General features: G+C 36.5%; 3 protein-coding genes and 3 non-coding genes across 6 annotated transcripts; 1 reads left to right on the plus strand and 5 right to left on the minus strand.

Annotated features, from left to right (window-relative positions):
• Positions 1–19552: 19552 nt before the first annotated feature.
• Positions 19553–19659, minus strand: LOC122733210. Its single transcript, XR_006353793.1, has one exon. It is a non-coding gene; the product is annotated as a U6 spliceosomal RNA (small nuclear RNA).
• Positions 19660–26163: 6504 nt separating this feature from the next.
• Positions 26164–26270, plus strand: LOC122733202. Its single transcript, XR_006353786.1, has one exon. It is a non-coding gene; the product is annotated as a U6 spliceosomal RNA (small nuclear RNA).
• Positions 26271–28873: 2603 nt separating this feature from the next.
• Positions 28874–81159, minus strand: TMPRSS11A (transmembrane serine protease 11A). Its single transcript, XM_043972264.1, has 11 exons — positions 81004–81159; positions 80387–80481; positions 79419–79540; positions 76759–76877; positions 64973–65040; positions 57606–57766; positions 48141–48179; positions 42834–43005; positions 36630–36889; positions 31518–31660; positions 28874–29035 (listed from the first exon to the last, which is right to left on the minus strand). The coding sequence occupies exons 1-11, from the start codon at positions 81157–81159 to the stop codon at positions 28874–28876; spliced, it is 1497 nt and encodes a 498-aa protein (XP_043828199.1).
• Positions 81160–108608: 27449 nt separating this feature from the next.
• On the minus strand, positions 108609–134789 carry LOC122732097 (transmembrane protease serine 11G-like). Its single transcript, XM_043972265.1, has 9 exons — positions 134645–134789; positions 130883–130989; positions 127182–127249; positions 126185–126348; positions 120451–120489; positions 117529–117706; positions 114393–114652; positions 109972–110114; positions 108609–108767 (listed from the first exon to the last, which is right to left on the minus strand). The coding sequence occupies exons 1-9, from the start codon at positions 134787–134789 to the stop codon at positions 108609–108611; spliced, it is 1263 nt and encodes a 420-aa protein (XP_043828200.1).
• A 28568-nt stretch (positions 134790–163357) lies between these two features.
• LOC122732098 (transmembrane protease serine 11F-like) lies at positions 163358–271911 on the minus strand. The gene is given in 13 exon segments (XM_043972266.1): positions 163358–163519; positions 164176–164318; positions 167616–167875; positions 173659–173860; positions 175779–175817; positions 178072–178235; positions 179296–179363; positions 188984–189102; positions 198470–198496; positions 198499–198519; positions 198522–198647; positions 265131–265231; positions 271814–271911. Coding segments are annotated over 13 exon segments (1530 nt in total).
• Positions 233883–234010, minus strand: LOC122733189. Its single transcript, XR_006353775.1, has one exon. It is a non-coding gene; the product is annotated as a U6atac minor spliceosomal RNA (small nuclear RNA).
• Positions 271912–288358: the final 16447 nt, after the last annotated feature.

The raw sequence follows: 288358 nt of genomic DNA on the forward strand, positions 1-288358 counted from the left end.
CCACAGTTACCTGGGACATAGGGTATGTGAATTGTCAGAGGCCGAAGTTGAACCCAGGTTTTCCTGACTCCAGGGATGGCCACTTAATCCCTGTGCCACGCTGCCTCTTGATTTTCATTTGGCTCCAACAAAAGACAGCATTATTCAATGTCACAGCAAAATGTAGCCATCTCTATGAATTGAATAATACATCATATATATGTATGTGTATATATATATATATATATTGCTTTTCTAAAGTATATGTAGATCCTATGTGATTAATAAAATACTAAAGCATATGGATAGGAGCTGTGGTTTCATTGAAATAGAGAACTCTCACAGTGAGGAAAATCCCTGGTCAGACAGGTTGCCCAGGATCACATAGTCAGCATGAATCAGATATAGGACTTGATCCCAGGCCTTCTTTTGGGGTCAGTTGTCTTATATCCATCGACTCAAACAGCCTTTCTATGATACCAAAAATATAATACAACTTCATTTAAAATCATAAATGAATTCATGTGAGCTTTTTTGTCATTAAGTATTTGTGTGTGTGTGTGTGTGTGTGTGTGTGTGTGTGTGTGAGTTAATAGTACAGAGATAGCTTGTGTGTTGCAGAGAATTGAAGAGTAACCTTGGACTATATCAGGCAACAATGATGAAAAACTGAAAAAAGAAAACCCTTTTATACTGTCCCATACGAAATCTCAAACACATTGAAAAGTCTACTCAATGATAGGGTTTCATGATGAATGCTTATTTTTTTCAGTTAGATAACAAGTCATACCCCCCCCCCCAATCAATCATATATCAAGATGTGGATTCAAGTCTTTCTATTGAAACGTACTTGCTCTGTGACCATGGATGGGTTAATTAGTCTTTTAGTATCCTAGAAAACTTTCTAAAACTACAAATTATAGATGAGTTGCCTATTTGCATGGGTGAAAGGTGTTTCTGCATCAGTAATTTCTCATACCAGCTACAGGCTGTCCTCCCCCCCAATACTACAAGTACTGGAATGTCCTCATGCCTAAAAAAGGTTGGGAAACAATTAAGTTTGTCACATGACTGTTCTTGGCAGTTGCTTTTTTCTCCCCCAAATAATGTAGCTTATCTCTCTCCAATCCACCTTCAGCTACAAAGAATTCAAGAAAAGTAGAGACATATTTTTGTTGAGGAGAGTTGGGGGGGGGGCGGCAGGAATGTATGGAAGGAGAGAAGTAAGATTTGTGGAAATACAAATCCCAAGGTTTTTTAGTGCATGCCACTAGTATACAAGCTCCCAAGGTTCTAGGTTCTTTGAATCAATCCAAAGATATATCCATTTCTATCTGCTTAGTATTTATTGAAAAATGAAAACACCTATTCCTTGATTGGGTTTTGGTTCATATCTTTTTTCTTTTTTTTAGTGAGGCAATTGGGGTTAAGTGACTTGCCCAGGGTCACATAGCTAGTAAGTGTTAAGTGTCTGAGGCTGGATTTGAACTCAGGTACTCCTGACTCCAAGGCCAGTGCTCTATCCACTGCACCACCTAGCTGCCCCGGTTCATATCTTTTAAAAGAGAAAAATTCAGAAACTCAGGTTTTGAATGAAAAAGTAGATACTCAGAGTGGATTTTTAAGGTTATTACTAATATTTACCCTTCCATACATTTAGTTTCCTCTTGTTTGTGACCTTGGATGGCAGGATATCTTATTGTTTTGAGCTCATAGTTGACTTTATTCACATGTATCTTGTAGGAAGATAGAGAGGAAGAACATGGAAAGACAATTATATAATGCTCGGCTTTGTCAAGACTTGTCTATGTCTGACATAGGAAAATAACTTTTGCTCAGTTACTTTGAAACTTTTCTTCAAACTAAATTCTCAACTCCAGCAAACAGGAAAATAACCTGTTCCCTTTCCCTAAACTTGAGCTGCTCAAGTAAGAGTACAGTCTATGGACATTCCTGGGTATTGTGTAAGTAACAGTAACTGGGGCCTTTTGAAAAGTCTTAAATCATTTGGACACTACAACAAGAAGTAAATAGAAATGGTAAAGGGATGGGGAAATGTTTAGGCATAGTCAGGTGGGAAGATGAGCATCATCTTTGGGAAATATGAGTGGTTCAGCCCCTTCTCTAAATATAATTAAAGCGTCTTTTTTTTTCCCCCCATTTGCTGCTAATGAAGCATTCAATCACTGGAATTAATCCAAATAAAGGTAGCAACATAAATTGATTTTTCAATAAAACTGGCCCAATAAACTTATAAATGTGTGAACAGAGCATTTGCTAAACATGACATCCTTTTTGAACAATTGACTTGATCTAAAAGAAAAACAAACAATGACTTGTATTTCTGAATTTACACACCCAAACATTCCCTATGCAATATCAAATTGATGTTTTATATCCGAAAACTTTTCACACAGTTATTTATGCATTTTCATGAGCTTTCCTGAAAAGGTGACATTTTGTAAAAATCTAATGATGATAGGATGCTAGTTGCTTAACTAAATCTGACATTTTAAACACATGACAATTTTTTTAAATCATTGATTTGTATACCCAAGAATTTGAATTTTTGGAGAAACTAGTTATGCACGTGAAACAGGCATTTGAAAAATACCTCTTTCTTTAGAACTTTATCTCCAAAATGACAAAACATGTGGTCAGATTCATCTGTATAATTTGGGTAAAAATTTTTTTAAAACCCTCACTCAGTTACTCAGATCTATAAAATATCACAACCAATGTAGATCATTTGGGCATAAAATTAACAAAATTATATATTTTTTGTATCTTGTAGACAAACCTAAAACTCTTAATCATATCCCTATTTTGTACACAGCATATTTGAAAGCAAAGAATCCCAAGTTTGGAAGGTCAAATTCAACTCACCTATACATTCTTTTTTTCTGAATGAAAAGAAGATTCTTTCTTCAGTCTACTCACTGTTCTGAGATGTCTCTTCAAATGAATGTCATCTCTTGTATTAATTGTGATCTGTGTGCTGGCTGGGGATAAAGGAGGAAATCCTAGTCAATTAAAACATAACTTGTTTAACAAGTCTAAAGGTATCAACTTTAACCAATGGCAAGGCTTAGTCAACGAACTAAGCAGACATCAGAGCTTTCATAAACAAGTAAGAATTTCCTTGTTCTGGACAATTACGAATAAATGAAACAACTGGTATCAACACAAAGGCCAAACTCCAGTTCCTCTCAGTTACAAGAACAACTGCTTCTGATTCAGGAGCTGATGGGTCATCATCCCATTGTCATGGTACACTATTCAATGACAAAACAAGGAATGTCAGAGGGTACTATTCATGCCTGTGTGGATAACACCACCACCTAATTCCTCCTCATCATTGGTGGGAATTAAAAGGGATGCATTTCTCAATAAAGTCCATTTTTATTGAGCACCTCGTCTGCACCCTGTTCTGGACACTGGAAGATGGAACTGCAGTAATGTAAGACACGGTCCCTGCCTTCAGGGTTTCATCATCTTTATGGGGGGTTAATGGCTTCTACTTTTCCTCTGCTGGGACTCCCGCCGCTTCCCTTTTTGGCTTTTCCCATCACAGTCTCACTGCCACTGTCCTTGTATGCAAGGGCTACAATAAGCAAAAGGAAGAGGCTGTAAAGTCACATTCTTTCAGTCATACCTGGTCGTCCATATAGCTGGTTACTGAAAAAAAGAATACAAAGGAATATTTACTTCAAAGATGTAGCTAGGAACAAAAGTATAAATGCGTCTCCTCAGTCCCTAAGGGAAATAGTCTCCCTTATATCACGTCGGCCTGTGAAGAAACAACTCACACTTAATGCTTTTTGTACACAGCGCTTGCCCCCTGCCAAGTTCCTGTCCAAATGAGGCATAGCCAATGTCTCCATCTCTGACACTGATGGATGGACTGGGTCAAGCAAATTATTCTAGACTGCCAACTTCTGGCAAATACTGGCATGGATTTCAGCTCCCAGGCTCATCTTAGTATCTTATTCTAGTCTTTCAAAGATCACAAGGTCAGTCTCCTTCACCTAAAAGAAGGAAGAATACATACACCAACCACAGAAGCAGTAGCAAGGTCATGCACTCATGGACTTAGTGGAGAAATAAAGGTCTGAGGTCTCTTTCCCTATCAAGGATGTGGTCCTTGCATTCATATTTGAATATTCCAAGCAGGAAAGAGTCAGACCAGTGGGGTACACATCTTTTCTTGGTTTGGTAGAACTAAATCCTGCTTGACTGAACTCCATCCAGATCTTGGCCCAGGAGTCTGCCATCCCAATGATTAATATTATTTTTATAGCTGAGGTAATAATAATAAATAATAATAATAATAACAGCTAACATTTATATAGCAGCTAGCATTTATCTACAGCACTTATGTGCCAGGCACTATGCTAAGCACTTTTTTTTCAGGGCAATGAGGGTTAAGTGACTTGCCCAGGGTCACACAGCTAGTAAGTGTCAAGTGTCTGAGGCCAGATTTGAACTCAGGTCCTCCCGAATCCAGGGCTGGTGCTTTATCTGCTGCACCACCTAGCTGCCCCTGTGCTAAGCACTTTTGATCACTCATTTGATCCTTACAACTACTCTGGAAGGCAGGTGCTATTGTTATCCTCATTTTATAGATGAGGAAACTGAGGAAAAGAGAGTTTAAGTGCCCTGTCCAGGGACACCCAGCTAAGTATATATATGAGGTCAGATTTGAACTTCCATTTTCCTGACTCCAGTCCTGGTACTCTATCCACTGCACAACCTAGGGGAATTCTTAGCCTTTTTCAGAATCTTCTTCTTAGTCCTATACCTAGGTATCTGAAGTTCTGTTTTTAACAATTAATCAATAAACATTTACTAAGTGCCTACTATGGGCCAGGCATTATGCTAAGTGTTATCTTTAGGAAGGTCTTCTAATTTTTTTTTTTTTTTTTGCAGGGCAATGAGGGTGAAGTGACTTGCCCAGAGTCACATGGCTAGTAAGTGTCAAGTGTCTGAGGCTGGATTTAAACTCAGGTCCTCCTGAATCCAGGGCCGGTGCTTTATCTACTGTGCCACCTAGCTAGCCCCCTGGAAGGTCTTCTAATTTGTCCTTCCCTCCCTCTTTAAACTCACCAAAATTCCTCAGCTCTATTTTTGGACATCCTAAAAGGACCTTATAATTGTTTCCTTTACCCTTGATCTCAATGACTGTAGGCCTTTTTGATATTTTGTCCTTGTTTCTAGCTCCCAGGTTGAGACAGGCCTCTTCCTAGCTATTCTCTCTTGGGCTCTAGACCTGTCTGCACATACCTCCTTCTTCCTTATTTTTATCCTGATGATTCCAAACCTTGAAATTATAACTGTACTTCTACTCATTATTTCCTATCCTGGTGATTTGTGTATTTTACTGATCTGTTCTTACAGTTGACTGTTTCTATCTGTTGCTTTTGAGGCATATTTCTGGACTTCATTCCATTTGAAGGCTGCATGGCCTGAGTCCTTGAGGTCTCTGCTGTTTTAATTTCTGCCTTTTTCAGCAAACTTAACATGATAGTTGTCTACAAATACCTGAAGGGCTATCACCAGGAAGAAGGAAAAGAATTGTTCTTACAAAGAGCTGAATTAGGAGCAATGGGTAGAAGTTCAAAGAAGTAAATTTTGACTTGATGTAAGGGAAAACTGTCCAAAAAAACCCAGAATTGTCCAAAAGTAGGAGAAATTGCTTTGGGAGTCAGCAAGTTGCTTCTTATTGAACATCTTCAACCAGAGGCTAATTTATCACTTGTTGGATATATTGTAGAAGTTTCTCTTCCATGTAAGGGTTGGACCAGATGGCTTCTGGGGTTCCTCATAACTCTGGGATTCTATAATTCTGTCATTTTCACATTTTTTCCTGTCCAAAGGTTTTGACCTCTATCAGATTTCCTATAATCTACTATTATTCTGGACATATTAACACAGATTGGCTAACACATTATGACCAATGAATTTTTATGCACATTAGCAAACTGCTGGACCTGACCTTTCCCTTTATTTTCAGGTTGATGGCTCATTTTCAGGTACCCCCTTCTTTGTTGAGTGTTTTTGTGAGAACCTCTTCCAGTTTAGATTTGCAATAGAAAAACATTAAGCATACAATAATTACCAGCCATTTTTCTCAACAGTAAGGTCATGCTCTTAGGAAGACAAGTCACAACCATGTGAAAAGCTTATAACACAAGGTAATGAATGTGCAGCAAATTAGTTGCACAATTGATTGGTGCCATAGGACTTCAAAGGAAGAAGACAATACTGTAGTATGTACTGATCAAGGGAAGTTTCTCTGAAGAGGTAAGATCTGAACTTGGCCTTGAAGGATGGGTAGGACTAAATTGGGGAAAAAAGAAAGAAAGGGAGCTATTGAAGATGGGGAGTACAGCTCAAGCAAAGGCACAAGAAATAGAAAGAATGAGAAGTGCTCAAAGGACAGTGAATAGAATATCCTACGTGGAATGAAAATACATAATTGGAAGTAGTAGAAAGTAAAGTTGGAAAGACAGGTCATGGGCAGATTGCAGAGGTTCTTAGAAAATGTGGTTGCAGAATCATTAAATCATGGGGTTTTTCTTTCAGAACCTAGACAATAATACTGTTAAATCATTTATGTTTGAAAATATGGTATGTATGCATATGTGTATATAAGTACCTTTATATGTACAAATATGTATGTATATATGTATGTATTTTACATCCACATAAATACATTTCTCTGTAGCTATAAAATTACAGAGTAATTCCACCATTGACAATTTTTTTTTCCTTTGGGTTAAATAATTGTTCTTTTTTTTCCCCAAAACTCCATTTCTCTTCCACATCATTTCTTTGTGTTTAATATTGGCCATCCAAATGTTAATATTTGTTTTTTGACAGTTTCTCCAAGAATGATAAATGGTTAGTTAAAAAAAAAAAGATTCAGAGCTGTGCCTCTTCCCTGATCCCTTATTCCCTTGCCCCCACCCCCCTGCTTTAAGTGGTCTCTCTATTCTGAATTTCTAAAGTATGACTGTAGGATCATAGAATGTAGAACTGAAAGGGGCTTTTGAGGTGATCTAATCCAATGTCCTTGTTTTGTTGTTTTGTTGATTAGTCATAGCAACTCTGTCACCACATTTGGGGTTTTCTTGGCAAAGATACTGGAGTGATTTGCCATTTACTTCTCATTCTACAGATAAGGAAGCTGAGGTAAAAAGGGTTAAGTGACTTGCCCAGGGTCACACAGCTAGTAAGTATCTGAGGCTAGATTTGAACTCAGGAAGATGAGTCTTTCTGACTTCAGGCCCAGCACTCTATCCACTTTAACTTGAGGCTCAGAGAAGTTATAGTTTAATAGAATCAAAGGTTTAGAGTTAAAAGGGATCTCAAAAGCCATCTAATCCAATCCCCTCTTTTAATAGATGAGGAAATTATGGAAGTTAAGTGACTTGACCAAGATTACACAGGTATTAAGAATGAAAGGTATGATTTGAACCAAGGTCTTATGACTCATTAGAGCTCTTCCTACTTCCTATAGTACTGTGATGCCTAAAGTAATGTAGATAGTAAGTTTACTATCTGGCACTTAAATCCAGGTTCTCTGAATCCAAATTCAGTGGCTTTTAGACTTATGAACCTTATCATGTATATTGTCCTGTACATGGCAATGTATGTATCTCTTTTCCTTACTAGACTATAAGCTCCTCATGGGCAAGACTCATACCTTAGCTTTCCTTGAGCATTTTTCATGAATAGGAACAATATCCTCATCCTTCCTTAAAATAAGTTAGGCTAGTTTTTCTTTAAAAGATTTTGATACCATTCATAAGACTTAGCTGGCTCAGACTATTGATATCACTTCCTCATTGCCTTAGTACAAAACATCTTTAGGATCCTCAGGCTGGGCCTCTGATGGTTGGCTAATGAATCACAATGGACTACTCAAGCAATGGAGCTTTCCTCAACTGAATCAACTCTAGGTATTCCCAATGCCTATCTGACAAGCCTTTTCATACTATGGCTAAATAAATCTCTTTTTAATTGCTGAATGACCTATTATTGCGTCATTTTGTTCCCATTTTGCACCTGAACTACCAGGGCCCTGGTCTGAGTCAGGCCCAGCCCAGACCAATAATCCCTGTCTGCTTCCTTTATACCATTATCTTTGTTCCACTCAACTTTGTATTATATTTAGAGGCATCTAGTCCTAGATTATAAATATAGAACAGTGTTTTATACAGAATAGGTGCTCAGTGAATGAATATTTTTCAACGAGAATTAAATGTAATATTCCAAACAATAAAATTGTGACTGAAAACCACTCTAGTTGCTACTCACCACCTGGCACACATTAGGGAATATATATATATATATATATATATATATATATATATATATGTAAAGTTTCTGTCTATTCAATGTGCCTACTATGTACTTGACATAAAAAGGAAGGTAGGGCCCTAGAATTATGTATTAGAAACCAAAGACTTTTTTTTTGGTGTGAACAGTGTTCTGTGGAATTTATTATTTCATTGTTAATGAATAAATTCCAAAAGTCAATCAATAAAGTAGGTGAGGGCTAGAAGGCTGGATACTGATTCATCGAAGGAAACTATTAAAAACAAAAGGAAATGGGAAAACATTATGATTGAAATAACAGAGCTCTTGTCATTCAATCTGCAAAGATATAGGATGTGGAGTAGCTTTCTTTTTCCAGATGCAAGTTCCTGTACTCAGGTTAACATGACCTAGAAAGATAAAGTATGGTAGCCTCATAAAAAAAGATGAGAGGAGGGAAGTAATCTATGTAAAATGGCAAAGAAGTGATACAATTTAAGAGTTGCTGGGATTACCTTTATTTCCTGCCTGAGTAAAGCATGTAGGTTCAATATAGCTGGGTACTCCTAATCCTGAGCAAGCTTTCTGAAAAACCATTCATCATTAATCAACAGGGTGAGAGGCCAAACCATAGGTATGAATCACTTAGTGCAGCCCATCACCATTTCAGAAAAAAACCCCAAAAAACAAAAAACGTATGGCTTAGGAAAGTGAAGTAGTGGTATTAACTTCTAATGTTGACAGAAGAATTTTTTAAATTTAGCTATCAAGGTAAAGCATCTTGAAGACATGTAAAATGGTGCAAAGTACTTCTTTATAGGATGTCAACTTAGAGATGGGAAAAGATCCTGTTTTTTTTTTTTTTTTTAACCGGGTCACCTTTTTTAGGCTCTAACTCTGTGGCAAATTAAAATGAGCAGTATACTACATCTTGTTTCAAGGAAGTTTGCTATTCACTAAAATTCAATATAAGAACAATAAGAAATAAGAGGTTTAGTCTGTTCTAAAGTAGTCTCTGATTTGGCATCTTCTTACTTTCCTCCATACATTTCAAAACTTCCAAGTCAATTTCCCCTACCACCACCCCAAGAAACCAGAAGAAAATCTTTGTTGTAAAGAAGAGATAATTCTATCTCACATGAGATGCTCTGTCTCATATTTTTCCTTTCTCCCAACTGGGTCAAACTATCTCACTCTCCTCTTCCATATTATATGGAACTGTTCTTATTCCCTGCAAAAATGCATGTTGTCCTGAAAAATCTCAATCCTGCTTTCTCTCAGTATGGGGGAAAAATTGACTAAATATATAGAATGAATGATTACTCATAAATATTTATAAGACTGCTCTGCCTCCTTCAAACACTGCCACCCTTTTAAATAATGACATAGCAGGAAGAATGTCTAATGAGCTTGCCTGTGTTTCCTAGACTCTGCCTAGTCCTTGGAACTCAGGATCAGCTGGTTGAATTTATTAATTCATTCAAAAAGTATTAAGTATTTACTATGTGTCAGTCACTGTGCTAGGGAATGGGGATACAATGATAATAAAAACCAAAAACAGACTCTGCCCTCAGAGAACTTAAGTTCTGTTGAGCTAAAATGCGGACAATTGAATCTGAAGTTAGAGCTTTGTTGTTCAATTGTGACTGACTCTCTGTGACCCCATTTGGGTTTTTCTTGGCAATGATACAGGAGTGGTTTTCCATTTCCTTCTCCAGGTCATTTTACAGGTGAGGAAACTGAGGAAAACAGGGTTAAGTGATTTGTCCAAGGTCACACAACTAGTGTCTAAGGCCAGATTTGAACTCAGGAAGATGAGTCTTGCTGACTTTAGGTCTGGTGCTCCATCCACTGTGCCACACACCTGTGTGATGTTGGGTAACTCCTGCCTGAACCTTAGTTTCTCCCTCCACAAAATGAAGGAAGGAGATTAGACTAGGTGGCCTCTGAGAGCCCTTGCAGCTCTTGGTCTATGAACCTATGAACATGAACAGAGAATATACAAGTCATCCCAAAAGTTTTAATGCAGTTTATTACTAGCTCAATATTGATATCAGTTAATATTAATCTATTAAAGCTTATACTGTACTAAGATTTTTAGGATACCATATATGCAGAGGAAATACAAAATAATATAGGCTGGTAAGAGACTCTAATAACTGGGGGGAGGGGAGAGGTAGACACTTGAGTAAAGCTTTGAAGAAGGATAGGAATTCTAAGACACTGAAGTGAGGAGGGAGTATATTTCCAGGAATTGGGAACAGTCTATGAAAAGGTACAGAGAATGTAGGATAGGGGTACAAACAGCAGTGAAGTCAGTTCAGCTGGACCATAGAGCACATGTAGTAACCAATAATAAACCTAGAAACAGAGGCTGGAAGCCATTTGCAAATAACTTTAAATGTCAAATAGTGAAGTTCATATTTTATCCTGGAGCTTCTTGGCCAGGGGAGGGAAATGGTCAAATCTGTGCCAAATAAATCTGGCAAATATACGGAGAATGAAAAGACTTGTGGCAGGCAGGGAGTCCAGCTAGAAGGCTCTTTCAATGATTCACATATGATTCAGAGATGATGAGGGCCTGGATTAGGGTGGTAGCCACATGAGTGGAGAGAAAGGGTTGGATATAAACAGTACTTGGCAACTGATTGGATATGTTTGTGTGTGGGAGCAATGGGAGAGAGTGAAGAGCCCAGCATGACTCCAAGATTGCAAATCTGCATAACTAGAAAGATAGTGGTCCCTTTGACTGGAAGGAAGGAAGGGAGAGAGGGAGGGATGGAGGGAGAGAGAGAGGAAAGAAAGAAGGAAGGAAGGAAGGAAGGAAGGAAGGAAGGAAGGAAGGAAGGAAGGAAGGAAGGAAGGAAGGAAGGAAAACATTTATTAAACATCTACTATGTGCTAGTCACTGTGATAAATGCTTTACAAATATTATCTCATCTGATTTTCACAATAACTCTGGATAGTGGGTGCTATTATTATCCCCATTTTACAGGGAAGGAAACTGAGGCTAAGAGAGGATAGTGTCTGAGGCTAATATTTGAACTCCTATCTTCCTGACTCCAGGCCCAGGACTCTGTTCACTACATCATCTAGCTTCCCCTGACAAAAACAGGGAAGGTAGGGAAATAGGTGATGTGTTTGGGGAGAAAGATAATGAGTCTGATTTTGGACATGTTGAATTTATAATGCTTATGGGACAACCATTTGTAGTGTACTGACTAAAGTCTAAGACTCCCCAGGTATTGTAAATAAATAGTCAGCAGGGAGTTCTCTTCTCTGCCATGTGTTATCTCCATGCTATCTTCATCCATCCTCCCTCCCTCCCTCTTTGGGTTATTTTTTAGAGCTGTCAAATTGAACGCTGGACTGACTTTCTCGAAGTGATTTGCATGCAGCATTTTTCCTGTGTGTATAACTGACTTCCTTGCTTACAGCACCTGATTCATCACTGTGCCTCATCCCTACCTGTCAGTCTGTGTACCCTGCCCAGAGCTGTCTTTGTGTCTGGGTGAGTGTGGACTCTGCAAAGAAGCTCTACTTGTCGATTAGTTCTGTCAGGGCAGGTAAAGCAACTTAGTCTTCCCTTAGCTGGGCCAACTAACCCAGGTAATCAGTGATTCCCCACAGGCTAGTTGTTGAGGTAATTGGCCATCCTATAATCTCACTTTACCCAGAAGCCTGAGAACTAATGAAAGGAGGGGTGGTGGGGGAGCGCTAATGTGCTGTGATAGATAGATATTTAGACTGATGCCTAGAGAAATGGAGAAAATGCAGTGTTTGAGGTCTGGGGAGTAAATGAGGGGTGTAGAGAAAAATATTTATATAGAATTCACTATAAATTTTATATTGAAAGACACTGTCAGGTTTTAAAATTCCTTCTTCTAACATGGATACTAGGAAATAGGGATACAATGGTCTTTTGAGAGGACAAGTTCTTAGGAGTCTAGTAATGAAAGTCAAGTTGTAATTGCGTTTAAACGATAGCAAATTGAATTGCGTTTAAATGATAGCAAAAAGGAACAAGGGGACACTTTATTCCAGGAGCTTCCCAGGAGATAGCAGCAAAGTACTCTCCTCCAGGTCCTATGATCTGTAAATTAAGCAATTGGGATTTGTTTAGTTTTCTTTTTCCCATAGCAGAGCAACATTAATTATATAGGGTGCTCCAAAAGTCTTAGTGAAGTTTTAAGATATTAAAAATATTTGGATAGATTTTTAAATGAAAAAAAATTCCTATTCTTTTAACAGTAAGTTCCGTTTATGGTAAAAGCTATATTTTATTCCGGCCAATTGGGATCTCTTTTCTTACCCACTGGAGGAATCAGTAACATAGGACATGGATGCCTACCATAGCACACAGTATGATTTTGAATGGCATCCAGGGCCAAAGCCTGATGGAGAATTGTGAAATGGCTGGCTTATCTTTGATGCCCTCCCCTTTTACCCTGGCAACCCCCTTTCCTTTGTTCTGTAGGTTCCCTGACACTGTCACATATAAATCCTATATCCTGCCCTTGCCCTCTCCTTGATGGCAACTAATCCTATTTGAAATTTTAGATAATAATTGGTGTTTTAGGTGTACAAGTATCTGTGTTTCAGAACAGTAATCTTTCAGCTTTTGATTAAGTTGTTCTTTCTTTCTCTTTCTCTCTCTCTCTCTCTCTCTCTCTCTCTCTCTCTCTCTCTCTCTCTCTCTCTTTCTTTCTTTCACGGGGCAATGAGGGTTAAGTGACTTGCCCAGGATCACACAGCTAATAAGTATCAAGTGTCTGAGGGTGGATTTGAATTCAGGTCCTCCTGAATGCAGGGACAGTGCTCTATCCACTGCACCACCTAACTGCCCCCATGAGTGAGTTGAAAACAGGAATTCATGTACAAGCCAGGTTGGGGGAGACAAGAAACATCTTTTGGTGCTTCTGAATATTGTTTCTTATTTGACTGCTTAAGGGAAAAGGATGCAGAGGAGTGAGAGGGAAGGATACAGACTCGCTAACTAAGCACTAGGAAGGGAAATGAAAGCTCTCTTTTTAGCTGGTTCTAGCAATCTAAGTAGAATGCCACCACTCTGTGGACAAGAAAGAAAAAAGCCATTAACAGCCAAGGAAAGCAGAAAGGAAGCATTTTATACAAAATCTTGAATGCTATGGAGAAACCATAGGGAAGTGTTTTTGACTGCAAAAAAATTTCAAAGTGAGTTAGAAAAAAGTACATTCTATTTAATGTAAGAAATAAAAACAGGGATAAGTTAAGCTGCAATTGTAGGTTGTAAGAATTAGAGACAAATGTAACAAAATGTCGACCAAGCCATAGGTTTGATATTACAGTTTAATTGTTCTAACAATGAGTGATAATCGGAGACTGATGAATTCTGGATTTTAGTTAGTCGAAAAGCATTTATTAAGTGGCTACTTATAGCCAGACAATAGGTTAAGACTGGGGATACAAAGAAAGGAAAAGACAGTCAGCTCTCCAGGATCTTGCAAACTAATAGGGGAAGACAACATGCAAAAAGAAAATCCTTTATGTAAACAAGCTTTATAAAGGTTGAATAGGAAATAATCAACAGAGGGAAGACACTGGATTTAAGAGGGATTGGGCAAGGCTTCCTGTAGAAAGTGGAATTTTAGCTGGGTCTGAATTCTCCCTCTCCTCATAGAGATTGGAACCCTTCCATATATTATCATCCTCTGTGAATCTTGCTCATGTCTTTCCTTACATCTTCTCTAAAGTACCCACCCAGTGAACCTGGATTCCTGTGCTAACTCAAGGATGTGAGTATAGTAGTCTAAGCATCTATTGTCACTCCTCCCAATATGAGTCACCAAGCTTCTTTTCCAGTTAAATATGTCCTTGATGATGGATGGCATTTAAAAATTAGTGGTGAAATCTTTCATGCTCTCTTTTAAATGTTGGTAATATACTGCATTTTACTTACACCCATCATGTGTCTTTCTATTTGCTTTTTGGGGTTATATAAAATCTTGATTATCCTGTGATCCTGGTGTTTCATGATTCACAACCATAAGGGGATCTCTAGGAAAATATTTATATCGAAGAGGTACTCATTATAGTGGTAAGCAGTTTGGGATTATTGAGAGCACAACGAAATTTCTCAACTGTGGTCTAGCCAGTGTTCTCCTACAACTGAAATTATGGTCTCAGGTTATTTATTTTGCATTCCCTGTCCAAGATATTGCTAGTTATCTTTATACATACATACATTTTCTGAGGGACTGTGTTTATTTCACTTGAAGCTCAACACACTCTCTAGACTTCTCTGCCTCCTTACCAGTTGCTCTCCTATTCTGGAGAAACCAACCGCCTTGGGCCCTGACTCCTGATTGGTGATTCCAGAGCAGAAATCACTATTCCTTAAGTAGCCTTAGCCATAGCCATTTCACTTCCATCTAGATTAACTCTCAGGACTTTTAATCAGGTACCCCTCCCCTTCCTCTCTTTCTCCCTTTCCCCCGCACCAGCTCTATTTTATGTGTCATCTTCCTTTAGTAGAATGTAAATTCTTTGCAGTCAGGAATTACATGGCTTGCTTGTGTTTTTGTTCCCAGTATACATACTTATCACAGTATTTGGTATATACTAAGTGCCTGATAAATAATTCTATTCTTCTCCCCCCACTGCATTCTTTTTTTTTAGTGAGGCAATTGGCGTTAAGTGACTTGCCCAGGATTACACAGCTAGTAAGTGTTAAGTGTCTGAGACCGGATTTGAACCCAGGTACTCCTGACTCCAAGGCTGGTGCTCTATCCACTGTGCCACCCAACTGCCCCCCCCCACTGCATTCTTCCTCCCCCAATCTTCACAGCTCATTCTCCCTCCCCTTTTGTCCTCCACTTTCACTCTCATCACTATGAGAATAAATGTTGCTCAGATTCAGACATATAAAGAAAGCAGCCCATTGAGTTCATCTCTCTCTCTCTCTCTCTCTCTCTCTCTCTCTCTCTCTCTCTCTCTATATATATATATATATATATATATATATATATATATATACACACACACAAATTCAATGGACTGCTGTACAGCTGCACACCATAGTAGAGAAAACATATATTTCATCCGCTTTTTTTTTTTACTTGTGGATAATGTAATCAATCAATTTCCTACTACTGTGTGTTTTCCCGAAGAAGATTTGCAATGTCCCAAACCTTAATGCAAACCAATAGAAAGTCATCTGCAAATACAGAGCATTTGTAGAAGTATTTCACCATAAATAGGAAATCCTTTTATTTGGACTCTGCCAATGTCATGGAATATGTCTTGCATCAACATTTTATGTACATCTGTATGAGATATACATCCTGTCTAGCCTAGATTAGGCTATATTTAATTTGGAGAGTCAAATGCTTTTTAAAAACTAATAGTCACAATATAATGAATGTGCTAAAGGATATTCTCTCCCCATCCCCATTTTCACAAACTCTCTCCTTGTCCATAATTTTTTCACTATTTTCTTAACTAGGTATCACTCTTGAGTGATTTGGAAGTTTTCCTTGCTTCTCACTCATCAAGAGATTTTCTATATTGCTTGAAATGTTTGCAATAGTCAGTATATCAAGGATTTGTGATTTTGTCCATGTGATATTACCTTTCACCAACTGAATTTGTAACCTATTCATTTAGAGAGTTGCTTGCGGTCAAGTAAGTTACATTTGGCAAATGCCTGAGGTGGAAATTAGGTTTGTAAAGGCCAAATTCCATTGGCCTGACATCATCATACTCATCATTTTCATCACCATAGCTAACATTTCTATAATGCTTCAAGGTTTGCAAAAGACATTACATTATTATTTTATTGATCATCATAGCAATCCTCTGAAATAGGTGTTATTCTTTTTTTTATTTTTAGTGAGGCAATAGGGTTAAGTGACTTGCCCAGGGTCACACAGCTAGTAAGTGTTAAGTGTCTGAGGCTGCATTTGAACTCAGGTACTCCTGACTCCAGGGTCAGTGCTCTATTCACTGTGCCACCTAGTTGCCCCAATAGGTGTTATTCTTATCTCCATTTTTTCATTTAAAGAAACTGAGGCTGAGAGAAGTCAAGTGACTTGCCCAGAATCTGGTATTGAGGATAGTGATGAGGACCACCTTGTACTCCAAGATCATAACCTTAGTCCCAACAACCTTTCCTGGGTCCTTTCCACATGGATTCATGGAACCTTTACTGAAGGTAAAGATTTCTGGGCAGTAGGTCCAACATAACAATTATTTTGTTGTCCATGGTTTGTTTTTGAAGAAGATCAATGACATCATAAATGAGTGATATCTTGACTTGAGCATGAATTGAATTTAAGCAAGGTGGAGTTAAGCAAATTGTCAGTCTCACTCTTTCTTCCAGAGTCATGTAAGTCCAGTGGCAAGATCTTATGCCTGCCTGGGGTGCAGTAGATGTCCTTGGTGTCTTTGTCTTTTTCAAGCTTTAAGTTTTCCATAGCACTTGATTCAGCAACCTTCATGACCATTGGAACAAATTGTTCTTATCTACACATTATACTGAGGGAAGTATTCATATGCTTGGAATAGGCATCCCCCTAACTCCCTAATGGTGTAGAAGGATGTAAGACCCTAAGATACTCAAAGATTCTAACCCGAAGGAATTCTTGAACTTTAGACACTGAAACCAAAGATTCCAAAAATGAAAAACAATCCCTGTTTCCTACCTCAGGAATATGATGTAGCCAGAACACATAGACCAGGGGTCATGTAGACCCCAGGATATTTAGGGACATTTCTATCTGTGATATAAACACTGATGAGCATATTAAGTCTTGCATGGAACATAAATGATATCTGAGTTCCATACTTGCATGTCAGAAAGATGTGTACATCACTTGACCCCCAAATGCTCTCTTCCAATGCCCCTTCCTTGGTAGTTTTTGCAATCTCATTACTCTTGGCATGTAGCTTCTTTGTCTGTAAATGTATAAAAGGTGAACTCTTCTCCTATTCAGCAAGACAGTCTCCATTATGACTCTCTCCAGTCCATGTATTCCTTTCTCTTAATCTCTCTATTTTACAAGATTTACTGTGAGCTTGCCAATTCTTTGGGTAAGTTAGCCCCCAGACCCAGGTCCCAAGCTCCACTCACAACATAATGAACTCAAAGGGTGTTTCTCAGGGTCTCACACTCCACTACACATTTGCTGGGATGGTTTACTGGGTAGTGTGACCATTCCACATGCTATAGAATCTTGGAACCATAGGTGAGAATTGGGAGAAAGGGGAAACCAAAGGTGAGTGAGAAACTGAAAAGGGCTTGGTAAGCTCTCATACACACACAAGAGGAGCTAGTCCTCCTTGAACACTTCAGGTATTCAGGTACAAGTTATCTTGCAGTAATTTTATGAATGATATAAAAACATGCATCATTGTTTTCTACATGCAATGCAGGAGCCAGGCCTCTTTGAACAAGAAGAATTATTCATATTTGGATTATCAGAGTGAGCTTGAGTTCCTCTAGAGAAACTGTGGTTACCATGTTTTATAAGACTCTTTAAAGGAAGCAAGAGATAAGTAATCAGATGGCCCTGTCCATTTTCCCACTAATTGGAAACAAGTATTTTCTAGATGCATGATTCTGGCATAAGTGAGGAGCCACACTAGAAAATATGGAAGATAGCCCATGCACAAATTTAAATATAAAGTGTTTTATTGAATGAAATAGTATAGCCAGTTGGGTTCTATAATGGTGTTGGAAGAATGCTGTAACACAATTGTCTTGGATGTTTCTTGTGAGCCTGTGATAAATATCTTCATGCCCACAGTGAAATCCAATGTTGGTAGAGGGTAAGCTATTGAAAGAAATGATTATAAATAACTAATGATTTGGGGAGATTCAGAGTTTCCCCTTTTTTTGATCCTCATTTCAAGACCTCTGCCTCTGAAGGTTGAGATAACCTCTATCTGACTTCACCTAAACTTACAAGGAATCTCTAATCCAAGGTGAATTCCATTCAATCAGTCTTGGGTAGAGATTGATCTTTTTTGTCTAGCTTTCCCAAGGCTGAGAGTGGTCTGCTTATAAAGATAGTCTCTTGGTCCAAGAGTGTCATGATGTCACTCTCAGCCCCTCATTGAAGTAATTCACTTTGTAAAGTCCACCTCTGATTAAAACTGTTAACCAATTAGAGTTGATTGCTGTCCGATGCAACACCTCTCTCCAATCCTTAAAAAAGTAACCATGTGGTCTTTTGACAGAATGAGAGGATAAGGAGACATTTTTGGTAATCATGCTGGCCATGACTGATAAAATTTATTATAATTTACCCCAAAACTATGTCTCTTGAAATTATTTTATTCCCCACATTGTGCATGGAGTGGTCCAGCTTTTAAAAAAATAACTTAGAAGAGGCTGACAAGTGCTTATTTATATGTTTAAAATTTTTTTGTAACTGGAAGCCTAACCAGGAAGGCTTAAGAATATAAGGAATAATCAGATAGTCAAGTAAAAAAAAAGTGTCATTAAGATTAGCCACAGTCCAACAACATGGTAACTCTCAAATCTTCTGAGACAGTCCCCAAACTCAAATGTGTTATACAGATGCAACAAACATAAAAAATTCACTTAGGGATTGTCTACATTCCTTATACATTAGGATGCTTTACATTTGTGAGGTAGGTTCAAACTGACATGTTACAAGGGGCCAGAGACAGTACATATTGCATGCCGAAAAGGTAGATCCCATGGCTCTGGTTTGTTCAGACCTGGCAAACATTTCAGCAATGTCAACGTTGATTAGGACCAACTCCATCTTGTCTAGTGTACTAGTATGGTACTAAAACCAGTAAAAATTGTCCAGTACCTGAAGCATGAAACTTTGTCTAAGGAAGAACTCACTATGAGATCTGGTGTGTTCCTACTGGATGGAGAATGATCCTCAGAAAATTCCACTGAGATGGAAGACCTCAGCAACCCCTTCAAACAATGGCATCATCCTTATGCCCCATATTTCCTATACTTCACTTACAGTTCTGGTATAAAAGTAGGATAATCAGCATATATGTAAAATATTGGACTTTGAACAAGAGATTAAATCTTGATCAGTACACTATTCTGAGATTTCAAGATGCTTCACATTTTATTTCTAAATCTATGATCTATGATCCATACTAAACAAGGCCAAGATTTTAGATAGTTATTAGGCCTTGGAAAGAACCAAGATGCCTAGAATGGCACCTAAGCATCCTCATGAAGCATGTTTTTTTGTTTTGTTTTTGTTTTGTTTTGTTTTTTAATATGGAACGCTTCACAAATTTGCGTGTCATCCTTGCGCAGGGGCTATGCTAATCTTCTCTGTATCGTTCCAATTTTAGTATATGTGCTGCTGAAGTGAGCACAAGCATGTTTTAATAATATTTCTACTGTAGGCCCAGTCGATTCAGCACAGGGTCAGTCTAATACATGCATAAAAGGACACCAAGAATAACATTATCAACTTGCCTCATACTTATGAATTTTAGTTGAGAGTCACATTTATCTGTTGACCTGTGCTTTGGAGTCTCAGAAGATGGAAAAGATATGGAGATTCACTAGCACTTCTTTTGGTTGAAAGAGTAAATGGAGTGCTACCACCTTTGTTTTCTGCTTGTTTATCTTTGTATGGGGAGCTGTGTTACTATGGGTTACTGTCTGTAGCTTCATTTTGGGGATAGTGCCTACTATGTAATCATGGCATCAAAGGAAAACTCAAGATAGCAGATTATTGGAGAGCAAACCCTACCAAATGGTTAAAAGTCTAGGCAGTCTGCCATTCTACAAAGTAGCCCTGAGAACAGTTGATATCCTGATAAGATGATACATTACACGCCATATCTGTCCATCAGGAGTTTGTTGGATTCATGGGTCATAGTTTTAGAGATGAAAGGGTCCATAAAGATGATTGAGCTTAAGCCTTTTATTTTACCTATGAAGAAACCAAGTCTAGGAGAGGTTAAGTGACTTAGATAGGGTCATACAGCTAGCTAGCAAGTGTTTCACGCACGAGTTGAAACCAAGTCTTTCTTGCTTCAACTCCAAAACCCTATCTACTATATCATGCTGCTTCTCTAGGATGACAGAAGTTATGGTGAGTTGGGGATTTTCCAAGGAAGACTAATTATCAGTTATGATGGACAGTTGGCCTCATATTTGGTTTATATGGAGAGAATCCATGTCAACATTCAAAGTAAGAAGATACCAACTATTTATATCACTTGGAGGATAGGGAAGCTAATGAAGATTGCCTGTGCCCACGGAGCAATTCTACCTCACATGGGAGGAGGACCAAATCCAGGGATTGTCTCTCTCCTACCTAATATTATACTTTTAGAGGCCCTAAATAAATAGGGCTAGAGAAAGCAATAATTACCCTTGGTGATTCAGTTGGCTCAGGATTGAGATTGCTGTCCAGTGAGGCTGAGACTTGTAAGGGTACAGAACTGATAGTGGGTTACCAAAGAAGTGCTAGAACTGAAATGTGTCACTGACCCAATGACTGGGACAAAATATGATGCTTCAGAGGTAACAGGAAAGGAAGTCACACGTCTTGCCTAGAAAGTACTCATTACTGTATGTAATGTGTATTTTGTACAGGAACTTAACATTCAATTCAATAAGCATTTTTTGACTGTTACTATGTGCCTGGTACTATACTAGGCACAAGAGATACAAAGACAAAAGTGAAAATAGTTCTTCCCCTTAAGTCACTTATGTTTTACATGTAATTCTTTGAATTAGGATCATAAGCTCATAGATTTAGTGCTAGAAGAGACCTTATATGCCATTTAATCAAACCTCTTCATTTTAAGGATGAGAAATCTGAGGCCATGTGAGATTAAATGATTTATTCAAGTTCATATTGCATACAACCTCTGTATTTTGTCTTCTCTGTCACCTTGATGCATGATGATGTGTGTTATGTATTATGCATGAGTGCTATATTTGGTTTATTGCTTGTAACTCTAATGTTGATATTATATACTATATATCTGCATACAATCTATGTAGTGGATATAATTATCTGTAATCATGGCCTTTGCAAATTAATTTATGTTTATGAATTCATTATATGGATATACTCGTGTACTTGTGTTTTCCAGAGACTGTAAATTTTTCAATAGGGAGGAGAATTTAAGAGCATTATGTCAGATCATCCTTGATATTTTGGACTCATTGCTAGTACCCAGTCACCAAGATAAGGGAAGTGCTAGCATTGAGAAAACTCTAGAATGTGATAATCCTTTTGGGCATGATACCTGGATTCTAGGATTGTATCAACAGCATAAACTTGGAAAAAAGTATGGAAAGGAACAGAAAATGTGTCACATGAAAAGGTCTGGGGTTCTCTGGAACTTTCTTGGGGAAAAGAAACAGTCTGACAATGAGAACAGGCCTACTGAGGAGGAGATGCTCTATAGCCTACTCTTTATGCATCTAGACTCCAAAAAATGTGGAGGCTGGGAGTCCAGAAGATTGACTCCATATTGAGGAATTTGGTAGCTCAGAGCCAGAGCCAAAGTACATCCAGCTCCAAGGGGCTGTAATAGATCTCCATTTTAACAACTGAGAACATGCTGAGAGAATGAGGTAAACAATGTTATGTCCTTGCTCCCTCTGCCCATATCCTGAGATATTATTTTTCCACCCCTTAAGGTTTCCTTGGGGGGCTTGCCCCATTTCCCACCTCAGGAGATTTCTCTCTCTCTCTCTCTGTCTCTATTTCTATCTCTCTACCCCTACCTCTAGCTCTAGCTCTATCTCTCTTTTATCTATTTATATGTCTATATCTCTATCATCTATCTATCTGTATGTAGTTATGTTTTTGATAAATTTCTACAAAGGGGGACCATGTGGTGACCATTAAAATACTGCAAAGTTTTGTGGTACACTGTAGAGTATTATTTTAAAAATATATATAGAATACAGAGGTTGTTAACCTGAACTCCACACAAATCAAAGGGTTTGTGGACAGATTTCTCCATGAACTTAGGTAGGAAGAAAATTCACTAATCTTTGTATTTTTACTTATGTATTTTACTTTATTCATTTCAAAGCATTATTCTGGGAAAGAGTCCACAGACTTCACCATACTGCCCAACAAGTTCTTGACACACACAAAAATAAAAACTCCTAATCTAATCCAGCTCCCTTATTCTGTATATGAGAAACTTGAGACCTACTCCAGAACCTTGCTAATTTTCCCAAGTTCAATGCAAGTTGTTTGGAATAATCAATCTATAAATCATACCTTGAACTTAATCAGTGCAGCACTCTCCTTTTGTTGACTATTCCAGAATCACAAATCAAATAACAAAAGTATTTACACAAAAGAAATAAGAAGAGAGAAAAAGCAATCATTAAATAGCGTCCTACTCAGGCTCTCAAAATAAGGGTATCCTGAGATGGGAAATGTGGCAAGTCTCCCAGGGAAACCTTAGTGGGTAGCAAAGTAATACTTCAGGATATGGGTAGAGGGGGCAAGGAAATAACATTTTGTGCAGCAAGGTGGTGCAGTGCATAGAACACTGGCTATGGAGTATGGAAGATGTTGGTTCAAATTCGGCCTCAGACACTTGACACTTACTAGTTGTCTGACACTGGACAAGTCATTTAATCTTGATCACCTCAAACATCTGAGGTCATCTCCAGTTGTCCACACACACACACACACATCTATATCTATATCTATATCTACATCTACATCTACATCTACATCTACATCTACATCTACATCTACATCTACATCTACATCTACATCTATATCTATATCTATATCTATATCTATATCTATATCTATATCTATATCTATATCTATATCTATATCTATATCTATATCTATATCTATATCTATATCTATATCTATATCTATATCTATATCTATATCTATATCTATCTATCTATCTATCTATCTATCTATCTATCTATCTATCTATCTATCTATCTATCTATCTATCTTGCCACTGGACCCAGATGGTTCCCGGGGCTGGTAACTTTGCACAGTCCTCCCTCACTTAAATCCATTTCACTGCAAGTCATTATCTTCTGATGTCATGGTCCTTTTTGAGAAGGAAGGACAGACAACAACAATAATACTTTTTTCTGATTCACCAATACTCACTTGCTTCATCTTCCTTGTAGCCAAGGACATGTATTGAATCTTAAAAAAGGGTGCTTACTATGCGTCAGTTCCTGTGCTACAATCATTGCTCCAGTTTATGGAATATGAAAAGCGAATAGTGACCAGTTGATATAATACATACACTGAAGAAGCAGCAGCTATGCACTGAAATTGGAGAAAAGGCTCAAAGCTGATGGGAGTGGTTGATTACCCTAAAGGGTAAAGGAGGAGTTGGATCATTCTATTGATGCTGGTAATTGGTGGAATTAGAAGAGCTAAATCTGTCCTTGGGGATGCAGAACTTTCAATATATGTTGGTTTTGTGGGGGGAAATGAATAGTGTTTGCAAGAGTTTATAAGAAGAATGTATGTGTTTGAGAATAACAATATAGAAGCTGAGAAAGCAGAAAGTAGCCTGTGTAGTTTCCGTGGTTTAATAGTGTCAAGTCATACTTGATATCCATGCAAGTACGTGGTAGTTTGTGAGGTTCTCTGGATGTGGATCCCTGCAGAGCTAGATTTGCCTCTAGCACTAACTTGGATTTGTAGAAGCATGGGGAAAATGAGAACCAAGACTAAAGGATAGAGGTAGATCATCTCATCTATGTGTCTGAGTATGTAACTGTACTCTGCCTGTGCAATTATCCAGTGAATTTAGGTATGAATTGGTCCAAACATAGAATGATGCTATCAGATGGAGACAGTTATCACAAATTTTGAGTAGATACTATATCTGAATAGAAAGACAGTTCCTACTGGTAGGAGATACAGGAACAAGTCAAGTCAGAGTATAAATGGATGATGATACTTTACTCTCAAAGAACTTCCTTATGGTCTAATAAAGGAGGTAAGAAGTAAACAAAAATAACCATTAGACAAATAGAATAGAAAAAATAAAGTTGTAAAAACAAAACAAAACTAGATATGGAATCAAGAGATGTGATTCTAGGTCCTGACTCTACCACTTACTAGTTATAAGAGTTAGTCAAATAACTTGACAGAAGATAATTAAATTTCAGTTTCTTCATCTGTAAAATGAAAAAAATTGGTTTAGGATTTTTTTTAAGTTCCTTTCAAAGTCTAACTTTTTATGATTCCAAATATCATTAGGAGTAGTACAAAGAAAATGTCTGAGGAAAAAGGAGATCACTTCCTTATTAAATAATCTAGGAAAGTTTCACACACAAGGAAGCATTTGATCTAGACCCTGAAATATTTTTCTAGATCTATGATTTCCCAGATTGTAAATTCTCAGAATAATTTTCCAACAATACTTCTTGGATCATATCTTTCTCTTGTTTTAAAAAACCAAATAAACAAAACACATTTACATATACATGTAAGGGATTGTTACCATGAACATCCCCTTTAGTGATGCTCATTGACAATTTCTCTGCAATTTATAATCCCAGAGACCTGATTGGGTCAGTAAGAGGACAGTCAGTATGTGAGGGACTAAGGATTTGAACCTTACTCTAAGGCTGGCTCCCTATACACTATGTCATTTTGCCTTTTGGGTAGAATTTCAATGAGTATTTGGAACACAGGATCAGAAGAAGGTATATGAATAAAATGGACTTGATAATGTAGAGTAGTACTGTTTGGCTAGAAAATAGGTTTTTCAGAAAGTAGTAGGAGATAAGGTTGGAAAGAAAGCTTGGAGAAAAAATGTAGAAGGTCTCAAATGTCATGCTAGGATCCTAAGGGACTCATTTAGCATATTCTCAGCAAATCTCATTCTGCTTCACCTCTGTTGCTCTACCTGGCTTTAATTCCATGGAACAAGATGTCCCTTCTAGGATAAGCTCATCTCTTCAAAGCTAACTACCATGCTGGTAACTCAAACTTTGATTGATTTCACCTTCCTCAGTCTTCTCTCCCTTAAAATTGGTGGTTTGAGAGTAGAGTACCAAATTCCTCCTAATATTTTCCTTTATAAAGGGCAGAAAGTGAACTCTCAGCTCAATTCACTTTTCATCTGCTACTCTGCCTGATTTCAGCTTCACAAAATAAGATGCCCCTGTCCTAGGTACCCTGTGGTGTCCTGTCCCCTCTGTTTCTTTTGTGTGCTTCTCCCTTTAGATGGTAAGTTCCATGAGGGCAGGGGCTGTTTGTATTTTTACTAATTGTATCCTGGTACTTAGCATAGTGTATGATACATAGTAGGTAGTTAATAAGTGTTGATTGGATTGGATCTTTGACATTTAAACTTTATCCTGTTGGCAGTAGGAAGCTTTTTAAGGTGTTTTGTTTGTTTTGTAAACAGAGGAGAGATATGATTCAAGAAGTATCATAGGAATATTAATCTGGGATTTGGATAGATATAGGATAGATTAGGAGTAGTGATGGTAGAAACTGGGGGGAGGGAGGTAAAGAGGGAAGACAGAAAGGAAGCTACTGTGATAATCTAAGGATAAGATAATCATGATAGTGTCGATAGAAAAATAAATCCAAATCAATTTATTTCAGGCTCTGGACTATATTATAGTATGGTTTTGTAGAATATGCATATTGGTGCTGTAGCTAGTATTCAAGAGTTATTTCCTGAATGTTTTCTGTTTTTTCAGTAGATTAAAGAGAACAATAAGGATATTAGTTGCTAAGCAAAAGCAAGTGCAGTGTTGCGATGAGTACATCCAGAATATGCAGATGTCAAACTGATAATTGATTGTGATTTAATACAGGAAAGATGGAAGCCAGTGTATATCTTGGATACAATTTTTGCCATTTTAAAAATAAAGGTATTGTGCTTGCTTCGGCAGCACATATACTAAAATTGGAAAGATACAGAGAAGATTAGCATGGCCCCTGCGCAAGGATGACACGCAAATTCGTGAAGCGTTCCATATTTAAAAAAAATAATAATAATAAAAAAAAAGGTATTCTTTCATATCAATTAGGGCTAATTATTTCAAGGAACTGCATAATATAAAAGGTAGCAGTGACTTCAGAAACAACCTAATGCACCCATTTCATTATCCAGATTGTACTGTAAATGAGTCTTGTGATCGTTCTCTAAAGGTAAGGTGGCATAGTGGGTAGAGATGAAGGATAGAGAGCTGGCCTCAGAGTCATGAAGATGGCTTCAAGTCAGTATTCTGACACCTATTTGTTGTCTGACCCTGGGCAAGTAGGTTGACCTAGCAGCTAGAGTAGTATTCTGGGAGTCAGAAGACCTGCCTTTGAATCCTGCTTCATGTAATCACTAAGCTTATTTCATTATCTACGAAATGGGATAATCATAATTTCACCTAATTCCTGGAGTCATTGTGAAGATAGAATGAGATAATGTATGTAAAACACTTTACAAACCTTAAAGCACTATAGAAATACTAGTTATTATTAATAATCAGGAAATATAACTGGAAAACTAAGTAAAGAAACTAGAACTTTACTGTTTTGGGAGAACATCCCCAGTCACATTATCTTTAGTAAATTTTCATTACTCCTTTGATGATCAATATTAAAATTCATTTATTTAGTTCTTCCTTATACCTGGAATTGTCAGGTAGCACATAGAGCAATTTAGGCAGACATGGTCTGCACCCTCCCAGAGGTTACAATCTAAGTAGACATACACATTTTGATCATCCCCAAATCTCAGCATTACAAAAGTCAGGAATTACACCTTACCACCACAAAAGAGAAGTACTTAGAGTTGAAAAAGAAGCAGCATTTGATTCAAAGCATTTCCAATCACTGGTAGGCAGCCAGCTGCCTAAGCAAATCACGTAATTTGTTTAATCCTGGCTTCACGTGTTTCCTAAACTAAAGCAAAGCTCATCAAACAATACTAAGTTGCACTTTTTAGGATCATCTGTTTATGTAAATAACATTAAAGTTGCCATTTTCAAATAGGGGAAGTGTTCTTTCAATTGTAAATTTGTTTTGAAATTATTGTCACACAGTTCCAACAGCACCTAGGGGAAGTGTGGCCTAAAATAACTCCATTTAACAAATGAGTCAACTTAGGTTTAAAGTACATGAGCAAATCGCACCCAGGACACTTTCAGTAAATAAAGTAGCAGCATTATCACAGTCTTCATTTAGCTGTGTCCCTGGAAGTAATGAGCCAGAGTTTCCCAAGGCCCACATTACCTATGGGGAGAAGTTACTTGGGAGGCACATTTGGACTAAGATTTTGCCATCTGACTGTCATAGAGTCTCAGGGAGTAATTGGGGTATATTAACACTGGTGAAATAAAATGCTCCCTATAGAATGAAAGGGCTTTATTTAGCCTGTCCAATTGTTTAGGAGGGAAATTTACTTTTATTATGGTAATAGTCTATGTTGCCCCCTAGTGGTATAAATAAATACATGCATGCCACTCCTTAATAGTCAATTCAAGAATTTACAGAATCAGAAAATTTTATATTTTTAGGTCTAGAGCCATCTTATGACCAAGTTGATTCAAAGATTCCCAGGTGATTTGACTTATCTCAAAGCACTGCACAATTTTCAAATCACTCTCTTTTCGATAAAAAAGACAATTTATCCAACTGAATATGATTTCAATGGTATAGGGAGCTCAGAATTAGGGACAGCCTCCGCCTGTGTAGCTTGAACTCTACTGTAATTTACAATCTTAGAGATTTATTTTGGGTACTGAGATGTTAAGTGCCAAGCCCAGGGTCACTCAGCCAGTAGCATTGAGAACTGAACATAGGTGTTCTGGCTCAGAGGCCAGTTCTATATTTGCTATGCAATTTTGTTTTTTAATATAGTAAATTTTTTCTTTCAGTAATAAAATATGCATCTGTCTCTATGAATGTATGCTCTGGAGAGTGAGAAAAAGTTGAATAAGCTAAAAACAGTAAGCAATAAGAGGGTGTCAAGAATCCAAAAGAGATGGTGAATCACTGGTCTAATTTATTTTAATGCCAATTTTGTCTTTTGGAGTCCCCTCCCCTGGGAATATAAGCAGCCGAAGTTCTACAACAATATAGGGATCTTCTTTCAGGCTAATGGGAAGGTAGCTTTTCTCCATGGCTATGGCTCTTCTTGAGGGTGAGACAAGGAGAAAGACAAAACAAAATGTGTAAAATGCCAGAAAAACATAATGAAATAAAGAATGGATTTCTAAAGCTATAAAAATAAAACAAAACATTTTTCCCAAGTAGTACTCAAAATTAGGAACAGATGATCCCAAAAGGCACATTTCAAAACATCTGGGCTTCCCACTTGATATTTGCTTGGTTCTTATATATGCATTCCTTTCTAAGGGACAGAAACCACATAGAAATGGTTATTTAAAATCAGGCAAATCTTCATGATTATTTTTTTAAAGCATTACAAATTGGTTATGGACACATTAGCTGAACAAACCTCTACATTCCTAAATGTGAATACATTTTACTGTATTTATATGATGTTGACATGTTTAACCAAACCTTAGGAATATACACATGGCTGAAGACTGAGAATTTCAGATAAGCCCTGCATACAAAGAGCTCTTTTAGAGACCAGTTTTTGAGTTAATCCACTTCCGGTAATAAGTTACTTTGGTATAGACTCCAGGCTTATTAACACTACCACAGTTATCACCCCAGCTCACAATTCCAAGGAGATACCAAGTATCTTTATCATCTTTTGCAACTAGGGGTCCTCCAGAGTCACCCTGATGAGAAAAAAGAGATAATGAGTGGCTTTCATTTGAATAGTACATTTTATTTACAAAAACAAAACAAAATAAAAGGAAACAAAACCAAACCGCCACCAACAACACTTCCTTTACATTGTCTTAGTTGATTATCACTACAAATACTTTTAGAAATCTTTAACTAGGACCAGCCAAAAGGCTTCCTCTCTTTTCCTATGGTCTTGTTTCCTAAGAATATTGGCTACTGAAACTGCTTATCTCCCCAGCAAAAGGTTCTCAAGCCCAAGCACTGTATTCTTTAGAATAAAGAGCAGTATCATCCCATTCAGGGTCATCCTAATGTTCTCATGTGTAAGTCTTTTCTTTATACCTCCTATGTTTGTCACAATGACATTGGGTGATGTCACAGGGTCTATGTTAGGATCACCCAATATTATTTTAACAGACATAAAGAGAAGCAGAAAACTAGGATGATTATAATGACCCATGGAAGTGCTTTGGAAACAGATTTTGTTAATACTTATATATTTCATTTGATTTCAGATCACATCTATCCAACCCTTTTTCTCCTGGGTGACTCTTATTCATCCCCTCTATAAATCATCATTAAGGAATCTACCCAATTTGATGAGGACCATCCTCTTGATTTCTTGACACTGTATGGATAGGTATCCAACTAATGGAACAGCTATCAATTGGTCTATTTGTCTTGACATATCTTGATGATGATTCATTTTATTCTATTTTCTCACGTAATTTTTCACTGAGAATATGTTGTAGCCTAGTCATTCCCACCATCAGGTGACCTACAACTTTATTACAGCATCAATAAATGTATTGATATTAAAAAGATAGACCTTTGTTTCATGAAAAGGTTTAGCGTTATTAAAAACACAGAGCAATTTCCCATGGGCAAGATCATGCATTCTTCTAGTTGGTTTGAAAAATAACAAAAATACTCCAAAAAATCCAAAACACAAACCTTGGCTCAGTGAGGTGAATGACTTCTCAAAAGCAATAGAAGAAGTAAGAAGTGGAGCTGAGATTTGAACATAGCTCTTGTTACTAAAAATCTATCGGAATGAGTAGCCCTTCGGCTGGTGCAATTCTCAACCCATTCTTATCTTCTTAGTCTGTATGATTCTTGTTTACATATCTCCATAAATCCTCCATAGAAAATCTATCCAAATGACCTTTTCTTCCAGTTCTTTTAGTATTTTGTGAGAAATACTCAGGCTGTCTCTCCTTGCTACATGACTGACTTACGTCTTTTACTGGACACACATATTCTTCTTTCTTTCTTTTCTTTCTTTCTTTCTTTCTCTTTCTTTCTTTCTTTCTTTCTTTCTTTCTTTCTTTCTTTCTTTCTTTCTTTCTTTCTTTCTTTCTTTCTTTCTTTCTTTCTTTCTTTCTTTCTTTCTTTCTTTCTTTCTTTCTTTCTTTCTTTCTTTTTGGTGAGGCAATTGGGGTTAAGTGACTTGCCCAGGGTCACACAGCTAGTAAGTGTCAAGTGCCTGAGGTCGGATCTGAACTCAGGTCCTCCTGAATCCAGGGCCAGTGCTCTATCCACTGCGCCACCTAGCTGACCCTTGGACATATTCTTAATAATGAATTTCATTCTTCTAGAGCATGTCATCAGTGGTAATATGCTGCTATTTGAGTAAACCTACCACATGTTACTTTTTGAAGGGGATTTTTATTAGTAATTAAGAAGATATTTCTGCTAGATGGGATATTGGATAGGCCAGCTTTCATTGTATAATGACCTTTTCCTCTTTCATTTCCATAGGTAACAGAAAGAGGAATTTTCAAATTATTGTTTTGTTATAAAGAGAGGCACCATAGCAAGAAAGAACACAGAGGTTTTGTTAATTTGGTTGTTCTTACTGAGCATTTCATGTAGAAGTTGTGCTTTTATCCATTGCAGAAATGATAGGAGAATCAGAAGTATGCTGGAGCTTGGGAGAGCTGACTGTTAAAATTTTTGGTATGAACATTTAAATTTTAGAAACTGGCAAATGCTATACATCAGGGCTTGATTTATTGTCCTATTGCTTTCTAGACTTAAGAAAGTGGTAGAGAACATTTTAATTGTACTAATTAAGCATAAAATTGTGTTGTGTATACAATTTTTTTCTTTTTTGGAGATCTGGTTATTAAACATTTACCAGCATACTTGTTATCCTAGGACATTTAACTGAAATAAGCTTAAATGGGACACAGACTAAATTATATCATTAGGTCCCTATATTTTTCATTTCCTATCCTTCCTTCATCTTCTTAATGTTCTTCCTAATCAATTAACCAGTAAGTATTTTACACTGTTAATGGCTTACTGGTAGTGTATGTCTGGGTGATTTAGAATTGTGTTTACTCTGAGTCAACACCATACATGTGGTTTCTATTTTGTAAAGAGCACAAGAGTATTTCCTGGATCAGATGGATTTTTTTTTAATAGTAGTAATGATAGTAATAACAAAGTAATTACTACCCCACCTACCCTGCAGGCATCGTAACGTCCTTCCAAGAAACCAGCACAAAACATTCCAAATGTTATGTCTTTGCCATATACATGTGGCTGCTTGCATACTTCATCACTTATGATTTCCACTGCAGCCTGTCGAAGTTGATTCTGTGACTCCCCTAAGGATAAAGGGGAAAAAAAATGTAATTTTTCACATTTACTATCAACATCCTTTGATAAGGTATAAAAGCAAGTCATCCATCTATCATCTTTGGTTTCCTTGACTGTAAAATGGAAGAAAAATTAATAAACATGTTGAGAGAAACTATCAAGTAGTGACTACACTGCCAGCTTTGGAAATTTGGTATGTCAGGCTTAATTCTTGCTTCTGAAACATACCAGCTTTGTGACCCTCAATAAGTCACCTAACCTCTAAGTGCCCCAAACAGCTAAGACTCTTAAGCAACAAAGAAGTTTTCAGTTTCCCTCCATGCTGGGGGGTGGTGGGTGGGTGGGGAGGCAAGAGGATCTATACTGGGATCTTAGGGAATTTACCATAACAAGGAAATGATAAGTGTTGACAGAAATAATTAACACCTGCCCTACCTACCTCCTAGAGTTGTGAGGAAGGCACTTTGTAACCCTTAGAATGCTGCAAAAATGAGGGGCTCATGAAGGGTTGGGATTGGATTTGTGATTTGTTTGATAAAGACAAGTTCTGGATGAGGGGACTTTCTTACTTTTCCTTATGGGGAAACTCTACCAATGACTGCAGAAGCCCTGTCTGCCAATGCAGGTCAACCCTTCTTTGCAATTTGCAGTTTTAAAGAACAGATGATAAGTAACTTGCTTAACTTGTCACATAGCCAATATTTGTCAAAGGCAAGACTTGAATCCAGGTCATCCTGGATCTGAGACTACCTCTAGCCACCACAATATTCTGCCTCTTGTTGTTGGTGATGATAAAAAACATGAACATTCAGTCATAAGCAATTTTTAGTGAGGAAATTATCTGAAAATCTTGAAGTTAAACTTGACGTATATAAATGCACAGTCATTTTCCTGGCATTAAAGAAAAGTACCGCTAGAAACTTAAGAGCAGTTTATTTTCTTTTCCAGAAAACTAGATCAACATTTTTATAAAGATAAAATGGTTTATTTTCAGAACTTCCTATTTAGTAAAGTTTCCCTTTCAATTTGGTCTGTTATATGTATTATTGAGTTTTGATAATTTTTTTAACCTGGAAAATTCAAGTTGGAACATGAAGTTATTTTTTTTTCTGTTTGTTTTCAAAGCTGGCCTCCCACCTAAGCTTGGATAATTTTATTTACTTACTTATACATGACTTTTTAATTGAACTTTGGGCTCCAGACTGGGAACCAGGTACAGCAACTGATTACACCAAACAATGTGGCAAGTACAAAGCTGTTGGGGTGTGTGTGAGGAAACCCATCATAGAAATCCAATTAACTTGGAAGTCAAGCTATCACCCTCTTGATGTCATTGGTCTTCTTTGAGAATGAAGGATCACTACCATCACCACCATCACTACCACTACCACTACCACTACTACCACCATCAACAACAATAACAACAACAACAACACAACCAGTCCCCCAGCGAATTCTCCCTTGCAATCTAGCTCCTGATCTCATCACATGCATACTCTGTGCATTTACTTTTGATCTCTTAACCACTAAATCCAGGGCTCTTTTCTAACTTGCCATCTTTCTTTACTTCTCTGCAGCTTTTAAGACTATTTCACCCCAAATCCCCTAGAGACTTTGCGCTTCTCTGGTTTTTGTGACATTTTCCTTTTCTGCTTTTCTCCTACTCATCTGATTGCTTTTTAGTGTCCTTTGCAGGATCATCATGTATCTCCTGCCCTCTTTGCATGGGTGTTCCCCAGGATTTTATTCTGATTCCTCTTCTTCTTTCTATCTCTATATATGTTCAGAGATTTTACCCAATAGAGATTCACCTATGACTCCCAAATCTATATACCCAGCCTTAATCTCTCTTCTGAACTTTAGACACACATTATCAACTTAATGCTGGATATTTTCTCCTGAATCACATATGGAATCTCAAATAAAACATGCCTAAAGTTATAAACTATCTATCTCCAATGCTTTTTTCTTCAACTTTCCCATTTTCTGATTAAAGTAATACCATCCTCCATGTTTCCTCCTCGTGACTTCCCAAATTATCCTCATAAGGCATAAGATATGACCAATCCTAATTCCCTGCTAACCAGTTTCTATAGCTTTCTATAAGACAAAATGTAACTTAGCATTTGAAGCACTCCACTATCTCATTCCCACATGCTTTTTCAACTACATTTCATATTGCTTCCCTTCACACACTCTATATTCTAGCCATACTGGACAACTAGTAGTTTCTTCTACCTTGGTGAATGTACTCCCTCCTTTCTTCTGCCTTTCATAAACTGTATCTTTATTCAAGACTCAGCTCAGCTGTACTTGTTAGTTCTTTATCCTTCAACAGTTTTCCTTATACTATACTTAATTGTTTATATATTGAAACCCATCTCCATACAGGGGTATGCTGGGAAATGTTTAGCAATCAGCTCTCTGGTAGGGAGGAGGGGATGTATATAGGACACACTTTTAATTTCAATATGCGTTACTAACATTTTATTAATCTTCCATCACTTTCTTAAATCTAGACAACCAACAAAAAAAAAATCAAACCCTGATTTGTAGCATTTGCCAATTTCTGAGATGTAAATGCTTGCATTGAAAGTTTAACATTCAGCTTTCAAGAACCACTATAGGCTGGCTCCAGCACACACACACACACACACACACACACACACACACACACACACACATATTTTACATAACTCCTGGTAGCATATGAGGTCTGTCAGGGTAGACTGTCTCACTGTTGTTTTATCTCCTAGCAACAGGTTCTAGCACATTGATGCTTAATAAACATTAATTAAATTATGGAATGGACTATCTTAGAATGCAGCAACAGAACTTAGGGCTAGATCTTTCCATTTTAAAGGAACATGCCTTTATTTACAAAGAAGATGTATATATATGTATATATATGTATATATATATATCTATATGTATATATATCTATATATATTCTGAACTCATTTGAAGGATTAGTGCCTAAAGTAAAATTAATATTTCCTTCACCAATGCAGGTATTCCTTTCATGCTTTCATGCAGTTTCATGAGTTACTGCTAGAAAAATTCATTACCTTCTTTTAATGAGCCCACTGAACTAATTTACTATTTTTAATGTAGGTTCCTTAAAAAATATAACAATTCAAAGATTAATGCATGCATATAGTAAGTGTCTGAGGCTGGATTCGAACTTGTCATCCTGACTCCAGATGGAGTCCAGTGCTCTATTCATTGTACCACCTAGCCAACCAAGTAATTTAATGAAAGTCAGTGCTCTATTTACTATATCACACTGTCCTGGTTCTTTTAGCTCTTTGGCTAATGAGGATTTGTTGGTTATTTAGAGTATGCACTTTAAACTAATTGATAATCAGATCTCCTTCAACAAAAGACACAGAGGTAGGAAGAGTCCAATTTCACTGTAATAGTCATGGTGAATGAATTGTAACAATTGGAATGACGCCACCTTCTGGAGACTTACTGTAGAAGAGTTCCTCCCATGAAGCGAAGGTCTTTGAGGGCAAGACCAGGAGTCTTTTCTTTGGCGTCAGGAAGTGATGCGGGCGAGTGGGAGGAGGAAGGAAGAGACTGGCGATCAGTCTCACTCTCTTTCCTCTGGACTCTGGTGGAGAGCGGAGCTAGAAATGTGCTCTCCCTTTAATAGATAGGAATCTAGGCCTTTCTCTCTCTTTATCAAATTCTTATTCTCCTTAATAAATGCTTAAAAGTCTAACTCTTGCTAAAGCTTATAATTTATTGGCGACCACTCATTAGATATTTTAGACAGTTTAGCTAGAATTTTAGCCCTTAACAGAATAATTACTTGAGTTATCAACACAGAAAACAAAATATCTTAGTTCAAATATTATCTTCACTTAGAATTGTCATAAAATTCCAAAGAAGACTCATTTGGCAAGAGACAAACTAATATTTCCATTTGGGTTTTATAATTAATTCCAAGAAGTTCATTGCTATTCATTCCTGATCACTCTCAATATTAAATTATTTGTGATTTAAAAAGAGCTTCCCAGATCCAGAATTAGAGTCTGCTGAATCCAGAGTTTGTGCATCAAAATGCCTTGGTGATAGGTCTCATCTTTTTTGTCTAATGGCTCTCTGTTTCATGACTCAAACATTAACTGTCATTTGCTGTGAGGAAAACAGTTGACACTGTGCTTCTCTTTAGCTTTTTATTCCCAAGGTTTAAGTACCTCAATCTTTATTAGGTTTATTATCTTAAGGTAATATGTTTATTGATTGATTAAATTCTCTGATAACTGAGAGACACAATAAGCCACAGGTAGGGGACTGCAGCTTATTGTTTCATCAATACCATAGGGGAAAAGGCTTAAATACAGAAAACTAAACAAAAGCATTCTATATTTGATCATTAAAAAATTTCCCTCTCAGGAATGAGTGATCTAGAGCGAAGACAAGAATGAAGTCATGAATAGGATATAGATAGAATCCTAGAAATGGTCAACATGGGCATGGGATGATATTTGGGGGACTAGAGTTCGATCACAGGTAAAAGGTATTATATATTTCTGGAAACATGGGGTAAAAAACGAAAAACATCAAATAGCAACAAAGTTCGATGCCATCATTCACTGTCATAGTAATAATAATAATAATAATAATGACAGATGATAATAATAGTAATTTCATATAGTATTTTAAAGTTTGCCAAGTTTCAATTGGTTCTCACAAAAATCCTTAAGGTAGAAGTTATTCTTATTCCCATGTTCCAGATGAGAAGCTGAGGTCAAGAGTGGTTAAATGATTTTTTCACAATCATACAGCTAGTAAGTATCTGAATGAGGTATCGAACTCAGGCCTTCCTGATTCCAGATGCAGCCTTCAATTAACTGTGCCACAAAATCACCTTCATGATGAGCAGATTGATCAAGTAATATTAACAAGAATGTATCACCCTGGCTTAAGAAGTACTGGGATCATTGCAGCCTTTTCTGAAATACCTACCACCATATACAAGTGCTCCAAATCCTGTGATATAGAGAGTTGAAGTAGGTGGGAAGTAATCAGATGCATCTGGTAGACAAATCCGGTGTATATCATCAGTAAAGGTGACTTTAGGAGAAAACTGCACTAATGCAATGTCATACTCTCGTGCTGGAGAACGGTACCTTTCATGGACTCTAATTGTAATGATATTTCTTTTCATTAAGGGAGGGTAAATAGTTGTACCAAAGCTAACAGTCCATCCACGTGGGCTGGGATTACTGTAAAAGATGAAGAAAAATAATTATAAGAGTTGGAAAGGATTAAATGCATCAAATCTCAGAGTTTATTTACTCCAACCTGTGCCTGTCTTCTGCACACATACCTTAGAAATGATCATTCAACCTCCAGCTGATGTCATCCAATTATGAGGAATTCACTAATTCTAGAGGCAGCACATTCCTGCTTTTTAAGCAACTATTATCTGTAATACCCAGAGCCTTGAAGAAAGTATTACTATAAAGCAATAACTCCCTAGAGCTTTTCTTTTCTTTCTTTTTTCTTTCTTTTTTTTTGGTGAGGCAATTGGGGTTAAGTGACTTGCCCAGGGTCACACAGCTAGTAAGTGTCAAGTGTCTGAGGCTGCATTTGAACTCAGGTCCTCCTGAATCCAGGGCTGGTGCTTTATTCACTGCACCACCTAGCTGCCCCTCATAAAGTAATAAGTTGTGATTTTAGGTATTGCTTCTGGCATATACTAGCTGCATGACCTCAGGAAAGTCACTTAACTTCCTAGTGCCATGCGTGATTTCCTAAGAGGAGGGAGTTTCTACACTGGTAATGAAAATATAAGCAAGAAAGCAAATAAATAAAGTAATGAGAGTGATCCACAAGCCATACACATAAAGCAGTCTCTTTACCCTAAGGTCACATCTCATATGTTCTCATTTCCAAATCTTTCATTGTCATGGTCTTCCTTTATAATATCTCTCATCTCCTCTACTCAATACTTAAAACCCCCTGTATAGCTTTGCTGTCCCCTCCACATTGACTTTGTCTACTTTCCTCACATTTGCTCCAGTTTCTTTTTTTTTTTCTTTAGTGAGGCAATTGGGGTTAAGTGACTTGCCCAGGGTCACACAGCTAGTTAAGTATTAAATGTCTGAGGCCGGATTTGAACTCAGGTACTCCTGACTCCAGGGCCGGTGCTCTATCCACTGTGCCATCTAGCTGCCCCTTGCTCCGGTTTCTGATGAAAAAGCAACCCTCTTTACCAAGGCTAATGCATCTACCCTTGGTGGAATTCTCTCTATCTCTTCTGACCCTGCTTGCTCCTATGATCTTTTCCAATCTCCCTCATCTTTAATCTCTCTATCAAATGGCTCTTTCCCTGCTGTCTACAAATGTGCTTCGGTCTACTCAGTCTTTAAGTCCTACCTTGACCCTGCCATTTCCTAGAGCTATCATCTTGTTTCTTTCTTCCTTTTACTGTCAAACTCTTATAAGGAGTTGCCTGCCTTCGTTGCCTCTACTCATTCACTTTTCATACATTTCTTAACCCTTTGCAGTCTTATTTACAACCTCACCATGTTACTAAAATTGCTATCTCAAAAGTTACTCTGAACTCCTGATTTCAATGGATTTTTCTAAATCTTCATTTGCCTTTACCTTTTTCTAGCATTTGGTGCAATGACCATTCTCTCCTTCCTTGACTTCCATTACACTGCTCTTCCCCTTCTTCTACCTGTCTGATAACTCCTCATTTTCCTTTGCTCTCCTCTCCTCTCTCCTGTCCTCCCTTTTTCTCTTCTCCTTATGCAATTTCCCTTGGTGATCTCAGTATTTCTCCTAATTTAATGATCATTATACTAATAATTAATAGTCATGTAGTGCTTTAAACTTTAAAAGATTATATATATATATACATATATATATATATATATAATTTCATCTGAGCCTCAAAACCACCATTTTCCTACTTGTCCATCAATGAAGCTATCTTGATTCTTCTCTCTCCCTGTTGAGAGAAATGAATTTTAAGGCCATCCCATTTGATTTTTTATAATAATTTGTAACACTCCCTTTTCTGTAAAAGGGCTAGCTTAAAAGAAGAGCCCTTCCCCTGCTAAAAGAATGACAGAAGCACTCTAGCTCTGTTCAAGGCACTTGGCCAGGACCTCACCCAGCTGGGAAACTTGATTTCTATTTAGGGTATAAACAGAATCCAGTGTGGGTGAGTTCTTTCCTTGGGAGAAAGAACTCCTGTCCTTGATTCTCTTCATTAGAGTTTAGAGAGATCCAACTCATCAAGGAGCAACCAAACCAGAGAGGACTTTGTCAAAATGCCCAGATTGCTAGAGGAAGCTAAAAACTCATGTCAACTTTTCAACTATGAATTAATTGGGAGCTTTTAGTTAACCTCCTCATTAAATATTCACCAATCAAGGTTGAGTTTCACTTATCAGGAAATTCCCTGTCAGAAGGTACACAATGGATTTAAGGTATTTCAGAGCCTCCCTTGGTGTCTTTGGTTACTGAGGGAAACCACTAACCTTCAATTTATTGATTATTGGCTAGCCTAGTTAATAAATTGTTAATGCCTTGAAACTTTGTTTCTTGGAATTTTTATTCATGACACTGTATGATATTTCTGTTTTACAGATAAGAAAAAATGAAGCCCTTATGTAAAGTGCTTTGCAAACACTAAAGCTCTATATAAATACTGGCTATTATTAACATGTCTAAAATGGAACTCAATCATCTCATATTGTTCTCTTCCCAAATACATCCTCTAGACAGGATTTGTAATAGATCCAACTCTAGCTTCAAGTCTTTAATAGTTGTCTTCAAATATTTGAAAGTCTATTGTGTTGCTTGCTTGTTGTCCTTTCTTCTTGTTCTTGAAGAGGACCAAAATGACATCACTATGTTGCGGTCAAGTTACAATGTGCCAGACTGTGGCTGATCAGACCAATACAATGGCTCTACCATAGATTGGGCACAGATAGTTCATATTGTGAGAGCCAAAATGGATATACAGAGCATTAATTTGACTCTCACAATATGAACATTTGTAGTGGAGATGTTTTTTTTTTTATTTGTGCATCTCACATTTACTTTGAGCTATGGCAGTCCTTCTTTGCTTATAGAGCAGAGCACCTTCTTTGATGTGAATGTGCCATCCTGGGCAGTCCTGTGCTAAGGTCTCGCATATCTCACAATCAATTCTGAAGTTCTTCAGAGAGACCCTGAGAGAGTCCTTGTACCACTTCTTCTGAATCTCCGTGTTAGGTTTTGCCTTGTGTGAGTTATCCATTAAATAGTCTTTTAGACAAATGTATATTTAGCATTTGAATAATGTGGCCAGCACATAGGAGTTATGCTCTCTGCAGTAGAGTTTGGTTTTTTAGCACAAGAAAAGACCTCAAGGTTTGGTACCTTATCTTTCCAGGTGATCTTCAGAATCTTCTTAAGCAAATCAAATGGAAGTGATTCAATTTCTTGGCATGGCACTGGTATACTGTCCAAATTTCACAGACATACAACAATGAAGTAAGCACAATAGAGCTATAGCCCTTCAGTTTTGTAGGCAGCCTTAATACCTATTTTCTCCCATACTTTCCTTTGGAGCCTCCCAAACACTGAACTAGCTCTAGAAATGCATATGGCAATTTCATCATCTATGTGTACATCCCTGAAAAAATATGCTGTCAAGGTAACTGAACTTGTCCACAGCATTCAAAATTCCTCCATTTGCTGTAAACGATGGTTCCATGGATGGATGGTGTGGTGCTAGCTGGTGGAGAACCTCTGTTTTCTTGATGTTAGGCCAAAATTAGTATAAGCAGCAGAAAATTTATCTATGCTTTCTTTTTCTTTTAGCAGTTTCTGAATTTCCCCATCATTTTCTTCAAATTCGTCTTGATGTTTGCCAGTATTTTGGCCCAGATGAGTAAATATAACATACACCAAATCTTTGAAAGCTGCCCACTCCTTTTCTGTTCCACTGTTGCCAACTATGTGTTGGCTCAGCTTTCCTTCCAAGTTAGCAATGTTCTTCATGCTCAGAGAAGCACTATAATCTGTTGAAATTAACTCTTTTGGTGGTTATCTTGCCTTGGGGTATAGTGCTCTGTTTTCAGTAAGCTGGCCTTCATTTGTCAGCTTTATTTCACTCAGATATGCTTTTTGGATGTGAAACCTGTTGAGTTCTCTTGTAACAAGAGATGTTCATCTTTCAGGTCTACTGGAATTCTTGTTGTCTATAAGTGTGCACACATTCCATATATCAATGGTGAATGGAATCATCTTCACAAAAAGATGTGTACATTTGTGTGTGTGTGTGTGTGTGTGTGTGTGTGTGTGTTTTGAACACATGGTGGGATTCCCAGCTACTATGGTAAGCAAGCCAGGTTTAAGTGAAGCAGACAATTTTTAGGACACTTACTTTACAAGGTTGTATTAAGGATCAAATGAGTTAACATATGTAAAGTGCTTTGCAAACATTAAAGCTCTATTTAAATGCTAGAACTCTCTAGCTTCAGGTATTTAATAGTCATCTTCAAATATTTTAAAGGCTATCGTGTTGTTTCGTTGTTGTTCTTCCTTCTTGTTCTCAAAGAGGATCAAAACAGTTTGAAGTCACCTTTTCTAGCCCCTTCCTCATGCCAGGAGGTAAGCAGCATGGTTCTTATAAGAGGCTGCTCAGACATCCAAGATGCTGCTGAATCCCACTGCTGATTCAATTCAGTGAGAAGACAACCTTATATCCTGAACTACCTGTATACAGGGTTGTGACTACAGCTTCCTAGTGTATCCTCACCTGCTGCTTCACACTAACCTGTTTTCATAGAACTTTGAGCTACATTAAAATGATAAAATGATATGGGTGATGTCTTTTGACTCACACAAAAACTGGATTTAAGTGAGGCAGAGTTTGGATGAAACCATTGGCCTCACTCTTTTCCAGAGTCATTGGAGTCCAGTGGAGAGGTGGAAAGCAGCCCTGAAAAGGACTCAGCAGCCCTCACACCAGAGGTATTAGTCCTCCCTGAATATCTCTGTACCCATATCAATGCTAGCTATCATTAACATGTCCAAAATGGAACGCATCATTCCCTCATATTCCTCCTTTATCAAGTCCATTCTCTATATAGAATTTGTAATGGGAAAGTCTCCGTCATACCCTCCAAGTCTCCATTTTAAAATATTTAATAGTTGTCTTCAAAAATTTGAAAGGATGCAGTGTAAAAAGCATAATAAAGTTGTCTTTAATTGGCCTAGAAGGTAGAACTGGAATGAATTCATGCAGGTTAAGGAGGGAGGTTTCAGATATGTTTAACAAAAATCTTTCTATGAATTAGATGTAAAATAATGAAAAAGCCTCCATGAAAAGTTTATATGATTATACAGAGAAATCTAGAAGGGCCCTTAGAGGCTACTGATTCCAGCTTTCTTATTTTACAAATATTAAATTAATTAACATGTGTAACTTTAAGATTATACAATTTAAAGCGCTTTATAAAGGTTAGCTATTTTTATTGTTGTTGCTGTCATCATCATTAGCAGCAGCAGCAGCAGCAGTAGTAGTTGTAGTCATAGTCGTAGTCGTAGTCGTAGTAAGGAAACAGTCAAAGAGGTTGTGTCTCAGGATCACACAAGCCCATAAAGGACTGAGAAAGAAATTAAATCAAGCCTTCCTGACTCAAAGTCTCATGCTCTCTATACTAAGTCATCTAGCTCCCTATTACTTATGGGATTTAAACAAAGACTAGATAATCATTAGTCAAGAATACCATTGAAGGCATTCTTAGACTCTATGGAAGTTTAGATACGATGATTTTTAAATTACCTTCAATGCTACCATTTTAAATATAGTTTTCAAGGCAGCTGGAGTCTAGAAACACACTAGGTGAAAGTTGATAATCAGGAATATAAAATGTTAGAAATCATTTAGTCCAATCCTTTTGACTTTACTGATGAAGAAACTCAGACTAAGAGATGTTATGTGATTTGCTGTAGGTTATAGGGCTAGTTAGTGGCTGAACAAGCATTAGAACCTAGAATCTCACTGTCCAATGTTTTTTCTACTACAGCTTGTTTCCTCACTACATGAACAGAGCGTGTTTAAATGTGTTTGGGAAGAGCAGTTCAGTAAAATTCCATTTCCTAGTTATGGGTTTCAGCCTGTGATTAAGAGGATCATTCTACTTAGCTAAAACTTACCTCTTAAAACAGTGAGCTGCAGTAACAAGCCATGTGTTACTAATCAGAGTGGCTCCACATTGATGCACATTGTTATGCTGAAGGCTGGCTTGCCATGGCCAGGCAGACTTTGGTGCAATTTCTCCACCAATTATTCTGTTGATTATTGTTGGTGTCAATCTTTTGCCACAGCCTGTAAGAAATTTGTTGTATGATTAAAAAGGTTCAATAAATCACTTTCAAGTTATACAATGGAACTTGCAGATGTATTGTCTTAGAATACAGTATTATTTGTTTTCTCATGATCATCAGTGGTTATACAGCATATAAATTGTTGGACAATGTAATACAATGCTAATTCAAGAAACACTTATCAAGCATCTAAAATAGGCAAGACAAAAAACAAACAAAAATAGTATTTGTTTAAAAAAGTTAACAGCCTAGGAAGAGGTATATCATGTCAACAGATAAATCAATTCAATATGATTAAGGGAAGAAGAGGAAACTAGCAACCATAAATATCAGGAAAGACTTCCATAGGAGGTGGAATTTGAGATAAGCTTTAAAAGGTGCCAAGGATTCTAAAGAGCTGAGGAAGAAAGTTCAATTCAGACATGGAGGACAGCCTGTGTAAGAGGCACAGAGACAGGACATTGAATATTGAGTTTGGGGAACAGCAAGTGTGCCAGTATGTATAGACTATAGAATATCTGAAGAGAATGATTTGAAATATGTCTAGAAAGGTAGGCTAGAGTCATATTATGAAGGACTGAGGACTTTGCCTTTAATACTGTAAACAATAGTAGACCATTACAGATTCTTGAGGTGGGGAGTAATATATTCAAAACTCTAATTTAGGAAGATTATTTTGTCAGTTTTGTGGATGATGAATTGGAAATGGGAGAGATTTGAGGCAGGGATGCCAATTAGTAGACTATCACAATAGTCCAGCAAGAGATGGTGAATTCTAGAACTAGGGTGATGGCTGTATGAATCTATTGAAAGGGGCAGAAGAGATGTGGAGGTGATTGGATATGGAAGATAAGAGAAAGGGAAGTTGAGGACTGCTGAGATTTCAAATGGAGTGGAAGAAAGATATGGTAAACCTTTTCTATTATTTAATTTGTAGCACTAATGTCTATTCATCCTACAAATGCAGACTTAGTTTTTGTGCAAATCCCACTCTAACTTTCCATTGTGGCTTGGAGTTGATCTTTGCTACTGAAAAAGTTATTCAAGAGACAGATACATGGTATGGTATAAAGAGTTCTGGGCCTGGAGTCGGGAAGACCTGGATTCAAATCTGACCTTAGATATTGAATACCTTTTTAACCTTTAGCAAGTCACTTAACCTCTGTCTGCCTCAGTTTACTCAACTGTAAAATGGGGATAAAGATAGCATCTATCTCCCAGGGCTGTTGTGAGGATCAAATGAGATTTGTAAAGCATTTAACATAATGCCTAGTACATAGAGGTGCTTAATAAATGCTTGTTCCCTTCTTTCCCACCTTCTGTCCCTCCTTCCTTATAGCTCTCCTTTCTTCCCTACTTTCTACCTTCAATCTCTCCTGTCTTCTTTTTCTTTTCTCTTTCCTCCTTCCCACCTTTAACCCCTTCTACATTCTCTTTTTCCTTTTCTCCTTCCTTCCTTCCCTCCTTCATATTTTTAATCCCTCCTACCTTCTTTTTTCTTTTCCTCCTTTCTTCCTTTTTCCCTCCTTCCTACTTTTCTCTTTGCTCCTTCCTAGCTTTCCTCCTTTCTACTTTCTCTCCTTCCTACTTTCCCCTTCCTTCTTTTCCTCCTTCCTACCCTTCCCTATCTACTTTCCTCTCTTCCTCCTACCTTCCTGTCTAGTCAAATTTGGAAAGGCTCATCATTAAGAATCTGGAGATAAGGTGACTATTTTTCCCAGTGGTAATTTATTTTAACTGTTTTTTACATCATGGTGGAGTTTGTGACTGCATCATTAGAGGTATGTAGCAACCACATGGCTCAAATCATAGGTCCTAGAAGTATAGAGATATTTGATTATTATACTTATGCTTCCAAGAGAGAAACATATGTAAGTATAAAAAGGAATTGGTGGTATCTTTTGGAACTCCATGACATGTTATCAGGTATTCATATCATTTCAGTTTGGTTTAATAAACATTGACTACATGTCAAATACAAGTCATAAGGGAAACAGTTAGCCATTCCATGGTTTTAGCATTAATAACTACCTAGAGATAATTATGAGTATTATCATATTAGAAAGCAAAGAGTAGCAGTGAAGGGTAGAACCAATTTATTGGAAGCTTGAAACTAACCCTGATTAAGCAAAGTCTCCCAAGGACATTCAGCAATGAAAATGGAAAGAAAACAGAAGAAAAATGTTAACAGTTTATGAAAATCATTTCAGCAAATTCTATTCTTCATCAGAGAAAATGAAACTGCTATACTGGGGACCTTAATGTTACAATCCCTGAGATAGAAATGTCACTAAAGAGAACAAAGATGAGAAAAACTGCTTGATTGGACCAAGTGTGCATGAAAGGCAATATATGCTAGGGAAGGCCCAATTGTGAAGGTATTGAGGGATGAATATACAAGATATCTAAGGGAGAGGAAGATATCAACATCATGGGAAAAAAATCTTGGGTCTTATTAATAGCAAAGAAAAATAACCAAGAGAACACAAATAATTACTGATCAATATACCTACTTTCCTAACAAGAGACATTTTTATCAGGTTCACACACACACACACAGACATATATATATATATATATATATATATATATATATATGAACTGAGAAAGGTTTTTATATGGAACAATAAGGCTTCCACAAGCAATATTCGACAATGAACCACATCATGACAATCTTGCAATTGAAAGATGTAGAAAATATAACAGGCCATTGGTGATTATTATTTGTTGGTTACCAAAAAAAAGCATTTAATTTGGTAGAAAACACCAAACTACAAGTTGATTTGTAGCAACGTGTCTTCCATCTCTATATCAAGATCATTAAAGATTCTTTGGAAGATATAAAAACAGGAATAAACCTGTTCAATGACTCTCTGATAATAAACATCTGTCATGGTATAAAACACAGAGATATATACTAGCCAAAGTTATATGCTACTGTGATGGAGGTGATTCAGTGAAGAGGGCAGGCTGAGGATGAGTTCACTGGGAAGAATTAGGTCTTCCAGATGTTCCATTTTACAAATGCCTTGATTGAATCAAGCCTCAAGATATTGCATAGCCTCCTGGAAGAATTCTGTAGTCACAGAAAGGAGTTGGGCATGTCCACCCACACAACAAAGAACAAGATGATAAAGAAAATCTGCAATTTCAACATTTACTTTGATGTAATTAAAGAACTCATCTAATAGAATATATATCTTGGACAAACTATACAGATGGACATTGAGATTGGTCCAGAGATGAAAAGGAAGGTGAAAGCAGGTTAGATTGCTTTGGGGAAATTGCGGTATCTTTTTACTGACTGAGTCTTTTCTTCCCTCAAAAGTAGAGGCCCATCTTTTGACAGCAGCTTATATAACTCCACTGCCTTAGAAGAACTAAAGAACATCATAGAGGGCAATGGAAAGGTATATGATGGGTTTGAGTAGGCTGCAACCTATAGCCAATGAGGAAATTTAAAGAAGAATAGGAATAAATAAGAAGTCATATATATCAACAAGGGAATATAGGCTGATCATGTGGCAAGGACAAAGGATGACAGATAGTGAGAGTGGTTCATTGTACCCTCAACTTCAAAGTAAGTAACATTGCCACAAACTTTTGCCATAGTATTTATAAGAGTTATATATGAAAGACAGGCATGGACGAATTAAGATCTATGTTATTAGAGGGAACTCCTGGTTCAATGATACCACAGATCCATTTGGATAGAATTACATGAGGACAACCTTCAGGGTTTCCATTTATATTTTTGGGGTGATAACAAGAATGTTTGTACAAAATTCCTGGAAAAGCAAGTTTCCCTGAGATCATCAGACAGGCAAACAGGTGGTTCCTAGAGGCAACTAGGTGGCACAGTGGATAAAATTCTGGGCCTGAAATCATGAAGACCTGAATTAAAATAAGCCCTTAGAAACTTACTAGCTGGGTGAACCTGTGTAATTCACTAAACTTCTTGTCTGCTCCAGTTTCTTCATTGGGGAACTGGGGAAAACAATAGAACCTTAATGGAAAACAAGAGCACTCACCTCCTAGGGTTATAGTGAAGATCAAATAAGATATTAATTGTAAAGTATTTAACATAGCTCTTAGAACATATTAAGTGCTTAATTAATTTTTTACCTTTGCTTCCCACAATGTTTGCCTGAGCGACTCTACCAGAATATTAAATATCATAGCTGTCTGTGATACACATAATAAAGATGCTTGATAAAATTGTTTTGTCAATATAATATCAAAAAATGAAGCCTATGCTTACATCTGGTGGAGTCATTCAGGCAAATCTCACTGCTCAGTAGAAAGGCTCCATTGCCTCATTAGCATAGCAACAAAACAATTTTATCAAGCACCTTTATTATGTGCATCAGAGACAACTATAATATTTAATAGTCTTACCATGCACTTGAACTATTTAGAACATGGTTCTGTTGAAGCAAATATACTGCATTCAGACCCTGGATAGACTAGACTTACATAAAGAAAACTCATTTAACAGTCACTAACTATGCCCTTACCTATTGTCAGCTAACTTGTCAAAGTCAACTATTTGTACAAGAAAGACCAAACAAAGGCATTGATGACTTAATGTTGAAAAAAATAATAATTCAAAGCGCACAGTTGCATTTTATTTGTGGATGAAGGTCAGCATGTTTACCAAAGGATTGAGATCAGCCATTAGTACAATGGCTAGTTTCTGGGTCTCACCTCAGTTGCCTTTTAAGTATATTATTCTTCAGCACAAAACACATTTTGTTGGTTTTTCATATTCACGTGTCCCTTGAACAAGAAAATCTCCTTCTTTCAAGCCTATTTTCCTCTACTTCATTAATATGACTTGAAAAGATTTTATACTAAAAAAGATCGGCCTTGAAATTAATTTATAGTTCAGCTTTAGTTTTTGACAAGAATCTTTAATGCATGTGTGTAACAGGTACCTTTAAGAGTTTATTTTCTTTCAGAGAAGATGTAATTTCTCTTTTTTATCCCCAGTGCCAGGTATGTAATGCCATAATAAATGTTTATCGGCTGCCTGACTGATATTTTTGTAGATGAAAAATGATGATGCTCCATTTTGAAAGAGTTTCTATACTATGGAAACCCTACTAATTATTTAAATAAAGTTCTTGGACTTACATGATTGGACAGTTAGCTTGCCCGCTGTTGAACTCATAGCTGGAAAAAAAGTGAAATATGAAGATTTGAAGTTATTTGGGTCTTTTTTCTCTGGCAGATATCATAGAATCCTGACCATACATGGATTTTAGTTTTATAATCATAATTTCAGCTAAAGGTTTGAAAGAAAAGAGACTAATCAGATAAGATGACTATTTGGTATAGAAAGCAGGATAGTCAGCATTTTCAATGAAACTGAAATTAGTGGGTGGTTTGTCAGACAACTGACATACTTTGATTTGCTGAAGTCAATCACTTTGATGGAATTATGATTTAATCAATGTAGATGCAACCTGTTAACAACATCTCATCATAGGCAAATCTTTTCTGAGTACTCACATAAGTTCTTTGGAGAATCTGCTGTATACATTGGGTTATGAATGTTTATTTTGAGATATTATAATATTTTATCATTTTACTGGTACCCCAGTACAGCTTAACTGTTACTCCTTTCCCTTGATATATGATCAGGCTTCTCCCCAAGGTCTACATTTTCTTGGTGATATCTTTTATGTCGCTTCTTAAATTCAAGTCATTGTGAATAAAGTACTATAACATATTGACATCCGCCATGCATTTCTCCATGGCCTTTCTAGTCACTTGCAGTTCTAAGTCTTTCTATATGATGATGTCCATATTCACATGGAAGGACACTTCTTCCAGGAAATCTTCATTGATGGCTTCCTTCTCTCAATGGAAATTACTTTTCTTGTGTTCAGACTTGCATGAGGCTTAGTTTCTACCTTTCTGATGCACTTAGCCGTAATGGTAATGTTAAGAAGATAGCTCTTTGTGTTAGGGCCTAGACTGGGATTATAGATGGCCATGTATAATTTTCCAAATGTCATCCAGTCCACTTTATTTCTCCTTATTTTTCCACTTGCAATATCCAAGCAAGACTTATGCCTGATGGACCGACTCTATGAACTTCCTATCATCTTGCATCTCAGAATCTAGACAAGGCCCGTTCTTTATCCCCTGCATCTTTTCATCTTTGGACTCTTAGGCAGATCAAAGAGGATTGGTTGGATGATGATATCTATAATGGATAAAGGTGGAACTTTTCAACTGATCTTTTGTTTTTTCTGCTAAAAAGGATGATTTTTAAACTGGAAGAATTAAAAACTTCCCCCATCCCCAAAAGCTACTGTGGAGCTGATATATAAAGTAAGGGGATAGTATGCCTAGAGGTTGGTAATTTGTGACTGAATCAGAGCAAGGATCTGGCCCAAGGCTATTTGGTGGGCAAAGAGCAGAAATAGAGGTAAGGAGAACCTTAATGGATTCTCTGATTCTGCCCCCGACCTAGTATGAAGCCTATAAATGAGTAACTAAAATAGGAAGCCCAGATAAATGTAAAAGCTGCAATTTTAACATTCTGAACCTGTAGGTTCTTTCAGCTAGCTAACAGGGGCCAGGGCCAATAGATGTATACTAGAGCACCTACAGTTGTGTCCCCATACCTCACCAAACTAAATTAGGTTCAGCAGCTCTAAAAGCTCAGATCAGGGATAGGTAGTGATCTGATTTCACCTAGGTTAAACTTCTTTGGGTGAAGTGAAAGCTTGCAGGTCCTTTGTCTTAATCACCTATAAGATACTAGAAAAACACCATACTCAATACCTGGAGAAACAATAGTACCCCAGAGAAGAAATCAGAATCAAACTAAGCCAATATTCCCAATAGAAATGCACAGAGCCTAGCTCTAACACAAAGTCACAATTGAGTAATTAATACTGGAAGAAGCAATAAAGAACAATAACAATAATACTCTCAACATGAGAACCATTATGGTAATAGGGATGCCAACCTAAGAAGAAAAACAAAAACAAAAAACCACCCCAAAACATCCACAAGCAAAGACTCAAAGAAAAATCATAGCTTGGACACAAAGTTAAATAAAATTCCTTTAAGAAATTAATTAAGTTTTTAAAAAATTAAAATTATTTTATAAATGAAATTCTAGAGGAAAGAGTTGGAGGAGAAATGAGAGTCTCAGAAGAATGATGTGGAAGGAGAAATAAGACCCTAATGTAAGAGTTAGAAAACATTCCCAAGTAACAGACGACTTTAAAATTATCATGGACCAAATAGAAATTAATGACCATGAGACAATGAGAAGTATTAAAACAAAATCAAAAGACTGAAAAAAATAGAAGAAAATATAGGTGTCTCATACCAAAACAACTAATTTGGAAAATAGTTCAAGGAGAAATAATTTAAGAATCACCAGATGACCTAAAAGCTGTAACAATAACAACAGGCCTAGACACTAATAATAATAGTAACAATAATGATAATGATGATGACCTCTGCATTCTCTTTCAGAACTAGATAAGTCTAAACAAACAAACAAACAAAAAGAAACAAGTTGAGGGCCTCAATAAAATTTTAGAAAAAAACTAGATAATAGACCTATGATGTTTATTGAATGAAAATAGAAGGGAGTATACACATTCTTACCTGTGTGTGGCACATTTACAAGAATTGACCATGTATTAAGGTGTAAAAGCTTCACAAAGAAATGCAAAAAAGTAGAAATATTAAACATATCCTTTAGTGACCATGATGCAATAAAATTATAGTCAATTAGAAAGGATTAAAAGTAACTAGAGATTAAGTAACAAACTTAAGGAATTGGTGAGTCAAAGAACAAATCACAAAAACAATAATTTAATTACTGCTAATGACAAAAACAGATAACATGCAGACATTTTTGGAATGCAGCCAAAATAGTACTTACAGTAAAGTTTATAAAATCAACAAAAGAAAGAACATATCAATAAATATGCCATGAAATTTAAGAGAAAGCTATAAACCAATATGCCTAATGAATATTGAAACAAAAATTTAAATGATATATTAGCAGAGGATACAACATTATGTCACAATTATTATACACAATGACCAGGTTGGATTTATACCAACCTGCTAGGATTGGTTCATTATTAGGGAAACTATCAACAGAATAGATCATGTTGATAATAAGAACAAGGAAACATCAGTATCAATAGACACAAAAACTATTGGGAAGATACAACCCTTATTCCCGATTTAAAAAAACAACAAAACATACTAGAAAACATAGGAAGAAATAGTTGTCATTGTTGCTGTTTAGTAATTTTTCAGTCATGTCCTACTCTTGTTTTAAACCCCATTTGGGGTTTTCTTGGCAAAGATACTGGAGTGGTATGCTATTTCCTTCTCCTGATCATTTTACAGATGAGGAAACTGAGGCAAACAGGATTAAGTGACTTGCCCAGGGTCACTTAGCTAATAACTGTCTGAGGCCAAATTTAAACTCAGGGAGATGAGCCTTCCTGATGTCATTCCAACACTATTCACTCTACCACCTACATACCCATAGAATAAATAGGCCTTTCACTAATAAGGTAAAATACTATTTATCTAAGACCAAAACCCAATAAATTAAAAGCCCTGATTAAACACTATAGTAGAAATTTTGAAAAAACAAAACAAAATTGAAAGCAAAAACCAAAACCAAAACCAAACCACTCTAATATAGAAGTGTTCTTTCAGGACCAGGTTAGAGCAGTGGAACAAATTGGTGGTTAAAAAAAAAAACCTGACTACTTCACAGTTCTGCCTACAGCTATACAGTATATCAGCTTCCAATAACAATTCACTTATTTATCTTGTTATGTAGATGATGCTTTAAACATCACCAAAAAAGGATGAATAATAACTCTTCTACCAGACCCCAAAGGACTGATAGTACTTCTAAAGTAAGCATCTTGCCAGGCTAGTTCACTGTCTATCTGTAGAACAGAAAACAGCAGAAACAATGTGGCAGACACCAGTAATTTACTATTCTATCAGAGAAATAGTAATTATTCTAGTTAGTAGACCAGCCCACATTGGATGAGGCTGCACTTGTCTTGGCTTCTAACTTTTTCCACATGTTATTTGCTAGATTTAGAGTGACAAAACGTTTTACTCTCCACCACTGAAAATTGCCCCTTTGCACTTAGAAGTCAATAGTTTATTTCTTGAGGTTATATTTGACCAACTCATTCATTAATTTTAATGGAAGTTCCCATCAGTTGGCATTATTGTCCACAGAACAACCTGTTATAGGCCTTTCTTTCCTAATTTGTATAGGGAATTTTAAGCCTCCTTTGGGTTCCCTAGCCTCAGACCACATAAGGATTTTAAAAGTCAGTCTCAGGCTGCTTGGGAAGATTTTTTTCAAGGGAAGAGGTGTTAAAGAGTAGTCTGAAATGATGTTTAGCCACTCCATTTAAACTCTCCATATTCTCCCATTCATATGTCTTTGTATGGGAAAAGTAAGTCTGATGTACTGAGAAAAACAATCTTCTTGGAAGAAAGTGAGACCTGGTTATAACCTTGCTTCTAGCACTTTTCAGTTATGTAATGGTGAGAAAGTCACTCACTCTTTCTAATTCTCAGTTTCCTCATTTGTACAATAAGGCTAATAATACTATGCTACTTGCTTCACAGGGCTGTTGTAAGGGTCAAATGAGATAATGTATAGAAAGTGTTTTGCAAACCAAAAAATGTAAAAATAAATGTCAGTTATAATTATTATACAAAAATTATTCACAAAAGGCAACTTTTTTTTTCCTTACAGGGAGACACTATTTTCAAGTAAGTATCTCCTGGTTCAAAAGCACAGATCAGGGCACGGGAAGGAAAAACAACTCTGAATTCTGTTGAGCCACCCCCTAGCTCTTGGTGCCATTCATTTACATGAATATTTCAGACTATAATGATTCCAATCGTAAGGAACAATTTACAGAGTAGTTACAGTTTGTATTTATGTAGCACCTGTGTTCCAAAAGTATTTTCTATGCACTTGTGGATCCTTGCAATATCCCTGTGAGATAAGGGAGTGGATGATAAAATAGGAGAAAAGAAAGGGTCAGATGATTGACAGTTATTCCTCAACCAGTAAGTGACAGGACCAGGCTTTCTGACTTTCTGGCCGTTGCTCCATTTGTTAGCCTATACCTTCTCCTAGTCTGATGAACCGTAGCTTACCAGCCTAAGTCCTAATAGAAACACAAGTCAAGCAATAGGGCTAAAGGAAATCAGTCCATGTGCATGAAACCATTTCATACAGTATTTCTAGTATCCTGGTCTTTTAAATTCATAGGGGATTAATACTCCTCATTGACAATCTGCAACTAAAGTCCTCGCTGGAGACTTCAGTCAGCAGAAAGCTTTTATTAAACACCAATTATGTTCTAGACATTATGCTAGGTTGTAGAGCTACAAAGATAAAAAGGAAATCATTCCTACCTTCCACGAGCCTACAATCTATTGTATGGCTAATGGTTAGGGAACAAAATGAAGAGAAGTAAGTAGATACAAAATATACACAGTAGAGCCACAGTAATTTGCAGGGTGGAGATCACTAGCAACTGAGGGGAGAGGAGGGTCAAGATAACCTTCTTATAGGAAGTACCACCTAAGCTGAACTCTGGAGGAAATGAATGGTTCTATGCAGCAGAAATTAGGAGAAAATAGAAGACAAGAAGGGAGATAGAAATAATATATAGGTAATAGAGAGCATGCTGATTTGGCTGGACATGCACAAGGGAGAAAGTGTACATTGTGGGATGGAGATGATCCTTTGTTCACTGAGGCTATGCTAATGAAGCACAAATTCTGGCTGGTCCTATCAAGCTATTGAGTCTTCAAGTATAGAGTAATAATTACCAATCCCTTCTTATAGTGATGGATTATTGTGTCTGTTTTCTGAGGACCTTCCTAGATAAGTTAAGAATATTTCTTCAAGAGGTCATCTTCTGATTAATGAAAATGGCTGCAACAACTCTAGTAGACGATCTACTTAGTTACAGAGGGATTGCAATCTATATCAGTGGAAAGAAGACTCCCTCCACTCATGAAACTGTAGATGCTTTAAATATTCGTAATTCCATAATCCATGACACAAATTACCAGCATTGTTATTATCTCATAGTCCTCTTGTCTTTTGTGATTCACTTCCTATAGTCACATAATGCATAGAGTATACTTTTTTGGTTCCTCTCTCCCCCTGTTTTTCCTCTCTGGGTAGGGATCCGAGTGAATTCTCATTCTTTTTTTGTTGTTGTTTTTAAAACCACACCAGACTCCTCCTGCTCATTGTGTTCTCAGGGTATTATTTTCCCTTTTGATCAGACATCTTATAGATTGGGAACCACATCAAGGAAGGGACTTCTGACAGAGAACCTAAAAGAAATAATTTGCATTCATATTACCCTTATTTTTTTTTTTTAATTTGGTTTTCACGTGAGGTTGTATGAAAACTCAACTTTCTCTGCTGGAAGTTGGCAGAGGATCATAGAGTCTGAAAGGACCTAAGTAATCACATAGTTCAACTCTCATTTTTATAGATGAGAAAACCGAGGTCCAGAGAAACTCTTCATCATCACAACAAATACATTGAATGCCTCTGTGCTTGCTTTGCTCATATTCTAGTTCTGGAGATAGAGCACATACTCCATCCAAAAGTATGAGGCACATGCCTGAGAAAAATAACATAACAGAAGTATCGAAAGAACAGAACTTGCCTCAACTTGGAATATTTGGAGAAATTCTGAGAGAGGTAGAGTTGGGGGAAAAGGTTATAGAGGGAATGAGAGCCAAGAAAGGCCCTGAAAGAAAAGCAGGACCTAAGGAAGCAAAGATGAAGGAATGTAGATTTAGATTTAAAAGGAACTACAGAGTAGGTCAACCCCCTCATTTTACATTTGAAGAAATGGAGGGCTACAGAGATTAAAGGTCTTGCTCAAAGCCACAAATATCAATGGAGGAAAGTAGTTTCTTTAAAATAAATCTGTGAGATAGGTATTACTTCAGTGGCTTGCTCACTAGTTATTAAATGGCAAAATTAGGAGCTGAACTGTGGTCTTCTGATTGTAAGCCCACTGTGCTTTCCACTATGTAATGCTTCCTCTCTCCAATAATGATGATAATAATAATAGAAACAATAATTCATATTTCTATAGCATTTCTAAGGCTTTAAAGTGCTGTTCCAACAACAGTTGGGTGAAGTAAGCAGTACTCAAATGGTTCCATGATCTTATCAATTTGTACATTCCCTCCATTGATGAAGATAATCATCTATCCATGGCTGCTTATCCTATGAAACTCTTGTCCATGCCTTCCCATATAATCATCATCATGATTTTACCTGAAGTGCTAGAAGCTTTCTTCCCTTGTTTCTGACATCCAGTTCATGTCTTTACCTATGACTGATCCCTTTCCCTTTTTATGATCAGACATCCCCCGATGACCTCCTTTATTCCTGTTCTCCTGGAGTTTTTTGGTTTTATGTTATATCCTTTTCATGCCCACCATATGCCTCCATGTGATACTCATTTTTAAATCTTTGAAGATTGTTGTGTTCTATGTTTCACAACAAGATAACAATGATAGATTATTGGGTTTTTTGGGGGGGGGGACAATAAGGGTTAAGTGACTTGCCCTTGGTCACACAGCTAGTCAAGTGTCTGAGGCCAGATTTGAACTCAGGTCCTCTTGAATCCAAGGCCAGTGCTTTATCCATTTGCCACCTAGCTGTCCCCTGAGACTATGGGTTTTTAAAATGTATGTCTTTGCTTCTGAAAGAAGTTTAGGGTTATTTGCAGAACTCCTAAAGGCAATCCAACCCATTCTTTTCCAAATTCATTCTATGCCCAACCATTTGACCAATTGTACTTTCTTCCCCAGATATGTATGTTCCCCACAAAATCCTGCTTCTGTGCCTCATAGTGACATAGAGATAACCATGGATTCTTTATGTCTTTTGTCAGTGGCATATTAGCTTAGACTAGTTTTACTATGTTGGAAAGGCTTCACATATGGAACCAGCAACAGACTTAGCCTTTGTTCTCAGGACCAGTCTCTTTAAACAAAGTGGAACATATCATTGCTAGCATAACCACTTGGTGGTAGAATCTTGGTCATGACAATTCATGAAGAAGATAATACAAGTATGATTATCTGCATTTTGCAGATGTGAAAAATGAGAATCACAGAGTTCAGTTAACTTGCCTGTGGTCACAAAGATAATAAGTATCAGATCTGAGTTTCAAAAACAAATCTCCTGACTATGGCTGGTTTTCTTCCAATGCCAGTAACAAGTGGCAAAGTATAAGGGAAGAAGAAGAATGAATAGAATAAATGTGTAGCTAATGAATGTGAGTGGGGCCATTGGATAATTTTTTAGTGCTTTGCAGAACCTATTTTTTAAAGAGAATAGATTTATTTATTTATTTATTCATTTGTTCCTCTTTTCTGTTTTTGCAGAACAATGGGGGTTAAGTGACTTGCCTAGGGTCACACAGCTAGGAAATGTCAAGTGTCTAAGGCTGGATTTGAACTCAGGTTCTCCTGAATCCAGGGCCAGTGCTTTATCCACTGCTCCACCTAGCTGCCCCTGCAGAACCTATTTTAAAAAGGTCTAGTAGCCCCCAAAGAGTGAATATAACTCCTGAAGTACAAGGGGGTACTTCCCTGTTAGAACTCACTCTTGCTTCTCATGTCTTTATCCCTTTGGGGAAAAATAGTATATGTTAACATTATATATATTCTTTAAACAACAAAAAAATTTCTTGATGATGTTCCAGGTTCCACTCGAAAATGCAGAAATTACAAAACACCATAGATTTTTCAGTTGCTTGGTCACAGAGACAACAGCTACAATAGACTAGCTAGCGTTTGTTATTGATATGCATTTATTTTTGCTGTTTTGGAATGTGTGTCATTGATTGCTTCATCCAGCAGAAACAAAAGCCACTCCATAGCCTATCTAACTAATACATATTAAGATTATATTCTTTAAAGTCACAACTTCAATTTAGACAAGTTCAGGAAAACAGCTACTTATACTATCTATCTGTCTGTCTGTCTGCTGGTCCATCCGGCCATCTAGCTATCTTTATTCCTTCCTTCCTTCATTTATTTATCTGTTCATCTTCTTGTTTGCTCATTTATTAAGTTGCTTGTTCAGTCATTTTGCCCACTCATTTATTTGTTTAGGCAGCAAGATGTCACATTGGATAGAGCACTAGGCCTCACATCAGGAAGACCTGAATTCATATCCAGCCTTAGACATTTACTGGCTGTGTGACCTTGAGAAAGTGACAAAATCTCTGCCTCAGTGTTCTTAACTTTCAAGTGGGGTTAATAATAGTACCTACCTGGTTATTGTGAGGTTCAAATGAACCTCTTTGTAAAGAACTTAGTACCTAGTAGATGCTTACTAAATTCTTATTTCCTTCCTTCTTTCCTTTCCTTTCTTCCTTCCTATTTCTTTATTCATTCATTGTCATTCATTATTCATTTATATTTATTTGTTGGAAAAATGACCAATAAATTTAAAAGTAAATGCATTAATACAAATTAATGCTAATTGGAAAAACAAATACTTACCATTGAGCTGAAGGGATGAAGCATTTATTTTCAGAGCTCTTGTGTTCCTTATTTTCTGATGTAAGATGTTATGAATTTTTTCCTCTCTTTTTTCTCTTCTCTCTTTGGAGGGAAACTGAAATACCAGCACAACATCTGCTTTCATGCCATCTATGTCTGGCCTACAAAGCACAAAAAAGACAGATGGAGCTACTATGAAAGAAACACTAGAATAAGAGTCAGAAAATGAGTTCAAGCCCCCCAGCTCTACCACTACGTGAACCTAACATATTCTGTTTCTTCATTTATAAGCAAAATGAAGTTGTTTAACTGCATAATTTCTAGGGTATCTTTAGCTCTAAAATTCTATGACTTTAAATACATGGCTTCTTGCATTTACTCTCTTACTTGATTTCATAGCCCTTTATTCTCATCTTGTGCAGTTATATGTTAATTTTTATTTTGTTATCTGTATGTACCATATGTACTTTGTCTTCCTTCTACTGAATTACAAGCTTCTTGAGGTAGGGGAACATGTAATATTTATCATTGTAGCTCCATCAGCTGATAGAAGAATAAACTGTACATATTTAATGGAGCTATGTATTTTTTTCAATATAGATATTTCCTCCAATGATGCAGGTTGCAACGTATCCATGTCTATCCTTCCTTTACAGTTCTTGTCCATATCTTCCCATTCATTCAACACAGGGGTTTAATTCAAAGTAGCAGAGGCCTTTCTTGTGTTCTGTTGACATCCAAAGGATACCATTGGCACATGTGGGTTATCCATTCCCCTTACTCTTGTTGCATGGCTATTGCATTTTATCATCATAAATTGTATATAATAAGGAGGTTAGTACAGTGGCTAGCACATAGTAAATATTTAACAAATTCATATGAATTCATTGATTAATTTGATAAATAATTGAATTTTCTGGTTTGAGCAAAAATGATGTTTGTATTATTTGGTATGATGATGGCTTATCTTAGCCAATCCACATAATCTTAATTTTTTACTCTTTTAAAATTTTTTTCTTTTTTCTTTTTAATTTTTCTCAATTACATATAAAGATATTTTTGAGTTTCAAATTTTTCTCTCACCCTCTATTTCCTCCCCCCACCTGAGCCCATCAAGCAATTTGATATAGGTTATACATTAATATCATGTTAAACATATTTCCACATTAATCAGAACAAAAGAAAAAAATGCAAGAAAAAATAAACAAGAACAATAACTAAAAAGCAACAACCAAAGTGAAAACAGTATGCTTCAGTCTGCAGTCTGACTCCATAGTTTTTTTTGTTTTGTCTTGTTTTCTTTTTCTGCACATGTAGCGCATTTTCCACAAGTCTTTTGGCATTGTCTTGCATTGTATTGCTTAGTAGAATTAAGTCTATCACAACTGATCATCACAAAATGTTGTTGATACTGTGTACAGTATTCTCTTGGTTCTCTTCATTTCACTCAGTATCATAGACCTAGTGGTGGTATTGCTGGGTCAAATGGTTTGCACAGTTTTATAGCCTTTTGGGCATTGTTCCAAACTGCTCTCCAGAATGATTGGATCATTTCAAAACTCCACCAGCCATGCATTAGTGTTCCAATTTTCCCACATCTTATCCAACATTTATCATTTCCTTTTTTGGTCATATTAGCCAATTGGATAGGTGTGAGTTGGTACCTCAGAGTAGTTTTAATACGCATTTCTCTTATCAGTAGGGATTGAGAACATTTTTTCGTATGGCTATGGATAGTTTTAATTTCATTATCTGAAAACTGTCTGTTCATATCATTTGACCATTTCTCAATTCGGGAATTACTTGTATCCTTGTATATTTGATTCAGTTCTCTATATATTTTAGATATTAGACCTTTATCAAAAACACTATCAGTAAAATTTGTTTCCCAGCTTTCTTCTTTCCTTCTAATCTTGTTTGCATTGGTTTTGTTTATGCAAAACCTTTTTAATTTAATGTAGTCAAGATGATGTACTCTGCATTTCATGATGTTCTCTATCTCATTTTTGGTCATCAATTCTTCCCATCTCCATAATTCTGGCAAGTAAACTATTCCTTCCTTTTCTAATTTGCCTATGTTATCACCCTTTATGTCTAGATATTGTACCCATTTTGACTTGATTTTGGTGTATGGTGTAAAATGTTGTTCTATGTTTCCATTTTTCCCAGTTTTTGTCAGATAGTTCTTATCCTGGAGGCTAGAGTCTTTGGGTTTATCAAACAGGAGATTGTTATTTTCATTTACTGCTGTGTTTTGTGTGCTTAACCTATTCCACTGATCCTCCTCTTTATTTCTTATCCAGTACTAAATAGTTTTGATGATTGCTAATTTATAATATAGGTTTAGATCTGGTACACCTAGGACACCCTCCTTTGCATTTTTCATTAATTTCTTTGATATTCTTGACCTTTTGTTCTTCCATATGAATTTTGTTATTGTTTTTCTAACTCTATGAAATATTTTTGGTAGTTTGATTGGTATGGCACTGAACATGTGAATTAATTTAGGTAGAAATATAATTTTTATTATATTAACATGGCCTACCCATGAGCAATTTATATTTTTCCATTTGTTTAGATATGATTTTATTTGTGTGAAAAGTGTTTTTTAATTGTGTTCATATAGTTCCTGGGTTTGCCTTGTCAGGTAGATTCCCAAGTATTTTATATTTCTTTTTCTATCTTTTGCTGCTGGACTTTGAAGGTCATATATAGAAATGCTCATGATTTATGTGGGTTTATTTTATATCCTTTAACTTTGCTAAAGTTGTTAATTGTTTTAAGTAGTTTTTTAGTTGATTCTTTAGGATCTTCTAAGTATACTATCATATAATCTGCAAAGAGCAATTCCTTCAATTTCTTTTTCTTCTCTTATTGCTAAGGCTACCATTTTTAGTACAATATTTAATAATAATGGTGATAATGGACATCCTTGTTTTACCCCTGCTCTTATTGGGAATGCCTCTAACTTATCCCCATTGTATATGGTGCTTGCTGATGGTTTAAAATAGATGCTGTTTATCATCTTAAGGAAAGCTCCATTTATTCCTATGCTCTCTAGTGTTTTTAATAGGAATGGGTGCTGTATTTTGTCAAAAGTTTTCTCTGCATCTATTGAGATAATCATATGGTTTTGGTTAGTTTTGTTATTGAAGTGGTCAATTATGTTGATACTTTTCCTAATATTGAACCAACTCTGCATTCTTGGTATAAATCCCACCTGGTCACAGCGTATTATCTTGTTGATAAATTGCTACAATCTTTTTTGCTAATATTCTATTTAGAATTTTTGCAGCAATAATTCATTATGGAGATTGGTCTACAATTTTCTTTCTTTGTTTTTGTTCTTCCTGGTTTAGGTATGAGCACCATATTTGTTTCATAGAAGGAATTTGGTAGGATTTCTTCTTCACCTATTTTTCCAAATAGTTTGTAAAGTATTGGAATTAATTGTTCTTTAAATGTTTGGTGGTATTTACTTTAAACCCATCTGGCCCTGGAGTTTTTTCTTAGGGAGTTCATTGATGGCTTGTTCAATGTCTTTTTCTAAAATGGGCCTATTTAAAGATTTCATTTCCTCTTCTGTTTATCTGGGCAATTTATATTTTTTGTAAATATTCATCCATTTCATTTAGATCGTCAAATTTATTGGCATGTAGTTGGGCAAAATAGCTCCTAATTATTTCTTTAATTTTCTTTACATTGGTGGTGAGTTAACCCTTTTCATTTTTGATGGTGGTAATTTGGTTTTCTTCTTTCTTTTTTAAATCAAATTAACCAAAATTTTATCTATTTTATTGTTTTTTCATATAACCATTTTAGTTTTATTTATAAATTCTGTAATTTTCTTACTTTAAATTTTATTAATTTCACCTTTGATTTTCAGAATTTGCAATTTGGTATTTAATTGGGAATTTTTAATTTGTTCTTTTTCTAGCTTTTTTAGTTGCATGCCCAAATCATTGATCTCCTCTTTCTCTATTTTATTCATGTGGGCATTTAGAGATATACAATTTCCCCTAAGATCTGCTTTGGCTGCATCCCATAAGTTCTGGTATGTTGTCTCATTATTGTCATTCACTTGTATGAAGGTACTGATTGATTCTATGATTTGTGGTTTGACCCATTCATTCTTTAGGATGAAATTATTTAGTTTCCAATTCGTTTTTGGTCTATGTTTCCCTGACCCTTTATTACACATGATTTTTATTACATCATGATCTGAAAAGGATGCATTTACTATTTATGCCTTTATGCATCTGACTCTGAGGTTTTTATACCCTAATGGTCAATTTTTGTGTATGTGCCGTATACCACTGAGAAAAAGTTTTATTCTTTTCTATCTCCATTAATTTTCTCCAGAGGTCTAGCATATTTAATTTTTCTAAAATTCTATTCACTTCCTTAATTTCTTTCTTATTAATTTTGGGGTTAGATTTATCTATTCTTTGAGGGGGAGCTTGAGGTCCCCCAACTAATATGGTTTTACTGTCTATTTCTTCCTGTAACTTACTTAACTTCTCTAAGAATTTGGATGGGGGGGGGGCAGCTAGGTAGCACAGTGGATAAAACCTGTCCCTGGATTCAGGAGGACCTGAGTTCAAATCCAGCCTCAGACACTTGACACTTACTAGCTGTATGACCATGGGCAAGTCACTTAACCCTCATTGCTCCACCAAAAAAAAAAAAAGAAAAGAAAAGAAAAAAAAGGAATTTGGATATTGTACCACTTCGTGCATATATGTTTAGTACTGATATTACTTCATTGTCTATGGTACCTTTTACCAAGATATAGTTCCTTTCTTATCTCTTTTAATTCGGTCAATTTTTGCTTTTGCTTTGTTTGAGATAAGGATTGATACTCCTGCTTTTTTTTTTTACTTCAGCTGAATATAATATATTCTGCTCCTGCCTTTAACTTTACTTTGTGTTTATCTCTCTGCTTCAAATGTGTTTCTTGAAAACAACATAGTACAGGATTTTTGTTTTTAATCCACTTTGCTATCTGCTTCTGTTTTATAGGAGAGTTAATCCCATTCACATTCACAGTTATGATTACTAACTGTATATTTCCCTGCATCCTATTTTTTCCCTTTTTTTGTATTTTTATCTTTCCTTTTCCCTTGACCTTTCTCACTAAGTCTTTTGTTTCTGGTCACCTCAGTCTACCCTCCCTTCTGTCAGCCCCACCTCCCTTTTGTTCTTTCCCCTTTCAATTCCTAGTTTGCCCTCCCTTCTATCAACTCCTCCTCCTTTTTGTCCTTTCCCCTTTCCCATCCTAGTTTTACCCTTCCCTCTATCAGCACCCTGCCCTTTTCTTTCCTCTTTCCTTCTTTACTTCCCATAGGGTAAGATAGAATTCTATACCCATTCATTTTTACTCTTCCCATCCTTTTTACCCTATAGAAGTCAGTTTTCCTGTTTTTTTCCTTTCATATTATTCATTGAGTCCATTTTTATAATTAATCAATAGGTATGTCAGATCAACTGCATAGGGACATGTATGACAGTGATGTGGTGAGGGCTAGTGTGTACTTATATCTTTGTTTAATGCAATACTGCAGAGCTGAATTATACAATCTTTCAAGAGTAAGAGAATTTAACTATTTTCAGACAATTTTCAAATATATTTATATGCAATTAATATGCTGATATGGATTTCCCCAGCAACGTGATACCTGTTTTAGTTCTCCTGCTGTTTGTTGGTTTGTGTTTTAAATACTAGAACTAAAAAGCTAAAGAAAAATGAACCTCCCAGATTCACCAGGCTAAATAAGGGCAAAGGGAGGTGGGGGAAAGGATAGAGGAGTTAGATAATGAGAAGATACTATTTGTCAGTTATAAAATATTTCATGTGTTTTACTAGAACAATAACTAGTACAGGGTAAACAGGAATTTATCAACCAACCACTGTACATATATTAAATACCTACTATGTGCCAGGCATTTTGTTAGGTGCTGGAAATACAAATAAAATTAATGGAGAAAAAAGCCCCATTTACAAGGAACTGATTTGGGGTGGGTGATACTTCCTTCTTGGAATGCTTCATTTTTTCCCCTGGCAAACAGTCATTCCCCTTGCTCATCTTGTATTCTTCTTTCTGCTTGTGTTGTCAACTGAACACACCCATGGTTAGCCTCCCTTCTATAATGTCCCTTACACCCCAGGTGCTCAAGCAGCTCCTAGTACTCTCTCCATTTTAAATATTCATTGTGAATATTATACCTCAGAAAACTGCAAACACTACAAATCAAGGCTTGATTTATTGTTTTGTAGATTATCTAGATTTAAGAAAGTGGTGGAGAAAATATTAATGATACAGATATATACTTAAAAGTCTTTTGTGCTTTTCAGGTAGCCAGTTATTACAAATTTACCAGCACATCTCTGTCACCTTCTTTTGTACTCTATTAAATCTACTGGCCTCAATTACTTTTGCCCCAGGGGGAATATTCCTAATTAGTGCTATGTGTTCTATTTCGTCCATAATATTGAATCTGAAGATTAGGACTTTAAATTGTACTTTATGTCAAATTGACAAACAATTCTCTTTTAGTGTATACATTCTGCACACTCTATAACATCTCTGGACTTAAATGGTTTGGTCAAAGCAGTGAGAGCACCAGATCATACAAGATGTTGAATGAACTCTGCCAAGATACATTTGTTGTAGTAATTCAGTACTTGCAACTCAAAACCAGGTTAGAAAATGTTTTAATTCATTACCTCTTCATCTCCTAATTGTGCCATAAGCCATGGAGCTATAGAATGTTAGAAAGAGAAGGGGCCTTAAAGATCAAATCATGGATGAGGGACCTGGGGCCCAGAAAGATTAAAGGACCCATCCTACATCATATGTTAATAAGTGAGAAGTAGTGTGGCATAGTGTACCCACAGTGATTTATTATGAATTTGGTTTGAGACTCCCTCCTGACATTTACTAGTTTTGTGAGTTGGGCATGTCACCTAATTTCTGTGATCCTTAGCTGCAAAATAGAAATGATAATACTTGTGATGCCTACTTTGCAGGATTGTTGTGAGATAAATACTTTGTGAACTATAAGGCACTATATAAGTATGAATTATCAAATAGGATGAAAATATAGGACTTTTGATCCCCAAGTCTTACATTCATTCTACTATAACATGCTGCCAGTGAGATCTCAATGAACTAATCCATACTTTTCAAAATATTGCAAACTTAAAACTAGAAGAGACCTTACTTAGCAGCTGCTTTTAAAAATGTTTAGTGCTAAAAGCTTTCCAGAATAAGGAAGTTTACTAAATATGGTTTTGTAATTCATTGGTTCTTACCTATGCTTGTTAATAAATCTTTGCCCAGTCTGTATTTTCTAAATATACTTACGTCAGTTTGATTACTTGATTCTTGATATAATGTTTGCTCAAGATAGAATCCATAAATGTTTCATCCACCTGATTTTAGAGAGATATAGAATATTCATTAACACAAAGATGATATTTTGCAATAAGAGTGAATCCTTGATTAAGAATCAAGGCATTCGGGGCGGCTAGGTGGCACAGTGGATAAAGCACCGGCCCTGGAGTCAGGAGTACCTGAGTTCAAATCTGGCCTCAGACACTTAACACTTACTAGCTGTGTGACCCTGGGCAAGTCACTTAACCCCAATTGCCTCACTAAAAAAAAAAGAAAAAAAAAAGAATCAAGGCATTCATAGTGAATTCCAGCTGAGGGCTATTGCCACTATCTAGTCTAATTACACAATATCTAGTTTATGCACTTGCACCATTAACATATTTATAGCAGCACTTTTTGTAATGGCAAATAACTGGATATAAAATAGATGCCTATAACTCTGAAAATGAATAAACAAATTGGTGTACATAAGTATAACAGAATTTTATTGGGTAAGAAAGGGTTAAATAAAGAATTTAGAGAAGCATAGCAAGACACATGAACCAATGCAAAGTGAATTAAAGAGAAGCAGAAAATAACATAACCTGGCATTATAATAATGTAAATGGAAAGAACAAAAAAATTAAACTGGTATGAACATAATAACCAACAAGTTTGGCCTTGGGTAGAGTTGAGAAAACAGACTTTCTTTTCTTCTTTTAGAGATGGGGACTATAGATATGAATTATGACATGTCAGACTTGGTTGATGTTTTGGTTGTTTCCATTGAACTTTTTTTCTCCCCCTTCCCTTATCTTCCCTTCCATCTATGTTACAAGACATGGCTTATTGGTTAAAGGAAATAGTGAATATATTCAGAAATAAGGTTGATACAAATAAAAAAATATCAATAAAAAGGATAGTTCATGAATAAAGACACAGGAAAGAGTCTAAACTTAAGGGAAGATGATTATGGAAAGGGAGAAGAGGGAAGAGGATAAGTTGCATGTGAGCAAAGCCCCTCTTTAATTAAAAGAGGATGGGCTAGGGCAGCTAGGTGGTGCAGTGGATAGAGCACTGGCCCTGGAGTCAGGAGTACCTGAGTTCAAATCCGGCCTCAGACACTTAACACTTACTAGCTGTGTGACCCTGGGCAAGTTACTTAACTCCCATTGCCTCACCAAAAAAAAAAAAAGAAAAAGAAAAGAGGATAGGCCCCTAGTTATATATTGAAGAGGTTAGATTTTTCAAAATAAAATATTTTATTCTATCACTTTTTAGAAGAAAAATTTTGTCACTAGACTTCCATGAAGTCTTTTATTGGCCTAATTTTTCTCTCTAGAGCATGACCTTAGGAAAGAACTGCAGGTCTGAATTATTTCAATTGGCTTTCACACTAGAGTATAAACCAAGGGACAACAATACAATTTTCTTGCCAGTTGTTAGCCCTGAGCTGTTTTAATCTAATTATATCACTGTGTGCCAGAGGGGAAATAAAAGACAACTTTATCTATGCTGTGGTTGTAGAAAATGTGTTGTCAGAGATAAAGTAGCCCGGTACCCAAGTTGCATCTGGCACCTGCAAGTAGCAGTGTTTGGCAGTGAACGCTGGATGGCAGCAATGCATGGTGTTTGTCAGCATTTTTAGAGCATTTTGACGGATTGCTTAAATTGGCTACTAGGCTTGAGGATATGCTGAGCATGCAAATAACTTATTGGAATTATTCTGGGAGGGACAAGAAAAAAACCACAACTGTCACCTTATAAAAGGGCAGAAAAAGAAAGGAAGGCTGAGGTAAGGAAAAATATCTCAGGATTTCCTTACTCAGCATCAATGTTCATTTATTTGATTGTTCATGGTATATTACAATACTTTACTGGATCTCATTATCTTAAGTGTGAATATTCATTTTACTCTTGTAGCTAGTAAGAGCTCTATAACTTTTCTTCTTGTGAATTATTTTCCTTGTCTTCACACAAAAATTTAACAAATTACAATATTAATAGCTCTCAATTATAAAACACTATAAGGTTTATGAAGCACTTTCCTCACATTAACCCTGTGAATTAATAACACTAGAATGTTCCAATTTTTTAATTGAGTCACAGGGAAGGTAACTGATTTGCTTACATCACACAGCCTGTAGGTGGAATAGTTAGATCTCCCAAGAGAGCACTAATTTCTCTTCTGAATAATTGTTCATCTCCCCAACATGTTGAAAAGGGGATGTATCAATCACTTATGTATGGAGGACTCCAAAGGCTCTCTGTCCTGCTGACTTGTTCCCTCACTCTCCAGCTCAGTACCTGCCTTTTTCTTGTTCTCCTGCCCTTGTCTTATTTGCACTGCACCTGGTCTATCTATAGCCAAGAAGCTCCTTCTCCAGTCTCTGGTTGCACAGATTCTGGTTACCAATTGCTTGCTTGCCCCTAACCCAATCCTTCATAATACTACCTATATGCTACTCTTTTAGGGAGGTTGCCATCTTTCTGTTTAAACTAAACATTTTGAAAGCTGTTCTACCTGTACACAGGCTTTTGAGAATATGTTTTCCCCTCCAGATAGAACATGGTAGCATATTACATGCTTACCCTTTTAGGTACATCTCCTAGTTTAAAAAAATGGCAGACACTACAAATCACATTGGCTATATGACACTCTTATTCTAAATGTTCATCATTTTGCGCACAGCATCTTTACAAGTAATTATCTCAAATATCCAATACATCTGCAGACATAGAATATATGATATCTCTGTCGGCACTGCATAGGTTGTGGAAAGAAATATAATGCATAATTCACATAATCCATAAGATAGCAAAATTCATACATAGCATACAACTTCACGTATCAGAGTTTTAGGCAAAATAGAAATCAATTAATACTATCAGGCTACCAATGCAACCTTCTCCCCATTACTTCTGGAACATCCTAAATCAGTCTGATCACTGGCCAGTGAGTTCTTTAGAGGTGACTTGCTGTTAGTCCATGTTCTTCAGACCATTTGGCCTACCATGAAAATTTTGAATTCATGGATACTCCAGAATGGCCATCAATGCTTTCCAACAAATAAGACTCTATATGTGTCTTCTATTCTGCTGAGGACCACATTACTGAAATATCTTTTTTTTTTTTTTTTTTTTTTTTGCAGGGCAATGGAGGTTAAGTGACTTGTCCAGGGTCACACAGCTAGTAAATGTCAAGTGTCTGAGGCTGGATTTGAATTCAGGTACTCCTGAATCCAGGGCCAGTGCTTTATCCACTGCGCCACCTAGCTGCCCCCCACATTACTGAAATATCAGTCAAGAAACAGGGACCTGTGAACTCTTTCCTCCTCCCTCTCAATCTTGGAAGAGGTTTTCTCTCAAGTCAGGGGCAATCTTGCTTGACTTCCCTGACTCTTGGAAGGGTATTAACATATACTTTCCTCCTCAGTTGAATCATGATCCCCAATTTCTTCATATGAATGATCATATGACTTCATCAATCCATCTGCACCCAATAGAGAAGCCTTCCTCAAAGCCCATATGGCTAACCCTCTGACATTTTTGTCCTACTTATTAATAAGGCACCTGGCTAAGTGGGGCATAATCAACAGATGGTTCTGATGTATTGTCTTTGTAGGCCCCCAACTATTCTTTGGCACCATTTTCTCTTCCATCAAACTACACTGCCTTTCATCTATTTGATATGGAATAGCTTCCTACCAGTTTGCTATTTTGTCTTTTCTCTGTGCACCAATAAACTTTTGATGCCCGCAAACTTGTACATGACATCATTTGTTCCTCTCTAAGCTTGTCTGAGCTAAGGTCATAGATACGTGTTAGGCTTCCTTCAACTGATCCTCAGCTAGAAGATCTTCTGCTTATTCCCATCTCTATTTTTTGAGTCTCTAAAACACAAATAAATAGGGAAAAAATAGAGGCCCTTATCCAAATATCAGCAGGTATTGCGGATTCTTGATGACATTATATATATTCACCAGAAATACCCCATATTGACTCCATTGAGCTTCACGAAGGAAGGAAGTAAAAATGCATTTGCTAAATGGATAGATTTCTGGGCCTGGAGTCAGGAAGACCTGAATTCAAATCTTGCCTCAGACACTCAATAGCTGTATGATCCTCGGCAAGTCATTTAACCTCTGCCTTAATTTACTGGAGAAGGAAGTGGCAGACCACTCAAGTATCTTTGCTAAGAAAATGCTATACAGGGTCATAAAGAGTCAGACATGAATGAACAACTGAACAACAACAACAACAACAATAACAACAATAACATGTCAAGCAGTATGCCAAGTGTTGTACAAATATTATCTCATTCAATTCTTTTATGCCCATTTTACAGTTAAGAAAACTGATGTTAGCAGGGTAAATGACTTGACAAGAATAATATAGCTTTTAAGTATCTGAGGCAAAATTTGAATTCAGGTATTCTCAACTCTAGATCCTGGGTTCTACCCACTGTGCCACCTAGTTGCCTCTGAATCACCATCATGTTCAATATTTGATTGAAGTCCTCTGCTTTGGGATCTCCTTGAAGATGATAAGGTACTTTTCTAGACTTCTCTATTCTTGCCAAATCTAGAACTTCCATGAATAGTTTTCTCTCAGAATCCTAACCTTTGTGATCTTGGCAGAGAAGGCATAGCCAGAGAAGTACTCCTCCCACAATATCTTGACAACTGTAGAAGCTTTCTGGTTGAATATATGTGTCAACACCAGGTGAAGTAATCTGTTACCATCAGAATGTTGCTCATATTCATCTAATATCAACTCTATGCCACTATGAGGAACCAAAATAGTTTTCTGGAGAAGCTCCATTAAGGATCGATGTTCACCGAAAACTAGAATACAATTGGTCTTCTAAGTCTCTATTAACAGCCCACAATACAATTTAAGGCCTTCCTTCCACAGTTACATCTTCAATCGGAGTAAATCATTTTGAGTATTCAAAGAAATTGATAATAATGAATGAAAGACTCAACTGATTGACTAATGATGAAGTCTTAAAGTTTTTGGAGATAATATCAAGCAATACAACTGCAAATTAAAGGTTTCCAAGAACATTCAGAGAGGGAATTTAAATTGGTTTAGTATCCACGTGAAGAGAGGCTAATTATTATTACTACATCAATTATCTGTTTTTAAAGAAAATGCCAAACTTCCAGAAACATGGATTAAAAAAGGAAAGAAATTTAAACAGGAGAACAAGGAACTCGAGTGTGTTTAAAGACCAGTTTGTAAAATTCCCTTAAATGAATTCCTCCCACTACTGATGGCTTGGCAATTCACAACTTGTTGACTACAATAATGGATTAAATTCTTGACTCACCAGATGATATAATTCATCTAACAAGGAAGCTTACTTGGAAAAACTACTGAGCCATGCAGTATTTCCATTTATGACTCTTGGGTTTTATTTGGGGTAGGGGGGATCAAGAGGAAAGCAGATGATATCCACAAAATCAGGAGGTATAAAATTACCATGGAAAAGAATGACAATTGTGGTAGAGAAAAAATTTCTTTCTCACAATGATATAGAGATTCTTGATGAAGGCTTAATGAATAGTGTTTGTTTCCTTTAGTTATTTGTAAGAGAAAAGCCTGAATAGAATGATAAATTCTTTACTGAATGCAGAAGATGCTTAGTATTGTTCTCTAAAGGGCTGAGATAATTTCTCATGGATCAAGTGCATTCTTCTTCATTTCTTTTATTTTTTTAGAAATTATATTGATGCTTTGCCTTTTACTTTTCCACCCCAGGTATTTCCTGATATATGCCTCCTTATCCCTAGTTTTATAGAAAATGTAGCTGAGACTCTGAGGAATAATAATTTGGCCATGATAATAACACAGCATGTGTCAGCAGCTAATACCCAGATCTCCTGATACCCCTTCCTTTCCTTCTCCCTCACTCTTGTCCAGTTTAGTTATTTTTTTTCCTGCTATACCAGAATATGTCTCTCCAAATATTATAATTCCCTCTTTTATGAGATAATTCAATTACTTAGCATTCTACCTCACTTAATTCATTATTTTTATGACAATGAATCTAATTCTTTCATCTTAATTTTATGCATTTGCTTTGACACTTTATCTATAATAATGGAACTGAGAGATATAGACCTGTATAGGGTTATCCAATATGCTTGCTTATCATTTATCATAAGGAATTGATTTGTCACAGACATGTGATACTTGTTGATATACTCTGCTGAGGTGAGAAGAGTGACAACCAAGTACAGGTGTTATCAAAGCCATTCATGCCATCATATCATCTTATGATGTCACTTGTCATGCAGAGGATATCAGTACTTCCCAATGTATAACATCAGGAAGGTCCCGACTTCACCTTACTAGATTAATATTGTCTAACCTCACAATATGACAATGCTGTATTATGTATGTATCAATTGTGTCATGTATCAAGTCATGTAACAAATGAAGAGACACTATCACCACAAGACTAACGGGCATTGGAATCCTCCTTGATGTGCTGATTGGCCTTATTAAAGACAAGAAATAAGAATTAGGATGAATTTCTTTGTCAGACAATGACTCAGCTAATTTTATGGCCTAAAGTTCCCAAGGTCTCACTCTAAGTTTTTGGAGGATTTTTTTTTTTTTTTACATTCTACCAACTTTGAAGATTGACAGACTTAACAAGATAATGACCCTAAATTTGCTTGATGAGAAAAAAATAAAAATAATCTTTGGGGAAATGTGCTAACTTTTCCAGCATGCTGAGTATATTAAAATGATTATTTTTCTATTCATTTACTAGGCCACAACACATACTGAGCACCTAACAAATAGAGAGCCTCTTAGTAGGCAGGAAAGTGGGAAGTCCCAAAGGCTAGAGAAGATCTAGTACCTGCCCTTGATAAGCTTACATTTGATGTTGAACCCAATGGCTTGAAAATATCAATGGGCAGACATGTATTCCTTCCAATTAATGCACAGTTGTACCTTTCTCACTAGGAATACCAATTCAAACATTTACAAAATGGTTTAAACTCTTTAGCAAATGGTGATATATGAATTTCTGATAATAAATTATCATCTCTCCTGAGCTTTCTACCTTATCTCAACCTCTTATAACTCTATATTCTAACAGGATATATGCTCTGCATGTACCATTCCTAACTTATGTTAAACAAGGTAGAGATACATCTATTTATCTTCCCATTGGCACAATAGATAAGAGTATTAGACCTAGAATCAGAAAGACTTGAGTTCAAATGTTGTCTGAGATACTGATGAACTGCATATCCTTGGACAAGTCGATTAATCACTGTTTGCCTCAGTTTCTTCATCTATAAAATTGGAATTACTAATAGCTCCCTACCTCCTAGGGCTGTCATGAGGATAAAATGAGAAGATATTTGTAAAACATGTTGTAAATCTTAAAATGGTATATAAATGCTAGCTATTATTATTACCAGTTACAAAAGTATAAAGTCATGCTCTCAAACAGGAAATCTCAATAATACTCAAGGTGTCAGCAGCTTAATTCTCTGCAATCTGATCTGTGGTCAAACCTTGTTTTTATTTCCTTCACAGCATCTGAATCATGCTCTTACAAGGGACAAAGTCATCCCCATAATCTTAATGAAGATTCTGCATTTCATCTGAACTCTTCCAACTGTGGTGATATCTCACCTTCAATCTTCTCATCACCTCTGGCAATTGCCTGCTCTACTTGATTCTTTTTTTTTTTTGTTTTTGTTTTTGTGGGGCAATGAGGGTTAAGTGACTTGCCCAGGGTCACACAGCTAGTAAGTGTAAAGTGTCTGAGGCCGGATTTGAACTCAGGTCCTCCTGAATTCAGGGCCAGTGCTTTATCCACTGTGCCATCTAGCTGCCCCTCTACTTGATTCTTAATGTTTCTGCTATATTGTCCTCTTGCCTAGGTCTTTTCTCATAGCAAGAATGCCTTCCTTAAAGGAATGACCACTGCACTGTGGATCTAATCCAAGTTCGTCACCTTTAGCTTCAAATTATTTCATGAAGCTACTCTGTACTACTACATTTCCCTTGTCTCCTATTATTTCCCAGTCAATAATCTCTGTAACTTCTAACAAATTCAACACTGCTTTGAGATTAATTTCTGACTTCACCTCTCTTTAAAAAGAAAGAGTTGACAGTTTAGAACTGCTCTGAGCAGAAGGAATAGACCATTATTTAATTTAGGGAAGAAGAACTTTATCCATCTCCCTAATTTCCTTCCACTTTCCAAGAAGAGGATGTTTGTATTGGCCCAACAGAAGAGTTAATACATCTTAATCAAAAGACAATAGTATACTCTAATTCAACATGGATAAAACTAAGACTATTAGGGAGATTGGGGGAAGGAGGAGGGGAGAAATAAAGACATATAAAATTCTTTTTTACTTTAAATTTCATGTCAGTGAGAATAGAGATGGAAAGCCAAAATGAAAGTATTTATAGCATTAGTTCAGGACTTCAGAAGACACTTTGGTTGCATGGGTAAAAAATGGCAGAGCCAGGACTCAAAATCCCAGACTTCTGACCCCAAACTCAGTGTCCTTTATGCACTGCTAAGACATTTCCTTCTAAGCAATTTTAGTGTTCTCATACTTTGTGAGCAGACTAAATGATTAACATTGCATTACTGTAGGGGTGTTGTGAAACTCAAACAGTAGCCACACAGGACACTTTGATTGATGAAATGTTATTATTGTTCATCCTTTTTTATTTGAAGAGGGTTAATGACATCATGGGGTGATGTCTTGATTTGTCCATGAATTGGATTTAAGTGAGGCATAGTTGCACAAAGTGTCAGCCTCATTCTCTCTTCCAGAGTCATTGAAGTGCAGTGGCAAGAAAAAAGTCAAGATGACTGGCAATGACCGGGGATGCAGCAGATGACCTGATTGAGCTCTAAGCACTCCACAGTGGCTGCTTCAGCCACCTTCATGGCTGTTGAAACAAATTGTTCTCATCCATCCATTGTGCCAGGGAAAGTCTTCACATGCTTGGAGTAGGCATCTCTGGAACTCACTGACAAGTCTGAAGCCTGGGGGTTACCCTCAACCTAGTTTAGCTCTTCTTCCAAGACAGCCTGCTGCTATTCATGCTACAGCTTCTTGGAAACACAGATGAAATTTATATCATGGAAGCAGCTAGGTGACACGGTGTTTAGAGCTCTGGGCTCAGAGTCAGGAAGACTTGAGTTCAAATCCAGACTCAGACACTTACTAACTGTGTGATTCTGAGTAAGTCACTTAACTCTGTTTGCCTCAGTTTCTTTATCCATAAAATTTTCTGGATAACGAAATGGTAAATCTTTCTAGTATCTTTGCAAAGAACCCCCCCCCCCAAAAAAAAAAAAACCAAGATCACAAAGAATTGGCTATAACTGAAACAGCCAAACAACAGGAAACCTAGAAGAGCCGTCACTGTCCAGGAGCATAAACCCATTTTACTTATTTCACTCTCTTCCATTCACATCAGTAAATTCAAAACCAAGAGGAAGAACAGGACTTGCAAGCTTTCCTGCTTTAGCTATTTAATTAGTATTCATATGGGACAGGGGGAAAAAAAAAAGGCTTTATTCATTGGGATTTAGCAACAATGAACAGGAGTGGCCCAGGGAGAGGCACGAGCCTTCCTTGTAATTAATTCCCTTAAGGTGAACTTGGACCAGAGAGAAACTTGCCTCATACAGACAAAGATAAACAGTTGAAAGCCCTTCCTGACCCCTTCATTTTGTACTGACCTCCCTTTCCTCTTAATTCTTGCCTATTAAATGTAACGCACAATTCCGCACTTAATTATATGCTGCTCTTCTCATTCACTTGAGCCCTTGTACGACAGAGATCATGTTCTCATCATCTCTCTGCCGTGAAGCACTGAGTGCATGAAAGTTGCACAAGAAATACTTAATATTTACAAGAATCTCTCCTCAGCTCGGTTCTTACCAAAGTATTATCTATTGACTGGAACTTGTATGTTTGTTATTTGAACAATTCTTTGAGTTCCTGTCTTATAAAGAATTATCATGCCTAGAATTTATATAGTGCTTTACAATTTGCAAAGCTTATTACATACATAGGTTATCTCATTGAATCACCACAACAGCCCTGGGACATAGGTGTTATTGTTATCTTTATTTGACAGATAAGGAAACTGAGGATGAGAGGGGTTAAGTGACTGCCTAGGGTCACACAGCTAGTAAACATCTGAGGTACAATTTGAATTCAGGTTTTCCAGACTCTTAAGTCCTGTGCTCTATCCATTGTACCACCAGCTACCTAAAGAATTCAATACCATTTAAAAAGACTATTTTGCCTAGCTCTGTAGACTCTGAATGGTTTGCTGTCATCTCCCTGACAAATGGGAAGAGATTTTCTAGTTCCTTTTAAAAGTTTAGCTTTAAAAATATGTCCAGTAAGATTCTCCCTGGTAAAATGTTACTTTATAATTATAGAATTTTCAAAAACTTTTTCAAAGAATTGATACGTATGTTTTCTGTTTTGTGCTTATAACTCTATAAGGCCAGCATTACAATGCCCATTTTACAGATGAGGAAAGCTATCCTTGGTGATCTGTTGAAGCTATATAGTAAAGTTGGGACTAGGAGGCAGCTTAATATTATGGAAATAGTCCTGGACTGGTAATGCAGAGACCTGGATTATAACTCAAGATCTACCATAATTCTGTGGGTGCCTTTGGACTCAACTTCCACATTTATAAAATGAGAATAGAACAGGGGATGTGGATTAGGCCATGGATTACTAATCTGGGTTCTGAGGACTTTTGTTTTAAATTGTTTTGATAACTCTATTTAATAAAAATAGGGTGGATTTTTTGTCTAATTCTATGTACTTTTTACATTCAAAAAATATTATTCTGAGAAGAGATTCATAGACTCCATCAGACTGCCAAGATACAAAATAAGTTAACAACCCCTGGATGAGTTGCTTGTCTAAGGTTACTTCTAGCTCTCAGGCAACCTCATACCTAAGAGAGGTATGAAAATTATTATACATATCAGTTTTAGTGAAGAAATATTTTTTTTACCAATTATTCTAAATTTGAAGCTGACATATCTGTATTCAAGTCCTGTCCCAACACATATTACCCATGTAACTCTGGAATAGCCAATTCACATTTCTGTGCCTCAGTATCTTGATCTGTAAAGCAGAAAGAATAGCCACAAGCTCACAGTAGTAGTTATTTGCACATATGTTATATGCCTCTATTGTATTTAAGTTCTACAAAGGAAAGGGATCTTTAAAAAAAAAATTATCATATGGAGGGTATTTAGTGTAGGAGGCAGCATGGCATAAAATTAAAAGCATCAGAATGTGAATGAAAAGATTTGGTTACTAGTACATGCTCTGCTTCTCATTTGCTTTGAGAATCACTGTGTAAAAGCCTCAAGTTTCAGAAATAGAAGTTTCCTTAGAACTTATGTAGTCTAACCCTGGTATGAAGTTTAAATTCCTTGTATAAACCCTCCAGTATGCTTGCATCCCAACAAGATAGTTGATTCCAACTTTGAAGATTTTTAATATATGAGATAATATAGAAATTTTTTTAAACCTTAAAATACTTTATAATTATCAGCTATTTTGATTAAAAATAATAACGATAATAGATATGGACCATTAAGGCTGGCCCAAATGTAATGGGTTGCTCCAGGACCTGAGTGAATTTCATTATTTGGAAAATTAGGGTTTTGCATTAGATTGTCTCTATTTTTCATCCAACTCAAGTTTCTACAAAGGAAAAAAATATAGACCTACCAAAATTTCACTCATCTCACGTAAGTCCTTATAATTATAGGCATAACCTTGTTCAGTATTGGCATTCAACTGTACATCTGAAATTTTAAAGGTGCCATGATAATATTCCAGCTTCTGATCTGCATTGGAAAGAAAACAAAAGAAAAATAAAGATGAGACTTGGGCTCTGGGTCTGAAGTAAAATATAAGTCTTAGACCCAGCACCAGTAGAGGTTCATACTGAGTTCAAGATCAGGCCACTGTGATGCAATGTTCTATTGTATATATATCCAGAAAGATCCCTTTTTGCTGGTGTCAAAAAGGTTAGTTTTCTTGTTCATCAATAAACTTAAAGATGTGAATTTCTTAAGAGCATGCCACAACAATCCAAGAATGGATGAATGAAAGTATGGGATTAAAATATATGAGGTAGAAAGAATGAATATAGATTAATTACTGGGAGAGGTAAAAAGTTAGAAGGTAATGGAGATAAATAAGAAAGTTGGGGGCTAGTTTAGTATCTGCGTTCAAAGAGTTCGGCTTGAATTGTAGGTAGAACAAGATTGTAGAAACCTATACCTTGACCTACAGAGGACTATGATTCACATTCTTGGAAGGAATTACTAAATCTCTTAGATCAAAGATCCATTTGAATATTTGAGCATACCTTGAGTTTACAATTGATGACAGTAAATTAAGAAGAGAAACAAATTTGTTAGAAACAAATTTGATCCAGGAAGGCTAGATCAGGGATTCTTAACCTTTTCTATGTCATGGACACCTTTGGCAATTTAGTGAAATCTATGAACTGTTTTCAAAATGTGGTTTTTAAATGCACAGAATAAAACAGATTACAAGGGAAAACCAAGTATGTTGAAATACATTTATCAAAATATTTTTAAATGAACTCATAAAGCCTAGATTAAAATATCTAGGCCATATTCTAAGTCCTGATCCAAAACATGTAGAAGTAAGGCAACTCTAATAAATACTTATTTCCAGATGGAATATCATTAGAACCCATGAAAAAATCTTTATACTTCCAACTGCCTGCTTGTATATAACTATGGTGAGTTTTAATTTTTCATTAACATTGTTGACCTTTATTGTACATACTATTACATTCAACCTCATTAATAAAAAAGTGTTTGTATAGATCTTTAGCTTTTGAAGTCTTTAAACAAATTATCTCTTTTGAACCCCACAGAATCCTACAAGGTAGGTGCTGTTATTATCCCCATTTTGCAAATAAGGAAAATAAAGGTCAGAAAGGTTTACTTGTGAGGATCACACTGCTAATAATTGGCTGAAGCAGGATTTGAATTCAGATCTTATTAACTCCAGTACAGTACTCTATCTAATGTAACATAAATCTGAATATAAAGAATTTGCAGCATAAAGCTAATGATCTTTTATTTTGAAGATATGCTCATGCTGATCCTCTGTTTTTTACTCCTCTTTATAATCAATCCTACCATGACTAATTCTCAGATGTATCAGAATAGCTTTTATATGTTCAAAACAGCTAACCAATGAATATATTGCTATGGATACTTGACCTCAGAGAAAGAGTACAAATATGCTGTGGGGTCCAGGGAAAATGCCTGTGTTTTGAAGATCATACAGAGCTCTAAGAAAAAGGCCTATGAATCCTTAGGCAGCAACAATAGAAACAGAGATGAAAGCAGATAGCTTGGGCCTTATAGCTTATCAGGAACTAATGCATTGCCATAAATTCTCCAGATAATGTATTTGTATACCCTAGCTCTGGAGAATACTGTTATGTAAAAAAGAAAGCTATTTATTTCCATTGACAAATAAACATCTGATATTAACAAATGATAGAGAAAATCTAATTTTAGTGAATTTTACTTAGGACATGGCTACAAATTAACACAAAACTAACACATTATTCCTGCCATCCTTTTTGATACTCAGAAAAGTTGGCAGACAAAAAAGTATGGTATGAGAAGGGAGGTCTGTGCCATGGTGTCTTTGTGACATTGCATAAGTCACAACCTCCCTGTGCTTCAGTTTCCTCATATGTAAAATGAAGGAAATGAATTAAATGACCTTTGAGATTCCTTTCAGTACTGTATACATGGTTCTATGATCCCTGGAGATGAATAAATATGGAACAGTTTATAACAAGTGCCTGATGTTTATTTTTCTTAAATGAATAAGGAACATTACATATATTCCATATATACATATTATATATGTGTGCTATATAATATATGTGCATGTGTTATATATGTATATAGATATATTCATATATTTATACACACACACACACACACACACATATATATATATATATATATATATATATAATTTGGAAGACAATAGCTATCCTGATTAAATGTACCTTAAAAAATTATAGGATTCAAAACTGGGGAATTACCTTAAAAATTCACTAATCCAACTCTCTTATTTTACAAATGAAGAAACTGAGGTCAAAATGTTAAGTGCTTTGCCCAAGGTCATGCACCAAATAAATAGCCAAAGTTTGAATCTTTCAATTCCAAATCCATGGTGCTCTCTACTACACTAGCAATTATTTCGAAAACAGCACCTAAAAGACCCCAATTTCAAGAAGGAAATTACTTTCACATGTGGGGGGGAAAGAGTCATCTTGGGGGAAAAGAAATTAAGGAAATTTCCTTCCAAGTTATACCTACCAGAGACCAAGAAATGAATCAAAAGACCAATAGTTATGCCTGCAATCAGCACTCCTATAATAACAATAAGGATGATCATCCATGGCTTCAAACCTTGGTGTTTTGTGCCTAGTCTTGCTGACCTAAAGGGAGAAGGGAGAGACAATTTAGCCATCAGTAAACAGTAAATCTCACAATGAAAGAACAAAATACTTTCTAGTTGTCTCTGGACATACAAAAGAGTAGCTTAAACTAATTTGACCAATGAATGAGAATTTGCTTTATGGCATACCTGAGATCACAGTATTTAAAGAGTAATAACAATAATAATAACTAGTATTTATATAGCACTTTTTAGGGTTTGCAAAAACATGGTACCAAGCATTATCTCATTTGATCCTAACAGCAACCCTGGGAAGGAGTCTGAGAGAGGTCAAATGACTTTCCCAGGGTCACACAGATGGTAAATGTCTAAGGCAAGTCTTCATCATTCCCAGTACAGTGTACTATGTACTGTGCCCCCCCTCTTCCTCATGTCTCATGGACACACATAATGCTAGCAGCCTTGTCTTTGTGCTGGGTAGAATAGCTTCTCAGAGACCACAATCTAATGTAGAATAGTTTCACAGACAGTTACAGATAGAAGGAGGTAGTATAGTAGACACAAGTATGGTAAAATCACATGCACCATTCATTTAAAAATTACTGTATTATCTCAGGACAGGTCACACTTCCAAATCTGGATTTTGTAAAGTCTTAATATGGCCTATAATCAGTGTTATTTTTCAAGTTATTTTTCTGTATTTTCTTAACAATACAATAATTGTGTGGAACCAACCACCCAGGGCAAGAGGTGGACTGGCTACAAAGTCCTCTGGGATTTGTTTTTCTTCCCAGTTTAGGAAGAAAGAAAACTAGAGGTGTGTGTGTGGGAGGGTGGGAGGGTGAGAGGGGAGAAGTAGGGGAGTGGGTGTTGAATGTGGAGTTACTGATGCAGCCATGGAAGATGGTGACCAGGATAACAAGCAGAGCCGTGTATGGCTGTTGGAGTTTTTGTGCAGTAGCAGGAGTGCTGAGAGAATACCTGTTAGGAGGAAAGACTGGTACCCCATCCTATATTTGCCTTGCTTCTGTGTACTTTAAAAAAATAGAATTCTATATTTGCTATATTTTAATGATAATTTTATAAACACCTATGACTGATTCTTGTCCATAAGTTTTCTGGTGTCTTTTGTTTGTAACATGAAGATGTTAGAGAGGGGCCTTTCTTATCACAGGGCTGGAAACTAAACCCATAGTTAAGAGACTTCTTATCCCTAAATAGGGGGAATAAGTGCAAACCATTTCATAAGCTCAGAATTACTACAAGTCTACACTCTATTTCATACATTTACCTCATAGAGACAAACTAGTTTTATTCATATAGCTTTGTAAAAATTCTTACATTATTATATCAGACCATTAATGTATATCTTATATCTTTGATTCATTTCTCATGTTTTTCCCCAGACAAATTATGTGGTCTCTCTCTTGGGCCCTCTCCTCTTTTCTCTTTACATTCTAATTCTTTGTGATTGGTGGCTCGGCCTCTGTGAGCACAACTCACCGGAGGTGGGCTGGAGTGGCAACAGAATCGAAACTGGCTCAGCACCACACTGGAGGACAGAGAAGTCTGAGCCAGCCATCTCCTTTTCCCACAGTTCCATCTGCATCGGGGATCTCCCCTCAGCCCATCACAAGTGTACCACCTTACTTCTGCCATGTGCACCAGTGCAAACAGGCTGTGGCAGAGAGGGCTCAATACAGTGGGAAGAGTTTGGAAGTGAGAGAGGAGAAGCAGAAACACCTTGAGTGTCTTTGTATTACCTCTTCTAACCTCTGTGTGAACGTTTGCCTCATGTGAGTTCTCTAAATAGTCTTAGACAAAAATATATTTGGCATTCGAACAACATGGCCAGCCCATCAGCGCTGTACTTGCTGAGGTAGAATTTGAATGCTTGGCAGTTTAGCTCAAGAAAAGATTTCAGTGCCTTGCACCTTATATTTCCAGGTGATTTTCAGAATCTTCCTAAAGCAATTCAAGTGGAAGAGATTCCATTTCCTGGCATGACACTGGTAGATTGTTCAGGTTTCACAGGCATATAACGATGAGGTCAGCAAAGCAGCTCTGTAGATCTTCAGTTGGGTAGCCAGGCTAGTATTTCTTCTCTCCCACACTTTCCTTTGGAGCCTCCCAAACACTTATCCAGCTGTGGCAATGTGTGTGTCAACCTCATTTATCAATATGTACATCCTTGGAAAGTATACTGCCAAGTTAAATGAACTTATCCACAGCTTTAAAAATCTTTCCACTGTAACTGATGGCTCCATGTATGGATGGTGTGGTGTTGGCTGGTGGAGAACTAAGGACAACAACTGTTTCTTGATGATCTAATCAATTCTCATAGGTTCAATTAACATCTCTATGCAGATGATACCCAAACCTATGTAGCTAGTCCTAATTTCTCTCTTGAATTCTAGTCCCTTATCACTAATTGAGAGCTGGACATTTCTACCTGTATGTCTTGTAGATATATCAAATTAAATATAGCTAAAATAGAACAGTAAAAAAAAAACACACCTCAAACCAATCCTTTTCTCTATTCTTCCATTTCTGTTGAGGTGACCATAATAATCCTTCTATGTATCAGTCAATTGAGCAACCTCAGAATCATCCTTGACTCTTTCCTTTCCCTCATTTTCATTGTCAGGTCTTGTTGATTCTACTTCTGGAATATATTACTGTATCCCACCTCTCCTTTCACACAGATACTACCTTAGGTCAAGACTTCATCACATTTGCCTAGACTATCACAATGTACTCCTACTTGACTTCTCTGCTTCCAGGCCTTCTGTCCCCTTCTCTCTCTATTGTCCCTCCAAGATGATATTTCTAAAATATAGATATGAATATATCACCTTTCTAGTAAAAATTCTTTACCAGCTCCTTATTACCTCCATTGTAAAATGCAAAATCCTCAGCCTTGCACTGACAGCTCTCTAGCATTGGATTCTCACCTACATTTCTAGTCTTTTTTCAAATTGACCCCTTCATATATTCTGTGTTCTAATGAAACTTATCTAACAGGAATTACTAGTATGTGACATTCACCCCTTGACTTCATGTATTTGCATGTATATAGACATGCTTTGATCCTATCCCTATTCTCATTCCCCTTTCCTAGAATCCATAGCTTCTTTCAAGGCTCAGCTCAGGTGCTACCTCCTATTCGAGGCTTTTTCTGATCTTCTCTGGGCTTCAATCTCTTTATCTATAAAATGAAGGGGTTGGACTAAATTATCTCCAAGAGTCCCTTTGAGCTTATTCCTGAAGACAAGGTATATTTTATCTTATATCCTTACAGCCTGGCATAATGTTTGATAAAGAGTAGGTGCTTTAGAAGTGTGTGTTCCTGAATCAAACTGATTCTGGCAACACCTGTGTTGATTGCAAAGCATTTTACCTTGAGGAAGAAAAGGGGGAGGGAGTAGAATCAAAGATAAAAGAAGAAAGACAAAATTAATCCAAATGATGAGAAAAAAGGATAGTTTTGGCAAAGTGTCAACCTTTAATAGTATTATCTTTTGTTAGGTAGAATGGAGGTGAAACAGGAAAAAAATGGTATTAAAATGGAGCTTTGGCTGATAAGCATAAAGAAGGGAGAAAACTGAAAATGTTTTCACTGTGTAAAATGACTGATAATTGTAAAGCTACACAAATGTAAACTATTGTAATTTTATGCAGTTCAAAATTTATATAAATATTGAATAGACTTATAGGAGAAAAGAGGAAAGACATTTAAGAGTGGCCAACCATCAGACTCCACTATTCTAACCCCTCATTGTGATCTTGACACACACAAAAGTGAATGACGTCCTGATATATAGGTTCATAGGATTTGGAGCTAAAAGGAGCCTTAAAGATTATCTAGTCTAATAAGTTCACTTTACAGATGAGTACACAATAATGTGGAGATGTTAAATGACTTGCCCATGGCCATGCAGCTATTAAATGCCAGAAATGCAATTTGAACCTAGGTCTTCCTGACTCCAGGTCTAGTATTCTACCTATTATACTAGGTGCAGACCACCATGTGTTTGAAAGAGAATTTTATAATATTCATTACACTTTCATTAAATTTGATTTTCTAACATTTTGAAGGGTGTGTAAGATCAGCTTAGGGTCATGTTAGTTAAAGTAGAACATAGTGGGGTTTTTTTAATGAGTTTATAGATTGCAAAGAGAAACTTACACACCCTGAAAAACAGAGAAGAATGGATTTCATTATGAATAATCAAGAATGGGATGTGCCTGTGCTTGAATATTTGTGGTCTATAACAATGGAACAAAATCTTGTAAAAGCCAGAATCAATTTAACTGGGCTGAAAACCACATGAAACATCAACCCCATCTGATCTCTTTTTAATAGATTGAACAAACATTTCTTAGGCAGTTCAAATATGCTCAGTGCATATGTGCATGGTGCTAAGCTCTGGAGAAAATACAGACACAAACAAGATGAAGTCCCATGAAATTTATAATTTAATAGGGAGACAACCGCAGGTAACTCACACAAAATAGCACACAAGTACATGAGTACAAAGTATTATAGAGGCACACGAAAAAGAGATTATTTCCATTTAAGGGAAACTGGGAAGGCTTCATGGAACATATGGCATTTGCACTGAGTCTTAAAGACTAGTAGGATTTCAAAAGGGAGAAAAGCAAGGGAAGGGAGAGACACAAATGTGAGAGAACACAAATTCTGTACTGAAGATGGCAAGTAATCAAGTTTGGATAGGACTTAACTTATGTGGAGAAAAGCACTGTATGATAAAGTTGGAAAAGAAAGCCTTTACTACCAAGAAAGAGTTTGTACTAGATGTGATCTCCAATAGAGAATCTTTGAAGGGTTTTGAGAAGAAGAGTGACCTTATCATATCTGTGTCTAAGCAATAGTGACCAAACAATGTATGAAGGATGAATTAAAAAAATAGATTAGAGATAAGGGTAAATTGGTGACAGTGAAAACATAAAGGAATGAACTGTTGCCAGAAGTATTGAGGAGGTAGAATAGATGACAATTGGGGGCAGCTAGATGGTGCAGTGGATAGAGCACTGGCCCTGGAGTCAGGAGTACCTGAGTTCAAATCTGGCCTCAGACACTTAACACTTACTAGCTGTGTGACCCTAGGCAAGTCACTTAACCCCAATTGCCTCACTAAAAAAAAAAAAAGATGACAATTGATTAGACATAGGATGTGAGTGGGACAGAAGAGTCAAAGGTAATACCAAAGTTTTGAACATAGACAACAGAGTGAATGGTGGTACCACTAAAAGAAAGAGAAATGTCAGAAGGAAGAGTAGGTTCTTGGACTTTAGTGTTAGAAGGGACCCTAGAGGCCTTGTGGCTCTGGAGTCAGAGGACCTGGGCTCAAAATCGAATATCAGTGTTATTACCTGTGTGACCTTAGGCTAGTCATTTAATCTCCTTTGGCCCCATCTCTGAAAGACAGGAATGGGCTAGCTGGCCTCTGAGATTCCTTGCTACTCTAAATTGATGTTCCTGTGACCTATTCTACCCTCATCATTTTATAAATAATTATTTTTCTACTAGTTCTAATAATATTCTTTCTATTTTACTTCTTTGCTCCTGTATTTTAAAAAATGCTTTATGTGAAATTAGTCTGTGTATAAATATATTGAAAGTACTGCTTGATACAAAAAAAATCCTTACCATATCTTTAATTCTGATATTTTCTGGGTTATATTATATGACTGTAAATCATGGTACACCACTGTAACATTGGGTTTCCCAAAGGTATTACCACAGAAATGAGGTATATCCTGGAAACAACAGACTTGGAGTTTTCTAATTGCCCATCACTTTGTACCTTAGGGCTTTCCAAGGAAAAGCCAAAGAGTCATGAGAGGATCCCTTCTTTCCCTACCCCACCCCCTCAAGATACAGCAGAGCACCTTCAAGGGCTCCATGCCAGATACTAAGGGAGTACAGCATAGTGAAGGCTAAAATTGGAGGTAGCATAGGTAATCCAAAGGATCTGAGGAGATTGAACTTAGGCTGTTTCAACAACTGCCATCTACTGCCTTGAAGTGATCAGCTTTCTGGATTCAATCTTGTTCTTGGTTTTTGATATAATATGCCTCCACTCTCCTCTGGCTGTAGATTCCACTCTGCTTCATATCTGTGGGATCCAGCATGGAGTCCTGAAAAGTGCTATCCCCTGAGCATAAGGGTAACTCTGTCACTGCTGTCTTGGCTTCTTCTCTGGAGGTTTTCAGGTTCAAAGTCATGGACATGAGAGGAACTCTGGATAAATATTTTTTCTTCTTCTAAGGACAGATTTCTAGTGCTTCAAGTTTCCGTGGTAATATATCTTGATAGGGGTAAACCCTGGGTTATAATGGTTTTAGATGAACACATAAAGTAAATTAATTAATTATATTAATAAATAAGTAAGCTGCAGCATATTGGTGTAAGCAAGAAATGGCTTAAAAGAAATCAACCTGGAGGTGTATGTTTTGAAAAAGAAGTGGGTCACTTATATACATAGTATAAGAAAAAGTGATAAACAACCCAAGTTTTTTACTGGTATACAATTAACATTAGAGGAATCAAAACAAGGTCCCCAATGGTTTAAATGGGTCCTCTGTGGAGAATTTATAAGACAGGATGAAATATCACACAGGATGGGAAGGCATGGATGGGATTCCATCTGAACTAGTAGAGGAAGTGTCCACATCCATCTATGGTTAGAATTCTTTAAATAAATGTGTGTATACCTACAGAATGATAGAAAACTTTGATTTCTCAGCCTTCACCAAATCAAGTTTAGTTATAGGGATATCTCTCAATTGCCTTTATCAATCTAGCATGGGCTTCTCCAATGATGGATTATTATTCCATCAGCTAGGTAGAAAAGACCTAAATTATAATCTTAACTTAGACACTTACTAGCTGTGTGACTTTGGGCAAATCATTTAACCACTATGTGCCACAGTTTTCCCATCTGTAAAGTGGGAATAATAGTAGCACCTACCTCCTAGGATTATTGTGAGACTGTTTCTAAAAGTGTTTTGGAAACCTTAAAGGGCTGTATAGATGATAAATATTGTTACTTCCTCATTTTCCACTTAGCTGCCCTAATTTTGACCTTTTTAATCTTCAAAAAGTCTTAGGAACCTCATTATTGAAAATCCTATCATCCTGCATGATTCAATCAAACTTGATATTCACACCTCATCCCCCTCTCTTTCATACTCTCTCCTTCTAGAGGGTGGAGCCATGAACTACTCAACCTCCATTTAAGGAGGGAGTATAAGACAGACATCTCCTTATTTCCCACCTGGCTGCACTGATTTTTAGACTTCTCCACCCTTCTTTCCTACCAAATCCCTCTTGCACATTTCCCTTTCCTTAATGTTTTTCTTTACTTTCCTTTTTTCCCCCTTTTTCTTTTCTTTTCTTTTCTTTTCTTTTCTTTTTTTTTTTGGGTCAGGGCAATGAGGGTTAAGTGACTTGCCCAGGGTCACACAGCTAGTAAGTGTCAAGTGTCTGAGGCTGGATTTGAACTCAGGTTCTCCTCAATCCAGGGCCAATCCTTTATCTACTGCACCACCTAGCTGCCCCTTCCTTAATCTTTTTCATCTTTCTTTTGGGTTTTTTCTTCTGTTTGATTGTAAGCTTCTTACAGGCAGAGGCTGACTTTCTTTTTTTTTTTATGTAATTGTGTCCCCAGTGCACAGCCCCTGGTACATATTAGGAGCTTAGTAAATATTTATTAACTATTAATATCATATATCAATAAGAATTTCTTAAATGCCTACTATATATTGCTATAAATAAAGAAGTAACAGAGTATTCTTAGGTAATGCTATATTTAAGAAAGGTGACATGAAGTCAAGAAAAAACTCTTTAATGTCAGAGCTGTCCAAAAATGTAATGGATCGCTCTCCCAAGAAATGGTCATTCTCTCCTCTCAGAGGTTTTTGAGCAGAAGCCAGATGGCCACTTTGGAGGTATGATATAACGGGGATTCCTTTCATTTCTTGTTTGGACAAGTTGGCTACTGAGTTCCGTTTCAGCTCTAAGGCTCTGATTCTGTAAGTAAGGGATCATACCTTTTCTTAGTTACCTTTGTAGCTATATGTTTATATATCTAAAAGCATTAAACATAGTGGTATTAAATACTTTTACAAACACCTTCTAAGAATTAACCATTTTAACCATTAACCACCCCTATCTGACTAGATTAATTTTTTATAGCTGTAGGTCACAATCTATTTTGTCCTACCTCACCTTCCAAGATAAACCCTGTCAGGATGAAACTAATAACATATTCTAAATTTTTTTTATAGCTATTAACAAGTTGTTAGCACAACTGAACCCCCTTCTTCAGGATCATAACAAAACAAATTAAATTGATGTTCTTTTTCATCAACTCACTGCCTAAATATTTGTCTGCTTGGCCAAAGTTTTAAGATGCCTAAAGTAATTAGTAATGTTGATATTTGCTAGTATATGGCTCAGAACACATATCTAAATGCAGAAATTTTGTTTTACTAACTCGATGGCTGCTTTTCCTTTGAGAGTATAGAATAAATAATGATTTCAATACATACGAGAGAACAAATGGAGAGATTGGCAATAGACTAATTGGCATAAAAACTAAAACTACCACTGTTAGGGAGGGGCAGTGAAACATTGGAGTAGACTAATCCATGAGAGGGAATATTAGGGAGGAAAGGTGAAGAGTTCCGAATACATAAAGTTAAACAGATGAATGAGCCATCTGGGAACAAAGATAAGTGAGATTTCTGGGAACAGGAAAAAAATTAAGGTGAAGAAGTCAAGTGGGTGTTAACTACTATAAAGGTTATTGAAGCATTAAAGTGGATGAATCACCTGGAATTAAATTTAGAGGAAAGAGTAAGGGGGAAAACAATTCTATAGAGAAATGAGAAAGGGGATTAAATGACCAAGAAAGGCACATTGAAGGGGGTTGCTGTTGAGCTAAAGGGGGAATCAGTAGAGAAGGTGTTTTTTTAAATCCTTCTAGCCAAAGAGAAGGGTTATGGATTGCATCAGAGGCAGCCAGGGAATGGAAAAGTTAGTTGTGGTAGCAACAAGAGATTGTAATTTGAGCAGAATGTTTTTTTTTTTAATTTATTGTAAAGGTCATAAGAATAATAATAGTTCCCAAATCATCATGCCCAATTCTGAAAGAACTTCAGTTCCTAGTTAAATTCAAACTGGCATTAGATAAATTTACTCTTATGTTCATTCATTCAAGAAATATTTTTGAGTGTCTTCTGTGTGGGAAGCACTGAACTAAATAAGTTATCAACTTTCTTTGGAGAAATCAGACTCAGGATATTATAATCATTATCTCAACAAAGAATCCCTATTCCTGTATTCTTGGGGTGGTTAGATGGTGCTGTGGATAGAGTACTGGGTCTCAGTTCAGGAAGACTCATCTTCCTGAATTCAAATATGGTCTCAGATCTCACCTCAGACACTAGCTGTGTGACCCTGGGCAAGTCACTTAACCTCCAATTGCCTTAAAAAAACAAACAAACAAAAAATAGGGTCTCAGACACTTAATAGCTTTGTGACCCTGGATAAGTCACTTAACCCTGTTTTGCCTCAGTTTCCTCATCTGTAAAATGAGCTGGAGAAGGAAATGGCAGACCACTCCAATATTTTTGCCAAGAAAACCCCAAATGGGGTAACGAAGAGTCAGACATGACTGAAAAAAAAAGTTCCCATGTTCCTAGGGGATGAGTAAAGAGCTGACTTTTTTGTCCTGGCTTTTGCTGGCAAAGAAATTGGGATTTAGAGAAATTCTATGAATTAGTAGTATTTCTGAAGTTAAATTCCAATCTCTTGTCACTTGAAGCCTAGTGTTTTAACCACTAACAAAATGAATGGGCATTAAAGACAGTGTACTCAAATAGTAAGTTAATTACACCTAGGATCTATATTCATTGCTATCCTTTACTAGTTATGTGGTCTTGGGCAAATCACTTAATCTCTTTGTTTCTTTCCATATCTGTGAAAGAAGCCTATTCATGTCTGTCTTGCCTACCATCCCCAGGCCTGTGGTAAAGAGCTAATAAGATCATACATGTGAAAGCCCTTTGATAGCTCTAAAGTGCTATACCTGCATTGTTAGCATTCCTCTATAATACTATGTAATAATAAAGGAACATTAAGTTAGTCTTAATCAATTTAATTTTTCTTTTTCACGTACTTTCCTGTGATAACTGTCATTTTACATATAACACTAAGTTATGATTAATATCTTTCTCTTTCCCAAGTGCAAAAAAAAAAAAAAGAACGATACAGGGTAATTTTATTTTCCTCCATGTCCTTAATCTTCTTCATCCTACTCTTTTTTTCCAAAGAGGAGTCCCAGGTGTCTTGAGACCTAGACAGGGATACCTCCAGATCTTTGCTGATCTCCACACTTGACTCCACACACCAATTCTAGGGCATGAGGAGAAATAACTAAGAGAAAGGTATAAGGGAAGAGTAAAGTCTAGCCAAATTTATTTGGATACCTGAGATATATAGCTTAAAAACAAGCAAACAAAAATGATCCACAACAGAAATGATCAAATTTGCCAGTCATCAAATTCTACCTGTTATTTGTTGTTGGGTAGGAAGTGGTAGAACTCAACATTGACCATAAACTGTCATTTTAGTTTGGAAACATAATTGTGTTTCTCAATTCAGAGTTCCGTGATATTGTCTAAAAAAAACCTAGCTCAATTTAAACGTCAATTAAATGAATTAATGGAATAATTCACTTCCCCAGTATTTCCTCAAAAGTCCAATTACCAAAGACATAACTTGCACTTACCGATACATTGCCCCTGAGGAGATCTTTTAGGTCTGCACACTGATTAAGAATTTCCAGTCAAATGTGTGACATCTTGAGATCTATTAGAGATCTGTGTCCTGAAAGAAATGAAGAAACATATTACAAGTAAGTTGAGATAAAACGAGTCAAACGAGTCTGGACAGAGCAGCCTTAACCAGTATAGCTTAAAGAAAAGTCAAAAGACCTATTAGAGTTCCAGTAAGAATTTCTTTGTTTTGGCCAATTAAATAAAGGAGAAGAAACTGGTTGTAAGGCTTTTTATGAGAAATGTCATAGGAATGCAACAGGATTAAGAATCTGAAAAAGACTACTGGTTTATCTGTGTATGCATAAATATGTGTGTATATACACACACATATATAAATATACATACCAATATATTTTAATAAACACGCACACATACACACTTAGAACACCCCAGAATAAAAGTGGCTAAATAAAATAAACCGTTTTTCCAGTATAGGTAGCTAATTAGCATTTCTCAAAAAATATTTGAGTTGAATTGTTATTGAAGATTTGTATGTGAAAGCTTCTTGCCTTTCTCCCAGAGATGGTATGAGATTGGTGAGATATTTATATAAAATGAAAATCTTCAATAGTATAAAGGGTACTGGGTTTGGAATAAAAAATATCTGGGTTTTAGCCTAATTGTGTCACTCTTTCTGAGTCTACATTTTCTCATCTGTAAAATGGGAATAATATTGTTTACTATCCACAGGATTGCAGTAACAAATTAAATTTTTATATTTATATATACACACACACATACATACATGCACACATGCATGCATACATACATACACATGCATATGTACATACATGGACAACTAAGTGGCGCAGTGGATAGAGTACTGGGCTTGGAATCTGGAAAACTCATCTTCATGTTAAATCCTATTAAATCACTTCAATAATAATTTGAAGTTAAATCACTTCAAATCCTGTTAGACCTTTACAAGTTGTGTGACCCTGGGTAGGTCATTTAACCCTGTTTACCTTATGTTCTCATCTATAAAATGAGCTGGAAAAGGAAGTGGCAAGTCATTCTAGTTTCTTTGCCAAGAAAACCTCAAATGGGGTCACAAAAAGTCAGACATGACTGAACAGTAACAACAATATAAAGTACTTTGAAACTGTAAACCATTCTGAATAGTTTCCATTTAAAAATATTTTATTGATGCATTATGTTCTTAAATTACATTAACTTCTGAATATAACCTTCAGCACAGTCCTGCCCAAAGAACCTTCCCTTATAATAAATATTTTAAAAAGAAGTTTAGAAAAAACAGCAAATGTCATCTGAGTCTGACTGAACACACATGATTCAAAATTCATGGTCCCCCACCTCTGCAAAGAAGGAGAAAGGTATATTTTCTCATTTCTTCTTCAAGACCAGTCATTATCATTACTCATTGTTCAGTTTTATTTTTGTTTTTTGTTGTTTCCACTTACATTATTATAGCAATTAGGTATATTCCTTTCCTGGTTCTTTGATTTCACTTTGCATCAGTTTTCCCATGCTTCTCTGGATCATGTTCAAAATATCTTTTCAATAAGTTTATCAATAAATAAGTATTTATTAAGCACCTAACAGTGTGCTAGATACTCTTCTGGGTGCCTTATGGGAAAAATATTCTATTACACATATGTCACAATTTATTTAACCATTGGGTACTCACCTTTTTTTCTGGGTCTTTTACTGTCACAAAATATGCTGCATATTTTGATAAATATTTTGATGTCTATAGGACCTTTCTTTCTTTGACTCCTTTGGGATGTATAAGCCAATACAAAACTGTGAGGTTGGTAGTAAAAGCATTACTATCCTCATTTTACATGTGAGGAAATTGAGGTTAAGAAAGGCTACGTAATGTATCTGTGGAGTCAAGGGGCAAACCTTGATTTTCTGAATACAAGTTCAACACTCTCTCTACTATACCACATTGTCCCCTTAGTACCTGACATATCTACTTGGGTATAGTTCAAGAATGCATATTTTCCAGCATTAATGCTTTGAATTTTATTCATGCCTGAACTTGTGTCCTTGACTTAGAAACTTGTTGCAGATAATATACTTTAAATATGATAAATGATTTGTCAGCTTAATTTAAACATTTGTTACTGTTTTAACACTGCTTCATTTTTAAAAGTTGCTCTCAAACAAAAGGGGGGAGGGCAGCTAGGTGGCACAGTGGATAGAGTGCCTGACCTGAAGTCAGGAAGACCTGAGTACAAATCTGTTAAAGAGGATTTATAAATAGATAGCAAGTGATAAGCAACTATTATCAGTACTTACAATTGGGTGAAGAAAACCAATGTTTTTATGTTAGTATGATTTTTTTTTTGCTTAAAATTCTATTTTTTTTTTAATCCTACTGTTTTGTTTTGAACTTGTGAATAATTAGTGTAGGGGACTACCTGTCTTTTCCTCTGTATTCATTTGTGTATCCCTGTATTATGGGTATTTCTAAAGAGAAGCTCATAGGGTGGCTACAAGTCTTAGAGCTGGTCCCAGCTGGCTTTAGCACACCCCCAACTCTAAGTTACAAAAGGCCTTAAGGCACATTTTTCACCAAAAATGTTTAGCAACAAGAGATCTTCTCTGATAGCCATTACCTTGAAAAAATCTAAGATCTTTCCTACTCCCTCCAGTATGCCTATGCTGGGAGGGTATGATTCTTGTAGTCAGTGATTGTGAGACCGCATCACCAACACTGTAGAAGAATAAAACTTAGCTCTTTTTCCTTTGTAACTTTAGAGGAGTGTATTGGTGTTTAAGGAAAACTAGTATCTCTGGTGTTAGGGCTTGCCAAACCCTTTTCAAGACTGCTCATCCACCTTTGTTGTCCATCTGTCACCTAACTCTCACCTGTGGCTCCAAGAAACTGTAGCATGCATAGCAGGCACACCCCAGTAAATTGTCTTGGCAGGCGGGCTAAACCAGGTTGAGGGTAACTGATGAGCCACAAATCCATTGGTGAGTTGGGGGGATGTCTACCCCAAGTATATGAAAATTTCCCCCAGTAGAATGGGCTAAGGAGAACAAGTTCTTCCAATGGCCATGAAGGAGGCTGGAGCAGGTAATTAAGGCTTTGGCAGACATGGAAGATGCCAAGGTCATCCATTGCAAGCTGTTGCCAGCTTTTTCTGACTTTTTTCTTTCCACTGGACTTGGATAACTCTGGAAGAGAGAACGAGACTGATGACTCTGTGTAACTCTGCCTCATTTGATTCCAATTCACACATTAGTCAAGACATCAGTCACCCTGTAATATCATTAGTCCTCTTTGAAAACAACGGACAAACAACAAAGACAACAAGAGGGCCAAGGAGCAACTACAGGAACTCTAATGGGTATTTGGCTGCCTTCTAGTATAATAGCAAGATCACCAGATACTGTGACTGTGCAGCTCCACTAGTATACCCGGCCACAGGGGCAGAACTGCGGCTTGAACTTATTATCATACAGAGGCAATTGGAGCAGTCCCTGGCATTCATGGGCTAGTGTAAATTGGGCTTTAAGGCTCAGCTACAGACCTGATAATGAAATGTGGTTCTAGAAATGTGTTTATTTGTGGGTAATTCCTATTTGTTTTAGAAATATTATGTTTTTTAAAAAATTAATGCATCCCCCCCATATCACATTCGTTTCTGATTCCTCCCTCACCTACTTACTAAGTATTCCCATGTAATAAAGATTTTTTAAAAGTACAGTCAAGTCAACAGGCATTTATTAAGTGTGTAATATGTACCAGGCATTATGCTAAGCACTGGAGACACAAAAGAAGGCAAAAACACTGTCCCTATCCTCAAGTAGCTTATACCTTAATGGTGGAAAAATCATACAAATAACTATACCCATGCATCTCAGAGAGAAGGAGGGAGAAGGGAGGGGAGGGAGTGGGAGAAGCCTCTTTGCCGAGGAAGCCAAGGAAGGCAGGAGATGGAGGTGACTAAACTAACCAATGAGTGCATTGACCACATCTGACAGAATAAGCAATATTTCACTTGCATAGTCCTCTAGCTCTTCAATGAAGGGAGGGTGGTGCATATTTTCAACTTCTCCCTGAAAACAGCTTGGTCATTATAATAACACAAAGTTCAGTTTCGTTCTATTGTTCTTCTTGTTTACATTTTTGTAGTCACTATATATATTGTTTTCCTGGTTCCACTTGTTGCACTATGTATCAGTTCATATTTTCCCAAGCTTCTCTGACTGTTCATATTCGTCATTTCTTATGGTGCAATAATATTATCCATTACCTTAATGTATCTGTCAGCCATTGGCTTCTTTGGGGTCAAAGCCAAACAGGGAAATCAGAGGACCAAAGGGTGTGGACACTTTAGTTCCTTTTTTTTTTTTTTAAGCATAACTACAAATTGCTCTCTTAAAAAAACAAACAAAAAACCCCCTGAATTAAACAAACACCAAATAAAACAAATTCTTCCATACAGGTGATAAAACAGAAAAGGGGGCTTGTACATGAAAGTATGTATCTCTATAATGTACAACTTGCTTTTCTCTTTATATATGCAATTTTGAAAGATGTCTTACCTGCCTGTGATTTTTTTCTAGCTTTCTTTCTATTCTCTCCTATGCATTAAAATACTTTGACTACTCTCTTTTCTTTTTTTTTTGGGGGGGGCGACTCTATACCTACATTCCTACTTCGTCATAATCATAATGATGATGATGATAAATGGCATTTACACATACCATATGCATTACAAAGCATTTTACATAAGTTATTTCATTTGATATTCCTATCAGCCTTGAGATGTAGGTATTGTTATGATCGCCATTTCATGGAAATTAAATTGAGTCTGGGCCAGCTAGGTGGCGCAGTGGATAGAGCACCGGCCCTGGAATCAGGAGGACTTGAGTTCAAACCTGGCCTCAGACACTTAACACTTACTAGCTGTGTGACCCTGGGCAAGTCACTTAACCCCAATTGCCTCACTAAAAAAAAAAGAAAAGAAAAGAAAAGAAAAAGAAATTAAATTGAGTCTGCTAAAGATTTATATAGCTGCCCAGGTTTTTATAGCTAGTAAGTGTCTGAAACAGAATTCAAACCCAGGTTTTAATTACCCCAAATCCAGCATCTAATTTGAAAAGAAAAAAATGATAAAAGAAAACACTGACAACAGATTTTTCTAGTTAAAAAAACCCCAAAAACCCCAAATTCCCCCATTAGCTGTGTTAAAAAAAATGTTTACATAGGTATTTATCACCTTTCTGTCAGAAGGTAGTAGCATTGTTTTCTTTTCTTTTCCTTTCTTTTCTTTTTTGTCTTTCCTTTCTTAATTTATTTAATTTCATTTTAAAATTTATGGAATAAAAAATTATTTCCATAACATAATAAAATAAAATAGAAAATTGCATATGGAGCCACAAATCTACTATGAACAACTTGCTATTCCTTTTAAATATACAACAAAAGTATCATGTAAATTTCCTTTTTCCCCTCCCCTTCTGCCCTAGAGATGGCTACCGTTAGACACATATAGATGTGTGTATATACATATACATGTATATATGCATATATACATATAAATACACATATATACATGTGTATGTATGTGTGTATATATATTTCCATATATATTTCTATTTATCAGTTCTTTCTCTGGATTCAGATTGCATCTTTCTTCATATGTCCTTTATAGTTAATTTGGACACTTATAAGTCAAAATAATTTATTCTTTCAAAGCCATTCTTAAAATCAACATTGCTGTTACTGTATACAGTGTTCTCTTGGTTCTGCTCATTTCACACTTCATTATTTTGTGCAAGGCTTTCCATGCTTTTCTAAGATTGTTGAGCTCATCATTTCTTATAGCACAGTAGTCCACTACAGAGAAAACCATTATGAACATTTTAGAATGTATGGGTTCTTTTCCTTTTTTCTCTAATCATCTTTGGAAACAGACCTAGAAGTGGTTCTGTTAGGAGATAGTAGCATTGGTTTTCTTGAATCATGTTTGGTCACTGCATTGATATGAGTTCTTAAATCTTTTGAAGTTGTTTTTCTTTACAATGTTGCAATATTTATGTAAGTTTTGTATATAGACTGAAGTGAGCAGTCTATATCATTTCACAGGTTTCAGATCTTCATAGGTTTCCCATAAATGTTCCTTTTCAGGGGCAGCTAGATGGCACAGTGGATAGAGCACCGGCCCTGGAGTCAGGAGTACCTGAGTTCAAATCCGGCCTCAGACACTTAACACTTACTAGCTGTGTGACCCTAGGCAAGTCACTTAACCCCAATTGCCTCACTAAAAAAAAAAATGTTCCTTTTCACCATTTCTTACATCACAATACTATTCCATTATATTCTCATACTATAATTTGCTCAGCTACTTCCCAATTGATGGGTATTCATTAATTTTGATTCTTTACTACAGCTGGTATAGATATTTTTGTAAATATGTACCCCTTTCCTCTTTCTTCATACTCTCTGAATTGTGATTATTGGCACCATTGGATCAAAGAGAATACACAGTGCAGTGAATTTGGGGGCACAGTTACATATTGTTTTCCAAAATGCCTCAATTAATTTACAACACAACTAATACCTCTTGCTTATACTCCTCAAACAATTGGCATTTTTCTTTTTTATCTTTTCAATTTAATGACAGAAATATGATTATTTGAATATATTTCTTAAATTATTAGTGGTTAGAAGCATTTTTTCCATAGTATTGTTGATGTCTTCCTTTGAAAACTGCATATTTATATCCATTTGCATTTCAAGGAATGGCTCTTATTCTTATAGATTTGAGTCACCTCCTTATATGCCTTGGAAATGAGACATTTATAAAAAACAACTCACTACAAAGATTTTCCCCCAACTATTTCCCATCTAAGTTTAAGTGCATTGCTTTTACTAATGTAAAACCTTTTAAATTTTATGTAACCAAATTGTCAATTTTATCTTCTCTGACCCTCTCTCTCCTGTGGTTATAAATTCTTCCCCTACCCATACATTTGAAAGATATTTTCTTCCTGGACCTTTTGTTGTTTTAATGCTGTCGGCTTTTCTATCTGTCATGTCTCTATTTAGAGGTTAGATTGGTATTACAAATTGTGCTTTGGATTTACACAGCTCCAGTTTTTGATGACATCAAACCCTAGAATAGTATAGGATTTCCTTAGCAAGAAAAAAAAGATTGACCTAATAATCCACACAGGAAAAAATAAAGACATGTAGAATGACTATTGTTTAGAGTATGAGCAAAGTAGTCATATTGTTGAGTTCTTCTATCATTCTGTGTATCTTTATGAGCTGCTATAGATGAAGAGTTACCAGAGCCTAGAAATTAAAGGGAGGAAGACAGTGATAACAAAATTGTATGGTACTTTCAGTGATCTCCCTGACGTATCAGAAGATCAAGCTATCTTCTAAACACTGGTATTCTCTTTGTCATACTGTATGACCTCAAAAAAATTAATAGTATAAGTGACTAAAAGTACAATGAATGTATGATGATAGGTGTGAGCAAGCCATGACATCTCACAAAATGATGGTAAAAATAAAGGTGTAAGAATATCAAGGTCTTGAAGAAAGGGAGTTTGTTTTTGAAATCAAACAGAGATATGATCCAAATGCAACTCCTCTGATTCTAATTCTAGTACTTCCCTTTTCTTTATGCCTGTGCTCTTGATCCCATCCATATAAAGCCTCTTCCAAGATACTCCCACATCACTAATCTCTTCACTAACTTTCTTCTCCATCAGCTCTTCTCTTTCTCCCTTAAAAATATACCCATTTCTTCCATACGTTAAACTTGCTAGATCTTCAGGCTATTGTCATATCTTTCTACTTTTAGTCATTGTTTCCACTTAATTACAACCAGTCATCCCCAGCAACTTGTAATCTTGCTCTTACTCTTACTATTCTAATAGAACTTCTCTTTCCAAAGTTAAAAATGACTCTCTGATCCCTAAATCCAGTAGATTTTTAAGTGTTCAAACCTCGTCTGCACTGACCTTTCTATATAAGTTGGCACTTTTCACCACTGAATCCTTCTCAGTACTGTCTCTTTTCTTGGATTTCTTTTTTTTTTCTTCTTCACTGTGCCAAACTAGGTGGATTTCTTAATAATATTAATTCTCTTCTTATATCTCTGACTTATGCTTCTCATTTTTTCTCCTTTGCTGACTATTTTTTTACCTTGACCTATCCTCTAAATATAGGCCCTCCTAAGGTTCTATTCTTTTTCTCCTTACTTTACTCCCTGACTTGGAAACCTCAACTATTTCTTGGCTTCAACTCTTACCTCTGAGGATATAGACAGAGCCTGGATATATTATTTCATTGGTATGGGAAATTCCCTGATAGAGATGGAAAATCCCTCTTCAGGACAGAACCTTCTCCACAGCATGCAGTCTTAGAGATTTGCCTAGCACACTTAGAGGTTAAGAGACTTATCTGGAGTGACAAAGCTTATCTATGGTCTTCTTCTTTCTGGCTCAGGAAGGTCTTCCTGAGACCAGCCTTCTATATCAACCATACCACGCTGTCTCTCTCACATCTATGGTGTTGTTTTTCAGTCAGTTCAGTCATGTCTCACTCTTCATTACTCCATTTGGGGTTTTCTTGGCAAAGATACTGGAGCTGTTTGCCATGTCCTTCTCCAGGTCATTTTATAGATGGGGAACAAACAGTTAATGACTTATCCAGGATCACACAGCTAGAAAGTATCTGAGGACCCATATGAACCTGGGTCTTTCTGATTTCAGGTGTGGTGCTCTATCAACTGTACCACCTAGCTCCTTACATTTATACCAAAATGTCATTGTTTTAGTTCTGACTTCTCTCCAGTTCTGAATTTCCAATAACTTGTTAGACATCTCTGTGTGTCATTGGATAAGAGGGGAAAAAAACCCTTAAAATTTGAAAGAACCCTAGAAATTCTCTAGTCCTATCTTCTCCTTTTACATATCAGGAAAGAGACAGGAAATAAAGGGTTTACTTGAGGTCATACTGTACAGGAAGTGAGCAAACAGTCTAGTAGCATGGAACCTCCTTAAAACCAAGGACTGTTTAGTTTTTGGCTTTGTATCAACCCCTAGCATAGCACCGTGCACAGTCAGGACTCTTTAAGAAATGCTTGTTATTGAAATGTAGCAGGACTCAAACTTACATCCTTTGAGACTCCGAATCTAGGATTCTTTCACAACATGAATCTAAATATTCCACTGCTACATCAGAGTCAGCATGTGCCAAATACTCTGATCTTGCCCCCAAGCCAGTTTATTCCCTGACTCTATGTGCTTTTCAAAATGTTTATTTTTTTTTACTTTATTGTAATTTCTAAGTACCTGCACTCTCCCCTGTATTATTAGAAAAACTCTTCAGCAAACCCAATTGTCTTTGACAATGTGGCCTATATTCTGCACCTATAATCTACTACATCACAATGGATGAGAGGGATGGCTCCTCTATTTCTGATTATTATACCATCATTATATCATTAGAGTAGGAACTCTCCAAGGTTCCAAACTATTGTGGCTCTACTCTCTGTTTACTTTTTCCCTTGGAGATTGCATCTATTTTCATAGTTTCAACTCTCACTTCTCTATATAACTTCAAAGATTATTTCTTTAGTCCCAACCTCTCTCAAGACCTTTATTCTTATTCTTGTCTCCTCCTTCCTTTTCAACCTGAACATAGCCTGTTAGTTCCCTAAGCCCTGTTAATATTACCTGTGCAATAGCTTGGGCATGTATCCTCTCTTTTCCATTCCTGTTGATATTACTGAGGGTAAAAATTTCATTGCTTTTCACATACAGAATTACAATTGTCTACCAACTGCTCTTCTTGGCTCCAGGTCTTCCCCTCTCTAATACATCTCAGACTAATCCCTTTAAAGCATAGCTATTGGCATTCCTGGCCTTGCTGAAAGTTCTTCAAGTATTCAACCTTGTTCACTGAATGAAGGCCTAACTCTTTAGGCTGGCATTTGAAGCCCTCTACTCTTTGATCCCAGTCTCTCTTTCCAATATTAGTTCACATTATTTCCAAATATATTTTTTATTGTTCTAGCCAAAGTAGATTGTTCACTATGTTCTCAACATACTTTGTGAATTATTACCTCCTCAACCTGGCTTATTCCATTCCCTCTATCTGAAATCCCTTTTATTTCCTGCATTTGAAGTCCTACCCCCTTTTCTTTAGGTAAACTCAAATGACACCACCCCACTACAGCTCCTTGGTCTTCCAGGTGGATCTGTTTCTGTTTTTGTTGTACCTCTAGGTGGCAAAGTAATAGTCATGAATTTGTAGTCAGAAAAATATCTTTGAATTCTGCTTCAGACACTACTTGTGTGATCCTATGCAAGACACTTAAGCTCTCAGCCTGTTTCTTTCTCTCTCAAATGAGGATAATAATAGAACCTGTCTTACAGAGTTTTATGAGGATGAAATAAGGTAACATATGGAAAGTATTTGTAAATCTTAAAGCTCTAAACAAATGTTAGCTATTATTCTCATGCTATAGATAACATTCTGCCTTGTATTGTAGTTACTTATACAAATGTTGTATCTCTTCCATTGGAGCATAATCTTACTAAGGGCAGGAACTGTTGCCTGCAGCATCTAACACAATGCATTGAATGCTTAATAGGCTTTCAATCAACAAGCCCTTATTAAACAACTGTTATGTGCCAAGCCTATGCTAGGTGTTACTTCTCAAGAAATGTTTATAGGGGCAGCTAGGTGGTACAGTGGATAAAGTACTGGCCCTGGATTCAGGAGGACCTGAGTTCAAATATGTCCTCAGACACTTGACACTTACTAGCTGTGTGACCCTGGGCAAGTCACTTAACCCTCATTGCTCCTCAAAAAAATGTTTATAGAATGAGGTTGGGCATCAATCTGTAAGAATGCTTCTATGTCATTTTAAGTCTAACATATTTGTGAGTTTACAGGGCAAGCCAACACTCAGTGAAAGGTCTACCTATAATATCTATCAATTTGATTCAGTTCAGTGATTATTTACTAAGCCATAGTATACAGAGCACTATTCTGGGATTCAATGAGGAGATAATGAGAAGAAGACAGTCTCTGCCCTCATGGAGATTATAATCTAGACATATGGCTATCCTTACACAGAAAGAAAGGTCTCTCATTGGTTAGAGTGCTAGACCTAAAGTCTGGAAAACCTAAGTTCAAATCCTGCCTCAGACATTTAGCTCTATGATCCTGGGCAAGTTACTTAACCTATCTTATTTTCAATTTCCTCATCTATAAATGGAAATAATAATAGCACCTACCTCACAGAATTGTTACAAAAATCAAATGAGATAATATTTTTGAAGTGCTTTGAAAACCTTAAAAGCATTATGTAAATATTAGTTATTATTCACTTGTACCCTAAGGTCATTCTCTCTCTCTCTCTAGTCTTGCTTTATTATAAATACAATTATTTTCTCTCATCAACATTCCCCATTCAAGATTGAGAAAAGAAAATTCGGAAGAATCAGAGCATCCTGACATAGAGGAGAATCCTAGCGAATTTGCTGTAACCTGACTCCTTTCCTGGACTTTGCTAAGGCTAAAAATTCATCATTCTTCAAAATGAAAACAATTCAGAGACTCACACCTCAGTATCCTCTGCCCCTAAGGCTCCTCATTCCCTCTGATTGAAAAGGATAAGGTACAGACACTTAGAAAGCCACTCCCATATCCTCTACCATTTAAGGAGGTAGATAGCCCAGGGAATTGACTATATTTTCCACCTGGTGACTTTGCTATACTGCATCATCTCCAGAAACATCATTCTGTAAAATGAAATCTACTCTGAAATTCTCACCTCTTCAGATCATTTCCCAACACTGCTACAGGACTACACTATGCCCCTCTTCTCTCTAGAGGATAACCACATCTCTCCGGTTCAGCTTTTCAACTTCTTTTACCATTTAAGCCTCTTGAGGTTATGGACTATGCTTTTGTTTATTGTTTCTGAGTTGATAACATCTGACACAATATGTATTTTTAAAATATTTGTTGCATTGAATGTTTCTTTAATTATTTCTATTGTTTACATAGACCAGGAGATGGCAACGTAGCAATAGACCCAACCTTGTTTTACTTTATTTTTCTTATGACTTTCTTGATGGGATAGTTGGATGCATGTGTCTGTCATATTGCCCTTTTCTGGATTGGGCTATAATTGATATTGTGTCAGTGAATTGTACAGACCTTGTTTTTGTTTTGGGTTGAATGCTTGCCCCAAATGACATTTGTTATTTTTTATCTTCATAATCAAAACTCTGTGCTCCACCTATAGAGTTTAATATGGTATTTTATTTGATTGTGCCTCTACCTTTCTAAGCAAAATTATTATTCCTTGCTTAGAAAGAAGTGCCCTATTTTTATTTAAAAACAAAACTCTCATTAGCTCCTTTATGCATTTCCTTGCTTAATTATAAAACTAAGAGCTTCTTTCATCAAAGCATCAAAGGGAAGAAGCCTTTTCCCAAATGGCAATCCCACAAATTGTGAACACCTTTCATAACCATATGTATTCTGTAAATGGTTGGACCTAGAGACAGTTGCCACAGCATACTATTGACCTGATGAGAATGAAAAGGATTTCCTAGGATTTGAAGAAGTGAAATCTAGAGTGAATAAGCACTCACACAGAATTTCTTGTTTAGTTGCTGCTGCTTAGTTGCACCAACAGTTTATGCTTCATTGTTGTTGTTGTTCAGTCATGTCAGTTGTGTCCGATTCTTCATGATGCCAATTTGTGTGTGTGTGTGTGTGTGTGTGTGTGTGTGTGTGTGTGCTTGGCAAAGATACTGGAGTGGTTTGCCATTCCCTTCTCCAGCTCATTTGAGAGATGAGGAGCTAAGGCAAACAGGGTTAAGTGGCTTGCCCAGGGTCACACAATTAGTTTCTGAGGCCATATTTGAAACTCAGGAAAATGAATTTTCCTGACTCCAAGCCCAGCATTCTACCCACTGTACCACCTAGTCACTCTGCTTATTCTCTGTCATAATGGAGTCAAAATGTTCTGAATCCTACGTTATACCAATTCCTCTAGAAATATTCCGCTTTCTGTGAAAATTTAGGTCAATGTGTTAGTGAGATTTTCCCTACCCCTTAGATGTAAGTGATTTAACTGTGATAATAATCAGTATAATATGAGATAAATGGTGGTTCAATATGTTTAAGTATTCTCTAGATATGTAAATTGTTTCTTTCTGTGCATATTTCAGTCTTGTCCTTCCATGTACCATAACCAATGTTCTTTGACTCTATTTCAACTGTTCAATATGGGTCATGTACCAGCTTTGTTGTAACATCCCTTGGTCCATTGTGGTTAACCACAACTCTTCTAAGTCAAAGGAAACAATCAGCATTGAGACTCATGACCATTTTACTTTAGAAAGATAATGTTTATAAAATTGTTAGCTTGTACCCCATTTGTGCAGAGCTGGCAAACTGCCAGCCAAGATCAGGCACCGCCCCCCAAAGCTCATGTTTATGTTTCAATGTATTTTTTTGTCTGTGCCATCAGCAATATGCTCTAAAAGGGTTGCTCCTAAAGGGTTAGGGTGTATTGCTTTCGAGTATTAAGATTGGTATAAGTACCATCTCCTGGTACTGCTCAGGGTCTTTGGGTCCCAGACCTAAGACAGGCTTTATTGTGAGACAGGTACCCTCTCTCAATAAACCTATCTTTCTATGCCTTGGAGACTTCACTGTTTCTTTTTCTTCGTTGGACTTAAAAATTTTCAAGGCAAAAGTAGTGCTCATCTTAAGAAAGTAGAGGTATGTGACATGTTTGACAGAGAAAGCTCACCTTTCAACTAATCTCCAAGGGTTCTTCATTTGTGTTCAGTTTATGTGCAGTCATGGTAGATTAGTCTTTTTAAAAACAGTAGTTCACATTTCACATGACCTCTTTGAACCCAGTTTTCTCATCTGTAAAAGGGACTTTTTCTGAGGTCCTTGTCTGCTCTAAATTTAGGATCCAATGATTTTCATTTGGGAGAACTGCAAAAAGGGAGAAGATGAAAATACATCCTGTTCCATATAAGAAATAGCAGCAGAGTCAGGAGAACATTGGACTTGGAGCAGAGAGACCTCAGTTTGAAATGTGCTTAAGAAACTCACTAACTAACTGTGACCATGAGGTGAGTCATTTTGATGTATGTAAGCTTTTAGCTGCCTTGCCAATCTGTAAATTCCTGGCTGGAGCTTCCAATCTGTTTTTTTTTTTTTAAAGATCCCCCAGGTTCGTTAAGCCCCATGCAGGCCAATCTGTAAGGGCCTGCCCCCTCCCCAACTGCTTCTCCCAGACTAACAAGAAATGAGATTAAAAAGTCTCCTTTCAGTAAAAGCAAAAAACAGGGTTTATTAATAAGAATAAACTTAGAAATAAGGACAAAGAAAAGTAGGACATACAACCTATAAACTCTACCCACCAGACTCTCTGCTTCCTATCCCCCTGCGCATTTCTCTCCTGCCTCTGTAATCTCTTCTCTCAACATGGTCACTTGCTCCCTCTCCACTCCATAGCTCCCCTCTACAACCCCCTGCTCCAGAATATAAAACCCTTCTCTCACAGGGAACTGGGGCTGATCACCCACACACCCCAAGCTAATTCATTGGCACTTCTAGGGGCCATGCCCAAGGCCGGCTGGGACATGGGGATTCCTTGCGTACCCTTGGTGGGGGGCTAGAGGGAGCTGTACAGGAATGACTGAGGTTTTCTCCTCTCAATAGTGAAGGTCCCTGAGCCCGGCGGCAGGGCAGCCCATCCCCCAGGAACCTGGGCCCTCCCTGGGGCCCCAACCCCAGGAGGCACGGGTGGCCTGAGGGCCCAGCAGGGGAGAGCATGGTGGTCATCTTAATTGTAGCTAAAGGTGGTGTCCCCCAAATCAATTCTTACATGTAGGAGGCAAAAAGGGGTTAATAGATAAACCTAAGGTCCAAGATCTAATTTAGATATTACCTCTAAAAGGGATTCAGACCCCAGTTAATGGATAACTTACAAGTCAGCATGCTAAGTTCTCTTACCCACATAAATCAGTACCCATAATGGGAACATAGGCCATGAAGACCTGAAACTAAAATAATGATAAAATGATAGGCTAAAGAAATTTAGATTCAAAATAAATGAAAAATGAAGATATTTTGAAACTAGCCATAGGAATCAGAAAGAGACATGTGCAGAAAAGGCCAAATTTGTCCCTAGATTCACCTTATGACATGTAAACTCCTAAAACACACCTCCACTGAAAAAGGTATCCACCTTGGGGGTTGGCTTAGGACCCCAGGAACTCAAAATTAGGATAGGCCCTCTGCTGTACCTCCCAAAGGTGGAGATTATTATGAGACTGATAATCAATTTATCCATACTATAAATATAACTGTCTTTCCTTTCCCTATTCAAGAGATACCTTTACACTATTCTGGTTCTCTCCCTGTGGTCACCCACAGTATTGCAATAAAACTTGGGAAACTGAGTCACTGAGTCTTGTAATTCTTTTGGGACGACTCACAATCAATTTGACTCTAATTCCATCCCACATCAATTTAACCTTTCTGTCCCTCAGTTCTATCATCTGTCAAATGAGGATAATGATAGCACCTACCTTTGGGAGTTGTTGTGAAGACAAAATAAGATACAGATAAAGTTCTATGTAAATGTTAGCAATTATTTTTTTGGTTAGGTGATTAAAAAACAAACACCTAACAACTGGGGCCTTTTGCTTTAACCGTGTATCCCATTATAACAGTGATCCAAGGAAATTGAGTCTATATTTACCACCACATATGTACTTTAACTAACACAAGGAAGGGAAATAAAATCCTTTGATAAAACATAAAACCCCAAAGAGAATGACTTTTTCCCATTAACTTAATTGTAAAAGATAGGGGAAAGCATCACAAGAGAAAACATAGTTGAATAGGATCAGAAGGAGAAAATGAATCTCCTAAGTAAATAAGCACTTGGAGGTGGGGGCAAGAAGGGAAATGCAAGTAAATACAGACATTGATAAGCATACATTTGGCTATCACCCCTAACCCACCCGCTCTTGCTGATCTCTGCACCAGAATTCCATCTCCTCCCTCTGAGAATATTTACTTATGACTATCCCTAAAGCCTGGAACTTTCTCCTTATCTAATCTTCCTGCATTTCCTGCATTCCCCTGATTCTGAGTCTTGGCTAAGGCTTTATCTTCTATCAGAAGGCTTTCTGGGTTCCCTTTAATACTAAAGCCTTTCTTCTGTTATCTCCAATTTATCTTGTATATCTCTTGTTTGTACATAATTGTTTGAATATTGCCTCCTCAGTTATTGTGTAAACTCACCGAGAAAAAGGACTAACTTTGCCTTTTGAGGCACCTAGGTGATGCAATGGATAGAGTGCCCCAGCTGAAGTTAGAGACATCTGATTTAAGATCTAAGTTTATATAGTTACTAGCTGTGTGATCCTGGAAAATCCACTTAATCTTCATCTACTTCAGTTTCTCCAATTGTAAAATGGGAATAATAATACCACTTACCTCCCAGGATTGTTGTACTGATCAAATAAGATAATATTTTTAAAGAGCATAACATGGCACCTGGAACATAGTAGGTGCTTAATAAATGCTAGTTAATAGAAAGATTATCATAAATCATCCCATGGTGGTTTGCTCATTATCTTAGTATTCTTTACAAATGGGACAAAAACCTCCTGTGGTCAATTTTTTTTTTAATTAATGATGCATTTTTGTAGTAATATTTTAGACTAGTTAAATTACAATTTATTAAAAATGAAAAATCTAGACTCATGTTTGGTTTCTATAATATAGGATACTTTATTGTACTACACCTAATTAAAAATAGCATTGTTTAGTAGAAGATAATACATTAAAAAAAACTATTATAGAAAAACAGTCATTAATAACAGGATGGAACTTACTCCCATTTCTAGAATTGAAAATGTCTCTTGGTTCTTTCCTCTCATTTCCTCTTCATTAAGAATTGTTATTGTAGTCCAAGGTTTAGGAGTCTTTGTCCTTAGTTTCAGAGGTTTATCCAGAATGTTTAGTAGTTTAATTTGGCATTCTGTTGTATCTTTTCTTTTAAATACCGTCAGCATCATCAGATCAAGGATTCATTCATTCCTTGCTGCAGAGCTAAAGTATCAGTGCATCTGGCTAAAGAGTTAGCACTCTGAAGCCATTAGATAAAAATATAAAAGTAAACATTGTTCTGTTTCAAGTAGTTGAATAAATGCTGCCTGGAAGGTAGATCTTTTCTTAGGCTTCTCTCTCCCTTTTGGGGCTGTGTTTAAAAATGTAAGATTCTGTAAAGTCAGTGGTGTCTATCTTGGTTTTCTTAGAACAGAATACAGGAATCTGCTTAATAAGGATTATTTGATGTTGAAAACAAAGGAAGAGTGAGCTCATGAGGGAAAGGCTAGTGTACTAACCAGGTGAAAGAAAGTATAGAGTAAATGTTTACTCACCTGCTTGAGACATCAGATAGGTTTTGGCTTGTTTAAAGGAAGAGTCCTTGACCTAGGGTCAAAGGGCTCATAGATAGATTTTAGGGGGATTGATGAACTTCAATGAAAAAAAATTATATTTTCATTTTCACCAAATTCATTGAAAAATTTGCATTTAATTAAAAGTTAAAAAAAAACATTATCAGAAGGGGTCCATGACACAAAAATAGTTTAAAAACCTCTGACTTTAAAAAAATGGCATCCAAGATTAGTCAGATTATCACAGATTTTGAAAATTGATGGAGATTTGGATCTATCATCCATTTCACTTCTCTCATTTGAATATGAGGAAACAGTCCCTAAAATGTTGAGTATCTTGCCCAAGATTATGCAACTAATTAATAGCACAATTGTACCTGGAACCTAGATCTCCCACCTCCTACTCTCAGATTCTTTCTTTTATGTTATACTTTGAGTAAGAGCTAGATTAGGAATGAATAAAATACACACAGAGTTTTGGAATATCTTGGAAGAATAGAGATTGAATATCTTCTATTGCCATGCAAAAATTATACACGTCATGATATATAATGTGGTAAGAAATCATTGTGCCTGACCCATATAATAATTGGCACACAACAAAATGAGAGCTGTCTCGAGGATAGTTGTACTTTCTGTTCCTCGTACTCAGAGAATAAAAACATGCAAATGCAATGAAACATAAATTAAGCATAAATTAAACAATTTTGAGAATCTTGACCTACATTGAACTTGTGCATTTAATACATAACAATGACAAAGGCAGTGATTTAGAGGTTAGTTTTTGATTTAATCCAGTCCCGATAACGGGTCACTTTGGTATAGAGTCCGGGCTTGTTTTCTTTTCCACAGTCTATTCCCCAGCTTACTATTCCAATAATGTACCAGAGTCTGTTGTTTGGTATAACCAGTGGTCCTCCAGAATCACCCTAAGGGAATAATAGAAATATTCACTGAATTACATAAAATAATTTCAGAAATGAGTATCAGAAATAATAACAGCTAGTATTTATATAGTGCCTAAAGTTTTATAAAGCACTTTACATATATTATCCCATTGGAGCTATACAATAACCCTGTGAGAAAGCACTATAATTATCCTTTTTTTACAGAAGGAAAATCAGGCTGGGAAAGAATTAAGCGACTTGTCTAGGATAATAAAGGTAGTAAGAATCAGAGGTAGAATTCAAACTCAGAACTTTCACATGGTAAGTCCAGTATTCTATCCACTATGCCAACTAGTCTCCTCTAACAGTAGTATCTGTATCATTAGCATCATAAGAGAGAAGGGCGAGTTGTAGATGAATTCCTGAGATATTTATCAGCCTATCCTAATCTTTATACCACTGCTCTTTATTTGATCATTTTGGATCATCTTTATTCTGTAGTTGATCGTTATTTGTTCCTCTAGCTAGAGCACAGTGATAATGAGGCAGAGATTTCCTGTTCAGTCTACAAACTGGATTGAATCCAATCAGTTTTTTCATCTTGGGTCAAGAGAAGGAAAAAGGGTACAGTTTCAAGATCCAGCACAAATGCTGCTTCCTTGATTGTCTTTCCTGAAACTCTGTTCTCCCCTGACCCCAACAGAGGTAATTTCTCCCTTCTCTGAACTTTCATAACACTATAGCAAATATAGGGTATTAAGCATATATTGTTATATTGTTATATTGCTGCTATTTACCTATATATGGCAGCCTAACTTGGCCCTTTCTATCTCCTATTGCTGCTTTATCATTTTTGAGTCATCATTTTCTCCCCAGGTCCAGTTGGTCTAGGTTGTCCTGAGAAACAATAGAGTATTGAGGGGGTGGCTAGGTGGCACAGTGGATAAAGCACCGGCCCTGGATTCAGGAGTACCTGAGTTCAAATCCGGCCTCAGACACTTAGCACTTACTAGCTGTGTGACCCTGGGCAAGTCACTTAACCCCAATTGCCTCACTAAAAAAAAAATAAATAAAATAATAGAGTATTGACATAGACTTCTCTCTGCTACCTTTTGTCTTCCACTTCTCTCCTTCTTTCTACCATATGTACGTTTCATGGAGTTTCTTAAAGTGACTTTATCCACAGGTTGAAAAGGGGTTTCCTTATTTAGAATGATAATTTATATAATTGCCAATTTAAACTTACCTCACAAGCATCTATTTTTCCTGACAAGTATCCTGCACATATCATTCCTGATGATACAGCTCCACCATACACGTCTATTCTGTTACAGACATCATTGCTTATGATTTCCACTTTGGCTTCTCGTAGTTTATTTGGAATTTGACCTAAGAATGAGGGAGAAAAAATCCCTAGTGTTTTTTCATTGATGGCTTTCTATCCATTGTTCCATAACTGCCCAAGCCCACCTCATGAAATAAATTGCTCCTAATGTATAGAACTCCATTTTAGGAGTAAATTTTAAGGTTGAGTTGAATTTCTTTAACTCCAGTCACGTTAAGACTTCAAAATGGGAAGGAAAATATTGTACTCTTGCTAGATAAATTCCAGTACCTTTTTAAAAAATACTACTTCTTGGGGCAGCTAGGTGGCACAGTGGATAGAACACTGGCCCTGGATTCAGGAGGACCTGAGTTCAAATCTGGCCTCAGACATTTAACACTTACTAGCTGTGTGACCCTGGGCAAGTCACTTAACCCCAATTGCCTCACCAAAAAAAGAAAGAAAGAAAGAAAATACCACTTCTTTCTACTTTTCTGTTAAAACTCTTAAAATGGTTTGCATATTGCTTCTCTAAAGCATGTAGTCCTATATTCAGAATGTAGATGGAGGAATTCTATGGAGCTAATTTTAATTTACTAAAACAGTGACAGCAAAACCTTTTGTACTAATTAACATAGAATAGCCCATGTATACTTGGGTATTTACAATAAATAAGGAGATCCTTCCAAACCTTGGGTTTAAGACTATGATATAATAAAAGGCTAAACATTCTCCAAGCTTCTCTTGGGTCAGTAGCTATCCTTTATAGGGATAGACAATGGGGGCATCCTTGAACTCCTGGGGGATAACCTCCTCTTGCCATATAATCTGGAAGATTTCAGTCAGATTTTCTTTGAACAATAGAACCCTTGCCTTAAAAATATCAGCTGGCATAAAATCAGCATCAGACTCTTTGCCACACAAAGGAGTCTAATGGCATTCAAAAACCTCTTCTTTGGTTGGAAATGTTCAGCCCATCTCTCCAGGATCATGTCCTTATCACTAATCAATGTGGTTCCATCAGTACTGAGTACTTGAGATGCACCATAGGTCTTTGACTCATAAATAACCTTCAGGGCATCATAAAAGAGTTTTGGATTATTACTATCAGCATAAAACTAAGATTCATCTTCCTTCTTACTGAGCCAAGAATCCTGTATCTTTCAAAGTTGTTTGCTTTTGTTTGTTTGTTTTCTTGGAGTTAAACTCTGCCTTCTTAGAGATGGATGAACTATGCTGTTAGTAAACCTACTGCCTCTCATTTTTTCTTTAGCAGTTTCTGAATGTCCCCATCATTTTCATCAAACCAATTTTGTTGTTTGCAAGTGTTCAGGCCTATATGAGTAAATGTGACACTGGACACCAAATCTCTGAAAGATGCCCACTCCTCTTCTCCACTGTGTTTGGACTTAGCTTTCCCTCCAAGTTAGCAATAAACTGTTCATACCCCTTCTCAGTGAAGCACTCTTATCTGTTTACATTGTCTTCTGGTAGTTTTCTTGGCTTGGGGCTACTGCTTTTGTTGAACATGAATGATTAACTTAGAGAGGATAAGTCTATGATTGGCCCAGCACTCTACATTACACATTGCCTTCATCACTATGACATCCTGTCTGTCACTTCTTCTTACAATGACATAGTCTATGAAATGCCAATGTTTGGGGCTAGGTGGCGCAGTGGATAGAGAACTGGCCCTGGAGTCAGGAGTACCTGAGTTCAAATCCGGTCTCAGACACTTAACACTTACTAGCTGTGTGACCCTGGGCAAGTCACCTAACCCCAATTGCCTCACTAAAAAAAAAAAAAAGTCAATGTTTGCTGCAAGGGTGCATCCAAAAAGTCTTCTTGCATTTTGGTAAATAGATGAGCCTGTTGGTGATGAGAAGGTCATGAGATACACAAAGTCTTCAGTAGTAAGTGACCATTTCTGTTGTTATTTCTGACTCCATTCGTTCCAAGGATTCCTGGCAATGTCTGATAATCTGTGCCTACTCTGTCATTAAAGTCATACAGAATTACAAGCATATGCTCTTTTGGCACATTAAAGATAAGGGTTTCTAGGTCTTCATATATTTTTTTTTCTTTGACCTCATCAGGTTTCTCATTATGGGGAGCATAGGCATTGATGATACTGACATGGCGCTTTCCTGCAAGTGGCGATTGCATTGTCATGAGTCTGTTATTCACTTCTTTTGGGAGCATACAAGCTTGTTGACTAGATTAGTTTTGATTGTAAAACCTATGGCAGATTCATTCCATTCCCCATCACTGTTTCTACTCCAAGAAAAACATGTATCCAGCTCTGACTTCAGTAAGCTGTCCTTCATTTATCACCTTGTTTCACTCAGGGCTGTTTTTTGGATGTGATACCTCTTGAGTTCTCTTGCAATAAGAGCTACTACTCTTTCTGGTCTACTGGATTTCTTGCTTTACATAAGTATGTATACATTCCTTTACCAATGGTTGGTGGAGTCAGCTTAACAAAAGTTTTTGTACATTTTTTTTTGTTTCAACCAAAGGGTAGAGTCCCCACCTGCCATGGTAAGGAGGCAATTTTGGTAAAGCAGACAATTTTTAGGGCTCCTTTTCTATCCCCTTTTTCATACCAGGAGGAGTAGTGTGGTCCTTATAAAAGGCTGTTTAGACACCCTGAGAACTGCCAAATCCCACTGCTGCTTCAGTTCAGTGAGATGACCTTATGACCTGGGTTGCCTATGTGCATAGTCGTGACTATAGCTCCCAGTGCCTCTACACCTGTTAACACACAACTTCAAGGTAGGTAAAAATTATAAAGTGTTCCATAACATTTAGTGATGTCTTTTAACTTATTCATGAATTGGATTAACCAAGACAGAGTTGCATGAAATCTTTGGCCTCACTCTCTATTCCGGAGCCATAAAAATCCAGTGGCAAGACAAAAGTCAAGATGACTGGCAATGGCTCAGGATGGAGTGGATGACCTTGGTGCCTTTGATGTTTAACCAAGCTCTAAGTAGTAGACAGCACCTGTTTATACTGCTTTCATGATGGTTGTAAACAACAGCTGCTCATTCCACCTGGTAGACACCCTCCACTCACCAGTGGGTTTGAGGTCCTTCAGTTACACACAACCTGGTTTAGCTGTGCTACCAAAATAGTTTGACTGGGGTGTGGCTGCTATGCATACTACAGTTTCTTGGAGCCATGGATGAGAGTTGGGTGGCAGATGGACAGAAAAGGTGGAAAACAGTCCTGCAAAAGGCTCAGCACTCCTCACACCAGAGGTCCTAGTCTTCCCCAACACCCATATGCATATGTAGTGTCAAGTAAGACACTACAAGGTGCCAAGGTGAGGGCTAGAAGTGGCTTAGAGTTCTTGCACTGAGGAGAGTTGTCTCAAAGCCCAAGGATAAGGGGATAAAGATAAAACACCAGTGGACAAGATTTTCAAGTCCAGGCCTTGACTTTAAAGGAAGGGATATCAGAAAAGAGATAAAGGTACAGGGCCAGGTAATTATCTTCCTTGGCAGAACTTACAAACTAGGAAGAGAAATAATAGTACTCATTAACAATACTGGTTCTCGGGGGCAGCTAGGTGGTGCAATGGATAGAGCACTGGCCCTGGAGTCAGGAGGACCTGAGTTCAAATCCAGCCTCAGACACTTGACACTTACTAGCTGTGTGACCTTGGGCAAGTCACAACCCCAATTGCCTCACCAAAAAACAAAAAATAAAAAATAATAAAAAAACCAAAACAATACTGGTTCTCCAGGAAAGGGGGAGGAAGGAAGATCTATTTAAATAAAATACTGAGAATGCTGAAGGGGAGAGGGGCTAGACAAGTTTTTATGTGTGGAGTCATCAGCCCAAGAGAAAATAGCCAACTAGCAGTAGCCCATTGTTCAACGACTGGACTTGGAAGATACTCATCCACCATCCAGGGCAAATACAAAGAAAGAGGGAAGCAGGCTTGTGAAGGGAGAAATTGCCTAAAAATTCTTCCCCAGATGGGTGGTACAAATATCGTATACAGAAAGGGAGATGTGACTCCTGATTGATTAAGAGATCATCCCCACCTATAAACTAAATGCTTCATCTTCCTAATTGTGATTTGCACAGCCTTGTAGGTTCAGAGGTCTCTTTTCATGGGAATGGAACTCGTATTGACTATTCAAATTAACCAGCAAACAACATAATAAAATTTAAATATTGCCTTATGGACAACCAAATCTTTTCAATTATTTGAAAAGATTTTTTGTCATGTTCAGTTTTTGGCCTAGTGAAAACTTTCAATCAGTAGCCAAATCACACTATGTTCAACGTAAATATTGGGTGGGATTATATCTCTTTGCCAAGACCCTCACCGCTTGCTTTAAATGCTCCCCATCCAGTGACAACCACATTAGAGTGGGGCAAAGCTTCAAATGTGGCTTCTGGGAGACATGCAGTTCGGACATTCTCTGAAAAAGTAACTGGAGTGGACAGAAGTACAACAGCAATGTCATCTTCATGTTTGTGGGAGGCATAATTTTCATGAATGATGATTGACTGTATATTTCGTCTCATCAGGGCAGGACTGAGAGTTGTTCCAAAAGTAGCAGTCCATCGTCGTGGGTTTTTATTGCTGATCAAGGAGGAAAAAATGTCACGGTCAGTTCATGTTTGGTTTAAGGTTGCATTGAATTTAAAACATGGATTTGCAATCTGCAGATGACAATCCCAATGTTTCTCAAATAAACTGTCTGAATACAAGGCTCAGGCTAGATATAAATGCCTTTAATTTTACAAGTATTTTGTTAGCAGAAATAGAACTGAAGAATCAGAAGAGTTTAAAGGTTATTCTTAATCCTCATCATGATCTCCATATCCTTCCCTCTCTGTATTCCTTGTGGCCATTATCCCTTCTCTGATTCTACTTCCTTTCTTCCCAATACTGACCTTATAGTTAACCAGTTAAATTTGATGCTGGAATCTACTCTTTACTGTACACACACACACACACACACACACACACACACACACACACACACACACACACACTTATATAATATTTCTATTGTGCTATAAGAAAGGAAGATTTCAGAAAATCCTGGAAAGACTTAAGTGGACTGATGCTGAGTGAAATCAGCAGAACGAGGAGAACATAGTACACAGTAACAGCAACATTGTGTGGTTGCTCTTCTCAGCAATACAATCAACCAAGATAATTCTAAAGGACTCATGATGGAAAATGCTCTCCACATCCAGAAAAAAAAAAAAAAAAACTATGGAATCTGGATTCAGATTGAACCATACTATTTCTACTTTTTTGTGGTTTTTTTTTTGAGGTTTTTCCCTTTTGTTCTGATTCTTTTTTCACAACATGACTAATGCAGAAATAGGTTTAATGCGACTATAAATATATAACCTATATGAGATTGCTTTCTGTCTTGGGGAGGGGGAGAAAAGGGAATAAGGAAGAAAAATTTAGAACTCAAAATCTTATAAAAATATTGACAACTATCTTTACATGTGACTGGAAAAAATAAAAGACCATTAAGATTGAAAAAATATATAGTATTTATTTATTTTTAATCAATTTGAGTTTCAAATTCTATCTCTCCCTCCAGCTTCTCCCACACCATTAAGAAGATAAGCAATATGGTATCAATTATGCATGTGAAATCATGCAAAACATATTTCCATATTAACTATGTTGCAAAAAAACCCAAGAAAAAGTAAAAATATACTTTAATTTGCACTCAGAGTTCATAAGTTCTATCTCTGAGTTGGATAACATTTTTCATCATGGTCCTTCAGAATTGTCTTGGATGATTGTATTGATCATAATAACTATTAAATCTTTCACAGTTGAACATCATTACAATATTGCTGTTCCTATATACAATAATTGCCTGGTTCTGCTCACTACACTCTGCATCAGTTCATACAGATCTTCCCACGTTTTTATGAAATCATGCCCATTGTCATTTCTTATAGTACTATAGTTTTTCATCACAGTCATTTACCACAGCAGCTTTATAGCCCTTTGGTCCTAGTTCCAAATTGTTCTCCAGCATATATGATACTGCTCTTTGTTGGTTTTCCTCCTAACTCTCTGTTTGTTCCTTCTTATTGTCCTTTGCTGGATAATCATGCATATCATGCCCACTAATTGTGGGCATCCCCTGTACACTATCACTACTCCATTATATTTCTATGCCATGCTTGTAATCATTTCCCAAAATTTCTTATCTATTTCCTTTTTCTGCCTAAGTAGTCTATAGTATGCTTCTATCATAAAATCGCTTGTGTTGTCCCCTCCATTGCCCTCAGCCAAATATTCTACATAATTATTTTCCTCTCTGATTCCCAGGTTCTTTCAAGTAGTAACAACTATAGCTAACATTTACATAGTTTTTACTATGTTCCAGGCACTGTGCTAAGCACTTTACAAATATTATCTCACTTGATCCTCATATCAATCCTGGGAGATAGATGCTATTGTTATTCCATTAGAGAGATGAGAAAACTGAGGCAGAGTTTAAGTGACTTGCCCAGGCTCACACAGATACTATATCTAAGGATAGACTTTAGGCCCATCACGCCACCTAGCTGCCTTATATGAATATACTTTCTAATATATGGAGCTAGACTCCCCTATCCCTCTTTAACCTATTTTTTAAATTAAGGAATTAGCATCCAAAACTATAATCTAGTCATATATTTCATTCTACCACACCTCAATGATACCTGGGAAATCACAACGACTCCTTGCATTAGGACATTTTAGTTCTTGTTTGTTGTCTAAACTTCACACTTTTCTATATAGACACATGAGACTATAAGTTTTACTACTGTCTCTATTCTTGATTTTGTCTGGGTATCATTGCCTCTATTGCTTTTCCTCTTTCTATGTAGCTAAAATCTATGGTTTCTAATTTGGGGCATATAAATAAGTGGTTTTTTTTCCCCCTCCACCAACCTTTTTATTATTCTTTTTTCATTTATTTTTTGGGGAGGAGCAGTGAGGGTTAAATGACTTGCCCAAGGTCACACAGCTAGTAAGTGTCAAATGTCTGAGGCCAGATTTGAACTCAGGTCATCCTCAATCCAGGGCCAGTGCTTTAGCCACTGTGCCACCTAGCTGCCCTGTAACCTTTTTATTTTAATTAGATTTTCAGAACACCTAGCAAAAATGTTCTTACCAGCCTCTGTTGGTATATTTCATCTCTTCCTAGGAATCTGTCATTCTTATTCTATATTTTAAGCTAGCATCCAGAAATCCAAATCTCAATTTTGAAACACCACTTTCTTAGCCAAAAATTTATTTTCTAATGTTTTTCTTCTTTATCTCTCCCTTTCAAAGGGCAACAGAGAACAAAGTATGGCTTTTGCTTCAATTGTCTTTAGTTTCTTGTACAAGATGTCATAATCATTTACAATACTTTTGTCAGCAAGTGCTTATAGATAGATAGATTGATTAAATGGTAAGATAGACAATGAAAGCTAGAGACTTACTTATTAAAACAATGAGCTGCAGTTAGTAGCCACTGGTCACTGATCAGAGAAGCACCACAGATATGGTATCTATCCACCTGCAAGCTAGCTTGCCAAGGCCAAGAACCCCTCTGTGAAATTGTTCCTCCATTAGCAATTCTTTCAGTGAGAAATGAAGGGTCTATTCCCAACCCACAACCTATTAGAGGTGGACAAGAATGGTTATAACCAAAGAATTAGTCATATATTTGCTTATGTTTTCTACATGATATATTAGTAACAGTACAGTCACTTTTAGAATAATAGAATTGTAGAATAGACTTTTGAGATCATCTAATGCAAGCAATATGTAAACAGGAAATCCCTCAAGAGCATTTCTGACAAGTAATGATCCTGCCTCTGATTAAAAATCTCCAGTGAGGGGTTAACTCATTATCCCCACCCCTCCAAGCAGCTCATTTTCTTTTTTTACAACTATATCTGTTTAGGAAGTTCTTTATTATGTTGAACTGAAACATTCCTCCTGGAAACTTCTGTTCATGACTTGTAGTTCTGCCCTCCAGGACCAAGAAGGACATATTCAATTCCTTTTCTTACATGACAGTTCTTTAGATATCTTCTATGGAACCTTCTCTAAGTTTTCTCTTTCTCAGGCTAAGCATCCTCATTTCTTCAGCCAGCTCTATCTTTCAACAATGGCCAGTGCCCTCTCTACCCTAATTGCCCTCTTTCAAATATATTCCAATTTGTTAATGTCCTTTCAAAAATGTAATACCTAGAACTGGACATAAAAATGTAGATACATTTTGATAAGAACAGCGTATAGAGGGATTTTCATAGAACTCTAGTGTTTCTAGGGACCTAGAAATTGTCTAATTTAACCCCATTACTTTACAGATAGAGAAGCTGTGGCTCAGAAATATAAAATGACTTGCCTATGATCAAAAACCTAGTAAAAGGAGATTATAGTGCTGGAGTCAACTTCTTGTAATTCAGTGTTAGTGGACTTTCCATTATATTAGGCTTTCTCCTGTTAATTTTCTACTCATCTGCCTTAAGACAAACCCCTTTTTGAGTCTCAAGGCCAGTAATGGTGAGGGTCACCATAAAATATTCAGGGTCACCTTTGCTACATTAAGGTTGTTCAGTATATTTTCCCTTATCTCCCCAAGAAAACCCTGTTGACATTTATGTTTAAAGTTCTCTTTGAAAAGGTCAGATGTTCCCTGCTTTAAGAACGAAACTCTAAACTCATTTAACAATTATTTAAATTATTTAGCTATTTATCAAATTTAACAATTTATTTGTCAATATTTAACAAAATCATCTAAACTATTTAACAAATATCTAAACTCATTTAACAATTAAGTTATTGACATTATAAAAGAAGTAATCACAGAATTACTTTGAGAAATAAGCTTTTTGAATCTCCTTGTTCATTAAATAGATGATTGATTTTTAGAAAATCATTCACACATAATTTGTACCTATAATATATCTCATTTCAGAGGACCAAAATATTCTAGCTATTGGACTTATGCATAGTACTTATGTTACCTTTATTTTTTTTATTTTAGTTGAACTTTATCATTGAATGTAGTATATTTTTGACTCATTTCAGACACTCAAGTTTTGGTTTAAACATACATAAGTTACCTATACTACTGATTCTTTAGATATCATGGGATTTCATGATTCATAGCCATATATTAATACCAAGAGAGTCTAAATGTTGAAAAGGAGAGTTTTGTGTCAAGGTGCACAATGTGATCATGAAAACACTACACCGTTTCCCAAATCGATCTATTAATTTTGTTCTTTCCATATAATTACGGGCCCACTTCATTTTCAATTTGCAGTACCTATCCAAATGCCTGATGGCCAAACCATCCAGATAATATGTGCAACATACATTTTTCATCTACTTGGGGGTTTTTTTGTGGATTACTAGGATGATCTGTTTTGGTTGACTGGACTTCCCTGAGAAGGCCTAGTGGTATTCTGGGTGTAGGTGTATTCAGCACAATCAAATCTGCAAGTATCTGGAGTACCATACTTTCTTATTTTCTGGGGTGACACTGTTTATATTAAACCTTTTCCCTCTGTAATATTTTGCAAATAAGCCTTATTTTAAATAGCTTTTGCCTTGGATATTATGTCTTTCTGCTTTCTGGTTGAAGTGATTTGGAGGCTCTTTTGAATTTCTTGTTGTGGTGATTGAAACTGATATTTATAGATAGTCTAAAAACTATATGATTCCTAACTTTTTTTCCTTTTCCCATTCCTCTGTCAACTTACTGTAGAGGTAGAAACATTCTTTACAAAACTGAGACATTTTATACTTTTTTCCCCATAGGTTGCTATGGCCAAATAATTCACCTAGTAGCAAACCCTTCTTTCATAACGCTCTGTGCAATTAGCTAGGCTGGGCCAAGGGCAGGAGGTGTAGTAATAGGATTAGAGAATCAGGGATTTAGAGATGGAAAGAACCTTGGAAGTCAGCAAGTACATTTTGCAGATGTGAAAACTGAGGCCAATAGAATCTGTTACTGGCACTGTATTTGCAGTCTTTTTAGCTTCATAAAACCTTTTAGAGCGTGTTCCCAAATGGCATAACCTTTTAGAACCCTCAATTCCATGAGGATTATTTTGTGAAGGAATAGGACTTTTTCGTTTGTTTGTTTTTGTTTTCTAATTGGAGAAAAGTTAAGAGAAACAGAAATAAGTAAACTACAGCAACAATGAGAGTTGCAAAAATAAATTCTAAGAGAAAGGCTCCCCTGACACACACACCCCAAACTCAACCCAGTGGAAATTGCATAATTTCAGCATTTATGATGTTTGAAGGAAAATACTGAATATGCAGATAAGGAAAGTTCAAGACAATTTGTCAAAGTTTTCATCTTTATGTTGTGAGTCTTATGTTAAAAATATTGGACTTACCATTGTTTATAAGGTGTTCTGCTTGTACTGTATTCATAACTGAAACAGAAAAGTAGAGTAAGACATTTGCCTAGTAAGGACACTACTATGATTATATTTACTAACTTTCAAATATTATAACTATATAGCATGAATTTTTAGAACTGGTAGGTAGGACAAAAAGTATTTAACAAACATCAACCACTTGCCAGGAATAGTACTAACCCTGGAGTAACAAAGAATGAAGGCAAAAAACAATCCCTGCCCTCAAAGAGTTCACCATATTCTGTTTTTGCCCTTTTTTGTATACCCAGGACAGTGCTTGGCACATAGTAGGTACTTAATCAGTGCTTATTTGACTAGACATTTGATAATAATAACTAACACATATATCACTTAAAAATTTTCAAAGTGCTTTACATACCTTATCTTATTTAATCCACAAAACAACCCTGTAACGTAGTTGCTATTATTATCCCCAATTTATAAATGAGGAAACTGAAGCCTAGGGTCACACAGCTAATAAAGGACTGAGGCAGGATTTGAAAATAATCTCTCTATATAGATAAATATAGATATTCTCCATAAATACATGTGTGTATATATATACATACAAATACACATATACATATGTATACCTATACATACATTGTGTATGCATGTTTGTGTGTGTATGTATATTGTCTCCCCTGATAGAAGATATACTTCTTTTTTTTAATAACTTTTTTTTTTGGGGGGGGGGTGAGGCAATTGGGGTTAAGTGACTTGCCCAGGGTCACACAGCTAGTAAGTGTCAAGGGTCTGAGGCCGGATTTGAACTCAGGTACTCCTGACTCCAGGGCCGGTGCTTTATCCACTGTGCCACCTAGCTGCCCCTAAGATATACTTCTTGAAGACAGGAATTCTTCACTTTTTATCTTTGTATTTCCTGCTTACAAAAGAAAAAATAATGAAAAAATAATAGTCAAGGAGAAAGAACAGAGACTATGAAAGAGGAGAATGCAGACATGATATTATGAGGAACTTGAAAATTACTAAGTATAGAATCTGACTCCATGTTCTGAAAGACAAAAAAAGATGATGTTTGGGGTTATGTAGTATTTATTATTTGATAAAAGAAATATTTTTCATCTTAAGAAAAAGGCTTTTCCCTGAAACTAAACTCAGAGTTTTTCACTCAAATCCTACACGAGAGACATTGGTGGAGAAAGGTATAATGGTCCAAGTTATTCTTTTAAAATGAAGACATTACAGGGGGCAGAACCAAGATGGTAGAGTAGAAGCAGCAACCCAGCCAAACTCTCCCCACATTCCACTCCAAACAACTTTAAAATCATGTCTCAAATCAAATTCAGGAGTAGTAGAGAAAAGAAAAGGTCAGATTGAGATATTTTTCCAGTCTAAGACAATTTAGGAAGTTGGCAGAAGTCTGTGACACCAGGTTTGTGGCCAGCCTAAAGCATACACTGTTAACAACAGCAGTAGTGGTCCTTGGAGACAGTTGAAGTGGGAACAGCAGCAGCATCTAGAACTCTCATCTCAGAGATGGTAAGGGATTTGAACAAAAGGATAGAAAGAGATGACAGGGGAACCTTTGCTGGGTTGTCGGACCTGGCACTTTTTAGAAACTGCATTCCCTTTTTTTTAGTTCTGTTTCTCACTTCCAGGGTAGAGAGGAGGAACATTTGTGGTCAGTCAAAAGGGAACAGGGGCCTTGGTTGCAGTTCTAGGGCAGAGAAGAGAGCTAGCTAATGTAACTGTAGGATAGCAAAAGCCCTACCTGGGTAAAAGCCAGAGTACAAACAAGGAGAAAAGTAACCACGCCCATCTCCCAATCATACCACCTTGGGACCACCAAAAATTTTCAGACACCCAGACCCAGCTCTGAAAATGACAGCATGAAAAACCCTAAAGCTTGGGACAGGTCTACTAACCTCCAGGTAAGCAGAATAGAATGTTTAACATGAAATTCAAAGGTAAGAAATAAACTAGAAAAATGAGCAAACAATAAAAAAAGAACTTGACCAAAAAAGTTACTGTGGTGGCAGAAAAGAGAAAACAAAGATGGAAACAAAGAGAAAACAAAAATGGAAAATAGCTACAAGCAAAGAATCAAAGAATACAAAACAACAACAAAAAAAATACAAGAATTCCTTGAAGAGTTGAAGAAAAAGCTAACAGTGGTAGAGGATAAATTGGGAAAAGAAATGAGAGTGATGAAAGAAAATTATTAGAAGATGATTTACAGCTTGATAAAAGAGGTAGAAAATAATCCTGAAGAAAATATACCTTAAAGAATTGGCCAAATGAAGCCAAAAGAAGCAAAAAAAACCCACAAAAAACCCCAAAACAAAACAAACAAACAAACAAAAAAACAAAGCCCAATCACTGAAGAAAAGAACTTAAAAACCAGAATTGGCAAAATGGGAGGAAAGGCACAAAATCTCACTGAAGAAAATAATTCCTTAAAAGTTTTTGTTGGGAAAGTGGAAGTTAATGACTCCATGAGACAGAAAGAAACAATGAAACAAAATCAAAGTAAGGAAAATTGAAGAAAATGTGAAATATTTCATTGGAAAAACAACTGACCTGGAAAATAGATCAAGAAGAGATAATTGAAGAACATTTGGACTGCTTGAAATCCACGAGAAAAGAAAGAGCCTACAAATCCAATCTTAAGAAATTATAGAGAAAAACTGCCCCCAATATCTTTAGATCCACAAGGTAAAATAGAAATTAATTGAATCTATCAATCACTTCCTGAAAGAGATCCCAAAATGAAAACTCTCAGGAATATTGTAGCAAATTCCAGAACTCCTAGGTCAAAAACAAAATGGCAAAATCTATATGAACTGATTCAAAGTGAAGTGAGCAGAACCAGGACAGCATTGTACAGAGTAATGGCAATGTTGTAATGATAAACTGTGTAAGACTTAGATACTCTGACCAATACTATGATCAAAACAGTTCCAAAGATTTCATGATGAAAAATGTTACTAACAGGGCAGCTAGGTGGCGCAGTGGATAGGGCACTGGCCCTGGAGTCAGGAGGACCTGAGTTCAAATCCGGCCTCAGACACTTAACACTTACTAGCTGTGTGACCCTGGGAAAGTCACTTAACCCCAATTGCCTCACTAGAAAAAAAATGTTACCCACCTTCAGAGAGAGAATTGATGAACTCTCAGTGCAAAGAGAAGTATAATTTCCTCACTTTGCTGATTTTTTCATGCTTTGTTGTGACATGGCTAATATGGGAATAGGTTTTGCATGATTTCAGATATATAATTTGTATTTAATTTCTTGCCTTCTCAATGAATGGGGTAGGGGTTCCAGGGAGATAGAGAATTTGGAACTCAAAATTTTTAAAAGAATGTTAAAATGTTTAATAAATTAAAAAGAAACAAATTAGACATTTCAATAGGGACACAATTTTGGGTGTCTAGGATTTAATATGTAGGATTGCATTTAATTTTTAACTCTAGGGTTAATGATACTCAAAAATGGAGTGCAGAAGTGGTTCCAACTTCTGATCTTTGCATTGCTTTCTTACTGTCTGATCTCAACCAAGTCTATGACTCAATTTCTTCCCCCTTTGAACGTGAGATAATGATGTGCTTGCTCTATTCCCCAGAAGTAGTTTGAGAAACAAATAATAAGATAAAAATTGCTAGGCACTGGAAATATTTTGACAGCTCTGCAATCAGATGTCTCCATCTGCCAACTTGTGTGTTAAATGTTCTAAGAAAATATGGCAACTTCAAATTAATTTGGAGAGGTGGTGGTGATAACAATCTTAGAATTTAATGAACCATCTTTAATAGCATAGTCCAAATATTTATCAGCTACTTGCGTTGTTGTGACTGATAAGGTGGCTCTCTGTGTTCACTATATTGTCAGCACTAGATGCCTTCCTTTTCCTGATGGTGGCTCCTCTGGCTACCCCTGTCCTGTCTGGGAAGAAGAGGTCTACTGTAATATAACTGTAGCTCTTAATGATTCCTCTCATTCAGTCTGTGCCCCAAGCACCAAATTCTACTTTCCTTTACTATTCCACAGTGGCTAAGATGAAAGGGAAGTGGGGTGAGATGAGGAGAAAGCAAGGGAGGGTGATGAATGCCAGAGGCAGTAGCAGGTAGGTGAATTGGCAGGAAAAGCAGAAGAGATGTTTATTGGATTTGCTTTTGGCATGGTGCACTTTCCTAAGCAGCCCTTGAATATTGTCTCAGAGGAAGGACATGTTTTATATCCTATAGATAATTTTTCAAAGTAATAAAGAGGCAGTAAGTGGTTGGAGGGTCATCATCATATCCAAAATGGCCTAAGTGCAAGTCCAACCTCTGACACACATTGGCTCTGTGACCTTAGACAACTCACAGAATCTCCTAGTGCCTAAGGAAGTCTTCGAATATACATTACAGGCTAGCTGGCAATCTAAATTGGTAGAGGTAGTTTCTTCATAGGTAATTAATTATCTTTACTACATAGTTTTGATCCTAAAAGAAAATTATACTGCTATTAATAGGATCATGCCTTTAGAACTGGAAGGAAATTTAGTCCCACTCCTCCATTTGACATATGAGGAAACTGAAACTTAGGGAGACAAAACAACTTCCCCAAGGTCACACAAGTAGTTAGTGATAGGGTTAAAACTCATGTCCTCTGACTTACAGCCTTCCCACTACACCATTTTATTTCCTTCTACAACTAGATAAGCATTTATTAAAATTATTTTAGGGGTGGTAGAAAAAAGACTGGCTTTAAAGACAGAGGACTTGAATTTAAACCTGTTTTAGTCAAATGACTTTTTTTCTCTGAGCCAGAGTTTCTTAATCTATAAAATGAGAGGATTGAATTTGTGTATGCTGCCAAATGTTTAACAATCAGCTCTCCAAAAAAGTCATAAACACAAAATATTTTAAAGTTTAACCAGCATTACTAACCTTTTCTCCATCACTTTATTAAGTTTAGACAAACATCAAAACCCATCAAGCCCTGATTTGTAGCGTTTGCCAATTTCCTGGGTATAAATACTCAAACTGAAAATTTAATGATCAGCTCTTGAGAGCCAGTTAGAGCTGACTTCAAAATATCATGGCTTGAACTAGATGATAGCTGAAGTCCCTTTCATCTCTAAATCTACCATTCACCCAGTATATTAAGTATATATCAAGGCAGTATATTAAGTTTTAGGAATTCAAAAATGAGAAACAATGTAGTCCCAACCCTCATGAAGTTTACAGTCTACTTAAGGGGATAGAATGTGTGTATACACACATGCTCAAGGTAGAGAAAAGGAGATCCAGAGAAAATATTCTAGGAAAATATAAAGAAGAAGATTATTCTTTCAATTGGGGAAGAAAGAGATGTTCTGGAAAGGTGTATCAGAGAAGACTTTAAGGAAGAGGGTGGTACCTTAACTGAGCCTTGAAAGCAGAGATGGATTTCCTTCTGTGGTAATATTTGTAAAAGCTTTTAGCATAGTGTTTGGTACATAGTAGGTGCCTAATAAATGCTTACTCCCTTCTTCCTTCCCTTCTCTATTACTTTCAATGTAACTGAAAGAGCATACTATTGACTGTACAGATTGTGTGGGACCTAATTCACATTCCAATAGATGATGAGTTGAAACAGTTTTTAAAAAACCCTCATTTTATAAGAGGGCAGCAATGAAAATGTGATGGAGAAGAAATGTAAGAGTTAATGAGGAAAAAACAAGAGGCCTGGTAGATTGACATGAAAGAAAATGCTCCTTGCCTTGAAGATGAGGTGAGGAACCATCTAATTCCAAGGACTGTGTGCCATCTTTTAAGTTCTGATGCAAAATGTTCTCAGCCATCATTTTTATTGTGTTTTCATTTACAGAAGATGCAAACTGAAATTTAAGCAATACATCTGCTTTCAGACCATCAGTGCTTGGCCTGAAAATTAACAAAAGCAAAAAAGGTTCAGTAGGGATGCAGGCATGACAATTTCCTTAACGTTTTCCTTATTTATCAGGAATTACATTCTCAATAAACCATAGCTTATGACTCTGCCAGAAGTTACTTTTACTTACTTTTTTTGCCCTCTCAAAAAGATAGGTGTGCTGGCAAGTGGTTTTTGTTTTATTTAAAAAAATTTTTGTCTTATAGGATTAATCATATTGAGGGAGCAGAGAGTTCCCTTAGAGTTTCAGGAAGTTTTAAATTGTTTTTTTTTTTCCTTTTTTTCTGAAGAAAAAAATATTCCTTGTTATCCCAATCAACTTTGTGCATAACTTGCTCCTCCAAAATCCATAACTACATCACCATGTCTGTTTTCAGACAAAATTTCATGTAAACTAGAAGGAATGGGTCTTCTTGATTGACTTTGAGGAAACTTAACCAGCCCTACAGAAAACTTAAAACTAGTCCATGTTTTTTTTTTTCACACTTCCCATGTTTACCAAATCTCTGAATTTTCATTTTATTTTTTCATATATACTTGATTGTTGTTATTGGTATTGTTTATTTTTTCAGTTGTGTCCGATTCTTTGTAATCCCATGCATCTCTGTCCATGGGGTTTTCTTGGCAATGATACTGGAGTGCTTTGCCATTTCCTTTTCCAATACATACTCAGGAATAATTTAATTGAGGTATTATTAAACTACGTATTCTCTTTGTGTATTTAAAATTGTAATGATGATTTTGTACCACTTATAGATATATGACTAAAGAGAAACTAAAATCAACATTTCCTTTTTTAGTTTGCAAGGTGATTATTTGTCATTACCTGAATTTGATGACATGAGAGTTCATGTATTTTCCTTCTAAACTGGATTTTTTAAAAATATTATCTACCTGAGAAAAGAAAAGAAAATATTAGCAGAATTGAATTTGATACCAAAAAGAATACCACATTGCTTCAATCTGTTTTTTAAAGTACTTGAAAAGAATGATGCTACAATTTTAAATGTTTATTTTAATATTTATAATTGCCTTCAGAAAATATGTTCTGTTTTCTTATCCTGCTTGTACAAAGATGAACCTTATATAAGGTGAACCGTAGAAAATATACAGCAAACTTGACCAGCAGTCAAAGATGAGTGATAACATTTGGTTTAGGTTGGTGTTACTACAGTGTAAATAGAATAACAAATAGTTAAAGAATAAGGGACTCAAAGGCAGGATAACCTTTTTGAAGGATTAATCTGAATAGTCTTAATTCTTACTCTTCAACCATTATCATGTAATCCCCAAGTCATTGAGTACCTGGTTGTCATAAAAAAATTAAAATATGAGCATTAGGTGGTGTAGGGGATAAAGTGCTGCACCTAGAGTCAGGAAGATCTGAGTTCAAATCCAACCTCAGACACTCAATAGCTGTGTGACCCTGAACAAGTCACTTAACCCCTGTCTCTTTCAGTTTCCTTATCTGTAAAATGAGCTGGAGAAGGAAAAGACAAATGACTCCAGTAGCATTGCCAAGAAAATACAAATGGAGTCATGAAGAGTCAGACATTACTGAACAACAACAATATGTCATTAAAAAAAAAAAACAACAACTTTTCAGGCTGTAATTCTTTTTTTTTTTTTTTCTGGTGGCACAATAAGGGTTAAGTGACTTGCCCAGGGTCACACAACTAGTAAGTGTCAAGTGTCTGAGGTCAGATTTGAACTCAGGTCATCCTGAATCCAGTGCAGTGCTTTATCCACTGCACCACCTAGCTGCCCCCCAGGCTGTAATTCTTGATGGAACTTGATTGCCTCATTCCAGTGGTAAAATGAGATTGCTTGGTTGTTTGTGATTTATATTTACTGGGGTATGTATGCATTAAGTGCTTTCCAGAAAACAAAGATACTAATGGAGATCTATAGGAAAGTATAAATAGAATAAAACTACAAAAATCACTTGTTTGTCTCCTAATACTGCCCATGGGATAATCCCATTATGAACTGAACTCCTAGAGTAAACTGCTATTCCCCAAGCAACAGCTTGTTCTTGAAATGTGTGATCTTACCCTCTTGACTCTTTATTTATCATCATTTACCTGTCAAACTGGATTTTTTGGGAAATGACTGTTCATGTGCCAAACCTTAAGTGAACCTGTGGCTAAATATCTGTTTTAGAATGCAGAAAGATTGAGCCATAAGGTGGGTGGCAGAAGGGAGAGGGAGGAGATGAAAAGATCCAGAAATAGGATCATTAATTCTTTAATAACTATGTTTTGTCTTTATTGTCTGCTAGTAAATCTCTCAAAGAGGTCGCTAGATTCCCTGGTTCTTTGAGGTTCTGTCATTGAAATTTTTCTGCACCTTCACCATTTTGTCTCTTTCCTACCCTACCACCAAATCAAAAACGTATAGCTGGAAAGAACCTTAAAGATCTAGTATAATTTCCAGTTTTACAAATGAGGAAACCGAGGCACAGAAAGCCTAAACAATTTGCTTAAAGTCATAACTAATTAGCGATGGAGTCGAATGTATAATATTATATATGGACTCCTGTGAGCACTATGTTATGCTGTAGGCTACTTTTTGTATTACTGCACGTCTTATAAATTCTTATTTATCTACTTTTATTCCTACATATTTTTAACTCTACCTCTCCCATCCTTTCTATATATTCAAATTCTACCCATCCTTCAAGATCAGCCTCAAGTCACACCTCCTCCATGCAGCCTTCATTCCCTGTTTACTCCATGCTTTAGAGACCTCTGCTTCTGCTCAAGTTCTCTCACACTTAATAGCTACAATTCATTTGATATTTAAAGATATACTCACATACATTATAATTTACCTATTTCATTTGTATTTGTCTTGTCTCCCTATTTATATTACAAACTCTCGGGATCAAAGACCATATCATATACTGCATATGATGCAGTGCTTTGAATTTTCTATTGTGTTTATCATAGTGTTATCTATAAGTTTTTGGTTACATTAATATCTATCTCCCTCAGGTTGGTTCTAGGGTCCGGATTGAAGTACATAGGTGAGGTGAGATAGAGTAGCTAGATCTAGTTTAAAGCTATTGTGGTATAGTTATGGATACTTAGAAGGCCACCTTATATACCAATTTATAGTTTACCAATACTCCTTGCTTTCATTTCTTTTCCCCAATTTTGGGTCATTTTGCTTTGTGCTATAAACTGCTTTCAATCTATAGTTGTTATTTGTCTTTCATTCTTGAAGAGGACCATGAGATCTGGAGGTCATGTCATGACTTGCAGTGAATTGGATTGAAGTACGGGGGTATTGTGCAAAGTCAGCAGCTTCACTCTCTCCTCCAGAGCCATCTGGGTTCAGTGGCAAAATGTAAATTAGGATGACTGAAGATGGCCCATGATGTTTGAGGCAATTGGGGTTAAGTGACTTGCCCAGGGTCATAAAGCTTTTTCAGCCTAGTATCATCACTTGCTCATACAAAATCTTTTAAGTTTTGTGTAATTGAAATTGAAATTACAGCTGCTCGGTGGCACATTGGATAGAGTGCTGGGCCTAAAGTCAGGAAGAGTCATCTTCCCGAGTTTAAATCTAGCCTCAGACACTTCCTGGCTGTGTGTCACCCTGGGTAAGTCACTTAGCCCTGTTTGCCTTAATTCCTCATCTATAAAGTATGTTGAGGGGGCAGCTAGGTGGCACAGTGGATAAAGCTCAGACCCTGGATTCAGGAGGGCCTGAGTTCAAATCCAGCTCAGACACTTGACCCTTACTAGCTACATGACACTGGGCAAGTCACTTAATCCTCATTGCCCCAAAGAACAAACAAACAAATAAACAAATAATTAAACAGCTAAATAAATGATAAACAAATGAATGAACAGATAAATAAATAAACAGATAAATGAATAAATAAATGGATAAATGAATGAATGAATAAATAAATAAATAAAATAAAATAAAATAAAAACAAAGTGTGTTGAAGTAGGAAATAATAAACCACTACAGTATCATTGCTGAAGAAAACCCCAAATGGGGTGACAGAGTCAGACCTGACTGAAACAACAGTTGAAATTATGTATATCTTTTGTGGTTGACTATATCCCTTGTTTGATTAAGAATTTATCTCCCTCCCCCAGTCGTATATATGAAAGGAATGTGATCTGGTTCTTTTCTAATATTTTCTGATAATTTTTTTAGTATTTGTCATGTCTTAATTTTTAGATTTTATGGTATATACTATAAGATAATGGTCTAAAACTAAAGTTTATTCTTAATAAATGGTAGTTGGTGATGTATTTATTAAAAGTTCAATATAACTATCTTCAGATATCTCTAGTAGTTTTTTAGTGCTATGTGCTTGCATAAATTGTTTTCCTGATGGCTGCTGAATTGTGTAGGACTGATATAATTTCCCCTTTGGTTGTCCTTTTGTAATTATTTCAGACAGAGATACTCTCAACTAACCTCTCCCTCCAGCAGAGTTTTCCCCAACATCTTTCTTAGGTGTGGACTTATGTTGTCAGAACTTCAGCAAAAGTACAACTTTACCTGATCGGTGATTCTTGCTTTAACTTCAGAATGGGCTGCCTCCAATTCATTGCTATATTCAATGCTAGGTATCCTGAAGGAAGTTTGGTAGTAATGTGGCTTCTGATCTATAAAGGAAGGCAAAAAGGGTTTGTAGTCTACAGCATGATTTTGAGAATAAGAAGAGATATGTAACTGAGAAAACTGCCATATAGTTATGTCCCTTCTAACAACATCATCATCAACAACAACAACAATGACAATGATGACGACTACTACTACTATTACTACTACTACCACCACCATCACCTTTTTGTTTGTTTGTTTGTTTGTTTTGGGTTTTTTGTTTTGTTTTTGGTGAGGCAATTGGGGTTAAGTGACTTGCCCAGGGCCACACAGATAGTAAGTGCTAAGGTTCTGAGGCCGGATTTGAACTCAGGTCCTCCTGAATCCAGGGCCAGTGCTCTATCCACTGTACCACCTAGCTGCCCCACCACCATCACCTTTTATATAGCACTCTAAAAAGTGTGCTAAAGTGCTTTATAATTATATCATTTGATCTTCACAACAACCTTGGGAGATAGGTGCTATTATTATCTCTCAGTCTACCTGTCTTGATGCCTCCTATCTCTTATTTGCCATATTTTTATCCCCATCACATTCCTAATAGTGAGTACCCCCTACTGTTCTCTTCTCAGCCCTCTTCTCTTCTCCCTCTAGATTGTTTCACTTAGTAACCTCATCAGCCCCTAAAGTTTCAATCATCATCTCTATGTAGATGAATCTCAAGTCTACTTATGCAGCTCCAAACTCTCTCTCAGACTAGTCTCACAACTCTAGCTTGCCTTTCAGAGATCTTGAACTAGATGTCTTGGAGATATCTTAAACCTAATACATCCAAAATTGAACTCAACTTTTCCCTTTTCTTCTGAACTTCCCTCTATTATAGTCAAGGGTACCACCATCTTCTCAGTCACCTAAGCTAGGAACCTATGTCACCCTTGTCTCCTCACTTTCTCTCACCCCCATATGCAATCAGTGGGCCCATGTTGTCATTTTTACCTATGTAACATCTCTCATGTAAACCCCCTTCTATTTTCTGACACTGCCACCACCCTAGTGCAAGCCCCTCATCCCTTAATGACTAGATGAATGGAATAGCTTGTTTGTTGTTACTACAAATCTTTTCCCACTACAGTTCCAACTTAGTTGTCAAATTCATCTTCCCCCAAAATAGGTCTGACCATATCACCCTCACCTATACTCAATAAACTTTATTAGCTCCAGGATAAATGTGAAATTCTCTGTTTCACTTTCAAGGACCTTTGATTGTAAATCTATTGCCATTAACATTGCAACACACCATGTGACCTACTATATGCCAATCACTATGCTAAGCATTGGGAATAAAGATAAAGGTAAAACAAAACAAGACAAAAGTCCCTTTTCTCAAGGAGCTTCAAGACTAATGAGGGAAAAAAACATGTAAATAATTACATACAAACAAAATACATATAGCTTTAATTGGAAATGATCTTAAAGAGAAGGCACTAGCATTGAAGGGAATCAGGAAAGGCTTGTTGCAGAAAGTGAGATTTTGATAGTGTCTGAAGGAAAACAAAGAAGCCTGGGTATAGGATAAGAAATGGTCCCTGTTATCCTGGAGTTTATAACATATAGGAGGATACCAAGTAGCTAAAGGATTTATAATACTACATGGGAAGTACATAAATGGACCCAGGTGGAGCAAATCAAGTCTATGTGCATATCTTGTGCTCACTTGATGGATGATGGCTGAAGATAATGTTTATGCATGATGAAAACTAGAAAATCATATTTGGTAACATTTTGATTTCTTGTTCTCTGAAGATGTTATGTATTTAATTAATGCTTTCTGATTATGACATAATGAATGACCTATAAATTCTAATCTACAAAAGTTTGATCTTTTATGCCTATATTAATTACTGAATAATTCCTGTATTATTATTGATTTTGATGTGAAAATTATTATTGAAACACTGAACTAATTTAATAAATATTCCTTTAATAAAGGAAAATAGAGCTATTTTGTCCACCTAAAGATGAGAATGTAGAGGTAGAGAGATGCATCCCTCCCTTCCTCCCTCCCTTTCTTTCTTTCTTTCTTTCTTTCTTTCTTTCTTTCTTTCTTTCTTTCTTTCTTTCTTTCTTGGTAGGCCTCCCTATCTTATTCAGGCTAGAAGTTTAGGGACTATTCATGGAATAAGTTCCATTCTGATTAGCTTAGGAACTTTGACCTGTTCTGTTTTTCCAGCCTAGTCTGGTTTTCCCCTTCTTAGGCATACTGGTGCCTCTCCCCCATTCTATGAGATCACCATATTTCTCACAGGTTTATTATGGATGCCTGACTCACTACAGATCAAAACTTTGAAAATCAAGAGGTCTAGCCTCAGTCTCCTGAGGAGCCGTGGTTAAAGGCATGTGCCCTAAACCTAATATACTCATGCATTCCTAAGCAAAGTGGGCTGTGCTTTAAATATGTACATATTGGTCCTAAAATATGTAGTTTGCAAACTGGTCTAAAGATTATAGAGGTAAATAAAAGCTAAATAAAAAAAAATCAACAACATTTGGTGTATAATAACTTGAAAAAGAACATTTGTGGGGAAGTACCTAACTTGGATAGATGGCTTATGGTGCCTGGGAAAAAGGAATACCAGGTGAATGATGAAAGTTTGAAAAGCCACTTTGAATATAGTAGTTAGCTGGAGAGTCTAATAGTTTTCTCTAAAGATCAGTATTTATATTAGGCTGAATTGTAAGCTTCAAAAAAGGGACTAAAATGTGATTTCATTGTTATAGGGAATTCATAGATGAGGAAACTCCCTCTACCAATGGAGCTCAGCACTGATCTTAGAGAATTGCCAGGAGCCTTGAAAGGTTTTATGATTTGCCCAGGATCACATAGCTAGTATGTGTAATATGCAGGATTTGAAGTCAGGTCTTCCTGGATCTGAAGGCACTTTCAAATGACCATGTCATTGTGAGAATCAGAGCACCACCAACCTGCTGAGAAAGATATTGCAGGGAGGCTCTGCCATGAGGAGAAAGCATGAGGTGACCTTTCTGGGGTGTCAAAGGTTGTATCGACATCTGGAAGTGATGTCTGCCACCTATGGGTCATGTCAATTGGTGCTACCACCCAGTTAGCTCAGAGCTGTGTTTGTGGATGGCCCTGTTTCCTGTTTCACAGGGGGCTTCTGGGAGGAGCGAGGTCTTTTTGTTCTATACTTGGGGCTTGGCAGGAGGATGGAGGCTCATTCTTAGATAGCTAGATTAAGGTTGCTTTTTCCGTCCTCTCTCTCTTCACTAACTTCTAATACACTTTAATGAACACTTAAAAGCCTAAAGTCTTGCTAAAGCTTTTAATTTAAGGTGACCAATCATTAGATTTTAGACATCACAGGTAGAATTTTAGACCTTACACCATGCTATCAGAATTATTTAATTATACAACCTAATGATCACACTACTTTTAGAAATGCAGGAGATGAGAACACTAACACTTGGTGTTGTATTTGGCAGGAGATATTATATGGAAACATCATTATATGAGATATCATTATATAGCAACAGCAATTATAAAGATATCATCATATGAAATAAGCCATAGTGTTTAAATCAAAGGGAAGTTATTATTTATAGACCTGTAACTTTTTAGGTATAACTTAATGTTATGGCATTGAAATGGAAGGGGACCATATAATAAGATTGACGAAATAAGTGTAAATGAATACTTACCCAATACTAAAAAATAGACCAGGAGACCAATGACAAGTGCCAGAACCAAAACTATAGCCACAACAGTAAGGCCGATGATCCACGGATTTGTAGGGACCTTTCTGAAGCCCAATCTTGGTGGTCTTAGAAAAGAAAACACAGACATTGTACATAAGATAGAGAGGCACTTGGGGCAAATAACAGAAGGGACACTGCCTACTCAAAGAATTAGAAGATCTAGGTAGGAAGCCTGACCTTGACCCTCACTAATTCTGTAACTGTGAGAAAGTAACTTGCCTATTTGATTTTTGTTTTGTTTTGTTTTTGTTTTTGGCAGGGCAATGAGGGTTAACTGAATTGCCCAGAGTCACACAGCTAGTAAGTGTTAAGTGTCTGGGGCCGGATTTGAACTCAGGTCTTCCTGAATCCAAGGCCGGTGCTTTATCCATTGTTCCACCTAGCTGCCCCTGTAACTAGCCTATTTGAAACCCAGCTTCCTTATCTCTAGAACAGGTATATATTACTTGTGCTTTTTACCTTATGAAGTAGTGAGGAAAACACTTTGTACACCATAAAACATTATACTAATGTTTTGTGTAATAACAATAAAAACAATTATTTTCTGTCAGCTTGAACTCAGGATCTTTCTATTTTGTCTTTTAAATTTGGGGGGAGTTACAATTTGCTTTTAAGATATTTGCATATTAAGGCACTTTGCATTTTAAGAGATTTATTTTTTCTCCCAAAAGTTACACTATCCCCCAAGTCATAGGTTTTTGTTTGTTTGTTTGTTTGTTTTTATAAAAATATAGTTTACTAACTATGCTCTGCTTTGGTGAAGGCATTGGTTACCATACTACTGATTACTCATTGTAGCTATCTAGTTTCCCAAGTTGCCACAAGAAACATGTTTTATAAACTATAAGATTCTAAAAAACAAAATTAAAATACCAGTAATTGTTAGCTATCATCATTACCATTATTTCATATACTACTTAGAGTAAAAATTGGATTTTCCTATAGAAGTTTTGAAACTTTTTGGTTTTATAGTTTAACTAATCTCATTTATTTGGTTTTTAGCCAAAGAGTCATAAAAATAAAAGGATTTTATATATGGGGGGGGGAACCTAAGCAGGTTACCTAATCCAACTTCATTTTACAGCTGATAAAACCAAGGCCCATAGGTCATGTTCAAGAACCCATATGTAAATAGTGGCTGAGCTGGGACTAGAATTCAAATCCTCTGGCTGCCAGTTTTGTATTCTTTATATTATTCTATGACTAGATTACAATTCGCAACAGGAGGAAAGAAAATTTAGAAGGAAATAGCAATAATCAAAATTAGGAGAAACCTATATTAATACACAAATAAAAATCGTTCTCCAGTCTTTGTAGGAAACAAAAGATTCACTGGCAAAAAAATAATCATGGAGAAATAATTGTTTCCTAAATCTGAAAGGGCAGTACCAGCCTTGGTGCTCTTCCTACTGAGTCAGGAAACAGGAAATGCTTTTGAGTGAGGAAGCCTATTTGGCATAGAAATCTCTATCATCCAAAGTATATCAAAATGTCCCAACTGAGATAGTTGAAAAAAGTAAAAGGCTGAAATATACTTCTTAGAATTTGTCATTTGAAGCTCTTGGGTTATGAATTGCTCCTTTAATCATGTTAACACACCCTGAGACATTTGGAGATTTTTTTTAAGGAAAAATAACTAGTTGCTTTATGCCTGATGACCTTATTTCTTTTGAAGCCTTTTTGTCATTTATTTCCCCCTTTTCATGGCTCTTCTGACTGCCTCAGTTCCTCTGTAGGTGTTCAATCTTTACTTAATGATTGAATAAATGAACAAATCAAAAGGGTTTACAACATGAAAACTTATTTTGACGTTAGCTTTTGCTCCAAGTGATATGCTCCACCTAAAGCAGGAAGAGGATGAAATGAAAATATTCAAGTGAAAAAAATGCAATATTTAAATCGGGCATTGAAAATATTTAAAAGAGATAATTCTCTTTCTTTTCAGAACTCATCACATTCTATAAAAAAACTAAGCTTTAGTCTGATTCTGTTCTTAGGAAAAACTAAAAATTATAATTACTTCTGAGGTAAACCCAGTCTCACAGAAACCTACTGAAACTTATACTGTAAGCCAATTGGCGACCTCACCCTTGATGTGTTCATGCCAAAGCGAAGAAAAGTGGTGACAAAAGTTGCTCTTTAAGCAGGTTGATCCAGAAAATCTTTCCAGAGGAGTCAAGGCACTTTTGAAAAGTCTCTTCCTTCTAATCCCTTCCCTACCTTCACTTTAATTCCAGATGGCTCGTTGCCTAGATTGTCTCAAGTGTTCTCTGCCACATACTTCAATGGAATAGAGACTGAACTGCTCTCTCTGTACTCTAGGCCTTCAGACATTTTCCTTTTAATTTCCCACTTTTCCTTTTTTTTTTTCATTTCCTTCCTTTTTCTTCCTTCTGCTTCCTTCCCTTTCTCTTCTTTCTTCCCTCTTTTCCCTTCCACTCTGTTGAGGATTGGTCATATGTGACCCCTTCCTTTTCTTCCCCTTCTCTGCCCTCCTTTATTTCTTCTCTATCCCTATTCTCTATCCTCTCTTCTAACACTCCTCTCTTCCCATACTTATTTTTTTATTTAATCACAGAGCATTTCTAGGTCTTTCTAATGCCACAGTCTTATATAAAATTAAAAGAGGCAGTATCATCTACTGGAAAGGACTGTAGACTTGGAAATGGAAGTTCCAACTTAATTGATGATGAACTCTTTAGCTATGGTGACCCATGAAACAGAAAAATGTAATGTATTAATACTAATACTCTTGCCATTTTCTACCCAAGTGACTTTGGGCAATTAATTTGATCTTTCTGGACCTCAAGTTGGCTACTCAAAAATGAGAAGGTTGGACTGGGTGGAAAAGACTGAGGTCCATTCCAATTCTGTTAGCATGATCATTGTATATTTGTCTACAATCACTGACTCTATTGCTTCTCTTTTCACTTATTTCTCAACCCCTTGAGATCTGTCTTAAGACCTCATTACTCAATTGAAAATATCCAATTGCCAAAGTTATTGATCATCTCTTAATTTCCAAATCTGATGGATTTGCCAAATCCAAAATGCTCAAACTCTCTTCAGCCTTCAACACTATTTAATGCTCTTTCCTGGATTCTCTCTCCTCTTTGGATTTTTATGCTGCTGTTCTTTTTTGGTTTTCTTATCTTTCTGACTATACCTTCTCATTCTCCTTTGCTGTATTATCATTTCCTTATCAGCCCAAAAACTTTGTCCTGGGACCTCTTCTCTTCCCTCCTTTCTCTTTCCCTTATATATTCATCACGTCCCATGGTTCAATTATTGTCTTACGCAAATGAATCCCAGATTTATATATCTTGCCCTAGCTGTCCTACAATCCTGCATTGTTTGTTTAGTTGTTGTTAAGCCATGTCTAACTCTTCGTGATCCCATTTAGGGTTTTCTTTATTGAAGTGGTTTGCCATTTTCCCCTCTAGCTCATTTTGCAGATGAGGAACTGAGGCAAACAGGATTAAGTGACTTGCCCAGGGTCACACAGCTAGTGTGACCTGCCTTTTCAGTCCTGCATTACCAGCTGCCTATTTAAAATTTTGAAATGAACATCCTTCAGGCAACTGAAACCCAGCATGTCCAAAACAGAACTTTTCCTCTAAAATAATAGACAGATTAGACAGACAGACAGACAGATAGATAGGTAGGTAGGTAGGTAGCACATTTATTAACCACTTACTATTTGTCAAGAACTGTGCTAAGCTCTGAGGATGTAAGAAAATATAAGAAATAATACAATACAAAAATACCAGATTCTTATGAATACAAGAAAAGAAATATAGTCCCTATCTATTCTCATGGAGCTTACATTCAAATAGGGGAAGACAAAACATGAAGGTAAAGGGGTAATGGTAAGGAGGAAGTACAAAATTTCTCAGGAAGTGGAAAAATCCAGAGAATGAATTGAATGAGGAGTGAAGTGGTCATGACTGGGGCCTCTCAAGAAATGACAATACTGTCCAGGGACTCACCAATCATGAGATCAGTCCCTGACTTTTTTTTATTAATTATCTCAAAGTTAATTCATCTCAAATTTGTCACAAATCATCAAAATAATGATACTGAGAAGCTTCTCTATTTCCCTTAATTCTTTTGAGGGCATCAGCATCCTTCCAATTAGGTATATTTGTAACCTGGGAATCATCCTCAACTTCTCATTCCACATAACTAATCTCTTTCCAAGTCTTCCTAATTCTATTTCCACAACTTCTCATGTATCTGTCTCCTTTCTATTCACTTGGCTACCACCCTACTTTACCCTCCATCACCTCTCCACTAGATATTTGCAGTAGCCTAATTGGTCAACCTGATTCAAGGCCCTCCCTTCTCCCTCCAGTTGCCAGAATGATATTCCTAAAGCATGAGTCTTATTTTATCACCCCACTCCACAGAAAATTACTTTGATCATCTATTAGGTCTTGGATGAAATATAAACTATTACATTTAAAACATCCAAAATCATGTTTGAATCGATTTTTCCAGGTTTATTATATATTAGTTGCCTTCACACATTCTATGGCACAGCCAAACTAACCTTGCTGTTCTTCACATATGAAATGCCATCTGTCATCTTCATACCTTTCAAACAGGCTGTCCTAATGCTTTGAATCCCTTCTCTTAAGCCTCCTCTTAGAGTCCCTAATTTCCTTATAAGAACAAATGCCATCTACATGGGGCTCCTGATATGCTCACCTGTTAATGCTTTTCCCCTGAAATTACATCAGACTCAGTTTGTGTATTCTTATAAGTGTACATGTTATCTTCTCTGAAAGAATGTAAGCAACTTGAGAGCAGAGGATGTTTGATTTTTTCTATGTATTCAGTTCCTAACATAATGCACAGCACTTAACTATAATATTGGTTGACTGATAATGATGAAGATAGTTATAGTTTTCCAAAAATATCACCAGAAATCATGTCTATTATGTTGAAAGAATGATTTGAAGTAAAATCATGATTCAATAATAAAAATAGAAAGATAAATAGATTCCCTTCATCTTATTTAATTTCATGTTCTGATAAGCTATGTGTTTTATTTACGTAGTATAGTTGTATATTACGGAAATTTCATAGACACAGTGTTTCATGAATTGAAGGGTGACTGATTTCAGAGATGAAATACAAATCAAATACCATCTAAATCAAGTTTTGGAGTGGCATAGCTAACAAAAGGTCAAAGGGAGATGGTTTTTTGGCCTATAACAACTTAGGATGTCTGCAGGAGATGTCTATAACACCCAGATGGAGGCCTGTCTAGAGTGCACACAAGTGGCAGAGCAGCCACAGCAATGGAAGTGGCTAGCTTCAGGAGCTCTCAGCCCAGAGACAGTAAGTGGGTCAGAAAACTTGTCATAAAGAGACCACAGAAGATTCTTTGTAGGCACCAGGTGCAGCTGGCATTGTTTGGTAGTTCTGTTGCCTATAATCTGTTCTGGGATGCAGTTCCAGGGCAGAGAAGACTACTTATATTTGGTCACAAGGGAGCAGGGGCCCTGGCTACATTTCCAAGGCAGAGAGGAATGCTAGCAGGGTAGCTTCAGGAGAGCAGGGGACCTGGCCACAGTTCCAAGTCCAAGAGGAGTACTAGTGCTCATTGCTGTAGAGGAGCAGGGGCCCTTCCTGTTCAAAGATGAGTGCAGACCAGGAGAGCAGTGACCACACCTCTCGTTGGATCACACCACCTTGGAAGCACTGAAAACTTGCACTCCCCCAGAACTAGCTCTAAAAATAACACCTAGCTATATTCATATAAACAATGCTCTAAATCATGATTAATTAGAGAAATGTAAATCAAAACAACTCTGAAGCATCATCTCACATCTTTTAGAAATGACAAATGCTGGAGAGGATGAGGGAAAATAGATACACTAATAAATTATTGGAACCATGCCCAAAGGACCATAAAACTGTACATACCCTGTGATCCAGCAATATCACTATTAGGTCTGTATCCAAAAGAGATTGATGGAAAAGGAAAATGAGCTATATGAACAAAACTATTTACAATAGCTCTTTCTGTAATGTAAAGAATTTAAGTAGCATGACAATATTGACACATGCAATTGTGTTATGGGCAGCTAAGTGGCATAGTGCATAGAATACCAGGCCTGAAGTCAGGAAGATCTGAGTTCAAATTCAGCCTCAAACACTATTAGCTTTATAATGCTGGGTAAGTCAATTAACTGTGTTTGCCTCAGTTTCCTCATCTGTAAAATGAATTGGAAAAGGAAATGGCAAACCACTCTAATATCCAAGAAAACCACAAATAGGGTCATGCAGAGTCAGACACAACTGAACAAGAAAATTATGTTAATTGTAGTACTGTCATGTTATAGGATAATGTTAATATCCCTCCCAAATCCCTCTACTTTCTATCCACTCCAACCTCTCTAATTCTACAAATCAAGAAAACTGAATAAAATGAGCAAGTTCCAGGTAAGACACATTTCTGGTGTAAGAGCCAATCCTTTGCCTCCTGAGACTGCTGCTAGAACTTACTTTTTTAAAATAGAAAATCAATAAAGGAAATGCTTCCTGAATCCACTGCCAATCTTCATCAGCACAGGCAGTAATATTATCCAATTAAAGTTAGTATGACTGGGAAGGGTTTATTCCCTCCTCCCTTCTTACTAGGAAATTGGAAATATTTTTTTATTTAATTTGCTCTATAATTGCTTCTGAAATCCCATCAATGCAAATTCCCTGTATATAGTTTGGCCAGTATATCGTTTCTTGGGCTCTTGAGTTAAAAAATAATTTTAAAAATTCACATATTTGAGAATTACAATCTATACAACTAGGCAAATGTTTGAAATACTATTTTAGAATCATAGAATTTTAAATCTGGAATGTAATTTAGAGGTCTGCCAGGCCAACTCTTCATTTTATAGTGGAGAAATATGAAATCCAAAGTGATTAGGTGACTTTTTTTTTTGGTGGGGCAATGAGGATTGTGACTTGCCCAGGGTCACACAGCTAGTAAGTGTCAAGTGTCTGAGGCCAGATTTGAACTCAGGTCCTCCTGAATCCAGGGCTGGTGCTTTATCCACTGCATCACCTAGCTGCCCCCAGGTGACTTTTTAAAGTTGCATACCTAATGAATTGCATACCATTTGGGTATACATATACAAATGTATGTATGTGTATAGTCATATTTATGTAACATGTATATGTTTGCTTATTTATATATGTGTGTGTGTGAATGTGTGTGTGTGTGTGAATGTGTGTGTGTGTGTTTAATTTGCCCAGTATCTTTACCCACTTAAGATGGACAAGTTGCTGAGTCCATAATCCATTAGGTATAAAAGAGAGCTACATCCAATTTGGGGAACTGTATAGCTTTTTACATGAATTAAAGCTATTCCTTGACATAAAACACACCTTTTTTTTTTTTACATCAACATTCTCTTACATTTAGCTTTTAATTATGGAACATTACAATCTCAGAAGAATAGAAATTGCAGGTAACCCAGACATCAGTGAAAAGACACTTGGTGAATATAAGTAGACTACAGAATATTATCAATGATTAGTTGAGCACAAGAAATATGAAAAAAATCTATGCAATACAGGACTGGCAGTGGAGTCAAGCCAGTCTTATATTGAAAACAAGGTTAATAAATGGCCCAAGTCAACAGCTTGAAAAGCCAAATGGAAAAGGAGATACAAAAGTTCTCAGAATAAAATAATTGCCTACGAATTAGGATTGAACAAATGGAAGCTAGTGACTTTATGAGAAACCAAGGCACAGTAAAGCAAATCCAAATGAATAAAAAATAGAGGGCAATATGAAATATCTCCTTGGAAAAATAGCTGACCTGAAAAATAAATCCAGGAGAGATAATTTGAGAATCACTGGACTACTTGAAAACCATGACCAAATTTCCAAGAAATTGTCAGGGAAAATTGCCCTGTTATTCTAGAAGCAGAAGGTAAAATAGAAATTGAAAGAATCCATTGATCACCCCCTGAAAGAGATTCCAAAATGAAAACCTCCAGGAATATTATAGCCAAATTCCAGAACTGCCAGGTCAAAGAGAAAATATTGCAAGCAGCTAGAAAAAAGGAATTCAAATACTGTGGAGCAACAATAAGGATAAAGCAAGATCTAGGAGCATCTGCATTAAAGGACCAGAGGGCATGGTATATGGTATTTCAGAGGGCAAAGGAACTGGAACTACAACCAAAAATCTCCTACCCAGCAAAACTGAGTATAATATTTAAGAGGGGAAAATGGGACTTCAATGAAAAAGAGGACATTCAGGCATTTGTGATGAAAAGACCTGAACTGAATAGAAAATTTGCCTTTCAAATACAAGACCCTAGAGAAGCATAAAAAGGTAAATAGGAAAAAGAAATCATGAGGGATATTAAAAGATTAAACTGTTTACATTCCTACATGGGAAAATGATACTTCTAACTCATAAGAACTTTCTAAGTATTAGGGTAAGCTGAAAGGAATACACTTAGAGGATAAAGGTCTGAACTGAATATGAAGGGATTATATCTGTAAAGTATTTATTTTTTTTTTTGTTTATCCTTGTTTTTTGTGGGGTAGGCAAGGTAAGGTGTCTTATGTCGGGGGCTGCATTGGGACTGGTGCTTTGTCCAGTGTGCCACCTAGCTAACCTCTGATGACATCTTTAAAATAGGGTTGAGGGGTAGGAGGAATGAACTGTGGGTGGGGGAAGGGGAGAGAGGTGGACTGAGGGAGAGGTAGGTAGCTCACATGAAGGAAACAAGAAAAAGCTTATGGAGGGGAGAGGAAGAGGGGGAAGGAGGGGGGGAGTGAGTGAACCTTACTATCATCAGAATTGGCTCAAAGAAGGAATAACAAACATACTCAAGTGAGTATAGTAATATATTTTGCCCAGAGGGGAAGGAGATAAGGGGGTGGAGGAGAGGGGAAAGAAGGAAGGGCAGATTGGGGGAGAGAGCAGTAAAAAGTAAAACACTTTTGAGGAAGTTGAAGATGTTCTGTGCAACTGCACATGTATGATACATTGAATTGCTTGATTTCATAGGGAGGGTTGAGGAGGGAGGGAAGGAGGAAATTTAGAACACAAAATTAGCTTGAAGATCTTAATCTAACCAGAGTGGGCTGAAGGAGGGAATAACATACACACCCAATTGGAAGGAGTAATCTATTTAACCCTACAGGAAAGTAGGAGGGGAAGAGGATAAGGAGTGAAAGAGGAAAGAAGGGAAGGCAGAGTAGGGGAGGGGGCAGTCAGAAGCAAAACACTTTTGAGAAGGAATAGGGTAAAGGAAGATAAAAAATAGGGTAAATATCATGGGAAAGGGGTTAGGATGGAGGGAAATATTTATGATGATTGACTATAATGACAAAACATATGGTACCTACTTTGCTGGGCTAATGTGAAGAAAATTCTTGGTCAAATTTAAGGTACTATATAAAAGTTATGATGAACAGGATACTATCAGAAAAACCAGGAAAGACCTACATGAACTGAAGCAGAGTGAAATGTACTGTATACAAAATAACAGCAATAGTGTAAGATGATCTGCTGGGAATTACGTGGTTATTTTCAGCAAGGCAATGATCCAATATAACTCTGAAGGACTTATGAAAATTGCAATCCATTTACAGAGAAAGAACTGATGGTATCTGAAAATGGATTGAAGCATATTTTTTTGAAGTTCCTTAATCTGAAGTTTTGTTTTTATCTGTTTTCTCTCAAAACTTGGCTAATGGGGAGATGTTTTCCATGACAACCTAGGTATAACTTATATTGAATTGCTTGAGTTTTGGGGGGTGGGGAGTGGGAAGGGAAGGATGAAGAGAAGTTGGAACACAAAGTTATGAAAATTGATGTCAAAATTTATTTTTACATGTAATTTGGAAAATAAAATTCTAAATAGAGGAAAAAAAGTAAATATTAAAATAACTAGAAAGTTTCCATCATGTCTACACTTTTTTTTTTTTAACCAAGGCACATGGGCAAAAATCACACACAGGAAGAGACAACATGACTTGAGTTGCTCTGATCCAAGTTGATGTGATCACAAATTCACCAATGAAAGGAATTTTCAACTACTTCTAATATGACCTTAGAGACTACTGGGAAAGCTGAAGCCAACATGATACCTAGAAGAAAAATCTCAATATATAATCCTACATAATCCCAATTAAAAAATCCTATATAAACCTTACTTCTTTGCCAGCCTCTTTACCATTCAGGTGATTCATTGGTAAACAATATGATAAATAGTGACATAAATTATGTTTATAAATATAGGATTTTTTTGTACCTTTGATGTTCTAATTGTGGCTGGTCTCACAGAATATTAGAGTAGGAAGAATTCTCAGAGACCATTTGGTCCATTCCATAATTTCTCTACTGCAACCTACTTGGACAAGAAGCCATCCATTTTTGCATGACCATCCACATTGATGAGGAGTGCATTACCTCCCAAGATAGTTCATTCTATTTTTTTGATAGTTCTATTTGTTAGCAACTTTTTCCTTACCTCAAGCTTACATTTGCCTCTTTAACAACTATCCAATGCTCCTAGTTCAGCCCTCTGGAGCCAAACAGAAAACATCTATTCCCTCTTTCAGCAGATAGTCCTTCAAATATCCTTAATTAACAAGGTGAAAATCAGTATTTATAATCTAGAGGATCACAGGAGGGACAACAAATTAGACACTTCTGGAAAAGATGCCCAGGACTTAGAAGAAAGCAGGGCAGTGCTCTGCTGAAAACTTTCACTGGGAAGTGATCCAAGTACCTTTTTAGCAAGGCTTAAGTTGTCTGATAAACCCTAGGTGGCTCAGAGGACTACATCTCAGCCAAAAACAAAGCACCTCACTATTTGACCTGGGAATCTAGGAGTAGCAGCAGAGGATTGATTCTCATGGCTCAGTGGAATTGATGAATGAGTTGAAGAAAACCATGGGGCTGGAAAAACTCACAGTGGATAATAAGACCATTGACTTAAAGTAACCACATGTTGTTTGTTTTTTTTTTTTTCTGAAAGGGAGAATATGTGAGTAAATAATAATATCACTGATAAACTGTTAATCCTCCACTATGGACTTCTTCCAATAATTCAACCTAGCATGGAGATCATGGTGGGTTTTTGAAAGCTCTATACCTCACAGCACAAGCTGTAACAGATCCTAACAAGCTGGAAAAATTTCAGGTATCATCCTGGCAGCAGTGTGAATGCTGCCAATTATCCAAAGACCAGCCTAAATTGAAACCAAGGAATATAATATAATATAAACAAATTCACATTTGTTTACTTAAAAATATTGAATCTTAATTATAATGTTTCCAATCTTGTGTTAGCTCAACAAACCTCACCTTCTTGACTCCTTCAGGATCAGAATATTTTTGCTCTTTACATGACAAAGAATAAACAGAGGTATGAACCTGGATTTGTAATTTCATTCATGTGACTATGGATCAGCTTTGATGCATTCAATTTCTGACTCTCAAGGCCTATTTGATTAGTGCCTAAAAGTAGCACTATAACTAGTTCACATAAATAATACTTGCAGGAACATGTATATGCATATGTGTGTTTGTATATACACATACACACATATATATGTGTTTATATACACATATACATACATATATGCATGTGTGTGTGTGTGGAAAGGATCCCTTTGATTCTTTCTAGCTTTCAGATTCTGTGATTCTGGAATTGTATTACTTCAGTTCTCATGAAGGTTATGTCACTAAGTGTAAAACCTTCGCCAAGTCATTTCATCTCTGGGACTAGATGATTTTTTTTCTCTCTCTCCTTGCTCCTCTTCAGATTTGGGAATTGAAGGAATCTCAATGTCTATTTTTTTCAAACCATACCTGAAAAAGAATTCCTTCCACATCATACTCAGTAAGTGATTATCCAGACTTTGTTTTAAGATTTCCAATGAGAGGAAACTCCCTATTTCCTTAGGGGACCCATTCTATTTTGAAATTGATATAATTATTAGGAAGTCTACATTTGTCTCTTGGCATCTCTTACTCATTGTTCTTCTTTTGCCCTCTGACACCAAAGAGAAAAAAAATCTAATACATATGAACAACTATAAAATTATGTAATTCTGTGAAGAACATGATTTAATTATATTTACCTTGGGATTATGCACATTCTAGAATATTTCTGCCTCTTATTCTATTGGAGAGAAGACATTTGACTTCTTTTTCACACTTATACTTTCACTCATGTTCAGTTCTACGCTTATGATACCATGATAACTGCTTAGGGCCAAATTACTATTAGAGGAGAGATAAATGAACTTGCAGTTAAAGTTTGTATCTGGGAGCAGCTAAGTGGCACAGTGGATAGAGCACTGGCCCTGAAGTCAGGAGGACCTGAGTTCAAATCCGGCCTCAGACACTTAACACTTACTAGCTGTGTGACCCTAGGCAAGTCACTTAACCCCAACTGCCTCACAAAAAAAAAGTTTATATCTGGCCTTGGAACTAATTAATCTGACTCCAAAAATTTTTCTCAAGCTAAATATGAGCCACTGATCACATTTTTTTTCTTGCTGACAAACTGATTTATGCTTACCATTATTAGAAATACAACATGGATTTTACTCTTTGGAGTTAAATATCTAAAAATCCACAAAATGAGATGTCATTGAGAGGCAATAGAATGTAAGAGAAAGAGTGCAAGACTTGAGATCAGGAAGAACCTGAATTCAAATCATAGCTCTGATAACTTTCTTAATTCTATCAAGCTAGGCAACTGACTAAGACAATTTTCTTACATGTCAGAAAAAATAATATTTGTACTCCCTACCTTTCAAGAGGATTCTAAGGAAGAGGCAAAAGGCTTTGTAAACCTTAAAGTGCAATATAAATATAAGCTATTATTATTCCATGAAAAAGGATATTTTTCTCTGTGGACAAGGCTCAGAGAAAATCATAATTAATCTTAGCATCAATTAATCTCAATACCTTGTCTGGTAGGTTTGGCCTGTAACCAGGTCTCTAAACCTTCCCTGGCCATCTCCAAATCATATTGTGTGGCACTGTCTTAGAGCTCCCCTTTATGTATAGTTTATCCCCATTGGAATATAAGTTTCATGAGAGCAGAGATTGTGTTGCTTGGTTTTGCTTGTATCTCTAGGAATCACTTTAAAATGCACTATCTTGGAGAAGGATTTTTTTTTTAATTTTTTTTTTTTTTTAGTGAGGCAATTGGGGTTAAGTGACTTGCCCAGGGTCACACAGCTAGTAAATGTTAAGTGTCTGAGGCCGGATTTGAACTCAGGTACTCCTGACTCCAGGGCCGGTGCTCTATCCACTGCGCCATCTAGCTGCCCCGAGAAGGATTTTTTTAAAAAATCCATTCCATTTTTTTTTTAAAATCCATTCCATTTTGATAAAAAAACCAAAATAGAAAGGGAAATGAAAAAGAATTTTATAAGTCCACAAAATGTCAACACTATTTATGTGCTCCTTACTGGAAGAGCAGGATAAATATGCTAAGGACCAGATATACCAAGAGCTTGAAATATTACTTAGAATAGCTAGTTAGCAACATGAAAGATATTACTGAATGAGGGAAATAGCACCTGTTAAAAAATAGGAAGGTAGTTCAAGTTGTAAGTGGGAAAGTCTCTATTAAAGATCATTTGCAAATTAAATATTAAGCAAGTCATATATCACTTATAGGGCATCTTAGAAATGACACAAAAGCCAATAATTAGGGAGAGTTGAGGCTCCTTCATTTGAGTTAATTTTTCTTTATGACTAAACCTTAGACGTATTCTTGTGGTTTGGAGCATATGGCAGATAGGGGTAAGAAGGGAAGAAAGGAATGCATATTAGCAAAGAAGTAGCAAAAGAAGGAAATAAAGTCATTTTGGATTGCATGCAGCAAATCTCTAAACCCAAGGAAGCAAGTAAGTTAAAGAATCAAGAAAGCAAGGAGTGGGGTGGGCAGCTAGGTGGCACAGTGGATAAAGCACTGGCCCTGGATTCAGGAGTACCTGAGTTCAAATCTGGCCTCAGATACTTGACACTTACTAGCTAAGTGACCCTGGGCAAGTCACTTAACCCTCACTGCCCCGCAAAAATAAAAAAGAACGAAAGAAGGTTCTGCCTCAAGGTGGGGTTCAGTGAGTATAGAAATGAGCAAAAGCCTTCAGGCTTGAAGCATATGAATGTTCTCCTGGGCACATTCTCATAAAATGCTAGTGAGCTAGGGAAACTGATGTGGTTCAGTAAAATCTAGGACCAGATCATTTACATCATCTTTTCTTAATGTCTCTTTGTGATAAGGAGGTAACCTTGACATCTCAAAAGATTTGAAGTATAAACTCTGACAGATTCAAACTAAAATATTTTCAGATATAGGCCTAGGAATTGATAGTGTTCAAGGGCCAGTCTAAATCTGGAGCAGTTGGCCATCAGTCGATTTTTTTTTGGACAAAGCACATCATGAAACTATCTCCTGAATCATGGATATTTTTCAATAAACATCAGCAGAGGGAGCATTATTCACACTGATGAAATAATGGATCTTTTTATGTACTGAAGTGTAAATAAGAAGATGGACCAAAACAGATAGAGGGGAGTAGAGAGGCCTGAGTGTGGTCTCCATAGGGGCAGAGATGACTTAATGGGCAGTAGATGTTGGTCTTTTCCAATCCCTCAGTCTGTCTCATTTCCTTCCCCTTTCCATCTTCATTTAACCCCTTTTTTGTGACCTTAATGCTGCTCTCTTTCTGGATCCTTCTCTTTCTCCTAGATATCTTTCACATTTAATTGTTTATAATATGGAGCCAAAATATACTTTTTTCAAGTTCTTTTTTATTTAATAAAGTCTGGGGTTTCCATTATAGCTTGAAATAAGTACAAAGTACAATTTTTTAAAAATTACCATATCTTTCAAAAATAATGTTTTAATTTCTCTTGATTTAATTTCTCTTGGTTAATTTTTTGCCCATAAATAGAAAAAATGCCTCAAGTTTAGTTCTTTATTCATTGTTATGTATGGTATATTTAATATCTAGATTTTGAATTTTAAGAGAAGGTAAAGGGAGTATTTGTGTCTTGAAACTTAGAAGCAGGGGTACTAAGGTAGGAAAGTGGTAGGGGAGAGACATTGGGTCTAACACTGATAGGCAAAGAGACAGTTTAGCAAAATTTTAAAGCATGATTATATGTGAGAACCTTAAAGATGCTTAAATAAGTGTCAAAAAAGCATCCAGCTATTATTTGCCTCTCCACTTTAAATGTCAGTTAAGCAGTAAGATTAAGACAATGTGAAAATTCAGTCCCTCACGCTGTTCATCATTGTCGTCATAATAATGAATGAGAAATTCATTTTCTAAGAACGACTAAACTATATCAGTTTTACTATGATGGGAAAAGACAGAACAGGGAAGGGTTAGGAATTAAAGAAAGTTGTTGTAGACAATTTCCAGTACAATTATTTTTAAATCACCAAAATAAAAAAAACTTTTGTAAATCAAACATTTGCTTCCCATTTTTCATTTTACTTATGAGAAAGAAGACTTTATGGTAGAATGATATTTTTGTTTGATATATAAAATTATAAATGCATGCAATTTCTTACGGCAAGTTTCTTCTAAGAAGTTACACCAAATTACTACTCGATGTATCATTTTATTATTTTAAAATCTCAGAATGAAGATTTAACTCTAACAACATTTACAATAACTCTGTGCCCTTCTCCCTTTAGTAAGTCATTATTTCCTGGATTAAAAAAAACAAAACTCAACCCAAAGCCTCATTTAACTTCTGTTGTGTGCTTAGGGAAAAGAATCAGGAATTTTTTCCTTCTTGCTATGAATACACCCTCTTTTTTCATGTCTCTCTGAATGCTTCTCTGTGTCTATATCATTATTCTCCATTCTCCCTTTCTGTCTCTTTCTCTCACACAGATACCACACTCCATTCAATTTTCTGATTCTTAAATGAGATATCCTAAGCACCATTTTTAAATAAAAAATGTATAACAAGAAACTGCCAGAATTTTCCCACAAGAAAAGTAGGAAAAATGTTCCAGTTCATAAGTTTAAAATCCTTACAGTTGGAAATCTATTAAGTGCTTGTAAACATAAGTATCCAAAAAGAAAACGAATTCAACTTACTGATACATTTTTCCTTGCCGAGAATGGCCTCGTCTCCTCCACCTATGTGCTGCTTTTACATTCCCAATCAAGTGAGTGACATCCTGTGCATTATATGAGGCTTGTACACTGACTAAAGTAAGGGTACAGAGGGATTTAACCTAAAACTAGTTTAACAAGTCAGGAATAGTCAACTTTAACCAACAGTGTGGTTTGAAATGAAGAATCGTATGATAAAACTTTTCGTAAGGAAGTAAAGATTTCCTGGTTCTGGCCAATTAGGAATGTTAGAAAACAATTGTGATTTCAGTATCCCAGGAACACCTTTTTATGTTTTGTGAGGTGATGCATTTGTGAATCAGGGGACAGTATTGTCTTTTCTGAGTCAGCATAGAGCTAGTCTCCCAGAAGTGTCATGTGTCTATCTTCGAGAAAGGCAAAACTCATAACAAAATGTAGACTTTATTTATAAAGGAGTTTGTTTCTTTCTTATGTTTTAATTTCATTTTGGCAGTGAAGGTTGTTCCTTTTTTCTGTTGGTCTAAAAATTCATTTAGGGTCAACCTTAAAAGAGAACTCACAGAGGATGGGAAACTAAAAATACATTGATTACTACTAATATTTATCATGTTGTTTGGTTATTTCACTTCTGTCTGACTCCTCATAACCCTATTTGGGGTTTCTTTTTGCAAAGATATTGTAGTGGTCTGACATCTCCTTCAGCTCATTTCACATATGAGGAAACTCAGGCAAACAGGGTTAAATGACTTGCTCAGGGTCACACAGCTAGTAAGTGACTGTAACGATTGGAATAACGCCACCTGCTGGATACTTACTGTAGAAGAGTTCTGCCCATGAAGCGAAGGTCTTTGAGGGCAAGACCAGGCATCAGGAAGTGACGCAGACTAGTGGGAGGAGGAAGGAAGAGACTGGCGCTCAGTCTCGCGCTCTTTCCTGGGGACGCTGGCGGAGAAGGGAGCTAGAAATGTGCTCTCCCTTTAATAGATAGGAATCTAGGCCTTTCTCTCTCTTTACCAAATTCTTATTCTCCTTAATAAATGCTTAAAAGTCTAACTCTTGCTAAAGCTTATAATTTATTGGCGACCACTCATTAGATATTTTAGACAGTTTAGCTAGAATTTTAGCCCTTAACAGATGGCTGACCACGAAGAGGAAAGCTAAACCTCAGTCTTCTTCTGATCTTCTGGTTGGATAAGAAATTTCCCCTCCCTCTCCCTTTAACTGCTAAGTACTGGCTGTGTTTTCCCTTTAAATTTTTTGGAATGGACCTTTTAAACTCCCTAATTACCCTATTTTTGATTTTAGTCTGTTTAACCAGACAAATGGGAGATAAGATCATGTTAATGCTTTGTTTTTCTGGATTTTCTATTTTTCTTTTTATTTTTGTTAAAAGAGCCAGCAACTTACTCACACAAGGAAATATCTCTCCCTCTCCCAACCATGCTTTTTCCGAGAAACCTGAAGAGATTCCCGCAGCTTTTCCCAGTTCTAACACTAATTGTTGCTTTAATTTTGCATGCCTGGAGGCAATGACCCACCCTCTAGAAGCTTTTAATCCCCTAGCACCTGGAGGCAAAGTGGGGGAAGAGGAATCCAGGCCTGAGTTCAAAATCAAGTCTGATTCAAATTGCTCTGGTCCCTCCCCTCCTCTCCAGACCCCACCCTCTACTCCTCCTATGGCCAAGCCCATAGCTTCCCCTGCCTGGGAAGTCCAGAGATCTGGTGCACATGCTCAACTTTTTCTACCTGCATTTGCAGCTTCAGGCTCAGCCCTTCCCCGGCCTGGCTGTGCTTTTGAGACAATCTTAGAAAACTCTTTAAATTCCAGATATGCTCGTTTTGTTCATAATTTTGCTAACCTGCTTTTGTCTTTAATTAGTAATCTTATAAAGCATTTGTATGGTGAAAAGCCCGACAGACAATATAGAGGGGTTAAAGAAGAAAAACTTAAGCTGAATAAGAATGACAATCAACATAGTTCAAGACTCTGCTTCTTTTGCCATGGAAGGGTATATATTTTACAGAAATGTAGAAGTAAGCAGCAAGGTATTGATATGAGTATTGGGGATTTTAGATATCGGAATCAAGAGTGTTCTGAATTCACTCAGATTATTAATGTCAGTTCAGAGGTTACATAGGATTTCTATGCTATTACATATACATTTTGAAATTAATGGTATGGGTTTATTTTCATAGAGATTTTCATGCTTTTGAGATTGTGTCATACTTAGTTTTTAAAACAAGGAGAATATTTGTAAAAGTTTTTTATAGTCATGTGATCAAGTTTATATTTCATAATACTCATTAATATTAAGTTCATGCTCATTTAGATTTCCTTAGTTTGAATTTCACTGTCTTTTATTGTTCCATGTGTATTTTCTTCTATACATTTATCTAATTTTAAAAAATTGCAAGATGGTTTTGATTTCAGAATACAATGTTAATTCTAGGAGTATTGTGCTCCCATGTTCTGAGTTGTTTGTTTTTGTTATTTTTTCTCAACTGATTATTTGATCAAACTCTTCAAAGCATTTCCCTGGCAAATTGGTTGCCATGGCAAGTGTAAATTGATTCTAGAAGTATTATTTTTGATAAGCATATTCCAAAAAAAAAAAAAAGGGGGAACATTTGTAAAAGTTTTCTTTTTTCAAAAAAAAAAAGTTTTCTTTGAGATTCTGTTGTGCTTTAACTTGTATTTAAATATGTTCTGATTTTTCACAAAAGTAATTGTATACTAAGTAAAAAAAGGGGTATTATTTGAAATTGTTGCATAATTATATATTGTGTTCTGAGTCAAGATGTATTCACATTTTTTGCAATCATTTATTATCCTCAATTTTTAAATCCATATGAGATTTTAAATTATGGGAATTTATCATTTAAGACATTAATTGCCGTTATTCTGAGTTATCAGATGCCAGTTGGCCAAGATGCCATCCAATCACAAGAGGAATACATGCAAGAGCAGACACTGAACTGTCACATGAGGGGAGACATGCATGAAGTCAAGGTATGGCCGAGGGAACGGCTTTTGACAAATGTTGAGGTTGGATTCTCTTGGTTTAATATTTTATTCTCTTTTTCCCCACAATATTGTACAGATGGCTGGAAGTATTCATCCCACCCATCTCACTTCTACACCTGGCTTCTATGCTCCCTCCTATATGCCTGATGCCATGGACATCTTAATCCCATGGATCTGATTAAGTCTGACTCAGTTTCCTCCAATATGTTCGGTGGCATGGACGTATATTCCATCCACCTATTTTAAGCCTGGCATACTGTATGGGCAGTACATATTGCTCAAGTGTGGGAATGCTCATGTCCCATCATTTCTCTGTTCTTTTATGGTAACCCCCATAATTATCTCAGGTGTCATGATAAATACAGTGTTGAATTTGGCCTTGACATCTGTTACTAATTATATTAGATTTTAAATTTCTCATAATGGCATGAGGATAATTAGGCAGATGATGCAAAAAGTGATAAAACAAAGATAAAAATTATTTTTATTAATTAATATTGCAGCAATTGTCTTCTCAATTACCCTCCATAAGGGGGGACTATAGTAATATTATAATTTTAAAGAATGTTAGAATTTTTGTTTTATTATATGTTTCATGTGTAACAACTAAGATTCTGAATTCCCTTAGACATGTTTTTGAGAACTTTCATTGTTTGATTTGATTATTGACAAAGCTATTTTAAAGTTGTGTTAAGCTCAATTTTGTAGGAAGTTTTCCTGGCTGATTACCAGCATCTACACCTCAACCCCTGAAAAGACTTCCATTCCACGACTACACCTAGAGGACATCTAAGAAAAGACTTTCAGAGACTTTAAATGAACAGTTTTGATTTGTTGTTTTTGTTGGTTTTTTTTCTCTTTCTGTTATAATATACACCATCTGTAACATGTATTCTCTGCGGAGGCCCTCCCTTTGCAAGACTAATGTCAAAGCGTCGGTTCATGAGGACAAAAAAAATCACTCCTCTGGACAAAACTTTCCTCTCTTCCTTTTCTATATTGTTGTTCACATATTATTAGTTAGCAATAGTTATCATATTGTTTTTACTGTTCCGTCAAGGAAACATTTTGTTTCTTGAGGAACAACAGGGGGGACTGTAACGATTGGAATAACGCCACCTGCTGGATACTTACTGTAGAAGAGTTCTGCCCATGAAGCGAAGGTCTTTGAGGGCAAGACCAGGCATCAGGAAGTGACGCAGACTAGTGGGAGGAGGAAGGAAGAGACTGGCGCTCAGTCTCGCGCTCTTTCCTGGGGACGCTGGCGGAGAAGGGAGCTAGAAATGTGCTCTCCCTTTAATAGATAGGAATCTAGGCCTTTCTCTCTCTTTACCAAATTCTTATTCTCCTTAATAAATGCTTAAAAGTCTAACTCTTGCTAAAGCTTATAATTTATTGGCGACCACTCATTAGATATTTTAGACAGTTTAGCTAGAATTTTAGCCCTTAACAGTCTGATGCCAAATTTGAACTTGGGTCTTCATGACTTCAGGCCTGGCACTCTATCTACTCTGAACTGTCCCACAAATATTTAGACACTGATTTCAAAGGTTTTTACCAATAGATTGTACACGACATATATTGTCACCTCTCACTTCTGTATCCTCTGTCCTAGCCTCTTTTTTCCTTTTTATGACCTCTCCCCTCAATTTTTCCAAACTTTCAACTATGCCTAGATTCAAGTTGCTCCATATCCTAGGCAGAAGCATCCATGCCATAGCACATTATTTACTGCCTTCTAATCATAATTGAAGTCCCCCTGAAAATTTTGGCATTTGACAGCTCATCTTTTACCTTAGAGTTCATCTAATCCATATCCTTTTCATTTTATTTATTTATTCATTTGCCTCTTCTCCTTCCCCCACTACACACTTACACCAAATACATACAAAGCATTGAGTTATTTGACATGATTTCAAGTCTGGGGCTGGGACCAGGGCCACAGATTCAAGAGGGCCCCAGGTAAGGCTGGGATAGCACCAGACATGTTTCCGGAAGAGCCTCTTACTCAGATACTGGCCCAACCTTGGCTTTAGGAGGATCAGGTGGTTGTCCTGCTAGTCTTTTAATCAGCTGCCTTTCCCATCCTTCAAGAATTCACAGAGATCATGGCACCCTTGACTGAAGCCTCAGGCCTACAGCCCCACCAAAGGCTCATTTTCTTCAGGGCCAAGGCAACCTCACCAGACTTGCAGGCCACTTTGGCCCCACTTTTCTTGGGCAGCTTTTTACAGGATGCCTTCCTCCCACCCCCTTCCCAATCTGGAGTATCTCTTCCTTCAGCTCTGGGAAGAAATGGAACCACACCTAGGGAAGATATGCCACACCTAGGCAGGGCCAGATGTCACTAGAGAAGTAGAAACTTAGGAACAGGTAGGGATTTCTGGGGGAACTAGAAGACAATATTTGTGGTCCTGGAAGGAGGGGGCTAGAGGTTTGGGTTGATGGCAACTGGACTTGGAGGAAGGACCTTATTATATTGGTTAATCCTCTTCATCTAACAGCTGAAGAAACTGAAGTCCACAGAAATTAGGTGGTATAACTTCCTCAAATTATTGAGGTAGCCAGTTGACTCAGTGGATAGAGCACTGGGCCTGGACTGGGCCCGAGTTCAAATCTGGCCTCTGATATTTACTAGCTGCATCACCCTGGGCAAGTAACTGAGCCTCTTTTTGCTTTAATCCACTGGAGAAGGAAATGGCAAATCATTCCAGTATCTTTGCCAAGAAAACCCCATGGATAGGATGGTCCACAGGGTCATGAAGAGTCAGACACAACTGAATGACTCAACAACAACAACAAACATTTGCTCAAGGACCCAATAGTGGGTGGCAGAATTGGATCTGGTTCTTAATGAATTGTATTTTAACCTACAGTACCTTGCTTCCTTCCTAAAGGTTGTAATTAGTTTCAGGAGTGGGCAAGGGCTTAGAACAAGATGAAATATGTCTAAGGGTCAGAATCATGGCCTTCTGCCACCCATATTAGTCTGGAATCAGTACTAGAGAAAGTTTCCAAAGACACATTTCTTTCTTTTTTTTTTTTTTTTTGCAGGGCAATGAAGGTTAAGTGACTTGCCCAGGGTCACAGAGCTCCAAAGACACATTTTTATTTGAATTTATCCCTATTGGTAGCATAGGGTTAATGAATAAGAATTTGTCATCTGACTCTTCTAGGGCCATTTGGACTAGACTCTGAGAACTAACAATTCAGCCATGGTTAATAGGACCAATAGACACTTTTTTGGGGAAAATGATTAGTTTAGTCCAGAAGTTGTATAGATTTATAGGTCTGGCTGCAAATTTGGCATTGTTTATTGTTTTGCTGATATTTTTAGACTTATGAAAATGATATAGAAATGTTAATAATGTAGATTAAACTTAATAAAAGTGTGTGATACATACTCCCCCTCGGCCCCTCAGAGATCCAATTGTTAAATGATTATATACATAACCCTGTTTTAATGTCTTCAGGGTCCTTGGAATTTGGGCCAGGACCACAGTAGTCTTGGAAATCCAATAGTGCCAAATATTGGTTACAATATATAGAACAGAGAGCAATTCTTTCAATGCTTCTACTGTACCTATTTATTTTAGTTATTTTACCTAATATAATCCTTGAAGATCTGAAGTAATTTATGGTACATAGAGGCAATGATAAGCATCAATGAATGAGATAGCCATACTGATGAATCATAAATATTTAAAATAATGAAAATTTATAAAATTAGGCATTTCCCCTCCTAAGGGTCTTTCAGGACCAGAGGATAAACTTTGTTATAGCAGGTGAAGAAGTGTGCATGAGGGGCACAGGGCATAGGCAGAGGTCATTGGCTAATGGTCCCAGGAGAGTACTGCAAGTCTGAGACAGGTTAGATTAAAATCTTTGATATTTTAAAATAAATATCCAGTTAGATAAATTTGGATTATTGATTATCTAAATTCTTTTCTCCTTATTAAAGGAATCAAATGAAACCTCCATCTTACCAACCAATCAAAAGCACTAATATTTTCCCCCAGAATGATCTCATGGAACCTGCCACTCCCTGCACAGATGGGGGAGCCTCATTAAGGCCTCTCAGGTGGAATAGAAAGAATGTTTTTCAGTTGCTGTTTGTTCAGTTGTTTCAGGGATGTCCAACTCTTTTTTATCCCATTTGGGGTTTTCTTCGCAAAGATACTGGAGTGGTTTGCCATTTCCTTCTCCAGCTCATTTTACAGATAAGGAAACTGAGGCAAAGAGGATTGAGTGACTTCCCCAGGATCACACAGCTTATGTGTCTCAGATTTGACTCAGTAAGATGAGTCTTCCTGACTCCAGGTCAAGCACTCTATCCACTGTGCCACCTACCTGCCCCTGGAAAGAATAATATGTCCCCTATATTCTTTGGGGTCATATTATATTTATATTTCACTAGGTGGAATGAATGCAGTCCTTTCCAACTCTTGAGATTTTATCTCTGAAGTCACGAAAAAGTGGTTAATTCTCCCCCTCCCAAAAGACTTTCTCTTTATTACTTTTTTTTTGGTATTATTTTCACAGTATGAATTACAAAGCTGATGGGAGAGAGAATTTTTATGCCACCCACCCAACTTTGTACTACTGGCTCAGGGACATAATTTTTTCTCTGGGCTCCAATATTTTTCTATTCATGGCTCTGGTGAGCCTTTTATATGTGAACTCATTGATTCTCTCAGGAACCCTGTGAGTTAGGTATTATTATTATCTCCATTTAACAAATGAGAAAACTGAAGTATAGAGAGATGATGTGACTGATCCAGGGTCACACAGCTAGTGAGTACTTGAGGCAAACTCAGATCCTCCTAACTTCAGGTCCTTCATTCTAGCTGTCTAACTGCCTCTTTCAGCATGTAGTAAGAACTTAATATTTTCCCTTCTTTCTTTCTTCCTTTGAGATTGGCGCTTTGTCCTAGTAAAGACTGTGCCCAATGGTCAGAATCAGTCAGTTACCCTAAATCAAGTTACTAGTTATCTATACCTTGAAATAATATCTGTCTTCCCAATTACCTGGAAATATTACGTGAAGATAAAGGGAACAGATGCATATGAAAGGCACATAAGTTCAAATTGTTGGCGTCTTGATCCTAAAGGAAGGCAGTCCAATTGATTGGATAATAGATGTCTTCTCTATACACATTATACTTTGCAGTTCTTTTATTCTTTCTACAAAGAAAATACTTCACAACAAAGTATAATTTACTGAAGGATTTCTATTGTTTCCTTTGAATTGGGCAATAATCTATGGCCAGAAATTATTTTTTAATTAAAGCCTCTTTACCCTCAAAATTGCGTCCCTTCAAAGGTTTGTTACTATCCACCAGTCTTTGTGTTTTCACTGTAATGCTTGTAACTTAACTGACCAGAAAATAAAACCCTACATGCCCCAGAGATTGTAATTTTCTGGTCTTTAGGACCCTTATTTAAAATAGTGTTTAAAGGGGCAGCTAGATGGCGCAGTGGATGGAGCACCGGCCCTGGAGTCAGGAGTACCTGAGTTCAAATCTGGCCTCAGACACTTAACACTTGCTGGCTGTGTGACCCTGGGCAAGTCACTTAACCCCAATTGCCTCACCAAAAAAAAAAAAATAGTGTTTAAAACTACCCTTTATGCCTCCCTTCCTACTGTGTCCTTGGATGCTACCTACCTTGCCTATCATTAGCCTGGACTCTGCTTAGGAGACCTGAGTTCTAAATCTTGGCTTTACCAGTAACTTACTGTTTGTCTTCAGACAAGTCACCTTACTTGTTTGTGCCTCAGGAGCTTTATTTATTACAGTGAGGGCTATTCTCTTGGAACTTTCACATTCTCTAACTCCATAACTACTGATTTCATTATCTACAGCAGTGGTTCTTGGTGTTCTCATTTTACAATTATCCAGAGGGGGCTGCTGTCCTACATTACCTCTCTGTAAAAAAAGGGAGGAAAAGAGGCAAAATATTGGGCTTTTGCAATGGGTAGAGTGGTATTAGAGTCACAGATTTATATCTTGAAGGGATCACAGAGGCCAACTTAACTTCCTCATTTTAGAGATAAGCAAATTGGGGCTCAGAGAAGTGAAAAGACGTGCTCAAGGTCACACTGGTAGGAAGTAGCAGAATCATTTGAAGTGACCTTATTTTTCAGCACTGCACACAGTGAGCTCTTTGGTTAGAGAAATTCCATTACAATTCCATAGGGATTATGTGCTTCATTACTTACCCTAATTTCCAGGAACAGGAAACTATAAAAATTTTAGCATAGCTTTTTAAAATTCTGGAATGTGACTATCGTTCATCACACGAGAGACAAAGGCTCTTTGTTACCATAAATATATTTGTAAAATATACAAAGCAACACCCTACATAAATAAAAATATTGACAACTGTATAAAAACTACATTAAAATATTAGTACATATGGTGATCTAAAGTCACCCTCTGCATTGCTGATAGTTTACAATAATAGGCTTTGCATTTTCATAACAGTTTTTATCTAAACACTCAAAGACAAGTAGATGTTAATTCATGTAAGTTAAACCTCACAACAGCCCTGTGAGGTAGGCAAGCATATCATTCAATAGACAGAGGAATTGAGGTTAAAAGCTATACAATAAGTTGTAAAAGACCATTCAACAAAATAGAGATCAAACTAGTACTAGACCATAGGAGGCCCTTGTTGCCCCTGTGATGCAGAACCAACTTGGCAATACTGAGACTTATGGCTCCAACTTTTATAGTCATTTCCAAAATATAAATAAATTAAATTGCATTAAGGAATGGGCTTATATAAATAAATAACTGTAATACCTCTAGGAGGAAAAAATAAGCTCATATCCCAGAGACCAATAAAATTTCAATCTTACTAAAATGAAAATCCCGATTGAGAAACAGAAGGATACAATAGCATGTACCCATAAGTCTAGTACAGAAACTAAGGAAACTGGAGATTTCCAAAAGTACCCTGTGCTCATTTTTTCTTACTATCTGAGGAGCTTGGGCATAATATAAGAAGGTTTCATCATTAATCAAATACATGTCAAATATATAGAGATTGGCCAGAAAATTTTGGAAATAGAATTTTATTTTTATTTGTCTTGTTTCCCCTAGTGGTATTCAGCTGCTCTATTTGTTTTGATCCAGAACTATGATTTCTTTCATGTATAGATCTCCTGGTGTAGAAACTCCCCTACCAGTGTGTTTTGTGTGTGTGTGTGTGTGTGTGTGTGTGTGTGTGTGTGTGTGTGTGTGTGTTTTTAATGTATAGTCTTAAGAATTGCTTCTGGAACTGAGAAATTAAGTGACTTGACAATGTTTCACATAGTCGGCAGTGTGTGTCAGAAGCTGGACTTTAACTTAGGTCCTACGAACTCCAAGGCTAGTGCTGTAGCCATTACACCACACTGTCTCTTTTACTATTACCTACTTTTCACATACAATTCAGGAAATAAGGTCTCTATTAAATGAAAATACTATAGGAACATTTCCTCTTAAATCTAGTCAATACTTTCAGGTAAATAATAATTATTATGGGATCTTTTTCACATATAGCTACTTTAAAAAACAAACGAAAAAATCCAACCTAATAAAAATCAGCACCATCAACAAGAGTTGCTGACTGAGGCTTTGTCAATAACCCTGGATATTTCTATTTGATTCAAAAAACATTTTAAAGTCTTTACTATGTACATGCACTGTGCTATGTGTTTGTTTCTGAGACAAAAAAAAAGTTTTGTCTGCTGTCAAAATTCTACTGGGTAGAACTGGGGTAGAGATGTAAATGTATACAGATAAGAAATAAATACAAGGTAATGTGAGGAAAGACAGATCACTGACAACTGGGAGTGGAAAGAGATTAAGACAAAAAATGAAAAACAGAAATCAGACACTTCATTGGTAATTCACAGCTACAAGAGATTTGTGCTTGGCACATTAGTCCCTGAGTTGAGCTCAAATATATCTGGAGTCCCGGCTGCTGTTGAAGGCCATAGATCTTAATATCCCATGAAATATATTTTTATGGGAAAAAATTTTTTTGAAACATATTAACAAGACACACAGGTCATTATAAAAGTACAGGAGTCCCTCCTTCTCATTTTTTGCAAATGAAATGAAAAAAAATAGAAGTCAATTACATGATTTCGGGAAGGAACATGTTTAAACAAATTATTTCAACTTGTATTAAGTCTGAAGCACATGAAGAAGAATGATCTCCAAATGTCAGCCTATTCATCTTTATTAATCCTGGCTCTCTTGTCTAAGAGTCACTAACGTTTTCCTTTCGATCTAGGCTAAATCTACATATTGATGAAAAGTGAGAAAACCATCAATAGTAGACATAATAGAATGCTAATCACCATACTTTGGCACGGATTTTTCTAAAAATGGAATTGAATATGTTGTTCCACTGATGATCTGGAAAAATAGTCTTCTCTGTCTTCACCCATACTTAAAAACACACACTCAAAATGAGTTTTTGAAACCAACTATCAATTAGCCTGAGGCACATTTTTTCTTTAGCATCTTTCTTTTGTTCATTCATACAGTTGTCTCTAATAGGCCTCAAATGCATTCAGCACCGTCATCTTTTCTCATTCTTTCAGCATTACCTTCAAGTAATGATATGCTTCTTACTACAGTATGCAGAATGAGTATCAATATAATAAATAGATGCTCTGTGCCCCATATAAAAATGTTACAGTTTCAGATAATTAAATGGAAAGTCCAATAGCATAATGATTACTATTTTGTCCTTTAGGTATTGAACTTGGATGAAATTTCCAGCCTTTATATATCAACTTCCATGCTGTGCCACTAGGAGATAGGGTAAATAAGTAATATAATTAAGTTATTGTGTCCCTAGAAGAAATGGCTCAACCTATTATCCTCAGCAATAAATTAAGTGGTTGTGTTTGTTATAAGAATCAAGAAATGGGAAGAATTGTTATACAATGTTTGAGTCTCCCTAGTATCCTAGAGAAAAATGTCCTCTTTCTTCACTATGGAGGAAAAAAAAGTTTATAAATATAGTTAGGGAGTAAAATAATATCAGAGAAGTCTTCTTAGCAGAAGATACGGGAACTATGGGTACAGAATGTTGAATTCATGGTTAGAGACACTAACCATATATGCTGATTTTCTGAATTGTTTTTCATTGTTGTAAGGGTGGATCCCATATGGGGGTAGTAATGCTATATTTGAGAATGACTTTGATTTAAAAACAAAAGTCCTTAGTAAAACGTATTTTAAAAATCATATTAGATGGAACTTTTCTTTGGTAGTGGCTTTGTTTTATCTGTCATTATAGCTTCTATTTTCCTCATGGTAGGAGGAATATAAGTGATACATGCAGCGAGGTGGAGAATGATAAATCAATATAAGTCCTTTGTGATTCATGATGTGTTCAGGGCATTGATCCAAACCACATGCAGATTAAAAATACACATGATGTAGGAGTTTCAGATGAACATACAACTCATTCATTTTACTCAAATGAAGACTTTGCATTAGAGACCAACTTTTGAGTTAATCCAGTTCAGATACTGAGTCACTTGAGTGTAGACTCCAGGTCTTTTGGGAAGAGCACATGATTCTCCCCAACTCACTATTCCAATAAGGTACCAGATATCATGGTGATCAGGAAAAACCAGGGGTCCACCAGAATCACCCTAAGGAAAAATAAATAAGTATTTAAAAATCTGACAGAGTACTACTACATTTTATTACAATCAGAAGAATTTCAAACACTTCTTTTCTTGCGAAAGGAGGAATATTGACATTGAACTAAAGCTGAACAATGTTTCAGAATGCTTCCATAACTTGCAAGTAAATCTTGCAATGAGACTTTATATTCAATTGCATTAATCAACTGCACTATTTGGTACTTAAAACAATTGGATAATATCTCTAATTTGTTAAAGAATGGTAATGTTTGTCCATTGATATATAATTAACCTTTAGTGAGGCAATTGGGGTTAAGTGACTTGCCCAGGGTCGCACAGCTAGTAAGTGTGTGTTAAGTGTCTGAGGCCAGATTTGAACTCAGGTACTCCTGACTCCAGGGCCAGTGCTCTATCCACTGCGCCACCTAGCTGCCCCCTATAATTAATCTTAATTTGTGAGAACATAGGGGAAACTGTCCCTCAAATTTTGTTTTCTTCAAAAGTTGACTTCATTTTATAAGTCTTTAAGACTGATCTCTATTTAAACTGGAGACTATCCTTGGACAAGTGAATATGATTCATACTTCTGTAGAGCAGTGTTTGAGAAACTTTGAAATACTTAATATCTGTCTAGAAGTGCTTAATGTTAACATCAAACATACCTTGCAAGCATCGATTTTTCCTTCCAGGAACCCAGCACATAGCATTCCTTTTTTTATAAGACCATTATACACATCTGTTCTGTTACACACATTAGTGCTAATGATTTCCACTCTGGCTTGGCGAAGAACATTTTGGATTGGCCCTGTAAACACAAAGTTGGTACATCATTATCTATGTAGCCAAGACAAGCAAAAGAATCATCAAATGTTTGAATCAATTTATTAAGATTGTTTGAATACTGTTCAGTGTTTATTTTTTGTCATAAAAATATGGATAGAAGGAGTCATGTACATATATGAATAAATGCAACTTTGTATCATCAATATCATCATAATAATCCTTAATATATCATAATAACAACTGCAATTTGTGAGATAACCAGAATATTTTAGATGTGAACTGACCAGGGTATAGAATAAGGGGCTCTTGATATATAACTCAAGATCACATTAGCTTTCTTGGCAATGAGATCAGACTTCATACTTAGTAAGATTGCATGTAGCCTACTAAAGTCCTAAGATCTCTTTCTCTTGAACTTTCATCTTACTATTTCTCCTCTACTTAAAAAGTTGATTTTTTTTAACAAAATGATGAAACTTTACATTTGTCCCTAGTAAATAACATGAGTAAAACACTTTGCCAACATTTAAAGCATGACATAAATGTTGGCTATTAAGAAAAATAACAAAACAATGGTAATAATAATAATAATAATTTTCCTCTTATTTAGTTTAACACAATATTTTGGAATGACAATAAGTTTTTGAAACTTGACTACAATCAAATGTGTTAGCCACCCCTCCCATCTCTGAAATTTTGATAGGCATATCATCTATAGATTATGTAAATCAGAAGTTTAAAATATTGAAAAATACAGATGCTTGTACATTTCACTGGAAGACAAGTTCCAATTCGAAATAGAACCATTTCTGACTAGTTGTTAGATCCAACCATTTAACTATGTCTCCCAAAGGAATTTATTTTATTTTCTAGCCCCCTCCCCCATTTCTCTTTTTCCAAAAAGATAGTATCCCCTCTTTATCTCTCCTTATTAACACCTTGTTAACATTTTGAAAACCACACTCTAATCAAGCTAACTTCTTTCCATCTTATCAACTATCTTATCCTGAGTGTCCATTCTCCTCTTCCTTCTTCTTTTCAGGTTTTTCATTTTATTTTAACTCCTACTTCTCCTCTTCAAGTCCTTCTGCTCTAGTCCTTCTTCTCTAAATCCTTTTTTTTTTTTTCAGTTGAGTTCCTATCACTCAAAACATATCTTTCTCCTCCCTGGGCATTCGCTGTCTCCTGGAATTCATTCTCCACCTTAGATCCTTCTGCTTGAATCTTTTTTTCTCTAATCCTTCTTCAGCTCAATTCCTTTTTCTTCGACTCAGGTCCTCTTCATTTAGATCTAACCATTCTCCTTCAAGCAAGTCTTTTTCCTTTTCCATTAAGTCCTTCTAAATTTTTCCTCTCCAAATTAAACCTCCAGGCCTTTTCCATTTCCAAACCCTCTAAATCACCTTTATAAATCTTCCTCTATCTTTATTTCACTCCTCCTTCCTCTCTCTTCTGCTACCACTACAACTAGCTGCATTTTCAATTTGTCTCCTTAACTAGATGATATGAGTGAATGAAAAAGCATTTGTTAAGGGCTTTACCATATACCAAGCAATACAAAGCAATCAAGACTCACAAAAAGGAGACAGTCCTTGTCTTCTCTAAAAGGGTGTTCATTCTAATGAGGAGAGAGAACACACAAAACAGAGCAGTGGCTTGGAGGGATATTTTAGTTTGGTAAGATTGTCAAATCTTTTCCAAGAACAATAACAGAGTTGATTTTATTGTAGTTCCCAACTAGGAAAGGGGAGTTTGGAGCATGGCAACTGATGAATGAAATGTTACTTGAAGCTAATCCTAATTGCAATGGATAATTGAAGCAATCACTGATCAGAACAGTGGGGGCCTCTGGGCAGGAGAAACATTTGAATCCTTTAAGGCTTGGTTTCTGATCTGCTTGGCAATAGGTTAGCTAGTGAGATGGCCCAGGAGTGAAGTGGAGTGGTTGAAGTTGTTTCAAGGTAGAAACTACATGTTGGACAGGGATAAAGTCTTCTCTTTCTTGTTCCCCAATAGTAGTGGGACACAAAGGAGGTAATCAAGATGTGGTAGGTGATTTTAGTTGATGTATAAAAATCTTTTTTTTTTTTTCTGAAGCAGAGAACAGAACTTGAGGTAAAGGAACACAAGTTAAGCAAGTTATAATGGGAAAGATAGGCAAAAAAAAAAGGATAGAAAAAGAAAGTTATTGGGGGACAACTATAAGGAAAGAGAACTGCATGAGGTTTAGTGGTGTAGAAATCTAGGCATCCAGTAAGGAAGTTAGAAAAAGTGAGTATTACTCACCTCGTCTTTAATACTAAACCACCCCCAAAATATGCCAAATTATCTCCTGAACTACTAGGAAAAACACAGAATTATCAAATTTAAGGCTGGAGAATATCTAAGAGACATTCTGTTAGAGAAGTTCCTAACATTTAAGCCCATGGGAAATGGTTAAATTAGTAGAAGAGACCCACAAATCCATATATATTAATCATGATCATTTTGACTTTTACATAAATAAAACAAAATATGTGGTATGAATACAACTACTATGATGTAGGACAAAAGGGAGAACTCATTGTATAGCAGTTTGAAATTGCTATGCTTGTTAATTACAGACTAAGACAATTTTCTGTGTAATAGGTTTACTTCAGGTTGTTAAAGGGATCATTTTTAGAATGACTGACATCAACAAAGACATTTTAGAAAGACATTTAGAAAGAATTATATAGGATGAGAAAGCTTGCAGGAATTGGTCATGAATAAAATACCAAGGACCCGGAACTAAGTGGTGCTATATGCTGCCTAAACGATACCTTGGCCAAAAAACCCACAAGGGGTCTGAGTCGATTTATCATTGCAATGTCTTTCATACCTTTGTACCTAATGTCCCTTTCCTATTTTGGGGAGCAGGTACATGCAAGGGGTCTTATGGGTTCTTGGTAGTCAGATTGCCAGAGACCTTGACACCTACAGTGCAATGGAGCATGATATTATTAGATGAATCCCTGGTACTCTTAAAATACGAATTTGATTGCTTTACTCTAGTTTCTGAATAATTTTGAACAGCTCACTTGTATATGGTACTTAAGTTAAAAAATACATTCTTTACAACAACTCTTGTGGTAGATAGTATAAATACCATCATTTTCATTTAACAGATAAGACAATGAAGACTGAGAATTAACCTAGATTTCTCTTGACTTCAAGTCCACCATACCTTCTATTAGAGTAGAGTGCATGTCTTCAAATGATGAACTTAAATGTGTTTTCCCTATGACAAATCATTAGGTCTCTATCCACAATTAAGCTATGCAATTTTTAAAATACTCACCATCTTCTACTACAGATCCAAATCCAGTGACAAAAACACTTGTTTGAGGTGGCAATTTTATATAAGATTCTGGGAGGCAAACTCGTTGGATCTCATGGGAATATTCAATGCTTTCAGCCAGTTGCATCAAGGCAATATCATTTTCATGTGTAATGTTGTTGTATTTTTCATGAACAATAATTGTTTCAACATTTCGTTTTGCTAAAGGTGGTATAATGGTTGTTCCAAATGTTGCAATCCATTGCCTTGGATTCTTAGTTCTGTGAAGATTTAAGTGAATAAGTTATTTTTTGGATAACGTGCAAAGTTCAACCTTCAGCTAAATTGCTAGGTTTAACCTTTACCTTTAAAAAATAGAGGCAAGATCACAAGGAAAACAGAAAATTGGGGGGATTTTATAGACAGTTTCTCAGATAAAGGTCTCATATCTCAAATATATAAAGAACTTTGTCAAATCTATAAAAATATGAATCATTCCCCAATTGATAAATCATCAAAGGATATAAAGAGTTTCTGATGAAACCAAAACAATTTTGTCATATAAAAATGCCCTAAATCATTATTGAATAGAGAGTTGCAAATTAAAACAACCTTGAGATATCATTTTATACCTATCAGATTGACTAACACAATTGAAAGGGAAAGTGACAAATGTTGGAAGGGATGTGGAAAAATTGGGACACTAATTCACTGTTGATGGAAATGTGAACTGATCCAACCATTTTGGCAAGAAATTTGGAATTATTGCAAAGAGTCAATAAACTGGCTATACCCTTTGACTAAATAATACCACTACTAGGTCTGTTTCAAAGATGATTAGAGAAGAAGGAAAATAACCTATATCTTCTAAAATATTAATAGCAGCTCTCTTTGTGATGGCAAAGAACTGGAAATTACTGGGATGCTCATCAATTGGGGCATGGCTGAACAAGTTGTGGGATACTTCTGTGCCTCAAGAAATTATGAGTTCAATGATCTTAGAAAAACATGAATAGATTTGCATGAAATAAAAAAAAACAGAATGAGCGGAACCAAGAGAATGTTGTATACAGTAACATCAATATCAATTTAAGAACAACTTTGAGTAAATCATTTTGACTATTATAAATACTCAAATTAACTACAAAAGATCTATGAAGGAAAATGCCATCTGATCCAGAGAAAGAATTAATAAATAGAAGTATGTATAAAATGATTTTATACACACACACACACACACACACACACACACACACACACTTGTGTCTAATGGTAACCATCTATAGGACCAAGGTAGGATGGGAAGGAAAAAAAGGGTAAAAAAGAAAATGACATGATATTTTATTATATATTTAAAAGGAATAGCAAGTTGTACATAATAGATTTGCAGTTTAATGTGCAATCATCTTCTTTATTTCTATCATACTCTGATGGAAATGCTTGCTTTATTTCTTAAATTCAAAATAAATAATTTTTTTAAAAAGTAGAATTATCAGGACATGACTTTTTTTGTTTTGTTTTTGTTTGCACATATAATTTTATGGCTAGAAAAGAAACCTTAGAGATAATTGAGTCCAACCTTTTCATTTACTAAAGGAAGTAGTTAAGTCATAAAAAGAAGAGACTTTCCCAAGGCCTTATATTTAGTTAGTGACAGAGCTGCATCTTGATTCTATTTGTCCATATACTTAGTCCAGAGGTTTTTTTTCACTATAGCAGCATTAATATTTTTCAACTCCCATAAAGTAGAATATAATGATCTAATAATATTTTTTGCAATCCTTAAAAGATCAGTATGGATAATCCTTCCATTGGTATATTACCACCAATGGTAAATAGCATCTCCCTTCCTACATCCAAGTCTTTCCAAGTTTTTTTTTTCTAAAATCAATGGTAGGCAATCTTTAAGAATTGTTATGCACCTCCCCCCCCCAAAAAAAATACCCCTGACTCTAATCCAATGATGAGCTACTAGGTTTTTACATGAAGCCTTTCCAGCTTGATAAGAACTGTTAAGGTGTTCTGCTAGAAAAAATTTCTAGAACCAAGAATGATTTTCTGGAAATTCTAAAATGATAAGAGAAATCAGAGTAAGAATTTAATAGAGGTTAACAACAACGTGGCAGCTAGGTGGCACAGTGGATAGAGCACTGGGCTTGGAATCAGGAAGACTCATCTTCATAACTTTGAATTCAGCCTCAGATACTTATTAGCTGTGTGACACAAGTCACTTAACCCAGTTTGCCTCAGTTTGTCATCTATCAAATGAATTAGAGAAGAGAATGGCAAACCACTCTAGTGTCTTTGCCCAGAAAGCCCCAAGTGGGGTCTCAAAGAGTTGGACGTGATTGAAAAGACTCAACAATGATAAACTTTTGGAACCTTAAATGGGCCACAACAGAGCTGGAAGGAATCCTTGCAATACAGTGTCTGTCATCATTAGGGAAGAAGGAAGGAGGAATAAGCATTTATATAATTTCTTCTCTATGCCAGACACTATGCAAGTACATTTACATATATTATTTTGTATAGATCCTGAAATAATTATTAGTTTCTTGCCTCCCCCCAAAAGAGGATAAGGATTGAGACAAACTATTAAAGCATATGAAAAACTTATAGCTTCATTTCTCAAACGTTTTTGGTCTGAGGACAAACTTAGAGTCTTAAAAATCATTGAGCACTGCAATGAATCTTTTTTAGAGATAGCTAGGTGATATAGTAGGTCAAACACTGGGCCTGGAGTCAGGAATATATGCATTCAAATCAGGCCTTAGACAGTTAATAGCTGTGTAATCTGTCTGCCTCAGTTTCACCAACATAAAATGGGAAAAATAGAATCTACCTCTCAGTGTTATTATGAAAATCAAATGAGAAAATATTTTTAAAGCACTTTAGTACAATGTCTGGCTATATCTGATTAACAAATTTTTTTTCCTTCTTTTCTTATGTGGGTTATGTCTATCAATATTTATATTATTAGGAAATAAATGTGATATCTTTAACACATATTTATTTATTTTAGAATAACAGTAATAATTAATTACATAAATGAAAGTTTTACCAAAAAAGCCCCTGTATTTTCTAAAAGTAAAAAATAGGATTGGAATTGTTTTATATATTTTTTCATATCTCTTTCCTGTCTAGCTTAATAGGATACAGCTAGATTCTCATATCTCTTTCTGCATTCAACTTATTGTGATATGTTGTTTTGGTTAAAGCTTCATATGAAGGAAATCTGACCTCACACAGATGTATAGTTGGAAAAGAGTTGAGTACTTTAAGAGGAAAATAACATTAAAATGTTTTTTATGAGAATAATTTTGACCTCCCACACCTCAGACAGCCTCTATAGACCACACTGTGAGAACCTTTTACCTACAGAAATATTTTGAGAACAGATACTACCTCAGCAAGCAATAGTCAAGGCTTAAAACAGGCACCCACCAGTGGTGAACATAACTGAAAGTAATTTAACTGTAGAAGAAGCCTAGAGAATTACTAAAATCCAAGAATGGATTCAAAAGTCCTTCTGTGGGCAATATCTGCATGAATTCATCAATACTCTATTGATAGAGATGCCTCAAACAAATTACTGAATCATGTGGATTTGCTTGTTTCTGGGTTTAAGGTGGCAGTTCAGGCCTAAGTCACTGGAAAATTATGAAAGGTTATTGGGGGCAGCTAGGTGGTACAATGGATGAAGCACCAGCACTGGATTCAGGAGGACCTGAGTTCAAATCTGGCCTCAGACACTTGACACTTACTACCTGTGTGACCCTGGGCAAGTCACAACCCCATTGCCCCCCCCCAAAGATTATCAATTGATCAACCTATAAGTATGTATTGAACACTCACCATTTTCCAGACACTCTCCTAGTTGCTAGAGATGCAAGTAAAAAGAAAGAAAGAACCCCTGCTTACAATCAGTTTATATTCTAATACTTAAGGAAGCTAGATTTAATGATAATTGTAGATTATTCAAGGAAATGTTTTAAACTGTGTAACGCATTATTAAAGTTCATAAAATGTACGTACTTATCAAATGCCTCGCAAGGCATGACCTTATAACTAGAATATTGATAGATATATAGAATTAACACACATATTTATACACACATTCACATACATACACATACACATCTACATCACTTTTGCTGTCTTTCATGGATTAAAATGACAAATCCCAGGGGCAGCTAGGTGGCGCAGTGGATAGAACACCGGCCCTGGAGTCAGGAGTACATGAGTTCAAATCCGGTCTCAGATACTTAACACTTACTAGCTGTGTGACCCTGGGCAAGTCACTTAACCCCAATTGCCTCACTAAAAAAAATAAAAAAATAAAAAAATAAATAAAATGACAAATCCCCAAACTGAAAATAGAAACGAGAACTCAACCAATAACTTTTACCAGAACTGGACCATTATTATAGAGCTAATTGTTGCCTACAGTTGCCCAACATAAGCCTAATCCATAAACATTGTTTAAAATTTTTTTTTTCATTAACAGAATATCTATTTTCTCTCCCTCCCACATCCTCATTATTTTAAAAAAAATGATAACAATGCCCTTGTGATGAATGTGAATAATCAAGTAAAAAGAATTCAGTACTCCATATGGGATTGGACCAGGATAGAAAATAGTAAACCTATATATTCCTGAATGCTAGCCTTTCTGAGGTGGAGCCTAAGATCTCATTTGCTTTCTTAGTTGCCTTATCATACTATAGATTTATATTTCTACTAAAACCCTCAGATCATTTTAGAGAATGTCTATTTAACCATGACTCCCCCATCTTGTACTACTAAAACTGATTTTTGAAAACCAGAGTAAGAATTTACATGAATCTCTATTAAATTCAATATTATTTAAATTGAGGAATTTTTTTTTAATTTCACCTTTTCTTTTTTGTTATTGTTTAGTCATGTCAGTTATGTCTGATTTTTTGCAAACCCATTTGGGATTTTCTTGCCAAGCGTACTGGAATGGTTTGCCATGTCTTTCTCCAGCTCATTTTAGCAATGAGGAACTGAGGCAAATGGTTAAATGACTTGTCCAGGGTCACACAGCTAATAAATGTCTGAGGCTGGATTTGAACTTGGGAAGATAAGTCTTCCTGATTCTAAGCCCAGTGCTCTATCCACTATATCACCTAGTTGCCCTTCTTTTCTTTTTACATCAATTTTATTTTTCTGATATATTTTTCTTCTCCTCAGCAAGATATCCCTTATTGCAAAGAATTTAAAAAGAAGAAAAAAATTCAGTAAAACTAACTAATTCACCTCAGATACAGTATTACACACCCATAATTCTCAATCTCAGAAAAGAAGAGAGAAATGCATTCTTATTTCTTTTCATTAAATATAACAGCATTTCATTTCAATTTTATCATTGTTATTCTTTTCATTTATATTGTCATAATGTGTATATTGTTTTCCTTGTCTCTGTGGTTTGGTTAACAAATTCATATAACTTTTCAAGATTTTCATTGATCTTATTTCTGTCCTCCAGTGTATTAGCTAGATTTGTGTCAGACAAGTAATCTCCAAATTATATAAATAAATATTTATTGAGATTCCAGTATGTATTATAGTACAGTACCAGGAACTGTCATAAATGCCTTTTCAGTCCTCAAGGGTTGTAATTTAACAGGGGAGGCAATACCACTGTACCCCTGTCCTACCAAGTCCTAAGAAAGGTACAACCAAAGTGCCATAATAGTCCCTAGAAAGGTAAGAGAAAGGCTTTTCAGGAAGGGAGGAAAGTAGAATAGAGGAGGAAGAGTAAAACTGGAAAAGTAACCATACTATGTGCAAGGGAAATGAAACCGATCTGACTGGAATGGAAGGTACTTGTGGAGATAAGGTTTTCTATTCTTTATGCACACAATGGATATCAGGTAATGGTGACAAAAGATAAGGAATGGACTCATAGATTGTTAAAACAGATCTGAGAGAACCTGATCCAAGCCCCTCATTTCAGAGATGGGGAAACTGAGGCCTGAAGAGGCAATAACTTACCCAAAGTCACAGAATAGTTGCTATCCCTTAGTCCTTGTGAACTTACTTCTGAAAGCAGTGAGCTGCAGTCACAATCCAGGTGTTACTGATCAAGCTGCCACCACATTGATGGCCAAAATCTTTTAACTGGAGGCTGACTTGCCACGGCCACTCTCCTGCTAATGCAGCTGTAGTTCCCATGACTATCCTTTCAGTGGTGTAAGCTGATGTCAATGGCAAGGATGATGAGGTCGTCCGTATCCCACAACCTACCACAGTGAGACTGCTTAGTTTGTTTTCATCAAAAAAGAGGCATCAACCAATATTCATTTGATTTACATTCATTGACATTATTTCTTGTTAATACTATACCCTTCTCCCTTAAAATGGATTTGGAAATGGAAGAGACTTAGTCCCACACCCTCATTTTATAGATGAAGAAATGGAGGCCCAGGGACAGCTAGGTGGTGCAGTGGATAAAGGACAGGCCCTAGATTCAGGACAACCTGAGTTTAAATCTGGCCTCAGACACTTGACACTTACTAGCTGTGTGACCCTGGGCAAGTCACTTCACCCTCATTGCTCCACAAAAGAAAGAAAGAAAGAAAGAAAGAAAGAAAGAAAGAAAGAAAGAAAGAAAGAAAGAAAGGAAGGAAGGAAGGAAGGAAGGAAGGAAGGAAGGAAGGAAGGAAGGAAGGAAGGGAGAGAGAGAGAGAGAGAGAGAGAGAGAGAGAGAGAGAGAGAGAGAGAGAGAGAGAGAGAGAGAGAGAGAGAAAGAAGAAATGGAGACCCAGAGAGATCAACTTTGGCCCTATTTTTCCATCCATGGTACTTGGCCTCTGAAAGCACCTTATAGTATTTTATATTAATCAGTAGGAAACTTAGGAACAATCCTTTCTAATATTGTATAAAATGGGATTTTTAGAGTTGGGAGGGACATTAGAAACCATCATCTAGTCCATCCTTTTCATTTTACAGATGAAGTAACTGGCATTCCTATGTTTATAAAGGTAGTAAATAGCAGAGCCAAGATTTGGACTCAAGGCCTCTGACATGGAATTGAATGTTCTTTTCACCATCCTATGTTATTATACTTTGAATTCATTAAATTTTAAAAATAATATAGTTCTAGTTCAATATCTAACATTTTAAGCATTGATTCTATACTACCTGTTATAGGATATTGAGCTAACTCTGATAAAGCCCAACTTTAAAGTGAATCAATGAATGAAGCTTTTTAAAAATAACATTCTGAGTTATCTCTATTATTGTAACTAAGGATAGAGTACTCTGATAGGAAAACAACTGTGTAACATCTCCCCCAAGTTAGGTTTATAAATTTGTAATGAATTTATAATGTCTTCCAGGGGCAGGGGTTTCATGGGAGAGAGCCTTATTAAAGAATAAGTTGAAGGGCAATATAAAGGAAACATTTAAGAGAGGGGAGAAAAACTACTTCACCAAAACCAAAAAGTTTCAAATTCAAATTCAGAAAATGTGAAAAGTTCTGTTGCATGCCTGGAGAAACCTTACCCTCTACTCTTTTTCCCCTTTTAACCTGGAAAGATAGACTATGAAATGGAGCCTGTCTAAAAGGTCTTCCTGGTTTTTATTCATTAGCTGTGATTATAGGTTATTATTTTTTTCTTTGGGAGGAGGGAACTGGACCTGTGTTTTCTTCAGTTAGGGAAACTTCTAGTGTGGAAGCTCCTTCCATTAGTAATAGCTAGCTTTCTATAGATCTTTCAAGTCTGAAAGGCGCTATCTCATTTTATCCTCACAACAATCCTGGGAGGTAGGCGCTATTATTTTCCCCTTTGTACATATGTGTAAACTAAAGCAGGCAGAAATTAAATCACTTCCCTGAGGTCACAAAGCAAAGAAGTGTCTGAAGCTTGATTTAATTTAAGTCTTCCTGATTCTGAGTCTAGAGCTCTACCCACTGTACCACATGGCTGCCTCATATTCATTATTTAATCTGCACAAGTGGCAATTTATCTGTACATGAAAGTCTCAGAGAACTGCATGAAACACTAAACGTGACTTTTCCAAGTCATGTTTCAGAGGCATCACTTGACCATGTCTCACTCCAATGTAAGCTTTGTATACACAAAGCCACCCTGTTTCTCATCTGTTATCAATTATGGATAATGCTATGAAAAAAATTATATATGCTTTTAAACTTACGACTGTTGAGAAGGTCCCTTGTCTTCATGGAATCAATAGCTAAAACAAATAAAATGTGAATCAAATCGGGTCAGAATAAGGCTACAGTCCTTTGGTATTTGTTTTGATTTCTTTCAAGAGTTCAACAATAAGAATACTTGTTATCCGAAGAAAAAAAAATGCATTACTGAAAATAGCCAAAGATAGGAAATATTTATCAACAAATTAATAGAGAAAAAAACACAAAAACAAAATAAAAGTCCTGTCTGATTGGTACAAATTGAAGCATCTTCTTATTTTAGTTAAGCATCAAACTATGATTTTGTTTTATTTCTTGACTGAGGACTAGAATTCTTAAAAAAAAATTTGAATGCTAGTTCCTGGCCCAGATCTTTGAGGGTCACATTTCTGCTAAGGTGGTGATCTAGGGAAGGAGACAACCACCAGGAAAGAGGATACTTTTCCAGCTCATACTAAAAAGAACCTAAACATCATTGTATAAAATCAATGAACAATCCTGTCTCTAATCACTGAGCAAAGCAAGTGGGCCATTGCTCCTTCTTCCCTACAGATCCCTCTGGCTGATGTTTAAACTTCTATAACCTCTTTGCCCCTGAAGGGGGTCCTTGAATTCATGTTTTACCTGAGTTATGTGTTATATATATATGTGTGTGTGTGTGTGTGTGTGTGTGTGTATGAAATCTGTATACATATATACATAGAAGAGTAAGTATCTATCTGTGTGTATGTGTAAATATATATACACACATACATAAACACACACACACACACACACACATATATATATATATACATATATATATATATGTGTGTGTGTGTGTGTTAATAATAGACAATAGGGAAACAATGTAATTGTCACCATATCTCAGATCCCTTTTAAGGATAGACTAGTTCCAAACTCCAGAGGGACATACCTAGACATTCTACTTCTTTGTCTTCACCCACCTATATTAACATGACTGTGTTTAGTGAGTGTGTGTGTGTGTGTATGTACCCATACACACACTATATTATACCTTTATCTATTTACATACACAACCTTTTTTACTCTAGGTGGGTATGGAGTGTGGTTTTTTAGTGATTCAAATATTCTGATTAATAAATAACAGATAACAATGCCTATTTTAAGCAATTCTCAAAGAATTGATGTAAAATAAAATATTCAACCCTAAAACTGTACTTGCTTAATATAATCAGCACACAGACACATACATACATATACATAATACATACACACACATATATAGCCTTATACCTTAAATATGTATATATATATTTCTTTTAGGTATAAGGTTAATTTCATGTTTTTTGATGATTGAAAAAGGACTTCAGAGTCATGCATTATGTTAGGTTCTTCATTATGAACATTATCATTGTAGGCTCTTATAGAGAAATACCCTTTTTTAGGGCGCCCAGGGGCTTTTTCCTCAAAGGCCCCCTAGGATGTTTTATATTGACCACTGAAACATGATGATTGTCTTTTAGGCTAAGGGTCTAGACCATGTACCCCAAATTCTAGTAGGAATCTTGAAATCATGATGGAGACAGAACTTTTTCAAAGATTGTGTAATAAACCATTCCCCTTTACAAAGTTCCATCTTAGGTTTGGGAAAACGATTAGAGATCAGATCAAAAGCTAAATTTTTGCTAGTGTTGAATATACTAGGTTAACACCAAATCAAAGAATTATTAAATGTCTATTGTGTTTAAAGTCTTGTGGGGTTATAAAGAAAAACAAGGTGTAGTATCTACACTCAAAGAACTTTCAGTTTAATTGATATTATCTTTTACTTTTTTCTAGTCATGTGATGATATTGTCAGTGAGCTTCTAGGAGCTTGGAGGTATTTAAATAAGTCGTTGAATAAAAATCCAGGTATTTCTGCCAACTAGCTGTGTGACTTCAAGGAAAATCAAGTCTCTGGGGACCAATTTATTCTATAGAATGACAAAACAATTTTTATCTTTGAGGTGTGAATAATAAATGACACACTAATTGAAAGCAGTACTAAACTAGGAAGTGACCTAAGTCCTCTCTATATTGTTATCTTCATGTACCATACCATTGTGTTTGCTAAAGGTAAAATTTGTTAAGAACCTTCATTTAATAAACCTTTAGTATATAGGTAACTCAACACTAAAACTAACTCAACAGTGCTAAATACATAAATGCACTTTTGCCGGCAGATTCTTGATGAAAGGCAGCTAATGACACCAATTCTTATGACATATAAAAGGAATTAGATGGAAAAACAAAGATAAAGATTGGGGGGTGGGGTGGGGAATGTCACTTACGTGTAATTTTAATTGAAGGACTACTTATGGCCAAAGTAAACTTTTTGGTTTTCAGGGCCTGATATAGCGTACTTTCAATTTTTTTCTTAATTTTTACTACACCAATCGAGGAAGGGTAGCGAAAAAGGAACAGCATATGGACTTTCACACCATCTTTATCAGGGCTGTAGACCATGGACAAAATAAAAGAGGAAGTTAATACTGGCATTTCCGTCATCATTAACTCTTTCTATCCCAGGAAATACATTTACCATCCCAGTGGCACAGTGGATAAAGCACTGGACCTGAAGTCAAAAGAGCTGAGTTCAAATCTTGCCTCAAATTTAAAATACATACATACTACGAACAATAATAACAATATCAGCTAACATTCATATGGTACAAACTTTGTAATAATTATCTCATTTGATCTTTAAAACCCTGGGAGGTAGGTGTTATTATGACCCCTATTTAACAGATGAGGAAACTGAGGAAAACTAAGAGATTAAATGACTTGCGCAGGGTCATACAGTTCATAAGCATCTGAGGCCAGATTTGAACTTAGATTTTGCTGACTTTAGGTCTGGTGATCTATCTAGTTGCCCTATTTTAAAGCCCTTTGCAAACTTTAAAATACTTTATAAGTACTAGCTATCATATAAATGCTAGCTGTCTATAATTTACCTTTAATTGAACCAAGCAGTGTGTGACATAAATCTAACAAAAAGCTCATAAGTAGAAAATGAATGATTTAAACATTAATAAAACCATAGTATATGGAATTTCTGTGATGCCAAAAGACTGGATATTAATATTGTTAATTAAATCATTATAAATGTACCACGAGATTTGGTGACATATGGGAGGAGGAGGTTATTAATTATGAATTATATTATTAGTCTCTCTAATGTAAAAGAATTTTTACCCAGAGGCACAGACCAATGACAAAAATTCCTTCTTAATAGGTACATTTTGATTCATGGGAGATTTCTAGTATAACAAAGAATCTATTTCTATTTATTTTTTAATCCAGTCCAAGAATAGCTAGCAATAGCTGAGTTTGAAATCAGACAAAACCATTTATGTTCAAGTTGGTATTCTACCTTCCACAAAAACATATAAAGGATAAAAAGGATAGGATAGAGTGATTTCAATATAAAACCTTATTGCACTAAAAGTCACATATGATTAATTAATTTTATCACAATGGCAAATGTTCAGGGATAGAAAACCAGGTTCACATACCTCAGTTTGATAACATGGGCTTTGATAAATCTTCCTTTATGAGATGACTGCCGAAATATCTTAGACATCTATTTTGTTAAAAAAAAAATCAGACAGTGCTTGAGATCAAAAGAAGGTAACATGAAAGAACAGAAAACACATAGCTATAGTATAGTTTGTAAATCATTTGAACTTGAGAGCTAAGTAAGTGGGATTGTTTATTCACACATGCCCACTTAACTTTTCTGTTTGTAAAAAGGGAATCGTGAAATTGGATGACCTCCTAGTGCATATACAACAATAATAAGAGAAAATAGGCATCACTGAGAACATAGTGTCGATATCATAGACAACATTCCTGGTTCAACATTATTATGAGAGGTGTTGCAATAAAGTAGCTGACTCAAATCCAGAGTATATTGTTACATATAAATTTACAGACTTTATTTCCCATCCCTGTAGTTTTAAGAAGGCAGTTGACACATGATTGTTATGGAACTCTAAGGAACCCTTCATGTCAGTCACCTCCCTAGCCCACACTCTTTTACCATTGAGGTTATACTTAAAAATGTTTTTAGTTATTAAGGTAAATATCTTTTTTATCCAACCCTTTGAACCAGTTGTCGATTGGATTGCAAGTTATCACAATTCCCTAAAGGCACCTGAGCCCCTAGAGTGGCTACTGAAAGTTGAAGAAGGTTCCTGAAATTGTAGGAATATGAGAGAAAGCAGACTGAATTTTTGAGGGGAATGGAGAGAAGATGGAGATCCATCCCTTTGAATAAGGAAACATTTGTTAAGCATTGTGTTCAATGCTAGGGATACCAAGAAAAAAATATCTAAGAGTCCATAATCTGGGTTCTGTTGATGCATTTCCAAGGGCCTGTGAACATTGTAGGGGAAAAATACGTTCTTATTTTCTCTGACTTCGAAATGAAATTTAGCATTGTCTTTGATTATGAATATAGGCAACTCACTAGAGTAGTATTAAAGCCCATGGATATCATCCAACTGCCAAAGGGATACATGCAACAATAACAAAAGAATAAAAAGGTTAAGAATTCCTGAATTAAACAGTTCTTGCTCTCAAGGAAAATTCAACTTTCAATCAAATGGAAAAGCCCAGAAGTTCTAAGAGTGAAATAGTGAGATAGAATGAAAGGCTTTAAGCCCTTTCATATAAAATAAATCCATTATCTTAACACACTTTCTTTCTAAAAAAATCAAATTAGTACATTAGTTGTAAGTGGAGATGCATAAATCATTGGTATGAACCAGGCAGAAATAAGGCATCAGGAGAGCTCACTTATGTCTCAACAACAACTAAACCAAAGGAATCAGTGACAGTCCAAGACAATAAGACAGGGTTATCTCTACTAGGTCCAGGGTTATCTCTACTAGGTCTTCCCCCAGGTTCCCTAGAGCTTCTTATCTGCCATCAAAGTGACACTTGGAAAGGGACCCATGACTTCAAAACACCCCCTTTCTAAACTCTGGGCTAGGGAGAAGCAAGAATTCCTTCCAACCATAATTATAGAAAATACTAAAATCAAAGAATTAACTGCATTTTACTTTGGCTACTTAAATTATCTACCTCAATAAAGAGTAGATAGAGTCTAGATATAGCTGTGTGATGTTTGAACAAAGGTAATTTTTACAACATCCAGCTCCTCTTTTGCATGAAAGTAAAGGTATGAGAGTATAAGTTTGAAGAATCAAGACAGTTGCTTGAGGGCCAGAGGCCTCCTTGCTCTTTATATGAACCTCATGAAGCAGGTTATCTGTTCTAGGACTACCCCACATGTTCTTCAGTCACTGATGATTCCTATAACCAATTTGTGAGCTAATGTAATTAATGTTTATAACTTTTTTCCTCCAGGCAAGCCAATAAGAATTCTGTACATACTGTTCTATCCTGGCTCAGTTCTTGACTATAACCATATAAATCAATTGATAGTTTCAGTTCAAAGTCATGAATTAGGTTATTTTACACTCAGGCTGTTATATTACTTCAAGTAAGAAAATCTCTCAAACTCTGGGCTCATGGCTGTAAGAACAATCATTCCAATCAAAATCAGTTCTTGCAAAAATCCAGTCCTGGTTTGAACTAGGATAGTAACAAACCAAGTGACATCTCTAAAGTAGTATTTCTTCTTGAATAGTCTGTACACACCCAGTTACTGCCTGTTGCAAGTTTGAGCTAGATGCTTTCCCCTAGTCTGTAATTGCTTTGGGATTAAGTATTCTAGGAAGATCATTAGTCTCAAGTTAACAACTAGGGAAGTCTACAAGGTACACCCTTGAAAAGAAGCTTTCTAAGCCCTGCGGTCCTCCTGTCAGTGTAAAATAACCAGTGGTAAGTACACACCGCAGGGCAAAAAAGGCAGTAAAGGCAAAATCTCCTCCTCTGTGAGTCTTTTCAGGGTTGTTCCTGTCCAGAATGACATTCCCCTCCTCAGAATCATATTGTCTGACCCATTCATTTAGGATTTTTTTTGTATTGTTATAATGAACTACTATTCTTTCTTTTGTATTGTTCATCTATTGTTTAATCTCCTTTTTCCCAACTGGATGGTAAATTTATTTTGGTCTTGGCATTTTCATAATTTTTTTTGCTTTAAAATAGATATTATTTATTTATTTTAGCATTTTTAGCATAAAAGTATTTTGTTATTTTCTAGTTACATGTAGAGATAGTTTTCAACATTTGTTTTTATAAGATTTCTAATTCCAAATCTTTCTCCCTCACTCCCTCCTCTCCCCCCCTCCAAGACAGCAAGCAATCTGATATAGGTTATATATGTACAATCACATTAAACATATTTCTGTATTAGTCATGCTATGAAAGAAGAATCAGAACAAAAGGGGAGACCTCAAAAAAGAAAAGAGAAAAACAAAAAAAGTAGAAACAGTATGGTTCAATCTGCATCCAGATTCCACAATTCTTTTTTCTAGTTATGGAGAGCATTTTCCATCATGAGTCCTTTGGAATTACCTTGGATCATTGTATTGCTGAAAAGAGTTGTCTACCACAGTTGATCATCATACAATGTTGTTGATACTTACTGTGTACAATGTTTTCCTGGTTCTGCAGGTTTGACATTTTTCTACACAAATGCTTTATATCTTGATATCACCTACCACAGTTCTAGGCAGGTCTAGATGGAAAAGGGCACTGGATCATTTCAAGAACTCTAAGGGACCTGAGTTATCTAGTGCAGTGGTGTCACACTCAGAAACAGGGGCCACTAAACCATATATAAAGATCACTGCAGTCCTCACATTGACTTAGAAAATTGTATATTTATGTTACCTATGTTCTAGAGTATTCTCATTTAAAAAAAATATTCCGCAATTACATTTTGCCCCACAATTACATTTAAATCTGGTTCAGGACATGCTCCAGCCTGTTGTGTGCATTTCACATTGTGTTTGATGCATCTGACTAGATTCTAGTTCATTCCTCTCATTTTACAGGTTAAGAAAGTGAAGTCCAGAGAAATTAAGTGACCTGCATAATATCATACAAGTAGTTTGTGGCAAAGCAATGATTAGAACCCAGGTCCTCTGATCAAGGGTTCTTTCCATTCTATCAAGAGATTTGCCCTGGTTTTATTTTAGATTCTTTTTTTTTTAATTCTTTTTATTTTTATTTTTGTGGGGCAATGAGGGTTAAGTGACTTGCCCAGGGTCACACAGCTAGTAAGTAAGTTACAAGTGTCTGAAGTCGGATTTGAACTCACTTCCCCCTGAATTCAGGGCAGGTGCGTTATCCACTGTGTCACCTAGCTGCCCCTATTTTAGATTCTTACAAACAGAACAAGCCCAAATCAAAATCTTGAAGTAAGCATCTTTTGCTCTTCACTTCCCTTTCAGCATTCCCTGATTCTTTTATCTAGTATATTCTGTCCTTTCTACTGTATCCCGTGCTCATTGCCTGTCTAGGTTTAATCTGTGGACAGTGTCCAAAGCTCTTGATCTTCCCTGACTTCCTTCTTTTTTTATCAAAGCATATATTGCTTTGAGTTTCATCCCCTCAGGGACTCCCAGATATCTTATTAGTTAATTTATGTGCTGATTTACTCTGAGGTATAATGGATAATAATGACTCAATGTGTTTTCCTTTCTCTTGTAACATATATATATATATATATATATATATATATATATATATATATATATATATATATATATATATATATATATATTTTTTTTTTTTTTAGTGAGGCAACTGGGGCCAAGTGACCTGCCCAGAGTCACACAACTAGTAAGTGTTATGTGTCTGAGGCCGGATTCGAACTCAGGTACTCCTGACTCCAGAGCCAGTGCTCTATCCACTGTGCCATCTAGCTGCCCCGTAACATATATATTTTAACAAAGGTCATAAAAGCAAATCAGAAAGCGTGAGTAACTGATGAATTTTGAGGAGCAGGAGGTGAGAGGAGAAAAGGAAGTATGCACTTTTCAGAATTAACCAAGGCATACCTGTCATGGACATGGACATGTTCATCATAAGCAAATTGCCAACTTTGTACCTAGAGGTCCACCATACTTGACTCTAGAGAGTAAAATCAAAGATAGTTCTTAGGCAGGGTATCATCCATTAGGGTTTATTCAAGACACTAGTGCTCTCTTTTATTAAGAAGTTTGAGGGGGGCAGCTAGGTGGCGCAGTGGATAAAGCACCGTCCCTGGATTCAGGAGTACCTGAGTTCAAACCCGGCCTCAGACACTTGACACTTACCAGCTGTGTGACCCTGGACAAGTCACTTAACTCCCATTGCCCCACAAAAAAATAAAAAAATAAAATAAAAAAGAAGTTTGAGGGGGCAGCTAGGTGGTGCAGTGGATAAAGCACTGGCCCTGAATTCAGGAGTACATGAGTTCAAATCTGACCTCAGATACTTGATACTTACTAGTTGTGTTACTTTGGGCAAGTCACTTAACCCTCACTGCCTGGGAGGTGGGGAGAAATCATCATACTATTTTTCCCCATCCAGGGATAACATCTTTTGTATATTCTTCCAGCAATACTTCAATTTCTCCCTCTTTTTTATCCTTACCACCATACTCTGTCTCCAGGTTCTTTAATTTCCACACAGTTGTCTACCTTCTTCCTGTATTATTCTATTCCATTATCTACTCTATTTAATCAAGTTCTTTTGAATAAGACATTTGCTTTTTCTTTAAAAACCAACTTGAATTTGTTAATAACTCATGCTGTCCACATTAATGCACAGGCATTTGAAAACATGAGTATCTTTTCCGACTCTGAGGTCAGATTTTTTTTTTTTACTGTAAATTACTGGTTAGTTCTATTGATATTCATTTTGTTGGATGTGTTTATTCTCTATGTCTGAATTAACAGTTTGTGGTCAAAGCATTCTTAGTCAGATTAAAAAGTCTCTAGAAGAATTCTGTGCAACCAATACTCATTAAACGTAGCTCATCCCTAGTCAAGAGCCCATCCTCATTATATCTTGGGCTACAGTCCAGAAAGATAAATCCCATTCTCCAGAATCTTCTCTGCTAGCTGTTCACCTCTTATATAAGCCTCTTCTATAGGCTCTATCTTTAATGACCCACCTGTATGTCCACACCCTTCATTCCCAGAACTTGATAATCCTTAGAATGTTACCTGATGTATCATGGCTTTATTATTGGCTGTCACATGAATCACTAGAAATGGCTAGAAGTTAAGAAATCTTTCAACACAGATCCCATCAGATTATAAATCCTATCCCAGATTCTTGCCCCAAGAAGATAGCACATCTCCCAACTGACCATATCAGATTGACATGCTCCTTTGCCTTGGTCACCCCCTGAAAGGAACCATTGGGAGCCAGTGACAGAATTCCTTGTACCTGCTGATACCCATACATCCTCCTTCTTCCACTAAATTTTGCTACTTTTTTTAGAAGGCTCATATTTGGGGGCATCTAGGTGGCACAGTGGATAAAGCATTGGCCCTGGATTCAGGAGGACCAGTGTTTAAATCCAGCCTCAGACACTTGACACTTACTAGCTGTGTGACCCTGGGCAAGTCACTTAGCCCTGATTGCCTCACCAAAAAAAGAAGAACAAGGTTCATATTTGCCTTTTATGGGAATAGCCTCACATTTATTAAGTAGTTTCACCAAAGTTTCTTTTCTGTACTACATTTTTTTCTACACTCTTGATGCTTAGGAGATCCACAGTGACTATGATTCTTTTATTTCTTAATGGCTTTGGGATAAATCACTTCATTTCTCCATTTACTCATCTGTAAAATGAAGATAATATTTCTACTATCTACTTTCCTACTAGAAGCCCTACCTGGAATAAGATCATAATAGCTATAATTCACACAATGCTTTAAGGTTTACAAATTGTTTTATGAATATTTTCTTTGATCTTCACCAGAACCCTGGAAAGTAGTTGCTATTATTTTTTTTCCATTTTACAGAAGATGAAACATAACAGATATGAAGTGTCTTGCCCAAGATCACACAGCTAGTAAGTATCTGAAGCTGGATTTGAACACAGGTCTTCTTGACTCCAGGTCTAGTACACTATCCACTATACTATGTAGGTGGCTTATTATAAGTATTTGAACCAATACAGGTCTTAGGAGAAGGGCTACTCAATTGCTGGTATTCATATGTTCCATTAGCTCTGATAATAACTATATTTTTTAATGGAAAATAGCTTTTTTCTCCATTGAATTTTGTGAATTATACACTTTTGAGGGCAACTGATGATAACACACCAAATGTTATTACATAGCAAAGTTGCCAGATTTAGGGGGTCAGGAAAATGGGTTAGTCAGGGGAAATTTTCTGAAGTATACCGACTTCCCTTATGTCAAATGAGATCCTTCAATAAAAGGGTGCAATTACTAAAGGTCAGGGAGCCCTAGGCAACATTATGAAATGGGTAAAATTGGTCTTTGATCCCATTTTACTTCTCTTTTTATCCCTTTTAGTTTTTATACTATTTTGTTAATCTTGGTATCCCACTTTCCCTTTCTCCAGATCCCCTCACTACAGTATGTTGAACATGGCTGCTTTTTATGGAAAGGCCCCAACTTTAGAACTCTCCACCCGCCCTTCTCAAATAAAAACATATTTCTTATATGTTTCATTCTGCAAGTACCTCTTAGCAGCTGAGTTTCAGGTAGGTGAAGATACTGATAAACTGATTCATGTTAAAGTGCTAATAGACAATAAATTTAATGTGTTAGTCTTCCCTAGGACATTTGTGTTTTACTAGGGGAGAATTCTTCAACGAACGAAATAAATGGATTTCTCAGGCTAGAATCAATGCCATTAGCCATAAGGTGATGTCTTTTGAGGAAACAACCCTTAAGGGTTCTTTCGCAAATGATACCATGCCTGCTGCATTTTCTCATTCCTGAAGTCAGCTATGCAATAAATGTAGTTTCAAGCTTACTTGAATTAAGAGATGAAGCATTACTTGGTTTAGTTGTTAACTCCCTCTTAATGGAAAAAAAAAATTAATTGGGCATCTAGGTGACACAGTGGATAAAGCACCAGTCCTGGATTCAGGAGGACCTGAGTTCAAATCCAACCTCAGACACTTGACACTTACTAGCTATGTGACCATAGGCAAGTCACTTAACCCTCACTGTTCCACAAGACCCCCAACAAAAAAATCAACACTAGACCTGAGCAGCTACTAATTTCTAGGCTGAGCCAACTCAGATTTGGCAGCCTGCAGGGTAGCCTGTATTTATATTTTACAGGGTGGGAATATAAGAAAAGATCAAGAGATAGCCTTCCATGCATGAAAATCCTACCCAATGATGTAAATTATTGAAATGATATTGATCACAGTTGGGCCATTCCAAAATAATAAAAAAGGGATGACACATCTAAATTATAGTTTTGGTGATCTACGAAGAGAAGTCATGCCCCAACTCTCACACAAACTGGTGGAGTGACCCAGGTCAAATCACTTAACTTCTCAGTGCCTGGGCAACTCCTTAAGACTTGGACTTGCCTAACATTGGCAGATCTGCCTTTGTATAGAGACTTTCCTTAGGAGGAATGTCTTATACTGATAATATCACAAGTCTGGCCCCAAAACCAAAGTGTGAGGTCAATAAAAGTGCCCAGGGTTTTCTGAAGAGCTAGAAAAAGGAATTTAAAAATCCATCTGGAGAATAGAGAATGAAAAAAAATGAAAAATAATAAAAAGGTAGGAATGAAGGGAGAATAGTACTTATAGATCTCAAATGATATTTAAAGCCATAATCATCAAAGGTTTTTTTAATGACAGTTAAAAAAATAGAAAACTAGATCAAATCCAAATAGGATTGCTGTTGAATGAGGAATGGCTAAAAAGATTAGGATATATCAATTTGTTTTGTTTGGTTTTGGGGTTTTTTTGGGGGGGGGTGAGGCAATTGGGGTTAAGTGACTTGCCCAGGGTCACACAGCTAGTAAGTGTTAAGTGTCTGAGGCTGGATTTGAACTCAGGTACTCCTGAATCCAGGGACAGTGCTCTATCTACTGCGCCACCTAGCTGCCCCAGGATACATCAATTTGAAAAGACAATGTCTGACAAGGAATACTACTGAAATCCATAGATAAATTGATCATAGATTTATCCACCAAAATACAACAAAATAGAAATAGATGATATGTCTCTAAAGTCTGAGAGAAGTCATTCTAGGACAAATCAAAATTTCTTTGCTATTTTAAGAATCTGTGATTCTGTAGGTATGGGTGCTCCTTCCATGGATACAGATTTCATTCTCTCTATGACTTACTAAATGATCTTTAAGAATCATTGTGGGGCAGCTAGGTGGTACAGTGGATAGAGAACCAGCCCTGGAGTCAGGAGTACCTGAGTTCAAATCTGATTTCAGACACTTGACACTTACTAGCTGTGTGACCTTGGGCAAGTCACTTAACCCCAATTGCCTCACCAAAAAAACAAACAAACAAAAAACCCCCAAACAAACAAACAAAAAAAGCATCATTGTGGGAGGGAAAAAAACTCCAAATTTTGTGAACTTGGTTCTCAGATGACAAAGTCTGTTGCCAGGCTTGTATATAAAACTTTTTTCAGCTTGATAAAACCTGAAAGGTCTGAATCTGCAAAAGCATATGACCTTTGAAAATCTAGGACACTCACTACAAAATGAAGCTCAGAAAAGAACTTTAGTGGAAAAAATCTATTTTTTTCCTTTAATGCATTACAAATATTATCACCCAAGTAGATATAGGCTAAAATTATAAAGAACAAAACATTCATGAATGACAGATCCCTAATGAGATGTTAAGGGGAATGAGGATGTTCTGGAAGCATAACTAACCTAGAAGATTAATGTAAAGGAGAATAAAAATGTCTCTTGGTGGGGCCATTAGAGAGAAGCAGCACAGCATATGGAAAAGTTTTGAAATGGCAGATAAGAGACCTAGCTCAGCCACTAATTCTCAATAGGACTTTAATCAATTTTACCTTTCTCTTCCTCCATCTGTATTGGGGGAGTGGGGAGAGGATTGTATGCATATGCATTTTTAGGATTCAGATTCAGAAGACAGATAGGAATATGTATGTATGAATCAATAACCAGAACTGATGTGGCATTTATAACTTCTTTGTTGTGTGTTGTGTTCTGCTAAGTCTCAATGAAAGTAAGGGAAACAGCAGGCACTGTCTTAAGGCTAATAGAAACATTTCAAAAAGAGAATTAACCTTACCATTCTTTCAATCTGATGACTCCGTTCTACAAATTCTCTTGAAGTTTTTCTTCCATATTTCTCTTTATATTTGATGTTGGAGATATTAAAGGTGACGAGGTAATAGAAGGTCCTTTCATCTGTAAGATAAAGTAAATGAAACACTGATATATGATATATACACATGTATAGATATGATGATGTGTACGTACTTACACATATAAAGATATGGTCACATATATGAAATGTATGTGATATATCAAAGTGAAGCATATTTGAAAATTTTTTCTTAACTGGATCATTGTAGAAAGTTCCCACCACCAAAAAAATCTACTTTGATTTCACATTTCCTGGTTATATCCATTTATCAAATTAATCAGACAACTTAGGATCTGACATCTCATTTAGTATAGTTGTAGTCATAAGCACAAGTATATAGGCACATATACAATTGGGAATCAAAATTATGACTTATGTAAACATTAAAAGTCATATTGTGAAATTGTTACCACCCTTACTGAAATGCTAACTCTGCCGCATCATAGCTAAGACAGATTTTTGAGGATGAATTTAATAGTCTAGTTGTTTGTGCAAGGATGGAGCAATTTCTCATTTCCCCAAACTTGATCTGTTGCCAAGTATTTTGAAGCAGCATGTTATAGTGGAAAGTGATAGAGATTGGGAGCAAAGAGCTCTGTGCCTAAGTTAAAAAGGGCTCAGAGCTTCCCATAATTATTAATTATAGTCCTAAAGGATTACTTAGCATATTCTACTGATGCTTTGTTCAGTTGTTTCAGTCATGTTTGACTCTTTGTGACTCCACTTATGGTTTTCTTGGCAAAGATACTGGAGTGGTTTGCCATTTCCTTCTTCACCTCATTTTATAAATGAAGAAACTGAGGCAAATAGGGTTAAATAACTTGCCCAGGATCCCACAGCTAGCAAGTGTTTGAGGCAAGATTTGAATTCAGGTCAAAACAACCATAAATGAGGTCATAGAGAGTTGGATGTGACTGAATGACAACTTCCTGATTCCAGGCCCCAGTGCTCTATCTATTGCAGCACCTAGCCATACTGGTACTGGTACTGGTAACCAATAAATCAAATATAGCTAGGAATCTGGCTAGTGGCACTTATTGAGTATATATAAAGCATAAATATAGATTACTCAGGTGAGAGGAAATAATACTTTCAGTGAATACTAGACTATTACCAAGAAAGAGGGAAAGATAAATTGTCGGTGAGTATAGGTGAGGGTGTGTTTGGGTTCAGATTCCAAGAAGTTTGCACATGAATTTGAATATTGATTCTTGTAGAATTAGATTTTTCCTAGTTTGAATCTTGATTTAGGTATTGCAAGGAGAAGCAAGGATTGAGGTAAACACAAAGGTAAGCAGCCTGTGAGTAGCTGGAAAGCATGTATGTACATTGAGTCCTAGCATTCTCTCCATGGAGTCATTCCAATATTCTGGGGAACAGTGATATAACAGCCCTATCATATGTGGCATATATGAGACCCTGGTAGTTTCCACATTGGAAAAAGCAATGCCTAGAGTTAAACATGGGGTGAGAGGTCAGGGAAGGGGAAGATGAAAAGACATCTATAACCTAGAGCATCAGTAGGTGTGTCCACAATAGAAAAAGCATTAGGTTTGTTGACAGGAGTCTTGGGTTCAAATTCAGGTTCTGATATTTACTAGCTATGTGACTTTGGATAAGTCACTTACCCTCTGTAGCTTTCAGTTTCCTTCTCTTCAAAACATTCATATTTAATAATATTTCCACTCATTCTCTACCTCAAAGCACAATATAGTGGGGACTGTATAGATAGGAGTTATCATCATCACTTCTCATTTTTTCTTATTTTTATGAGATCTCAATAGAAAGATTAGTAAGAATGTTACTTTTCTGCTATTATTTTTGTATAGTTAATGCACTCTAGGCTTTTGGCCAAGTGCATGAAGTGGCTGTTTTTTGTAAGAATAAGAATTATTATTGTTATTAACTAATTTAAAAATTGAATTTAATTCTTTAATTTTTATTTAAAATTTAATTACTATTACAATTTAATTGATAATTGGCAATGCCAGTCGTGAGTCAGCAAGTAAGCACTGATCATTACCTCTATGCCCAGTTATTACTAGGAGTTACAGGTATAAAGATAAGACCTGATCTCTGCTTTCAAAGTGCTTATATTCTAGTTGGAGAGACAAAACTAATATACATGAAACAGCTAAATATCAATACAAGACAATGTATAATTAAGTGTTACATTATATGGAAGAGACTAAAAAACTATACTTTAGAGAACAGGGAGGAAGTGATGGTAGAAATAGTCTTTTTTGAGAAGATATGGAAGAGTATTTTTGGTTGGACAAATTGCATGAGCAAAATCCTAGTCTCTATACAAAACAGTATCTTTTTTTCAATAATTATTTTTAGGCATTAAGAAATAGTTATTTGCATTTTCCAAATTACTTTTTTTTATTGAGGCAATTGGGGTTAAGTGACTTGCCCAGGGTCACAAAGCTAGTAAGTGTTAAGTGTCTGAGGCTGGATTTGAACTCAGGTACTCCTGACTCCAGGGCTGGTGCTCTATCCACTGCACCATCTAGCTGCCCCTCCAAATTACTTCTTTAATCTGTTCCATCTCTTTTAAACTGTGCTTTTCCAATAGTACAGATAAACTTTGATCATGGCACTACAGTAATGAGATTTCATAATAAAAATAATTTTGCATAAATTAAAATGAACATTTCCTAAATGTAAAAGAGCCACTTCTAATCATTGTGCAATAAATATGCATCCAATTCCTCATCCTGATTTCCTGTGGTGAAATAATGTATTCCCTGGAGTTATGTAGAGGTGAAAATGAAATAATATATGAAAATGTGATTTGTGCTTTAACAAGCTCTACAAATTCATGACATGTTATTGGTGGCCCATTCATTATAATACACTCATTTTGTTATTCAAAGTGCCAATAAAGTCATCATTTGCTACTCTTTAAAAGGGGAATATACATGCTGTCACTCTTTATACATGACTTCAGGTTTACAGTAACAGCAGATGGATTAGAGATGGAATAAATAGAGGTGGAAAGATTCTTAGGGGATTACAGAATAGTGGCAGGCAATGGGATGATAGAGAAGGGAAAAGAAATAAGACACAGAAGAAGATACTGTGAAGGTAGAGTTAACAAATTGGATAAGAGAGGTGAAGGAAAAAATCAAATAACTCGACAGTAGTTGAATGACAATGTCAAAGGCAGAAATAATAAAGTACAGATTGTGTTTGGGATGTCAGTGAGTCACCTAGTGGGAGAGAGGAGAGAAAGGGAGGACAGAGACAGAAATACAGGTTGCTAGGTGTTTAAAGTCGACCTAAACAGAAGTGAGAGATAAAGAGTTAAAGCTATGTGAATAAATGAGATTAGCAAGAGATGTAAAGAGGAACAAGCCAAGAATAGAATTGAGGGACTATCCATATTAATGATCTGGAAGATGCTAAAATCTCTATTCCTTCCCAGCCCTGCTAGATTATAAACTTCTTTAGAGCAGGGTCTGTGTCATATCTGTATTTTTATAGCAGCTTTGAGCATCTCCACAGGGGTATGGATAGGAAGTGGACTTGTGATTTCATTGGCATAGGGAAGGGAAAGAGAACAAGCATTTTTAAGTGCCTACTATGATCCAGTCAAGATGCTAAAACACTTACAAATAGCATTTTTTAAAATCTTCACAACAACCTTGTAAGGTAGACATTATTATTATCCACATTTTACAGCTGATGAGGCATTAAATGACTTGTCTAAAGTTACCAGCTAGTGTCTGAGGCAGGATATGAACTTGAGTCTTCCTGACTACAAGACCAGCACCCTATCCACCTGTACCTTCTAGCTGCCTAGTTTGTTTCCCCCAGGTGAAGAAACTCCTTCCACCAAAGCATATCCATCACCTTCTCTGCTTATAGTCTTAGAGAGTTACCTAATGACAATAATTATAATAATAACAATAACTAACCTTTGTATAGCACTTACTATGTGCCAGGAACTGTGCTAAGCACTTTACAAACTTCTCATTTATCCTCACAACAACCTTGCAAGGGAGGCGTATTATAATCCCTGTTTACAGATGAGAAAAGTGAGGCAAACAATGGTCAAATGACTTGCCCAGCATCACACAGTTAGTCTGAGACAGGATTTTAACTTAGGTCTTTCTGACTCTATGTCCAGCATCCTATCCACTGTGCCTCCTAGCTGCCTATTTATAGGCATTCCCCAAGTGAGAAACTGCCTCTACCATTGCATCCAACACCTTCTCCACAACTTATAGTCTTGCCTTCAGCACCACGACGTTGAGTGACTTCCCAGTCCACAGCCAGTATGAGTAAGAGTTAGAGCTATCTTGGAGGCCAGTCTGTGTTCACTAAGAGAAGCTTACATTTCAACATGGAACCTATTAAATAAATGTTTGTTAAATTGATTTGATTTGAATAAATTTGAGCAGACCTTCAAAATACAGGAGTGAGAAGTAGCCTTCAGAGAAGGTGTATTGCTGAATTGTTATCATAATACTTTCATAATCACATTTTCATGTGCTAGTGAAGGAACAGCAGACTTTATAGATAATTCCTTTATTTTGATATGGGAAACTGTGACATTCCAAACAAGCCTGATAAGACCTGTCACCCATTGGTAAGTTTCCACACATTGTTCAAGATCTACATTGTCTGAGATAGGGTGAAGGACTAGATTCACGAGGATGGTTCTAAGCAGTCTTTCATGTCTTAGGAAATTGTATTCTATTAATGAATATATTTGTGTCAGTTTGCAGAGGTAGCAGGTCCTTAAAGAAAACAAGTCTCTTTCTGGTTTGTGTTTGAATTTTGTAATGGTTTTAGAATTGTAAAAATATGCATTAGTGGCCATCTGCTATAAATTATATTATATTATTAGTTGTTGTTGTCCAATTGTTTCAATCACATTCAATTCTTGGTGACCCCATGTGGGGGTTTTCTTAGTAAAGATACTAGAGTTGTTTGCTATTTTCCTTCTCCAGCTCATTCTATGGATGAGGGTTAAGTGACTCGCCCAGGGTCACATAGCAAGTAAGTATCCGAGCCCATATTTGAACTCAAGTCTTCCAATTCTAGGTGTGGCTCTCTATCCACTGAACCACCTACCTGTGTTAGTTACTTCAGGAAGTTAGTTGCTTCAGGAAATAAACTAGATCCAGTGTGACATCACAATGTGATTTAAGAGACAGTAAAGGCTGGATTATTTGGATGTTCCAACATGACTAGGCTAGAAATAGGAATGATATAAGGGGACACTATAATGCTATAAGAAGAGCAAACACTAGGACCTTTATAAATGTTTGTTGATAGGGGCAAGATCTATGATTTCATTGTTGTTGGGAATTCCCTGTTTAAGAAATCCCCTCTACCAATGCAGGCTGAAATCTTCTTTACAATTTATAGTCTTAGAGAGTTGCCAAGGGCACAGAAAGTTTAAGTGACTTGTCTAGACTCACATGGCTAATATTTGTCAGAGGTAGGACTTGAACTCAGGTGACCCCATAATCAAGGTCAGCTCTCTAGCCACTAAACCACACTGACTCTCAAATTTTTATAAAGTTAGCTAAATGTTGAAGAAGATCCAGAGAAAGGATGCCTAGAATAGAAAGGCATGAAAATTAATATCTAATAATAATGACTAATCTTGAGATTAAAACAATAGTTCCCTACTGCTCCCCTGTACCCATCCTCAACACACATACTGTAAACCTACTTTTGACATGGGCATCTAGGTAGCACAATGGATGGAGTGCCAGGTCTGAAGTCAGAAGACTCATCTTTCTAAATTCAATTATAGCTTCAAACACTACTACCTGTGTGACCCTGTGTGGTCAAGTCCTTAACCCTATTGGCTGCAGTTCCTCATCTGTAAAATGAGCTGGAGAAGGAAATCGCAAACCATTCCAGTATCTTTGCCAAGAAAACCCCAAATGGGGTCACAAAAAGTCAGAAATGACTGGATTGAATGAATCTTTGACCTTTAGGAGTTGTCTTTTTTGATGTGAAAACTCATAAGTAATTTTTATTGTTTTAATTATTATTGCCTTCCTACTTCTCAGCTCTGCTTTTTCAGAATAATGCTGTTGACATAATATCGTTTGTATGCTACTGATAACAGAGGCAGCTATTAAAAGTCTCTTACATGATTTGCTTTGTTTTTCTTTTTCTTTTCCTTTCTTTCCTTTCCTTTTCTCTTGCCTTCTCTCTTTCTTTTATTTTCTCTTTTCTTGAGTAGATCTCAATATATCTCCTGGGCTAGAAGTGCAGGGCTAGTCACTAGTTGGTCCTGCTCTTTTAAGTCTGGGAACTTTCACATGCTCCATTTTTTCACCTAAATCAGTTCACTCTTTTTTAGGCAACCTGGTATCTCCCACCTACACTGGTCCCATTCCTAAGGTCTCACCATTATTAGTGCTGCACTTAGTAAACCTGATAGGTTTAGCCCACTGAAATTCAGAATTCATGATCTCAAGATTTAAAAATAAAATTTTAATCTATGTGATGTCAAATTTGTTTTTGCAGGGCAATGAGGGTTAAGTACTTGCCCAGGGTCCACACAGCAAGTAAGTGTCAAGTGTCTGAGGCTGGATTGAACTCAGGTCCTCCTGACTCAGAGTAGGTGCTTTATCTATTGCACCACCTAGCTGCCCCTGTCTTTCATATTCTTAAAGTTGCCATTTACCTTGAAAACTTAAAAAAGTTTAGTTTCTTCTTTACTTATATTCTTTCATGAAGACCAGGAGACAAATTTTAAATACTTAATTACTTCCCCCCAACCAAATAAAGGTATGAACAAGAAAGCTAACACATTCAGGGAGGTGTCAGCTTGGTTTACATGAGTGCTTTGTGGCATCCCAGAGCTGACTGACACTTTCTATGTCCAGAATGTAGTGGGCAGTAGGGAGGAGGGAGCTAAGCAATGAGGTAAGCTAGAGAAAATGAATACATTTTCAGCTCCTCCCTAGTTAGGTCTTCACAAGACAACATTTTAATCTTGTTTGACATGATTTCCTCAAGCATCAGACACACCCACATTCAGATGTCAATGCAAAAACATGTTCCAAAGACAAAAATAAATGACTTAAAATCTCTATCATTGTGGATAGTGTTTCTTCCCTACACTATCAGGTATAACTAAGAATTGATTCTTCATTCATTTGTTCCTTATTCAAGGAGCGTCTATTTCCCTAATTTTATACTTCAAATATTTTTCTTATAAATTATAAAATCAGGAGACATAAACATTTCCACATCTAAAGGTCAGAGAAAAGTGCCAGGCAGTGTATAGAGCACTGGATCTGAAGTCAGGAAGATCTAAATTGAAATCCAGCCTTAGACACCTATTGGCTCTGTGACCCTGGGCAAGTCACTCAACCATGTTGGCCTGTTTTCTCATCTATAAAATGAGCTGGAGAAAGATTTGGTGAACTGCTCCAATATCTCTGCCAAGAAAACCCCCAATGGGGTCATGAAGAGTCAGACATAACTGAAACAACTAAACAACATATAAAGCTATGGATCTGTTACATACGGCTTGGAATTTAAAAAAATATATATGTTGTGAGATTTAAAAATTGGATATTAGATCATAAATCTCCCTCTTTAACCTTCCCTTAATTTATCTCCCAGACTAGTAAATGGAAGAAGCTTCTGGTTTTCTAGTTAGAGCTTTTATTGTATGGTAGTTACAAGGTGATGTTAAAACTTTTTACCACAATATGTTTTAACACTGACATGTTTGTCTATGTACCCTTCTCAACTTCCTTCTGCTCTTTTCTGTACATTTTAAAAAATTTCCTTAATATTCTTTTCTTCTTTATCACTGCCCTCCCTGAGCTGTTCTGAGCCACAGTAGATCTCAAGCTGATTGAGTACCTGCACTGAATCAGGCACCAATGTGTTGGCCCCTAGAGGCAACTAGGTGACACAGTGGACAGATACTGGTCCTTGAGTCAGGAAAACTTGAGTTCAAATCCAACCTCGAGTATTTAATAGCTGTGTGACCCTGGGAAAGTCACTTAACCTGCTTTTGCCTCGGTTTCTTTAACTGTAAAGGTAGGGATGATAACAACAGTCTACTTTCCAGAATTGTTAAGAGAATCAAATGAGAAAATATTTGTAAAATACTTAACACAGTGTCTGGCACATAGTAGGTCCTATGGAAGGGCAAATTGGCTCAGGTTGGAAACAAAGCAGCTGCTTCTGTGCCAGTCGTCTGTGGAATGGAGTCCATGACTGGCCACTGTGCTTCCAACCTGAGCCAGAGAGGGAAAACTGAGTTTCAAGAATAAAATACTCATAGTTTGAGAAGAAACAGAGCTAGATCCTACATCTGTGAAATGTGCACCAACTTGTACTATATTTTGTTAAAGTCACTTCACCTTTCTAGGCCTCAGTTTAGTTATTAGGAATTGTTATATTACATTAGGAATTGTCTCTATAAGTTCCCTTCCAGTCTTAAAATTCTATAACTCTTACAAGAATTCTTTCCTATACCACCACAAGTTTGCCTCACGGTAGTTGTTCATAGTACTGATTCTGATGACAATTCATTAACTTTTAAATCTGCTGTGACATATTTCTTGTGACATAATTATAAGATTGGCTGTGGATAGAACCTTAGACATTATCTAACTCAATCCCTGTATTTTCAGTGGGGGAAATTAGGCTCCAGCAGATTAAGTGACTTGTCCAAGATCATACAGCTGGCAAGTAGCATGGTGAGGATTTAACTCAAGCCTCTGAGTATAAATGTAGTGATGTAGTGCTCTTTCTATTCATCGATCTCTTTTTGTTACTATTTCCTCGTTTGTTGGTCCTTTTACATATGTCAGTTTATCTCCTCCCTAAGGTCTTACTCCAATATCTCAACATTGTATAGTTTCTTAAAGGTTATTCCAGTAGAACAAATGTTCTGAAAGTTTCCACCGTCATGTGTAGACATTGAATATGGTTTTGGCAACAAATTGAGTTATCTTCCTAATGTCCAGCTTAGCTAAGTGGAGGGAGTGTCATAATGTAGATGTGATACTGATGATGAAGTATTTGGCCACGGCAATAATGAAATAATGCCCTCACCATGTGTGGCACCCTTCTGCTTATATAGAGTGACAGAAAGTCCAAAGAATAATAAACATTTTATAGAACTAATAAACTTTAACATAGCTACTGATACCCAGACTGAGTGATCCTTGTCCAATGACGAATGAGTAAATAACTACTGAAGGAGGTATTTATCTATCCAGATCATACTCTACTAATCTGGGATCATGATTACCTTTATTATCAAGCCTAACTACAGATTATTTTCAAAAGTTAAACAATATGACTTTTTCCAATATTCCAATATTCTTAATATAAGTGTCAAAGTATTCATTCATAATGCACTTTGGCCACAAAACAGGGAATAGATATGTTCTTGACACTTACCTGCGATAACAACACGAGCAACGATACAATGGCCATCACTATGAGTATACAATTACTACTGTGAAAATAGCTAGCCTAGATAGGATTCCAAATTGATTTTGTCTTCTTGGATAGTTAACTTGTGGATATGTGACTTCTTGGAATGCAACTGGTCTGTGGTACAGAAAAATAAATAAAACTTAGTACCAAGCATGTATTGTAATCCTATCTAGATTTTTTAAACACATGATTTATTGGAGAAAACCCCATATGTGCTCAAAATCATCTGAATTCCTAGACCATGAATATGCCACTAGACTATCATTCATAGATATCTATTGCCTTACCTTTCAGTCTAAGATTTATTGAGATGGTAAATACCCCCCCCCCCAAATTGACTATCAATAAGTAGATTCATCTTGTTTTCCTTTCACAGTGTCAATTTAACAAAGAAATAATATCTGAGTTCATGACAAATCTGATTCATATTTTCATTTACATTATATAAAAGAAAAATATTTTGACATGTGTAGCATTTTATCTTAGGAAGAATTTCTATATTGAGGGGTGAACAATAGAGTCTTTCTCTTTCTGTAAAGTGGACATGAGATGGGGGAGGGTAGGAATAATACATTTTTATTGTTAAATTATCAATATGTGCAATAAAAAAAGTATCACTAAAATTCTGGGCATACTGACCATTTTTGGCAGATTCAAACCTCCAAATATCTTTAGGGAAAATATTAAAGGAAATTAAAAATATTTATATTATGTGTGAGAGGAGGAGTTTGGATTTCTGATTTCTATTTGAGAAGGAACTCCTAGTGTAGTAACTCCCTCTACTGGTGCAGATTGGTACCTCCTCTGTAACTTAGAATAAACTGACATATGTAAAATAGTTGTATAGGGAATCTGAGAAGGTTAAGTGACTATGTGGTATGTATCAGAGGCAGGATTTGAACCTAGAGTTTCCTGATCCAAAGTCAGTTTCCTATCTACTTACCACCTGCCTTTCAAACATGACCTTAGAGTAAACATTGCCATTACGTTAAAACAATTTTACCAATGAAGTTAATTTAAAGGCACTCATTTTTAATGCAGTCCATTTTCTTTTTGCCTAATTTTCAAAATAATAAATGGATTTCTTTTTATTTGTTTTTCAAATAAATCATTGTTTTTGATACTCAGGATTAAGATTTTATACTCAGGAAGGTTCAATTGGCCATATCAAATTGAGACCATCTGGTTTCAACTGAGCAAATGGTCTCACCAATATTAAAACATATTCCAAATCTTCATGATATTTCTTCATTCTACATCCAAAGTCTCTCACCCATTTTTGTTGATCCTCCCTTATTTTCCCCATTATGTGTAATGCTTTCTTCTCTATATATGTTAAAGTCAATATTACCCCCAAATACATGTCAGACTCCATTAAGGTGTATCATTTCATATCATTTTATTTTACTTATCTATTTACATTTACAGTCTTTGCCGGTAGAATATAAGCTCTTTGAGTCTAAGCACAATTTTTTTTTCTTGTCTACATAGTGCCTGACAATACTAGGTAGACACTTAATAAATGTTTGTAAAAGTAAATTGAGTTGATGCGCTGCCAGAATACATTGACCCCTGGGCATTTTTCTTCACTGGTAATTTGCTATTTGATTTTATCCTTAGGTATGAATCAAAAGGAAAACATCTTTGAGATACCATCCTCCTCACTGTCTCTATTATTTCAGCTTGAGTTTGAACCTGAAACCCTGAGGCAAAGAAAAAAAAAAGGTATGTTCTACATTCTAAGTTGAATGTACTGTTGTTTTAGTTTTAGTTTTTCAGTCCCATCCAACTCTTCATAACACCATATGGGGTTTTCTTGACAGAGATATTGGAGTAGTATGTCATTTCTCTCTCCAGCTCATTTTACAGATGATGAAACTGAGGCAAAAAGGGTTAAATGACTTGCCCAGGGTCACACAGGTGGTACTGTTGAGACCAGATTTGAATTCAGAAGTCTTTCCTGACTTCAGGCCCAGTAATCTATTCACTGTACCACCTCGCTGCCTTGAATATACTAGTTCCTGACATAAACTAAGGAACTTCACTTACAACTCAATGGATCTGTGAATCATCACCACCGAGGCATGGGACAGTCCTTGAGAGTTACCCAAGTTGGGATTTATCTGGACATTTTTTTTCCTTTTTTCTTTTGCTTTTCTACCTTCCTCTCTTTTTACTACTGACCTTTGAGGGGAGGAGTGGATGTGCAAAGAATTCTAGTATCTCATTAAACAACCTCTCTCTCCCTTCTCTCCCTACCCCCATATGTAATGTGTGTATATCTACACACACACACACACACACACACACACACACACACACACCACCTGATTTAGAGTTATCCCTTTGTCTAGTGGTTATATTTCTTTAGAATAGAACTGAAGCATTTGTAGCTGTGTTTTATTTTTGGTTGTTCAGTCACTCAGTTGTGTCTAGCTCTTCGTGAATCCCACTGTCCGTGGGATTTTCTTGGTAAAGGTATTGGAGTGATTTGCTATTTCCTTTCCCAGTGGATTATGGCAAACGGGTTAGGTGACTTGCCCAAGGTTACATTGTTAGTAAATATCTGAGGCCAGATTTGAACTTAGGTCTTTCTGACTTCAGGTCCAGCACTCTATCCACCGGGTCATCTAGCTGCCTTGCTATGTTGTTTTATGTTTGAAATAATGTGTACTGAGTATTGGTTTCCAGAGTAATTTATACCTATGACTATGATGTATGTGGAAACATGAGAATTTACCAAGAAGTAAAGTTTGCCCTTGGGGAAAATATTAAAGATCATTAAAAAGCCTGCTGAAATGTCAACACATTTTAGTTATATCTATTACTGATGCAAATGTAATGTTACTTCTGATACATTCAGTAAACAATGAAAGGCAAGTCAGTGACTTCTGAGAAATTTGATTTAGAGAACTCGTCTTGACTGAATTAGATAGGCAGAGAAAGAATGCTAAACCAGTCTCCCTTGGCTCATTATTAATTTATCCTGAAGATATCTGAAGACAGAATAAATTACCCAGTGAGTTTTAATGGTCTGTGAAAGTTTCTTCAAATGGATTAAAGCCAATTGGTCCATTTACAAGTACATGCCATATATGGTCTTTTAACTTGTGCAGATTAGCTCATAGATAGATATAGTTTTATCTCTTTTACAGAATTGTGGCTGCTACATTCGAATCAATATTCTGTCAGTTATTTGTGACTTAGAGTAATTGAGTACACAGCCTGAAAAATCAAAAATTTACTTAAACAGTGGCAGCTAGGTGGCGCAGTGGATAAAGTACCAGCCCTGGATTCAGGAGGAGCTGAGTTCAAATCCAGCTTCAGACACTTGACAATAACTGTGTGACCCTGGCCAAGTCACTTAACCCTTATTGCCCTGAAAAAAAAGACATAGTGTTGTACATATAAGTGCTTAATAAATTTTAATTGTATTGAACTAATATGAGCCAAAATGAATTGAACTGATGTTTAGAAATGATGTGAAAAGGGGGGCAGCTAGGTGGCACAGTGGATAGAGCACTGGCCCTGGATTAAGGAGGACTGAGTTCAAATCCGACCTCAGACACTTGACACTTACTAGCTGTGTGACCCTGGGCAAGTCACTTAACCTTCATTGCCCCACCAAAAAAAAAAAAAAACACCCAACCTTAAATAAGTATAGCAAAAATACAACCATTTAGCACTTTCTATTTTATGAAGTAATTGCCTCCAAACAACCCTATAAGATAGGTGGTACAAATACTAATAATAGGCAGTTTATTAAGGAATAAAATGAAGGTTGAGAAGTTTAAGTATTTAAGTTTTAGAAATGTGAATCCAGTCTGACCAGCAGGCTCACTCTCTCCTCCTGTCCTACCCTATTGCCATAGTCCTTTCCCCAGTTTTTAGAGTGCTCAAGAAAAGGTTCTTTTGAGGGTGATCAGCAGTTGCTAAAGGCTGTCATCATCCATAAGCTCCATGCAGCAACTTCAGTACTTTGCTGTCTCCCTGTCTTCTTGACTCATGCAGGGTCCTCCTGCTGTCTCCAAAGATGAGACAGGCAGTGCTTCCCTGCTGTCACACTGTTTTCCACAAATTTGTAAATGACAGGGTGGGCAAGAAAAAATAATACTGCTTTTCTGTACCAAATTCTCACCCCAAAAGGAATAGTTGTGCCTCACATCCAATTCCTATAATAAAATCTAGAGGGATTGTTGTGAAGCAACAGTGATTCTGGATGAGAAAAGTTATTGTTCAGTATCCTAGGGAATCAGGGAAAGAAAGGAAGGGGGGGGAAAGAAAGACAACAGAGCCACTGGTCACTGTTCTTCGTTTTTACTTGTCTTGCATTGTCCTGTATTTATCACAGTTTCTGTTGAACAGGTTTTTGTTGTTGTTGTTGTTGTTTGTTTTTAAGTATTTGGAAGGGGTTTTTGCTTGCCATCTCCCCTCCTAGTCCTCTGCACTCACCTGTCCCAGAACAGATTCTGTGTCCTGTGACTTTAGGAGAGAGAAGGACTTTTTGTTTTGTTTTTTCTCCTTAGCAGTAGGACTTGATATTTTCAACTTTGGAAGAACTAAAAGATGAATAAAATGTGTTTTTTTGTAAGTTAAAAAAAAAAAAGAAATGTGAATCCAGGCCTCTGGTCTACAAGGCACTAGTGTTCCTGCCACTACAAATTAAAGAACTCACCTTAGCTCAGGCTGAATTAGGTAAACAGGGAAAAGGAGCTGAACCTGTTTCCACTTGGCCCAAGATGTATTTATTTTGTTTAGCTAAATTCTAGTCAGTGATCTTAATGGTAATGAATGACATTGAATGTTTTAGCTGTTTGGATCAACACAGGATCATAGGCTCAGATTTTGATCTAAAATAGATGTTAGAAATCTTTTTGCTCAACCCTCCCACTCTAGGAGCAAACAGTGAGGCCCAGAAAGGGTAAGTAATTTGTACAAGATTGCATTAATAAGGAAAGCCAAGAGTAGGACCTAGTGGTTCTTCTGACTTTGAATACAGTGCTCTTTTCACATAATTTCTTTTGCGTGTGTGTGTGGGGGGCAATGGGAGTTAAGTGACTTGCCCAGGGTCACACAGCTAGTAAGTGTCAAGTGTCTGAGGCCAGATTTGAACTCAGGTTCTCCTGAATCCAGGGCCGGTGCTTTATCCACTGCGCCACCTAGCTGCCCCCCTTTTCACATCATTTCTAAACATCAGTTTAATTCATTTTGGCTCATATTAGTTCAATACAGTTAAAATTTATTAAGCACTTATATGTACAACACTATGTCTTTTTTTTCAGGGCAATAAGGGTTAAGTGACTTGGCCAGGGTCACACAGCTAGTAAATGTCAAGTGTCTGAGGCTGGATTTGAACTCAGGTCCTCCTGAATCCAGGGCCATTGCTTAATCTACTGCACCACCTAGCTGCCCCCAACACTATGTCTTTTTTTTTTTTTTACATATAAGGTATTTTATTTTTTCTGTTACATGTAAAGATAGTTCTCAACTTTTGTTTATACAAGCTTTACAATTTCAGATTTTTCTCCCTCCCTCCCCTTCCTCCCCCCTCCCGTAGACAGCAGGTAATTTGATATAGGTTATATCTATATATCTATATACATATATATATATATATACACACGTATATATATATATATATCCATAATAACATTAATCCTATTTCTGCATTAATCCTGTTATAAGAGAAAAAATCAGGACAGTAATGCAAAACCTCAAAATAGAAAAAAAACAACAACAGCACCCAAAACAAAAGAAATAGTATGGTTCAATCAGCATCTATACTCCACAGTTCTTTTTCTTGGATTTGGAGATCCTCTTCTATCATGAGTTCCCTGGAACTCTTCTGTACCATTGCATTGGTGTGAAGAATATAGTCCATCACAGTAGGTCAACACTCAATGTTGATGATACTGTGTACAATGTTCTTCTGGTTCTGCTCATCTCACTCATCATCAGCTCACGTAAGACCCTCCAGGTTTCTCTGAACTCCTGCTCATCATTTCTTACAGCACAATAGTATTCCATTGTATTCATATACCACAACTTGTCCAGCCATTCCCAATTGATGGGCACCCCCTCAACTTCCAATTCCTTGCTACCACATAAAGAGCAGCTATAAATATTTTTGTACATGTGGGTCCCTTTCCTCTTTCCATGATTTCTTTGGGAAAAAGACCTAAAAGTGGAATTGCTGGGTCAAAGGGTATGCACAGCTTTATCGCCCTTTGGGCATAATTCCAAATTGCTCTCCAGAATGGTTGGATCAGTTCACAGCTCCACCAACAATGAATTAGTGTTCCAATTTTCCCACAACTTCTCCAACATTTATTATCTTCTTTTTTTGTCATTTTAGCCAATCTGATAGGTGTCAGGTGGTACCTCAGAGTTGTTTTAATTTGCATCTCTCTAATCATTAGAGATTTAGAGCATTTTTTCATATGGGAATAGATAGCTTTGGTTTCTTCATCAGAAAACTGCCTGTTTATATCCTTTGACCATTTCTCAATTGGGGAATGACTTGGATTCTTATAAATTTGATTTAGTTCCCTATATATTTTAGAGATGAGGCCTTTATCAGAAGCACTGGCCTCAAAAATTGTTTCCCAGCTTTCTGCCTCCCTTCTAATTTTGGATGCATTGCTTCTGTTTGTACAGAAATTTTTTAATTTAATATAATCAAAATCATCCATTTTGCATTTTATAATATACTCTATCTCTTGTTTGGTCAAAAACTGTTTTCCTTTCCAAAGATCTGATAGGTACACTATTCCTTTCTCTCCTAATTGACCTATTTTATCACCTCTTATGTCTAAATCATGTAGCCATTTTGACCTTATTTTAGTATAAGGTGTAAGATGTTGGTCTATGCCTAATTTCTGCCATACTATCTTCCAGTTTTCCCAGTAGTTTTTGTCAAATACTGAGTTCCTATCCCAGAAGCTGGAGTCTTTGGGTTTATCAAACACTACATTACTAATACTATGTCTTTTTAAAAGTCTCTCCCCTCAAAGAATTTATAATTTAATGGGAATAGAGAGTGGATGAAAAAATAAGTGTACACAAAAAGCATGTTACAAGGTAAACATAATGCATGAGTGGTCTGATGAAAACCTTAAGAGGAATTTGAATAGCATGAGATCACTTATAACAGAGGGTATCTCAGAAAGTTTCATGTAAAAGTATACACCTACTGAACCTTGAAGAGGACTTTTAACAAGTGGAATAATGGAAGGCATCCATTTCAATCATGGGCTATGTCCTATGAAAGTTCATGGAAACAGGAGAATGCTGGACAAGATTGGGAAATGGCCTGCCATCCAGCCGAAATGGAATACATCATGTAAAGCAGAATAGTTCAGCATGCTCCCAAATACTCAAATGTGCACGTAAGCCCATCTATTCAGACCTTCTCTCTGACAGTATGGATTGCAATCCATCCATGGCTGTCTATTCTGTGTGACTTGTTTGTGTCTTCCCAATGTATTAGAGTCCTTCTTTGCTCTCTCCTGACATCAGAAAGGTAGTAATGGAGCATTCCATCTGTCCACCTCTAAGTAACTTGCCCTTGTCACATGATCAGCCTCTCACTTCTTCTAATAATTCAGTTCCTTAGAAACATCATTTGCTGCTGTTCTTCTTTGGAATGTTGTTGGTCATATGTCACTACCTAATCACACTCATATGCCTTTCCATTATCCTTTGTGCAGTATACACTTAAAATTTTTTTAGAGACTACAAGTTGTTCAAATATTCTATAAAATTATTCTGAATAATGCCAAGAAAATGATTAAAATGTATATACCCTTTTGACCCAGAGATCCCACTGTTATGCATATTCCTCATGGAAGTAAAAGATAGTAATATATGTTCTCTCTCTATATAAAAATATTCATGGTAGCATTCTTTGCTTGTAGCAAAGAACTGGAAACAATATAGATGCCCACAAATTGTGATACATGAATATTGTGGGAAATTACGATTCCATAAGAAACAATGAATCTGAAGTTTTAGAAAAGCACAGAAAAGACTTGAATTCACTGAATTGCAATAAAATAAGCAGAACCCAATAAACAATAGGCAGAATAGGGGCAGCTAGGTGGCACAGTGGATAGAGCACTGGCCCTGGATTCAGGAGGACCTGAGTTCAAATCCAGCCTCAGACACTTGACACTTACTAGCTGTGTGACCGTGGGCAAGTCACTTAACCCATATTACTCCACAAAATAAAAAACAATATGTAGAATCACTATTAAAAATATGAATAAAGAGAACAAAAACAGAAGGGACCAAATGCTGTATAATTATTGTCCAATCTTATCACACAGAAGAGGTAAAAAAATATACCTACCTTACTTCTATGAAAGGTGGGATAACAAATGTGAAATATTAGACAGATATTGTTGATATGTTGATTAGTTTTGCTAAGCCTCTATTTTATTTATTTTCATTTTTTAATTATAAGGATGACTTGCTAGATAGGGAATTAGGTAGGATTATAATAGGAAATAAATGTGATATAAAATATTTATTTAATTTAAATAAATGAAGATCTGCTGATGTCATCATAATCAGTAGAGGAAAGAACCATCATAGAAGATTTTAGGTTTGAGAGAAGGAACAGATATCAAAAAATGGAGTTAGGGAAGAGCTAAAGTTGATGAACACATCATAGTGATGAGAAAGTATTGGATCAGAATGGAAGATACAATAATACAGTTTGGTTGGAATGGATAGTTCATGAATGGATATAGTATGAGATGAGGCTTGAAAGCTAAATTTGCATTCGATTGTGGAGGGTCCTGAATGCCAGGATATATACTTTATATTTTATTCAGTAGGTGATGAAATGTTCCTGAAGATTTTGATTAAATAGGTGATAGAAGCATATATGTACATTAGAAAGAATATTTTTGAAGCTATGTGAATGATCAAAGGGAAAGGAGAAAGAGGAAGAGGAGAGAGACAGAGACAGACAGAGGTAGAGAATTGAGGCAGGATAGAACAGTCAGGCTACTGCCTAACTGATGAGGGTCTGAACTAGAATGGTTGTAATGGGAATAGAAAAGATAAGGTCAGATGCAAAAGATACCTTGGAGGCAATACATACAGGAATTGATGATTGGATGAAGAACATCAGGGTCAGGGAGGAATTAAAACTGAGCTTGAGGTTATAGATTAGGTGACTGAAAATAGTGCTGCCAACAATGAAAGGAGATACTATAGAGAAGAGCAAGTTTTATGGAGATGATTAAGTGAACTTTTGCATACTGACAGATAACATAACTAGTTACCACAAATACATCATCAGCTTCTGAATGAGAATGGCAATATTTGTGTACATTCTGTATACTTAGGTAACTCAGTAAATACTGAAAGAATATAATGGCAAAGCCTACTGTGTATGTCATGTGACCCAGATGCCCCCATTCTTGCAAAGTTTCTGACTTTTTTTTTTTTTTTTGGTGAGGCAATTTGGGTTAAGTGACTTGCCTAGGATCACACAGCTAGTAAGTGTTAAGTGTCTGAGGCTGGATTTGAACTAAGGTCTTCCTGACTTCAGGGCCAGTGCTCTATCCAATGCACCACCTAGCTGCCCCAAGTTTCTGACATATTAAGGAATAAGATCTCTGGCATACTCTGGCTTTCACTGAAACCATTGCAATTGGAGAAGCAGCTAAAAACCAAGGATCGTTTCCTTCCAAGTTTTAAGTATCAGGATACAAAGAGAAGCAGATCTCAATTTCCTTTGTAATTTTGCAAATATCATTCCTGCCATATCCCTCCTCAATGTTTATTTCTAATAGCTAGGAACCATTTTATCCAATTGAAAGTAAGCAGCTGCTGCTTTTCACCCAGCTAACCACCATGCCAGGAGAGCCCAGTGATGCCACTGTCTGTCAGATCAGAAAGTTTTATCTTAAAACGTGTGATGTGACCTAAATCTCTTTTTATATCTTTAAGCCTACTCATATCTGAAAGAGACCAAACTATGTCAACAATACCCTCTACAAATAACCCATCTGGGTGGATGAGCAATTAAGACTATGAGCTATGTGTTCTTTAAGAGGCAGATCCTTTGATGAGAGGGCCTGCAATCATGCTTAAATAGATAGGTGTGAAAGCCCACCCCTCCCCTCCCACTAATTATTTTATAAGCTCTATGGTTTTGAGAGTTCAAAGGTGGGCTGACACCCAGACACTGGACTATGGCTCAGTGATTATTACTGTCTCATTCAAAATTCTTAAGAAGCTAAATTGAAATAATTGTCAAAATTGTCAAATGATGGAATTAGATCTGCTTTTTTCTATAGTCTTTTCACTTAAATTTCTGGAAAATAATAATTGTTAGTTTTTATATAGCACTTTAGACTTTGAAAAGTGCTTTACATAAGGTATCTCATTTTATCTCACAACCACCGTCTGAGGCAAGTGCTATATAACCTCCATTTTAAAGATGAAGTAATGGAGGCAAACAGAGGTTAAGTGACTTATCCTGGGTCACACAGCTTAGTGTCTGAAGGAGGATTTGAACTCTGGTCTTCCTGACTCCAAGTTCAAAGCTTTAAACGGCTTTGCCACTTAGCAGACACTCAAAGAATATGCCAGCACCAAAGCAGTTGGATTTCCAATCCATTTTCTCCAAAGGGAAGTCTATAAGTGTAAAAGAAGGACTTCTGTTTTAGAGGTCAAGGAACTCTTAGTGACCTTAGAAATCTTTTGTCTCATAGATAAAAGACATGAAGCCAAGACTAGTGTAATGACTTTGTAGAAAAGATGTGGATATGGTTAGTGACAGATCCACTACCAGAATGTCTTCTGATTTCCTGGCTAGTGCTCTTTCTTTTCTTTAATTTTTTTTTTACTGTTTAGAATTTATTTTCAAATTACATGTTAAAAACAAATTTTGACATCAATTTTTTAAAACTTCTCTTCCTCCCTCCCTTCCCACCCTCCACCCCCAAGAACTCAAGCAATTCCATATAAGTTGTACATGAGTAGTCATGGAAAAACATCTCCACATTAGCTAGGTTGTGAGAGAAAACAGATAAAAACAAAACTTCAAATTAAGGAACTGTCAAAAATTATGCTGCAATCTGTTTTCAGATACCTTCAGTTCTTTCTCTGTAGATAGATGGATTGCAATTTTCATAAGTCCTTCAGAATTATATTGGATCATTGCCTTGCTGAAAATAACCACATGATTCCCAGCAGATCATCTTAGACTATTGCTGTTATTTTGTATACAGTATATTTCACTCTGCTTCAGTTCATGTAGATCTTTCCAGGTTTTTCTGATAGCATCCTGTTTATCATAATTTTTATATAGTACCTTAAACTTGACAAAGAATTTTCTTCACAATAGCCCAGCAAAGTAGGTACCATACATTTTTTCCATTATAATCAATCATCATTACTGTTTCCTTCCATCCTATTCCCTTCCCCATGATATTTACTCTATTTTCTATCTTCTTTTAATCTATTCCTCTCAAAAGTGTTTTGCTTCTGACTGTCCCCTCCCCCCCACTCTGCCCTCTATTTTTTCACCCTTTCCTCCTTATCTCATGCTCTTTCTACTGTGGCATATTGGCTATCACCACCTCATCCATAAGTGCCTACTATGTGCAATACCGCTTACTAAATTCGGTGGCAGACACAAAGACAGGGTCCCTGTCCTCAAAGATGTTGGAGATAATTGAGACTATGAGCTCCCTGAGAGCAGCGGTTATTTGTTGTTGTTGGTGTTTTTGATGTTGTTGTATTTCTATCTCCAGTGCTGAGGCACAATGCCTAGAACAGAGTAACATTTAATAAAGGATAGTTTACTTGACTGGCTGTATAGTGGAATTAAGAAGTATATGATCTCTTATAGTTTATCTAGATTTGTAAATTAATCCATGGGAGAAAAAAAGTCATATGTTCAAAAACAAACAACACTAGATGATGTTGATAGAGTTCCAGACTTGAATCAAGAAGACCTGAGCTCAAATCCTCATCCAAGGATTTACTAGCTGTGTGATCCTGAACAAGTCACTTAAACTCAGTCAGCCTCAGTTTTCTCATCTACAAAGTAAGGATAATGATAGCAATAACCTCACAGGGCTGTTTTTGGAGATCAAATAGGATAATATATGTAAAACACCTTGTAAATTATCATGTACATAATCACTTTTGTTTATCCATGATTAAAATAGTAACTCACTTGAGAAAATTGAAATCACCTACTAGCAGAAAGTGTTATGAAGTGGTAGGCAGCCCCAGCAAAGGATAGTTTGTGAGTAACTTAGTGACAGTTTTCTAATCACCACCAAATCACAGAATGACTAGACCAGTGCCCAATTGATGTCTTCCTTGAATTCTAGAGTTAAGTAGGAAAAAAATATGATTTGATGACTATATCTGTGACCTTGAACAAACCAGGTTAATCTTTCAAGGCTTCAGTTTATTTCTCTATAGAAAAGGTTTGAAATAAATGATGTCTAACAATCAATTTCAGCTCTAAATTCTATGATCCTTGATAGGTCCAAGGTTGCACTGGAAAATTAATTTCTTCTCTTCTGTCTTATATATCTGATATGACACAAGCCTAGTAAGGAGAATGACTGAACTAACCAGTCCTTAAAACACCAAACTACCAGGCCAGTCTCTTCTCTCACTACCCTCCCAGCTAATGACCCCCACTCCACAAATTTATAGAGAAAAGAGAAGCCATTTGCCAATAAACTATCACTTCTTCCTTTTCTAGATCTCAAGAAAACTTGGCATTATCCACCATTCTCTCTCCCTTCCATCAGTCTCTGGTGAGAGGTGGCCCTTGAAACTAACAAAGAATGATCCCTCTTGATCCCATCTTGTTCTATCTTTTCCAATAACTTGTGTCCACAATCATTCTCCTAATCTTCCATCTCTATCTACTGTCTAACATGACTGTTCGTCCCCATCCTGAAAGAAAAAAAAAACTCTGAGTCTCTCTAAGTGTATTATATACATATGTATTATATGTGTATACATTTATATGGTATGTATATATACACAATAGAAATCCCCTCTTTTACGAAACAGAAAGGCTATTTAGTGGCAGCTAGGTGGCCACAGTGGATAAAGCATCGGCCCTGGATTCAGGAGTACCTTGAAGTTCAAATCCGGCCTCAGACACTTGACACTTACTAGCTGTGTGACCCTGGGCAGTCACTTAACCCCATTGCTCTGCAAAAAAAAAAAGAAAGGAAAAAAAAAAGAAAAGGCTATTTAGGTTTGCTTCTCCTCTTCCTTTTCTCCTCGTAGATCTCAATTTCTGCTTCCTAGTGTCCAATCTCAATCCTGTTCCTGATCTCTAAACCCCCAATTTAAAACTGTTCTCTCAGACTTACCAATGACTTCTTTTTTTTTTGTGAGGCAATTGGGGTTAGTGACTTGCCCAGGGTCACACAGCTAGTAAGTGTTAAGTGTCTGAGGCAGGATTTGAACTCAGGTCCTCTTGACTCCAGGGCCAGTGCTCTCTATCCACTGCACCACCTAGCTGCCCTACAAATGACTTCTTAATTGCCAATTCTAGTGGGGCTTTTTCCCCTCAATCCTTATCCTCCATCTCTCTGCAACATTTGACACTGCTGATTGTCCTTAATTCCTAGTTAACTCTCTTCTCTTGGTTTTTCTGACATTGCTAACTCTTCCTACCTATCTGAATGCTTCTTCACAGTTTTTTTTTTTTTCTGGTTCATCATCCATTTCCTAACACCCTAACTGTTTCTGTGCCTCAAAGCTGTGCCCTGGGCCTAATTGAATTATCATCTCTATGCCCACAACTCTAAGATCTGTATTTCCCACCTTAATGTCTCCTGATCTCCAGTCTCTTATCTCTAAATGATGATTGGACATTTTGATTTGGATTTCCTATTGGCATCTCAGTTATGTTTCCCCTAAGCCCATTCCTCTTTTGAATTTCTTTCTAACAGTTATGAGTACTACCATCCTTATAATGACCTGGACTTTCAACCTTGACTACTCACTTTTCCTTAGCCTTCATATATTCTTGTTGAGTCCACTTAGGTAACATTACCTAATCTCCTCTTGGCTACTGAACTTGTTCAGCCCCTCTTCACCCTTGGTTGGAGCATTTCTTTTTCTTTCTTTCTTTTTTTTTTTTTTGCGGGGGCAATGAGGGTTAAGTGACTTGCCCAGGTCACACAGCTAGTAAGTGTCAAGTGTCTGAGGCCAGATTTGAACTCAGGTCCTCCTGAATCCAGGGCCGATGCTTTATCCACTGCACCACCTAGCTGGCCTGGGCGGAGTATTTCAATAGCTATCTCCTTGTTTCAGATCTTGAGCCACTTCAATACAACCTCCATAAGTTGCTGAAGTGATTTTTTTGAAGTGGTTTATGATCAATAATCTCAATAGTTCACTACTTCATTTAATATCAAATATAACTCCCTTTGTTGGGTTTTTGAAGGCCTTCCCAACTTGAACACTACATATTTTTAACCTTGTTAAATGTTACTACCCCTCCCTGAAGTTCTCTGTTGTCTAGTTCCCCTCTGTTGTCCACATTAGCTTAGATAATTTCTTGTACTTCAACATATAATATTCCATTTCCCCTATTCATGCTTATGTACTGATTGTTCTACCTCAATTCATCCCCACGTAGAATACATTCTTTCTCACCCTTACCTTTTCAAATTCCACTTTCCTCAACATTCTGCTCAAATGCCAATTGCTACTTGAAACTGCTTCTCAACCACCCTCCAGTTGCTAGTGTCCCCTCCCAAACACTCCCCATTGCCTTCTGCCTATTTTGTATGTGTGGCAAGTGGAGAAAGATCTAACACTGAAGGCAGACCTGAATTCAAGTCTTGTATATGACATATACTTGTCAACACATGCCCTTATACAACTTCACTTAACCTATCAGTACTCTGGGCATCACTTTAAAGACTGTAAGTTGTATAGAAAGCGGCAACCTTTATTGACAAGAAGATTTATCTCACTTGGGAGTTCCCCATAATCAATGATCACAGGTTCAATCCCTCTCCATAATTTGTAGTACATTTTTGTCTCTTACCATTCTTCCTACTCTAACCCTCACTCAACAATAGGGTATCAAGCTCCGAGTGCAAGAATTTTTTCTTTTTGCCTTTATATCTATATTTCCTAGCACAGTTTTTAGCACATAGTAGGCACTTAATGCTTGTTAATTGGTTGGCTGCTTAGCACTGCTTTCTATTCTGTAGTACAGAGATAAGATATAGTTTGATGTGAAGGTTATATCGATGATTCTAGGGTAAAGTATTTTATTTGATTGGCCTTTGATTCTGTAATTCTTAGGTTTCTCTGGACAGTATATTACTGCTTATGCTGCAATGCAGCTTTTTGTTTCACTATTAAAGCTCTCCAAATATATCTTATGTAAAACAGCCATATACACAGAAAAGCTTATTGATATGAACATTTTAAGGAAATGGCCCGATTTGGGAAATTTCCAGCAGGTATTTCTTACTTAACGCTGTTAATTGGTTCTGTGAAAATGGAATGTTAGGTGACATGATGCTAACTGGAGCAGCCAGTTGCATAAGAACAATATTGTAATTGAATGATCACTCAAAGTTGTTCCAGCAGGGGTGTCACCATGTCAGTGGGTTTGGTGGCTAGTATAAATGACGATGTTTTTGCAAAAATTACATTCATTGATAATTTGTACCTTTTGGCCAAAGCAGTTGTAGTTTTGCTTGTACATAGACTATTATTCTTCATATCAATGCAACATTTATTAAGTACTTATTATATGTCCTGGTGTTGTTATAGATTCTAGGAATACAAAGATGAAAGAATAGTATCATTCTTACCCCAGCTTACAATTTGGTGGGGGTTAGATTAGGGGGAAGTTGGAGTGGTGGTGGTAAGCCACACATGTATGTCTAATACAAGTTTGAGTGTGATGAGTACATAGGTAAGCTCACACAGTGTATCAGATAATGGGATGAAGGGATCAACTTCTATCAAGGGAAAGGCGTCATGGAGAAGTTGCCCCCCCCTCCCCCCATGCGCGCCCCCCCCCCCCAAGCTAGGCCTTGAATGAAGAGAAGGATTTCAACATGTGGAAATAGACAGGGAATAGATTTCAAGCATAAGTCTCTCCACTGACCATTCTTCTAACTTTCCAAGTAAAACTACTCTTCCTCCCAGGTCACAAATCCATGTCTTGTCTTTCCTATTAGAATGTAAGCTCCCTAAAAGACAAGGTCTGTCTTTGTTTCTTTAATTGTATCAATATTGCCTAGCTCAAGCCTGAAACATAGTGTTTCATATATGCTTTTTTCCATTCTTTTCTTGACCTATACCATACAATATGATCATTTATTTAATACTGTCTTATACTGGTCTTCAACTATTTTGACTGGGGAGCCAGGGAATAGGGATGGTTCCAAATCACAACAACTAATCTTAGAGCGTGTTATTAGGAAAAGATTATTTTCTTTTCTGAAGGTTTACTCTAATCTTCTTTAGCTTAGTTTCCAAGGGTATAATTTTTCACCTCTTTTTTTCTCCAGGGAGATTGTTGGCAATTGACAACATAAACACAGGAAGGAAAAAAGCCTTGGTCAAGGTGGGTGGTGATGGGGAGGGACTGATACCATCACTCCTGCATTCAGGAGCAGCAGTGTCATCTGCAATATGGGCACAAAACTCTTGCAAGACGTTGCCAAATTGATTATGAGTTTGATAAAGGGTTCTAAGATAGCTTGCTATGAGATGAGAAATTATTTTTTATTTTAACTAATTTGGGGTTAACACATATATCCTAAAGGTATTGTGATAATTACCACTTTTACAAGTCGAGGCACCAACTAAAGTAAACTTGCTTTCTCGTGGAAACAGAGAATCTTAAGTATGAATGAGTCACCTGCATCAGCCTTTTATCAGCTGGACTGCATGGTGTGGTGGATGTTAGAGGAAAGCAGAACAGGAGACTGTGGGCAGAAATTGCATAGCATCTAAACCTATTATTGAAATATCTAATAGCTTTTAAGGGGAGGAGGGCTACATATGTAAATTTTGTTTGTGTGAAGGCAGTAAGAAAACACTAGAACTCTGTTGAAGTTTTTAGGTGCTAGGGATATATTGAAACTTCCCAAAAATTTATTTTTAAAAGTTTCCTTGATCATGGATCTAGATACAACAATGGTCTTTTTCATCGTTGTCATTTTGACTGCCACTGATATCTACCACTGGTGTCTGTTTGAATGTAAGCAGAAGCAACTGTCTCCTATGTGGAACCATCAGACACATAGTCTACTTTTATGGGCTGTTCCATCAGCAATAATGTAACATACATTCTCTTAAATTCCCATGAGTAGCATGATTTCTATGAGTCCTAAATATATTGTGAACTACATAATGTTATTTTGAGATATCACAAGCATCTATATATCACAACCAGGGAATTTTTTGCCAAACTTCTAGGTTAGAAATCCATTAGGGTCTCCCCACTCTGGTTTGTATACCACTGAATATAAGTAAAATATATGGTAGCATGATGGGATAGGAAGTGTCAAATCTACCATTTCTTAGCCACCATGTGATCTTGAGCCAATCAGTTAATTTCTCTGAGATTCAGTTTCATTCACTAATTATGGAGATGGTAAAACCTACTTGACCTTCCTTGAAGGGCTATGAGATAAAATGAAATAATGCCTAGAAAAGGACTTTAATAATTGTACAGAACTATACAATTGGAAACTATTAATTTTGTGAGATTCATTATACTTTGAAAAACCAATTCTTAGGTTGAAATAGAAGCTAGATGAGATCATTGTATATAAATAACTCGGATACATAGAGCTGTTACCCATAGTGGCTATGTCATTCTTTGCTACTAGGTTTAGGAAGATACATTCATTTTTCAGGCCTGTGTTATCATACATTTCTTTATTTGGCAAGATTTATTTACCTTTCTACTTAGCAACGAAAAGATTTAGCTCACTACCATGAAGCAGTTTAGGCACAGAAAGAAGAAAATCTAAATCTGTTTAGGGAGTGTTGGCAATAAGCATTGGCAAGTTCATGGTCTAATAGTGGATGGATTTGTGTCCTTGGTATCTTTGCTTGACTCTGGCTAAAAAAAATCTGTAATAATATAACCATAATATTCATTAGTGAACACACATTAGGGGCTTGAATATACAGTAAATAAATAAAATAAAGACAGAACACCAGCAATTAAAGTTCTTCTTCTTCTTTCTGCCTCCCCAATGTTAACAGACCCCAGAATTCTGTCATTAGCCTTTCTCTCCTTCCACTTTCTATATTCTCCCCTTTGGCAAGCTCATTTATTTCCAAGGTTTTGATGATTACATCTTTTGTGAAGGATTTAAAAATATATATTCAAGCACTTCTCTCCTGAACGCCACATTGACATTTCCCAGCATCCCCTGTCAATCCTGGTACCTCAAGCTTAACGTGTCCAAAGTAGCTTATTAATTTCCTCACTAAACCTGCTTCCATTTAAGATGTCCCCCTGACATTGCCATCTTTAGATTTATGCTTCAAACCTTTAAATCATCCTTTACCTTTCCTTTCTTCTTGCTATTCTTCAATACCTAGTCAAATGCTAAAACCTATTTTTTTCCAAATTCTAAAATTTCTCTTCAATTTACCCCCTTCTATCCCTTTCCAATGACCAACATTCTAGATTAGTTTTATATTGCTTCTTTATGTACTACTACAATAACCTTCTTCAAGGATTCCCTATTTTTCAGCTCTCTCTGCTCTAATTCATAATTCACTGCCACCACAGTCATCTCCTTGATCATGGAATCCTATTGTTCAAATATTTCAATGACTTCCTATCGCATAGTACCTTATACTCAAAGCCTCCTAAAATTTGTAACCAACCCAACTATCCAGACTCATTTCCACTATATCCATTTATACATTTATAGGCTCTCTGTTCCCTTTGCCTAGATGTTCCTGTTCTACCAGATCTTCCTGTTCAATTCTTACACATCCTTCAAGATTCCATTCAAATTATACTTCCTTGTTTTCTTCACCAAACCATGACTTGCACACAATAGACCCCCTACAAATAGCTATAGAGTGAATGAAGCAAATGAGTCTAGTTAAAGATATCGAGAAAGAATTGCCTTGCAAATTCTAAGAGCTACATCTCTCTTGCCCCAGTTCCCTATATTCATCTCCTTATTCCAGTTGTTCTGCTGAATTTAGAGAATCATTGACAAATGACAGCCTCTTGGCCCCAACCAACTAGTCAATAAATATTTATTTTTGTTGTTCAGTCATTTTCAGTCATGTCTGACTCTTTGTGACCCCATTTTGGGTTTTCTTAGCAAAGATACTGGAGTGGTTTGCCATTTCCTTCTCCAGCTCATTTTACAGCTGAGGAACTGAGGCAAGAAGGGTTAAATGACTTGCCAAGGGTCACACAGCTAGTAATTGTCTAAGGACAAATTGAACTCTTGACTCCAGGTCCAGTGCTCTATCCACTAAGCCATCAAGCACCTGGAGACACAAATAAGAAAAGAAACAGCCAGAGTGGGGGCAACTAGGTGGTGCAGTGGATAGAGCACTAGCCCTGGAGTCAGAGGAACTGAGTTTAATCCAGCCTCAGACACTTGACACTTACTAGCTGTGTGACCCTGGGCAAGTCACTTAACTCTCACTGCCCAACCAAAAAAAAAAAAAAAAAAAGGACAGCCAGACCCTTTATGGGAGTGGAGGAGAGGAGTACAAGAAAAATTTAAAAATCTGGTCCTTTCCCTTAAAGAATTGGAGAAACCATATGATCATAATAATAGTGAGGGGACATGAATGAAACAGGGAGCAAGACTGAACCAAAGAGAACTAAGAACCTCTTCCTCTATTCCCTCATATACAATGCACCTTTTACAATTTATTTGCTTACACACCTATGAAAGCTTGAGGAAAATGTGAAAATGAACTGAAAACACTACATTATACATTAGAATAATAAATTATTAGAACTAGTATGGGCCCTGGAGGTCATACGTGCCACTTTCCAACAAATGGAAAATTTGAGATCCAGCCAACTAAGGAACTTGCCCGAGTTCATAGAGGTAATCTGGTTTGGAGCCAGAGCTAAAACCCAGACTTCTTGACTCCCAGTGCAATACTCATTTCAATGAAGTATGCTTACATTACTTTGAACCCAACATAGCACAAAAGATACTGGCCTTTGAATCAAAAGATCTAAGTCTGAATTCTTGGCCCCACAGCTTATTATGTACCTGGAAACCACTTCCCTAATCTTGTTTCCTCATCTTGCAAATGAGGATAATAATACTAAGTAACCTGTGTACAATGCAAAGTTGATAATTAAATGATGTCGTTTGTGTGAAAGGACTTTAAAAATTATAAAATGTTACACAATATAAGGGATTCATCATCTATCGACCAAATAGGATTGCTAGGTACAGAATAGATTATAAACTTATAGATAGCAGATCTTAAAGGAAACTCTGAGATCATCCACTCCAAAAGTTCTCAAAATGGGAGCCATGGGCTCCTAAACATCTCTGTATAATAGAGCAACCCAATTTAGAAGGGATAAAAGTTATTTTCATAATAAATAATATCATGGTAATTTAATTGTGAATATGATAGATATAACACACAAAAATGCTTTAGTTAATCATTGATAATTTTTAAGAGAGTAAAGAGGCTCTGAGATAAAAAAAAAAATTTGATACCACTATCTAGTCCAACCTACTCCATTTTATCAAGGAGGAAATTGAGTCCACTAAAGATTCAGGAAAGGCCCAGTCTTTTGACTAAAAACTGACTAGCTCTGATCCAGTGACAGAAGGAATAAAAAGTGCTTTGCAAACCTTAAGTACTGTTACTATCAGCTATTATTATTCATTCAAGTTGCCTTGCTTTCTCCACTTTTTTCTACTTCCTCTCAATATAACTATATAGGACCACTGCCTGAAACATGCAAAAAGAGGTCACTTTTAATGAAAATAGTTGAAGGTATTCATTTTATTTTTAGTATCAGGAATTCAATTCAACAAACATTTAATAAGTGCTAACTTAGTGAAAGGTACTGAGGATACAACACAGAAATACTTCCAGCCCTCAAAAGAAACTTACATTCTATCAGAGAGGGTACAACATGTGCCCCAGATACATAAACATAAAATTCAAACAAAATAAATATCAAGTAATTAGGGGTGGAATTACTAAATGCTCTTTTGGAGGATCATTTGAGAAGAGCATCAAAGGAAGCTAATGGTTTTAAAAAGTGGAGGTGAGAAGGGAGAGCTTTAAATGCACGGAACAGCCTATATAAAGACATGGAGATGGGACATGGAATTTGAAATGTCAAGAACTTACTTGGAAAATAAGTACTAAAGGAGAGTCATTTGTAATCAGCTTGGAAAAATAAGCTAAGTCTACAATGTGAAAGGTGTTAAATGTGGAACTATGAAATTTGTATTCTATCTTCATCACGAGATAAATGTGCCTCCAAAAAGTCAGATGATTGAACTTATTATAAGGTTAGGGAACACTGAGTCAAAATGCACACTGATAATGATGGGAATTCAGGGTTTCAGCATAAAGTTTACAGGAGGTTGCCACAGGAGCATCCTAAAAATCAGACGGCCTGACTATGGATCATGGGGAATGCTTGCAATCCTAACACATGACTCATTTCATTTATTTCTATCCTATGTTTCTTTTCATGTTCACAGGACTTAGTACTGGAATAGACATTAGAGAATATCTAGTTCAACTCCCTCATTTGACAGATGAGAAGACTAAGGCCAAGAAAGCTTAAGTAACTTATTATTCATTCAAGTGCCTTAAGTAACATCATCACACTGCAATAAGCTCAAGAGGTGCATCTAGAAACAATTCAGTCAACTTAAAAGTCAATCCAACAGACAACTGCTATTATAAAGTCCAGAATGTATTTAAATCTGTCTCCAATACCTGAGAAATGAAATAATCAATCCTAATCTACCTACAATGGACTCTTCCACTTGACACATTAACAAGCCTACTCATTAGGTGTCCTAGTAGCATAGCCCTGAGGGGAATTTTCATCCAAATGGAAAAGCTTCTGGCAGATTCTGAACAAATGTGGCCCTCTGCCTAGTTGTCTGATGACTATTTGAAGTTCTATTTAGGAATACTTTTAGATATAGGTGCAAATCAATTACCATTAATGAGAATGTTTGTGTTTATTAATAGTTGTGAATGCAGATGTTCAAGTCTAGTCAATTTTTTTTTCAGTACTTCAAGGGTTTGCAATTTCATCCCTGTGGATACTCTCTTTACCATAGAAAGTGCTTTGCTTTCATTTAAGAGATGGTTTAATAAATTGCTGTGGCCAAAAATTTTTTCAAAAATAATCATCACTCTATTCCCAGTCTGTTGGTGATGAACCTTTCTTATCCTTAAATGACAGAAAATCCTTTCCAGGACTACATTCAAAACTTTTCAAGTTTGGTCAAGACTTCCTTATAACTTATGTTGTACTGGCAAAACCCCCAAGAGTCTATGGTGACCTATGCATAATGATGAGGTAGGTCTTTAGCATAAAGATCTGGTTAATAACCTACTTTAAAATGTATTTGGATATTCAAAAGGCATATTTACCCCCCCTTCATTAAGACATAGAGGATTCAGACTACTCAACTGAATCAACCACTCAAAAGTACAAAGTAAAGGTAAATAAATTCTTAATTGATTTGGATTGAAGTGTTCTGATGTTAGATGAAAAAAAGATGATGCCTCATCTTTGTGACTGGTGGAAGTTGTTTCCTGTGGGGCTATATATAATACAGTAAGCCAGTTCAGAAGCTGGTGACCAACAGTGGCACAGTCAGAATTCAGGAGATTGCAGGCTCAGGAGAACCTTGAGGGGACAGACTTTTGTTCTGTATTAGAAGGAAGCAAGAGGCAAGAAGGGCATTTTCAGATGTTTAGAAAAATGAGTCAAATTTATAAAAAATAGGAGCCATTCCCCAATTGATAAATGGTCAAAGCTTGTTGTTCTAAATCTCTATTCATTATAGAAATGCAAATTAAAACAACTCTAAGGTACCACCTCACACCTATCAGATTAGCTAGCATGACCAAAAAGGAAAAAGATAATGCTATAAAACCTTGCTAACCTTTGATCCAGCAATGCCACTACTACATCTTGTATCCCAATGAGATAAAAGAAAAGGGAAAATGACCTGTTTGTAAAAAATATTTATAGCAGCTCTTTTATGGTGGCAAAGAATTGGAAATTGGGCAAGATGCTCATCAATTGCGGAATGGCTGAACAAGTTGTGGTATATAAATGTGATGGAATTCTATATTATGCTGTGAGAAATAAGGAGGCATGTGGTTTCAGAAAAACCTGGGAAGACCAATATGAAGTGATACAGAGTGAAGTGAACAGAACAAGGAAATAATGGTACACAGAATCAGAAATATTATAATGATGATCACTATGAAAGACTTAGTAGCCACTCTGATCAATACAATGATCTAGGATAATTAAAAAGGACTTATGATGAATCCACCTCCAGAGAGAGAACTGTTGAACTTTAGTGCAAATTGAAATATGATTTTTTTCTTTTATTACTTGCTCTTTTTTGCAACAATGGATAATATAGAAATATGTTTTTGCATGATTTCACATGTAGATCTTATATTGCTTACTTTCTCAGTGGTTGTGAAGGGGCTGGATGCAGGGAGAGAATTTGAAACAAGTTTTTAAAATATATTAAAGATAAAACAAATGATTAAAAAAGAGGTAGGGGAGCACAGACCTGAGCACGGAGTTGTCTAAATGACACTTGTAAACTTCAAAGGTTGAAGACATGGAGACCTCATCAGTCTCAATCGTATAGCACATCAAAGTGGTTCATGAGCCAACAGTACTAGAAACTCTAGCCTCTTAAGATTTCCCTGGAACTCTGAGGGAAGTAGTCAGCTGTCTTGTGGAGGCCTAACCCATCAATATAATTGAGAGTTGGAAAAATATCTCTAGAAGAAGGCATTGTAGACATATAATATAGTCTCAGTTTTCCCAGCTAAAAGGGAAAAGAGAAGAAATGGAGAAAATATAATTACCATTATGATAATGAGGAGGATAGTAATAATTGTTAGTATTTATATAGCAATTTAAAGTTTTCAGAGAGCTATAAATGCTATCTCATTTGATCCTCACAACAATGCTGTCAGGTAAGTACTGCTATTATTCACATTTTAGAGGTGAAGAAATTGAGTCTGAGACAGGTTAAGTGCATTGCACAGATGTGAGGTAGGTTCTATTGTTATCTGAGAAACTGAGGCTGAGCAAGGTATTGCCCAACTATAAGTGTCTAAGGCAAGATTCCAACTCAGATCTTCCTGACTAAGTCTGCATAGTTACTTATCTACTAAACATGTACAGACTCAGCACCCCCACACTCACCACTCTCTTTCCAGCCCTGATCACATTGTGATTTGGCTCTCCTATTCTCAGTCAGGAATAGAGTGGGGTATAAGTATAGGCAGATAATATAAGAAGTAAATGATCCAGGGGCAGCTAGATGGCACAGTGGATAGAAGCACCGCCCTGGAGTCAGGAGTACCTGAGTTCAAATCCGGCCTCAGACACTTAACACTTACTAGCTGTGTGACCCTGGGCAAGTCACTTAACCCCAATTGCCACACTAAAAAAAAAAAAAAAAAAAAAAAGTGAATGATCCATCAAAGATAACTCCAAAATGCTTATCTATTATTCTTGTATTTATACTGGATAGGAAGCTATGAAGTTCATATCTAATAATGACATTTTAAATCTTTTCTGTAAATAGCGTGAAACTAATAGGTTGCCAAAAAAATAGAATTAGGATAGGGACTGGACTTGTGATTTTATTATATGAGGAACTCACTCCACCATGCACCCTGAAACCTTCTTTGAAACTTAATCTTAAGAGAGTTGCCTAAGGCACTTAAATGTTAAGTCCATAGGCATTATCTCTTCCCTTTAATGTACTTCCTCCTTTTAACTTTACAATGCATGTTTTAGTACATGACCCAATGGATAGAGGAATGGACTCAGAGTTGAAAAGACCTGGAGTCAAATCCTTCCTCAAATATACACACTAGCTGTTTGATTCTGGGCAAGTGACTTAACCTTTGTCAGGCTCAGTTTTCTCATCTGTAAATGGGAATAATAATGACAGCCCTTACCTCACAGGATGCTTGTGAGGAACAAATGAGAAGTATAGAAAGTGTTTTGTAAAGCTTAAAGCACTATTGAAATGTCATTCATCATCATTTCATTTGTTTCTCTTCCTCAATTTTAGCAATATTTTTTATCCTTCTCATGCTTTCCCAAGTATGATTTAAAAAAAAAAAACCTTTAAAAAGAGATACTTAAAGGAGGTAGAAACCAAAAAAGCAATATAATGGTTGCTCCATCAGCTTGTGTTTTGAATACCTCTCTGTTTTCTTGATGCATTTCAATCCATTTAAACTCATAGATATTATGTTGACTTTAATGCAAAGTGAAATTTAGACTGAAAAATCCTATGGCAACCTCAAATAGGGGTAGCCTTCTTGCTTTATTTAAAAAGTTAAACTATTAAAAAGTTAGCTAGTGAAAGGGTTTTATATTTATCTGTCAGGAACTATCCTTTGCTCTAACCCCTAGATATCAGAGGCAGGCATCTAGGTGACATAGTGGATAGAGTCTTGGGCTTGGAGTCAGGAAGACTGATATTCCTGAGCTAAAATCTGTCTCAGACAGTTACTAGTTGTGTGACTCTGGGAAAGTCACTTAGCCCTCTTTGCCTCAGTTCTTCATCTGCCAAATGAGTTGGAGAAGGTAACAGCAAACTACTCCAGCATCTCTGCCAAGAAAACCCCCAAATGGGGTCACAAAGATTTGACATGACTGAAAACACTGAACAATAACAGAGGTCAAAACTTTTGATTCATTCTACTTCCCTTCACACAAATTTCTCTTCTCCCCTTTAATACTATATAGCAATGTCTCCCTGTAGTCTTTGCTGATTTCACTTGAATAGTTGCATAAGGAAATTTGATAGTCTCTCTGAAAATAAATTTTCATCAACAAATCTTAATAACTAGTGAGACCCTTTGCCTCATAAAAATGACCTGTTGTACCATGATATAGACTGTCATTTCTTGGAAGTATAAGCTTTGTCTTTCATTAACTTACAAAAATTTTTTAAAAACAGTATCACTATAATAGTGTCCTCAGGGCCATAAAGGTATAACACAGAAGACATTCCTAGTAATTAGGGATCTTATATATTAATAAGTAAATTCACTTAAATAGACTCCAAGTCAAACCTGCATTTTAATAATAATGTCATGGTCAGTCAGTCAACAAGCATCTATCAAGCACTTGCTATGTACTAGGCACTGTGCAAAGCAGTGGGGGTACAAAGAAAGGGGGGAGAGAGATCTATTTCCTCAAGAATGTATGTTCTAATGAGAGAGATAGCCTATAAATATCTAGGCACAAAGAGGATATGTGTAGAATAGGGCAAGGTAATCTGAAGGGGGAAGGCATTTACTACCTGGGAATGGACCGGACAGGGGAGAGGAACCAGGAAAAGGCCTCCTGCAGAAGGCAATATTTGAACTGAGCCTTGAAGGAAGTTAGTTTCCTTGAAGGGAAATTAAGAGGAGCAAGTGAAGAGACAGAACATTCTAGGCATGGGGAACAGGCAATGGAGTGTTTTATGGTCAAGGACATACAAGGAGGCCAGTCTACATAGAGTGAACCATAGAGTGGGTAGAAGGAAATAATAACTTGTAAGAAGTAGGGAAAGGTAGGAAGGGGTGAAATTACAAAGAGCTTTAAATTCCAAACAAGGAGTTGATGTTTGATCTTAAACGTAAAAGAAAGAATCTCTGGATCAAGGAGGTGATCTCTATCCATTCTATGAGCAAGATAATAGTTGTTTGTCTTTTCCAAAGAAGGTATTATTGACCCCAGTCATATGTCCTAAAGCATGAAGATTGATATCACACTTAGAGTGTATAATTTGGTGCAGAATTATTTTTACATTATGCTTTTATAACTATTTATATAATGATTTATAGCAACATTGTTTACATATCTATATATGTAAAATGAAAAGAGTAGTAGTAAGTGACCTCTTTGAAATCCAAAGCTGTGAGGGGCAGCTAGGTGGTACAGTGGATAAAGCACTGGTCCTAGATTCAGAAGGACCTGAGTTCAAATCTGGCCTCAGACACTTGACACTTACTAGCTGAGTGACCCTGGGCAAGTCACTTAACCCTCATTGCCCTGAAAAAAACAAACAAAAAAACCCACAAATAAATCCAAAGCTGTGATCCTATGGCCTCAGGTTCATTATGCCTCTTTTAAAAGCAATTCTATTACTAGCTGTGTGACTCTGGGCAAGTCACTAACCCCAATTGCCTCACCAAAAAAAAAAAAAAAGCATTCTATTTAATATATGTAACTTTAAGTGGTCCAATTCAAATCCATTTCAATAGACCACTCATATTTCATTTTAAAATTGGGTTCCCTTTTAATTGATTTCCTTGAAAAATTTTTTTGGTAATAGGGTATCTAAGTATATAAGTCAGTTTTATGTCAGTCAGATAACAAGCACTTATTGAGCACTTATGTGTCAAGGACTATGTAAAGCACCAGCAATACAAAAAAAGAGAAGAAAAACAAAACAAAACAAAACAACCCAAAGTCTCTACTCTCAACATTCTAGTGGGAGAAACTATGTCCATATATGATATATACTGAAGGCAATCTGAAAAGAGAAGAGAATAGTAACTGGAGGAGACCAGGAAGACCTCCTGAAGAAGGTGAAATTTGAGCTAAATCTTGAAGGAAGACAGAGAAACTAGAGGGGGAAAGCAAGGGACCATTCTAGGAATGGGGATCAGCAGTAAAAAGGCATAGAGATAGGAAAGAGAGTACCATAATTAAGGAACTGCAAGTAAGCCAGTGTGTCTGAATCATAGTATGAAGAGCAGAGTAAAGTGAAAACACTGGAAAGCTAGAGAGGGGCCAGGTTATGAAGATCTTTGATTCTAAAAAAGAGGAGCCTATATTTGATTAACTAGGCAACAGGGAGCCACTGAATCCCATTAAGCAGTGGTGTGACATGGTCCTACCTATGCTTTAGAAAAATCACATTGGCAACTGTGTGGAGGATGGGTTGGAATGGGGAGAAGCAAGAGGAGGAGAGATCACTTAGAAGGTAGAAAGTATTGAGGGCCTGAACTAATATGATATAATAATAATAATAATAGTAGAAAAAAGAGACATATATGAAATTTGTTATGAAGGGAGAAAGGACAAGATTTGGCAACAGATTGGATAGTGGGGTGAATGAGAGTGGAAGACATTGTAGTGCAAGTCTGGATGATTGGGAGAATGGAGGTACCCTTAACAGTAATAGGGAAATTCAGAAGACAGAAGGATTTGGGAGGAAAGATTCCCCGAATCAAGGAGGTAACCTTATTCTGTTCTATGAACAACATAATAGTTGTTTGTCTTTTCCAAAAAGGGAATTGTTGACCCTAGTCATATATCCTAGAGCATGAAGATTGGTATCATACCTGGAGTTTATAATTTGGTTCCGGGTTACTTTTACGTTATGCTCTTCTAACTACTGATATGTTACATATGATACTTATATTGATGATTTCTGGATGTGTTGGGTTTGATAAGCCTATGAACCATCTAGTTTGAGATGTCCATGAGACAATTGGATATATGACTATAGCTACAGGATTAGGTATATAAATTTTAGAATCATCTGCCTAGAAATAATAATTCAACCTGAGGGAGCCGATGAGATCACCAAGTGATATAAAGTGAAAAGAGAAGGTGGCCTAGGACACAGCTTGGGGGACACCTATGGTTACAGGGCATGGAATGAATAAAGAACCAGCAAAGGAGGTTGAGGAGTGGTCAGAAGAATAGAAGCACAACCAGGAGAATGTGGTGTCATGGCTTCCTAGAGTATCAGGGAGAAGGGAGTTATCACCAGTGTCCAGTGCTATGGAGAAGTCAAAGAGTATTGTAACTGAGAAAAGACCATTGTAGGACAACTTCATAATTTCTAAAATTAACTGTTTTTAAAATTAACTTTGTTTCTATTAAGGTTCCAAAACGTGAGTGAATAGAAGTGAGTGAATAGGCAGTTTATAAGTCGTAAAATTAGCTTGCTCTTAGAGTTGAAACTAGGGTGAAAACATGACTAAAACCCATACCTTTTAATCTATCTAACCAGGCAATTAAGCCATTTATAACCTCAAATATTCAGCGAGAGTAATTTGGGGGAGTCCTTCCAGTTCTCAGTCTAAGATTCTAAGGTCTTGTGATTATTGAGACCTGAAGTAGCATCACAAGTAAGTTAAATATATTGTTTACCAAAAACAGAGCAGGTGGACCCATCATTTCAATTAAAACTCTCTGCATAGCTTCTTTGGCTTATGATGGGGATATTTGGACAGGTAGAATAATTCATTAGATAGATGATAAAATGACAAAACTATTGGGTCAAGGATTTTTAGCAAAATGATTGAAATCGGAAAAAATTGTATGAATTCTATCTCTAGAATGAAACAAGCACTGGATTTGGAATCAAAGCACTGAGTTCAAAAGTTGATTCCACTACTTCATACCTTGTGTTCTTGGTTAAGCAACTTCAATTCTGAGCTTCAGTTTCTTTATCAATAAATTGAGATTAAACTTCATGGCTTTTGAGGGTTTTTTCCAGATTTGAATTCTAAGATCCCAGGAAACAGATGAGAATATGTTGGATATAATTCTTTCTGTGTCTGTGTTTGTCTTTGTGTCTGTCTGTTTTTCTTTGTCTCTGTCCCCATCCTTCTCTCTCTCTCTCTCTCTCTCTCTCTCTCTCTCTGTTTGTCTTTGTTTATGCCTTTGTCTCTGTTTCCTCCTTCCCAGTTCCTATTCCTCCTTCTCTTGAAGCCTGACCAATAAATAAATAATTTAGCTTATTTAAATGATTAATTTTAATTTCTATAATAATCCATAAATAGTTTTTGACATAGTTTAAAAATATCTATTACAATATCTAATCTAGATCTGTATTGAAACAGCCTAAACAAATAAATGAATCAATCAATCAATAGATTGATAAATAAATGAATGAATAGAATTTTTCAAAATAAAGTGGTCATACACCACTATTTTCCCCATCCAACTCCTGCCCATTCACAAGTAAAGGTGTAGTCTCCAATCTATCTGCTTCAGGAAAGAGTCTATAAGTGAAGCCTCATCAAACTAGTGGGGGTTCACCAACATAATACTACTCCCAGAGAACCACTAAGCTTAGTGCATACAATTCTGCAGGCTCCTATAATAAGACCCTGGTCTCCAAGAACCATGGAGGAGACAATCCTATCTTGAGTAAGACACACAAAAGAAGGAAATAGCAGTCACTCTCACCTGTAGGGATGGGGCCAATAGAATCTTATAGTCTTGAAAGATGACTACACTCCAAGCATGATTCAAACTCAATGCTAGTAAACTGTATAACATCAATAATCATGGACACATCGATCAGTATACCACCATCCCTGCAGCATTCTCTTTCAAGGTCCAGACTATTTCACGAGGTGCCCAGGCTACCCATATTCCCTTCACTCCAGGTTCCCCCCATTACTCTCTGGACATTTCTACCTCCTTCCCAGTAGCCTTGACCCTACACCTCTTCTCTCCATCCTCTCCTCTCCACCTGATTTTTTTTTTTTAGTGAGGCAATTGGGGTTAAGTGACTTGCCCATGGTCACACAGCTAGTAAGTGTTAAGAGTCTGAGGCCAGATTTGAACTCAGGTACTCCTGACTCCAGGGCTGGTGCTCTATCCACTGTGCCACCTAGCTGCCCTCCACCTGATTTTTAATGTGTTGTCTTCTGCCCATTAGGGGATAAACTCCTTGAAAACAGGGACTATAATATTTGTATTCCCACTGCTTAATACAGCATTTGGTACATACTAAGTACTTAATAAAGACTTTTAAAATCTTTCTATGTACCATGTATCAGGCACTGTGCTAGTCAGAGACATGTGAGGCCAATAACCAATAAGATAAGACTCCATTTATTGATTCTTACAGTGCCTGCCATCGTATAGTAAATATTGCTGCACTGGATTCTGTTGTTAAGTAGAGCAACCTTACCAGCAGCTCTACCTCAATGATATTTAATGCTAACAACTATAGTTACAACTATAGTTGCCTGGTTGATCTACCACACCCACCAGGCCAGGGTATTAACAGAGTCACAAGGACAGATGCAAATCAGTGGATCCAGATGTCCGGCCTGCTCAACGTCAGCACAATGGAGGCTTATGCTACTTTGCTAAGTATGTGCATCAGGGTTACACAGTACAACTTCTGTTTATTCTAGCCTCTAAACAGTGGGTGTTTGAGAGTGACAGGATTAACCCAACTATCTCCTCTACTGCAGGACCAGGTGAGAATTTAGAAAACTAAAGTTATGGTCTTACTATATGTGTGAATTTGGGCAAATCACTTAACCTCCTCGGGACTCAGTTTCCTCATCTATAAAAAGAGGAGATTTAGACTAGATGGCCTGGGAGGTCCTGCTATAATCCTACATAATTTGATCCCTGGCTCTAGAGAATCTTATGGAAAAGCTAATGCACAAGAGGACCACATTTTACATATCTATTTCAGTCTCTCATATATCTTTAACTATCTTTCAAGTTATTCTGCTGGGTATTTTTTCTATTAAACTCCATTTGAATGTTACCAATGATCCTTTGAAAATTAGAAGAAATAATTCCAATAATAGTACAATTATGTCATGCTTTTAACTTATGAAGTGATTTTCTCACCACAACCATACGAGGCAAATTGTGGAAGAGTATTCCTATTTTATAAATGAGAAAACTGAGATGTAAAATGTTTGTGTCATAGACAGATTACCAAGAAGTGTTAGGATTTGAACCTTGCTCTCTTTACTTCAATCCTATAATATTTTCCACTCTAGTGTGTTCCCTCTAAAATATATTTACAACCTACTTGTGGTATCTACTTTCCTTTGTGGAAGTGAATATGGAATAATGCTAGGAATATGATATACAATCTTCTTTGAATTGATAGGAAAGTAATTAAGAATATTTTAAAGATAGAATAAAATCCAAAAAGGATGACTTCCAACAAAAATCACTAATATAATTTTATAAGAAAGTCAACTAAAGGCATACAAATATGTCTAAATAAGTATGTTTTTTGAGGGTAGGGACTGGTTCACTGTTTTTATTTATATCCCCAGAACCTAACACAGTGCCTGGTACATAGTAGGTATTTAATAAATACCTGTTGAATTGAATTGAGAGAAATTAACATAAGTGACCAGCCTGGAAGATGAAAGAGCTAGAAGACCAAGATTCCTTCATTCATCCAGTAGAATGTAGAGGCACAAAGCATATGTTGGGTATGTTATAGTTGGGTTTCCTCTCAGGTATAGACATGGTTAAGACTAGATACCTGCTGAAGGTCCTTTCCAACTCAAATTCTATGACTGTTTTTCTTTTTTGGTCTTTTTTGTCTTTAGTGCCTAAGTGCTTTGCACATGGTGTTTAATAAGTATTTGTGTTTGAGGAGTACAACTACTATTTATTGAGCACTTACTATGTACAAGCATATTTTTTGCAAAATTCAAGATCAATTCAAAAAGAGAATATGGGAATAAAGTGATATTAGAATTTTATCAATAGGTTGGAAGAGAGGAAACAAAACAAAAAATCATCTCATCCTTATAAAACTACTTTATCCAAGGTATCCATGCGCCTTGAATACCACAGAAACTCATTCTTGAGGGCACAAAACTGCATTAATCCTGATTTAATTGTGCATTCTTTTCTGTTACCTAGCACAAAAGGCAGCATCCTAGATTTCCACAGAAATATGCAGAGGGAATGTTTGTAGTTATTTCTTATATTTTAAGCCCCTGAAGCACATGTACAGATAGAACTTCCTCACTGCCTGACAGATATCACCTACACAAATGTTTCTATACTGGTGAAATGAAAAGCCCACTAACTACAGAGTAACAAGCCCTTTCTTGGCCTGTTCTATGAATCATTGATTTCAAGAATGCTCAGGGAGGAAACTTCTCCCAAAGCAGAAAAACAGCTTTTCTAGATTATCTAGTCTGTGAGAAATTGCCAAGGATATGGATGAGTCCAGTGCTTTGCCCATTCTCACACAAACCCATATGTGTCATAGGTAGGACTTACTTGAATCCTTGCCTTCCTGCCTCTGGGGGCTGGCTCTATCCCCTATACCACAGTGAGAACATTTGTTGAATTGTTGATATCCCATTGATAAGCTACAATATATATATATATACATATATACACATTACTGGCTTCAGTTTTAGAAACCAATGCCAAAAGGAGAAAGACTTTGGCAAAATTCCCACACCTTTGGTAAATGGGTGTGCTGTACACCAGCTAACATTGAGTCAGCACTTATTAACAAATGATGATGCTCTCTGCTCTCAGCTGGCTCTGTGATTGGTTAAGCTGACTATTTGAAACCTGATATTGTACAATCTAGTTCAGAGGGAGGAGCATTTCAAGTGCTCCAGATAAAAAAGATCAACAATGTTCTCATTTAAAACTAATTTGATTTGCATGTTAAATAAACAAAATTAGCGTGGCCCAGAATCTTAATATGCTGCATTGCTAAAAGGTCACTTAATATAGTATAGAAAGGGAGTTGCTCAGCAGGCAAATATTGAAGGTTGAACAGCTTCTTGACCTTGGATTCTACTTCACAATATTTCATATGATTATGGGATCATAGGTTTGGAGATGGAAGGGACCTTATACTAAATCTAATCCCCTTATTTTAAAAATAAGAAGCTAAAAGTCTTAGAGATTAAGTGACTTGCCCAAAGGCATACAGGTAGTATGTGGAAGAGCTGAGATTTGAATCTATACTCTCTTATCTCAAACCCAACACACTTTCTACAGTATCATACTCCTTCCCTGTAAACTGATCAGTATTCAAGTATAAAACTGGATGTGATCTTAATTAGGCCTAGTTTTCCTCCTTCACAAATATTAAAAGAGCTAAGTATATATTAGGTGTTCAATTAATGCTTTTCAAATAGAATTGGACTAACAATAAACTAAATTAAATACTTTCTAATATAACAAGTACATTAGAGACTTGCATAATGCTTCATGAGATATGAAAGAATAGAGCTTACTATGATATGATATCTATCATGGTCCTCTTTGAGAAGGGAGGACAGGGGCAGCTAGGTGGCGCAGTAGATAGAGCACCGGCCCTGGAGTCAGGAGTACCTGAGTTCAAATCCGACCTCAGAACATTGACACTTACTAGCTGTGTGACCCTGGGCAAGTCACTTAACCCCAATTGCCTCACCAAAAAGAGAGAGAGAGAGAGAGAGAGAGAGAGAGAGAGAGAGAGAATGAAGGACAAACAACAATCAATATTTTGTGAGTAATTGGTACCCCACTGGCCCACTCCAGTTCTTTCTTTCTGCTTCTGTTCTTTCTTTCTGCTTTTCTTCCTTCCTTCCTTCTTTCCTTCCTTTCTCTCTCTCCCTCTCTCTCCTCCCCCCCCTCTCCCTTCTCTCCTACCTCCTCTCCCCTGTCCCCTCCCTCCCTCCCTTTCCCCTTCTCTCCTTCCCTCTCCCCTCCCTCTCCCCTCCCTCCCTCCCTCCCTCCCTTCCTTCCTTTCTTTCTTTCACTGCATCCAGAGCCATCTCCAATTGTCCTGATAATATATCTTGCCACTGTACCCAGATGGCTCTGGAGGAGAGAGTAAGGCTGGTGACTTTGTATAGCCTTTCTTCACTTAAATCCAATTCATTCCAAGTCATGACATCTGACATGGTCCTTTTTGAGAATGAAGGACAAAAACATTTTTTCCAATTTTGTAGATAACATATAATTTGAGGTGGTAATCAAATTTTAAGTACACCTTGTGCTACTTAATTTGTTAAATAAATACAATGGAATATGAGTATAGTGATCTTAAGTCCAATAATTGACAAAGGGTCATAGAAATAAACAAATCTTATGTAAAATGTATGTACTACTTAAAGTTCATAGTTTATCTGACTATGCCTGGTTAAGTCAGTTAGCTAGAGCTCAATATTAATGATGACCAAGTTCCCAGAATTGGTTCTAGAATGTGGACATAAACAGAGCTTTGCTCTCTTCCACCAACTATGAACAAACATTTAATAAGCATCCACTATATCCCAGTCATTGTGGCTGGTACTGGGTATACAAAGGCAAAAACTAAATTGTTCCTTCATTCAACTAATTTCTATTCTAATGTGGAGAAAAATATGATTAAGTGTGAAAGAGTAGACAGCAATGCTTTAACCACATATATGTTGTAAAAATCACCAGGAATTATTCCATTCTCATTAAGAGGAATACTGATACTCTCTTTTTTCATACAACACTCTGGATTGATATTATAAGCTGACTGGTCTCTTGACAAAGAAAGGGTCATAATATGGAAGTGGGCAAGATGAACCTGCATAAATCCCTCACTGCTAATAGAAAAGCCTTTTAAAATGTGCACCCTGTTAATGGTTTGTAAACAGTCATATTTGTAAGTGAAGACTAGCCCAATATATTGGGTCTATAGACACAAAAAAGATGTACAATACAACATATAGTCTCTATACAATTTTGCTTCCAGTTTTGAGCTATATCTTATAAGGTTTTATGACATTCAGTTATAATAAACCTGGATATTATACACATAAAATTTATAGCAATCTTACTTGTCTTACATTTTGCAAAATAACTTTGATATGCATGATTCCGAAGCTGGCTTCAATAGTAGAACTAAACATGAGGAAGATGGTACCTCATCAAGTAACCTTAAGTGAACTACCTTGAAGAAAAAAATGGAGGGGCAGCTAGGTGGCACAGTGAATAGAGTACTGGTCCTAGATTCAGGAGGACCTGAGTTCAGATCCAGCCTCAGACACATGGCTCATACTAACTGTGTGACCCTGGGCAAGTCACTTAACCCTCATTGCCCTGCAAAAACAAACAAACAAACAAAAAACTGGAAAGCTTTGCCAATCTTGAATAATTAGTGACTTGTTGATGCCCCTTCTAAGGCAAAAAATGAAGGGTACTAGCAAAGGCTTGGAAAGAAAATTGTTACTTACCTATGAAGAGACAGAATAGGAGCAATACAAAGAAATTAAACCCATAGTCCCCCCCCCCAAAAGTGAATTATTATTAATTTAACTTTATTTGAAACTATGGTCCTGGAAATATTACTGAGAATTTAAAATGGTGTGGTTCTTCAGCCTTTTAGTCTGAGAAGACCCCATGCATGATTGTACTGGAGCCAGTTCAAACCAGAAGGCCCATTAATTTTCAGTGTGAAAATTTATACCTTAAAAAATAAAGGTTAAAAGGGCAGCTAGGTGGCACAGTGGATAAAGCACCAGCCCTGGATTCAGGAGGACCTGAGTTCAAATCCGACCTCAGACACTTAACACTTACTAGCTTTGTGACCCTGGGCAAGTCACTTAACCCTCATTGCCCCCCAAAAAAACCACAAAGAAAATTTATACCTTGAAAATAAGCAGATGTTATAAATTAGGGCTTGATTTATTGTTTTTATTTATTATTTATTATTGATTTATTGCTTTCTAGACTTAAGAAAGTGATGGAGAAAATACTAATAATGAATATTAAACAACCATTTGTCTAACTTACTTTTTTCTAGAAAGTGCATTATTAAGCATTCACTAGTGCATCTGTGGCCCCAAGTCTCCTGTTTCTCCTCAAAGAAAGAGGAGGAAAATGAAGAGGAAGAGAAGAAAGAATGAAAGGGGAGCAGGGTAAAAAGAAGTCAAGTAATAAGAAAACAAAAAGAAAAATAGTGAAAAAAAAAACATGATGAAGAATATATAGAAAATAAAGGAATAAGATTAAAAAAGATATCAATAGAAGCAAGGAAAAAAAAAGAACCAAACATGAAAGAAGCCAAAGACAAGCATAATAACTAAGAAAGAGAAAAGAAGAAAAATAATTAAATATATAATACATTGAAAAGAAAAAAGGGAGAATGAGGGGGTAGAGGGAAAGCAATATGTAGTAGAGGGAGAATACAAACATATAGACATACATACCTATATCATTAGTTAAGTAGTTACTCTGTAGCAGGCACTGGACTAAGCACTGGAAAGATGAAGACAAGCAAACAAGATAGTCCTTACCCACCAGAATCTTGCATTCTAATCAAGAAAGATAATAGAAATATGAAGAATAAAAGTGGGGGTAGGGGTGGAAGGTGATAAAAAGGAGTAGGGGAAAGTAAGACATAAGAAGTAAGAAGTAAGGTATAGTTCAAAGAGGAGGAAAACAGGTCCAGAAAATCAGTCCAAGCTTGAGTGAGGTAAGGCATTGCTAATTTCCTTCCTGAAATGACGGTACCAAGAAAAGAGTTAACAGTCTGGAGAGTGGGATCTCACAAAAAGAAATGAACATTTTTCCTTTGTCTTGTCAAACTTAGAAATAGCCATAGCAGAATTAGCAGGAGACTGAAGATGAAGAGAAGGGAGGAGATATGCTAACAAGGAGGAGTGGTCAAAGGAACAAAGTGTTTAAGGAGGGATGAATTGATGACAGGGAGAGGAAGGGAGAAAATAGAGTAGTAATGGGGAATGAATAGCATGCTCTGACCTAGAGGAAAATAATTCTTGGTAAAGTTGCAGGGAAGAAGCTATATTAATGTGCCAAACTTTGTATACTGATTAAAATTATTGCTGGGAACAAAAAAACAAAACAAACAAAAAAATTAGTGCTGGGACCCAGAGGCTCCGTATCCTTTCTCTTTCCATTCACTAAGGTGACCCTTTGCTCTGGATTGTAAACTCCTTCCATCAGGTTGTAGCTTCCTTGAAGGAAATTTACAATCTAACAGATTCTTGTTTACGAAGAGCTTTTGCCTTTTTTTTTTATCCCTAGTGCTTAACACAGTGTCTGCCTCATAGTGGATGCTTAATAAATATTGATTGATTGCTTAGATCCTATATTCAAGAAAGAAACAACTCAGCAGACATAGCCCCAAACTATGGCTCAGGCTCTCCTAGGCAGGGTTTGTACTTTAGCTGGCATGTGGTGACAATTTGTTATTTCTGCTGGAGTGGGGGATAAAGGCATCCCCCTCATCTCATTCCTGACTGGATGGACTAGATGTCACATGTTCAGTCAAAAGAAGAGAAACAAGGGCAGAATCACTTCCTTCTTTCAAGGTTCCTCTGAGGTATCAGCCCTGGAGCCAATAAGGCAGTTTTGCTTTGTCATTTCCAAAGCACCCAAGGACTTCTGCATTGAGTCATACATTGAAAACAGAAAGCAATCATCAGACCCACTGCACCCTAGATTGAGCTAACACACATAGTACCGGGGAATCAGGCAGGGCAGCTCCACACATGACTTGTTGCACCATGCAGTGCCTCAGCTCTAGTCTCTATAACTCCCTCAAGGTCTGAAGACCCAACCTGATTATGGGTGATACTGTGTGAAAAAATAACTTTATCAAGCAACTTCACCAAGAATTATTTTTCCCCTATCTCAGGGCATTGACCTAAAAACACCAAAAATCCTAACATATGTCCCTTGTATGTAGTCATTTTATGTATTTTTACACTAATCTCACATATATATTGACTGGACAAAGAATAGTTCTTTAATCTAGTTTTAGTGGATATGGAGTAGATGAAAGCAGTCAAAATCATTGCTTAATAACTTGGAGAGTAAACAAGTGGTTGATTACATTTTTCATCAACTGCTTCTTGTGTAGGTAGCCTTACAATGATAATGTAATTGAAATGGTTTCCTATTTTTAGATGTTTATCCATACTAACTTATTCTGCATTATCTCATTTACTGGTACAGAATAATAAACTATTTTGTCCCATTTTTATGAGGACATATAAATGTGTGTATGTGTGTGTATATATATATATATATATATACACATGCACACTTAAACATACATATATATACAAATATCTTTGAAAACTCAACCAATAAACTGAATTGAAACTAGAGAATTACAAAAGATTGAACTGTTTCCCATAATCATCCAGACATAGCATTGATTCATAAAAATTGATGAACAATCTTTTAAAAAGATGACACTATGCCAAATACTGAGACTCTCTAAGCTAAATGTAATGAAAAGCTTTCAAAATATAGAAAAATTAGAATCATGTGGAAACAGGATGAGGCACATGTCCTCAGCTTTCTATTAGTTCAGCATCAGGAATGGATTTGGTTTTATCCATGGAAAATACATCAATGAAGATGTCTTACCATCTGCTTTTCCACTGAACCCTAAGGTCCAATGGACCGTTCCATCTGATTTTTAACTGAAATCTCTTCTATGTTTTGGTTCAATCTATTAGAATGTGAGTTGATCAGGAAGTAAGTTACTTATCCAAGGCAATTTCTATATTTTCTATATATTCTTTCATTCATTCATCCATTTATCCCCAATGCTACCAAATTTGTATCAAAGATTCTTTCAGTGAGCTCATAGAAGATGAATTTATTTCTTAATGTTCATTTAATTGCAAAAATTAGTTTTTAATCTACTACTATTCTCAGAATATTAAATTTAAAAAATAATAGCAGGATAGTGACTTGTGCCAGAAACATTTCTGTCCTTCAAAAATAATAAAAAACTATTTATAATAATAAGTAGTGGTAGAAGTAAGAGTAGTAGTGGTTAGTAGGAGGTATTTATGTTTTACTTGGGGGTTTACAGAACATTTTATATTCATTCTATTATTTGAGCCTCATAATAGCAATCTACAGAAAGGAGTACTCTCATTTTACAAATAAGGAAAATTGAATCCCAGAGAGGCTGCCCAAGTCACATGACAACTACATGGTAGACTACCACACAAACTCTTTAATACACAACTATATTATTACTGAGGCTTAAAAGATTAGAAGTAGAAAGTAATTAAACAGTCATCAACATTTTCTGCAGGTATATGGTATAGGGTACAGTATGAGGTTTTTTGTGTTAATATTATCAAAGTTTAGAAATTGTCTACAGTTAAGGTTTAGGGGTTACACTGAAAAGCAAGTTGGTAGCAGTACCAGATCTTAAACTGTATTATAAAGCAAAAATCATCAAAAAACAATCTGATACTGGCTGAGAAATAGATTGAAGGATCTATGGAATAAATTAGGTATATGATAGAGCAAACGCTCAGACTTCCTGACACAATCACTGCAAAAAAACTCCAAACACAGCCAGAAAACAAGTTCCGGAGCAGTGGAACCCACAAAAAGATGGCTGAGATTATTTTCCATCCAAATACAGCTTGGAAATTTGGCAGGAGGGTAAGCGAGGCTGGTAGTGGAGTCCGACCCTGATATCATGCCAACACAGATCTGGCCCCAGGCAGGCTGCTCTGGAGAAACTTATTCCTGAGCCACTAAATCAGCTGCAGTACTGGCATCTTCTGGAACTAAGGTCATGGTCAGGTGAAAGGGCTGAATGTCTATGGGGGTGTATGCAGGGGCTAAGGGGGAATATGGATGTCCTACTCCAATGGAGAACCAAGAAGAAACCTTGAGCAGTAGTGACCCAGGCTGGAGAGGAGTGCAGGCTCACCAGAGCTAGCAACCACAGCACACAGAGTTCTGCTACCTGGTTGATTGGCAAGTTGGCCTGGGGTTATCTATGGACCAAAGAAAGGTCCAGGTGAGTGAAGAAATTGCCCCTCATGAAGTCATAACACCTGGGACCCCCTGAAGTTTGGGACAGTATAACCTGGAAGCAGGACCTCACACTAAGAAGGAGTTAAGAGTCAAGTGAAAGAAGAAGACAAGCAGGATGAGCAGGGCAGAGAACATTGCAAATCATAGAAAACTTCTTTAGTGACAAGGAAGATCAAGTTGCACCCTCAGAAGAGGATAACAACCTCAAGGCCTCTACATCCAAAGCTTCCAAGAAAAATATGAATTGGTCTCAGGCCATAGAGGTGCTCAAAAATGACTTTGAAGATAAAGTTAGAGAGGTAGAGGAAAAAATGGAAAGAGAAATGAGGGTGATACAGGAAAGTCATGAGAAAAAAGTCAACAGCTTGAAAAGCCAAATGGAAAAGGAGATACAAAAGCTCTCAGAAGAAAATAATTGCCTAAGAATTAGGATTGAACAAATAGAAGCTAGTGACTTTATGAGAAGCAAAAGCACAGTAAAGTAAATCTAAATGAATAAAAAAAATAGAGAGCAATGTGAAATATTTTCTTGGAAAAACTGCTGATTTGGAAAATAGATCCAGGAGAGATAATTTCAAAATTATTGGTCTACCTGAAAACCATGATCAAAATAAGAGCTTAGGCATCATCTTCTAAGAGATTTTCAGGGAAAATTAACCTGATATTCTAGAAACAGAAGGTAAAATAGAAATTGAAAGAATCCACTGATCACTTTCTGAAAGAGATCACAAAAGGAAAACTTCCAGGAATATTATAGCCAAATTCCAGAGTTCCCAGGTCAAGGAGAAAATATTGCAAGCAGCCAGAAAGAAGCAATTCAAATACTGTGGAGCCCCAGTCAGGATAGCACAGGATCTATCAGCTTTGACATTAAAGGATCAGAGGGCATAGAATATGATATTCCAGAGGGCAAAGGAATTGGGTTTGCAACCAAAAATCACCTAATCAGCAAAACTGTGTATAATCTTTCAGAGGAAAAAATGGAATTTCAATGAAAAAGAGGACTTTCAGGTATTTGTGATGAAAAGACCTGAACTGAATAGAAAATTTTACTTTCAAATGCAAAACCATAGAGAAGCATAAAAAGATAAACAGGAAAAAGAAATCATGAAAGACATTAAAAGGTTAAACTGTTTACATTCCTACATGGGAAGATGATATGTCTAAATCATAAGAGCCTTCTGATTATTAGGGCAGATGATAGGAATAAATTTAGACAGAGGGTACAGGTGGGAGTTGATTATGAAGGGATGATACCTGTAAAGCATTATTTTTTTGTTCTACTTTCTTTTTGGGGGGGCAGTTAGGGTTGATCAGTGTCTTACTTCTGGGGCTGGATTTGGGTTCAGGTCCTCCTGGGTCCAGGGTGTGTGCTTTGTCCACTGTGTCACCTAGCTGCCCCATGATGATGCCTTTGGGGTAAAATTGATGGGGGAGAGGAATAAACTGGGGAGGAGATAGGGGGTGGTAGAATGGGGTGAAATCTCACATGAAAGAAGCAAGAAAGATTGGATGGAGGGGGTGGATATGGGAAAGTGAAGGAGCCTTACACACATCAGAATTAGCTCAAAGACCTTAATCTCATCAGAGTGGGCTCAAGGAGGGAATAACAAACACACCCAATTGGGTGGAATAATCTATCTAACCCTGCATGAAAGTAGGAGGGGAAGGGGATAAGGAGGGAAGGGTGAAAGAAGGGAGGGCAGAGTGGGGGAGGGGGCAGTCAGAAGCAAAACACTTTTGAGGAGGGTAAAAGAAGATAGAAAATAGAGTAAAAATCATGGGAAGGGAATAGGAGGGAGGGAAACAGTTATTATGTTTAATGATTGATTGATGATAATGGCAAAATGTATGGTACTTACTTTGCTGGGCTATTGTGAAGAAAATTCTTTGTCAGGTTTAAGGTACTAAATGCAAGTTATCTATTACTGTGGTTGCAATAATCAACCTCATGGGTTTATTCTAAGGAGATCGCTCTTTAAAGTGCTATATAATTGTAGCTTACTTAAAAAAAAAAAATGATGAGCAAGATACTGTCAGAAAGACCTAGAGGGACCTGCATGAGCTGATGCAAAGTGAAATCTACTGTATACAAAAGAACTGTATCATTGTGAGATGATCTGATGTGAATGACTCAGTTATTTTCAGCAAGGCAATGATCCAAGGCAACATCAAAAGTCTTATGAAAAATGCAATTCATCTACAGAGAACCAATGATATCTGAAAACAGATTGAAGCATAATTTTTTTGACAGTTCCTTAACTGAAGTTTTATTTTTTTCTATTTTCTTTCACAACCTGGCTAATGCAGAGATGTTTTGCATGACTACTCATGTATACTTTATACTGAATTACTGAAGTTCTTGGGGGTGAGGGTAGGAAGGGAGGGATGAAGAGAAATTGGAATGCAAAGTTTTAAAAAACTGATGCCAAAATTTGTTTTTACATGTAATTTGGAAAATAAAATCCTAAACAAGCAAACAAACAAACAAAAGATTAGGTACATGATAAACAGTATTAGATGAGTATAGTAATCTAGTGTTTGACAAATCCAAAGATGCAAGATCTGTACACAAAAATTTACTATTTGACAAAAAAATCCTAGGAAGACTGGAAAGCAGTTTGGAAAAAATCAGACGTAGACTGATATCTCATATTGCATACTGAGTTATGGTCAAAACACATACATGATTTAGATATAAAGGGCTATATCATAAGTAAATTAGAGGATCATGGAATATTTTACCTGTCAGAATTATGGGTAGGGGAAGAATATATTGCCAAGCAAGAGACAGAGAGCACTGTAGGATGTAAAATGTATAATTTTTATTATATTGAATTAAAAAGGGGTTTGTATAAACAAAATCAATGCAGCCAAAATTAGAAGGAAAACAGGAAACTGGAGGGGGGAATTTTATAGTAAGTTTCTCTGATAAAGGCCTAATTTCTCAAATACATACATAATTTAGTCAAATTTATAAGAATATAAGTAATTCCTCAATTGATAAGTGGTCAAAGGATATTACCAGGCAATTTTCAGAAGAAAAAATCAAAGCTACTTAGAGTCACATGAAAAAGTGCTCTACATAACTATTATTAGAGAAAACAAATTTAAAAATCTCTGAGGTTGTTTGCTAATTGTGTAATAGTGATAGAAAAGGAAAATGATAAATGTTGGAGAGGATGTAAAAAAAGGACACTGATGAACTGATACAACCATTCTGCAAAACATGAACAAAGGGTTATAAAACTGTACATAACTTTGTTTTTGTTTTTTGCAGGGCAATGAGGGTTAAGTGACTTGCCCAGGGTCACACAGCTAGTCAAGTGTCTAAGACTGGATTTGAACTCAGGTCCTCCTGAATCCAGGGTCGGTGCTTTATCCACTGCACCACCTAGCTGCCCCCTGTGCATAACTTTTAACCCAACAGTATCACTACTAGTTCTGTATCCCAAAGAGATCAAAGATAAAGGGGGAAAAACTTATATGTACAATTTTTTACACTAGCTCTTTTAATGGCAGCAAAGAATTGAAAATTAAGGGGATGTCCACCAATTGAGGAATGACTGAACAAGTTGTGGTATATGATTGCGATGGAATACTATTGTGCTACAAGCAGTTAGATGGCCCAGCATATAGAGACGTGGACCTGGAGTAAAGGAGACTTATCATCCTGAGTTCAAATCTGGCTTCAAACACTATCCATATAACCCTGAGTGAGCACTAAACCCTGTTTACCTCAGTTTCCTCAACTGTAAATTTAGCTGGAAAAGAAAGCAAACCATTCCAATATTTTTGCCAAGAAAACCCAAAATGGGGTCATAAAGAGTCAGACTTGACTGAAAAATGACACAGCACTACATAAAAAATTACAAGCAGAATGCTTTCAGAAATATATGGGAAGACATATAAATTGATACAAGGTGAAATAAACAGAACCAGGAGGACATGGTACACAATAACAGCAATAGCTGTTCTTAGTTGTACAATGACCCAAAGGAGATGTGACAAAAAATACTATCCATCTCCAGAGAAAGAACTAATAGAGTTTTAATGCAGACTGAAGCATACTTTTAAAACTTTATTATTCTAGATTTCTTTTGGTCTGTGTCTTCTTTTTCAGCATGGCTAATATGGAAATGTTTTGCATGATTGAACATCTATAATCTGTATCAAATTGCTTGCCTTCTCAATGAGGGGGTAAAGGAAGGAGTGACAGAGAAAATTTAGAACTCAAACTTTAAAAAAATTTAATGTTAAACATTTTTGTTTACATGTAATTGAGAAAACATAAAAATAAAAACCACATGCACTAAAAATAATAATAAAGGGGTTTGAATGGCAAAAAATCCATCTGGTAAACCTTAAAAATATATGCAATGGAAATTAACCTGTTTCTAAGACTTAAAATAAGAGAAAAAATCATTCAGTCTAAAAAATGGAGGGAATTTAAATAGAAAGTAAAGTAATTCAGACATTTTAAATACCAACTGAAAATTCATAGAAAAATATATTAATACAGATTACCCCAAACACTAAAAAACAAAATAAATGCATTAAAATTTTTTACTTAAAATTTTAGTACTGATGTACTTAACATTTTAGGAATGTCCACTCTTCAAACACATATTTCAAATAATATTAACATTTAATTCAAAAAGTGCTAGAAATTTCTGTTTTCCTATCACTCCTACTGTCATTTATCCCTATCACCCCTCCCTAGAGTCTTCTTTATCAACCACCCTACTTTTTAAAATTTACATGTGAAAAGAAATAGACTAAAAGATTCAGATTTTTCTTGGCTTCTAGAGGGTCTTCATTCTACCAGTAATCTTTGTTGGCTAAAATTAGTTGATGCTAATAAGGTCAGGATTATGGATTCCATGACCACTTCTACCCTCACTTAGCCATGTCCAGAGAAAAATAGCAGGCCACAAATTATACTCCAGTTCTAGTCTGCCATCTTTTACTTTGAACTAGATAGTTTCTGAGGTTTCAGTGTTCTGATATCCTATTATTTTTTGACTAGGATTGTTGGTTTCTATGCTCTCTTCCAACTTCTACTGCAAAGAGTGATCAAAGATTTATTTCTATCAACAAAAAGACTTAATGAAGAAAGATGGGAAAATATATATATTTAAAGCAAGGTTTGTCAAGAAATACTTAGATAATCTACTTGAAGACAAGAGTTGACCACCTATTGTGATTGTACACCCTAAAAGAATCATAGAAGCAGAAATACAGAAGGAAAGTAAATCTCACCAAGAATGGGGAAGAAATGGAAATGATTTGAAAATATTTTTAAGAGCAGGAAAAATAATAGAACATGGAATCATCCAAATATTAACTCAATAATCTGTCATTCAAATATAATTCAATTTGTAAAACAGCATAGCTGGTGGACAAATAACATCCTTGTGCCAATTGTTCAGTAGAGCTCAAGTTTTTCTAAACAGCCAACTCCAAATGTTTAAACACTTTTGTAAGATTATTTCTTATCAAGATCTATTGGCTAAACTATGTAAATAGGGAAGTATCCATTAATCTTCATTCTCATTGTGGAAAATGAGGAGATTTGCCTAGATGAGCCTATAATTCTATGATTTACCCTTTAATAATTATATCCATTCTGTCTTTGATATTTGGCATATTTTGCTCTTAATTCTTCCATTGGACAAGTACAATTGATATTGTTGTGCTTATACTACTTGGAATCATTTATGTAAGTGTATACACACACACACACAAAGGCTTTAAATCATTTATGTATAAACACACAGGTTTAAAATTAATATATTTACTTTAAGCCTGTGTAATACATAAATGATTTAAAGCTTTTGTGTGTATACATATGTACATATGTAAATATAAATAATATAATATAAATAATAATATATTATATGATAGTTATATTATATATACAATATATAATAATATACATATATATATATACACACACACACACACACAAAGTTTATATATATTTATGTAAAGTCTTTGAATAGTCTCCCTGAGTAGTAAGTAGAAAGTGGTAAATTGTCTCTAGTCATAAGGGTGCCATTTATTCTATCAGTTTTCTAATGAGAGTTATGATGAAATTATTTAGTATAGTATATTACTACTCCAGGCTCTAAGTGCCCTGAAAGAGTCTCTTCTATATCTATCTAGTTTTTGGAAAAGGATAGGAAACAATGATTAATGATGGTCATGTTCAATTTTGTAAAATCCACATAATTATATGGAGGTTAATAACATCTCACTTTTCTGCTTTGAAACAATATTCTTTCCCTGAAGAAAATCTGCTCCCCTCCCCAACCCCCGCCCATGTCTGATTTCTCAATAGAACTCATTTTCTTTTGATCAGTGTTCCAAGACCCAGATAATAACATAATGCAATTTTCAGTGTAATACAGAAAACATTACTAAGAATCTACTGTGTGCAGAACACTCTGATAAGCTCCAGGGGAGATACAATGTTCAGATAATACACTATCTTTGCCCTCAAGGACCTTACAGTCTGGTTAGTTATCAAAACTACACAGGTTGCTACAAAAATATACAATTTACATGGTAAGTGCACTAGAGAGAAAACAAAGAGATATGTGAGGTTTTAAGGGGAGGAACATTAATGACTGGGTTGGCAGAGAAGGATTTCTGGAGATGATAGTTTTTGATATAGTTTTACATAGGACTTCAGAAGTAGAAGAGGAAAGAGGCAAACATTTCACAGGGGATGATATGACCAAAGACAAAGAGACATAAAACATTGTATTTTGGGAGAACATTTAGAACAAGGAATAGTAAGAACATTGTAATAGCAATGAAAAACATGTGCAGAAATAATGAGATAAGACTAGTAGGGAGGGTCCAGATCTTTAAGGTCTAGAATGACAGACAGAAGATTTTAATTTAACTCAATATTAATAGTTGACATTTATATATCATTTTAAGGTTTGCAGCATGGTTTATATAAATTATCTCTCTTGAATCTTATGACAACCCTGTGAGTTATTAATACAGGTATTATCATCCCCATTTTAGAGATGAGGAAATTAAAGTTGAGAGAACCTAGCCTACAGTTACTCTATTATTAAGTGGCAGAGGCAGAATTTGAATTAGCATCTGATTGAACCACCATCTTTATTTTTGGCACCCACTACAGCTCTACCATCATTGATAAACCTTGGCAAAGATGACTAAGTACTTACATGTACATCATGTACCCAGGACTCAGGCAGCTTCTCTTCTTTCAAGTATAAATAAAGTCACTGGCATTCTCTTACCCACTACCCCATGCCTAGTTGCTTCAGGCCAGTCACGGAATATTTTTGAACAAAGGAGTAACTTGGTCAGCTATGCATGAGAGATTATGCTGGCATCTATATATAGAGTAGATTATATGAAGACAAGGGTCAAGGCAAGAAGACGTATAAGTCATTCTATTAGAGTATAGTACAGGTGAGTAATAAGGGCCTACACAAAGGCAAAGCAGTAGAAAAGAGATGTTCTGAGAATCTTGGCACTAAAAATTGACAGACGTTCAAGGGAGAGGTTATTTGAGTCTCTATGTTCTATCTACAATAAGATCTTCAGAGATAAAAAGAACATGAGCAGACAACAAGTACATTAGATAAGACATTAATTAGGAATAATATTCCTTTTGGATTCTTTAGGAAAGTAATAAACAGGAAACTCCTCCTCTCCCTCCAAAGATAACTGAGTGTGATTCTTTGAACTGAAATGGTGGTTGTCACAATGTTCCCTTTGTATTTTATTTGTATTTCTATTTAATTTATGTCTACTTTGTTGAAGCGAATTATATTTGTTCTAGAAGTTTTTGGTTAAGTAAGAAATGTTTTTTCTAACTGATTAAACTTATCCTAATAAGCTATCTTAATTATAAAATAAGCAAATGGATGCAGACTTAACCAAAGAAAATAGTTTTCTCTCTTCTCTCCAAGTGCCCTACTTGAGAAGAAGTTCATTATTTATGTCAGGATGTTCATTCCTTTAGGTTACTAAGGCATTTAGTGAGCGAAAATTATTTTCCTTTTTTTTCCTGACAAAGTCTGAAACCTATGGCAAATGTTGCAGCCTTAGTATCCTTAAAAGTTAATGTATCCCATAACTATATAACTTAGTACCAAAAGAAAATCAGTCTCATGTAACCTTGACAGCTGTCCTAGTAGATAGAACTGAAAGAAAACGAAGCTCATAGAAGCGAAGCACCTTTCCCAAGGTCACATTAATAGTAAGGAGCCAAGATTAGAACCTGTTTCTTAGTTTGTAAAGTAATAGCAATCATTAGTCAATCAACAAGTAGTTATTATGTGCTTAATAATTGCCAGGCACTGTGGTAGTTGCTGGAGAAATGAATACAAGAAATGAAACAATTCCTACTCTAAAAGACCTTATATTCTGATGGAGAGAGAAGTACCAATCTAAGTAAATACAGAATAAATATAAAGAAAATCAAGACAATCTAGTTAAATAAAGGCATTTAGGGAGGAAGGAAATCAGAGAGTAATAACTACAATGGGAAATGCAGTACTATCAAATTGATCAACTAATTTTTTAGTTGGGAATTATCTTTACAATGAAAGTTTATATTCAAATTCTACAAAATTTCCCTTTACCAATTATTTACATTCAAAGAATGTTTTTAGGTTAAATCTTTTAATTTACAATGAAATATAGTGGCTGTATTTTTTTATTTTTTCATACTAACATGAATCATAATGTTCTCTTTTCCTAATTTATATCTCTTTTCTTAGAAAAAAATGTGCCTCTCAAAAGAACATAATGAAAGTTCCTACATTCAATAAGTAGAATCTATTGCAAGTATAAAACTTCACATTAATAAAAAAGTACCACTAGAGATGAAATGAAAAGAGAAGAATAAAAGTAAGTGAAAATAATTAATTCCTGGATGCTTAGAATATAAAATAAAATATATCATCATATCACATACCTATTTCTATCAGAAAAATAGAAATATAATTCATCCAGTGAGAGGTCAGTCCAAAGGATTTCTTTTTTTAAAATTCAATGTAAAATATTATTACATAAAAGAGAAACCCGTCTTGTGAATCGGTTTCCAACAAGAAAACTTTTCCCATCCCATCTTTGTTGTTGGCACCTACTACAGTTCTACCATCATTGATAAACCTTGGCAAAGGTGACAAAGTACTTACGCGTACATCATGTACCCAGGACCCGGGCAGCTTCTCTTCTGTCAGCATCTGATCTGTATCATCTCAGGATACAGTCTTGGCTTTGAAGGCTGGACAGAGATGAACAATGAAGTCACTGGCAATAAAGACAAAAACCAGTCTGACCAGTTTCAGTGACTGCAGCCTTGATATAGGCTGATAAGAAACATGAACATTTTCGCAAGGGAAGAAGCATACCAATGTGCCAGCCAATTCCAAATATGTAAACAATGATAAATACTTGAAAAGGGAACTTCTAAGCAGAGTGCGTAGGTAGGCAGGCAGTGAGGTTCTCATAATAATTCTTTCTTTTAGGGAACCAAGGTTCCAAGCATGACCTTTCCTTGTTCGAGACTACTTGAAATAAAATAACACAAAGATTTTTATTTGAGTGGTGTTTGTTTGTGTTTTGTCCATTGGGACTTTTATAATGATCTTACCCATGAAAAGTGGCTAAATGCTATATGTCAGACATATTCATTAAGCCCTTAAATTATGAGAACTTTGAGTGAACTCAAGCATCCTAATTAAGTGGGTCAAAATACTTGGTTTCCTGTCTTGTCTCTATAGCTAAACAGCACTATGGCCTTGGGTAAGCCAATTTACTTCTCAGGTTGTTGCCTTAAATCTGAATTCAGAAGTTCTGAGCATCTTTCTTGTTCTTTTTCCTGAAATGTGATTTCTAGGCTTTTAAAAAATTTTTCTCATATTTTCATATTGCTTTGATCCTTAAATTGTCCCTCCACTTCCTGTCTTCAAAATTAAAGATTGCCTATGTAGAGAACTTTTAAAAATCATTTTTGCTTTTTTTTTTTTAACATTTCTTTTAGATTGTCCTTAACTTTTATATTTGTATTCTAAATCTGTTGTTTTTTCTTTTGCTTCTTTGGAGACATTCACCAATGTGAATTCAAGTTTTTCTACTCTGTTAATTATTTTTCCTGTGCAGGCCATAAATGCTGATATTTATTTTCTTCTGATTTGTTCTTTTAGGTTTTAATTTCTTTTGAACTTTTCTGGAATATCATGTTGTTGATACTTTGAGTTTCATCAGACTTTGGTTCAATTAGCTTTATTTTGTTATATTTAGTAAGAGAAGTTTGTATTCTCTTTGTTGTTTTAGTACTTATTCTTCCCTCCAATTTTATTATTCTCTCTATTGTGCTCTACGTTTATAACTGTACTTTCTTTAAAACTTTGTTTTTTTGTTTGGGGCATCTAGGTGGTGCAGTGGATAGAGCACTGGCCCTTGAGTCAGAAGTACCAGAGTTCAAATCTGGCCTCAGACACTTAACACTTACGAGCTGTGTGACCCTGGGCAAGTCACTTAACCCCAATTGCCTCACTAAAAAAACCCCCCAAAAACAAAAACAAAAACAAAACCCAAACAAAAAACTTCGTTAGTTTGAGGCCAAAATGCCCACATATACATTAACATACATTCATACCCATGCATAATATGTGTATATGTATAGATTCTCCTATCCCTTAATACCTCACAAAAAAAAAAGAAGAAACAAAGAAACAAAGCTCTGGTTGGGGTGTCAGAAAACTATATTCTTGCTCTATATATTTCCCTAATAGCTGTATGGTTTTCAGTACAACACATTACTGTCTGTCCTTGGATTCCATATTTATATACAAAATGAATAGGACTAGATGATCTCTAAAGTTCATTCCTACTTTAACATTATATTTAGGACTACTGAAGGTTTCTCAAGCTTAACTTACATTTATTCCACAGTGAATTAGGAGAAAATTAGCCTATTTTTCATAGTTTCCTTATTGCTTTTTCTTCATTTATATAAATAACCTATTTTTATAGAATCACCTGGCCAAGAACAAAAAGCCTCAGACATCAAAAACAAAGAACTTCTTTTAGAGATAAGTAGTGCTCCAACTAACATGGTGGAGGACTAGATATTTTCTCTAATCCCTCCCACAAAACTAGTTAAGGACATAGACAGGCAAGAATGTGGTCTTCCAAACTGGAAAAATTATGTCAGAAACTGATTATAGACCAACATCCACACCATATACTAGCATAAGGTCAAAACATAAAGTATGATACCATAATCAAATTAAAAGAGTATGGAATCATTTATCGTTCAGATTTATTGACAGAAGAAGAATTTAGGACCAAAGAAGATATAGAGAGTAAAATAAAATGTAAAATAGATCATTTTGATTACATAAAGTTAAAAAATATTTTGTGCAAACAAAACTAATGTAACCAAGATTACAAGGGAAGTATTAATCTGGGAAAGAATCTTTGAAACAAATATTTCTGGTAAAGGCCTTATTTCTCAATTATATAGAGAACTGAGTCAAATTTATAAAAATGGAAGTCATTCCCCAATTGATAAATGGTCAAAGGATATGAACAGGTAGTTTTCAGACAAAGAAATCAAAGCTATCTATAAGCATATGAAAAAATGCTCCAGATCACTATTGATCAGAAAAATGCAAATTAAAACAACTCTGTGGTATCACCTCACACCTATCAGAGTGGCAAATATAACAAAAATAGAAAATATTGCATGTTGGAGGAGATGTGGGAAAGCTGGGACATCAATCCATTGTTGGTGGAATTGTGAAAAGATCCAACCATTTTGGAGAGCAATTTGGAACTTTGCCCAAAGGGCTATAGAACTGTGATCCAGCAGTATCACTGCTAGGTTTATATCCCAAAGACATTCCCCAAAAGAAAATAAAGACCAAGCAAGAATTAGAAATCAAAGGGATGCCCATCAATTGGAGAATGGCTAAACAAGCTGTGGTATATGATGGTGATGGAATATTATTGTATTATAAGAAAGAAAAACAGAATGATTTCAGAAAGGCTTGAAAGACTTATATGAACTGATGTATAGTGAAGTGAGCAGAACCAAGAGAACATTGGGAACAGAGACAGAAATATTGTTTGATAAAGAACTGTGAATGACTACTATTCTCAACAATAAAATGATTCAAGATAATCCCAAAGGACTAATGATGAAACATATTATCCACCTCCAAAGAAAGAACTTATATTGATGGAACACAGACTGAAGCATACTATTTTTCACTTTCTTTCATTTTTTTCTTTTATTTGTTTTCTTGTACAAAATGACTAAGATGGTTAAATGATTTACATAATCATACATGTATAACCCATATCTGATTGACTGCTTCAGGGAGGGGTGAGGGGACAGAAGGAAGGATGAAAATTGGAACCCAAAACTATAAACAAAAATGCTTATTATTTTAAAAAAATGAATGTGTTCTTCTACTACCCTAACCAGTGTTTCTTTCTTCCTTTTTAAAAAATATTTTGATCATCTTTTCTTGATAAAAGAGATGGTACCCAACAAACACTCAAACAGCTATCCCTACCAAGTGTAGTTCAGAAAGTGTTGAAACTATTTTACAAAGTGATTGACACCACATGATTTTCTACTTTTATTATCTACTTATTGTTAACAGGAAGGAAGGATTATTTGGTATAAGAACTGTCTCTTGTCTTTGACTTGACTCTTATCCCCTTTTTAATATTATTTTTATTTACATAGTTGTGGATATTGTGGATAGTATTCCTTCACCTCTTTCTTCACTCAACATGACTTCATGTGTCTTCTTATGTTTGAATTCTTCATATGTATCATAATTACTGAATAATTATTTTCTATCACATTTAATACTACAATTCCTTAAAGCATCCCATGAGTTTTGGGGCATATACTTTATTCTAGATTTTTTTTTTAAATCACAGTGCTACTTTGAACACTTTTTGTTTGTATGTATGCATGCATGCGTGCATGCATGTATGTATGTATTGTGTGTATATGTATGTACCTTCCTGTTGCTAACAGACAAGTGCTCTTTTCATTCTATTGTACTGTCTACATATGGTCTCTTTAAATAACATTATATGGGGCAACTAGGTGGTGCAGTGGATAAAACACTTGCCTTGGATTCAGGAGAACCTGAGTTCAAATCTGGCCTCAGACACTTGACACTTACTAGCTGTGTGACCCTGGGCAAGTCACTTAACCCTCATTGCCCTGAAAAAGCAAACAAACAAATAAATAACATTATATTAGCCAAAGTCTTAGATTGGATATATTGAACATCAAACTAAAGTGAATCCTAAGAGATTAAAGATCTAAAATTCAAAATCAATTTATTATAAGTTTAATTGCTAATATTAAGACTATGGAAAAACATGAAAAATTAATGTGTGTAAATATGTCATGTTTACATAGTGCCTTTCTTAGAAATAATAAAAGCCTCATTTCAATTACTGAACAATCATTTATTAATCAATTACCATGTGCCAGGCACTTTGTTAGGTTCTGGGCACGCAAGAAAGAATGAAGGAAATCTCATTCTCAGTAAGTTATATTTTAGGAAGGACTTTCAGCTGTGCTTCACCTCTGTCTCCTCTTGACTCTCTAAAAATTCTTAACTTGTCCTCTCTTGCCTTTCTGGGTTGCAGCCTAGAGGGTGCCTCCTTCCTCCTTCCTGCTTCCAGCACCCCAATATGTGTTGTCTTGCCTCATTAGAATGTAAGTTCCTTGAGGCTAGGAAACATCTTCCTTATTTTATTTGTATCTCCAGTGCTTAGGACATTGCCTGGCAATGTATGTGCTTAAAACACATAGCAACAGGATAAGAAGATTAATCTATTATTCTATTTTATAATCCATATTTCAGTCCTTTAGAGATGCAGAAACTAAAAATCAAACACAGGACAAAATTTCCTGAAAGCCTTGAGAGCATGTTTCATGAGAATGGATACAATATCATTGTTCTTGGTCCTATATAGGAATAAACTGTATTAAAATACTTTAAAGTCTGTATTAACTGCTTTATAGTCAGAGTAATCCTCAATTTAGGACAAGTAGCAGAATTTTACTTCCAGAGGTATGAGAAAATTAGAGGAAATGCAGAATTTCCATAAAATACATAGGTGGTAATTATATAATTGCAGAGCTAGTTCTTTTCCTGAGACTCTAAAATCTGGTGACTCATTGTGACATGGAGATTACCTTGTACTCTTTAAGATCATGTCAACAGAGCACAAACTTCTGTAGGTCCTATAAAGCAGCAAAGCCTTGTAGTAAGCTATATTTTCTTTTTCTTTTCTTTCTTTTTTTTTGGGGGGGGGCAATGAGGGTTAAGTGACTTGCCCAGGGTCACACAGCTAGTTAAGTGTCAAGTGTCTATGGCCAGATTTGAACTCAGGTCCTCCTGAATCCAGGGCCAGTGCTTTATCCAATGCACCACCTAGCTGCCCCCCCCCCTATATTTTCTTTTACCCAATGACCAATCTAGCTAAGTTTAAAGAGACTTATTGCCAAAGGTTTGGCCATCAGGTGGGATTTTTTTTAACCAGAGCAATTCATGAACCCATCTATTATAATGAGGATAGCCATAACATACAATGGTGGAGATTGAATCTATAGCAATGAAATTTATATACGTAGGTAAATTATGTACTCATATGTAACAATATAGTTTCTTTATATAGAACCTTTCTTTTAAAGAGTTCATATGAATTTTATCATTTCCTTCATCTTCTAGCAATTTTGAAACTCAAAAATTGGAGTATTTGAAATATAAAGATGGAATTTTAGTTTTGAGTCTTCCTTACAATTAAGATAATATATTCATATTCATAAAATTTCTTGAGTTTATAATTACAAATAAAAATTCTAGTACTAGCAATAAGAGTATCTCTTGAACTAAGTGAAAAACAACAAACTCCCCAATAAAGCCCCAGATGCAAGGACTATAAAGTTTGTGAACTTTTTAGTGAGTCATTTGATGTGTACCTCTTCTTTTTGAACTTCAAAATATAGTCTGTACTAGGGCCTTTGAAGGTCATATGATCCATCCTTCCACTACACTTAAGATTAGAATCTGTCCTATTTTTAGAGATCTTTATAAAGAAAGATTTCACAATATCTCCCAGGATTATAAGCCAATATTTTCCAACCCTCACTATTAAAGTATTTGAACTTAGGTATTTTGCTTCTAGCAATTACTAGCTGTGTGACCATGAGCAATCACTGAACCTCTGGTGAGCCTCAGTAAAGGCGGATAATGATAATTATTTTGGAGGTTTATTGTGAGGGTCAAATGGGATCATGTGTATAATGTGCTTTGAAAAATTCAAGACACTATCTATATCAGCTATTTTTAACTCCCTTAAATTCTCTCTGGTTCATATTTTCATCATATGTAAAATGAAGAATTTGGATTGTATCCTCATTCACAGCTCATCTATCTCTATCATTCAATGAAATCATACTTTAATCTAATTTTTCTTATTCTATAAACAATAGCATAGTATAATTAGTGAATTCCATTCAATAAATATTTTAAATACGTACTATGTATAAGGCATTTCACTAGGCATTGCAGATTTTTAAAGATTTTTTTAAATCACCATCTTTAAAGAACTTACTTTTGTTTAGTAAGTATCTTCTGTATAAGTTATCTTTATCCTTCACTTTTGCAGAGTTAGTGCCATAATTCCAATTATTTTCATTGTTTTCCATTGGTCATATGTTATGGCTCTACTCTGAACCCACTCTGTACTCTCTAGTTCTTCCTTTAATTATTGAGGATCTGTTTAGTACTATCTTAAAACAGATAGATAGATAGATAGATAGATAGATAGATAGATAGATAGATAGATAGATAGATAGATAGATAGATAGATAGATATTAGTATATACATATATATATATTGCTATCTATATCACTATGTCTATATGTCTATATATACCACAATAACCCCCTCCATTAATTCTTGGAGTAGGTTGGCCCCCAGTTTAGTTTGCAGGGAAGCACAAGATAGGAATTTTAGTCTATTGACTAAATCAGTCATTACCGACGTACACATAAACATTAATTTGTATAGATTATTTTTTGAGTGACATTGCCCTTAGCATTTGTGGAAAATCAATAAAATACTAAATCAATCACTCAAGAAGCTGTCTAATGAGAATGTGATGCGAAGTGTCTATTAGAGGGAAATGGCAAATGATTATTACCAACAAGGAAGATAAAGGGAAAGTAAACAGCATCTTTTGAGCCCTTCTGTGGTGTCAGCAACAAAGGAAAAGAATGGATGAGAGAGCTCCTAGAACACACTCTTCTAAAGGACTACAAGAAAATAATATCATAATTAACACACTGAGGTAAGAGTTAATTACCTAATTAATGAATCTTACTGTGCTAAAGCAACAATTTACCTAATCACTATGATTAGCTAAAGGGTTTACAGGTGTCATCTATCCCTGAAGTTTGATGGATTAAAATGGCTCATAGATAAATAATTGCTCTGAATAGGTCTTATTTTAAGTCCATAATAGGGAAGAAGGGGAATGGGTAGAAGATGTGACTTAGAGAAATATCTGAATAAAAGAAACTAATCTGGGAAAAAAATGGTGGAAGGCTCTTCCAAGGAGATCACCTCGTCTTCTGTCTACCAAAAAGAACAGGCAATGGACTAGAGGGGCTTTGGGTGAGTTTCAAGCTCAGGAATATTGTGAGGAAGCATAAGATGATGCATATCAGTTGCAGGACTCCAGTAGTTCTGTGATTTTATTGATAAGGATTGCCGCCTACCCTTGCCTGCTTATGCTGACTTTGGGGAAAATGAGAACTTGGTGGGGGTGGGGGGGGAACTGTGTTAGGAATATATGATATAACTCCCAACACAGTCTTTATACTGTTCATTGTAGAACTATTTATCTATGACTAGGGAAGTCAAGAAGAATATAGAAAATGTTAGGAAGTCACAATAAAAAAACAAAACAAAACACCAACTACTACAATCCCTTTCCTTAAGACATAATCAGATGAAAAACAGATCCTATTCTGACTTTGCAGAAGGCTTCTTTTTTCTCATTCAACTCTACCCAAGAAGATCTGAATAGTACTTGGATATCTGTGGGCTGCCTGCACCACTGAGCACAATACCATCTATATAGTATTTTAGGAAATCTACTCATTTGAGAAATAAAGTGAGATTCCCAATTGAAAATGGAGAAGGAAATGCTTATTCCCAGGCCCACTGCCAAAAAAAAAAATCATGGGAAAAGTGTCAGGCACTAACATAGGAAGCCTGAAGTATAGATTTAGCTGCAATAAATTCTGGAATTTCTTTAACAGATGTATGAATTGAAGCAGTAACAGAGCACACATCCAGATTCATTTTCCAATTTAAGAGCTAAAGCAAGAAATGTTTTTTTTTCTCTTCAAAGCATCTCATTCTGCAAAAACAGTAAGATTGTGTCATGTACCTTATATAGCCAGCTAGCTCTTACCTTACACATTTCAGAGGAATATCATGTAACAGAAAAAGCACTAGATGGGATCAAGAAAACTGGATAAGACTAGTCTTATCTCTGCAACTAACTAGCTAAGTGATCCAGAGTAAATTCCTTCAATTCTCAAACAAAGGCTGTTTATCTTTAAATATAAAAGACTGGACTGGTTGCCTTCTAACTTCAGAATTATAAGACTATGTCATTTGAAAATATATGGGGGTCCAGCCATTCCCCAATTGATGGGCACCCCCTCAACTTCCAATTCCTTGCTACCACGTAAAGAGCAGCTATAAATATTTTTGTACATGTGGGTCCCTTTTCCCCTTCCATGATTTCTTTGGGCAAAAGACCTAAAAGTGGGATTGCTGGGTCAAAGGGTATGCACAGCTTTATCGCCCTTTGGGCATAATTCCAAATTGCTCTCCAGAATGGTTGGATCAGCTCACAGCTCCACCAACAATGCATTAGTGTTCCAATTTTCCCACAGCCTCTCCAACATTTATTATCTTCCTTTTTTGTCATTTTAGCCAATCTGATAGGTGTCAGGTGGTACCTCAGAGTTGTTTTAATTTGCATCTCTCTAATCATTAGAGATTTAGAGCATTTTTTCATATGGGAATAGATAGCTTTGGTTTCTTCATCAGAAAACTGCCTGTTCATATCCTTTGACCATTTCTCAATTGGGGAATGACTTGGATTCTTATAAATTTGATTTAATTCCCTATACATTTTAGAGATGAGGCCTTTATCAGAAGCACTGCCCTCAAAAATTGTTTCCCAGCTTTCTGCCTCCCTTCCAATTTTGAATGCATTGCTTCTGTTTGTACAAAAATTTTTTAATTTAATATAATCAAAATCATCCATTTTGCATTTTATAATATACTCTATCTCTTGTTTGGTCAAAAACTGTTTTCCTTTCCAAAGATCTGATAGGTACACTATTCCTTTCTCTCCTAATTTACCGATGGTATCACCTCTTATGTCTAAATCATGTATCCATTTTGACCTTATTTTAGTATAAGGTGTAAGATGTTGGTCTATGCCTAATTTCTGCCATACTATCTTCCAGTTTTCCCAGCAGTTTTTGTCAAATACTGAGTTCCTATTCCAGAAGCTGGAATCTTTGGGTTTATCAGACACTACATTACTAGTGTCATTTACTACTGCATTTCCTGAGCCTAGCCTATTCCATTGATCTACCACTCTATTTTTTAGCCAGTACCAGATAGTTTTGATGACTGCTGCTTTATAGTAAAGCTCCAGGTTTGGTACCGCTAAGCCACCTTCCTGTGAATTTTTTTTTCATTATTTCCCTGGATATTCTTGATTTTTTGTTTTTCCAGATGAATTTTGTTATTATTTTTTCTAGCTGTATAAAATAATTTTTAGGTAGTCTGATTGGTATGGCACTGAATAAGTAAATTAATTTAGGCAGTATTGTCATTTTTACTATATTAGCTCTGCCTATCCATGAGCAATTGATATCTTTCCAATGATTTAGATCTGATTTGATTTGTGTGAAGAGTGTTTGGTAGTTGTGTTCATAGAGTTCCTGGGTTTGTCTTGGCAAGTAGACTCCCAAGTATTTTATATTATCTACCGTTACTTTAAATGGAATTTCTCTTTCTATCTCTTGCTGCTGGACTTTGTTGGTCATGTATAGAAATGCTGATGATTTATGTGGATTTATTTTATATCCTGCTACTTTGCTAAAGTTGTTAATTGTTTCAAGTAATTTTTGACTTGATTCTCGAGGATTCCTTAAGTATACCATCATATCATCTGCAAAGAGTGATAGTTTTGTTTCTTCCTTGCCTATTCTAATTCCTTTAATTCCCTTCTCTTCTCTGATTGCTAAAGCTAACATTTCTAGAACAATATTAAATAATAGGGGTTATAATGGACATCCCTGTTTCACCCCTGATCTTATTGGGAAGGCCTCTAATTTATCTCCATTGCATATAATACTTGCTGATGGCTTTAGGTAGATACTGTTTATTATTCTAAGGAAAGCTCCCCCTATTCCTAAACTCTCTAGTGTTTTTATTAGGAATGGGTGCTGTACTTTGTCAAAAGCTTTCTCTGCATCTATTGAGATAATCATATGATTTTGGTTGGTTTTCTTATTGATGTGGTTGATTATGTTAATAGTTTTCCTAATGTTGAACCAGCCCTGCATTCCTGGTATAAATCCCACCTGGTCATAGTGTATTATCCTGGTGATCACTTGCTGTAATCTCCTTGCTAATATCTTATTTAAGATTTTAGCATCAATATTCATTAGGGAGATTGGTCTATAATTTTCTTTCTCTGTTTTTGCTTTGCCTGGTTTTGGTATCACCACCATATTTGTGTCATAAAACGAATTTGGTAGAACTCCTTCTTCACCTATTTTTCCAAATAATTTGTATAATATTGGAATTAATTGTTCTTTAAATGTTTGGTAAAATTCACCCGTAAACCCATCTGGCCCTGGGGATTTTTTCTTAGGGAGTTCATTAATAGCTTGTTCAATTTCTTTTTCTAATATGGGTTTATTTAAGGATTTTATTTCCTCTTCAGTTAACCTGGGCAGTTTGTATCTTTGTAAATATTCATCCATTTCATTTAGATTGTCAAATTTATTGGCATACAGTTGGGCAAAATATTTCCTAATTATTGCTTTAATTTCCACTTCATTGGTGGTAACATCACCCTTTTCATTTTTGATACTGGTAATTTGGTTTTCTTCTTTCTTTTTTTTAATCAAATTAACCAATATTTTATCTATTTTATTGGTTTTTTCATAAAACCAGCTCTTAGTTTTATTGATTAATTCTATAGTTTTTTTGCTTTCAATCTTATTAATTTCTCCTTTAATTTTCAGGATCTCTAATTTAGTGTCTAATTGGGGATTTCTAATTTGTTCTTTTTCTAACTTTTTAAGTTGCATGCCCAATTCATTAATCTCCTCTTTCTCATTTTTATTCATGTAAGCATTTAGAGCTATAAATTTTCCCCTAAGCACTGCTTTGGCTGCATCCCATAGATTTTGGTATGTTGTCTCATTATTGTCATTCTCTTGGATAAAGTTATTGAGTGTTTCTATGATTTCTTGTTTGGCCCATTCATTCTTTAGAATGAAATTATTTAGTTTCCAATTGATTTTCATTCTACTATTCCCTGGCTCTTTCTTACATGTAATTTTTATTGCATCATGATCTGAGAAGGATGCATTTACTATTTCTGCCTTTCTACATTTGACTATGATGTTTTTGTGCCCTAATACATGGTCAATTTTTGAAAATGTGCCATGTACTGCTGAGAAAAAGGTCTATTCCTTTCTATCCCCATTCAGTTTTCTCCAGACATCTATCATGTCTAACTTTTCTAGTAATCTATTCACCTCTTTCACTTCTTTCTTATTTATTTTTTGGCTAGATTTATCTAATTCTGAGAGGGGGAGATTCAGATCCCCCACTAGTATAGTATTACTATCTAATTCCTCTTGTAACTCATTTAACTTCTCCTCTAAGAACTTGGATGCTATACCACTTGGCGCATACATATTTAATATTGATATTACTTCATTATCTATAGTACCTTTAAGTAAGATGTAATTTCCTTCCTTATCTCTTTTAATGAGATCTATTTTTGCCTGCACTTTGTCTGAGATAAGGATTGCTACCCCTGCCTTTTTTACGTTAGCTGAGGCATAATATATTCTGCTCCAGCCTTTTACCTTTACTCTGTGTGTATCTCTCTGCTTCAAATGTGTTTCTTGTAAACAGCATATTGTAGGGTTCTGGTTTTTAATCCACTCTGCAATTTGCTTCCGTTTTATAGCAAAGTTCATCCCATTCACATTCACAGTTATTATTACTGACTGTCTATTCCCCTCCATTCTATTTACCCCCTTTGTACTTTTCCCCCCTTCTTTCACCCTATTCCTCCTCACCGACGTTTTACTTCTTACCCCTGCCTCCCCCGATCTGCCCTCCCTTTTTATCACCCCCCTCTCTTTTCTTTACCCTTTTCTCCCTTGCTTTTGTCCTCCCTTCTATCAGTCCCCCCCTTTCCCTTTTGTTTCCCTAAAGAATGAGTTAAGTTTCTTTATCCCAATGAACGTATATGTTATTCCCTCTTTGAGTCAAATCTAATGAGAATAGGGTTGAAACCATGTTCCCCCCTCCTTTCTTTCCCTCTATTGTAATAGGTTTTTTTCCACCTCTTCATATGATATAATTCATCCCATTCCACCTCCCCTTTCCTCTCCTCCCCATAGACTCCCTTTTTATCCCCTTAATTCTTTTGTATCATCACATCAAAGACAATTTATATTTATACCCTCTATATAAAGTCCTTCTCTCTGCCCAAATACATTTACAATTCTTAAGAGTTATGAGTATTATATTCCTGTGTAGGGATATAAACAGTTTAACCTAATAGGGTAACTTTTTTTTTCCCCTCTGTTTACCTTTTTAAACTTCTCTTGAGTCTTGTATGTTGAGATCAAATTTTCTATTCAGTTCTGGTCTTTTCACCAGGAAAGATTGAAAGTCCCCAATGTCATTAAATGTCCATCTTTTCCCCTGAAAGAAAATGCACATTTTTGCTGGGTAATAGATTCTCGGCTGCAATCCAAGCTCCTTTGCCTTCCGGAATATCATATTCCAAGCCTTGCGGTCCTTTAATGTTGAAGCTGCCAGGTCCTGAGCAATCCTGATTGTGGCTCCATGATATTTAAATTGCTTCTTTCTGGCTGCTTGGAGTATTTTCTCCTTCACCTGATAATTCTGGAATTTGGCTACAATATTCCTTGGAGTTTTCCTTTTGGGGTCTCTTTCAGGAGGTGATCGGTGGATTCTTTCAATGATGATTTTATCCTCTGATTCTATGATATCAGGGCAGTTCTCCTTAATAATTTCCTGGAATATGGTGTCTAGATTCTTTTTCTGGTCATGGCTTTCAGGCAGTCCAATGATTCTCAGATTGTCTCTCCTCGATCTGTTTTCCAGATCAGTTGTCTTTCCAGTGAGGTATTTCACATTTTCTTCTATTTTTTCATTTTTTTAATTCTGTTTGACTGATTCTTGGTGTCTCATGGATTCCTTATCTTCCAACTGTCCCACTTTAATTTTTAAGGCATTGTTTTCTTCAGTGAGATTATGCACCTTTTTTTCCATTTGGCCAAATGAATTTTTTAAGGCTTTGTTTTCTTCAGCTTCCTTTTCCAAGCTGCTGATTCTTTTTTCATAGTTTTTTTGTTTTGCTTTCATTTCTCTCCCCATTTTTTCTTCTACCTCTTGCAATTGATTTTTTTTTTTTTTAGGCAATGGGGGTTAAGTGACTTGCCCACAGTCACACAGCTAGTAAGTGTCAAGTGTCTGAGGCCGGATTTGAACTCAGGTACTCCTGAATCCAGGGCCGGTGCTTTAACCACTGCGCCATCTAGCTGCCCCCTTGCAATTGATTTTTAAAATCCTTTTTGAGCTCTTCCAGGAAGGCTTTTTGTTCTTGCGACCAATTCACCTTCCCTTGTGAGGCTTCAGATGTAGCCAATTTGAGGCTATTGTCCTCATCTGAGTTTGTGTTGGCTTCTTCCCTATTGATACAGAAGCTCTCAATGGAGAGGGCTCTTTTTTGCTTCTTACTCATTATTGCAGCCTATTTATTTATTCTTTAAGTTGAGGTCTGCTCTGGGGGCACCAGGGTCCCTGTTTTGGGCTTCTTGTGCAGGTGTATAGGTGCTGTGTGACCGGGCTTTTACTCTGAGGCCTTTATGGTGTGTGGCGATCCCCCGCCCTGCACTTCCTGTCTGATTGTGCTCGGCCAGCCAGGCGCCAGACCCCGGCGTCTGATCCCGCCGTTCGTGGCCCTCTCGGCCGGTGCAGGTAGGTTTTTCCACTGTCCTTCTTGGCCACCAGATTTTTGAACCAGGTTCCGGGAGCCTCAGTTGTTCGGCTGTGGCCCGCAGTTCCTGCTGACTTGCCCCGACCCCCTCGGCGCTGGGTTGCTGCCCTGCGCTGGGCCTCCCTTTTGCCCGAGTCAGACCGACCTTTTCCTGAAGTCTTCTAAATTATCTCTGGTTGGAGGACTGTGTCTCTCTGTCTCTTTGCAGGTTCTGTAGTTTCAGAATCTGTCCAGAGGCTTGATTTAATGTTCGTTTTGAGGGAACAGAAGGAGAGCTCAGGCAGCTTGCTGCTTCCTCTCCACCATCTTGGCTCCGCCCCGAAGGCATTTTTAAAAGCAATAAAAATAAAGTTTAAAAAGTATACTTCAATTTGTACTCAGAGTTCATCAGTCCACTCTCTGAAGATGAACAGAATTTTTCATCATAAGTCCTTTGGAGTTGTCTTGATCATTGTCTTGATCAGAGTAGCTAAGTCTTTCACAGTTGATCATCATTACAAGATTGCTGTTACTGTGTACAATTATCTCCTGGTTCTGCTCACTTCCATCTGCACCAGTCCATATAAACCTTTCCAACTTTTCTGAAACTAACCTGCTCATCATTTCTTACAGTACAATAGTATTTCCTTAAAAACATATTTTGTTGTTGGTCAATGGTTTTCAGTTGTGTCAGACTCTTCATGACCTAGTTTCAGATTTTCTTGGTGCTACCTCAAAACTGGATCTGAAAATATTCCTCTATCAAAGAATTACTTGTACACAGTATCCAATGAAAATTTAAGTAAAAATTGTTATTATTAAGCACACAGAGGTATGGCTGGGAGAAGAAGTCTAAACTTCAACTGCCCAAACAAAGGAGAAAGTGATAGGTTTTAGAGGAAAGAAGGGGGTGGAGGAGAGACTTAGGACTGAAAAGTTATAGCTGTTTGAGGAATGATGATGCTAGCTATTTGGGGAGTGGGATACATGAATAATAATACTTCCACATTTCTAACTTGAGATTACTGTCACTATTTGTTCCTAATAGCATAGCAAACATGACTGGCTCTCAACTAAGCTCATGCTATAAATTTCAAGGTGCTCAGCTTTCTGGATGTCTGTGACATGTCTGCTTTGTTATCTGTTTGACTAACCACTATCTGGTTAATTAACTACTTTGCTTTTCCAAAGAAAGAGTAATTTCTAACTAACCCCAGCAAGCTGATCAACTGTATTATCTCTCATGGTCAGAGTGTCCTTCTCACTGCCAGAGTATCTCTAACTGGTCCCAGGCCTACTAGGTTGCTACTACATTGTCAAAGATATTGGAGTGATTTGTCATTTCCTTCTCCAGCTCATTTTACAGATGAGGAAAGTGAGGCAAACAAGGAACTTGCCCAGGATCACACAGCTGGTAAGTGTCTGAGGCCAGATTTGAAATTGGGAAGATGAGTCTTCCTAACTCCAGACCTCACACTCTATCTGTTGTCCCACCTAGCTTCCAAATAAAATCATATGCCAGAACTTGTTTAAGTCATTCCCCTATTGATGGGCATTCCCTCAATTTACAGTTCTTTGCCAACATAAAAAAGAACTGGTATAAATAGTTTTGTATATATAAGTCCTTTCCCTTTTTCTTTAATCTCTTTGGAATACAGACATAGTAGTAGTATTTCTGCGTTAAAGGATACACACAGTTTTATAGCCCTTTGGACATAGTTCCAAATTGTTCTCCAGGATGGTTGAACTAGTTCACAACTTCCCCAAGAATGCATTAATGTCCCTATATCCCCTACAACATTTATCATTTCTGGTAGGTATGAGGTGGTACCTCAGAATTGTTTTAATTTGCATTTTCCTGATCAGTAGTAACTTAGACCATTTTTCATATGACTATATATAACTTTGATTTCATCTCCTGAAAGCTTCCCATTCATATCATTTGACCATTTATCAATTGGGGAATGGCTTTTATTTTTATAAATTTAGCTAATTTACTTATATATTTGAGAAACGAGGCCTTTATCAGAGATACTTGCTGTAAATTTTTTTCTGAGTTATTGACTTCTTAATTAGCCACTCTGACATTACTTAACAGAAAGAATTGAATTCTGATTTAGAAATGCTCAGTTCATCTAGTGTTAGCTGCTCAAAGATTCCTAGTTATAAAGGTAATTGGACTTCCCATTGCATTTCCCATTGTTCTTTCACAATAAGGCTCAGTTGTTGAGAAAAGGAAAACTTTAGAGAATTTTAAAAAGTCAGGGACAATAGAGCATGAAATGTAATGTTTCCTTCATTGGTATTCAAAAGAAGAATTTACATATCTCAGGTGATTCAGCAGAAGAGCAGCTGAAAATGGATTACTGTAAGAACAAACTACTAATTCTTTATGGACTCACAGTGTGAGTCAAGTTGTCCACGGAAAAATTCTCCACCAACTGATGTTTCCTCCAATCCTGTTAACTGTCCAATTAACAGATTGCAGTGCAGTCCAAAGCAGCTGTCACCCGTACATACACTGAGTCACAGTACTTCTTAAGCCGTTTCTGTCTAGCATGAGTGACTCAAGGTCCATCTGACTGATGTATTTTGAATTCATTCAAGGCACTGGACTTCCTGAATGTAGCAAGAATGCAGCAATGCTGATGACCCTGTTTTGCTTCATTTCCCATATCATTTGGTGGACTACCTGATTTGCCTAATGATTTTTTCAAATACTTGTTCATGAAAGCGAATAAATCTGAAAGACCTCACTCTTCCTTTTGAATTCACACATTAGGTAACTTTATTTTCACCAACCTGTGTATACCAACTATCATGTCCTATAACTTGATGTAACAACAATATTCTTTGCACTAGAGAATTCTATGAGACCAACACTATAAGCTAGACAGTAACAGTCAAATTTCAATTTGTGTTCAACAACCACTTGTGTTCAACAACCATTTCAAGTCAGGCAGTCAGTTGACAAGAATTTATTAAACATCTACTATATGTCAGGACCTATGGTAAATCTGAGGATACAAAGAAAGATAAAATTTTGTCCCTGTTCTTAAAACTCTTCCCTGGGCTTCCCTAATATTATGCTATGATGTTTTTCCCCTTATTTTTCCAATCGCTCCTTCTCTTTCATTTTCACTGGCACTTTTCTCTAGCTATTGCATTCCATAATTGTATAGTTTATAAATTGCCATCTCTTTTGTGATAAAATTTTGTATTTATAAGTTATTAGGACTTCATTCTTTGCCGATGAGTCCCCTACAGGAGCATTGCTATCTTTCTTCCTATCTATGCATAACTACAGTGCTTATTACTGGATGAACTACCTTTTCTATATGTAAATACTATATTGGAAGTGTGCCAGGCACAATTGAATGAAACCCATCTTGATGCAATGTGGGCTGGTCAAGATTTTCTCATAAGAGCTATAGTTAGAGTAATTGATAATAATGATGAGAAGTTTGCATTTTAATGGCATGTCTCAAATATTACAAAGTATACTCTCATTTTAGGACAGAGACCAAAAAAGCACTACAAATGTGCCAGTTAATAGACTCAAAGAAATGCAATTCAATTCACAAAAAATGGATTATTTTGATTTCTAATATCAATGCCAAATCCTGATCAGTAAATCAAAATAGATTTTTCAATATATTTATGAGTTACACATTTCTTAAAGAAAGAATTGAACCCATAGTTGCCAAGTACATGTCATTTTCAACCAAGAAAGGGATCAGTTGCCTCTAAAAGCCATGTCAGATACCCTTAAGAGCCAGTAGATTTAGGTTCCTTGAGAGGAAAAACTGTTTTTACTTTTTTCTTTGTATACCCAGTGCTATGATAAGTCTTAGTACCTAGCATATAGTAGTTGCAAAAATATTTGTTGAATTGAATTCAATTGGTGATACTAAATTAAGCTATGTTTTTGTTTTGTTTTGTTCTCAGGACTAACAGACCCATAAATCAGAGTAATGAAATAACTATTGTGTACATGGGGCTCAGCAAGTAATTTAACAAAATATCTTTATGGACACAATAGAAAGATGTGGGCTGTATGTTAATATAATGTGACCATTTTGGAATTCTCTGAATGACTGAACCCAAAGTTTAATCACTTATCAGTTGCTGAGAATTAGTCAACTTGTAGAGAGAGGTAAAACTGGATGCTACAATCAGATTCCAAACAGATCTTTTCCTCACCCTGTGTCACTTCCTATACCCCTCTCTCTTTTCTTTTCTTCTACACTCCTTTAATTATCCATATTATAGAACTAAAGTATATGCTTAAAATGTCTGTTGTATTTGATAAGTTTTATGTTGCTTCAATTTAATAATCAATGTGGTCTTTTAAATATCTCATATGAAAAACAAAAGTACATAAATTAACTTTTGATTTTTTCACTGCTGCCATTCATTTGGATATTGAGCTAAAGATTCTTATAGGTTCTAATCATTGTTATTGGGTGAAATGATTATTGGAACCCAAACTAAAAACTTTAGCAAATTCACCAAAAGGTGAAAAGACCATGGATTTGGGAACTAAAGGTCCCATGGAAGGAAAGACTACAGGGCTACTGGTCTATGGTGGGAATAAGAGACCCTAACACAGTGCCTGTGAGAGAAGATCACAGTAAAACTTGGACATACCTGGTGAAAAGGATAGCAGTTGTTGCCTGAACCTCTGTCTCTCTGTGTTTCTCTGTGTTTCTCTCTGTCTCCCTCTCTGTCTCCCTCTCTGTCTCCCTCTCTGTCTCCCTCTCTGTCTTCCTCTCTGTCTCTCTCTGTCCCTCCCTCTCTGTCCCTCCCTCTTTGTCTCTCCCTCTCTGTCCCTCTGTCTCTGTCTCTCTGTCTCCGTCTCTCTCTCTCCATCTCCATCTCCATCTCCATCTCCATCTCCATCTCCATCTCCATCTCCATCTCCACCTCCACCACAGAGAGCTCTAAGTATAATATAACCATTTTCCCCCTGAAGCCTAACAGCTTCACTGAAAGACAATGCTGTATTTTGGACAGAGCACTAGATTTTAGGGCAGCTATGTGATGCCGGGGATAGATCACCAGACCAGGAGTCAGGAATACCTAAATTCAAATCTAGCCATGTGACCTTCGGCAAGTCACTTAACCCTGTTCACCTGTTTCCTCATCTATAAAATGAGCTAGAGAAGGAAATAGCAAAGTACTCCAAATACCCTTGCCAAGGACACCCAAAATGGTGTCATGAAGAGTTGGACATGACTGAAAATGACTAAAGAACAGCAACAAAACTAGATTTGAAGTCTGGGGACTTCTGATTCAGCTGCTTTCCAGCCATATGCATGGTCAGGCTGTCTCTGAACCTCCCTACCTCATCTTCTTCATTTGAAAAATGAAGAGATTGGGCTAAATGATCTATAATGTAGTTTCCAGTTCTAAATTCTATGACTTTGAAAGGTAAGCAGAGGGAGAGCTTTCAAAAGGAAGGTGAAACAATTAAGAAAGGTCATCCAGTGAGCCGGGAGTGAAACTAAGGATAGAACCTGGTGCACCAATTTCAATGAACAGCTTCCTTTATTATCTCACTGATGAATGGAACTGTGGAGAAATTCCCTTGAAGACATTTTCATATTACAATATGCATGACTGCTGGGTGGTAACATATTATTTGGATATTTAATGATTTGTGTAAGTATTTTTGGTATTATGACTCAACCTCAATCTAAACTGGTTTTGAGCTTTGATTTTAACTGGTTAAGGGAATACCTGCATTAATGAAACCATTAATCCATTGATATATTAAATTTTTACATTTCAGTTTAAAAATTTCAAAGTGCCTTGTGCTGTAATTAAATTGCTGACTCAATATGCCATTGAGACAACACTAAGAAAATATTTTTGCAAGGGTGTGTGACTTTAATCAAATTATCAATCAATTAATAAACATTTATGAACTGCCTACTAGGATCCAAGCACTGAGCTAGGCATTAGGAAGAAAAAGATATAAATGAAACAGTTTATATTCAATCAAGAATTTCTATTCTATCAGGGAAAATAACACATTCATGTCTAAGTATGTAGAATATAAACACAAGATAATTTTGAGCCAAGAGAAGATAATGCACTAGCAACTGAGAGAATGTGTTCTGACCAGAACAGAATACAAAATGACCCCTATCTCCTGTGTCCTTAATACTATATCTGTCTTAATATAGAGTAGTTCAAATTAGCTTTTGGTTACCATTTCACATTGCTGATTTGGACTGATCTTGCTGTATACTAAAGTCTTTAAATCTTATTTTTTTTGTAGTTGTCTATCTATACCTCTCTTGCTTTATACTTATTCTTTGGATCCAAGTATGAACTTTACATTTATTCCTATCAAATCTTAGATTCAGATTAGATTAAACCCATTATTCTAATCTGTGAAGTTGGTTGTTGGGTTTTTTTTTTGGCATACTGACCTTGTCAACCAATATGTTAATTGTAGATCCCACCTTTATGTCATCTTCAAATTTTTTAAGTATTCAACTTCTGCATTTATCTACATTATTGAGAAAAATGTTGAATAGCACAGGGACAAGGACACTTCCCTGAGACACTTCACTAAATATTTCTCTCAAAGCTGATGATAATATTTTAGTGACAATCTTTTCAGTTTAGTCTTTCTAAAAATTCTGAATTAGCCCAGTGAAATGGTGATGAGGAAATGCCCAAACATTCATTGTTTTGTTTGTTGTTTATCTTTTGTACTCCAAGAGGACCAATGACAACAAAACATTGGGGTCAGGATAAAATGTGTTTGTTTGTTAATGATCTGTCCTATACAAACTCAGAAAACTCTACCTCAGGTCAGGCATAAATAGTTCATCTGAACATTTGGGATGGAAAGTCTCTAAATTTGCACATCATGTTTTCTTTATACCACTGTAATTCTGCTTTGCTCACAGAACACAGTTCCTTCTTTGATGCAGGCACACCATGCAGAACAGTCTTGTGCCGGTGTTTCCAATGTCTAACAATTGATACTAAAATTCTTCAGAGATACACTGAGAGTGTCTCTTAGTTTCTTAGGCATTCAAATTGGCATTCAATGTGGTGAATCCATCAAAGTTGCACCCTCTGTGGTATGGTTTGAATGCTTTGCAGTATAGCTAGAGAAAGGACTTCAGTGTGATATTGTGGGAAATATCATGCTGAAAAACATGGGGACAAGTACACCATCCTGCTCACTCCATTGGTGATTGGGAAACCATGAGAACAATGTCCTTTATCCAGAACCTGTGCAAACATGCTGTCATGAAAATGGCATATAGCACTTTTCTGGCCAACCAAATTTCACCTTAATCTTCCACAAGCCCTCATGACTGAAAGTATCAAAGGCTTTGATCTGCTCAACAAACATTGTATACATACCTCTGTTCTGCTCCTATCATTTCTCCTGGAGTTGTTGGTTAGTAAACATCAGGTCAATTGTCCCTCAACCCTTTCTGAAGCCACACTGACTCTCAGGTAGATGACCAGTATCTGGTACTTCTATGACACTCTAAAGACTATTTATGGGCCAAAAACTTCTGGTGCATCTTACATACTCAGCACTGTTGGAGTCACACTGATAAGTTCAAGATCCTGGAGAGATGGGCTGAACACTTCCATAGCACTCTTACCTCTGTTATCAACCAATGATGAAGCCATTAACCATATACCTCAGGTTAAAATTAATTCCTCTGTACTAATGCATTGTTAGTGGAGTTGTGAACTGATCCAACCATACTGGAGAGCAATTTGGAACTATGCCCAAAGGACTAAGGGACTGTGAATACCCTTTGACCCAGACCACTACAAGGTCTGTATCCCAAAGAGATCATAGAAAAGGGAAAAGGACCCACATGTACAAAAATATTTATAGCAGCTCTCTTTGTGGTGGTAAAGAATTGGAAATCAAGGGAATGCCAATAAATTGGGGAATGACAAAGCAAGTTGTGGTATATGAATGGTATTCCATTGTGCTGTGAGAAATGATGAGCAGGCAGATTTCAGAAAAACCTGGAAAGACTTATGTGGACTGATGCTGAGTGAAGTGAGCAGAACCAAGAGAACATTGTACACAGTAACAGCAAGATTCTGTGATGATCAACTGTGAGAGACTTGGCTCTTCTCAGCAGTGCAATGATCCAAGACAATTCCAGAGAACTCATGATGGAAAATGTTTTCCACATCCAGAAAACAAAACAAAACAAAACAAAACTGTAGGGCAGCCAGGTGGCACAGTGCATAAAGCACTGGCCCTGGATTCAGGAGGACCTGAGTTCAAATCTAGCCTCAGACACTTAACACTTACTAGCAGTGTGACCCTTGGGCAAGTCACTTAACCCTCATTGCCCTGCAATAATAATAATATTAATATAAAAATAAAGTCAATTCCTCTCTAGCAGAACTTCCAGCTGAAGAAGTATTGAATGCCATTAGGCTCCTCCTATGTGGCAAAGTACCTGGTTCTTATTCCATCCCAGCAAAAATCTGCAAGGCAGAGGTTCACTGTTTATACAAAAACTGACTAAAATCTTCTGGGTTATATGGTAAGAGGAGGTTATCTTCCAGGAGATCAAGGATGCCTCCATTATCCATCTCTATAAAGGAAAAGGAAGCAGGTTGTCCTGTGACAACCACAGAAGAGGTCACTCTCTTAGTTATTGCTGGCAAGATTCTTGCCAGTCATTCAAAATCAGTTGATTATTCATCTGGAAGATGGTCATTGTTTTATACACTTTGATAATATCCCACCTTGTTCTTCATCTTTACAGACTACAAGGTTCTCTAATAAAAACTCAGTAAATTATGAAGCTTTTCTTTCACGTTCTCACTTCCCACTTCTTAACTTCTAGTAATCTAGCTTCTAATCTCATAACTTGATTGAAATTCTTTTTTTTTATGTTCATCCGTGATCTCTTTGTTGCTAAACCCAGGGGTCTTTTCTTAGTAGTTCTCACCCTCTTTGACCTCTTTGCAATACTTTATACTGCTAACTTCCTACTGTTAATCTCTTCCACTACATAATGTATTTTCCCTGGGTCTTTGTAATACTACTGTCCCTTGATTTTCCTCCTACCTGTCTGACCATTCCTTCTCAGTTTTCTTTGTAGATTCATCATCCATGTCCCATCCATTAATTGTAGATATGTCCCTCAGGGCTCCATTCTGATCCATCTTCCCTTTTCACTGAGGTGTTGAATCTCTATGCAGCTGACTCAAATTTACTTACCCAGTTCTCATCTCTCCACTGAACACCACTTCAGTCTCACCAATTACCTTTTATATGACTTCAAATGAACATTCCATAGGGGTCTCAAACTAAACATGTTCAAAGTAATTCAGTCTCCTTCCCCCAATCTCATCCCTCCTCTAAACATTCCTATTCCCTTGAGAGAACCACCATTTTTATAAACATGCAGGTTTGCAACCTAGGAGACATTCTCAACTCTTCACTTTTACTACTCCTTCCCCAAATGTAATTAGTTGCTAAGTATTGTTAATTCTGCTTCCACAACATAGCTTAGCTAAATCCTCTTCTCTTCACTCTGTGGTTACTGGCCTCAGACTCTTATCACTTTTTTGCCTGGACTGTTTCAATTGCCTCCTACTCGATTTTCTGCTCCCGTTTCCAAGTTGTTTTTCACATAGCTATCAAACTGATCTAAGTAAAGCACAGATATGACCATGTCATTCCCCTTTTCAAGAATCTTTGGTGATTCCCTATTGCCTCTAGGAGGTCAGCGAGGTGGCATAATAGATAGAGCACTGGCCCTGGAGTCAGGAAAACCTGAATCACATCTGGCCTCAGACACTAGCTGTGTGACCCTGGGCAAGTCACTTAATCCTGTTTGCCTCAATTTCCTCATCGGCAAAATAAGTTGGAGAAGGAAATGACAAAAAACTCCAGTATCTTTGCCAAGAAAACCTGTTCACAAAGGATAGGATATGCCTGAACAACAATTGTTTCAAGGATAAAATGCAGACTTTTAACATTTTAAGTTCTTCATGAACTGGCTCCACCATTCTTTTCCATGCAGATTATGTATTGTTCCCCTTCAGACAGATGAATCTACTTCTTATTCCCCATAGATGACATTCTATCACCAGCCTCCATGCCTTTGTGCAGAATATCCTCTAAGCCTGAAATTCTTCCTATTCTCATCTCAAAGGTCCCAGGTTTCCACCATTAGCTAGGTTAGGGTTTATAATTTCTTTTCACTTATTTCCTACCCAAGGGAATAGGCTGCAGCTCTTACATGTTGCAGAACTGAATCTTTCTGTGGTTGGAGGTAAATATTAATACCACTTTCACAGTGGATAGAGCACTAGCCCTAGATTCAGAAGAACCTGAGTTCAAATTCAGCCTCAGACACTTGAAACTTACTAGTGTAAGGAATTAGTTTTGATTTGGGGTTTCCATGACCACATCTTTGCTTCAATATGGTCAGACTGAAAAAATGTAACCTTGAAAGCCATTTGGCTTCAGCATTAGGAAGTGATATTTGCTCATGGGACTTGTCAATCAAAGTTGCCAGCCAATTAGCTTGGGGCTGTGTGTGTGTATGGCCCTGTTTCCAGTGTTGCAGGAGGCTTCAAGAGGAAGCCTGTAAGGAGAGCACTTGCTTTTGCACTGGAAGAGAGAGAGTTAGAGGGGCTTGTGGTAGATTTTTGGACCAAGCTGAGGGATACTGTACAGCTGATTCTCCTTGGAAATACAGATTCCAGGTGGTGGTGAGTTTGTCTATCCCCTTTCTCGTTGTCCCTAGCTCTATTTACTTCACTTGTGTTGTAAATTTTATTCCCATTAATAAAACCTGATTTGTTTGTGGAAAGGAGGCTGTTAATCTCCTTTCTTATCACTCTGAGAGAAATAACTGAAGAAAAGGCAGTTTGGAAGAGAGGAAACTCTCCCATTATTTCCTGAACCCCAGTATTACAGCAAGCCATCCAATTTACTCTCCCCATACTAAATTTGGCCCTTACACTAGCTGTGTGACCCTGGGTAAGTCACTTAACCCTCAGTGCCCCACAAAAAAAAATATATTAGTACCACTTTTTATTTTTTTCTTTCAATTCTCATCTTTCCTTTATCAGCATCCTGGGCTATATTAACCGTCTTGAAATTTGGACAACACTGAAGTGTGAAGGACAGACATGGAGATATTCACCATGCATTTCTGCCCTTCCAGATTAAGTCCTTGTGCCCTTTAGATAATATTCATAACACCACCTTACATGAGTGCAGTGTTTTATAGCTTTCAAGGTATTTTAATATAAATAATAACTTATGTTTATGCAGTACTTTAAAGTTTACAAAGTGCTACATGCTCATTATTTCATTTGACCCTCACAACAGTGAAGTACTTCCTATTTTTATCACCATGTTACTGCTAAGGTAGGGTAGGTTCTGGGAGATAAAGTGATTTGCCAAGAGTCACTCAGCTGGTATATACCAGAGGCAGGATTTAACTCTTTATCTTACCAACTCCAGAGGGGAAGTAAAATGGTTAGACAGTGTACCCTGAAGCCAAGTTCAATCCTCACCTCTGATACATATTGCCTTTGTAATCCTAAAGAAGTCACATGATCTCTCAGTTTTGTAGGCCGATTTTTCAGGCTGTAAATTGCAGAGAAGGTGCCAATGTGCTTTGGTAAAGGAAGTGTCCTCTTCTTGGAATTTCCTATATTACAGGTCCAGTTTTCATCTCTAAACCTTCCTCACTCCAGTGATGAATCTCCTCATCCTAGCCTGCAGTCTGTCCCATATCCTTAAGTCAGCAAGCAGCTAGCCCTTCTACATCTACCCTGAAGAAAGTCTTACAACACTCAGAGCATCCTCCAATGAATCCCAGAGGAAATTTATAAATCTTGAGTATCAAGAGAAAATTGGCTCCTACTTTGACTAACCTATCTCTAGTTGCATGCTGCATTACAGTATATTAAAGCTGAGTCTTTCCTCTTGTTAACCTGGTTTTGTATTGCTGTGTGATCACCTTCAATTAATCAGAAATATGGCTACAGTATAGACATTTTTCTGTACTGAGTTAAATTTTTACACTAAGGAAGAGGAAAGGAGACAATTAAATTCAGTTTTCTATTAAATGCTTATGAAAACAATGTGAAGACAAAAAAAAATTCTGAGGATTACAATGTTATTAACACATCCTCACTGGAGTAGAATTTCTTCTACCCATTTGGTGAAGGTATAAGACTTTTAACTGTATTTTGACAGAACTATAGAAACACACACCTTTAGAACTGGAAAGGACCTCAGAAAACATCTAATCCAAAGACTCTGCAAAAGTTTTGTGCTCATGGAAAGGTATTATTATGTTATAGTTTCCAAGAGGAATCACAGTACACTTCAGGAGAACTGCATGCAAATTGCAAGTCTTAAGTTCCATACAATTATTGGCTCACCATATTATCAAATAAATTAATGTTTATAAAGCACAACACAGGGTCTGGCTCACAGTGGTTGATTAATTAGGAATTGGGTGAGGGGTGGCTAAGGATCTCTCAAGCCATCTCTCTTTTCAGGACACAAAGGCTGCAGCCACACCCAAACTTATCTCCCCAGGGGTAAGGGAGATCAGAATGAAGGGTGGAGGTCACCAAACTAGCTCAGTCCCATCTAGTTCCCCTTATCTCTCTTGGCATATCTGTCCTCTGGTTTCCTTTCTCAAGGACAAGATCCTTTAATGTGCCCCAGAGAACTTCTGGGGTACTTTGGGCCCACAACACTCACTTCCTCCCTTTCTTCCTTTATCCTTTTTTTCTTTTCTTCCTTTTTTCTTTCTTTCTTCCTCCCTCCCTTCCTTCCTTTCCTCCCCCATTCTTCCCTTTCTTTGTTTCTTCCTACTTTCCTGACTGAAAGGGATATAAGATTCCCATGTTAATTTTTAAAAATCATAACAAATCAAATCTGTAAGGCAAAACACAAAGTACCAATTGTAGAGACAGTTCCTAGAAATGATAAGGCACTCCAGATGCTACTTTTCATGGATGACATTGTACTGGTTGAATTAAGCTTTGGCACATGGGTAGGGTTTCCTCAATTAGATACATGCCCACTCAAAAAAGATCAACCAAAAAATGCGCACAAGAAATAACAAATGGATAAGGATGTCTTCTGCCCACCTTTATGACACACAGTTGGTTCAGCAGCCCAGTAAGTTACAATACATATTCAGTGGATGTATCCAAAGACATTTAAGAGGAGCTGAAGTCCCTCCTCCCCTTTTGTACTTCTCCCTTGTCCTCTCCTTATCCCTCCCTCTTTGTCTCTTTTCTTCTCTCCCCTCTCCCTCTTTGCCTTTCTCCGCCTCCCCCAAGCCAGCTAGAAAGGGTTTGATATTGATTAAAGTTAAAGTACTGCTTGGCTGCTCAATTCTGGAATGTTAAGTTGTTCAGTTTTTGAGGTGTCCCACTCTTTGTGACCCCTTTTTAGGGTTTTCTTGGCAAACATAATGAAGTGGTTTACCATTTCCTTCTCCAGATAATTTTTTAGATGAGGAGGGCAGCTAGGAGGTGCAGTGAATAAAGCACTGGCCCCAGAGTAAGGAGGACCTAAGTTCAAATTTCACCTCAGAAACTTACTAGCTGTGTTACCCTAACCCCAATTGCCTTAAAATATCCAGGGCCATCTCCAGTCATCCTGAGGCATATCTTGCCACTGGACCCAGACAGCTCTGGAGGAAAGAATGAAGTTGGTGATCTTGCACAGCCCTCTCTCACTTATATCCAATTTACTGCAAGTCACCATATCACCCAGATGTCATGTTACTCTTCAAAAATGAAAGACAAACAACAACAACAGATGAAGAATTGAGGCAAGAAGAATTAAGTGACTTGCCCAGGGTCACACAACTAGTAAGTGTCTGAGGTTGGATTTGAACTCATGAAGATGAGTCTTCCTGATTCCAAGCCCACTGTTCTATCCATTGTACCACCTAGCTGTTCAATGTTAACTAAGTCTGCATTTTAAGATATATTTTCCTTATTTAAGGCTATTGTAAATATTATCTGAAATGTTCCTTGGAGTAATGTCAGAGGGCATGAGAGTTTGGACATCCTTCCTCTCTCTCTCTCTGTCTTTCTTCTCCTCCTCCCCTTCTCTTTATCCCTCTCCATTCCCCTCTCCCTCTCTTTTTCTCTTTCCCCTCCTTTCCCTCTTCTTTTTACTCTTTCTTCCTCTCCCTATCTCTATCCCTCTCCTTTTCTCTCTCCCTCCCCTTCTCTTCTCTCTCTTACTCTCCCTTGCCCTTTCCTTCTCCCTCCTTCCTTCCCTCTTCCCCTCTCTCCTTCCTTTCTTTTTCCCTTTCTTTGCCCATCCCAGCTAGAAATGGCTTAATATAGATTAATGTTATATTAAATACAACTATTCCTGGCAGACTGTTGCCTAAACATAGAATATAGCATTAACATTAATGTGTTTTATTTGATATTGTTTACATGGCAAAGAGCTTGAGAGCAGGACATGGCTTTTTCCAGTATCCCAAAACCCACAAGGCACAAGGCTTAGTGTCATACACAGAGAAGATAAGAAATAGGCTGTGGTGGTAATTATGGTGCTCAATCCTTTTTATACAATACAATTATTTATACTGCATAATCCTTTTTATACAGCAGGTGCTTAATAACTGACTGATAGTTCAATGGTTAAATGAATGGATGGATAGATGGAAAATGACAATGATTATTACTCCTCTTGGAAGGAAATAAAGAAGGCAGGATATGATATATTTACCTGATCCTCCTCATCAAATTCAGCTCCAATCTTACTAATTCTCTATATGAGGTTGGACACATTATTTTGCCTCTCTGGGCTACAGTTTCTTTCTTAGTACAAATAAGGGCTTGGATCCAATTGGTGATTCTCAGTTTAACAACTGACCCTACAAAAAAAAATGTACATTGGGGACACTTTAAGTTTAATATGCTTTATTAACATTTTATCTACCATTTTCTTAAGTCTGGACAATCAACAAATAATAAATGAAGCCCTAATTTGTAGCATTTGTTGATTATTGAGGTGTATATATTCATAATGAAATTTAACAATCAGCTCTTACAAGACGGTTCAATCTTTCTTCAAACTCATTTTCTCTTCCACCATTTTTTTCTATTTTCTATTGAAATATTGCTTGTAATCTTCCACTTTTCTCTTCTATAATGTATTGCAGTTGAATTTATATTAAAAAATAGTAAGATATAAGAACAAGTGTCACCCCTGTATATTAAGAATTTTTCCTTCAAGAAGAGTCAGAGGGCTTTTCATATAACAAGCACCAAACAATATCCTTGCAAATCAAATGGATTTTATCCAAACAGACAGAAAAATGACTGTTTATTGATGTGTGAGTTTTTCCAAATGAGTTATCTGAGTATGGTCATGCCATTAACTAGTTCCAGCAAAGATTGAAATCAACTCCAAAACAGAATAAAGATTAAAAATTACAAAAATACACTGTATGCAATTATGACAGCTCTGACCTGACCTTACAAGCAAGTTATAACACCAAAAAATAAGTACATAATGAAAGACTTTGATTCTCCTTATCACCATAGCTTTTTGAAAGCTGAAATGATATAAAGTCTAGCAAAAGAGGAAACCAAAAATTAATTTATCAATCTTTCTTTTGTAGTAGTACACAATGAAATGACAAGAAGGTGCTTTCTCACATATTTTAGCTACTAAATTAATTCTGTTATCCTAGACAACCTGTGATTTCTGCATTTATATTTTCTGCCTTAAGAGAAAGTGGAGCTTATAACCAACTAAATTGTAAATTCCTTGAGCTCTTTATACATTATCTTAAACTTCCCTTAATTCTCCCCAGAGTACCCAACATGGTGCAAGATATGAGCAGTAAAACCTTAATAAGCACTGGCAAAACTGAATTTAATACTTTGTAAATTATATTGCTCACATTTTATGCCTTACACTTGGTTCTCCTCTTTCCTGAATAAAAGTGATGCATGGTTTCAGTTTCTTCTTTCCTACCTCTCTCTGAGGCTTATTGAGGCATATTTCCTTTCCTCCTCTCCCTTTAATCTGGTTCTCATGTCCACATATCATTTAGCCTATGATAACCACAGTGGGGAACCATTAGCTTGAAAGTTTTACCAGAAAGTCAGCAATCATAAGATAATGGCATCAGCTCTTGAAATTCCCAGACTTTTCCCCTGAGCCAGTTCTACTCTATTAATGACGTATTTCTCTTTCAGGGATAATCAGCTAACTTAGACTCAATTCCAGTCCATCTCAAACTTTGGGTGTGCCTTTAAACACTGACTACAGGAGGTGACAGACAATGATGAACTACTATGTTTGATTCAACTCCTATATAAGCTGGCCAAGAAATGACCTAAAAATAATTGGTGCTGATGATACCTGCTTAAGGTTTTAGTTAGTATTATCTGACTTACTATTGTCTCTTCTAAATGGGTATTTCATGGTGAAATTAGAGTTCATTACCTAATCAGAATGACTGTAGGATTCATCAGCACTTCTCATGTTGATTCACTGCATAACTATTTCAGACACACCTCAAATCTCTAAGGTGAACCCAGACTAAGAACTGCTGTGCATAAAGGAAAAATTAGGTAATGGAAAACATTCAGTCTTGAATTTCCAAGGAGGAAGATGTGGCAACCAAAATAAAGGAAGGGTATCCATGATAATGAGGAAGTGTACTTTTGACCTCCACAAAGTGAGATAGGATTAGTGAAAAGGTTTGGACTCAATGGCAATGGGAACCTACCTTCAACTTGTGTCTTGCACCCAAGTAACTAATCATGTTGCATCCCAGGTAATGAACCTTCTGGGCATCTTTCCATGGGAGATTATGAGTGTGGAATATTGCATAAACTCTAAGGTTCTGTTGATGTGTTTTAGGGAACTACTTTTTCCCCTCTCTTAGTCTTTGTTATAGGCAATGACTATGTGCATCAGGAGCTATAGTTGAAGATGAAGGTAATATAAAAATAAATGAAATCTCTGAAATTTAAAATTAAAAGAAAAGTTGACTTGACCTTGTACTGATGATTGGGAAATACAACCACCATGTAAATTATAGATGAAAAAAAATTAGCTATCTGACTTAAAAAAAAAAGTATATTCCAAAAAAGAAGTGGGATGGAAAAAGATTCAAAGGAGAGCCCTGGAATGTCTGAGGGCCCTAAGTAGGAAATAAGGAGAATAATCTTTACATCGGGCATGAGTTGTAATTTGATGTAATTCACTCCTGATACATAAACTGTACCACTGAGAGTATCCTATTACCTTTTGACAAGTCCTCTGCATACATAATGTGATTATTTCTGATCTCTTGGCATCCTTGGACACCTCACCCCCACTTAACTGGCCACATTCTATACCACATTCACTCTAAGAGTACCACTATGCCTTCCCCTGACCACCTAACCCCTAGCTTTCCACTCCAGTTCCCTAACATCATCCTAGTGGGGGAAAAAGGAGGGTCGTAGGCAGCATAACAGGGGTATAAGTCAGAGTTTATGAGAGACAGACTGCTTCTTCACAGCTCTGCACCTGGCCAAAAGACGCCTGACCCTCTTTGCCCCACATCACTGCAGTCTCCCCAGAAGCAGTCAGATGTCCCAGTATTTCTCTTTTCACTCTCTCCAACCTGGCCGTACATTCACAGGTATGAGCTCTATTCTTTTCCCAATCTTGCTGTAGATGTTGGAATTGTTAGTTGTGACTATTCTGAATGGTGAGTCCCTAGCTAGGATCACCATTTTATGAGGGGCCAGCCATTTTTACTTCACTACCAGCTCAACTCAATCTCTGGACTTCCTGACATTCATCAGTAACATTGTTCTCATGCCGGTACCCTCCTCCCCATCTCCCCTTCCATCTCTCCTTCATGTTTTTTCTGGTTTTGTTGTTGCTATCAAGGTTTTAAATGAGGATTAACCCTAAAGACTACTGATAGAAATGTTAACTGTGTATATATATGTATATGTATATGTATATATATATGTATATATATAAAATCTACCCACAGTTTATAATACTTTTATACTTTTTTAATCTCTTTCCTCTCATCAAACCCCATGGAACTTAAAAAAATATTCCTCTACATTGACACTGATGTACAAGAGGGTTTCTCCTTGGTATAGGTCCCAATCCAATTGAAACCAACTATATATATGGTTAAGAAAGTCTCACATTCTTCTTTATGAATTTTTCTACTAGAATTAAGGGTAAATGCTATCTTATTTGCTCAGCACACCATAAGCATATAATAAATACTTTATTTCTACATATCCAAGTCTATGTATATATGTGTATTTATACATATACATACACACATATGTATATATGTATGTATATATATATATATATTTATATATATATTATTTAGAAGTGGCAGGTATCTAGATCAAAGCACTTGAAAGACACACAAGCCTTATGTTAATCTTTCCAAGGTGAGTGAGTTAGCTGTCCCTCACATTTTGCAAATATCCAGTTAGCATAGAAATAAGTTGATGAAAATACCAACTTCTCCTTGGTTCTACTTTTATTCCGTAATATCAGTTTACCAATCCTAGTATAGGTGAGAGTATATAGCTCTCTGTACTCCCTCTATTCTTTCTTGTTCAGTTTCCTCAGGGATACATTTTCAAGGTCCATAAATCAATTCATGTCAATGGAAAGTATAAAATATCTATGGATAAATCGAATCTTACATATCTTTCCTTATTCTGTTCTAATCTATTGTTAGGACTTAAGGAAGGCTTTGAATAAAAATAAGACCTGTCAGTCTATGCTGAAACCAATAAGCTTTTATTATGGATACATTTTAACTCACAAAGGAATATTTGTGGCTTTGGGTGAGACCCACAAGGGCAAACCACACACCCACAAGGAAGGTGTCATGGAACAGGTACCAAGTACCTATCTGTATCACAGTCACTAGAGAGATATGAATACAAGTGGATCTCTAAAAATAAGATATATAAAGTACCACACTTGGGTGCTATAATATATGTATACCAACTATGGAAGGAGGAAGATAATCTTTATTTTTTTTATTTTTTGTGGGGCAATGAAAGTTTAGTGACTTGCCCGGGGTCACACAGCTAGTAAGTAGTGTCTGAGGCCATATTTGAACTCAGGTCTTCCTGAATCCAGGGCCTGTGCTTTATCCACTGTACCACCTAGCTGCCCCCCAGAAAAGAATTGATGATCCAGTGAGAAGTGCTCTCTGGCTCTAATGTACAAGTTATATCAGTTCCTATTGCTCCTCACAAATTTAGTATATAAGCAACTGAAAGCAGTTAAGTGGCTCAATGGATAGAGCAGTGGACCTGGAGTCAGGAAGACCTGAGTTCAAATCCAGCCTCCAACACTTACTAGCTGTATGACCCTTGGCAAGTCACTTAACCTCTATTTCTTTAGTCCACTGGAGAAGGAACTGGCAACCCATCCCAGTATCTTTACCAAGAAAACCCTATGGACTGTATTGGTGTGTTATCATCATGGGGCATGAAGAGTCAGAGACAACTAAACAACAACAGGATTGATCAATAATTCAGACTGGGAGTCAGGTTGGGTTCCATTCAGGTACATCTGATTTATTTTCTGCTTTTGACATAATGAACAGGGAGGTACCCATTAATTCAGATGAGAAATAGAAGTTTCTAGCACAGAAATTTTCACTCACAGTAGATTCCCAAAAAAGGGAAGAAGCATCAATCTGAAAAGGAAGCATTTTTTAGAGCAAGAACAGCTAATTTTGAGAAATTCCTCACTTTCATACTTTCTTTTAGGGTGCTACTTCTTTTCCCTGGTTTTTAATTTCTGACTTTGGATTCCCAATGTTTTGTTGATAAGGGGGTATAGTGGTATTTCTCTTCCTTCTTCTAGAGCTTCCCTTTGAGATTGTTCTGCCTTCTGATTGGCCATGATCTAGCTAGCTAGAGGGGGTAATTCTTTGGCATGTAGGAACCTTGGCCTGTACGAATTTGGCAGAAGCCCTAAATTTTTAAATGGATAGAAGGGTACTTTTGGAATAATTCCAACCACACAGAAGCTTGACAAATGTTTTTGTACTAATGAGACATGCATATTTATTTTCCTAGGGGTAAAGTTGGAAGGGTGGAGCTCTCCCAAATAACACTTCCCTTTGTAATCACAACAGACACACTTTTGATACTCCAAAGTTTAAATTGCAGATAAAACATTATTTCATGTAATAGAGTAAAGAGAGGTTTAGATTTGTAGTGAGATATGCATTTTGACTCCCAGTCTTGGACCAGGTTCCCTCTAAGTGTTTATAGGAATCCTAACAGGTGTTTTCTTTCTCCTGAACAAGGTATTCACCTATAGTTAAATATGAACTATTCAACCCTTCATTATTAAAAGTCTGTCTTGCAGTTCCTTTGTGGTCCTTAATTAGCCATGCCAATAAAAGCCAAGAAGAATCCAATGAGATTTGTAAACAAAGTAGAGAAGGAAGGCTACTTCAATTTAAGAGTAATATTAGATCAAAAGAGACTCTGCCTTGGCAAAACTGGTACCAGCAGACAAAACATAGACTATAAGACTTATTTTGATAGGGTGTGCCAAAGGAAGTACCCTGAAGCCCATCATAGTAATTATAGTGATGTATTTCTGAGATTAACAAGTTGGGGACAAGAAAAACAAATTCTATCAATATTTGTCCAACAGTGTCAGGATCTTTTTTCGTAAGTCATGAAGAATCCTACATGTGTTCTCATATCTTGTATTTCCTCTACTTTGTCAAACTTTTTTTTTCCTACTGTAAGGATGGAGGTAGTAAGTAATCATGATGGCAAGAAGAAACAGGGTCCAATGGAGCAGAAATGGGAGAGGGCCCCTTATATGTCCATGCATGGAGATACATTCCTAGTTATCTCAATCACTAAGAACATAGTGCTGATGAAGTCAAGGTGAGAGGCTTGATTCATTTCTGGATCAATTATCTTGCTCTCTTTTGTGTCTGGCTACCATAATCTTAATCCAGATCAGCAATCTGCCAAGTTTATACCAATAGCTCTGAAGTAACATTCAAGAAAATGTTGATGGGGTAGTATAAATCTATCACAACTCCTACAAAAGTCAATCAAAAGTAGGCATCATACTGATGCACAATCAATAGTCTTATCTTTATACATGAAGAACAGTGAGAGAGTAATAGAGATCTGGCCTTGGAGTCAGGAAGACCTGGACTCAAGTCTCCCCTTTGATACATACTGACTTTGTGACCCAAGGGAATTAATTAAACCTTTCAGTGCCCTGGATCATTTTCTAAGACTATAAATTCCAGAAGACTTGCCAATCAGAAGGAATTTCTTCTCCTTCCACCAGTGAAATCACAGATCCAAATAAACAACAACAAAAAAGTAAGAATATTTTTCTGTGTTTCTGTTTTGTCTTTGTGTATGGGTGTGTGTGTGTGTGTATTAGAATATTTGTAAAGTGATTGAAGACCCAACCCTTGAGTCTTAGGGATAGAAAATATTTCCATCTCTCTTCCTTTTACCTTTCTTGTTCAGGTAGGTCAGACTTAATAAAGAATGGGGGACTATAGCATTATTCATCTGGAAAGAAAATACACTGGGGCAGCTAGGTGGTGCAGTGGATAAAGCAGAGGACCTGAGTTCAAATCCAGCCTCAGACACTTGACATTTACTAGCTGTGTGACTCTGGGAAAGTTACTTAAGTCTTGTTTTCCCACAAAAAAAAAAAAGGAAGGAAGGAAGGAGGGAGGGAGGGAGAGAAGAGAAAAAGAAAAAGGAGATATACCTACTGCCAGAGACATTGTAAGTGTAAATACAGCCATGAAAGTTTCTGCCACCACAAACCAATCCATATCCTTTCTAGTAGTGCTGCCCTGGTTTAGTTCTTCATCACCTCTTGCCTGAACTGCTACAGGAGGCCTCTAAATCATCTTCCTGCCTCAAGTCTCTTTTCACTGCAGTCCATATTCTACTCAGTTGCTGAGATGATTTTTCTAAAACATTTAAGTCTCATCGTGTCACTGTTCCTGCTCAATGAACTCCATTGGTTTCCTCAAAGATCAAGTTGTAATGTTCTTTTCCCCCATTTTCATCTTTTAGTTTCAAGATTCAGCTAAAATCTCAGCTGTAGGAAAGTTTTTTTTTCCTCCCCACCAGCTGCTGATGCCTTCTCCTTTCAGATTACATTCCATCTACTCTGTATGGATCTTATATGTTGCTAGTTTTTGCATGGTGTCTCCTTCCCTTCCCCATTATAATGCAAGCACCTTCATAAAAGCCATAGTTTTTGCCTGTCTTTGTATCTCTAATGCCAAGCACAGTGCCTGGCACTTAGTGTTTACTGTTTTTTTGACTGACTGACAAATCCCTAAAATCAAGAGGTAGGAAGGGGGTGTTGCTCTAAGCCCTATCGCCTAGGTGAGCTAACTAATCAGCAGATTCTAAACTCTAGCATGTGTGTGAAGGGAGATCAAATGAGCAACTACTCATAGATGCCCATATATCACTGCTCAATTTAGTGATTTTCAGAAGATTAGCCAGTTTGGGATTATTTTATGCTAATCCTCTCTCTGTATTCAGCCCTCTGCTCATGTTATACTGTTGCTCCCTCCCCTCCCCCCAGCCCAGAGAAGGCAGTACAGAAGTTGTTATACAGGTTGAATTGAGAAACACTGTGTGAAAAAGTTGAGAATAAGAATCCTGGAGTTAAAAGCCAACTGGGAAGCAGTGTCTAAAGTAGAAATAAATTGAGACTGAGAAATCCCAACAAGGTACAAGAGGGTACTAGCCAAAAAGGAAAATTCAGAGTTCAGATTGCAAGGGTTTGGCAAATAACAAGGTATAAAAGCAGATAAGTTGGGGTAAAACCCTGTTTGTTGATGCAAGCGTGTTTCAATACTTGACTGTGCACATGCAAGTTTCCTTTCCTCCATTTTCTTTTAAAGTCTTTTCAAATGGAATACTTGTACTGCTCCTAACCTATATGAAATGGTAACAATATTTAATTGGAGACATTGTGATACAGTGGAAAGAACAGTAGATTTGGAGTATTTGGGTTCTAACAAGTTCTAACCAGGTTCTAATGAGACCTGATTCTGCAACATAGCACCTCTGTGATATTGAACAAGTTATTTAACTTCTCTGTGCCTCAGTTTTCTTAATATGTAAATAGGGAAGTTGGATTTATAAGATAATAAGGGACCTCAAAGTTCAAGCTCTAAATTTTGGATTCTGCACCAGGGATCAACAGCATTTGTCACTGCACATGTATATATTCATATCAAAAGTTAAAATATTTTCAAATTTATGAATTTAACAAACTTTTTGAGCACTTTCTAGAGGATCCTAGATTTAGAGTTTACAAGGACCCTAGAGATCATCTAGTCCAACCATCTTGAAGAGATTTTACAAATGGCGGAAACCTCCAAAGAAGCTACACAGATTAGGAAGTATAAGACCCAGAGATGCCAAAACTTGTAGATTCAGCAGGAATTTGAGCACAGGATCTGGAGTCAGGAAAACCTGAGTTCTATTTCAGTCTCAGATACTGAATAGCTTTGTGATCCTGAACAAGTGACTTAAAATTTGTCTGCATCCATTTCTTGACTGTAAAATGTTGATAATAGCCCCTACCTTGGAAGGTTGTCATGAGGATCAAATAAGATATTTTTTGTAAAGCACCTGGTGCATAGTCGGCATTTAATAAATGCTTATTTCCTTCCTTCCTAGTAAGTGACTGAGTCAGGATTTAAAACCAGGTCATTTGACTCCAAATTGGGAATTCTTTCCACCACACCATACTGTGCTACATACTAAGCATGCAAAGGAGGAAAATAGCCCCCGACCTCCAGTAGCTTAATGTTCCAGTGAGATGATAAATTTTTCTTTAGAATAAATGTATGTTGGATCAGAGAGTAACTAAATGGTGGGACACGGGAATAATTTTGTTTCTTCTTGTTAATACCCTATGTCCTTTGACTGGGCCATTAGTTTCCTGATTCTGGTTCTCCTTGAATAAACAGGGAGGAACCTTTGATTAAAACAAACAAATAAATAATATTTGTGTTTCCCCTTTCTTGGTTTCATAAAAGGGGCAATGACAGAATTCCCCTTTCTCTAAATGCCCCATTTCTAGAGAGAGTTTTCACCTTTATGGAAGTGTCAGTTACAGCTACCTTAGGTTATAACAAAGAAAACCCTGAGTTTCACTTGTCTGAGTGAGTAAAGGCAAATAAATTATTTTAATAGGCTGGGGAAGGTAGGGAAGGTGGGCTGACAACTTGTTGCTGCTGAAGAATGACATAGGGAAGTGGTCTACAGCAGGCAGCCTGCCTCTAGCCTCAACACTTTGACAAAAACAGTTGGGGAGTGATCTTATTCAAGTACAGAAAGATCTTACCTGAATGGCTGTAAGTGGAGTCATAGGTTTTTAGGAGGCAGAGATACCAGAAATAACTCTGATTTGGCAACAGGTGAAAAGATGGGTAAACAGGTTATCCCACATGTAAATGTTTGTTTACTTATTGTCATTTGGGTTTATATTAATGGACATTGTGCTTCCCCTACAAGGCAAATAGAGCATATTTGGTAACACCAGCCAGACTCAGATGAAGAATGGGGCTCTAGAATACTCCCCACCCTCTCAGCCTCTTACTAATAAACAGGGGATGATGCTCATATGCATCCTGAGGAGAAGCCATGTCTGACCCAGAAAATTCTACTGTGGACTAGATATTTGTACAACACAATTGAGGACAGTTAAATTCTAAATGTGAGGAGATAGCATAGTTCAATAGGTGTGATGGATTTGGCATCAGCAGGTATGGGTTTAAATTCTTGCTGTCACTATATATGTGACCTTGGTCAAGCCATATAATATTTCTGGCCTTAGTTTCAACTGGACACAATGTATAAAAAGTTAAGGAGACATAGTTTCTAGGTAATTAATCATTTTATTAATAATGGTAGCATAATTTTAATAAAAGGATGGACATTTGGTCATCTCTCAGAACAAAAACCTCTCATAGATCCCACTCAATACTTATATGCCCTTGAAAGAGTGGGTGTTCCTGAGGGTGGAAATCAATTCTGATTGGTAAACAATTAATGTGAGAATGAATATCATAATGAGAGATACACTTTTTCTAATGTGGGTCTGGAGTACATGACTCTGATCACTCAGTTTTGATCAAAGGGGGTTATTTGTATCCATATCACTCATGTGAAAAAAGGAGAATTCACATTTTCCAGGACCTATCTGAGAAAAAGACAATCAGCCAGAATCCATCAATTCACCCTACCCTTACCTTTTGAACTGATCTGAGGTCTCCCTCTCAGTATAAGCTTTGTGCTTCAAAAGGTTGCCTGAGTAACCTAAAGAGACTGATTTCTGAATGAGGAAGTAGAAAGGGGGAAATGTCTTGGTCTTGATTCAATAATTAGTTATTAAATACAAGGGAAAAATAATGATTTCTCTCATGGAAAACAAGGTCAGTCTAAATGACCTCCAAGGTCTCTTTCATCTCTTGATCTAGAATCTAGTGATCCTATGACATCAGGGTGAAGTGTGGTTCCCTACAATACACTGTCAAAGGTCAAATAATGTGAT

This window comes from Dromiciops gliroides, chromosome 6, assembly GCF_019393635.1.
Source record: "Dromiciops gliroides isolate mDroGli1 chromosome 6, mDroGli1.pri, whole genome shotgun sequence".
Lineage (NCBI taxonomy): Eukaryota > Metazoa > Chordata > Mammalia > Microbiotheria > Microbiotheriidae > Dromiciops > Dromiciops gliroides.

Bases quoted from the DNA above. Each gene is read 5' to 3' on its own strand.
- LOC122732097 (XM_043972265.1), bottom strand. From the start codon at position 134,789: ATGTCTGTGTTTTCTTTTCTAAGACCACCAAGATTGGGCTTCAGAAAG. The intron at 127,250-130,882 runs GTAAAGTTGTAC...TTCTTTTCTCAG, and splicing joins AAGCAAGAATCACCGATCAG to GTAGATAATATTTTTAAAAA. The intron at 114,653-117,528 runs GTAAGTCTCTAG...CTCCTTGATCAG, and splicing joins GCAGCTCATTGTTTTAATAA to CAATAAAAACCCACGACGAT.
- TMPRSS11A (XM_043972264.1), bottom strand. From the start codon at position 81,159: ATGGCAGAAGTAAGGTGGTACACTTGTGATGGGCTGAGGGGAGATCCC. The intron at 65,041-76,758 runs GTAGGTCTATAT...CTCTAAAATCAG, and splicing joins GTGAGATGAGTGAAATTTTG to GTGGATGAAACATTTATGGA. The intron at 31,661-36,629 runs GTAGGTATTTCA...CTTTATCCTTAG, and splicing joins TGGAGCACTTGTATATGGTG to GGGAGTCACAGAATCAACTT.